Source organism: Euprymna scolopes, chromosome 12 (assembly GCF_053919585.1).
Source record: "Euprymna scolopes isolate OS-2025 chromosome 12, ASM5391958v1, whole genome shotgun sequence".
In the NCBI taxonomy this organism is placed as follows: Eukaryota; Metazoa; Mollusca; class Cephalopoda; order Sepiida; family Sepiolidae; genus Euprymna; species Euprymna scolopes.
This window is the reverse complement of record NC_136493.1, coordinates 131831394-132088893: the sequence shown is the minus strand read 5'-3', so window position 1 is coordinate 132088893 and position 257500 is coordinate 131831394. Positions and strand designations below refer to the sequence as shown.

Below are 257500 nucleotides of genomic sequence, written 5' to 3'. Positions count from 1 at the left end.
TATCCAATTTTCCACCATTACAAATTATCAGTATTCTCTCATTAACCACTATCAAGTGGCTTCTAGGTCTTTATAAATGGTGACTCTTGTAAAAATATTTATTTAAAATACATAAATAAATCTTTTGGGAGATAAGACCACCCATCCTCTTACAATTAACTTTTTCTTTTTTTATTCTAGCTGGGGATTGGACATCCTAATTAGGTGCCAAACATTCACCAACCGAAAGATCTTTTTAAGATTCTAACCGTCCCTTTAAATGCAATTCTTTAAATATCTCTTGCACTTGGAAATATGAACATAGATGTGAACAAAAAAATAGTGAAAAAAATTTTTTCTTAATTCAATTATCGTAATCAAGAGAAATGGAGAATAGAAAGTGGGTCTTAGGTTTATTTTCAGCACCCTCGTAATTCTCTACGCATCCCCCATGTTGTCCTTCCTTTGGTCCTCTCATTCCATCAGCAATGTTTCTGACAAACCATCTTGTTAACCTGTATCTTCAAATGTCTTTTTTGGTCTTGATAAGTGGTGATTTTTAAAATTCTTTGTCTAAAACCCATGAAGTTATCTTGCAATTTTATAATAGATTCAAACTTTGTACTCCTCAAAATTGATTTTAAAAAAATTTGGTAATTTTATCGTTTTTAAATTTTGTACAAAGACAAACAATACAAACAATTTTGTATTGTTTTTAAAATTTGGTCAAAACAAAAGCACCATTCTGAGGAGCGTGAAAAGTGAACCTTGAGTTTACTTGCAGCGGCCTTGTAATTCTTGCTTTCTTTAGTCCTCTCATTCCATGAGCTATGTTTCCAATGAAAGGGAAATAATTACTAGATCAGTATCTATCTAATGCTTATCATTGGATAGTTTTGACTTTTTTTTTTTTTTTTTTTTCATTTTTCATTTAATGGCTTAATGCAATTCCCCAGACTCTAAAATTAGTTTACCCAACATAAAATTTTTTTTTTTAATTATATATGCATCATGTTATTTAAATAATTATCCATGGACGTGTGGTCTACCACCATCTTTACAGCTCTGCAACTTGGTTGTGGTAACTCTGCATGGAAATCAGACTATAAACCAACATCCTTACCAATCAGAATTTGAAGCAATACAAAATTTCTATATTAAATATCTATTTGTCTGTCTGTCCGTTGCACTTTGTTTTCAAAAACTACTGGTCTGATCTAACTTAAATTTTGTATGGACCTTTACTATGACAAGGTCCACTGAAATAAGTATTATGAAATCCATTCGATGCACAGTATTTAATGTAAAAATGAGCACAAATGTAATGACATTCAACTATCAATTTGGCATAAAGCACTCATTCTAAGTCAACGGACCATAACTTTTGCCTGTTTTTGACAGGCTTAAATGTCTAATTATGACATAATCATTATTGTAAACATATTACATGATTTCAACACCAAAATATTTTTGGAACCGGTTTAAAAACCTCTTTGTCAGCACATAGCAACAGAAAGTGAACTCTTCACCCATTCGCTACTGGTGCAGTTAGTTTGTGGTTATATAACAGCCTCACTAACAGTTTATTCAGAAAAAAAAGTATTTTAATTTATATTGTATTTTTCATAACAATATTAGAAAAATCTATTTAATGACAAATGTTATTACAATACGCTAGCTTTCAAGTCCAATGTAAACAAATTCTTGTTGAGTTGTCTGTTTAATCCAAATTCTCCAATTTACACTATTAACGATTACATTACCACCTTACATTTATTAACTCTTTTCTACGAATGGCCTTCGGGCCTTGATAAGTGATGACTCCCTTGTAAAAAAAAAAAAAAAAAAAAAAGTTTGCTAAAAATTAAAAAAACGTAACTTATTACACTAAACAGATATCCAGCCCAGTTGATCAGTTCCATCAGTGTTTAAATCTAATATATAAACGGTTTATGTCTGTCTCCATATTTTCAAACTCTCCTCTGAAACTAAAAGTCGCAGGGCGGTGCTTGGGGCCTCAAATGATTGGATTTTTTATGAGCTGTTTTTTTATGGGTCTTTAGCCAGTCAAAATTGAAAAAAAATTAAACATTTTGTACATTCATCTTAGTTTATTTTTAATCAGTTCATATGCGTGTTACGTTGGTACAGTGGTAACATCACCAGCTTTGAATGCTAGTTTCTGTTTCGATTCTAGCTGATGGCACCTAAATACTTTAATACTTTGAAATCACGACTATAATAATATATATGAAATCTGGACAAATTGAAATCATATTTAAGCGTATTTTACATCCGGCCAAAGTCTTCCCCCCCTCCCCCGAGCTAGTAATGTATAATTTCCTTGATATACTGAGCTTGTAAATTTCTATTATATCAGCAAATATAATTTATGTGACTGAAATAAGATTGTCTGAGGATATATTTGCTGATGACACCACACTTCATAATAAACATGAGGCGGATGAGAGGGCAAATGTACACATATCCAAGGTCATGACAAAAAGCTTAGAAAACTATCTTTAGTCTGTAGTGGAACGGGGCCATAAATGGATGGTAACATACGCCAAGACATTTTTAACAATGACAAACCTTCTCAACCACCTGATTGCAATGATAACACTCTACCTGAGGGCTCATTGTTCAGTCTCCTTGGCCTAACAGTCACAGATAATATGAATTGGAACAAATACATTAAGGATATTGCCAAGATTGCAAAGATGAGCTCTCTCTACCATGCTAGAAAATTACTTGCATCTGAGTCTCCTACATCTCTCCAAAGCGACCGTTCGCCCATGCATGGTGTATTATTGCCACATCTAGGCTGGTACATTTACCACTAGTCTCTCCCTCTTAGACAGAGTTCAAAAGAGTTTCCAATCTAATAGGCCCTACACTATCAACCAAGCTCAAACCTCTGTCTCATCTCTAATGTTGCATCCCTGTATCTGTTTTATAAGTACTTTAATGGAACGTGCTCTGAACTTCTAACACGTTCTTTACCATATATACTTTTGACAAATAGCAAAATCCCACCTCTTGAGGTCCCTAGATGCCTGAAAGCCTTTTTGCTTTGGAATTCTCTTCCCATTTCCCTGACTGTAGAAGTTTAAATGTAATGTGAATAAACATCTTGCTACTCATCTTTTCACATAGTTCCCTGTAGACATGATTCCGGTAGAGACCCCCTTGCATCCAACTCCAAGTGGTAATATAAAAGGTAAGCTACAGAGTTTCGGGTTTCACCTGAAAGAGAAAAATGGTTAAATCCATTTCAAATGCAAATTATTTTTTTTTTTTAATCACAGAATTAAAAGTTAAAGGTGGCAAAACGTTTAAAATTATAAACTTTAACCTTTCTTTTGAAAACCGTATTGTGATAATTTAATAAAAACTTGAGAAATAAACATCTGTTCAGTGCATGTGCTGGGGGTGGGCTTTTTTTTATATTATTTTTTTTTTTGAGTGTCTCAAACTTTGTCAAAAACCTGCCATTTTATACAATTTGTTTTGTAGTTTTCACTTTTGAAAAATAGGTTTTTACTTGATAATATTCCAAAAGAAAATAAAATCTGTTAAGAATAGTAATTAATAGGGTTATGACAAGAGAATATTCTTTTCATTATTTTGACTCTCAAGTATATATCCGTCTATCTTATGTTTTTCAGATAGTGATGTGGTTCTCTATTGATTAACTGCCGGATATATACTGGAGTCAAAACAATGAAAAGAATATTCTCTTGTCATAGCCCTAGTTATAAATCAACATTGTATACATCTGCTACACCAAACTTGCATCCTAAAAAAAAAAATTTTTTTTTAATTAAAAAATGAAAAAAGTACTTGTGCAGCAAACTGATCATTTTCCTATGAATGTTACCTCTGCATATTCTAGCATGTATGTAAACCACCAGAATATTGGCAAAATGCTCAGCATAATAACTCAGGACAAGATCAAACTGTAGCACTGTTCTTCAGATGCTGCACTTCAATTTCTTGTTCTGTCAGTGGAGGAAAAATCCTTCACGACTGAGACAATTTTTATTGTTGTTCCTTTTCTCCAACTTAAAAAAACGACCCTGGTGTCTAACTGTCCCGTGGGGATGCATTGTAAATAGGAACATCTAAACAAATGTGCTGTGGGTGTGTAGGCAGAAATTTACTAAAATTCCATTAGTCTCTAATATGAATCTTATAGCAAACACTTAATCGATTAAGCAGCTTCATTCCACTTCCTCTCTGCTCTCGACGGCTGCCCTTTAATCAAAATCTTCCCCTTAACCTTAACAGAAAAAAAAACTAAGTAAGCAAAAAAAATAATTAATAAAATATTTATTCATTAAACGTGTTGATTGTTTTTTTTTTTTTTGTTTTTTTTATATTTCCATTTTTCTTCATTAAAATTACTATCCAATTTTTTAAAATTTGATCAGTACTCGGCATACTCCGACTGTTAACATAAACTGCTGGAATATGCCAACACAACATCTATAGAAAAACGGGCCGTTCTCTGCACAAGTACAAAAAAAAAAAAAAAAAATACATGAAAAACTTATTTTTAGCAGTTTGTTTATGTGTACTTCTGCTGTATGAGATTTCAAATAAATGGACTTAGATGTTATGATGCTAGGATAAATTCAAAAATGATAAAGTACAAAAATAAGTAAAAATTACATTTATTAAATTACAGTTTTATGGTACATTTTATTGTGGAACGGTTGCTTTCAATTAAAATCCGCCCTTTCAAAATAGAAAACATTGGACTGATAGTATCTGATTTTCTGATTGAACAATTTTTTTTTTTTTTTTTTTGTGAAAATTTGCAATTCAGTTACATATCTGAACTTTAAGACTAAAAACTTCATAGGGGAAGAAATCCTTGAAATGACGACTTCATGTGAATGGTTTTATTAAACTTGAAATTTAAATAAAATTTCTATGTAAGACCTACATTTATACAATAAAAGAAAATGGGACAATATTAAAAACTACTTTTTAAAGGAAATAAAATCTCAAATGTTGGGTGCAGATATGGTCGTGTAAATGGCACCCCAAGAATTATGCAAATTCATCAAATATATCTCGTCTCGTCAAGACATTTTAAGAGCTAAATGTCTCCTCTGCCATTTTTTAAATTACATTCAGGTCTATGGTTTAGAGACCCAATTCAGTTTAAATATCAGTTGTAATGGTTTACCAATCAAATTTTATTTTATAAAAACAAAAATATTGGATGAATCTGCAGTAAATTTTGGTATACAGTTTTGTTTTTCATATTGCTAAAACTAGATAACCGCCCCTCCCCCACAATAAAATAAAAATACTGAAATTGGGGTTTGTATTACTGTACACATAGATTCGAAAAAGTTGTCAAAAAAACAAATATATAAAAATAAATGTTATCAAAGGCAAGATAAGTTACTTTTCTACCTAACTGGATATATTTTTTGTGTTTTTATTCAATTTAACCTGTTTATTCAGCTCGAAAAGCATACAGTGTTTACCGATGTATTGGAAAATTCAAAATGGCGCCCGACACTCTCTTTAACACGGTAAGTTTGGGAGAAAGTGTTATAAATAATAAACTAGACAAAATACTGTTAGAAATTCGTTCATTATGCTACAGTGACATAAGTTGACATATATTCGGTGTTTTTTAATAGTATTTTGTCTAGTTTATTATTTATAACACCTTTTCCCAAACTTACATGTTAAAGAGAGTGTTGGGCGCCATTTTGAATTTTTCAATACATCGGTAAACACTGCATGTTTTTCGAGCTGAATAAACATGTTACATTGAATAAAAACACAAAAAATATATCCAGTTAGGTAGAAAAGTAACTTATCTTGCCTTTGATAACATTTATTTGTTATATATTTGTTTTTTGACAACTTTTTCGAATCTGTGTACAGTAATACAAACCCTAAAATTGTAATATCCTCCATATTAACTGTTAATCACAGCTTTTTTATTTAATTTTACAAACATGCCCAACTGATTGAACTCTACTTGGGTAGCACATGAGCAGTGAACCACTCCCTCATGTATCATTTTCACTTGTCTCTTCAGACATTTGACTGCTTTTGTCTTCATTTCAGCTTCATAGAATCACATGATTTTCCAATGATACTCCTTGTATTCGACAGTCTTTTCCAAGGTCACTTTTTAGCTGAAGAGCGAGAAGTAGGGTGTAGAATTGGGTGTTGGGGTTTTTATTCAGAAGTTTATTTTGCCAATATCTGCAAAAGTTCCAGATGCCGATTCCATAACTCGCCTTTTTTCAACACTTCCTTGGTCAAAAGTGACCTTCACTTTCTACCAGCTGCTTAAAACCCATAAGGTCAATAGTAAAGATAACCAACTTGTGAGGTTTAAATTTTTTTAAATTTATGATGACACTAAAAATAAACAATATGGCAACCTCTTTTTCAAAGGTTAAGAGAGACAGAAATCCAATATTTTGGTTTTATTCTAAATGTGGACATTGCTGTAACTATTTGAACATCAATACATGTGACACATTTATATAAATTGATATCCTAAACCAAAGTGTTTGTGTGTGTATAAAAAAACAAAACAAAAAAAACTGGTAAAACAATATCAAATCTGTTTGGGGAACCCAGTTAGTGCCACCAAAGCGTGACTATTCAATTTATTTTTAGTTTATTTTGTGGAGGGAGATTCTATCTTTTATGCTATTAGCTCAAAAGCTGAATTTCAAGTGTTGAACAAGTTAAATAGATAAATAAACCCTAGAAATGTAATGCCATTTGTCTGTCACAAAAAAATTTTAGTGAATGAAATGTTTTTCTTAAATTGTGTGTTTTTTGTTTTTTTTTACACATGGTTCAAATTTGATGTATTGTTATGAAAAAAATCTAGATTGATTTCTTTGGTATAAATCATATTAGAAAGATTCAATGTGTTAGCTGTCAAAATAAATCTTATATGAACAAATCCTGCTTCAGTTTTTTTTGTTTTGTTTTTTTAAGTAATGGTATTTTGGCCAATGTTCAGGCCGATTTGATCTAATATTTGCATTATGATTAATTTTCATTTACCACAAAATGGCATTACATTTCTAGGGTTTATTTATCTATTTAACTTGTTCAACACTTGAAATTCAGCTTTTGAGCTAATAGCATAAAAGATAGAATCTCCCTCCACAAAATAAACTAAAAATAAATTGAATAGTCACGCTTTGGTGGCACTAACTGGGTTCCCCAAACAGATTTGATATTGTTTTACCAGTTTTTTGTTTTTTTTTATAAACACACACAAACACATTGGTTTAGGATATCAATTTATATAAATGTGTCACATGTATTGATGTTCAAATAGTTACAGCAATGTCCACATTTAGAATAAAACCAAAATATTGGATTTCTGTCTATCTTAACCTTTGAAAAAGAGGTTGCCATATTGTTTATTTTTAGTGTCATCATAAATTAAAACATTTTTTAAACCTCACAAGTTGGTTATCTTTACTATTGACCTTATGGGTTTTAAGCAGCTGGTAGAAAGTGAAGGTCACTTTTGACCAAGGAAGTGTTGAAAAAAGGCGAGTTATGGAATCGGCATCTGGAACTTTTGCAGATATTGGCAAAATAAACTTCTGAATAAAAACCCCAACACCCAATTCTACACCCTACTTCTCGCTCTTCAGCTAAAAAGTGACCTTGGAAAAGACTGTCGAATACAAGGAGTGTCATTGGAAAATCATGTGATTCTATGAAGCTGAAATGAAGACAAAAGCAGTCAAATGTCTGAAGAGACAAGTGAAAATGATACATGAGGGAGTAGTTCACTGCTCATGTGCTACCCAAGTAGAGTTCAATCAGTTGGGCATGTTTGTAAAATTAAATAAAAAAAGCTGTGATTAACAGTTAATATGGAGGATATTACAATTTTAGTATTTTTATTTTATTGTGTGTGGGGGGGGGGCTTATTTAGTTTTAGCAATATTAAAAAAAAAAAAACTATATCAAAATTTACTGCAAATTCATCCAATATTTTTGTTTTTATAAAATAAAATTTGATTGGTAAACCATTACAACTGATATTTAAACTGAATTGGGTCTCTAAACCATAAACCTGAATGTAATTAAAAAATGGCAGAGGAGACATTTAGCTCTTAAAATGTCTTTCTTGACAAGATGAGATATATTTGATGAATTTGCATAATTCATGGGGTGCCATTTACACGACCATATCTGCACCCAACATTTGAGATTTTATTTATTTCCTTTAAAAAGTAGTTTTTAATATTGTGCCATTTCTTTTATTGTATAAATGTAGGTCTTACATAGAAATTTTATTTAAATTTCAAGTTTAATAAAACCATTCACATGAAGTCGTCATTTCAAGGATTTCTTCCCCTATGAAGTTTTTAGTCTTAAAGTTCAGATATGTAACTGAATTGCAAATTTTCACAAAAAAAAAAAAAAAAAGTTCAATCAGAAAATCAGATACTATCAGTCCAACGTTTTCTATTTTTAAAGGGCGGATTTTAATTGAAAGCAACCGTTCCACATTAAAATGTATCATAAAACTATAATTTAATAAATGTAATTTTTACTTATTTTTGTACTTTATCATTTTTTAATTTATCCTAGTATCATAACATCTAAGTCCATTTATTTGAAATCTCATACAGCAGAAGTACACATAACAAACAAACACTGCTAAAAATGAGTTTTTCATATATTTTTTTTTTTTTTGTACTTGTGCAGAGAACGGCCCGTTTTTCTATAGATGTTGTGTTGGCATATTCCAGCAGTTTATGTTAACAGTCGGAATATGCCGAGTACTGATCAAATTTTAAAAAATTGTATAGTAATTTTAATGAAGAAAAATGGAAATATAAAAAAAACAATCAACACGTTTCATGAATAAATATTTTTTTTATTAATTATTTTTTTTTTTGCTTACTTAGTTTTTTTTTTTTTTTTTTTTTTTTTTTTTTTTTTAAGGTTAAGGGGAAGATTTTGATTAAAGGGCAGCCACCGAGAGCATGCTTAATCGATTAAGTGTTTGTTATAAGATTCATATTAGAGACTAATGGAATTTTAGTAAATTTCTGCCTACACACCCACAGCACATTTGTAGAGATGTTCCTATTTACAATGCCTCCCCACGGGACAGTTAGACACCAGGGTCGTTTTTTTAAGTTGGAGAAAAGGAACAACAATAAAAATTGTCTCAGTCGTGAAGGATTTTTCCTCCACTGACAGAACAAGAAATTGAAGTGTAGCATCTGAAGAACAGTGCTACACTTTGATCTTGTCCCGACTTGTTATGCTGAGTATTTTGCCAATATTCTGGTGGTTTACATATATGCTAGAATATGCAGAGGTAACATTCATAGGAAAATGGTCAGTTTGCTGCACAAGTACTTTTTTCTTTTTTTAATTAAAAAAATTTTTTTTTTTAGGATGCAAGTTTGGTGTAGCAGATGTATACAATGTTGATTTATAACTAGGGCTATGACAAGAGAATATTCTTTTCATTGTTTTGACTCCAGTATATATCCGGCAGTTAATCAATAGAGAACCACATCACTATCTGAAAAACATAAGATAGACGGATATATACTTGAGAGTCAAAATAATGAAAAGAATATTCTCTTGTCATAGCCCTATTAATTACTATTCTTAACAGATTTTATTTTCTTTTGGAATATTATCAAGTAAAAACCTATTTTTCAAAAGTGAAAACTACAAAACAAATTGTATAAAATGGCAGGTTTTTGACAAAGTTTGGGACACTCAAAAGAATATAAAAAAAGCCCCAGCACATGCACTGAACAGATGTTTATTTTTCAAGTTTTTATTAAATTATCACAATACGGTTTTCAAAAGAAAGGTTAAAGTTTATAATTTTAAACGTTTTGCCACATTTTAACTTAGTTTTAATTCTGTGATTTAAAAAAAAAAAAAAAAAAAAAATTTGCATTTGAAATGGATTTAACCATTTTTCTCTTTCAGGTGAAACCCGAAACTTTGTAGCTTACTTTTTATATTACCACTTGGAGTTGGATTCAAGGGGGTCTCTACCGGGATCATGTCTATAGGGAACTATGTGAAAAGATGAGCAGCAAGATGTTTGTTCACATTACATTTAAACTTCTACAGTCAGGGAAACGGGAAGAGAATTCCAAAGCAAAAAGGCTTTCAGGCATCTAGGGACCTCAAGAGGTGGGATTTTGCTATTTGTCAAAAGTATATATGGTAAAGAACGTGTTAGAAGTTCAGAGCACGTTCCATTAAAGTACTTATAAAACAGATACAGGGATGCAACATTAGAGATGAGACAGAGGTTTGAGCTTGGTTGATAGTGTAGGGCCTATTAGATTGGAAACTCTTTTGAACTCTGTCTAAGAGGGAGAGACTAGTGGTAAATGTACCAGCCTAGATGTGGCAATAATACACCATGCATGGGCGAACGGTCGCTTTGGAGAGATGTAGGAGACTCAGATGCAAGTAATTTTCTAGCATGGTAGAGAGAGCTCATCTTTGCAATCTTGGCAATATCCTTAATGTATTTGTTCCAATTCATATTATCTGTGACTGTTAGGCCAAGGAGACTGAACAATGAGCCCTCAGGTAGAGTGTTATCATTGCAATCAGGTGGTTGAGAAGGTTTGTCATTGTTAAAAATGTCTTGGCGTATGTTACCATCCATTTATGGCCCCGTTCCACTACAGACTAAAGATAGTTTTCTAAGCTTTTTGTCATGACCTTGGATATGTGTACATTTGCCCTCTCATCCGCCTCATGTTTATTATGAAGTGTGGTGTCATCAGCAAATATATCCTCAGCAATCTTATTTCAGTCACATAAATTATATTTGCTAATATAATAGAAATTTACAAGCTCAGTATATCAAGGAAATTATACATTACAAGCTCGTGGAGGGGGGGGGGAAGACTTTGGCCGGATGTAAAATACGCTTAAATATATTTCAATTTGTCCAGATTTCATATATATTATTATAGTCGTGATTTCAAAAGTATTAAAGTATTTAGGTGCCATCAGCTAGAATCGAAACAGAAACTAGCATTCAAAGCTGGTGACGTTACCACTGTACCAACGTAACACGCATATGAACTGATTAAAAATAAACTAAGATAAATGTACAAAATGTATAACTATTTTTTTTTTCAATTTTGACACATTTTTGACTGGCTAAAGACCCATAAAAAAAAACAGCTCATAAAAAATCCAATCATTTGAGGCCCCAAGCACCGCCCTGCGACTTTTAGTTACAGAGAGTTTGAAAATATGGAGACAGACATAAACCGTTTATATATTAGATTTAAACACTGATGGAACTGATCAACTGGGCTGGATATCTGTTTAGTGTAATAAGTTACGTTTTTTTAATTTTTAGCAAACTTTTTTTTTTTTTTTTTTTTTTTTACAAGGGAGTCATCACTTATCAAGGCCCGAAGGCAATTCGAAGAAAAGAGTTAATAAATGTAAGGTGGTAATGTAATCGTTAATAGTGTAAATTGGAGAATTTGGATTAAACGGACAACTCAACAAGAATTTGTTTACATTGGACTTGAAAGCTACCGTATTGTAATAACATTTGTCATTAAATAGATTTTTTTAATATCGTTATGAAAAATACAATATAAATTAAAATACTTTTTTTTCTGAATAAACTGTTCGTGAGGCTGTTATATAACCACAAACTAACTGCACCAGTAGCGAATGGGTGAAGAGTTCACTTTCTGTTGCTATGTGCGGACAAAGAGGTTTTTAAACCGGTTCCAAAAATATTTTGGTGTTGAAATCATGTAATATGTTCACAATAATGATTGTCATAATTAGACATTTAAGCCTGTCAAAAACAGGCAAAAGTTATGGCCCGTTGACTTAGAATGAGTGCTTTATGCCAAATTGATAGTTAAATGTCGTTACGTTTGTGCTCATTTTTGTATTAAATACTGTGCATCGAATGGATTTCATAATACTTATTTCAGTGGACCTTGTCATAGTAAAGGTCCATACAAAATTTAAGTTAGATCAGACCAGTAGTTTTTGAAAACAAAGTGCAACGGACAGACTAACAGATATTTAATATAGAAATTTTGTATTCCTTCAAATTCTGATTGGTAAGGATGTTGGTTTATAGTCTGATTTCCATGCAGAGTCACCACAACCAAGTTGCAGAGCTGTAAAGATGGTGGTAGACCACACGTCCATGGATAATTATTTAAATAACATGATGCATATATAATTAAAAAAAAAATTTTTATGTTGGGTAAACTAATTTTAGAATCTGGGGAATTGCATTAAGCCATTAAATGAAAAAAAAAAAAAAAACTATCCAATGATAAGCATTAGATAGATACTGATCTAGTAATTATTTCCCTTTCATTGGAAACATAGCTCATGGAATGAGAGGATTAAAGAAAGCAAGAATTACAAGGCCGCTGCAAGTAAACTCAAGGTTCACTTTTCACGCTCCTCAGAATGGTGCTTTTGTTTTGACCAAATTTTAAAAACAATACAAAATTGTTTGTATTGTTTGTCTTTGTACAAAATTTAAAAACGATAAAATTACCAAATTTTTTTAAAATCAATTTTGAGGAGTACAAAGTTTGAATCTATTATAAAATTGCAAGATAACTTCATGGGTTTTAGACAAAGAATTTTAAAAATCACCACTTATCAAGACCAAAAAAGACATTTGAAGATACAGGTTAACAAGATGGTTTGTCAGAAACATTGCTGATGGAATGAGAGGACCAAAGGAAGGACAACATGGGGGATGCGTAGAGAATTACGAGGGTGCTGAAAATAAACCTAAGACCCACTTTCTATTCTCCATTTCTCTTGATTACGATAATTGAATTAAAAAAAAAAATTTTTCACTATTTTTTTGTTCACATCTATGTTCATATTTCCAAGTACAAGAGATATTTAAAGAATTGCATTTAAAGGGACGGTTAGAATCTCAAAAAGATCTTTCGGTTGGTGAATGTTTGGCACCTATTAGGATGTCCAATCCCAGCTAGAATAAAAAAAGAAAAAGTTAATTGTAAGAGGATGGGTGGTCTTATCTCCCAAAAGATTTATTTATGTATTTTAAATATTTTTACAAGAGTCACCATTTATAAAGACCTAGAAGCCACTTGATAGTGGTTAATGAGAGAATACTGATAATTTGTAATGGTGGAAAATTGGATAAAAATCAATTATTTATGAGGATGGCTCAACAAGAATTTGTTTATGTTGAACTTGAAAATGAGGTTTCTCATATTTGAGTATAATTGTTGCCAATTATTTGTGTATGCACTGTTGGGTTCTGTAGAATATGCTGACTACACCACTGTAAAATAAGACCACCCCCTCTCACCCAGGGATGGAACTGTTGACTGTGGGTATGAGAACCCTGGCGACACCAGATGATCTTGCTTTTCAAATAGAGGATGAGGCATGGGGGGGGGGGCATACTGACACTTGGTCAAGGAAAAACAGATGTTTATGAGAGAAGAAATAGTGAATATTTTGATGGGAAATAAACAAATAAATGATAATGAGATTGAGTTGTTGACTCATAATTGTTGCTTATCACATCAGGGGTCTTTAAGAGAAAGACAAAGGAGAATTTGTTCCGATATAATGGCTTTTAAAAATCTGTTAACAAGGAAGAGGTTGTTTTAAAACCCTGTTGAGTGACATTGTCGACCTGGAGGTGACATAAGTAACACCTCAGTGCAATGAGGGTTAAAAATTGGTATAGATAAAAGATGAGAGAAGGAGTAGAAATTAGGGAAACAGAGAGAGAGAGGGAGAGGAAAAAGGAAAAGGGAGTACAAATTGATATGATAAAAGAGAGGGAGAAGAAAGGAAGAAAGAATAACTCCAAAAAGGTGGACGGAGAAATTACTGTTTTGATAAAAACAAGACACTTAGCTAATTGGGGTCTTTTTTCGAAGATTCCTTCCCATGGACTGATGGTGGATGAAGAATGGAGAGCTTGGTAAAGGAAACAAAACTGCCAGCCCCCTAAGTTGCATGACTAGGCAGTGTGTAACTATTATATTGTAATAATCAATTCTGTGTTAACCAATTAAGTTTGACTTTCTTTTCTTTGATTGGAACTCCATTGTGAATGCAATATATTTCTCAGATAGCCCAGATGACAGTTGGAAGCTGATTTGAAAGCAGAACCGTAAGGAGACTGACGACGACCCGAAGACTAATTCGACCACTAGACGAAACCACGGGTGGCGCCACAGGTATCGGCTACAGGTGCACTTCAATCATGAGCCTATGCACCTGAGCTGTTACATGGGTGGTGACCTTCGATGTCTAAACAATGAACCGAGTAGTCTATATTAATTGCGCACGTAGTTACACTATGTTCAACACTCCATTTTGACCCTTATTTGGGCTAGACAGGAGGCTAGAAGAGAGAGACAGAGAGAGAGGAGTTCAAAATACCAAGCAACAGGCCTTGACATGTATTAACAAAACAAAAAATGTTGAACTTATTTGTACTATTCAACTTTTGTTCAGGCATCCATCTGCTTTAACAATGATTGAGGGAAAGAAGTTGTTTGAGATTTGAAAAAAAAACAAAACATTTTTTTTTTTAATTTTATTTTATTTTTTTTTTTTATTGCAAAGAAATAGGTAAAGACTGATAATTGTTTGAAAAAAAAAAAAAAAAGGCTACAGCAACCAAATTGTTCACAAATAACACTCAAGATGAGAACAATAGTCCGGTCAATACAAGTAATATAAACAACCTTCATCTAAAAAATTCAGAAATGTAAAAAATTTTAACTTTATGAAAATTAACATTTCAAATTTACAATGGCGTTTTTTGTATTTATATAAAAATGTATAACTTAAACTTTTTGAAAACTGTATTTTTTCTTTTTGTAAACTCCTTAATGAACAGTTTCTAAAAAAAAAAAAAACAAAAAAAAAACTCTGAAATGAAAGTGATCATTATATGAAAATGTATGACTTAAAAAGTACTTTTTTTTTACAAAATAATAAATCAAAATAATCATTAAATAGGTTTTGAACATTTTTCTTTGTTCTGAGTGGAATTTTTCAAAAATGAAAAATTGTTCTCAAACCTAAAATACCCAAATGCTCCTTTCCCCCCCCCCCCTCCGTATTGCATCTTGCTAGTTGCCTATGTTTATTTCTTCTGGAGATGACTAAAAAATGAAATTAAAGCAAAGCAAGCATCACTATGAGGGGATACTTTACGTAAGTCGGTTAAAATTTAAGTCTTTTGTTAAAGTAAAACGCTTGAATGAACACGTTCTGTTTTGCTGCAGTGGGTGTGTGTGTGGGGGGGGGTTAGTAAAATGCTAACTTTCTGTGAACAGAATCACAAAACTATATTTTAATTGCAACTATCCATTTGAATGTGGTCAATGTTTTATGGACCTTCATTTTATGCTGGCTTTATTTTATGATCTCGTATATATGAGGAAACGAGTCAACTTTGTTCAAGAAAGTAAAACTGACTTCTTTATTACTGTAAAAGTTGACTGTCTTTTTACAAAAAAAATAAAATATTTGATTTTACTGCATATTAACTTTCTTTAGCCATTTCCTGTTTTAAATGTCGTCGGAAGTAGACAGTGTTAATTTAAGATATTCGCTTTTTCACATAAACATCTATCTCTTCTGTCTCCCTCTTTTTGCTATTCAGCCTAACAAAACAAACATGGCCAAATGAATTGGATTTTGGATTTCATGCATTAATAACTTTTCCAAGCCATTTTTTGTTTTGGACTTCATATGAAGCAAACGCCCCCCCCCCAACCCAATTATGTTCCTTGCTTCATTTTCAAACTTGAGAATATGCATTCTTCAGCCATGACTGGTCCTAAGTAATTCTCAGTATTTTTGAGGGTCACACACACTGAGGACTGAATTTTCATCCTCCAGAAGTGAACTTGAAAACTGAATTTTTACAAAGTAATCTATCCACTTTGTCACAGGTCCTTGCCATGGTGAAAATAGCACTCAAGATGAGAACAGTAGTCTGGAGAACCCAAATCATGAATGATCAACCCTCATAAAAAGAAAATTCCAGAACTTTTTTTTTTTTTTTTTTTTAAATTCTGAAAATGTTTTTTATGGTTTCTCGATGCTTTTTGGCAAATCCAGTTATTTCGAAAGTTTTATGCTTCAAGCTCTTTATATCTTCACATATTTATTTGTAGGGTTTGGTTTAGTTTATTAGGTAAGTGGGAGTGAGAAAAGGGGGGGGGGCTGTTTTTGTTTTGGGCTTTGCAGAACATGATTTAGTCATACAAAAAATTTAAAAAAAAAAAAAAAAAAAAAAAAGTGTTAATGTAGGTGCATTTAAGACGGCCATCTTCTGACAGCCTGATCTAGTTGCATCAGCCGCAAATGTAGGGCAAAAATAAAATTGTTCTTGTAGTATATAAGAATATTCATAAACTGAGTTTTTTTGCAAAGGTTTATTAGTCCCCCAACAAAGGAGGGGTTGGACCCAGTAATTCACTCCCATTTATGTTTGCACTTTTCTCAATAACCACGCCTTGGATTTTTTTGTTTTTTTAATTTTGCACAAACATTAGTCATGGTGAAAGTAAATTTTTCACTCGTAGAGAGGGACCCCAAGCTTAGCTTCTTTTAAGGTATATTTACAAACATTTTCATAGAAATTAATATTAAATGGCTGTCAACTTAAAATAATTTCAAAAATATAAACTTTTCACATAAAATTTAATAAAATTAAACTACATAATAAATATTAATTCAGTGGATGATATTGACTAAAAAATTGTTTAAATCAGATTTTTTTTTTTTTTTAATTTTTTTTTATTTAAATAAGATATATTTATTTAGACACATTTTCCCAGAAATAATGAATATTAAATGTAGCATGAAGGTTGACTGATCTTATGTGCATTTATGATTGTTTTCAATTCTTCTAAAACAAAAATTGGACAGATGTATGCATATCGGTTTCCCATTTTAAATTTTCTTCAATTTCATTTTCAGTGAATTTTTGCATTCTGTATTTCAATTTCATTTTTTTTTTTTTTTTTTTTTTTAACAAGTCTGTCCCCTGTGATGGAAAGAAAATCCTGTAAAGTGATAAAGTAGTTTGATTTTTAAATTTTATAGCTAAACATGACACCTTAAAAACAATTTGAAGCAACAGGTAATTAAATAATACCAACTTTTGCAAAATTTAGAAAGCCTTTAACGTAGGAGAGAGGGGAGCATTAGAAAAACTCAAATTCACTTTAGTTATCTTGTTTATAAAACTATTTAATCAATTTGTGATTTGTGGTAGGCAATCATACAGATTTATCTATTTTTTGTATTGATTTTTTTTCTAATTTATATTTTTGGTAATTAATAATAAAATTTTCTATTAACTTTTTTTTTTTTTTTTCTTCTTCCAGATTTTCCTTCCATTTCTGGCAATCCAGCTGCTGCTGATCTCTTCTGCTTGTGCAAATACTCTGTATTTTGAGCCAGAAACTGACTTGATTTGTCCCGACAACACCCACACATGCAAGAGTGATACAACCTGTTGTCTTTTGCCAGATGGACTATATGGTTGCTGCATGTATGCAAATGTAAGATCCAACCCTGCTTTTTGTTCCTTTTTACTTTGCTTCCCTTTTTATAAACCTTTTCTTTTTTTATAAACCTTTTCTTTTTTTATAAACCTTTTCTTTTCTTATAAACCTTTTCTTTTCTTATAAACCTTTTCTTTTCTTATAAACCTTTTCTTTTCTTATAAACCTTTTCTTTTCTTATAAACCTTTTCTTTTCTTATAAACCTTTTCTTTTCTTATAAACCTTTTTTTTTTATAAACCTTTTCTTTCTCTTTTCTAAACCTTTTTCATATGTTAAAATATATGGATATTTTTGTTTACTGATGCAAAATATTTACATTTCAATCTATTCTATATGGAACGATTTCTAACGTTATCAGAGTACAAAATAGACTTCATGGCTTAGTGGGGATGCCCTTTTCTCTACCCTGCAACCTCTCTCCCACAGAAAAGACGTTGCGAGCCTATCCTTGTTTTATCGTTATTTCCATGGCAGGTGCTCGTCTGAACTCCAATCTCTGGTCCCCCCTTGCCAATCTTTCACGAAAAACACCCGTCTAGCCGAATCCATTGTGAAAAATTTCCCCCACTCTTTATCTATGCCTAAATCAAAACGTGGATTCCATGAACAAAGCTTCTTAGAACTGCACGCCTGTGGAACTCTGTTCCGACTGCCTGCTTCCCACCAGACTACAACTTGGATGTGTTCAAGTCCAACGTTAACAAATTCCTAATGAACCGCCCCCTTAAGTAAACACTTCATCAACTCTCCACACTAACGTAATGTACTTGCAATAACCCTTATCCCTGAGTGGCTTCCAGGCCTTGATAAGGGGTGACCACTGTAAAAAAAAAAAAAAAAAAAAAAGTTGCTTCCATAGTTTACAACATGGCAGTCTTCAAATCATATTTTAGATTGTTATTGCAAACATACTAGTCATAAACTGTCCTCATAAGTAATTAAATGTTCGTTCCATTCATCATTCAACCTACTTATATATTCATCAGTCAACTGACAATCGGTCCTTCTCATTAACCCTTATCCTTAGGTGGTTCTTAGCCTTGATAAATGTTAAAGTTTAGCTTTTTTGTTTACTGGTACAAAATATTTAAGTTTGCATCGGTTCTGCATTTAGCAATTTCTTTCCAAGAATTTGACAAATACCTAGCTGCCACTCATATGCAAATTAGTTAAGAATTGATACAAACCTGATTTTATGCAGCGTGTAGGGTCTACTGCATCTAATTGTATACTCGTGAAGTAACAAGATTTCTCATTACCTCATATGCAAATGAGATGTTACCATATTGGATAAAAAGCCCATTTTTTTCAGAGATGGGTGAATTTAGTTGTGAGTTTGGACAAGTGTGACAACTGTAATCACAAAAATTGTTAGATGAAAGTACAGAATAATTAACAATTTATCTAACTGCACTTATCCTCTATAGAATACTTTCCCATGGGACTACTTCCCTGCAGCTTACAACATGACTCTTCGAATGATTTGATTGTTCCTATTTACTTGCTTCCCCATGAGGGCAGATTTAGACACGATTGGTTTTTGATGTGGGGAAAATCCAGCTCCCCCAAAAAAGGGGCACTCTGGTTAGAAACAAGTTTTCGTTGTGAAGGATTTCTCCTCCACTGAGAGGGCAAAAAAGGTGAAGTGTAGCATCAGAACAGATACTAGACTGAGATCTTGATCTGAAGGCCAAGGAATTTGATTGAAAACAGTTTGTTCTAAAGAGTAAATTTTATTCCATTCATTTTAAACTCTCGTAATATACTCATACTGACAATCGGTCCTTCTCAGTAACTTTTATACTCGGTGGTTTTTGGCCTTGATAACTCATTCCTTAGTGAAGAATAAGAAATATAGACACAAAATTTTGAGATAAAACTATTTTTAGCAGATTGTGCAATTTTCTATTTAAGTTTATTAAAAGGACCCCTCTATTGATTTTTTTTTTTTTTTTTTTTTTTTTTTAAGTTAATCGAACCATTAACTGTTATCCTCGAGTGGCTCTTGACCTTGATAATTGACCCCCCCTCTCTCTCTCTCTCTCTCTCCCCCCCCCCCGGTGGGGGTCTAAATAATTTTAAACTTCTGTTTCAAATAACTCCACTTACATCAAATACATTAGAATTAAATTTTCTACCTATAATCAGTCTAATTTTAACATTTATAATGCTTTATTTTTGGTGCTTGTCCAGTCACTCTACCCCATCCACATGAAAAATAAAGAAAATCCTTGCTTTCTTTTTCCTTGACAGTACTCAACAAACTTTTTCTATTTGTATCTGCTCACAGGGTTTGTTTGCTTTTCTTTCTTTTTTTTTTTTAAATTTTGACTTAGTTTCAACTAATTGGAGTTGTCCAAGTTCTTTTTATTGCCCCTTTTTCTATACATACAAAGGGTCCATGACCACGACCGACATAGACTTGTTCACTGAAAATAAGGTAATGGCTGAGGTCCTAGCAAGCAAGATCTCACTTTTAATAATGAAAGATTTTTACAAAAAGAACTAAAAAAACTTAAAATTTGCATTAAAATTGTTTCATGTCTTTTGAAGACTAAAATTCGTTTATTTATTTTAAAAAAACATACACAATTTGATTTATGCTGAAACTAAATGTTGTTCAATATAAATGAAAAAAGTTCAATGATCCTCCTAAGTTTTTAAAGTGGAATTATTCGAATTGGACATTTGAAAGTAACTTTTAGCCTTTAAACTATCGAATTGAAAAAAAAGATTTATGGTGCTTATTTAGAATTAAACACATTTTCAAAATGAATGCATAGAAATTTTTGATATACTGAACATAAAAAAGGAAATACAGAACGGTATTACAGATTAATCCCCATCTGATTTACAACATTTGACAATCTGGAATGAAAATGTATCTGTTCTGTCCTGACGAAATTTCAATTTTTATCCCAGAATCCAGATTCCCCTGCCTTTTTAAATGGACAGCCCACATACAGACACATATTTAAAAAAAACAAAAAAACCTTGTGTCCAACTTTGATCTCCTAAGAAAGGAAGTAGTTATGGACTAGTTAAAAATTGAAAGACAAACTAAATAAAATTGCATACAAAAATAACTGTTTTTCATAAAATAAAAAAAATATTGAATGCAATCATGTGAATTTAATTGTCAAAAAAACATGCTGCAATCGAAAAATATTTAGTAAGGAAGACAAATGAAGGTACGTGTGCACTTTAACATCCTTGTTCAAATTTAGAACGCCATTCTTAACATGGGGACAGGGATGGAGGCTGTATCTATTGCCTTTCTACAGAGAACATGCCTAAAAGATTTTTTTTTTTTTTTTTTTTTAACTAAGAAATCAAAATGCATGATTTTTAATGTGAAATTGCTAGCATTACAAGGCTGATAGTTAGAGTTGGAATTATGAACTTATCTGCCCCCCCCCCTTTTTTTAAATTAGAAATGAGATCATCCTGTTTTGCTGGCTCATAAAATTTTATTTTCTTAAGAATAGAACTACTTGCTCAATTTACGTGATTTTTAGAATGACTTCTTCAGTCCGTGACGGGTATGTACCTCCATGAAGCCTTTAAAGATTTTCTGTATTTTGAAAATAGGTTTCATTCTAGATGCAACATCATTCATTTTCAATTGTATAGTTAAAAGTTAATTTGAAATGTCTATAACTACAAGATTTTCAGCCATCCTTTCCTTATAGTTTTTACTTTTTAATGGTTGTCAAAATTTCTGCATGAAAGTTGTGCGAGATAGGAACGCTGAGTCTTGTAACTGTATCCCCAGTAATTATTGCCTTCCATCATTGTTTCACCATGTTCTGGCCCACTAACCCTCTGGCCTGCTTGGGTAGGATTGAAACGGCTATCTTCAGGCAATTCTACTCAAGCAGGCCAGAGGATTAGTTGGCCAAAACGTGGTAAGACAACAACTATGGAAGGCAGTTACAAAACTCAACATTCCTAATCCGTCGTGGTTAATCACCTGAAGAAGGCCAGAGGATGAGTTAACTGAAACGTGATGAAACAGCTATGAAGATGAGGATAACAATTTGCAAAAAGAATGAATGCACAAATTATGAAGCCTAGAATAGAAAGGATTCCAAAAGTAAATAAAATAAAAAAAACATGAAAGTTATTTTTGCAGCCTTTGAACTGATAAATAGAAAGTATATCTTTCTGGCTAGAATTAAAGTAGATCAAACTCAAATGATTCTTGTTCAGAATTCTTAATTCAAGTGTTGAATATTTCCCATCAAAGTTTTAGGTTTCTCATGGTATGAATTCTTTTTGTGAATAAAGCTATAGTACAAATGTAAGCATTTTTTTATTTTATTTCATGGCAAGATTTCTTGTAGTGAGTGAAGAACTATGTATACCGAGATAAATGTTTAGTATAAATATATTTGCTGACTTTTGCCTTGTGTCACATTTTTCAAAAATTATTTTACATTGTAAAATTGTTTTGAACATAAATATTACCTTAGATGGCGAGAGTCTGTTAAGAGAAAGAATTATATATTGAATCTGATTCATTTTTTGTAATTAACAACTTGAGCTTTTCTGTTGATAAGTTTTTACGAACTTGTCCAGAATTCTTAAGAAAAATCTGATGTACAGACAACTGGGAATTGCTTGTGAATTTAATATTCCCTTAATACTTCCTCCTTCAAAGGAAACTGGTTCAACCCGCATTGGGAGAATGCTGTACAACAATGATATAAATACTTGTGATGGAAGGAAAAATATATTCCAAAAATCACATGAATTGAAGTATCTTTATTTTTAAATAAGAAAATCAAGTTCTATGGCTGACTCGAGCTATCTTCTTGCAACGCTATTTTGAAGTCTTATAAAACAAGGGAGATAGCATTATTCAAACTTGTACAATTTTGTTAAGCCTACAAATTCATAATTAGCTTAAAAATGATTATATTTATAAAAATGAAAGTAGTTGGTCAATTTACGTAATTTTTGGAATACAATATTTTCTGTCATCGGCATATACATCATATATTTAGGAATAGACGGTATCCTTATGGGAACCAAGTTCCACATACAAGCGAACACACGAACACAAGCGTGTGACTTTAAAGTAATCTCGATTATTGCCCTTTAACTCTGGCAATGCCATTCTTTGCCACAAGGGGGCGATACAGCCTACTTCCACATCTGGTTTGTATCGTTTTTCCTTTCTTTCTCAAATCATGCAAATCGCGTCAAAACTGCTCTCCTGTTTTATACCCGCACAAAGCACATTTGAACTCTCACAAAAGGTTCTTGAGACCATAACGTAAGTAGTGTTTTAGGTGATGAACTGCTTAAAATTTTATATGTATCAATTCTGTAAATAAATGTACATTGGTTGTAAATATAATTTTGCCGAATTTTATGTACTCCTTTCTTGGCAAAGGAGACCATGCGACTTTCTCTTTAGTCCCCTACTTGACAAAAGCAGGCACCATTCGCCGGCTAGTCTTTAGATCTTCGAGACATCTGAAGAACAGATGAAAGTGTTCAAAATCTTGTGAATGACACCTGCTGAAGGATATAAATAGCATTGTATCTTTATAAACATCACAGTTGTTCCATTTAAAAAAAAAAAAAAAAAAAAAAAAATGGAAGAAACTTCTGTATGATATACATACCCGTGATGGAAAGAAAATACTGCTCACCAAGAATCACGTAAATTGATAAAGTATTTTTATAAAGAAAATCAGCTTTAAGCAAATTCGCGGTTAACTAATATCTCACCTCCCCTGTTAAGAATGACTTTCTAAAAACTTGCAAGCTTGAATTATTTGGAGTTATTGCTATTGATTTTAAGATGCAATATTGTCACTTCTCATTTGGTCACAAAATTTGCTGGATCAATTTACATGATTTTTGGTGTATATTTTCCCTCTGTTACTGGTATGTACATATAGATGTTTACTTTCTTTTTTTTTTACTTGTATTTTTAATATGGAGGAATTCTAGATAAGCACTGTTATTTCTTTATTTTTTCGTTTCCATTTTAATTGATTTTTGTTTGTTAAACTTCCAGGCCGTTTGCTGTAAGGATAATATTCACTGCTGTCCGACTGGCAGTTACTGTGATGTTAACAATGGAAGTTGTAACAAAGATGGCGTCTCATTTGAATGGTCCAAGAAAGCTCCTGCTGCTTTATACATTCCAAAGAATAAGGTAATTATCTACATTGGAAAATTTTTATAAAACTAGCAGAACCTGTGGAAATTCCATGGTAGTTGAAAATTTTAAAACATGAAATATAAAATAAATAAGAAATAAAATAAATTTAAGATGATCTTTTTAGCAAAATTCTTTAACCTTTTAAAGCTAAAAAGAATTGATTTGAAAATTTAGATTTTTTTTTTTTTTTTTTTTTTTTTTTTTTCCCCTCAATGAAAATTCAACACAACACTTTTTCCTGAATAATTTTTGTATATAAATTATAAAGGAGCAGCTGTCAATTCATTTGCACATTTTTTTTTTATTTTAAAGAAACTATAATCCAAAAACCCCAAAAAAATACTTAGTCTCGTCAACCTGGATTTTTTAAATTGTAAAATAAAATAGCCAATTTGAAACCATAAACAGACAGCCATTTTAAAAAAACTTTTTTTTTTTTTTTTGAGAGGAAATGGTTTTGATTTTTAACCGATAAAGAGCGACTAAAGTGAGGTAATTTATTTCTCGTTAATTAATGCTTGCGATAATGATTTTTTTTTTTTTTTTTTTTCAATACTGGATGTACGGACAAGTAAATATTTAGATAAAAAAAATATATTTGATGCTTGTCTGTCAAGGGTGCGTTAGAAATTCCGTGCAGATTCTAGAGTTCGAGAAGAGACACTTACAGGAGGCCAGGTTACATTGGTCAAAACATTGTGTGAATAACACTCAAGAGTTGAGCAGTAGTCCGAAAAATCCAAATATGAATTATCAATCCTCATCTCAAGTTCAGAAACATAAGCTATTATTATAAATTTAAGAAATGATTTCTGTTTGCAAATGATGGTCCATCTGTTCGTTTTTTAATTTTTTTTATTTTATTTTTTTTTTTAATTTATTTTTTTTTTTGAGAAATGCCTCCTTTGACCGTCAGGGAAGGCAATTGGGAAATAATTAACTGCATCCCTATTAGGGTAAAGTCTTGCATGTGTCTGTCTTGATCATCTCAAGGCTCTTTATGCTAAAATGAAAAACTTCTTTCTAGATAGCAGCAATGAATCTTCCCATCTCCCTCTTTAAGGCAATCGAGGAGGTACTGCCTGCAAAAGAAGGCTTCTGATGAGTAATTTCTTGGCCTGAAGGCCAAGATCACAATGTAGTATCTGTTCTGATACTACACTTCACCTTTTCTGTCTTTTGTCAGTGGGGGATAAATCCTTCATGACAGACAATTATTTTTGTTTCTATCCAGAGTGCTCCTTTTTGAGGAGCTAGATTTCTCCTCATTAAAAACCGACCTTGTGTCTAACTTTGCCTTCATAAGACAAGTAAATAGGAACACTAAAAGGAAATTAAAATCATAAATTTATAAAACTTGGTTGAATTTTTATTAATTTTTTTTTTTTTTTTTTTAATAAGAAAGTCTATAACTGCTAATTTGAATATGAGCATGTTTATGCGATGCTGATATATAAATCTCACATTGACTATCTCATAGTTCGAAATTAATAGCATGTTCAAATTAACATCCATTTTACATGCTGGCATGTGTTGGACAGCTTTAAATAATTGACTTTTAAACTAACTTATCTCCGGTCAAGTCTTTATTTATCCCTCTGTTATTCAATTAATTTTTATCATTTCTTTCTTTTCCCCTTGGGCTACTAATTCAACTTTTCTATGTTTACTAATCCAACAACTCTCCTCTATTCTTTTAATCTAATCTATAAAACTGTCTCCATATTTTCAAACTCTCTTTCGAAACTAAGTCGCAGAGTGGCACCAGGGGCCTCAATGATTGGATTTTTTTTTTTTTTTTTTTTTTTTTTTTTTTTTTCTTCTTTTTTTGATTGCTCTTTTATGAAAAAGTAGAATTATTTTTTTACCCACTTTTTGAACCAAATGTCCTTAAAATTCTTTTTTTTTTTTTTTTTTCTCCATAGGTGAAAAAACAGCCAAGTTTTGAAAATATCCCACCAATAAACATGGAGTTCCAACAACCTGAAAGCATTCCATGGGCTGAAAAATTACCTGGGCTGAAAATAAATTCTTTAAATGTATCTTCTATTCATTCTTCTGGTTGCTCTGTAGCACAAACACTTTGCAAATCCGACAGTGGCCTTTCCGGATGTTGCCCATTCCCTAATGTAAGTAACACCTGAACTAATGCTTCAACCCATTGTGTCATGTACAGCTTATACAGGCATGTGAATAAAGACACAACGAAAAACAAACATCAAAATCAATTGTCAAAAAATGTGAAGTTGCGTTTAATTTGTCCGTTGTCTTTGTTCACATATCCTGTTTTAACAGCATTTGATTTTATAATATACTAGCAAGCTGCCCGGCATTGCCCAGAGAATCTACTTTCATTTTTGCCCCCCCCCCCCTACATGACGTCATGTGACATCCTACATGATGTCATCTATTATATCCTGCATAACATATGCTATGACTTCATTGTGAACAAACAGACAAGAATACGGATTTATTATAATAGATATGAGGATTTACTAATGCTGATGGTGGGTGGACCTAGAAACCCGTGTCCATGGATAAAATTTTAGGCATGTAAAAATATTAAAATTTTTCATAAATACCTCCCATAAAGAGGGCGACACTAAAAAATAAACAAGGGGAAGTAACTTTTTTTTTTTTTTCTTCACTTGGAGAAGCAAAAATGTAATAGAAATAGTAACGGTTCAAAAATCACTTGTACAACATGGCTTAAAACAACAAAAAAACAGATCTTGGTGATAGTCAGCTAATGTACTTCCTAACTGGCTGCTACTAGAAGTGTTCACAAGGCAAATCAGTTCCTTCACTTCCATTGTTCTTCAGTATTTCTGTTGTAAAAGCAATTTATTGAAAGAAAATATAACAAAACGACATTATTGAAAAAAAAATAATATACATACAGATAATGTAATAATAAATATACAGATAAAAATAACACAAATTAGTTTTTATTTGCACTTTTAATAACGAAATTTAAGGTTTTTATTTTATTGGAAATTTTATAAATGTTTATGAAATTATAAAAATACATTTTTTTTTTTTTAAATTTAAGAATAAGTTTATTTGAATTCATGTTTATGAAAGTATAAAAATAGTTACTGAAATCAAAATAGAATTTCCAACATCATAAAAACGTATCCAATATATAATATTCCCAAAATAGTTTTGAAATTTTAAAGTGTTTTCAATAAAAAATAAAAAAAATAATAATTTAAATAATTAAAATAAGACCAAAATAAAACTTTTCAATGATTATTAAAAAAAAAAAAAAAAAAAAAAAATCAGAAAAATTTAAGTGTACATGTACAGGAGAGATATAGGCATGAGAAAAAAGCAAAGGAATTGATTTGCCTTGTTACTGCTTCCGGTAGCAGCCATGCCCGGTTAGGAAGTACGTTAGCTGACTATAACCCAGATCTTGTATAGATATATATCTAAGCACACCCAGGTTAAAACAAGGCCACTTTAATGCACGAGGAAGAATTACTCTCCCTCTCCAAACCTGAACATGGTAAAATGAAATAGAAGTCAGCTGATCTTTGTTTGATAAAAGCCTGGTTGTTGGTTGAAAATGGGGCGGGAATAACAAAGAATCTGATTGGTTAGCTAACAAACTTAATAGTGTGTGTGTGTTTATCAGTTCAATTTTTTCTGCATGGAGGAATTCAGTGACACATCTCTGCTTCTAACTTGTCTCGCACTGTCAATATCTGCAACAGATGAAACTAAAGTCATAACAATGCAATTTGCATCTAATCCATTTGGGTGGAATAAAAAATGGAGTCATTACTTTGTATCCTTTTAGACAAGAGCAAAGTGTAGTATCTATTTCGATGCTAGACTTTCTTTTCTGTTCTTGATTGAGGGAGAAATCCTAAACTAAAGTAATTTTAAATGTTCCAATCCAGACTGCCTTTGTTTATATTTATTTTTTGTTTTATTATATTTAACTTTACATTTTTAGTTTTGTGGTGATAGTTTTTTAATAGTTTTAATTTAATATTTTTTTATTTTTCAGGCTGTGTGCTGTGATAAAGGTCAACAATGTTGTCCATCTGGGTTCCAGTGCAACTTGAAATCCTCAAAGTGTGAAAAGCCAAAAGAACAAATGATAAAGCAAGTAACGTCGCTTCTACCAGGGCACACTCTGTTTGCCATTCGAGACCCCACTGTATGTCCTGATGCTTTAACTGTATGTCCAGCAAATACAACATGCTGTCTCTTGGGGGAAAATGCATATGCTTGCTGTCCTTATACCAGTGTAAGCTTTTTTTTTTTTTTTTTTTTTTTTTTTAAACAAAATTTATGTAAATACTCTTTGTCTATTTTGTGGATTATCCCCCCCCCCCCCCGAAAAAGTTGGTTTGTTGAAAAATGATTTTTAAACCTTCATATTCACCTCCAACAAGGGAAATTACCACTGAAACTTAAGGGGCTACTGTGAATTATGGACACATTAAGTAGGAGTTGACCAATGAGATGTTTGTAAGCATTACACTTTAATTTTCTGCAGGGAAGACAGATACAGGGAGAGAATTCTAAAGTCGACCAGTTCAAGAGCAGGAATTTAAGAAGGCTCTCTGGAATCGGGGCCTCTACAATGAGGGCATGTGTAATTATTTACATCGTGGAAGCACCAGTGCAACACATCTGTCAGACCACATTCCATTAAAGTACATGCAAAACAAGCACAGGTATGCAACATTGTGGTGATGGTATACAGGTTGGAGCTTGTTTCACAGTGTAGGGCTCATTAGATTGTACTTTTTAACCTTGTACGGTAGACTAGTGATGCATACACCAGTCAATATGTGGTAACAATAGTCCATGCATGGACGAATGGTGGCTTTGTAAAGATATACTGCAAGTGTATTTTTTTTTTTTTTTTTTTTTTCTTAGTGCAGTACAGGGATCCCACATTCTTTGCAGTGGTCATGGCAGCATCTACACATTTGTTCCAATTCATGTTACCTGATTGAATCCACACATAAAATCTTTTCTCATGGACTGGGTACATTGTCATTTACTGAATTTGGTAAATGACACTGGTTATAGTCAGCTAATGTACTTTCTAATTTCTGGCATAAGTGATGACAAGGCAAATCAGTTTCTTCAGTTTTATTGTTCTTTAGTATTTCTACGACTAGAATGGTGTAACAGATTTTTTTTTTTTTTTTTTTTTTTTTTTTTTTTTTACTTCGGGAGAGTGGATCACTGCTTCAAGTTTCAGAGACCACTCTAAAATAAGGGCTAATGAGTGGCAGGTAAATGGTAAGACTTGGGTAGGGTTTCTTAATATAACAAAACAGCTGAACAAGAATTTATTTACATCAGACTTGAAAACAACCATGTTATATCATTTAATTGGAATTCTTATTAAACTGAGTAAATTTCTATTTGTTTATTTGCAGACTATTATCCTCATCTTCTAGTTGTTGATTCACGACGTATCAGCCAACTATTCCTATGGCCTTTGTCAAAAAGCGTAATGACAACAACTATGGAAGGCAGTAATTGCTGAGAATGCAGTTAGGAGATTCGGTGTTCCTATCCCGTTGCAGGTAATCACCTGATGAAGGCAGATGAATAGTTGGCTGAAACGTTGTGAAACAACAACAACCATGAAGATGAGGATAATAATCCGCAACAAATAAATTAATAAAATAAAATAACAAATAAATTAATAAAATAATACAAATTACTCGTCTCAATAAGAATTCCAATTAAATATATATATACATCATTCACTATGGACCCGACAATGGAAGATCAGATAACAAACATGGATTCATAAGACCAAAAATCCAATCTTGGTCACCCTTTGAGGCCCATGAGGTAGTGGATAGACGTTGAATCTCTACGGTTCCAGGTGAGCGTTGTCTGAAGATAGTGGTTTCAATCCTACCCAAAGCTGGCCAGAAGCTTAGTTGGTCAAAACATGGTCAGGTGACACCTATGGAAGGCAGTAATTGCTGAGAATGCAGTTAGGAGATTCAGCGTTCCTATCCTGTCGCAATTACGAAGGCCAGAGGAATAGTTTGCCGAAACATCATGAAACGACTAAGTGGATAAATAACCATATTATAGTCGGGTGAGATACAGCTCCACAGTATTGTTCCAAAATGAATATATATATATATATATATATAGTCATCCACATACAGTACTGTTTCGCTGTTTCACAGCTCATCAGTGCGGCTATATATATATATATCGCTGTTATAGGAAATAAGCTTGGGTCATGGGATTTTCATTTAGTTTAAAGCACAGATAATGAGGGAAATGGTTGGCAGTTGTTGTAGCTAGACAAGTATTTGTTGCAAAAGTTTTACGGGAGGAGGGTTAGATTGAAGGCTCTGTCAGGCATCTATCATATAAATCTCACCTGTCTACTTAAATGTATATATGTATATCTGCCTAAAACTTTCAACAGAGGCGATGGATTTTCACGAGATCAGTATCGTTTGGAAGCTCAACCCTTCAGACGACAAATATCAAAAAAAAAAATTGGCTAAAAACATTAATTCCTTCACGTTCAACTGTGCACTTTTCTACAGGAAAGGGTTGCTTTTTTTGCTGATATTTTCAAGTCATCCCATTTTTTCGATTGACTAGCCTTAATTTAAACTTTCATCACTTCCGGTTTGACAGACACAACAGCAAAGACGTCCAGTTTTTTTCACATTCTTTTCCTCCTTTGCGGACTGGGTTTGAGCCTATCTGCCTACTACAACTTTTTTGTTTAACACACACCTCCAAACACCTGGGCAACGCAGGGCACTCAGGCTAGTCTACCATAAAAGTAATGATGGCTTGCAACATTTCTTTTGTGAGGAAGTCAGGAGGTGAAAGGGATCTTTATCCACTAGATTTCAAAGCCGCTTTTGAACTCTGTCAAGGCAGGAAAATGGTAGCCTTAGCGGCTCCTCTCAAGATGTGGCAATAGTACACCATCTTAGGACATATTTGTCTCTTGTACAAGTAGAGGAAGATGTGTCAGGAGTGAGATACTTTCTGAAGCGATTTGTCTATAATACAAAAAAAAAAAAAATTATTTTTTTTAATTTTTTTTTTTTTTTTTTTTCATCTCTGCTGAATCTGATTTTTACCATCTTGGAGTGGAGCAAGATTCTTAACCACCAGACCATTTAATTTTTCAATTGATACATTTCTCATGAGTTACAAAAATAATAACTCAAACTGTACTCTTCAAATATTTAATTACGTTTTAGTGGTAAGATGTCGCGTATGCAGAATAATCATGTCATACCATTTCTTGTAAGATTACCAAAGTTAAGCAGTGTTGAGCCTGGTCAATATCAGATGAGTTGCCATTCGGGGATACTAGGTGCTGTATGTATTTAGGTATGTGGGTATGTATATCTTGGATCTGAACGCTCCTTCCTTGCAGTTTAAATTCATCCTTGAGAAAGGTGTAGCACCTGTTAGCCTCTCTCTGATATTCCAAAGGGTTACTATACAGTGGGTGGATGAAACTTCTCAGCCGTGGCGAAGGCAGCCCATCTAGAAGGAACTTTAAACTGAATAGAAAGTGTCTGTTAGCCCTGTCGGGTTAGGGTTAGCCTGTTAGCCTGTGATGCTATTTTCTAGTTATGGTATCACAAACAAAATGCCCGCTTCCAATTTTGGAACTGGTAAGGATGAGAAAACTGTCATGAGAATAATCATGTTAAAACGCATCTAACATAACATCACTTAAATTTACTTTTCTAAATGTTTGCTGTAGAAGTTTAATTCATTGGTTCATTTAGATGTTAGCATATCAGACTATCGAGATATTGATTTCCTGGCTTAAAATGCACCAAACATTGCTATTTTCTTTGCAAAACTCAGTTCTGCAAAGTGAAAAATAAAAACAATTTTCCTCTACAAAACGACCAAATCGAACGCCATAAATATTTGAAGATTAAAAAAACTTGAAACTTTTCCATAATTATTGGATTAAGCATTAAATAGCTAAAAAATGGTTGATATGCCATAAAACAAAACGAAAGGCCAAAAAATATTAATGAAAATACTGGTTGAAAATGATCCTAGCATAGAACGGTTCAATTAAGCAGTATAATCAATCTTCAGAAGAGTATATTGTCAGTGACTTTTATTGGTCAGTTAAAGATAAAACTATTCTGAAGTAAACAGCTCTACCCATTTCAACAATAGATGGACTTGCCCACTAATAATAAATACAATTATCTTGTGTATTTGTGCCGTTCATTTGGCAGCAGGTCAAGATCACATGCTAGTTCAGGAATCAACCTCAACAATAAGGCAGAAACTAGGCCATTAGTCACCTTTTATCTGTCGGGCTAAGGCATTTGTGCTGGGTAGTCCTAGGTGGCCTACCCTTCCAAGTCTTGCCTCCAGTTTTTCAGGCAGAGTAAGTTTATTGCTTACTGTCTGATGTGCTCTGACCAGGATATGCCGAAAGGAATACTTAGTCTATTTTTACTAGGTCACTCAACCTTGTGTCGCATCTTCCTGTGGTGGAAAAGAAGTAAATGCTGCAATTCATGGCAGTTATGGTCTCAGAATAATGAAGTGTACTTCTGTAATATACTTTTGTTGATTTTTTAATTTTTTTTTTTTTTCTTTTTACAAGGAAGTCACCACTTATCAAGGCCCGGAAGCTACTCGGAGATAAGGGTTATTGCGTGTACAGTAATCAATGGGATAGTATAGTAGTAATCGTTAGTATTGGAGATTTGATAAAGTGTCTTACTTAAGGGGGCGATTCATCAGGATTTGTTTATGTTGGACTTGAAGACATCCAAGTTGTAGTCAGGTGGGAAACAGGCAAATGGAAGAGAGTTCCACAGGCATGAACTTCTAATATCGTAGTAATCGTTAGTAATGGAGATCGGATAAAGTGTCTTAAGGTGGTGGTTCATCAGGAACTTGTTTATGTTGGACTTGAAGACATCCAAGTTGTAGTTAGGTAGGGAAACAGGCAAATGGAAGAGTTCCACAGGCGTGCACTTCTGAGAAAGAAACTTTGTTCATGGAATCTACGTTTTGATTTAGGCACAGATAAATTACTGACAGTGGTTTTAGCTAGACGGGTGTTTTTCGTGAAAGATTTGCGAAGCGGGGACCAAAGACAAGCACTTAAATAACGATAAAACGACAGGCTCGCAATGTCCCTTCTGTGGGAGTGGTTGCAGGAAAGAGAAAAGGGCATCCCCACTAGGCTACAAAGTCTATTTTGTACTTTGTCAAGACTGCAGGATAGGCTGTTTTTAGCAGCTCCTGCCCAGATATGGCAGCAGTATTCCATCCATGGACGTACTTGGCTTTTATATAGAGAATTGCATCAGCAGGGAGATATCTACTGGAGCGGTAGAAGGATCCCACCATTTTTCCAGTGACCTTGGCAACAGATTTGATGTACCTGTTCTATTTCAGATCCGGAGTAAAGGTCAATCCCAGAAGCTTGTCAAAACATGGAGCCTCCCCAAGACGAGAGCCATCTATTTCAATTGGTGCCAGATGGGGATCACAGCGTTGATGATGTAAAGATAGAAGCTTGGTTTTAGATGCATTAAAAGTAACCAACCACCTCTTCCCCCATTGTACCATGTGCTCAAGATCAGAGAAGAGAGAATCAGAGAGAACTTTGTCATTTACGGCCTTTGATGTGTTGCCAGAGATGGTCGTGTCATCAGCATAGATGTCAACGAATGATTTAAGTATGTGTTTAGGGAGGTCATTGATGTAGATCAGAAAGAGAGTTGGGCCCAGGATGGACTCTTGAGGGACACCAGCATTAATACTGTGGCCTTCTGATTTCTATCCATCAACCACTACTCTTATGAGCCGATCAGAGAGAAATGATTTAATGATAGAATATTTCCAGTTATACCGTAGCTGGAGATCTTGTGAAGTAGGCCTTTATGCCATACCTTATCGAAGGCCTTTGATATGTCAAGAGCAATTTCCCTAGAAAGGAAGCTTTTGTCAAGAGATTCACTAATCCTATGAGATATAACCGTTAACACATCTGCTGTAGATCTAGCAGAACGCAAACCATATTACATGTCAATAAGGTTATTTCTCCTGAGGTGGTTGACTACTTCTTTATTTAATATGGATTCCAGCAACTTACTCATGACACACAGGAGATTTGTTGGTCTGCACTGAGAGGGAGATAACCTGTCACCTTAATTCTTAAATACAGGGCATACTGATGAGGTTTTCCAGGGTGTTGAGAAGCAATTCTCCTTAAGACCACGCTCAAAACAGTTTTGTAAGTATGGGGGCAAGTTCTGGTTGAAGCTTTTCCAACACTATAATTGGAATGCCATCAGGACCAGTTGCTTTACTGGCATCAAGGTTCTTAGTGTGTTGTCTGTTATAGGAGGAAATACTGGGAGTTGATGGCCTTGGTCGCATAGGGTAGAATTAGCTGCAAAGTTCTTGGCAAATAGTTTGGCTTTGTCTGATGCTGATGAGCAGGTCCATTGATGATGGTTGGGATAGAATGCCCGCTTCTGTTAAGGATCCTGTTTGCTATTTGCCAAAACTGGTAGGAACCAAGCCGCTGCTCAGCTACTTTTGATTTAAGACTGAGCATATAGCTCTCTTGCATTTTTATTACTCTTTTACAGTGGTTGCTGGCAGTCCTGAAAGCAGCTTTCATCTCGGTGCATCTATTACGTTGGTAGCTATGGAAAAAGTGATTTCTGTGTGCAATGGCAGCAGCACATTCTGGGGAGAACCATGGCTGGCTGTTAGGTTTTTGTTGGAATTTTTTGGATGGTATGAATCAGTCTATACCTACAATTCACCATTCCGTCAGGTCTGATACTATAGAGAACACATCCTTTTTAAACCTGGAATGCAGGGGTAGATCAGATATAAATGTACGGAAGCTATCCCAGTCAGCCGTAGAGTATCGATATACTGTACGATGGAGACGTAGTCTGAAGACTTGTTGCATTTCATTTTTATCTTAACTGATATACCAGAGTGGTTGAAAGATCTGAGAAGAGATAGAACGGAACATGAACTAATTATACTACTTGATTATGACTGGCGTACAAAGAAAAAATAAAAACAAAACGAAATGCCAAGAGTAACGAGTTTCATAAATACAATGCACATGCATGATTGGCAAAAAAAATGTGAAAATCTATATAATTGACCAAGCTTCAACCTCTGTCCCATCACTGCTATATTACATTCCTGTGCCTGTTTTATAAGTACTCTAATAAAATGTGTTCTGAAAAACTCCTGGCACTTTTGCCCCCTCAACATGCATACTCCTGACAAGCAGCAGAATCTCACTTCTCACTGCCAGAAAACCTTCTACTCTAATACTTTCTTCCCATGGACTGCTATACTTTAGAATTCCCTCCGTTTCCTGCTTGACTGATTAGTAGCCAGCCCAAATAGTCCTATGCTTTGTTTAGGATGAAAAAGTGTTTAAAAAAAAAAAGTTCTCATCTTGTTGCAATGCTCAGCCATCTTAATCTTGGGGATAAAATAAACAAGAGGATTGAGTGTTTCAGGTGTCTTTCGTCTAAATGCACGAATTCTAGACATGCGTCATGGTGTTCAATCTCTGACCTCTTTATACAAACATTCAACTTCTGATTTCAGCATGTCTGTTCACATCCACCTTGACATGTTATTTGTTATGAAATGTGTGATCAAATTTCCTCTAAAAAAAAAAAAAAACCTCTTAAAATTGTCAATTTTAATAAGTTAATATTACTTACTAGTTTATACCAGTTTCTTGGACAGTATTGGTATGATACCTGGATATTTTTGCCTAGTTTTTAGTGCGTAGTAATCGTACAAAAATAAATATTTGAAAATTTGGAGGGCTGAGGATGATGCAAGTTTAGAATTTAACCTAATTAAAAAATCAAAAATACAAATCTTTACGTATGTAACAATGAAAATGTCATATTCCAAAAATCACAAATTGACCAAGTAGTTTTTTTAACTAAGAAAATCGAATTTTGTGACTAAGGAAAAAGTGTCTTAATCTGCCATATATAATAATGGGATAACTCGATTTGAACTACTGAGATTAAAATCAACCTTGTAATGGCTACAATTTACTAATTAAAATTGCTAAAAATCATTTTAAAAAACCTACTTTATCAATTTACAAAATTTTGGTAATATTTTCATTTTGTGACTTTTACATACATTAAAGATTTTTCCATATTTTTTTTTCTTAAGTTGAAATTTGGACTTGCACCAAAAAATGTGCTACTCGGTATTTATACAAGAATAATAACTCCTATGAATTTTTGAAGTTGAAGAGCTACAGTGACATGAGTGGTACCATTAAAAACGAGCAACCTTTTGTGCTCCATTCTCAATACATTTTTTCCAGAAATTCAATAACTTATCTTTGCTTCTGATGCATGTCCATAACAGGGGTTGCTTTCTTAGTATCACACCATCAATTATTGCAACAGATGAAACTTTTAAGGTCATGAATGCACAAGTGCAATCATCATAGCAGTGCGATTTGCAATCCGTTCTGATTCCATTTAGGTATTATTTTCGGAACACCTTGTATTTGTCATGCTATTTTCTTAATTTATATAAAACCTGTACCTAATTAAAAAACAAAAGATATCCTTTCCACTTGAGATTCGAACAATGATATAAAAAATTATCACCTTAGTAATGTGTACTCTGCCTTTTTTTTTTTTTTTTTTTTTTTTTAGCCATGTTTCCATTTGCATACAAGCTGACAAACTTCAAAAACATGCCTTTTAGATTTTTACTATTACAACTATACCGGCAGATGTCATAACTCTTACCTTGCTATCAATAAGACTAGTTTTTAGGTGACTATCAAATGATTTTTCCATTTCTCCATATCCAGGCGACATGTTGTGCAGACCACAAGCATTGCTGCCCTCATGATTACACATGTGATCTTGCAAGTAATCTATGTTTAAGGAAGCAAGTCTACATGGTCGAAGTGGAAATGACAAAGTGGATAGCCGACCAGATGTGTCCTGATAAAGAGACCAGTTGTCCAGAAGGCACCACCTGTTGTCCGCTTACAGAAGGAGCATATGGGTGCTGCCCGTATCCTCAGGTTAGTATTTATGCCTACATGGCACATTTTTCATCTTTTTTTCTCAATTTAGTATGTGAATAGGTACCTCCAAAATGCACCATAGCACCCCACCCCTATATGTAAGATGATGTAATTTTAATATCTGTATATTTTATAAAAGTGACCTTGTGTTTGTCTGAGGAATGGTCTCTATCAAACTACTGTCAATTTTTGTCTTACCCCAAATGTTAAATTTCAAGTTTGTATTTTGAACAGTGAACCAAATTTGATTGGGTTTTTATCTCCTGAAGTGTCAGAATTTAAAAATTGGAACCTGGTTTAAGAGTTTAAAAAAAAAAGTACACAATTATTTTTATGTTTAATCAACCTATTCTTTTGTCTCTTGCAATTATAAACAAGTAGAAATAAAGTTGTTCTGTTAATAGTTTCTCATCAGTATATACCATAATCTGTTGAATTGCAAAAATTCAAAACAAAAAAAACATTAGAAATAATAAATTTTTAAAAGATTAAAATGATTTAAATTCCATTCTTCAATGTTTGGTCCTGGATAGGACCTTAAACTATATCCGATGGTGAGGCCCCACCTTGCGGGCTTTGGGAGTGTCGAACCACCCTTTAATTACCATTGCTCCCAGGTCCACTCTGACCCCGGAGGGGTAGTACTTGTTAGGGTCCTAACTATGGGTTAAATAGAAACCAATAGTAATTGTCTGTAGTTTTGAGATGAGGTGTTTTCATTGATTGAGATTGTCGGACTGACTTCCTCATCTTGGTTGTTATCGTCACAACGTTTCGGCCGTTTCCCCCCCCCCCCCCCGGCCTTCATCAGGTGTTTTGTACCTCCGTAATAATAATAAAGGGTTGGGTTCGAGACTTGCGGGCTTTGGGAGTGTGGAGCCACCCTTTAATTGCCATTGCTCTCAGGTCCACTCTGACTCGGAGTGGTAGTACCTGTTAGGGTCCCAATTCTGGGTTAAATAGAAACCGACTTGGAAAAAAAAAAAACAAATATATTCTATTAAAAAAATTGGATTCAGCATTAAATAACCTGAAAAGTGTTGATATGCCGTAAGAATAGAAAGTATAAACAGATTTTTTTTTTTAGAACTTAGGGATTCTCACTGTATATGAACTGTTTAGATTGATAGAAACTCCCCATGTTAAGAACAGCTTTCAAAATAGACACCACCAACCTCTCCTTGGAATAGACCTCCCCAACATCCCCATGTAAAGAACGTATATCGGAGCAGTTTTTTTAGTTGGGAGTGGTAGATAAATAAATCCTCCACAATTTAACTGTGAAAATCCTCGGCAGCATACCCACCCATAATTGATATGGTTGGTGACATTGTTGATAGGAGAGAAGTGGATTTTTCACACGCTCGAATACAAATCTGGCAGGCATTGAATTACAGTGTAGAATACATGTTTGCTTTTTTCATATAAAGTAAAACTAATCGAATGCTGACGCGCCACCTCCCAGCTTTCGTCTGGGTAGTGTGTTTTGTACTTGGTTCTTGATCAATGTAGGCGAAACATTTCATACCGAGACAATTACTATTTACTGCCAGAGTGCCCCCTTTTTGGAGGGAGCTGGTTTTCTCCATTATGGGGAAACAAATAAAACGGCAGAAAGCAAGGAAGCTTAATTGGAGTCCGGCCAGATTCAAAAAGCAACGTTGATTTCTGCGCATGCATGATTAAGTTAATTACCAACTCCTTGATTTCATTATCCACTATGACATAATGCTTAGTGAGAAAGACTACCCTTGTTTTTGAGTTCGATCCCACCTCTATCTTTTTTTTGTGCTAATATCCTTCACCCAGGCAGAAATTAATTACCAACTCTTTTTTCCCCCCCACATTCTTTTCCTATTTTGCGGTACAACTTGGAACCTGCCTCTTACCATTTTTTTGTTCAACACACATCTCCAAACACCTGGACAACTAGGCTAGTCTAATATATAAAAAGCAAAAATGGGTGCACGCATTTGTGTATGTCCACGAAAGGCTTTTTGTGTCGGGGTTCTTACGTCGGTTAGATTCCAGGAGAAGTTTTCTTATACTTCCTAGATCGTAATATCTCAGATTCACAAATGAACAGTTCCTTTCATTTTTTTTTTTTTTTTTTTTTTTTTTTTTTTATTGAGTTTTAAAAAATTCCCACCGTCCCGTTCTCTCAGCTGTTTATTTGTCTTTTTCATTTTCATATAAAGCGAAACTATTCGAACACAAATGCCAAAGTATCTGTTCTGTAATTGGGCCTTGGTTAATGTAGAAAAAACCCTTCATACTGAGACAATTACTTTTTATTTGGATACTGCCAGACTGCTCCCTTTTTGGGGGAGCTGCTTTTCCCCCACATTAAAAACGACCTTTGTGGGAGGTTTAAAAGCAATGCCATTTCTGCAAGTCATCTTTTTGATTGACTACCTTAAATTTGAACACTTTTCTTTTCCGCCTTCACGTCATGGGTTTGAGCCTGCTTACCACTTTTTTTTCTTTATACCTCCAAACACCCGAGCTACGCCGGGCACCTAGGCTAGTGATATAAAATAATCTTATAAAATCAACAGTAGATTCTCTACAGTGCAATGTAGACTTACAATATATTGTGAACTTAGTCACTGCGAGAGACATGTGAAGCTTCTTCCAGGTGCATCGCAATGGGTCCCCAATTAGATCAAGCAATCAATCGATTTGATTTGAAAAATAAACTATTTCAACGACAATAAAAACATGGGAAGTATGAATCATTTGTTGTTCATCATTCGATCCCCAGCAATGTCAGGTCACTCTGCTTGTATGTATGCGCATTATATATATATATATATATATATATATATATATATATATATATATATATATTACTAGCAATTGAATTACCAACATAAATTTTGAAAAAATTTAATATTGTAAGTTTTAAAATTAAAACCTAAATTTTCTATAAAACATTCAGAGCATGTTTGACTCTTCAGATATCGTTTTGAAAAAAAATGTAGGTTAAATCTTAAATTTGTGTGGGGTTTCTTCTCTTTTTCATCTGTCATCAGTACATCTTTGGGTGGCATGCCATTCAAGTTTATTCAAGAGTGATAATAATTATTTATTCCATGTTTTGGAATTAGGAGTGTACACATTAATGAATATAATTTATGAGGGTTTATTTTTTCATGATCGTGTGTGTGTATATTTAGGTCAGTGTATTAGGTATGGTGAACGCTAAAGTAGAAAAGGGTGTGTAGGTGGCCAGAAAGTCTACAAAACAATCTAAAGGTGCTCCTCAAAGCCTTATTAATATATAATGAATCATGGGAGATGTGAGTGCTGTGGTTTGATCAACAGGATCTCCGTGGAAAGCAGAGACAAACCGTTTGGATGAGAAGAGAAGGAAGTGCACCCTCTAAGTTGAGGGCAGCAAGCATCTAAACAACACTTAATGGCCAGTGGTGCTCCATCTGTGAACGATATTTTCAAGCCTGTATTGACTTCACAAGTCATCTGCAGACCCACTAAATAAACCCAATCATACAAATCGGTGATGTTTGTGGGTGTCATCAACAATGATGGATGAACATCATCATCTAGGTCAGTGTTTTTGTTTTGGGGTTATGTATGCGGGTGCATATAAGTATGTGTACATGTTTTGTCTACATGCACTTTCATTCGTTTACATATGTATGCTTCTTCGTTTGATAAATCGACATGATCTTCAGTCCATGCCTTGCATGGCTTGGTTTTGATTAAATATCAAGTTGTTAATAGGTTCAGCTTTTTTCTGGAGGTTGAGGTTTTAACGGTTTTCAAAATGTTTAGATTTTTTGTATCGTTAGCAAAGTAGGTATTCATCTCCCTTCACAGGGTGGGAGTGGATGACAGAAAATGAGATGCTGAGAAGAATCTAACCTGTGGCCATAAAGAAGCATCCTGGCTCTGCAAAAAATGTCACTAATTCCTTAGTGAGTGCACCGCTGACAACCAGCAATAAACTCGCTCTGCCTGATAAATGGGAGGCAAGGCCTGGGAGGGTGGACCCTTTTAGGGCTACCCAGAACTGATGCCTCAGCCCGGCAACTAGAGACCACTGAAATGGCCTAATCTCTGTCGGACTGATTGTCGAAATCGAAACCTCAGCTGTCGTGTAATCCCAATCACAGATTGTCAAATGACGAGCACAAACTGAAACAATTCGTGTGGGTATTGTTCCTATTTACTTGCCTCCCCGCAATAATAATAAAGGGTTGGGTTCAAGACTTGCGGGCTTTGGGAGTGTGGAACCACCCTTTAATTGCCATTGCTCCCAGGTCCACTCTGACTCGGAGTGGTAGTACCTGTTAGGATCCCAATTATGGGTTAAATAGAAACCGACTTGGAAAAAAAAAACCAAATATATTCTATTAAAAAAATTGGATTCAGCATTAAATAACCTGAAAAGTGTTGATATGCCGTAAGAATAGAAAGTATAAACAGATTTTTTTTAGAACTTAGGGATTCTCACTGTATATGAACTGTTTAGATTGATAGAAACTCCCCATGTTAAGAACAGCTTTCAAAATAGACACACCAACCACTCCTTGGAATAGACCTCCCCAACATCCCCATGTAAAGAACGTATATCGGAGCAGTTTTTTTAGTTGGGAGTGGTAGATAAATAAATCCTCCACAATTTAACTGTGAAAATCCTCGGCAGCATACCCACCCATAATTGATATGGTTGGTGACATTGTTGATAGGAGAGAAGTGGATTTTTCACACGCTCGAATACAAATCTGGCAGGCATTGAATTACAGTGTAGAATACATGTTTGCTTTTTTCATATAAAGTAAAACTAATCGAATGCTGACGCGCCACCTCCCAGCTTTCGTCTGGGTAGTGTGTTTTGTACTTGGTTCTTGATCAATGTAGGCGAAACATTTCATACCGAGACAATTACTATTTACTGCCAGAGTGCCCCCTTTTTGGAGGGAGCTGGTTTTCTCCATTATGGGGAAACAAATAAAACGGCAGAAAGCAAGGAAGCTTAATTGGAGTCCGGCCAGATTCAAAAAGCAACGTTGATTTCTGCGCATGCATGATTAAGTTAATTACCAACTCCTTGATTTCATTATCCACTATGACATAATGCTTAGTGAGAAAGACTACCCTTGTTTTTGAGTTCGATCCCACCTCTATCTTTTTTTTGTGCTAATATCCTTCACCCAGGCAGAAATTAATTACCAACTCTTTTTTCCCCCCCACATTCTTTTCCTATTTTGCGGTACAACTTGGAACCTGCCTCTTACCATTTTTTTGTTCAACACACATCTCCAAACACCTGGACAACTAGGCTAGTCTAATATATAAAAAGCAAAAATGGGTGCACGCATTTGTGTATGTCCACGAAAGGCTTTTTGTGTCGGGGTTCTTACGTCGGTTAGATTCCAGGAGAAGTTTTCTTATACTTCCTAGATCGTAATATCTCAGATTCACAAATGAACAGTTCCTTTCATTTTTTTTTTTTTTTTTTTTTTTTTTTTTTTTTTTTTTTTTTAAACTTTTTTATTGAGTTTTAAAAAATTCCCACCGTCCCGTTCTCTCAGCTGTTTATTTGTCTTTTTCATTTTCATATAAAGCGAAACTATTCGAACACAAATGCCAAAGTATCTGTTCTGTAATTGGGCCTTGGTTAATGTAGAAAAAACCCTTCATACTGAGACAATTACTTTTTATTTGGATACTGCCAGACTGCTCCCTTTTTGGGGGAGCTGCTTTTCCCCCACATTAAAAACGACCTTTGTGGGAGGTTTAAAAGCAATGCCATTTCTGCAAGTCATCTTTTTGATTGACTACCTTAAATTTGAACACTTTTCTTTTCCGCCTTCACGTCACGGGTTTGAGCCTGCTTACCACTTTTTTTTCTTTATACCTCCAAACACCCGAGCTACGCCGGGCACCTAGGCTAGTGATATAAAATAATCTTATAAAATCAACAGTAGATTCTCTACAGTGCAATGTAGACTTACAATATATTGTGAACTTAGTCACTGCGAGAGACATGTGAAGCTTCTTCCAGGTGCATCGCAATGGGTCCCCAATTAGATCAAGCAATCAATCGATTTGATTTGAAAAATAAACTATTTCAACGATTTCGATGACAATAAAAACATGGGAAGTATGAATCATTTGTTGTTCATCATTCGATCCCCAGCAATGTCAGGTCACTCTGCTTGTATGTATGCGCATTATATATATATATAACTATTTCATTTATTCACATAAATTTACTATACGAAAGTATAGATTTATGCGTAAACTTTAAGTATTTACTTCAAAAGTGCTCAATACGTAGGTAGAGCTAGTTAGTAAAGCCTGACGAATCCTATAGCTGGATGAAACGCAGAATATTCAGTGTAGCTTAATCGCCATATATATTTTATAAATTACTATATATATATATATATATATATATATATATATATATATATTACTAGCAATTGAATTACCAACATAAATTTTGAAAAAATTTAATATTGTAAGTTTTAAAATTAAAAATTAAAATTTCTATAAAACATTCAGAGCATGTTTGACTCTTCAGATATCGTTTTGAAAAAAAATGTAGGTTAAATCTTAAATTTGTGTGGGGTTTCTTCTCTTTTTCATCTGTCATCAGTACATCTTTGGGTGGCATGCCATTCAAGTTTATTCAAGAGTGATAATAATTATTTATTCCATGTTTTGATATGGAATTAGGAGTGTACACATTAATGAATATAATTTATGAGGGTTTATTTTTTTCATGATCATGTGTGTGTATATATTTAGGTCAGTGTATTAGGTATGGTGAACGCTAAAGTAGAAAAGGGTGTGTAGGTGGCCAGAAAGTCTACAAAACAATCTAAAGGTGCTCCTCAAAGCCTTATTCATATATAATGAATCATGGGAGATGTGAGTGCTGTGGTTTGATCAACAGAATCTCTGTGGAAAGCAGAGACAAACCGTTTGGATGAGAAGAGAAGGAAGTGCACCCTCTAAGTTGAGGGCAACAAGCATCTAAACAACACTTAATGGCCAGTGGTGCTCCATCTGTGAACGATATTTTCAAGCCTGTATGACTTCACAAGTCATCTGCAGACCCACTAAATAAACCCAATCATACAAATCGGTGATGTTTGTGGGTGTCATCAACAATGATGGATGAACATCATCATCTAGGTCAGTGTTTTTGTTTTGGGGTTATGTATGCGGGTGCATATAAGTATGTGTACATGTTTTGTCTACATGCACTTTCATTCGTTTACATATGTATGCTTCTTCGTTTGATAAATCGACATGATCTTCAGTCCATGCCTTGCATGGCTTGGTTTTGATTAAATATCAAGTTGTTAATAGGTTCAGCTTTTTTCTGGAGGTTGAGGTTTTAACGGTTTTCAAAATGTTTAGATTTTTTGTATCGTTAACAAAGTAGGTATTCATCTCCCTTCACAGGGTGGGAGTGGATGACAGAAAATGAGATGCTGAGAAGAATCTAACCTGTGGCCATAAAGAAGCATCCTGGCTCTGCAAAAAATGTCACTAATTCCTTAGTGAGTGCACCGCTGACAACCAGCAATAAACTCGCTCTGCCTGATAAATGGGAGGCAAGTCCTGGGAGGGTGGACCCTTTTAGGGCTACCCAGAACTGATGCCTCTGCCCGGCAACTAGAGACCACTGAAATGGCCTAATCTCTGTCGGACTGATTGTCGAAACCGAAACCTCAACTGTCGTGTAATCCCAATCACAGATTGTCAAATGACAAGCACGAACTGAAACAATTGGTGTGGGTATTGTTCCTATTTACTTGCCTCCCCGCAAGGGCAGAGTTAGACATAAGGTCAGTTTTTAATGTGGGGAAAATCCAGCTTCCCAAAAAGGGGCACTCTGGATAGAAGCAAATAAAAATTGCCTCAGTCATGAAAGATTTCTCCTCCACTGATCAAGGACAGAAAAGGTGAAGTGTAGCATTTTGCTAACGAATCATGTGTCGCGCGTTTGTTGTTAATGTTTCTATTAGTTTGAATTTACGTTTAAATTCTAAGGTCATTTTTACAAACTATCATTAAATGTTTATTTTTTTTATGTAAGATGCAGTTTTTTTTTATATAAAACTTAAATCTTTTTACTAACAAGGGATAATAATTTTACAATTTAATAGTTATATTATTTTTGATAAGCATTTTCATTTTAAAATAAGAAAAAAAAAACCTAGTTGCTTTATTTTTCGTCGCTAGCTTGCTTGTTAATATAGGGAAAGTTTTATTTTAAGAAATGAACGCAGATTACGTTGTCGTCCCAATCCAGAGCATTTCATTTCGCTGGAACAGGATTTTCGTCACATGAAAAATCGACGTTAGAGTTTAGGATGCTGATTTTTCCTGTCCTCAGCCAGCAAAGAATAAATCCTTTTGCGAAATAAAATCACGTCTTAAATACAGTTTTATTTATAAACATTTTGCATCATTTTATCAATATCTTTCCTATCCTTGAAGAAATCCTTCCAGACCGAGGCTATTTTAGTTTTTGTTCTCGTTCAGAGTACTCCGTTCTGGAGAACACGATTTTTTGTTTATTAAAATGTTATATTTTTTTTTTTTGTACACATTCAAATGTTTAGACGTAAAAAGAAAAACGGTTTCTATTTTTATAGACAAAAGTATTATTTCAGATATAAAAACACTTTCTATATTTCTCAAAATTAAAAAAAAAAAAATTAAAAATAAAAAAAAAAACTTTGTATTTTCTTTCTCCCCCACATTCTTTCCCCCTCTTTTATATCTCGATTTTAGTACCATACTGACCCCACCCCAACCCTTTTCAGGCAGTGTGTTGTTCTGACCACTATCATTGCTGTCCGCAAGGCTACACCTGTGACGTGAAGGCTTCCAAATGCCAGATTGCGTCTCTGGCTCTCGCTTGTCCAGACCATCACACTCGCTGTTCCAATAAGGATGATGATTACAGCTGCTGCCCATTTCCCCAGGTAATTGATGCATGTAACACCTCACGACTTCCCTCGCAGCTGCGCGTGCTTTCTTTCGTCAAATGTTGTCAAATTGTTTGGCTAAATGTTGTTTACATATTTTTCAAAATCTCCAAGAAAATCAGAACTTAACAGATCCACCAGATTTACTAGTCCAAAGGTTCTAACTTTATTTCCGTTATGAACTCGGAGAATTATTTTATCATCCATAGACTTGTATGTGCATGTGAAAAATATATATATATATACATACATTCCCATAAATTTGTTTTTTGTGTATTGATATTCATATTGAAAATCCTTTTTTTTTTTTTTCTTTTTTTTTTTTTTTAAAGAAAATACAACTTTCTTATGTATGGGTCATGGAATTGCATTAATCTCCAAAAAATATAGCTTATTTCTTTTTAAACATTCATTTTAATTAATTCCATATTAGTTTTTTCGGTTTTCTTATGGGATGATCATCTTTAATTAACTATTATGTGTAATTATATTCATGCAGATATTTTACATGATTTATACTTGCGTTATATTTGCATAAAAAGCTTATATTAAACACAAACCTCTTTTTATATATATATATATACACACACAGGGTGTCCACAAAGTCTGGCTACATTATGTAGCAAGACTTCCACAAAGTCTGGCTACATTATGTAGCAAGACTTCCACAAAGTCTGGCTACATTATGTAGCAAGACTTCCACAAAGTCTGGCTACATTATGTAGCAAGACTTCCACAAAGTCTGGCTACATTATGTAGCAAGACTTCCACAAAGTCTGGCTACATTATGTAGCAAGACTTCCACAAAGTCTGGCTACATTATGTAGCAAGACTTCCACAAAGTCTGGCTACATTATGTAGCAAGACTTCCACAAAGTCTGGCTACATTATGTAGCAAGACTTCCACAAAGTCTGGCTACATTATGTAGCAAGACTTCCACAAAGTCTGGCTACATTATGTAGCAAGACTTCCACAAAGTCTGGCTACATAATGCAGCGAGACTTTGTGGACACACTGTATATATATATAATATATAAAAATTAAAATTGCATTGTAATTTGGCTTTCAAGTGCATTTGATGCATATTTTATTATGTATATATTTTTATTTATATATGCATATATATATTTGTTTAAACAATTTTGCCTACCAAACTTCTGTCAACTTTTGTTCTAAAGATATGAAACTTAATATGTAGGGAATTCGAACTCGTGCAAAATTTTATATTTGGGTTTTAGTTAGTGAAAAATAAAATAAAATTTAAAAAAAATAATGGAATATGCCAGGTGAAAGTTGAATGACAGTATTACGAATATGCATGCATATAATAATAGCTATTGGTTCATGTTTTAATTTTTAGCCTTGCAGCAAACATGTCTTTATAACTCTGGCAGTAACATCAAAGGAAAAGAAAATCATAAGCTAAGCATTTTGGTCATGATTCTCAGTGGTGGCGCATGAGTCTTAAATCATTACTATATAATAATAATAAATCATTACCATATAATAATAAATCTGAAAACTTCATTGATCAAAATATATTTAAGCATATTTTATGACCGAGCCATGCTGGGTGGCCTGCTAGTGTGTGTGATATATATAAAAAAAAAAAAAAAAAAAAAAAAAAAAAAAAAAAAAAAAAAACACACACACACACACACACACACACACACACACACACACACACACACACACACACACACACACTTTTTCCGATTCTGATAAAATTACTTATTCTTTTTTTTAAAATATATATATATTCAAGCAAACATTAAATTCAACGGAGACACTCTGCTTTGATTCTTTTTTATTTTCCATATAATCTTTTTTATATCAAAATCGAAAATATTAATTAAGGTTCCATAGTTGTTACTGTGACGAGCGCTTTCAACTCGTCCACAAATCATCTTCAGGTGTTGAGGAAGTGAAAGTGCGAAGGAGCGAAAATGGAAATTAAAGTTCAAAGTAAAATATACATTAAACCGCATTAGATGATGGCAATGTAAAATATATAGTCGAGAAATCAATTAAAAATATAGGTTGATTAAAAAATGTGAGTATTTAAATCAGCAAGTCCATCGATTATGCGTAACAGAAGACATTTTAAAACCTGCTTTTCTCGAATGCAATATTATTTATGGTAGGGTGATGACTTCTAATAATTTTTTTAAAGATTTTCATGTATAATTTTTGTGTTGACGAGGACCTTTCTAAGGTTGGAGAGGGAACAGTTCTTTTATCAAATGTTGATATATAGCACTAGTATTTTTTAAATGCATAGTGATTCGCCAGGACAACGTTGTCGTATGCCCAATGTATGTATTATTCATATATTTATTTTCAAAGTTACATTCTCCCAGAGATTATTAATATTTTCCATTTTGATATAAAAAAGATTATACGGAAAATCGAAAAACTAAAAATCATAAATCAGTGTCTCTGTTACATTTAATGCTTGCTTGAATGAAAAAATACTGCTTAAATATACCAGTATAAATATATATAAATAATTTTCTCTTTCTTTTGGGGTGGGGGTATCAGATTATTGTAAACACGTTTGTGGAGGTGATTTCTAGATTTTAGTTTTACTGGTAGTTTAAAAACCAATGAATACTAAATTTTAAATTAGAACAAGAAAAAATTGTTTTTAATATCAAAAAAATATGTCCCAAGTTTTCCAATTCCAATACTCCAAAAAATTCAAATTTTTTTATTTTTGACCGATTAATCGTCCCAACACTTATATATAAGATAACCATTGAAAACCTATAAAAATGTATGTGCGCATGTTATAGATATGTTTGTATTTAACCCTTATGACAATTCTCCCCTTAATTTAAACCAACCTCCGTAACAAGGTCATAATAAATACTTTTTTAATAAATTTCAATAAAATTTAAGTGAAGTTAATACTACATTGGATAAAAAAAATTAAATGAAATGGAAGTTAGACTGTGTGAACCAAGTAACTTCACCATAATGCATAGATCAAATAAAATCACTTTTATCAAAATAATTAAACAGAACAAAAATAATATATATATATATTTATTACAAAGAAAAAAATTTAATGAAAGATAAACAAGTATTATTTTAGAATTTAATATAAAATGATTCCCCATTTTGAGCCATTCTATCGTTTTAGGGCAGTTAACCATTTTTTTTTTTTTTTTTTTTCTCTATAGGACATAAATCCTGTGCACCTTTTTTTTTTAAAGACGATTTTGTGGTTTTAAGAGGATCTTTGTGCAATTATGAGAGGGTGGGGAGGTTGCCACTCTGATTTTGGGTTAATGATAGGGCTAAGGAAAATTGTGTGAACACCCTGAAGACTAGATAGAAACAAAAACTATTTTAGAATTAGTGTGGGTTAGTTTCACATAAATTTTATGTAAAATAATTCACCATTTTGCGACCATTCTAGTGTTTTAGGACAGTTGACAAATTTTTTTTTTTTTTTTTTTTTATGGGTGATAAATGGTGCACTTTTCTATAAGGAAAGATCTTTTCTTTCTTTTTTTTCATTTTTTTTTTTTTTTTTTTTTTTTTAAACAAAACACTGTTTAATTCACTGTTAAAAAACTGATGTAATGGATAAAAGTGCACTTATTTTCTTGTCTTTTCAACCATATTTTTAAAATTTTTACCGAAAATAATGCAAGACTGATTGGGATTGTTGATTGTTTTAATTAGCTATTCTGATAACTGAATAGCTTTTTAGCTAATTATGTTTTGGTAATGAGTTCTAACTTAATATGAACATTTTTTTTATATTCATATTTTCAGTTTTTAAATTTTTAATTCGTTCTAGAATTTAAAAAAAAAGTTTGTTTACAATAATACTATCACTGATAGCATTGCTGCTTCTACAGATCGTTTTTAGATACTTTTTTAAAATAGAACGATTTTTTTTTTTTTTCCAAGAATCATTTTAAATTGCTTGGTACCACAAGAGAAAGCAGGTTACAATTTTATTTTTAACGGATAAATATAGTAAAAAGATTGATTTATTTAACAGTGGATGTCCGAAGAAATTTGTTTCAAAATTTTCCATACTTGTCATGTTGCAGTCTTTTTTTTTTTTTTTTTTTTTAACACAGCAAAAAAAAAATGTCAAAAGAATTTTGAAAACCCGAATCTATTAACAGTGATATCTCTTCTATTTAATTTCCAAATTTCATGAAGAAATTCTTAAGAGAAATGTGGTATGACCATTTACAAATCAGGGGTAGTCATTACAAAATCTTACCGAAAACGCTGTTTTATGATAACATTTTGATCACTTTGTTTAAAACTCTAAAAATATATAATGTACATTATTATTTATTGCTTTATTTAAAAACATCTTCATTTTCAAACAAAATGGTGATATTTTAAAGACGTAAGATGCTTTGGTTTTTAAAATATGATTTTAGCAGAACCTCCTTGAAATCTGTAATTATCCAAAGCGTTTTATTGTCCGTGTGTATTGCTATTCTAAATAACTCTTATTGATGTCTTAGATGATGTTGCCATCTTGTCTTTTTTTTTTAACTCGTGTTTACCCCTAACAAGGCATATCGCCGAAAAAGGCTACTGTTTGGGACCATGCCTAGAGAAGATTAACAAGATGTTGGTTTACGTACAGTTAAATTTCTGCATATCAGTACAGTCAGGGAAGCAGGTAGCAGTAATGGAATTCCAAAGTTTATCTGTTGGAAGAGTAGAAAGCTTTCTGGCATTTAGGGACCTCAACAGTGAAGGGGTGTGATTTTGTTGCCAAACGGGTTTGTCAGGGATATGTACGCCAAGGAGGCACAAGTGCAACGAGTTCATCAGAGCACATTTTATTAAAATACTTGTAAAACAGACACACTGATGCAACATTGTGGCGATGGGACAGGGGTTGGAGCTTAGTTGACAAAGTGGGATATATTAGATTGGAGACCCTCTTTTTGGATCCTATCCAAGAGGGAGAGAGTAGTGGTAGCTGCACCAGCCGAGATGTGACAAAAATACTCCATGCCTGGGCGAATGGTGGCTTTGTAGAGGTACAGGATACTCTCAGGTGTGAGTAGTCTTCTAGCATCATAAAGGGAACCCACCTTCTTTGCAGCAACCTTCGCAATGTCCTCAATGTATTTGTTCCAGTTCATATTGCCCGTGAATGTTAAGCCAAGGAGTTTGAAGGAAGAATTCTCAGGTAAGGTGTTATTTGTTGTGGATATTGGTGGTTGGAAAGTCGTCTTGTAATTGTTAAAGAAGAGCAGCTTAGTCTTACTAGCATTAAATGTTACCATCCATTTACGGTCACATTCTACTACGTTTTTAATTTAAAAACCCTTACTGCTGATTTCATGCAAACAAGCCCAGTGTTTCTTGTCTCTTTTTTCTTTCTTTAGTATGCTTGTTTTCTTTCCGACTGTAGGCAATTTGTTGTTCTGATCATGCCCACTGCTGTCCCCAAGGCTACACTTGTGATCTGCAAGACAACCGTTGTGTACTGAGGAGTTCCAATGTCCAGTCATCTGTAAAACACATGATTGTATGTCCCGACAAAAAGACTGAGTGTCTAAATACACACACCTGTTGTGCTCTTTCGGACGACACATACGGTTGTTGTCCATACCCTAAGGTCAGTAAAACCATTTTGATCATACTTTAATCTAGATTTTGGATCTACTTCTTTATTGCACCTCTTTTAACAAACTTGAATTGTTTTTGCTTAATTGTGTGAAAAAAAAATGCATGGTATGGTGAATGTGTGTGTACATAATTAAACGACACGGTTGTAAGTGACACAGAAAATAACACTCACACTATTGTATTAATATATAGATTATAAATCAACTTGTAGACATTTTTCTTTTTATTATTGTTGTGGAATATTATACTTTGTTTTCCAGATAATGTTGGGTCATGTTGCTTAAAAAAAAAAAAAAAAAAAGCCTTTTGAAAGGAGGTGGGCAAGTCAGGTTAGCATTTGACTTGTACAGAAACTTACAACTTATTTGTATTTATTAGAAAAATAAGTAAAAAAAAAATAAATAAATAAAAAGGGAATGTCATTGAGAAACGGGTAAAAAGTATAGAAATAAAGCTGGAAGGGGAGAGGAATTCAATTTGACTAAAGCAAGGGTGGGTGGGGACACACACACACACACACACAAAATCTAATATGAATTTAAAATGGAAAGGAAGGTTTAATTTAAGAATCAAGGTTTGTTTACTTCCCATTATTGTGGGATAACATTTCATGGAATGGAATGTATGGAAGTTTTTTTTTTTTTTTTTTTTTTTTTTAAGTGATTTTGTTTCAATATTTGAATGGTAAAATACATTTACAATGTTTTTCTATTGGCGCCGTTTTTTTTTTTTATATATATACATCAGTCATGTTTTGTTTTTGTTTTTTTTTTTGTTTTTTAAATACAATATTTGTCATAATGTTCTAATAAAATAAAATGCCATTTATTTAACGATACTAAAAAGTAACTTACTATTTAAAGTTTGTGCAAAAAGTTTCTATGAATGCTAAATGAAACTTGAACCATTTGATGTTTGATAAATTTTGTTACTTGGTTTAAAAGTTCTAATAAAGATGATTTTCATTTTAACAATATTTTTAATTGGCAAACTTTTCATACCAATTAAATTATGTATGCTTTTGTTTTCCATACAATGAAATCTTATCCCACGATAACGGGAAGTAAACAACAAACTTTGTTTCTTGAATTAAACCAGGAAGAAAATGGTGCGTATTCTCTCCTGATGACCCAACATTATCTGGAAAACAAAGTATAATATTCCACAACAATAATAAAAAGAAAAATGTCTACAAGTTGATTTATAATCTATATATTAATACAATAGTGTGAGTGTTATTTTCTGTGCCACACTTACAACCGTGTCGTTTAATTATGTACTTCCATTTCTTGTAATAAATGATTTTACCAAGAATTCTTCCAGTTTTGGTTTTAGCTAATGGCACTCCAATAATCTATTTTTAAAAATAATTTTAAGAATTCTTCATAAATCTTGGTTTTGATTATAGCTGAAGGAATTACAGTAACATAAGTTACTGTCGTGCTGAAAACAAATCACTTTTTAAATTTGGGGCAGATAAGTAGTTTTCATGATATGAAAAAATTACTTTTTCAAAAAGTGGGGGATCACTTTCCTACATAAAGTTAACATAAAATTAGCACCCACTTTCTGGTCACCTAGTAACTTCTTCGTATCATAAAGCAAATTTAACTGTGATATTCATTGTCAGCACCCCTCGAAAACTGTTTTTTACTAAAAAAAATTTGTTTACATTTAATTTGTTTACTGTTTCTATCTTTCGTAACCAGTTCGACATTTTTGTTTTCTCTCTGGGTGCTCATTTTACATTAAATTTATGTAGCAAAGTGATCCCCCACTTTTTGAAAAAGTAATTTCTTCATATTATGAAAACTACTTATCTGCCCCAAATTTAAATGTGATGTTCGTTTTCATTACCACCAAAAACCTTTAAGTCGTCATTTTAAAGTGTTTTGAGGAGTTGAAAGAAACTTGACATTGACCAAACATTTATATTCAAACCTATAAATCTCTGGAATAAAACCTACAGAACAGATGAATCGTTGAGAATTCTGTTTTTTTTTTTTTTGTTTTTTGTTTTTTTTTTGCCTTCCATTTAAAATATATATATATATATATATATATATATTACTATACTAATTAAATACCTAGACACTAGTGTTGCGTCCTTTCGGGAATCTTCAGTGCAAGATTCGAACCTGGCAACACAAGTCCTCTCTGGATTGATTAGCAAGGACTGTATCCATTCGGCTACTGTTAACCATGAGAAATAATGTTGAAATTAAGCATTTTATTTTTAAATGTTTTTACGCCAGTCAGTGAAGTAATTCATTATAGAGTTAACCCTTATAAAGTAAGATGGGGTATATGACATCAGTCGCCAAGAATACTGCAGATTTATAATCAGCTCAATAGAGGGTAGTTAGATCATCTAGAGCTGAAGTAGATTAAATGGGAGATAAAACATCACATTTTTGCAGAAAGCGGAGGAAATAGAGAGGTAGACGTTGTTACACATTTGCCCTAGGCAATGCTGAGTAGCCTTGCTATTATTTTTACAAGTATATTTTATAGTTATGTTTTATTTATTTTGATATATAAGAATTAAAAAAAATAAATAAATAAATATCTTAAACTTTTTTTTTTTTCCTCACCAAAGAAAAACAATGCTTCTAAATTAATTTGTTTTCAGTTTAACTTTCAATTAAAAATTTTTTAATTTTAATATTTAAAATTTTTTCGTCCTATTATTCTTGACCAATCCTCACTTTAGGCAACGTGTTGCAGTGACCATGCACACTGTTGTCCGCATGGTTACAGCTGCAACATGGTAACTAAGAAATGTGTCCAAAACGTCATTGAACTGTCGTCCAAACTCAACACTAGTATGTTGACCGTTCAGTCATCTGACACTATGAAATGCCCCGATAACACTTACTGCTACACTGGAACAACATGCTGCCGTACAGGAAATGGCTTTCAGTGCTGTCCGCTGCCAGAGGTTTGTAAAGACCTCACTTTTTAAACAACAACAACCCTCACCAACAATAGTTATACCTTTTGATGTTTGAAAACTAATCTTTACACGTAATCCATTTTGAAGATAATCGTTACTAATATTTGCTTTTTTTTTAAGAAAAACATTTTATAAAAAGAAAAATTAACAGGAGTGAGAATTTATGTATAATTTTATCAGATCAGGCTGTCTGAAAATACTGGCTTCCTAACCTAATATGCCCCAACCCGTTGACTATGCAAATCATGTTCTGCAAAAAAAAAAAAATTTTCTCTACAAAACGACCAAACACAATATTCAGATATAAAAGACTTAAAGCATAAAACCTTTTTTCCAAAATTACTGGATTCGGTATTAAATAAATGTGAGAAAGTGTTTAGTGAATCTTGAATTTTATGAGAAGCAGATCTAACAAAATTAACTCCCAAGAAAGATTTGAAAGACCAAGAAGTTTCATAGTCGATTTTTTTTTTTTTTTTCCTCCATTTTTTCTTTTTTTTTTTTTTTTTTTTTTTCTAAAGCCATCTGCAAGAAACTCGAAAATAAAAGGGACACGCCTATGATTTGAAAAACACAAGCCGAGTCTTAACAGGATTAAACAAAACAATTCATTTTGTTACCCCAATCCATAAATGAATCCAGGTCAACTTCTTGATCAACTGCATATTTCAACTGATCCAAGGAAGGTGGGCAAGAAGCAACACCAATATAGAGGATGATATCAGTATAAATGTTAATTTTTTTTTTTTTTTTTTTTTGATATTCTTTAGCATTGATATGCTGTAAAACAAAATAAATCAATTGATTTTTGAAAATTCGGTTCAGCCCAGATGACTAACCTTTTTATATAATCACCTAAAAATAATCACCAAGGGGGATAATTCTTAAATCCAAATGCTAATTTACTGTAAACTGTGTAAATTCTCATTCCTTTTAAAAACATTTTTAATACAAATATTTTTTCACTGAGATGCTACTCATCAATGCTCAAAAGCCACTCAAGGACACTGGTTATTCCAATACAGCTTCATTTTCAATTGCATGCTCAACTAACTTTACAGTGGCTGTCCAGAATTTTCCCTATATTAAAATAAAGAAAAATCTTTGATGCATGACCTGTCACAGAATGAAAAGATCATATTCCAAAAATCACGTAAATTAATCAAGTAGTTTATTTTAAGCAAATAATGTTACATATTGACCATAAGGCTGAAAACGAACAAAAGATCTTGAACTTCGAATTATCTCCTTTTCTTTAAGACGATGGAGAAAGACATTTTGTCCTCACTTCCTTATAAAATGTTTTTTTTTTGTTAGTTAAAAAAAAAAAAAAACTACTTGATCAATTTATATGATTTTGGAATATGATATTTCTGTTCCATCATGGGTACATACTTCATACATGTTTCTTTTTGCTTTTTAATATTGGGAAAAATCTGAACAAGAACCTACTTCACTTTTTGCACCGCCCTGCAGCCTTTGCTCCCTCCAAAACATTAAGCATCACAAAATCCAACCTTTTATTTTCTCATGTTATTGGCAATATAACACTAATCTTACAATTTATTAAAAAAAAAAAAAAAAAATTACCTAATCTGTTCCAGTTGACTAAGGAAACAATCACTTAAAAAAGTAAAAATTGGCAAGGGAGATAACTCGTTTTAAATTGAATGAGAATTATGAGTCTTATTGTTTTTTTTTTTCTTTTTAAGTTTAAAAATGTACAAATAACGAAATTAAAACTTAAAATGACTCTCCTTCATTTAAGGCAACACCAGGTAAGTACAACTAGTTCAGTATCTGCCACCAAAAAAAGCTCAGTGTTATATGAAAGCGAGAATTATCTGGTCGTTTGATGTAAAATAGCAGTAAGTTGGGTTCTTGTCCAGAATTACCCCTGATATCAAGATGCAAAATTCCAGAAAAAATCTAACATACATAGCTGTGACAAAACAAAAATCTCATTCTATATTTAGTATTTTGATGGCGGACCTGTACAAGGATGCTCACCTGCTTAAAATGCAGGTTTTTCACTTTTTATCGTAACTTTTTCTGAAGATGACCATAGATTACAGACTTAAGTATCATAGTGAAAAAAAAAATTTTAATTTTAAGGAGGGGGTTCACTTTTTTATAACGTTCTACTTCATTGCTACCTGACTTCCTGTCCATTTCCTTACTGATATGTCACGTGATTAGTCAGGTGACCAGTGAGATTTCTTTAAATTAAATTCTCTTATAACAAAAAAATAAAATAAAATAAAAATAAAAAAAAATTAATAAAAATAAAAAAGTGGTCGGTGATAATTCAAATAAAGCAAAAAAAAAAAAAAAATATAAAAAAAAAATATTCACAATAGAATTGAAAAGGAAGAACAAAAGTTTGGCATTAGGCAAATTAGAAAAATTTGCTGACGCCAAAATTTCTTCTTTATAAATTTATTTGTGAATAAATTTTATTTTTTATTTTATTTTTTATTTTTATATTTTTGGCTTTATTTGAATTATCACTGACCATATGTTTTAAATTTTTTTTGTGTGTGTGTGTGCTTTATCGTTTGTAAGGAAATTTAAGGAAATCTCACTGGTCACGTGACACGTCAGTAAAGAAACGGACAGCAAGTCAGGTAGCAATGAAGTAGAACGTTATAACGAAAAAGTGAACCCCTGAAGTCATTCAGTTTTGTTTTTTTTTGTTTTTTTTTTTGTTTTTTTTTTTCATAATACTAAAGTCTGTAATCTATGATAATCTTTGGAAAAAAAAAAATTAAAAGTAAAAAAAAAAAAAAGAAAAACCATGCAATTTTAGGGGGTGGGCATTTTCGTACAGGTCCACCTTTTTTATCCCGGGCAACGTCAGGTAACCCTGCTAGGATTAATATACAAGCTGAAAATGTGCAATAAAAATACCAGCATTATGCGTATTGAAAATGTACAGATAAAATTTAAGATAGAATAAATTTTGGCACTTGTCCAGAATGCCCCCACCTCCTTGAAAAAAAATAATACAGAAAAAATCTGTATAATGTACTTACCTGTGATGGAAAAAATTTTGTATTCTAAAAGTCACAAATTGATCAAGTATTTTATAAATTCATGAAGCGATTTTAAGTTTTCATTGCCCCCACCCCTCTCACCTCACCATGTTAAAAATGACTTTTCACAAATCCAGCAAGCTTGAATTATTTGGAGTTATCTTCCTTGTTCCTTTAGACTATTTTCAAGATGTCATGAGATCGTCACTCGTAGTTTAGTCATAACATTAGATTTTTCTTATTTAAAAATAAAATTTTAAATCTTGGATGTACGATATTTTCTGTCTGCCATGGTATGTACATAGATTTTTATCCTCTTCTCAGGAGGGTGAATTCTGGATAAATGCCTAATATTTTTCCTTTCTGCTTTTTTTTTTTTTTTTTTTTTTGTCTATGTTGCAGGATTTTTCGAACATTTACATATTTGTAACTTTTGACCCTAGATGACCTATTATGCTCGTCTAGATTATTTTTCAGATAAGTGAGATGCAGTTAAATCTTTACTTCATCAGTGTGTATTAAATTCTCAACATCAGAATCCATACCCCCACCACCTCTCCTAGAGTGCATAGAAATTCTAACATACCTATGTCGTCATCGTTGTGTTTATAGCTTGTAAATCCTCAATCACTTGTACAGATATTGTTGAAATACCAATATTAAAGTCTTGTTAGATTCCAATATCGTCTTTTGTGTTTCTCCCATTTATCAGGCCAAATGCTGTTCGGATATGAAACATTGCTGTCCAGACAACTTCATATGTGACCCTATCAGAGGGAGATGTCGGATTGCGACACCGACCAAAGAGCTTTCTCTAACAGGACTTATTGTTCACAATCTTACTTACTCTTGCCCCATTTCAAAGTGTCCTTCAGGTTCTACCTGTTGTTCAGTTAGCTCCACACGGTTTGCCTGCTGCCCTCTGCCAAAGGTTAGTCTGTCATCCCAAAACTTGGCTGCCCGTCGATGTTGTCGCTGTTCACTTAAATTTGCATACACTATGTAGATAGAATTTTTATTGCAAAAGTTTTTTTTTTTTTTTTTTTTTTTTTTTTTTGTGGCTTCGAGTTTTAATTTTTGTTTCTGGTATTTTTTGTTCTTGTGATTTCTTGATTATGCATTCTTAGCCAATCAGAGACTTTGCGGCCATTCACGTCTCTGGAGAGACTTTGCGGCCATTGACGTTTAATATTTGAGTATGTGATGAGGTGTTAACATTATTTTTTGCTTTGTTATTCCTCGAACATGACTTAGTTGATAAATGAATAGTTTAATGACCCTCTAAATTCTTCGGAGTGAGGAGGTAATCCCCCCCCCCTCCGTCCCGCAGTATGAACTAAAAAAAAAAAAAAAATCGTTTACCCATGTTGACTAACAAAAATCAGCAGGGAGTGAACTTTTCATTATAATTTTAATGTAATATACACATGCATAAGATCTCGTCAATAATGACCTGGAACACGTTTTAGATCTGAAGCCGACTCATGTCAGCATGCCTAGATTCAGAAAACTGCACTTTCAAAATCTTTTTCATGCTCAGAATTACTGGAACCTGGAACAAACTGCGTCGATTATTGACTGTTTAGATACTGTTCCTTTGAAAACATTCTTGAAATTTAAGATTACACTTGATGCATCTCATCCATACATTCTCCTACCTTGAGGGGATGTGGGAAGGTCGGGGGGAAAACGCCTAAAGTGGAGGAGCACTCTAGCCCTGCAAAACTGAGTAGTCCAGTCAACATTCACCGGTGAGGATGCTTTCACCTAAAAGCCAGGGAGGGCAGACCTCCTAGGGCTGAACATTTGTATCGGCCTGATATATCAAAGGCCACCGATATGGCCCAGTTTCTGTTGGACTGATTGAGGTCGGAACCTCTACTGATGTATTACAAAGTACACATGCACACACCACGACCATACACTCATATGAATGCACATAATCACTTTTGATGAGTTGTAGAACATGTGAACACAATTATTTTATTTTTTTGTGATTTCTTAGAAAGCTAACAAAAGCAAAAATGGGATGAAATAAATACGCAACAAATGAATGTTACCAAAGGCAAAATAAGTTACTCTTCTACCTACTTGAATAAGTCTTTTTTGTGCTTTAGCTTATTTTAAAATGTTACTTAAAAATAAAATTAGTCTCTAACCTGTTGAGTTAGAATCAAAAACAATGGGGGTTTTATTTGAGCCGTAGCCGAGCATCAATAATCGCTCACAAATTAAGCAGAATGATAGAAACCCATCCGATAAATGTCACCCAATCATGAAAAGATTTAATGTTCTAGTAGTATTTTGTTTTTGTTTTTCAGTAATTATCAAAGCTCAACTCAACTAGACTTGAATGAGGCTGCCATTTTTTTCATTCTAACTTTACATTTTATGCTCCCGTTATTTTTAACTAAAGATAAAACCACTTTAAAATAAGTTAAAACAAAACTTATCCAGGCAGGTAGAATTTTAGTAACATTTGTTGTACATCTTTTTTTTTTTTTTCACCCCCCCCCTCTCTTTTTTACTTTGTTAGCTATTTTGAAAAATCACCCATTATTTGGTGGACTTCTTTTTAATTCTTGTAGTTTTTGTTGTAATTTTTCTGTCTTTTTCTTTTGTATTTTTTATTTTATTGAAACGTTTTAAAGATCAAATTGATCAGTATATATATATATTTTTTTTTTCACAGAAAACATGCCTTCAAAAAAATTGTATCATATAGAAATAATTTTCACGTTAAATTAATCGATTCCCGCTTGCAATGCTGTGAAAATCTTTGTTTGCTATAACAATTAGATTGAAAAAAAAAAATGATTTAAAAATAAATGAATAAAAATTAGTTCTTATCCAGAATTTAATGTAAATTAATTTGTGTACCTATGACAGAAATAAAATGTCATAATCAAAAATCACGTAGATTGATCAAAGTAGTTTTAACTAAGAAAATAATTTTTTATAAATAAGCAAAAAAGGGACTCTTACATCGCCACCTTGAAGAAACAAGGCCAGATAACTCACAATAATTTAAACTCGTAAGATCAGCCTTGTAATGCCTACGATTTCCCATTAATTGCTTAAAATTGTTAAAAAATTTTATTTTCTTTATAAAAATAAGAATAAAACTACTTGATGAATTTATTTTTTTGGAATATGATCTTTTCATTTCATCGAGCGTACATACATCATACAGATTTTTCTGTCCTTTTACTTTTTTTATATTTGGAATGTTGGGCAAAGAACAAATCTTGTTAAATAAATCAGATTCCTTATTTTTCTTTGTATTTAGGCTGTTTGTTGCCAAGATAACAAGCACTGCTGTCCTAGGGACTACCACTGTGATCTTGAACATCAGCGATGCGTGATGGGCCAAACTTCTTTGCCCCTTTTTAAAAAGTTCCTCCCAAAAAAATCTCTAACCGCATTGGAAGCACCTAAAAAGAAATACAAGTACGTAATGTGTCCAGATTACAGTGAGTGCCCTGATCGGAATACATGCTGCCTCATGGACACTGGAGCCTGGGGTTGTTGTCCTTACCATAACGTAAGTAGTAATGCTTTCAAACTTTCAGTTTCTGACTTATGTTAACTTTGTTAGAAAAAAACAAAACAAAAATTGGGGGTTTTGTGATTCACTCTTTCCTTCATTTTCTAAAGCAGCAGGTTTTTACAAGAAGTGAACTCAAACGATTTTCAAGCAATGAAAATCGCTTGAGTTCACATTTCTGTGAAAACTTACTGCATTAGAAAATGAAGGAAAGAGTGTATTGCAGCAAAGCAAAAAAAAAAAGGGGGGGGGTTCAAAAGTTGAGACTGAAGTTCTAAGGGTTTGAATTTGTGTTCTTCAGACTTATATTGATAAAGATGAACAATTTCGCCTGAACTTGTAACTAGCCTGAAAGGCTTGATTTTTCGTTATTCTAATTTTGTTATTGATTCGGGTGACTTTGTTTGGTCAGTACACGATTCAAAAAAGTTATTGAAATTTAATTCATGTAAAAATTTCCTGCTTTAGGAAATGAAGAAAAGAGTGAATCACAACAAAGAAAGAGGGTTAGCTATTTGAACTATTTGCTTTTTAGCATTCGTTTGAATCCCTTCACAAGTCACCACAACAATAACCTCACCATGAAAAACTTCCTCTCTTGACTACTCTCACTTATACACACATAAAATTTCAGTGTTGCTTTGTTAAAAGAATCACTGCCAGTACAAAGAAACTAAAATCCCAGCATCCTTTGTCTGTTCTGATTGTCCCTTCCTATTTTCTTAGCTTTCTACTTTTTTATTTTATCCCTCTACCTTCTTTTTCAACCCTATCACCTACTCGAGCTATCTCTATCCCCAACCAGCTAGCATAACCCTAAACTCGCTAGCCAATATTATCCCAATTTGGGAGCTTTCAGAAAGTGTAGTTATCAGTTATTATTGTTAGGGTCTCCTGTATGGGTTAATTAAAATATATCGATGGTCTGAGGAGACAAGATTGACACTGTAGCATTAACGTAGTAATGTTTCTCAACAACATCTTGCAGAAACATTGTTACGTTATCGGTCCAAATGTCTTTTTATAGATAAGTTTTTGATAAGTTAAGAAGATAAGTCTATCGTTGCTTCTCTTTTACGCAAATTTCATATTTCATTCAATCTTTTTCTACATTTAAGGCTTGATGTCCGTTATACATATCGTGCCAAAATTACCTTTTTGGTCCCTCTCGGACAAAGGAGGGATTTAACCTAGTAATTTACTCTTGTCCGTTTGTTCGCGCTTTTCTCAATAACCACGCCTTGGATTTTTTTGAAATTTTACACAAACATTAGTCATGGTGAAAGTAGATGTTTTTTTTTTTTTTTTCCTAATGGTTTTATTTCTAGAGAGAATAATTACAAGAGACTGAAATTCTTTTAGGTAATTAATTCACTTAACACTAATGAGAAGACAATGAATAGAGCTCTTAGGGGAGTACATTTCATTCTTTGTGATTTTCAGTTTCATCATAGCATTTGGGGTGACAAAAAATCCTGTCATTAACAATCTCTATTCATTCTTGTTTTGTCTAATCAATCTGACCTCGGACTTTGCCTTGTAATGTTCTAGGGCCATAATTCACCTCTGGGAATGATCTGTTTTGCAGATTTTGTCTCTGAATGACTTTCACTGCTTGCCTGATTTAAAAAAAAAAAAAAAAAAAAAAAAAAAAAAATTCACGAAATGTTGCTGTACGGCTCTGGGTATGACCTTAAGATATCCAGTGCTGAGGTTCCATTTTCAGTCTGTGGAATTATCCCTTAGTTATCATTGCTCCCAGGTTCACTTTTACCAGAGTGGTAAAACCTGTTAGGGCATCTTGTGCTACTAGATCAGGCTGTTTGAAGATACTGGTTTTCTGACCAAAAATGCACCAAACATTGTTTTTTTCCTCTTCCTTTTGCAAAACTCAATCATGTTCTGCAAAGTTAAAAAAACAACTTTCTCTATAGCAAATAATCAAACCAAACATGACTAAATATTTGGAGTTAGAAAAAATTTGAAGAAAAAAAACTAATTTTTTTTTTTTTTAAATTAGATTCAACATTAAATTAACCTGAAAAGGGTTGATGTGTTGTAAAACCAAACCAAACATCAAGAATAAATATTTGAAGATATAAAGAACTTGAAGTATAAGGAATTTTTGTAAAGTTTATCATTTTTCATTTAAATAACCTGTAAAAAAAACAAAATAACCCTCAAACCAAACAAAAATTGTACGTTTTATGTTTTTGTGTGTATTAAAAAATTATTCTTGTTTTTATTTTCATTTTAGGATCAGGCATTGCCAAGCCCATAAGAACTTGAAAAATGTAAACAAGCCAATCATGATTTAAAAAAAAAAAAAAAAACTAAACCATTAAAACGCTTCTTTTTAATCAATTATTAGTGGTGGGTTATTTATGAGAATTTATTTTTTTTTTTTTTACTTGTATTCTTTTCTCTCTGTCTGTCTGTCTGTCTCTCTCTCTCTCTCTCTGTCTGTCTGTGTCTCCCCCCCCACCTCCTTTATTTACTAAATTTTTGTAAATTTTTTTCTTTCAAAAAATCCAGTGAGAAAAATATTCAATATATTACACAATATATCGCAAAACAAAATTTGGTGAAACCGTTTTTTTCTTTTATTTTTATTTCTTTTTTGTAACATTGTTGGCACAACTATTATTTTAAAATTTTTACTAAAATGTAAAAAAAAAATTCTATTAATTTTCTCAATAGTTCCAAGATTTAGTGGTGAATACAGCAAGAAAAACTATGTATTAAAGTAATCTGTATTATATTTTTGATAGTTTGTCTGTCCGTCCCACTTTTTCTTGGAAATTACTTGGACAATCTGGCTGAAATCTTGGACAATCTGGCTGAAATTGTCATAAGGTGCAGCAAACAAAGTATGATGGTATCAGTTTGATGTACAGTTAGATTAATAGGAATTAGTATTTAAGGTAAAAAATGAGCACAAATTTAATCATATTCAACCATCAATTTGGCATAAAACATTCACTATGTCAGTAGGTTTTAACTTTTTTTTCTGTTTTTAATGAACGAAAAAGTAAAGAGATTTTGCATATTTTTTGTAGATTTACAATTTACAAAAACTTTTTTGTTTTTATAAAAGGAAAGTTTAAAAAATTTACACCATTGCCTTTAACTAAAATCTCTAACATCTAATCTAGCCCCAAATTGACCTCATTTATTCACCCAACAGAAAATAAGTAATAAAACCCTACAACAAAAATTCACGTAAATTGATTGAATAGTTTCTTTTTATAAAGAAAATTGTTTTTAAATAACTTATAGTGATTAATGGAAAATCATAGACATTACCAGACTGAGCTCACAAGTTAGAATTGAGTTATCTTTTTTTTTTTAAGATGGCGACACTGACTCAAAAAATGCGATTTTCTTAGTTAAAAATAGAACTACTTGATCAATTTTTAGATTTGTTCCGTTACGAGTACATATATCATAGAAATGCTTATTTCTTTTTGTTTTTAATATGAAGCAGGGAGAACTGGGTATATTAAATGCAAAATTTTTCTAATGGATTTATTTATTTATTTTTATTTAATTTATTTTTTTTATCCATAATTGCCTCTTGCTTCAGTTTTATGACAAGCATGGGTACCTGGCGTTGCCTGGGTGTGGAGAGGTGGTATAGTAAGGATAGTGAGCAACCAACACCCTAAAAAAAAAAAAAATGGAAATAGAAAGTGCCCACGTGAGCGCAAAAACAAAAAGTTAGCCATGTTAGCCAGGTTTGAACCTGTAACGGGAAAGTGGAAAAGGAGATGAAAAAAAAGCAAACGTATTAGTGGTCTCATCCATGCAACTTGTGATGTCATGGGCCTTTTAAATAATGTGTTTTATAAGTACGTCGAGATCTCAAGATCGTGAGGCGTGAATGACTTTGCAAAAAAATGGTCCAGTTGACAGTCAAAGAATTTTTTTGCCCAATTTTTCGATATTTGTCGTCAGAGAGATTGATCTTCCTAATGATACCAATTTAGTTGCGTATGTCGAAAGTTTTTAGCAGACATAAAAACAAATAAACACAAACAACTTTCCTTTATATAATAGACTAGCAGAGGTACCCGGCGTCGCCCGGGTGTGTATGTAGGAAAGGGTGACCCTGTTTTAATATTATAAAAAATAACACGATGTTGAGAAAAATTGGAAAAACCAATACAAAGCAAAACAGCGAACAAACGTAAAAAAAAAAAAGGTGTAAAAGAGAAAAAAAGATTTACGTAGAAAGGCACTCGAACCCGAAACATCGAGACTAAGGCGGAAAAAAAATGCCCGACGCATTACCCCTACGCCAAAGAGAACAGATAAAATTAAACCTTTAAAAACACTTGCAGGTGGTTTTAAACTAACGTCAACGTTTTCTAGGTCAAACATGACATCATTGTCGCAGGAGCAGAGAAAATGAAGGAACAATTTTTTTCGGCACCACTCCCTGTACATAACTGATGATTTTAGGGTGAAGGAATTAATGTTTTTGGCCAATTTTTCGATATTTGTCGGGCGAAGGTTTGAACTTTAAAATGATACCTATCTGGGGAAAATCCATGACCCATGTCGAAAGTTTTTGCGAGACATACAAACATACATGCATACACATATTTTCGCTTTCATATTTATAGAAGATAGACTAGCGGAGGAGTACCCGGCGTTGTTCGAGTGTTTGGAGGTGTGTGTGGTCGAGCGGTGGTGGGGGGTGTTAATGAAAACCTAAGAATAAGCGAAGTAAAAAAGAAAACAGAAAAACAAACGTTAAAACTTATCTGAAAAATAAAGTGGGGTGGGTGGAGGGTAATCAAAACAAAAAAACTAACGTAAGGCAAACGAACGATGTTAAATGTAAAAATTGCAAAAAGAAAAAAAAAACAGAAAAACAAACGTTAAAACTTCTGAAAAATAAAAACCAAAAAAAAAGTGAAAAATGGCTTAAATAAGCCTGTTTCAATATTAAAACTTAAAAAATCGGTGGGTACACGGGTGTTTTTGGGTGTGTGGTCGGTGGGGGTGGGGGTGTTAATGAAAACCTAAGAATAAGTGAAGTAAAAAAAAAAAAAAAAAAAAAAACGGACGTTACATGAAAAATGGCTTAAATAACCCTGCTTCAATATTAAAATTTAAAAAATCGAAAAAAAAAAAAAAGACCTCTCACACTACGATTCGAACCCAAAACGTTTAAATAATGACCCAACGCTCTAACCAACTGAGCTAACAGGAAGTACATGAAATTGTCAGTTCTTCAAATATTTAAACTAAATCAGGTTATGACGTCGTCTGACGCATGCGCAGAACCAATTTCGTCATGAAAGGACGGTTTTTGCTGAACTCTACAACTCGACACTTGTCTACATTTTTCATCTCGGACGGACAAGGATCAAACATCGAAACTAATGGATGAATCAGATGGATGATTGAGCTATAAATCTTGGCAAAATAAAACTACACGTTTATTTATCAAAGATGTTTTTATATCGGAAAATAATACAAGGGAAAATTCCTTATTGCTATGAATATAGATGGCTTGTTTGATGCAAGATGTGGGTTCAGAAGTCTTCTAAAGGGGCATGGATTCTGGTTCGTTGCTGTGAAATCTAGTTCCGTTGAAACTCCAAAAGTGTTGACTTATATAGAGAATGCTTCTCAACTGGAAAGGGACTGAATGGGTTTCGAGCACAGTTAACTGTGTGCGATACTAGTGACCCCTCCCTCCCACTCTCCAAAGTGTTAGGAAGTGATTTAAAAAAAAAAAAAAAAAATCTGTAACAAAAAGAAATAGTTGATCAGCAGAACAAAAGCATAGGAAGTGAGGTTAATAGAAAGACAATGAAAGGGAGGTGGTTCACAAAAGTGATCAAAAATAGGATTGTTAATCAAGGTGGGGCAGTGACTGGGACAAAAGACCGGATGTAGCGGTCAGATTTAGTTAGTTTACGGGGACTTTAAGAGTGGGAGCTACTTCTATAAAGTCTTGAGTTGATGACTTGGTGGGGAGGTGGGTGAGAAAGATTGGAGTTGAAGCTGGCCGAGAAAATCACTGCAGACCAATGCAACCAGATGGCTAATGATGGACAATGGTTGGGGATTCTTTTGTCTATTCTCCGTGATGATATCACACGCACACATACACACTCAGCTCAATTGAGTTACATCAAGGACTTATGTTTTATCATAGCACAACCTTAAAGGGGATCATCAGGCCGCATATGAATCACCTCATCAATCCTTAATACTTACCTTTTTTGCAATTTAAGATTTCTGAATTGAAGATTTTTATCAGTCACCCTGCTTTGATTTCTCTCTCATCACCTATACTTATTAAAAGTCAGTTCCAAGACTCTCATTCCTACCACATTCTTCACCGTTACCATTTCCACAAAGCAGCACAGCTCTCTTGTAACTAATCCAATATTTTTTTATGCATAAGTAAAAAGGTCATATCCAAAATGAACTTTTTTTTTTGTTTCTTAATATGGGAGTAATTCTGAACAAGAACAAAGAAAAATGTGTATGATGTATGTATCCTTGACAAAACAAAAATATCATATTCCAAAAATCACATAAATTGATCAAGAAAATCATTTGTAAGCGGTTAAAGGGAATGTACAGGCATTACAAAAAAAAAATCTAGTAAATATGAATTCTTGAGGTTTTTTTTTTTTTTTTTTTTTTTTTTTTTTTTTTTTTTTTTTTTTTCAACATTTATTTCAAAATGGTGAGAAAGACAGTTGCTCAGATACTCATAAAATTTGATTTTCTTAAAAATAAAACTTGATTAATTTACGTGATTTTGGGAATACGATATTTTTGTTTTGTCAGGATTATGTACATCATACAGATTTTATTTTCTTTTTATTGTTTTTTGTTTTTGTTTTTTTTTAGACAGAATTCTGGGCAAAACCATGATCTCATTAATATTTTCCTTATCACTGCATTTTTTTTTTGTTTTATTTAAGGCAGAATATGGGTAATTTTTTTTCCTTTAGAATTTGCTTAAATTAACACCTCAATTTACTAATTCCCTCTAATGGAATTTTAAGATTGGCATCAGATTTTAACATTTTTTTTCTATAATGCTTGAACTGTTTTAATATTTGATTTTTGTCCAGAATTCACACTATATAAAAAAAATCAAAAAGAAAAATTTGTACATGCCTGTGACAAGATTAAAATGTCTTACAAAAAAATCACATAAATTGATAAAATAGTCTTATTTTTATATAAGAAAATCAAATTTTATTAGTAACCAAAGAATAGCTGGCCTGTGTGCCATTTTGAAAAGGATCTAAAAAAAAAAGATTTTGAATATGATTTTCATGTCACTGGTACATACGTCATACAGATTTTTCTTTAGTGTTTTATATATATATATATATATATATATATATATATATATATATATATATATATATATAAAATTCTGCTGGGTAAGAACCCACAATTTAAATTTTCATACATATTTTCATATCTTGTATAAAGTAGTGAGACCTCTCTACCTTTTGATTGGAATAGCTGCCTGACCAAAAGCGATAAATAAAATTTGTTTTGTCAGTAATATAAGAGCAAATATTGGTTACTGCTTTAAAAGAAATTTTTTTAATTCATTATCAATCGATTTTGGACTTTTTACATTTAATCTCCTTCAATATTTTCTTGTTCATTAGTAAAGTTCATAGAAAAAGGGAGGAAAGTTTACCCTCACTGAAAATCCTCTCACTTCACTTGCATTCACTGTACGTGAAATTTAATAAGTTTCATACTTTCATATACTTTTCTCTTTGACACAATATGGAATTGACTTTTATTGAACCAATATTTGGGCTAAAGCTATAACGAACCAACAACAATACTTGGCCTTCGGGACAAGATCACAGTGTAGTATCTGTTCTTCAGATGCTGCACTTCAATTTCTTGTTCTCTGTCAGTGGAGGAGAAATCCTTCACGTCTGAGACAATTTTTATTTTTGTTCCTTTTCTCCACGTTAAAAAACGACCCTGGTGTCTAACTCTGTCCCGTGGGGAGGCATTGTAAATAGGAACAAAAAAACAAAATTGGTTATTGCTCAGAATTTCCTCTATATTAAAAAATAAAAAAAAACTGCAAAATTGATAAAATAGTTTTCATTTTAAGTGACTATTGGGTATTCATGAGGATTACAACATAAACTTTGCAAATTTAAATTATCTCTCTTTGTTTCTTGAAATTTTTTTTAAAATGGCAGACAAGCCAGTCATTTCTAGAACACTTATAAAATTTGATTTTTTTTTTTTTTTTTTTTTTTTTTTTAACTCTGTATTAAATATAGGATTCCATTCAAATTTCCATACTAATCATTGGCTGAAGCACATTATTAATGTTTAATATAAGAATGTTCAAATATAAATTATCAATCCTCAATTTAAAAAAAATTGCAACTTTAACAGATGAATAAACCGCAAACTTATCCGAAGCAATTTTGTCTTTATTGATGCAGCTACAATGTTTGAAAGTCGTCTTTTCTCTTCTTCCAGGCTGTCTGCTGCATTGACCGAAAACACTGCTGCCCAGAAACCTATTTTTGTGATATGAAACAGTCCAAATGTGTTTCTTCTCGAAGTAGTCCGAATCAAATGTTTGCTATGATTTATTCAAAAATGAGACCCTGAAAATATTTTCCATGACAAGAAAAATTAAGTTAAAAAAAATTAACTTAATGACTTTATATATATATATATATATATATATATATGTATATGTTTTTTTTTTATACTAAAAATTGAGTTTTTAATCGTTTTTTTTTATTTTTTTTATTCCATTTGCTAATATAGGTGTAAAGTTTAATTTTTTTTTTCTTTTCATTTTAAATTCGTTTTTAATCACAAGAAACCAGCTAAAAACATACCTGTATAATTTAATAGTTGGTTAAGCAAAATTATTTAGTGGTGATTGTGGGCCGAGTTGGTGTTATTTCAGACTTTTGCTTCAAAAATCTGTTTCCCTGCAAAGGCTTGGGTCTAATCTACCCTAATTTAAACACGACATACTGAGCTTACAATCTGCATTATAACCATTTTAGTTCTTGTCAAGAATTTCGCCTACATTAAAATACAGATTTTCTTTTCATTTATTTTTGTATGATGTATCTATCCATAATAAAACAAAAATATCATATTCAAAAAAATCATGTAGTGGTTTTTTTTTTTTATTAAAAAAAGTCATTTTATTAAGAGAGGGACAACTGTCATGTTGTCATTGTGAAAATCATCTCAAATGAAGGGAGATAACTCAATAATTCCAAGTTAAGCTGTAATGCCTTTAGATTCCTATTAATCATTTAAAAATGATTTTATTTATAAAAATAAAACTATTTGATCAGTTTACATGATTTTGGGAGTATGATGTTTCGGTATAATCATGGGCACGTACATCCTATAGAATTGAGCTTTATTTTTATTTTATTTTATTTTTTTAATATAGGGAAAATTCTGGACAAGAAACAATGAAGAATCGGAAACCTTTTCAATGCAAAGTATTTTTACTTTAATCTTAGATCTTTTCAGAATAAAACCCCATCCTCAGAAGACCAGAATTTTCATATTAAAAAAAAAAACAGTAAATTTATTTTTTTAACGTTGCCTTTAAGACTTGATTTTCAATTGCGTTAATATTTTAAACATGTCAATGCTTCTATAAAACACATCTTTTATACACACACACATACACACGTGTGTGTTAGTGAATGTTCTAGCATTTTTTATCATTTCAGTATTTTTTTTTTATTTGTCATAACAATCGGGTTTGTATTACTGTACACATAGATTCGAAAAAGTTGTCAAAAAAAATATATATAACAAATAAATAATATCAAAGGCAAGATAAGTTACTTTTCTACCAAACTGGATACATTTTTTTGTGTTTTTATTCAATGTAACATGTTTATTCAGCTCGAAAAACATGTAGTGTTTACCGATGTATTGGAAAATTCAAAATGCCGCCCGACACTCCTTAACATGGTAAGTTTGGGAAAAGGTGTTATAAATAATAAACTAGACAAAATACTATTAAAAAAAACACTGATTATATGTCAACTTATGTCACGGTAACATATATTGAGCGAATTTCTAACAGTATTTTGTCTAGTTTATTATTTATAACATCTTTTCCTGAACTTACCGTGTTAAAGAGAGTCGGGCGCCATTTTGAATTTTCCAATACATCGGTAAACACTGTATGCTTTTCGAGCTGAATAAACATGTTATATTGAATAAAAACACGAAAAATATATCCAGTTAGGTAGAAAAGTAACTTATCTTGCCTTTGATAACATTTGTTATATATTTGTTTTTGTTTTTTTTGACAACTTTTTCGAATCTGTGTACAGTAATACAAACCCTAACAATCATTAGATTACGGGCATTTTTCTTTTTTCTATTAACAAAAAATTTTAATAAATCGATTTCTGTACAAGAAAATAAAATATTTCTCTCCAAAAATGATTGTCTTTGTTTGTACTTTAAGTATTTGTAAATGTTATGTAAACCTGTGTCCAATTTACACAATGGATATTATTGGGTGCTTGTCTATAATCTCTCTCTCCCCCCCCCCATATTAAAAAAAGAAAAATTTGTATCCTGTATGTACATGCGACGAAACGAAAATATCGTATTCCAAAAATAAAGTTGATCAACTTTTATTTTTACAAAGAAAATTTTTAAATGATTAATGGAAATTCATAGGCATTACAACATTCATCTCGTAAATATGAATTGTTTTGAGTGAGTTACTCCTCTTGTTATGTAGGTGTTCTTCAGTGTTCATATTAGTGAGGTAGAGACAGGGTATATATATATATATATATATATATATGAGGGTGCATTTAATACAGACGGTGACACGTAATAGACATTGAGAGGGGGGGGTTTAATATATAGATAGGAGAGATTGATAAAGAAGATAGACATACAGCCTGACAGTTCTGTGAATGGGAGTGTTTCTATAAACATTATCTTTCTTTAACACATATTTTTGCGATGAGGATTTTCAGTCTTTTTCCATTATTTCTTGATACTGAGAGGGAGGTACATTCTTAAGATGATAGACACATTCTTAGATGAGTTTATACACCAGTTCTTATAAATACAGATGAGTGGAACACAAGTTTTATAATACAAATTCACAATACCTTTGTCTGTTGAATAACATAACACGAAGACGACAGTTACAAAAATATGAAGTCTCTACATGATTTCCTTCTACCTTCGCTTCCAAGGTAGATGTCAGCTCTGTTTGTCTGACCTCTGACTTCTCTCCGACTCCCTGACTTACTAACCAACTGACTTACTCTAAAGCTCTAACCATATTGAACTCCTGTCATTGCATGACCAAACAACGTGCATACCGATCCCGTGGCCCGACACACCTCACGTGTCCAAGTATGCATCGTTCCTCACATGTTTACAAAGACCGATTTCTCTAACCTCATTTTCGATTAACCCGCTTTACAAATATGCTTAACATTTTCTATTGTTCGGATTTAGATAACCTCAATTTTAATTTATTTTCAATTCAATAACACAATTGCATCATCACATTCTTTTTTCAATAACATTGCTTACAATGAATTCCTTTACAATAACATTCTGTATTATTTATTTTAACTTATGATTGGAATTCTCAATTCCAAATCTAGCTTCCCAGGTTCGAATTTTCGGCTATCCTATACTCACAAGAACAGGCAACTGTTCCTAAACACTCTGATACTCATAAAATTTCAAATTATATAAAAATAAAATGACTTGATCAATTTATGTGATTTTTGGAAAATAAATGGAGAAAGGATGGAAAATTCTGACAATGCAACAGAAATATGATCGGACATTTATTTCTGGTTATTTGAAATAACACTTATATCTTGTGTAGAAATGGAAAATTCTGACAATGCAACAGAAATATGATTGGACATTTATTTCTGGTTATTTGAAATAACACTTATATCTTGTGTAGAAATGGAAAATTCTGACAATGCAACAGAAATATGATTGGACATTTATTTCTGGTTATTTGAAATAACACTTATATCTTGTGTAGAAATGGAAAATTCTGAAGAGAAAAAAAAAAAAATGGAGAAAATATGATTAGATATTTATTTCTGGTTCGAGTCTCCAAGGTTTCTTATTAACTCGACTCCATGTTATAATTTCAGGGGAGTAGAAAATGGATCCTGGGTTTACTTTTGGTAGTCTCGTAACTATCACTTCTTTTATTTTGTTTAGTCCTCGCTCCGTGAGTGATATTTCAGACAAAAGGAAGAATTGCTGTTTTCTGGGGCCAGCTAACAATCATTATTGGCAAGTTTTTGATCCGGAAGTGTTTGTTTTTTTTTTTGTTTTTTTGTTTTTTTTTTTATAAAAAAATTTTTTTTTTTAAAACTGCTTTCAGAATGACCAACATTTCAAAAAAAAATGTTCAAAATATCATGAAGCTTAAAAGGGGAGGTAATCGAAGGATAGCCACAGTTGCTTCCCCTCGTCTGTCTACTTAACTGTTATGTTGGTAAGACTAATATTTAACATAACATTGTCTCTGCATCATGTGTTTTGTGATATTTTTATCGGGGAAAATAAGACAAGACCGAGTATGCTTCTTAAGACGATGATGGCTGACTGGTGCAGAGTGTCTAACATAACGTAGAGGATCTAGTTTTTGGTGTTTTGATTATTTTACATAGTATTTCAATTAACACCTTGTAAATTTCCTACGCTCCCTAATGAAAACGCTGACTTGCTTGTTGGCACTGCATGTAACAAGAAAAACGTTGTTACATGGTTTGTATGGTTCGGATTATTCTGATCACAAATCAATGTTACTGGTTATAATTCCCGGGAACAGATTTCTGAATTAAGTGCTGCATGGAGATAAATGATGTCGGAATGATACGATGGATGTGTAATGTGAGTCTGTTGACTAGGAAGACCATCTCATTTTAACGATTAAAACAACTTTATTGAGCGATCTCTGTTAAGATGTTGATATGAAGAATGGAAAATAGAAATGTTAGTAATCTAATCAGTTCATGCGTATGGACGAAGAATAAAAGCTGAGAAAGTCTATTTTTCAAAGAAAGCGTACCAGACAAAGGTGTTGAAATCAGGGTCGTGTGTGTTTTTGTTTTTGTAATCATGTTGGGTCAATGGTACTTCTTGTCAAACTCAAGAGCTAAATGATTCTAGGGCACTGCAAGAGGTTGGAGTTGGAAGAGCTGTAGGAGGCGCTTTCTTGCATTGGTTCCGTGGCTGAAAAAGAGAGTAGATTGTATTACCCCCCCCTTTATAAACTATCACATGCTCATCTCACTTAAGAAATGATCTCAGATTGGCCAAGCCAGAAAGCAAGTCGAATGCTTGCATAAATCAGCACTGAGCTTAGAAATCAAACACAGATTCCATAGTGTAAACCGCAAGCTGCTGCTCTTATGGTTGTCTGTAAATTACAGCTGCTACAAGTCTTAAAGACAAACTTGGACCTGATAAACTTTGGAAGATTAAATCTGGACAGTATAGGGTGATATATGCTGAACAGGAGACTTTCTTGGTTTGGTCACATTGAAAGAATGGACAAGAGGAATTGGATTTGATGTAAGAGTTGAGGTAACAAGGTCAATTAGCAATGAAAAACCAACGAAAACAAAGGATTCGATAGAAAAAGGGAGGAATGAAAATGTGATGAGAAATAAGTTTGTTTGAAAAACAATTTCTAAAAAAGCTGTTCGACACTTGCCAGCATGCAGAACACAAATGTTAAAGCAAATATAATAAGCTGTTTATCTCCCCATGGTCAAAAGATGTGACACAAGGTTTGAGGAAAAGTGGGATTTGAAAAGCCAACGCACTTTGGCTTACAAAAAAAAAAAAAATGCCTTGGCAGCCCTGTCCAGCAGTTCCCGGTAACGGTGCATCAGGTAATTAAAGATAAACTAACCCTTCTCAAAGAGAGAAGGTAAAGCCTGGGAGAACTAACTGCACAGAACCAGAAATGTACTACCTTCAACAGGGAAGAAGCTATCTTGACTCTGGTTTTGGTTCCAAGGGGAAAGAACCCCCCCCCCTCCTGATCAGGTTTACTGCTGCACTGGCAGTTAGATTCTAGTAATTCATCCTCCAGTTCACATGCAGTCTTATCTGTTACAAGAATCCAATTTAGGTTTATTGATGCATTGACTTAAAACGGTGTGTGATACTGAGGAAATTGATTTTTCATGAGCAACAAAGCCAGGAGCTGGATTGATGCAGACTAAGGTTGTGAGATCAACTGCTAGAAGATCTGGCATGGCAGAATTTCTCATGCTACCCTGTGAGATTTACTATTTGTGACTATGCATGTATTGTGAATTCACTGAACTCCTGCCCCCCACATACACACACACACACACTCTCACTTTTTTACTTCCGTCCAAGTTTTCAGAAATCAAGAAACCTTTTTCTGGGGCTAACTTGATTTTAATGTGAGGTGCATAGGATGAATGATTAAAGTTCTCTTTTACCGCTTAAATGTTGAATTGGTGAAGAACATTAATTTTCCTGCATTCATTCTTTTGTGGACTGTTATCTGCATCTTTATTGTTGTTTCACCACGTTTCGGCCTACTCATCCTCTTGCTTTCTTCAGGTGATTAATTGTGACGGGATAGGAATGCTGAATCTTGTAACTGTATCTCCGGTAATAACTGTCTTCCATAGTTGTCTCATAACACTTTTTTTGGTCAACTAATCCTCTGGTCAGCTTTGGGTAGGATTGAAACTATAATTTATAGGATTTATATAATTTATAGGAATGGAACTGTAAAGATTCCACATTTCTATCCATTGTGCCATGATTAATTGCCTGAAGAAGGCTGGAGGATGAGTTGGCCGAAATGTGATGAAACAACTATTAAGATGAGGATAATGGTCCACAAAAGAATGAATATATGTTACAATATTTTTTATTATAATGGGGTATGATCTCGCACAGTCGGGAGATTCTATTTATAAACGATGCTGCTAGGAACTGACGAATCAAATTAATCCGTTCTGCTACCAATCAGAAACTAGAATTGCTCTATAGATATTAAACCTTTCTATAGCAATTTTGCATATGTTTTCGTCATGTCAACACGGGAAGAATCTTTTGCTCTGTGGATTCCAACTCGAGAACTGCCTACTGCAAACCAGTCAACTCCCAGGACTTGTGTAGAACAACAAACCATCGAAAACTGTTCTGAAACTAAACCTGGCTTACACTTCTAGAAGATACAAATTATGAAACCGCATCTCAAAAAAAAAAAAAAATCTTGCTGCTCAACTCTCCACATAGTATCCCTGCTACTTATGTCCCCGATTATAGTCCCCGACATCAGTGGCACTGTGCCTTGTTTGGGGTGAAAATGAAATTAAAAAAACTGAAAACTTGGATGTGCCATGTTCAAACTCAAATACTTTCATCGGACTTTGTGTCTAATCTTGTAGAGAGGAAGCAATACAATGGATATTTACATGTAGTATGCCCTATAATCATATCCAACCATCCTATATAAAAAAAAAATCTGCAATTTTACCTAAACTTTCGCTAGGATACTCTCTGATCCAGGCATGGCCATGGCTGAACACAAAATCCTTGGAAAGGAGTACTAACCTCAGTCATTACAAAATATTAGGTTGGTGCAAAAACAATATCGTTTTCTCACATATGTTACTTTTCTATATGATTTCTGAATTAATCCATTGATATATATATAGCCATGTTATATATCATTTTGAAGCACGTTTTTTGCTCTATCGAATCTTGTTATTCGTTACCATTCTCAATCTCTTCATTCGTTTTTTTGCAGGCTTTTCAACAGCATGGACAAAATTCAAATCTGCACGATTTTCCTGTTCCAGTTCAAAAAAGCTGCCAAGACAGCTCATATCAATATGTTTGGCCCAGGAACCACTAACAAACATGTGACACAATAGTGGTTCCAGAAATTTCGTAATGTTGACGTCTTGAAAATGAAGACAGTCGTGGTTATGCGACTGCAGTTGATAACGAACATTTGAAATCCTTAATTGAAGCCGATCCTCGCAAAACCACACAAAGTTGCTGTTGAATCAAAGTTGACTACCCAAAAGTCGTTCGCGATTTAAAGTAAATAGGGAAGTAAAAACAAACTTGGATAAACGTGTGCTGCATGAATTGAACGATAATCAAAAAAATCGTCGTCCGGAGGTGTCTTCTAAGTTCCTACTGCACAACAAAAACGACTCATTTCTCAAGACAACAGAATATTCTTTTCTCTGACAACAGAATATTCTTTTCATTCTTTGGACTCTCAAGTATATATCCAACACAGTTAAGACAGTCAATCAACCGAGAACCACATCAGTCTATATAAAAACAAGATATTAACTGATATATGCTCAAGAGTCAAAACAAAGAATATGCTGTTGTCACAGCCCTACTCATGACTAACCCAACAAGCAGCAAAATCTCACCTCTTTATTGTTGAGGTCCCTAGATGCCTTAAAACCTTTTATTCTAATAGTTTCTTCCATGGGACTGTTGGACTTTGGAGTTCCTTCCCCGTTTCCTGCTTCCCTGACTGTACTGATATGTAGAAGTTTAAAATGTACTTTCAGCAGACATCCAGGTAATCAACTCCTTTGCAATTCTCTTACTAAACATGATCCCAAATAACTCCTCACATCGAAGTTGATGCTTGCTATAATATTCAACTTCTACAAAAAAGCTGTGACTAAGTTATTTTTTCTGATCAGAAAGTATAAGTTTAACGATTCAACAATTATGCTCATATTGTCTGAACAACCAAATACAATGGGACTCAAATTCATCATTTTTTTTTTTTTTTTACATGGTAGTCACCACTTATCAAGGCCCAGAAGCCACTCTGGGATAAGGGTTATTGCGTGTACAGTAATCAATGGGATAATATCATAGTAATCGTTAGTAACTTATTTTTTTGTAGTTTGTAGAACTTGTATTGAATATAACAGACATTTGATGAGTTTGAGTCTCATTGTATTTGTAGAGGACTAGGATATATAAATCCTAATCCCGTTACAAAAGAAAATAATGAAACGAATGGAATGAAGGAAACAAAGACTCAATTGCTGGATAAAATAAACATGTCGTTTATTTACTGCTAAAGAATGAATGTTTAAGGTATAACACGTGTTCATGTCCGCGCGGGTGTCACCATCGTTTGTTGCAGGACTTGCAGTATAGAAGGAAAAGGAAATGTGTGTTCATCTCACTATCATTTGTTCGCGCGTGGAGAAATGTAGTGGAACGAGAAATGGCCGTCCGGCATGTAGAAAGAGAGAGGGTTGACATCAGTCAAGCTGCGCGCCATGTTAGCAGAGGTATTCTCAAGCACAAGTTGTAGATAGAGAGAAAGAGAAAGTCAATCCAGGTTATGGAGATATAAAGTGTACGTACTGTCTGTTGGCTTTTTGCCCCACATGGTAGCAGGTGGCGTGAGGCGCGCCCCGAAAGGGCGAAATGGTTTGTCAACCACTCGGCTCGGAAGCCGAATTGAAAAAGGAGGAAGCAGCTTATTGCTCTTGCTTTTATAGTTGTTTCCGGTGGTCTTTAGCGCATGTGTGGATTTCCTTTGAAGGGGAAGTGACGTTGTCCATGTGTGCGTACGTGTGCGCGTATCTGAGTACATGTGTGTATGTTAGCGTGTGTGTGTGTGTATACACGTGAATGTGAGTGTATATACACAAACGTGAATACATGTAAGTGTGTGGACGTGCGAGCATATGTTTGTGTGCGCGTATGTATATGACAAGTAATATAGCTTGAGATGTGAACTCGTGTTTTTGTGTGAGACTAGAAAAAGGCTTGCGCATATTTGGCTGTTCAGACGATGTGAGCATAATTGCAAACAATTTAACGCTTAAACCAAACCGTGCATTACCCAGAATTCTACTGACAAGCTTTTAGTGAACGGCGAGTAATACTCCAACCTCAGAATATTACAACCAAATTATTTACAAATAATGGAAAAACAACAATAAGAGAGTGTGTGCGGCAGAATTCTGAATAATGCACGGTTTGGTTTAATGTTAAATGATTTGTATTATTATTAGTATAGCCTTTTGGGTGAAGATTGAACACCTCTTCGAATTATGGAGGAATAACGGATCGATAAAGAGACTAGGTTAGTTTGGCAAGCAAGATCTTTGTAGCACTTGTTTAATAGAATGACTCGCGGTGGGGGTCTTTCTATTAAGAAGAAAGAATTTGACAGAAATGCTTGTCTTATGTTTTGAGATAAGGATTGATTATTTCTATTTAGATTCTCTTCCTGATTGTTATTTTCACGTTTCAGTCAATGTAAACTCTAGCCTTCTTCAGGTGTATCTTGCCGAACTCCGGAATCTGCACAGAATTTCAAATGTAACCGCTTTATTTCATTCACAGGGGTAACATACTGTTGCAAGGACCCGTGGCATAGTGGATAAAATACTTGGTAAAATTTACTTGCAAGTTACACTCCAGAAGGAGGTTGATGGTTTAATCTTTAGTGCAGGTGACAATTGCGAATTACTTCTACCCGATCATGGCTGACGGAACAAGAGTATGCTACTCCTGTAGATTAAATAAAGGGTTCCGTTCGAAATTCCATGCAGATTCCAAAGTTCGACAAGATACACCTGGAGAAGGTTGGAGGTTACATTGACTTAAACGTTGTGAAAATAACACTCGCAATTAAAACGGTTTGAAGAATTCTAATACAAATATTCATCTTAATTTGATGTGCAAGGCTTCAAATACTCCAAAGAATAGTAGCTTTTTATGTCCAAGTGTTTTCGGATGAAAAAGAGTAAAAGCAGAAAAAAACAAAACAAAAAAAAAACGATGTCTGCTGCTGTTTTTTTTTTTTTTAGGTGTCAAGCCTTAGATCACATGACAATGGGGCAATAAACTATTGGTTAATTTAGCCATAGGTGCACAAATATAAAAAAAACTTAAGTCTACATTTTAATTATTACTGCTTGCTACATAAGTCAGGAATTTCTAGGCATTACAAAGTGTAAGATTTGGTATTCATCATCATATTTGGCCTAACGTTTGTTTTACACGCTGACGATTTTGACAGCTTGAAGAAATTGACTTTCAAACTAATCACCTTTTATCAGGTCTTTATTTACCTCTCTTTCTCTCAAGTCCATTTTTTATCACCCCCCACCCACCCCCACCGCCATGGTTTTTCCCTGAGAACTGAACCTGCAATCTTAACTGTTCTGTCTACTGACCCAAGAACTTTCATTCGTAATTTCGACGTAGCCATATCATAGCAGTCTTCTTTTTTGCACACATCTCCCAATACTGTTCAAATTTAATCTTCCTCTGAGATCATCATCTCTAAGTCTGTCACTTTATCATTCTCATTTCATTTCTCTCCATGCAACGCATGTCTACAATTGCGATACAATGGACATTCCCTTCCATCCTCAAAGTGTTAAGAGAGAAAGAAAAAAAAGAAAAAACAAGTTGATCAGAAGTGGGTTTAGTAGAAAAACATGGGGAAGTTGTTCACAAGTTGTGGCACACAAAAGGAAGCTGAAATAGGATTGTTAATCAAGGTATGGCAGTAACTGAGATAAAAGATATATTTAGAGTTAGTTTTCAAAGTCTGATTTTGACAAAATACTGAAATCTGACATTTCAAAATAGAAAATGGCGGATTGTTAATCTTTTTTTTTTTTTTTTTTTTTTTTTTTTAATAAAAAAAAAAAAGTTTGAGCAGATCTTCTACTTTCATTTTTTGTATTTTTTCACTAATTTTCGACATGACATAATTATATAACAGTGTCTTTACTTAAAATGCATTTAGTTTTTAAAATTGAATTATACTGCACAAGCACCCAATATTTGAATGAAAATGAGAAACTAAAATAATATTAGCAACTTATCTTGAGGAACGAACAAATATTGAAGAACAATTAAAATACAGAAAAACGTAAACAGTATGAGCACTGGTAGAATAAAATCTCATATTTGTAAACATGTATCGGGCTGTATGCGTTATATAGTTAGCAAGCAGAAAAGTCAATTATCTGTTGTTTGTCTATTTATCAGTTTATCTAATTATCGGTGTATCTATTTATCTGTATATCTATCTAGCTGGAGAAGTAAATAAGATGTGGAGCTATGTTTTGATAAGGTTATCAAAACATAGCAAAACAAGTCAGACTGTGTGAACTGGTCAAATTTGCACCGGAAGCCTTGAACATGATCGGAGGTGACATGTCCTTTGCCATGTGTTCCATTTTGTGTTCTGGTTGGAGTTGGAATCCGGATGCTAAACAGAGCAGATGTGGTAAATGGATTGTCTCCCCCCATCCCTGGAAAGGAGGTGACATGTCTCGAAATGGAGACTGGGAGAAATCCAGAGGCCAGAGATACTCGCTTTCCATTCTCATGTGTAGCGACACCTGGGAATCGAAATAAAATCTTTATATAAAATCAATCGTCGTCTTGGATCATTTGAAATGTCTTTGTCCAACAGGTTCTAGCTCCCCCAAGAACAGATGAAGTTCTCAGGTGGACCAAAAGACAAATGGCCAACGACGCAGTTGAAAAGGTATGTTGTAAGTACATGTCTGACACCTGCACGTATCAACACTGAAACTGATCACGGGCTGTAAATAGACTGTTACAGATATCAGTCCTCATTTCTAATGGGTGAAGAAAAAGCTGCTTCCCAGGTCGGTAGTACTTCGTGAACAGTAGTCTGAGATGTTGGAAATTTTCTGTCTCTGTCTATCCTTGCGGCCATGTCACTAGTAAGGGTGCTGGAGGTAAACGTTTTCATCTGGGCTGACATTAACCGCCTGATAGTCAAGGACCCGAACCTTGGAATAACCACTAAGGAGGCTGTCCTATCAGCAGGTGCAAAGTACTGGGGCTGCTGTATTGCCATTTGGTGAATGGATTCTGGACCATGCAGTAGTCTCTGGTGGGGCCTCTTGATGCCATACTAGTGGGTAATTGTTACGGCTTTACCTTATGTGATACAAAAAAAAAAATTTTTTTTCCCGTCTTTCCTCTCTTACTTTCCCTCTCTGTTCTGCTCTAACCAAGTATGCTGACCTGTTCCACAAATCCCAAAATCCTCTCAATGCTCTCAATGTAATTGTTCCAACTCATGTTTCCTGTGAACATTAGTTTAAAAGATGTACTTTCAGATAAAGAGTCTTTGGCCATTGCTTTTGGTGGTAGAGAAGGTTTCTTGTAATTATTGAAGGAAACAAGTTTAGTCTTGGCAGCATTGAATGTGACCATCCATTTTTGTCCCAATTCCACTGCAGATTGGAGGTCATCTTCTAGTGTTTCTGCCATTTCCTTGGATATGTGTTCATTTGTTTTTCCCTTGTGTCTGTCGAGTGTGGTGTCATCAGCATATATACCCATCTCACAGACAATTTTGTCAGGGAGGTCATTTATGAATATTAGGAATAATAAAGGTCCAAAGATAGACCCTTGAGGCACTCCTGCATTTATATCATAGTTTAGATATACGACCGTAGAGGACAACCTGAATTTTTCTCTTATCTAAGGATTTAATTATGTTAAGTATTCTTCCAGTGATACATATGATCTGATTTCCTGAGAAGACCTTCATGCCATACCCTGTCAAAAGCCTTAGATATATCTAGAGCTACCGCTCTACCGCCCCTGCTTTGTCCAGTGAATGGTATATACGTTTAGAGATTACAGTTAGGATGTCTGCTGTGGAATGGGCTTGCCTAAATCCATATTGTTGGTCGATCAGAAGTTTAGCATATGTAAGTTGATGGACTAGAGCTTGGTTAATTATGGACTCAAATATTTTGGCAAAAAACTGGGAGGAGGCTAATGGGGCGGTAATTTACTGGGTCAGTTCTTTTGCCAGAATTCTTGAAAACTGGAACCACAGAAGCAGTTTTCCAGCAGGCAGGAAAGCAAGATTCATTAAGGCATTTGTTGTAAAGTTTGGAGAGAACTGGAGCTACTTCGACAGCACACTTTTTTTAATAGCACAGCCGGGATGAGATCAGGTTCACATGCTTTTGAAGTGTCAAGATTTTTTATGATAGCATGCACCTGAGAAGGGGTGATTTTCAGATCGTCTAGTGTGGCGTCTGTCCACAAAGAAAAGTCTGGGAGGGGGTGGTTAGAAAGGTCCAGTGTGGAGTTGGAGACAAACCGAGCGGCAAGCATGTTAGCCTTCTCGGTTGCTGAGCGAACAACCTCATGATTGTTGGTTAGTGGGGTAATTGTTGATTGCCCATTATTTACTACACTGTTGTAGATTTTCCAGAAGTCACGGGTTCCTAATTTTTGTGCTTCGATGCATCTTTTGGTGGTTTCAGTAAATTCTCTCTTAGCTGTCACTTTCTTTCTTACAGTTACTTCTGGCTTCTATATACTCGTGTCTATTTTAACTGGACTTATGTCGGTTAAATCTGCGGTACGTGTGCTGCCTTTGAGCAATTGCAGCTGCACAAGTAGACTCATCTCTAACTCATAAAATTTGACTTTCTTAAAAATGAATCTACTTAATTTACGTGATTTTTGGAATATGAATTTTTGTTTCATCACAAGTATTATATAGATTTTGCTTTATTTATTAATATGGTGGAATTCTGAACAAGAACCTTGTTTAATAGTCATGCTGAGACCGACCTTTGTGAGAAAAGCAATGTATAAGATTACCTGCAAATAGACCTCTTTGAATTGAGACTGCCTGGATGTTATCTCCAGTGAATATCTCAAGTAGTCAATTTCTGGGTGGTTGAATGATGACTAGGGCTAGAACAGCATATTCTTTTGTTTTAACTCTCGAGTGTATAGTGACTGATATCTTATCTGTTTTTAGATAGAGTGATGTGGTTCTCTGTTGATTAACTGTGCCTAACTGTGTTGGATATATACTCGAGACTCAAAACAATAAGAATATTCTGTTGTCATAGCCCTAATGATGACCTCTAACAAAAGCCTGAATCAGTTTGGATGAAAAGATTCCAAGAGATGGGAGGGCAAATGGTCAGAGCCAGCCTTTCAGGAATTAGGCAGGTGGTGTTTCTGAAGGCAACTGGGCAGGCAAATTTGATCCTTGGGACTGAAGGATTGTGTTAATGGACTTATATTTTTCGGTTTGGTCAAACAAAACTCATACCATTTATAATCGCAAAAAAAACAAAAAAACAAAAAAGAAAAAAAGCTTTGTTATTTGTTTAGAAGCAGGGCTATTGGCTTTTGTTTGGAAGAATTCCTTTGTTGCAATGCTGAGCACGCTCACGGCATGTGTAGTGAACACATAAGTTCATATTCATACATCAATTAATAGCAAATTTCTGTACAAAAAATTTTGAGAAAAATAAAATACAAATGCAAGAATATCTGTTCTTCAGACTACTGTTCTTATTTTGAGTTATTTTTATTTTTTGGTTGATGTAACCTACAACCTTCTCCAGGTGTATCTTGTTGAACTTTGGAATCTTTTTATTGATTGCAAGAATCTTCAAAAACTTTCAAACAGCACCCTTTATTTAATCCACAGGGTAGCATGCTTTCATTCTGTTATTTAGGACTTCCACATAATCCTAAGTAATTCACAATTGCATTTTAATTTTGAGTGTCACCCGCACTAAGGATTGAGCCTTCAGGCGAGTGTAACTTACAACTGAATTTTACAAGTATTTTATCAACTACACCATAAATTCTGAATGTTACATCGATTGAAACGTGAAAATACTTAAAGATGAGAACTGCAGTTTGAATAATCCAAGTACGAATTATCAATCCTTGTCTAAAAAATTCAGAAACAATAAATCCAGGTTTTATTTTATTACATTTTGTCTATGATATTCTAATGAGCATGTAAATTATTAGCAAGGTTTGCGTATTTTATGACATCAAACCTTTTTTTTTTACATTTTTAAAGTGAAAATATAAACTATTGGGAACAACTCATCGAGTGGGCATTTTTAGCATATTAACCTTTTTTTGGGCTTATTTAATACTAAAAATAAATAAATAATTGCTTCATTGAAGACAAATTGCTATTTTAGCCATAGGTAAATTGGGAGTTGATGCCTTTCTTAATATTAGAACTGCAACAAATTTAGTAGAATTTAAAGTCTTAGTTTTTCCATTAATGGCTTTTTGTATACATTTTATGACAAAAATTTTTTTTTTCAGTGTTGGATGACAATCAGTTGGTTTAAATAAAAGTAGCGGCAAAATTTCAGTTTTCCATTTTTACACCCAAGCAATTTCTCTTTCAAACAATTGACAGCTTATCTCGTTCATATATCTCCATTTATAATGAAGTGATCACGTTCTTTCTCCCTAACTTTCGACACTATAGGAAACCAAAAAGGCCATTGCTGTGGAAATCTTTCGCACTCACCATTCAAAGCTAATATTGCAGTGTTTTTGCACAAGATTACGCATATTTTGTCACCATTTTTAAAAGATTATAATTTGCCTTCCTTGCCTCACTCGCTCAGCTACATACTCCAACATAGATAGAAAATTTTTCCCCCCTCTTTAAATTTTGTCCTCCCACAAAACCTGAAATCTTTTTCAAAGTGATACTTAACCATGTCACCTGGAAATTATCCCATTTCATAAATGCATAGATTTCATACAAATTACATTGGCATTTAAGTAGAAAATAACGAATGCTCCTGTTTCATTTGTAGTTTAGCAAAATTGTTGAATAGCAGGCAATCACTAGTTGGACAAACACATTAACGTTAGAACCAGTCGTTCTTCAGCTCAGCAGTTTGTAATTTCGAACACAGCAAAAATCTTTCTAAGTGTCACCTCTGATACAGATTGTATTGTAACTTTTCTGACTTATTTTTTCACTACAAAACAATTCATTAATCTTTCAGCTTATGCACGGAGAAAAAAAATTCCGAATTATTCACACAAATATATTATCAATACTTTTGTTATGGTTCATGATTTTATTTTAATACTTCTTTTATTTATTGCTCAGTATTATCATTAAAGAGCAGACTAATTAAGGTTTTTGTAAGGCTATTGACTTTTTTAAAAATTTCTTTTCAAATCCATTAATGGCGTTCACTCAACCAGAAAACATTTTGTGTTTGAATTTGAAAAAAACTGAATCATGGACACTTATTCAATGTGCCTACCAGATCTCACCCTGTGATTTTTTTGTGAGGATTTGTGAAAAGACTTGTCTGTGTGCCTCCCATTCCATTCTAAGAGATGTGGATGAGCTGAAGGTTCAAATAACAGCTGTTGAAACCATTGACAACGCAATACGTTTGGCAAGAATTGGATTATCGGCTTCATGTGTGTTGTATGACCAATGGTGCTCACATTGAATATCTTTGAACATTCCATGAAAAATTCGAAATTCCAAACTTTCTGAATAAATCAGATGCATTTTTATATCTTTAATTCAATGTCAAAATGTATCCAAGACTTTTGGAACATCGTGTATAATTTTTAGACACAAACAATATTGTATAAAGTTCATACATTGATTAAATATTGTTACTGTTATTTGTGTTAACATTAATAATGCTACATCTATTATTTAGTGTTATTAACATTTGGCAAATAAGAAGCTGAGGCCACTCAGACTAGTCAGTTGAAAACCACTTACTGATGTACTAACGTTCCACTTACCAAACTGGACTACCTATTTTAGTTTTAAATTGTTAGTCATGTTTAAGTGTTTTCTTTACAACAAAGGCTTTTTAATTTAAATATTTTTAAATAATCAAGAAATGTCCACATACTAGTAATATATTGTTTATAATAATAAAACAAAAAAAAAAAATGATACAGTAAAAAAAAAAGTAGCATTTTTTTGTTTTATGAAAAATATAATCAATATGTAATTGTGTACAAAACTTTCACATACTTTCTTTCATGCCAATTTTATGCATTTTAAACTAAAACGGGAAGTCCGGTTAGGTAGTCAAACTATTTTTACATGAAACTGAGGCTTTCACCTGACATAGGTGCCATTGTATTTCGAGTCGTCTTTGTTTCTGCTTACTCTGTTCTTTCACCCAACATTTTACAAACATCTTCATTTTTCCGGTTCTATTTGTTCTGAATATTCTTATATGGAATACACATGGATTTTTACGACTATTCGGTACTTTCACCTACCATTTTAATAAAAAGATATTTTAGTGTTGTTAATATTAATAATAAGAGTATTATTATATTCTATAAAGTTACATATTTAATAATAATAAGAGTATTATTATATTCTATAAAGTTACATATTTAATAATAATAAGAGTATTATTATATTCTATAAAGTTACATATTTAATAATAATAAGAGTATTATTATATTCTATAAAGTTACATATTTAATAATAATAAGAGTATTATTATATTCTATAAAGTTACATATTTAATAATAATAAGAGTATTATTATATTCTATAAAGTTACATATTTAATAATAATAAGAGTATTATTATATTCTATAAAGTTACATATTTAATAATAATAAGAGTATTATTATATTCTATAAAGTTACATATTTAATAATAAGAGTATTATTATATTCTATAAAGTTACATATTTAATAATAAGAGTATTATTATATTCTATAAAGTTACATATTTAATAATAATAAGAGTATTATTATATTCTATAAAATTACATATTTAATAATAATAAGAGTATTATTATATTCTATAAAGTTACATATTTAATAATAATAAGAGTATTATTATATTCTATAAAATTACATATTTAAGAAATTAAGAAAAAAAAAAAAGCACAGGATGTATTCCCCAATAAAGCAGTAACAAACTAAAAACACCAGTGTTCGCCCGTGCCATGAAGTGACCGTAACCACCTTAAAAGAGCAATCATTACCATAAGTAACATATCCGCCACTGGATGACAGTACACAATATTTGAAGCCAAGTGATTTGCCCACTCCTGTAATCAGTCAATTTCATTTTGGACCTGACCAATGTGGCCCAACATTGGCCATTATCGATAACTGCCAAGGAAGCCAGTGCCCACCAGTAAACACAAATAATTGCATCTAGGAGCAGTCCAATAGTGGCCAATAATGCTGATGGCTGCCAGTGACCGACACTGTATGAATGGAACAAACAGTGAGAGTAGTAAAAGCAGGCACAGTCTACTAATAAACGTCTCAATACTGCCCGTGATCATCAGTCCACATTCCAGTGACAGCCAGTTGAGAACAGATGATTTCAGTTAGAAGTATTCCAATGGCGGTTGACACTGATCATTGGCTGCCAGTGAGTTCCAGTTGCAAAGCCAACCAGTGGCCAACAGTAAAACCCCAGCACCCCACAGTAATAACAATCACATCCAATGGCTTCTGCAAGCTGTCACTGCCAGACAATGCCTGACAGTGGAAGCCAGATAATTTCATTCGGGCCACAGCCACCAGTGCTCATTGTTTTCCAGGGCTGGTAGTGGCCCCCGCTAACAACCGTAGTTTAATTTTTTTACCAAATCTTTTTCAGCTTTATCATATTTCCACCAGGTAACACCAGCAAGAGTCTTGCTTGCTTGTGTGTGTGTGCGCACATATATATATATATATATATAATATGGTGATTGCTGCATCTTTCCAGATGATCACCGTCCCATTGAGTTCTCCCAATCTTGTCCATGTCATCTCAGATGACAGATAAAAGATAGATTTCAAGTAACATCTGTACATCGTTGTATTAAAGTGACAAGCACTTGTACAACACGAGTGCCACTCTCTAAGTCTTCGCAACAATTACTTAGTGACAAGACATTGCAAGATGACTGGTAATTGCTTTGACTGCAGATTTCTCGTAAGAGTTGTCCTCTCCTAGAAGGATTGCCTCCACCACGGCTTCTACCCCGCTAATGTCATTTACCCATGACTGGGACTTAGGTGGCTGGGCACCAGAGCATGGTCCACACGCCAGTGGGTCATGAATGCTGCAGTCAACAGGGCCTAAGCTCCTCTGAAAGTTTCTGTCAGGGTTACCTTACACTTAACCTTTGGTTCAAAAACTTTATCCCACAAGGAAGTGGGGATTTAGTTTTCTGGCACTGAACACTCGCCATTCACCAGAGCTCCGTTAGCGTGGCAGAACTCACGACGTGCACGTGGGGATGATTAGATTGGGAGAAGCTATATGTGACGCTCCATATACATATTAGGTTAGTGCAAAAATTTTTTTTTTAACGTTCAACTTCAAAAGATCATGACTCCTTTCGTAATAAGCTTTATTAATTGAAAGAGAAACCATTAGAATTGACACATTTTTGCCAATGAGAAACAAGTTTATTCATCCCATTAGCATAGAGATCCAGATTTGTGGAATTGATGAAGTCATTGAATGCCAATTCGGCATCATCCCAGCTTTTGAAGCATTTTTCGTGCAGGAAGTTGTCAAGATGCTTGAAAAAGTGATAATCGGTGGTCGAGAGGTCTGGTGAATATGGTGGATGAGGCAGATGCACTTTGATGTAGGGGGCTACTATCAGGGACATAAGTTGCAGGGATACAATGAAGGAAGTCGAGCACCAAGACATTTGAACTTCTGCATGACAGTACAGTCAGGAAGTAGGGACACGGAAGGGAATTCCAAAGCCTAGAAGTTCTGGGGAAGAAATTATTAGAGTAGAAGGTTTTCGTTCATCTAGGGATTTCTACTGTGTAGAAGTGGGACTTTTCTGCTTGTCGGGTCTGTCGGAGGTATTTACGTCGAGGGTGTACAAGGGCTTGTAGTTCGTCGGAGCATTTACCATTAAAATACTTGTAAAACAGGCAAAGGGATGCTACATTTCCTCAATGGGGCAGAGATTGAAGCTTAGATTTTTCAGGAGTAAAAGTTAATATAAATATTTAATATAATCACTTTAATCTACAGTTACAGATGCGCAAATAAAATAATTTAAATTAAAAAATAACACGAGGAAATAATAAAATAAAAAGAAACGAAACTAATGATAATGTTTCATGCAATTACGGAAATAAACTGAAAGGAAAATTGTCGAATTAAATTATGCAACAAGTAAAGACAAAAATGTTGTCAAGATGCTTGAAAAAGTAGTAGTCGATAGGGGAGAAATTTGGAGAATATGGCGGATGAGGCAGAGTTTTGTAGCCCAGTTTGTTCACCTTCTGCAGAGTTGGTTTAGCAATGTGCGGTCGGGCATTGCCGTGGAGGAAAAGTAAGCCTTTTCTATTGACTAATGATGGGTGTTGTTGTCAAAGTTTCTGATGCATTCAAAAAACTAATGGATGAGACTGGTCGCAGACCATTGAACAGTCAGCATGACCTTGTTTTGGTGCAAATCTGGTTTCGGGAAGTGTCATGGAGCTTTGTTGATGTTTAATCACTGAGCTGAGTTGTCAAAGTCACAACCCGGTCAAGAAACAGGTCGTTCTCGTTGCGTAAAAGAAGGGAGGATGACACATAACAGAGAGAAAGATGGAAAGCTAAAGAAAAAACTCCATCGCCACTATTTTGTACATCTTTTTTTGCTTTATTTTTTTCTTCTTTTTTCTTGCCATGTTGTAAAGATGGAGAAAGAAAAATCAGTAAAGATCTGTGCGTTGTCTCTCAGCGGTTGTATTTTGAAATGTCGGAACAGTCTATTGGCTACGTAAGATTAACATCAGGGGTTTGAGTTCCATTATTCAAGTGTTGATTTAATTTGAATAAAAGAAAATACATATCAGATATGTTTGAAAGCCAAATCACAATGCAATATCATGAAAATAAAAAATTGTTTTTACTTGACTTTTTTGGCTGACAAAACAAGACCACGCTACTCCCGTGAAGTAAATAAAGGGTTTCACTCAAAGTTCTGTCCAAATTCCCGAGTTCAACAGAAACATTCCTGAGTTTGACACGATACATCTGAAGAAGGTCGGAAAATGGAAGCACCGGAAAGTATGGAACTACCCTATTAGGGTAAGATGACGGCATTAGGTGACTAGGACACCAGCAAATATTTAAGTCTTGGAAGAAGACAGTTTCTAAACAAGGAAAATGCGAGAGAAAATTAGAAATGGATATCTAAGAAAAACAAGCCAAGCAGAAACCTATTAAATGGTATAAACACATGGGAAATATAACCAATAATAACTCTGGACTGTTCATAGACTGGACCACAATAAAAACTGAGACATGTTGACCAGAAAACTAAGACTTATGATAATGCACAATTCACAACAACAAACAGGATGATGCCGGCAGACTTTGCATGAAGAAATAGGATAGAGGACGAAGGCTGATTTATATACAAGAATGTGTGAATGGCATCAAATGTATAAAAATACATATGAAGCAGAATCTGAAAATAAATAGTTAATGCAGCCCAATTCGTTCAGCTTCTGCAGGGTCAGCAACATGCAGGTGAGTGTTGTCATTGAGGAGAATAGGTCCCTTCATATTGACCAATCTCGGACACATACGTTGGAGAGTCTGGTGCATTTTGTCAATTTGTCGGCAGTACTTCTTCGCCGTAATCGTTTCGCCCGGATTCAAGAAGCTGTGATGGATTAGACCTGCCGCAGACCACCAAACAGTCACTATATCCTTTTTTTGGTACAATTTCAGCTTCGGGAAGTGTTGTAGAGTTTCTCTGACATCCCACCACTGTGCTGAATGTTGCCATAGAGGATCCACTTCTGATCATATGTCACAATCCACTTGAAAAATGAGGCATTTTTGTTGTGCAGAAGACACTTCAAAACAACGATTTTTTAAAATTATTATCGTTCAATTCATGCGGCATCCATTTATCCAACTTTTTTGCTTTAAATGGCAAACGACTGTTGAGTGGTCGACCTCAAGTTCAACAGCAACTTCTTGTGTGGTTTTGCGAGGATTGGCTTCAATTAAAGCTCTCAAATGATTGTTATCACCCACAGTCGGCTGGCTGTGACTATTATCATCTTCAAGACTTGTCACCATTGCGAAATTTCTTGAACCATCGTTGTGCCACACATTCGTTAGTGGTTCATGGGCCAAACGCATCATTGATATCATGAGCTGTCTAGGCAGCTTTTCAGCCTAGTTTGAACTGGAATAAGAAAATCGTGCGGATTTGAATTTTGTCCATGCTGTTGAAAAGCATGCAAAAAAATGAAGAGATTGAGAACAGTAACGAATAACAATTTGATTGAGCGAAAAACGTGCTACAAAATGATATATAACATGGCTATATATATATCAATGAATTCATTCAGAAGTCATATATAAAAGTAACATATGTGAGAAAACGATATTGTTTTACACCAACCTAATATATATATATATATATATATATATATATATATATTTATTTATTTCCACAGCCAGACAACATTGCAACTCACAAGAGCCATGATAAATAATTATATATTCTATTCTCTCACATTCTGAAGATTATATATATATACAGGTTGACCCCCCCCCAAAAAAACAGGACATTCAATTGTTTTTCTGAGCATTTTCCAGTCAACAGAGAAAAAAAGGCCAAAGACTCTAGTGTCTTGATGTGATGTTTTAAATATAATAAACTAGTTATGACCAAAGTTTCATTTCATTCAGACAAAACACTAAGAAATGGGGCCTAATTAGAGTTGAGGCCCGTTTTTTTTGGTCACCCTGTACACACACACACATATGCGTGTGTATATAAACTACATCAATCGCTTTATTGCAGATTAGTAAAATATCAATATTTCACTAAATATTCATCACAACAAAATGAAAATTACATCAAATGACTGCTTTAAGGTTAGTTATTTCCAACAATTTTGTTCAAATTCATGCGATATTCACAAAGTTATGACATTTTATTCTTTATTGTGGAATTTCCACTGTCCATTGCTTTATTGCAGTTTTCTTAAAATGTTGTTTTAGGGCAAAAATACAGTGTTTTATCATGCAAACTTTATTTTTTATTATATTTTTCTGTCAAAGAATAAGAGAAAGCACATCCTAGGTTCTAAGCCTCAAATAAATTAATTATTTATCGACATATCCACCATTTTTTAAATAACTTAAAACAACCTTTTATCCCCCGCAGAAATCAATTCTTTGATCTCAAAAAGGAGTTATAGCTCTAGCAATATCAACTATGTTTTCCACAAGGCATCCTTTGAAGTAAATTGCTCTCCTCCCTCATAAACACCTCTTTAATATTGACCAAGGATATTCAATGGAATTAAGGTCTGGAGAACATGATGGTCAGGTAATGAAAGTTTCTCCAAAGAAGCCCATAGATTCAAGGAAATCTGCTGTCGCCCTAGCAAAATGGGATGGTGCATTGTCATGCATAAAATCATCTGAAAGCGACATGACAATGGGAGGCCATCTAGCCATGGTGACAAATGTTTATTCAAAAAGGCTGTGTACGCATTGCTGGTGAGTTTTACACACTCTGGAACTCGGAATGGTCCAACCAACTTATCCCTAATGATTCCCGCCCAAAACATGGCTTCACCTCCTCGTTTGCGATGAACTCTATAAGGGGTTGGAGTTCCGTTCGAGTTCCAAACTTTGGTCCATCCATCCGGACTGTCAAGAGTAGCACGGATCTCATCTGTAAATAGGACACGGAAATCCATTTTCATGTAATTCTGTGCCCAAACCATTCGTTTTTTCCCTATGTTGTTTGCTCAATGGAGGCCTTGGAATAGTTCTGATGTTCCTTGCTATCTGATTCAACACATTACATCGGGCCTGTCTGGATCTTGGAGCGATTCAAACTCTTCCAAAAATGGAAGCACTGGTGCTGTTTGGGTTTCGGTTGACTTCCCTATGAATTTTCCGAATATCACGATGTGAAAGGTTTCTCCTGGTGCCCTTATCCTTTCTGGATTTGATGTCGGGGTTGTTCACGAATGAATCCAAAGTTCTTGGATCCCTTTCCAGCTCCATAGCTAAATCTTTGATGAACAATCCTTCTGCAAGTTCAGCAACAATCCTTTCCTTTTCGATAACCGTTAACCACCCTATTTTTTTGGCATTTTAAAAGACCTGCAATAAAGTGATGGGCAGTGGAAATTCCTGGATAAAGAATAAAATGTCATAACTGAATATCGCATGGATTTGAATAAAATTTTGGGAAATAACCTTGAAACAGTCATTTGATGATACAATTTTCATTTTTGTATGACATTAAGTGAAATATTGATATTTTACTAATCTGCAATAAAGCGATTGACAGTTTTATATATATATATATATATATATATATATATATATATATAATTTATGGATCTTTGGTTAGTAGTTTTGGATTTTTAGGAACACATACAACTGCTCTTTATATAATAAATGAAAAAATTGTGAAGCTTGCTGAAAAAATATGTAATCTTTACGAGTGTAGATATAATATCTGTACAATTCCTAGATGTTTTAGTTCGCCCATCAAACAGACGAATAAAAAAAAAAATAAAAAATAAAAAAAAATGGTAGTGATTGTTACATTCTCAGTTGAAAATGCATAAAAAGCTGATTCATCAAATTATTGTGACTGGATTAAATTTTAGTTTATATGTTTATCATTTGTAATCAAAATATGAACAATTGAAAACTTTCAAAAGACTCATAAGTTTCAAAATGATGAAACAGAATCAAAATGGATCCAGGGCATCAACATCCATTTTCATATTGGCCGATAGAGTAGAAATATTTCTGATAACAAAAACTAGATGCTGTCTGGCCATTACCTCTAGTTGATATCTCGAAGTTGGCCAGAATCAGTCATGTGAAAAGATTACAGAAGGGAAGAGGGAGCAGTTAGAGCTGATTTTCTGGCATAGGTGGGCAGTTGGTCTATACAAGGGCGGCTGGGCAGGTGGTCCTTTAGGCTCTTGATTAAAGGACCGTGTTAAAGGAACTTATATATTTCAGTTTTTTGGTTAGGTAAAATTCATTTAAATTTTTTTAGATAGATGCATGCATCTTTAGAAAAGGGCTCTGTCTGTCTGTCACCCTTTAGTTTCAAATAAGATTTGCATCACTAAAATGGATGCATCTTATGATGAATATTAAACAGAAATATAATAAAAAAATGAAAAATATGAATTTATACAAGTCAATTTTACTGAAAATCATTATTGATAAAAAAAAGCATTTCTGGTGCATGCTTTTCTCGCCTTTACGTGGCATTTTTTCACTATTATTTATTGAAAGAAAAAACGCAGAAAATTGTAAAAAATTTTTATCCAGCTAAATGCATTTATGTTTTTTTGTTAACAAGTCAACCATTTTAGTCTTAATAATTGGAAAAAAAAAAATACCTTTTGAAATTTGAAAAGAATTTAGAAGCATTTAAATTGTTGAATAGATGAAAATCATTTGAACTGGCTTCAAAATTCTTAGCAAATCTTCAAGTATTGAAAGATTGAAAGCTATTTATATCCAATAAATTTATAGAAATTAAAAACATTGGCATAACATTTAGTTATAATAATTTGGATCAATTCATATCGTAATTAAATTTAACTGACTGAAAAAAAAAAAAAAAAAAAAAGTGAGGGTGGGGGTGCGGATCAAAGTAAGAAGGTTCCTAAGCAACACTAGGTAGGTATAGCTTGGAGGAAGTAAAAATACCAAACTACAAAAACATGAAACTTTGCATCTAAAGAAAGAAATCGAACAATCTGTATTATTCTCTGATAGATTAAAATTTATTTTTAAAATCATTGATTTTAGAAAAGTGACACAAGTAAATTTTATAGAATCCCATCAACGCGAAGGAGGAAAAGGTGAACTCTGCTACAACAAAACAGATTTGTATGAAAGTGGCAACAGCTTTTTTGTAAATTCTTTTTTTTGTTAATGTTTTTTTCTTTTGCTTTTCCAAATGATTAAATACAATGATAAAACGGTGGTTGTCACAGAAGTGAAGTTGCCTACATGTTGTATTCCAGTGTCTAGAAACTAAAACATAAATTACAAATACTGACGGGAATGATAGGCCTGAAAAATCAAATGAATGACAATTGTCAGATGATGACATTCTATACAAATTCATGAATATAATGTTAGGTCTAGCTTGATGAATCAGAGTTGTTGATGTTGCTGGTGGTGTTGTTATCGTCGTCTTCGTTCAACTGATGAAGCGGAGAAAGGAGGGGTAGTGGTGTCTTCAGCAGAGCCAGAAAAGGAGGGGGAGGAGAGGAAGTTAATGTATGAAGAGCTTCTTTGACCATCACTAATGATTCTGAAGGATTTCCCAAAGGCAATTGGCTAATGCATTAGAAGATTCTACTGCACTCATAGCTGTATAACCCAGATAAGTCTCATGTTTCTTCAGTAATCTGCAAAAGACACAAATTACAAAATGTTCAACACAATTCATATCAGTATGTGTATATATATATATATATATACATATATACACACACACGCAAGTAAAATGGGTAAAAAAACAGAAAAAAAAACGAGCAAGAGTGGGGACAAGGGTCAAAGGACTTTGAAAATGATTGACCATTTAAGAACTTCACACAATCACTAATTTTGTCCCTTCTTTCAGAACTAAAACGCTACTTAAGATTCTGTAGAGAACATATTCGCATTTACAGTTTTGTCTCTTCATTTGTGTAATAAATTCACACACACAATTCTGGAAGATAAAAGTTACATATGTAAAAACAACAAAATAATCTTCCAATAATTTCAAATGAGGCATACACTCATATATGCAAAACCAATTCTCCATTAAAATTCTTAATTTTTCTATGAAGGGATTTATTTTGAAATCTTGTCAAGTTTTAAAAGTCAAACTCAAATAACAATCCATTTAACATTGATATGCGACTAAGACATTTTTCTTTCTACCTTGTTTTATTTCGCTTCACATTCCCCTGAAAATACTTATTCTGACTAAGAAACCTGTAAGAGTGGAGATAATTTTCTCTTGATGAAACAGATTAAAGGAAAATTATCATGTACAATTGTAAAGTTCTTTCTTTAAGATATATATATATATATATATATTATATGACTTCAAGCTGATCTTCCTTGACCTTTTCCTTCGGAACAACGTGTAGTATCTGTTCTAATACTAACTACATTTTATTTTATCTGTTTTAAATCAGTGAAGGAAAATCCTTTTAAACTGAAATAAATTTTATTTTTTATCCCAATCCGAAGTACCTCCTTCTGTAAAGCTGTATTTTAATCCCATGTTAAAATACAACATTGTGTGGGAGGTAAGTAAATGGGAACTTCAGGTAGGTCTTGTATTTCACTTCCGTGTGAATTACATTTACTATTAATAGATTAGTATCAGTTACTAAAACTAAAAAAAAAATTTCTATTTTCAAAAATAATTTAATATTAAAATCACCAAAAATAATTTGTTTCTTTATAAACAAATCAGTTATCTTTTGTGCATTCCCAGAAAACATCTGGTAAGTACAACTAGTATAATCTATTAAGAACTATTAAAATCTGATTTCATAATGTCAAAAGTTTAAAATAATCTATATTATATTTTTTAGTTTGTCATTCCCACTTTTTCTCAGAAACTACTGAGCTAATCTAGCTAAAATTTTGTATAGATCTTTGTTATAAAGGTACAGCAAACTAAGTATTATGGCATTTGTTCGATGCACAATTAAGGGTTAACAGAGATCAGTATTTAATGCAAAAAATGAGCACAGATGTAACCACATTCAACCATCAATTTGGCATAAAGTACTCATCACTGTGCTTTAATTTTTTCGTTTTATTTTTAAAGGAGGCTCGAAAGCCTAATAATATACATTCATACACGCACGCACATCCAACAAAAGCAGAAAAATGCATTCTATATTAGGATTAGGTCACTCTACAGTTTTTGTTGTTTGAGTTTTAGATTTAATTGCAGAAGCTGCTCTTTGTAAATAGCCAAGTGTTATACATGTTCAGAAATTAAAAATATCCTATATAGTGTCCCTTGTTCGAGTATGCTATTCAGGCTTGCAAAACCTACATAGCATACTTGAAGAAGAGACACTATAGAGAAATATATTGGGCATTTAATGAAGGATCTGTGGATAAGGAAGAGAACCCTTAAAAAGGTGTCATCAATCTTTGTGCTGGTAAACAAGCATATGCTTCTTTATATAAATTTTGAAAAAAAAAAACTTTACTGTACAAGTTTTATCTTTATGGACAAAAAAACATAATAAATTCTAATTGATCTGGCAGAAAAAAAAACAATAAAATGAACAACTTAAATGTTGTCAAGTGTTTTTAAAAAAATTTTTTTTTTTTAGATTAATTGTTTTGGTAAAAAATATTCACTGACAAAACCTTTCTGAAAATACCATATTTTTTATCAATAGAATATTGTATATTTGGAAATCGGCAGAAACAATTGTTTGTATTAAAATGTGCTTTTGAAACATTTACAAAATTCTTATATATAAACAATAATGTACCCATGTTATTCACTAGGTTGCCAAGAATATATTACAATATTCATGTTCATTAAGTTAGGACACACACACACACACACACACACACACACACACACACACACACACACACACACACGGTGTCCAAAAAGTCAATGAAGGGTTGAAAATCTTTGCCATTTTACCATTAATGATTATTTTTTTCTTTACTTCCGATAATATTTTGGAAATTAATTATGGATAAATATAACATTGAACAATGTATGTAAGTTGTAAACTTGTTTTACCAAAATCAAACAATGCTTTGGCGACAACATTATCTCTCGCTATGGCAATGTCAAATGGCCACCACATTCCCCAGACTTGGCTAGCCCCGACTTTTTTGGACCAAGTAAAGAATAGATACCCTGTAGCAGACAACGCCGCCTGGCGGTGACAAGCGCACATTTCAACCAACCGGTGATTCGACCTTGACATTGGCACAAGCACATGGCGTCGGTTGTTTGTAAACACGTCAAATAGCAAACATGCTCAAATATTCGCCAACAATTTTTTTAAAAAAATATATTTACAAAACTTTTGAAGTTTTAAAAGAAAAAATATATATTTACAAAACATTTTTTTTAAGTAAGTAACAAAACGAACGTAATAAAGTAAAAGATATTTAAATAAATGGGTGTCTTTCTGTTTCGGATTATTTCGACCAAGATTGATTTTTTATGTACTGTGTTTTTTTTGTTTTTTTTTCTGTGGGCGTTTTTAAGACAATTCAATATTTATTTAATTATTCTTTAAAACATTAACTTCAGCGACAATTAATATATTTTAAAAATAATATTTGGTACTCCTTAGGCGTTGAGTTCTATGGTGGCCAGCATAAAAAATATGCGTCGCTCTCTTCCTGACGCAAGCGCACGTAACACTTTTATTTACTGACGTTGTCGAAGTAACTAAATAGTAACTAATATTTTTAAATATTAAATTTTGATGAATATTCGTGAGCAAGATTTTTTTGAAAAATAAAAGATATTTAAATAAATGGGTATCTTTCTGAGTGCGTTTTTAATATATTTACAGAACTTTTTAATAACTGTTTTATTCTTTTTATCAAACAAAAATAGAACTTTTATAATGACATATTATGGACTGTTTTTCAAACATCGAAATTTAAAAACTAAAGTTTTATTTATAAAGAAAAAAAGAAAAAGACGAGGTGCTTTTCTTTAATTAAATTATAAACTTTATTTGAACTTTCAACTTTTATAGACATAAAAATAGACTTTATAGATATTTTATAATTTTTTAAAAATATATTTAACGAAAAGTTTTTTTTTTATCATTTAATTGAATAAAATTTCAAAGTGATAAATGGTGAAAAAAAAAAATATCCCGAAAAGAAAAACACTGTCTTTTTTTTTCTTAAAATAAAACTTTAATTTTAAAATTCCGATGTTTGAAAAACAATCCATAATATATATTTCATTAGAAAAGTTCTATTTTTGTTTGATAAAAAGAATAAAACAGTTAATAAATACAAAAAAAAAAAACCCCAAAAAACAGTCCATTAAGTTCAAATAAAGACTTAATAAAACTTATTAAAAAAAAAAGGTTCATTCTTTAACACCTTATTATTTATTTTTGTTTTAGCCATTTTTTTTCTGTGGACGTTTTTAATACAATTCAATATTTATTTAAAGTGTGATCTATGTGATCAGTGAAGGAGAAATCCTTTTAGGCCGAGGCAATTTTTATGCATAATAAAATCACAAATATAAACAATTGAAATTTAAAAAATCTTTGTTGCAAAAATCCGAAACAGAAAGACACCCATTTATTTAAATACGTTCGTTTTGTTACTTAAAAAAAATGTTTTGTAAATATATATTTTTTCTTTTAAATCTTTGAAAGTTTTGTAAATCTATTAAAAAAAAAGAAAATTGCTGGCGAATATTCGAGCATGTTTGATATTTGACGTGTTTACAAACAACCGACGCCATGTGCCAATGTCAAGGTCGAATCACTGGTGTTAGTTGAAATATGCGCTTGTCACCGCCAGGCGGTGTCGTCTGCTACAGGGTATCTATTCTTTACTTGGTCCACTTTTTCTTGTAGGGATATCAAAGAAAGAGTATGTTAACAAACCCTAAACCCTGCAAGAATTGAAAGAAAACATCAGGAACGAAATAAGGGAGTTAAATCACAATCCAGAGATTCTGCAATCTGTCATGAATAATATTTTGGAAAGAGCACAAATATGCAAAGCAACATTTAAAAGACATTTTTCATAAAAATTGTTTGAATTTTGAATTAAAAAAATTTCCCAAAGTCAGATTGTGTTAAAATTACAGAAAGATATCATCAAAAATAGTCTATTTAAGCTGAAAACCCTTCAGTGATTTTTTTGACACCCTATATATAACCGTAGCTTAAGACTAAGTCTTCTGATAGAGAAAACCTTCAGTTCATTTTACATGATTGAAACTTACCCTCTTCCTAATGTTGAGTATCTAGAAAGGTTCCTAAGGATCAAAGCTGCAGTCAACCTGATGTGTTTTGTTACAGGTCCTTCTCGAGGCTCCTAAAACAAAAGAAAAAAAGGTTTTTATTCATTATAAAATTCAAAGAAAAAGTAAAATTGCTTTTTAAGTAGACACACTATAAAAAAAAAAAAAAATAAATAAAAGTAAAAAAATAATTCCAGGACCCCCCTCCCACCCCAAGAAAACCCCCACTTTCTTTAGATAAAAAAATAAAATTGTTTTATGAACAAATTTGCTGGATTGTCTTTAATGAACCAGCTAGAATATTTTATCATTACTATAAAAATAATAAACCTTATTAAAATGCAGATATTTTGAGGATGGGGGAAAAAAAAAAAAAAAAAAAAAAAAAAAAAAATCAGTTAATATTGAATAATTTTATAAAGTCTTATCTGTACGTATGAATGCTGGCACTAGAATCATTCTTACAGGGTTTGGAACAAGAATTGTATGCATCAGTATGGGTTAACACACAAAAATTTATATTATATAATGTTTTTATAGATACAATAGTCATCCGCAGACATGTTTTGCTGTTACTGCGACATCAATGTGTGCGTGCGTGTGTGTATATATATATATGGTCTATAGGGAAGCATCAATCAAAATTTCATTGATAGATAAATGTAGTCAAATCAAACGGAGAGGAATGTTCATTTTTAGTTTGTGTAATCAGAACTAAAAAAAAAAGAAAAGAAAAAAAAAAAAGTGATTATATGATCTATTTTAAATGGTTTTCTCTACAGTGTGTTACTAATTGCTTATAAGTTTTTTTGGATCCAATCTTTTGCACTTATCAAAAGTCATCTCAGACCTGTCCTGGAATGGATACTACAACTATCAATAATAAAAGTTAATATTAATAATATATAGTATTAATACTAAGTAAAACTATATAAACAGATGTAAATATGGCTTCTTAGGAGTTATCTTTTACCAAGATTCTTTAGCTTGTATGATGTTTACATACTGTTAAATGTAAAATTGGTGATGGAAATGTGGCCAAGCAAGATGACATGCAGGTTAAAATAATACAAGCACATCATTAGAACTAGACCAAGATATTTCTGTTGGACTGATTGAAAGATCTTGGTCTAATTTATGTTGTTTTTGTTAATGTGTAACTTGTTCGATCTTTCCATGACTAATTTTACATCTTGTCGTCAGAAAGTTTTACCTCATTTCTCCCCCCACAATGTTAGATATGTGCCATATTTGTTTTAATAAGGACGCACACTCATCATTAGACCTGAAACTTTCAACTGAAATGTTACATACAACATTACATTTCGTTTAATGTCTGTATTACATGATGTCAGGTGTGTAACGCATATAATCATACAACAATAAAAAATCTTGTTAATTCAAAATTCTTAAATTTTTAATGTTCTAACATCAATCATCAAAATACTTGTAATGACAAATTACATAATTTTCCCCAGATAATATCCAGCTGGTGTTTATACTGATGAAAGGGCAGTTCTTACTTTCAAAAGAAATAAAATTTCAAGAAATTACAGGTTTGGTTATCTGTTTTACAAGGAGTTATTTTCATTGAGCAGGTGGTGGTGGTGGTAGATTAATGGTAGAACAATTATTGTTTACAATAATTGTTCTACCATTAATCTACCACATTCATTTTGATACAAATCAAACAAAAGTCATTTTAGCACAGTTCATTCTCTAATGTTATTTAGTGCATAAATAATTTATCAAGCATTGTGCAAAAAAATTATTTTATTTACTTTTTCACAAACACCTTAAATTTTTAAGAGTGTTTCAATTCTAAGCAATCTAGCAAAGCCGAAAAATAAATTAAAACAGATAAAACTATGTTGATAATATTAAAATTAAAACAGATAAAACTATGTTGATAATATTAAAATTAAAACAGATAAAACTATGTTGATAATATTAAAATTAAAACAGATAAAACTATGTTGATAATATTAAAATTAAAACAGATAAAACTATGTTGATAATATTAAAATTAAAACAGATAAAAAACTATGTTGATAATATTTAAGATATTTTTGACGGTAAAAATCACTGGTGACATTTTAAAATATTTCATAAAGAAAGCTAGTTTTCCAAAAAAAAAGTAGCAATACACATCGAAAAACATTTGGGATAATTATAGATGTCAAAGTAGTTCTATCAATCAGTCATATTTTAAAAAAATCGAAACACCAAGTTCTCAAAATACCACTATTTTGTCTGGAAATGAATACATGCTTTAATAAATAATCAATGCATTTCATTGCATTTCAGCAAATAAAGTGATAAAAATCTGAAAGCTATAAAATAGCGATTTGGGAAACACTTTTTTTTTTTAATATATAAATCCCCCATCTTTAAAAGGTTGGTACCACATTTCTATGAAGAATTTCATCATGAAATTTGGAAAAACAATCAGAAACAAGCCATGCATGCGTGGTCCCCCTCTAGTGCTGCATGTGAGATGACGCCACAAAAAATAGCGAAGAAATGATGAATGCGAGAAGTGTGAAGGGCCAACGTTGCCTTCACATTTTTGCCAAGTTTCAGAAAAATCCAATGGATGGGGCAAAAAGTGTCATTTTTTACAATTTTGGGGCATTTGTGACTTGTTTTGAGCTCCTAGGAACACCGAATCCCAGTTAAAAATGGACAAATGGTGCAGTTTCACGCCTTAAGACGTATATTTGAATTCAGCACCATGGAAAACCACCATAGACATACAAGTTTTTGAGTAATATGAAAAAAGAGCTCCAAAAAGGCATGTTTTCTTTTAGCCCCAAAAGTCCCAGAGGAATGCGAGCCAGAATTTTGCCAGGTTCACCCATACTGAACTTATATTAAGAACAATGGCCTCCACATTTTGACCAAGTTTCAGGAAGATCAAACGCTATGGGGCAAAAAGTGTAATTTTTGAGCCCTTAGGGATGCTGAATTCCAGTGTAAATGGATAACGGTACAGTTTCAGGCCATAACACATGTATATTTGAGTTGACCACTGTGAAAAAACACTATATAGTCAGACATATCACGTTTTTGTTGAGAAATTTGAAAAAAGATCCACAAAAAGGGGCATTTTAGCACTAAAAGTCCTCAGAGACGTGAACCAGAATTTTGCCAGGGTAACCCATACTGGATTTATATTAAGAACAGTGGGCTCCACATTTTGGCCAAGTTTCAGAAAAATCTAATGGATAGATAAAAAGTTATGGGGCAAAAACATGTCATTTTTAGCCATTTTGGGACATTTTTGACCTCTTTTGAGCACCTTGGGATGCAACGGGAATTTTCGCAAATTTTTTTTTTTTTTTACTGTGTACATCTACTTAATGAAATACAATTTGCGGCAAAATTCCAGAAAAAAAAACTAATGGACATTTATCTGGCAATTGTCTGGCGGCCACTGAGCCATTGAAAACAGGTCGCTTACCGATAAAAGGGGGGGGGGCAAAAAGCATTAAATTTTATCACTTATTGTTGGAGTAAGAAATAAACTGGTCCATTTGTTTTGGTTTTGTTTTTTTTAAAATAAGACCATAACATGATGTGTATTGAACAATTTTTACTTAACATTTTTGTACTCCAACTAATAAGTAAATCAATGTTTTTTTTTTATTTTTATGCATTAAAATAATTCTATGTTGATTTTATTTTGATAGCAGTGAGTTTTAATTAGACCCCCCCCCATTAACTTTTTTTCAATGAAAATAAACAATTTGACTTGATTGCTTAATTATAAGCAGTAGCTGTCGGCTGTTTAATTCACAGCAGTTTTGTGAACTATGTTTACAAGTTTATTATTAAAAAAAAAAAAAAAAAAAAAAAAAAAAACTTTTTTTAAAATGAATGTGGTTTGTGGTTCTTTTATAAAATAGTGGCTCCAAGAAATATTAGTTTTAAAACATACTCAACTTTCCAACTTTAATTGTAATAATCATCTAGCAACCAATTTAAGAAAAAAACTAAAGTCTACTTTTTATTTTATTTAAAAAAAAAAAAAAAAAAAAAAAACTTTTTTTTTAGGCGGTGAGGTGAATACCCCACTCCCCCCAAAAAAAAACTTGGTAAAAAAAAAAAAAAAAAGAATTTTCAGTAGAGAGGGATCAGTTTTGCATATAAATTTAATGTATAATTCTCCCCAGTTTTCTGGACATTCTTGCTTTTATCTTGTACTCCAAATTCTTTTAATATCTTTTCAAGCTGAAAAGTTAGTATATATAAGATTCGAGTGACAAGCCTAATGACAAAACTCCTTTAACCTATCACTAACCCGAGGTCTGAATGGCACCCATTTAAAAATAAAAACCATTCCATAAGCTTAAGACCAAATGGTAAGCCTCACATCATAGTCTTTAAACCACATGCAACCGTCTAAAAAGATTTATTTACAATAGAAAAAAAATATGGTTAAGTGCCATAAATCATTAGAATGGCCTTGAAATCAAAGATCATTATATATTTATTTATATGTCTGTCAAGTTTTTTTCAGTTTGTTCTTATATAATTGCCTAGCAGAAAGTGTTACTCTACAATAATACCAAAAAAAAATCATGCAATATATTAATTTTTAGACTGTTCTAGCATTAGATTCCAATTTCTTGTACATAAAGTTTTTAAAAATTCTTTAGATAATCAAGCTCTTTCTATGATATTGCGATATTTTAAGGAATTTCATTTTTTTTTTCATGCGTATTGCTATATTAAGTAAACAAAAACACAAAATGCTTTTCTTACAAAAGCATAAAAAAAAAATTTTTCAGTAAAGTTTTTTTTATTTTACTTTTGCTGCGAACAAATATGAGGAAAATGGAGAATGCAGATACATAACGTAAAATTTAAACATGATTATTTTATTTATAAGTGAGGGATTGTCTATGATTAGAGTTCTGAAGTAATGTAGCACTTGTTGGGAAGACAAAGATATGAAATCTCGTCATAATTCCTCTCCAACTTTGTATTAATTAGCCTGATCGACTAAACTCAACGTCAAAATTTGAGTCCAATCAGGTTATTAGTTTATAAATTACTGCAATTTAAGTGAAGTTATTGCTGCAAGTTTTTGAAACAAAAAAAAAAAAACTCTTAATTTCGTGTGGTGATAAAGCATTTCTTTCTGATGGGGAAAAATGCTGCACGAGCAAATCAATGACTTAAGTGTTATTTGGATTGCTTCATTAAAAAACAATGTTTATAAGGTGACATGCTGACTTTAAATGCTGTTGTATATAAACATAAATTATCGTGAACACTTAGGTTGCCCAAATTCAGCAATTCTCCTGGAAGGCATCAAAAAGATCCCAGGGCTATACAGACAAATTTATGTTCAGTTGATCTTTGACAATACTTTTGTTTACTAGCCAAATCCAAGTGATTTTTAGAATATGACCTCTTCATTCCGTGACAAGCACATGCATCAAAGATTTTTCTGTATTTTTTTTTTTTTAAATATATGTAATTCGAAAGATGCACCCAATTTTATGTTAAGACTTGAAGGTATAATCATTCAAATTTCTTCAGAAGTTTATTTTTTTTTTTAAACAGCCTTCATTAAAAAAAGGTGTATATTAAACTTTTATTGTTTAAATAATTTGACTTTCCTCGATTTATTAAAAAAGATTAAAAAGACGTTTTCTGCCCAATAATGAGCTTTGGAAGATTGATGAAAAAAACACAATTGCCAAAACATTATATTATTTTTAGTTGCCACTTGGAAAAATCACTCGCAAACGCGACTGTTTCAACTACAATGGAACCCTAGGCCCACAAACTCATTTAGGTTGATCATAAATTGAAGTTGTGCTGAAGATACCGGCAGTGTATTTATTATTTTGCATGTTCATTATTGTCAATGAGAAAGCCGTGTTCAAAGCGAGTGCCATATTTGCTCACAGTCAATCATAAAATAATGTATCTATGATTCAAAATTTTCTCAATAAAAAGGAGTCTTTTGCATCAATGTGACGATCTCACTCCAGAGTAAAATTGGCAGTCAGCTAAGGGGACAGCAACAGGTGAAAGTCGTCTAAAGTGATCAAAGATGAATCATCAATAGTATTATTATTAGTGTGTAAAGGGAATCACCAAAAATTGGATACAAATGAGGGTTAAAAAAAAAAAAAAAAAAAAAAAAAAAAAAAAGACAAAAAAAGAAAAAGGGTGTAATTCTACCAAGACAATAAAACTTTCACACAAACAATTGCAACAATGGCAAAACTACATGAATTGTATTTAGTATTGTTTTTGCATCCACCTTATTCCCTAGATCTGTTTCACAGCAACTACTGGCTGTTTGCAGACCATAAGAGAATGCTCTATAAAAAAATAAATAAATAAAAAGTGAGTATAATAAAAAAGTTGTATTAGAAACTGAGACATTTTGAGGCCAAAAACAAAGCTTTCTAATAAAAAGGTATTGAATTGCCAGAAGAAGCTTGAAATCAATGTATAAAATGTTGATATAGTAGAATTTTGCCTAAAAGTTGTTTCACTAGATAGGCCTGGGACTTATTAAGTAATATGTTCATGTTTTCAAACTATGGAGTGAGAATTTATGCACAAACTATGATGAAAACGTTTATAGGTTTTCCATGTTGTATGGCACCAATGTTTTGCGCTCTGCATTATTGATTCTCATAGGATTTCTTCCACTTAGAAAAAAAAACTTTACAGCAAAATAAAAATAAAAGCATATTTTAAATAATTTCAATTCTAAATTCAGAGGACATTTGGAGATGGAAAAAACCTTAGCAATTGATAAAATTAAAATATAATGTAAAAGTTTTCTCATTCTATTTGCTTGGATTAAATGATTTCAAGTATAAAAAAGAATTTTTCATTTAGAGATTTTAACATTTTTAACTCAAAATCATTTAAAAATTTTCCACTGAAGAATATGCAGACAATTTTGCAATTAACACCAACCAATAACACACAAAAGGTCAATAACATTTTTTGTAGAAAAATACTATCATTTTTAAAGGATACCTGTATAATAAAATTAAATATTGATAAAAACAATTCAACAAATAAGCCAACACTTGGAGTTTATATTAATACAACTCTTTCTGCTGTGTAAGAATTTGTCAGAGTTGATAGAAAAAAAACTTGAAAAATAAAAACTCAATCCCCATGAATTTTAATACATTTAAGAATATATTATTTAATAAAGAGAATAACTAAATTTTATCAATAAGTCTGTAAACCAATAACTTAATAAAATTACAAACAATATATTTGAAATATTTATTGACATAAGCCCAAACTTTGAAAATAATTAAACCAGCAATAACTAGAAATCAAACACTATAGACCAGTGGTTCCCAACCATTTTCCAATAACCTTTTAAAAATCACTTTTTGCCATCCTACCCCCCCCCCCAAGACTAAAAATTCTTAATTTTAGGAGTTGAGAGAAAAAAAGAAAAAGAAAATTTAATGGTGCATCAATTTCAATGACACTTTTTTTTTAAAACAAATTTGTATATACCCTTTTGATATTCTCGATGGTCAGTATTGATTTTTCCAATACCAACTTAATTTTTCAATCAACAATGAGGTTTTGGATACTTGACAGTAGAGTTTGCTTCTCAACTTAAATTTTATAAGAAATAAATGAAAAATTCACTTAATATATGTTGGAGGAAAACATATGAGAAGGAAAATAACCTAATGGTGTACTTTCATTTTAAGTTTTTACAGATTCCTGTTTGGCTAAAAAACTGACCCCAGAGTTGGGAACCTCTGCTATAGACTGAAATTTTGAAATCAAAATTTGAATATTTACAATATATATATATATATCTAGCTACAGACTTATTGATTCATTCTGATGGTATAAAATGAGAAAAACCACTTAATATGAAAGACTTTCAATCAATTTACTCTCATAATATGTAAGTCAGAAAGACACAATCACTTTGGCCATTTAATTTATTTTGTCCGATAAGCATTTAAATTATCTTTAAATTTATATTTAAAATGAAAGGCCAATACGTCTGAATCGATTAGAATTACTTGTGACAATTGTATATAGATATAAAGCAAGTCTTATAGCCGTACCTTATGCTTTTTGTTTTTATGTGCATAACAGAGAGAGAGTGTAGACAGACTGATGTTTCTTGAACTTGTTAAGGATTCACCCGTCATAGAGAAAGCAGTTGGATATGTCTATCCATGGAAAGAAATCAAAGGGGTGACATCATCATCATTAACAGAAATGGTATACAGGCCATTATAGGAACAAGAAAACAATTAAAAATAGAAACTGGCCAAACAAAGCTTAGAAATGGTGGTCCTTAGTGAGAGCACTTATTTATAAAGGATGCAGAACAACTGAACTCTGCGGAGATTATTTAATATCTGTGTTACAAATAATGATTCCTGGTAAAAATAAAACTATGACATTGACGACCAAGGAGGTCATAGTTCAATAGTCTAAATACAAACTGAAGCAAACACTTGTGAACTAATATTTAAAAATGGGTTCAATTTTACAATAGGAATGCCATAAAAAATACTAATTTCTTTGGTTTAGAAATGAAAAAGAAAATTTGACTCGTGCCTTTATACTTGAATTCATCAAATTTTGTTTAACGTCTGTTTTTACATGCTGGCATGTGTTTGAGAACTTTCAGAAACTGAAATCCAAACTAACCTATCATCAGCCAAGTCTTTATTTACTCTCTTTCCCTTCAAAACAGAAATTACATCCTAATAGATATTAGAGCTCCAATTTTGAAGCACAAATTAAATATTGCCATTGCAGTTTTAATCCACTATATATATATATATATATATATATATATATATATATAAAAATTTCATGTCAAAGATTAATTTATGGCCATGCAAAATTTGAATGTGGCCCGAATTAAAATTTCAAAATGCAAAAGTCAAGACTACTTTGGTTTTCTTTTATTTTTGTTCTTAAACGAAAGAATAGTAATTTCTGGTTATGTCCTTCTTGTAAAATTGAACCTAAGAATATTCTTTTGGAAACTGCATTGTCTTTTTGAAAAATGATTTGTGGAAAGGTTTGTTTCGAAAAAGTTATTGAATATTATACAGAAATAATACAGGTAATATTGTTATTAAATAACTTTAAATACAATAAAAATATATTTCTTTTAAATCGGGCCTGACATGCATATTTATTGAAAAGTTGTTGCTTGGACCAGATAAAGGAAATTGTTCTCTATATGGCCTTTTAATTGTTATCAATGAATAAATAAAACACGTGGATCAAATAGAAGAGATATACTGTGCTTTATCAAAGAATTATCAATTTTTAAATCCTATAATATACTACAGCTGATTTTTTTTTTTTTTTAAAAACTCATAACAGGAGTTAAAACTAATACAAATGTTCATAACACACAGCAGTTAATATACAATGTGTAAGAGATCGTTAAGAATTGAGAAATGAAATTTGAGGAACGATATAAGAAAAGTAAAACAGTTGAAGAGTAATAATATATTCAAATTAGTCTCAATGTTGATTGACCTTGGATACCAATTCCTATCAAGGATTTGAACAATTAAAAATACACTAAAATAATGCAAAAGATTAAGTATAAAATATGAAAAGCTAAAGATCATGCTATTTTCAAGTAAAAAGAGTATCAATTCCATGCATTCGCATGCAGCTTCAGTTGAGTTTGTTTGATTTTAATGTCGTCAAGAGTTAAATGTTATAAAGAGGAGAATTTGAATTATGAAATTAGAAACAAAAAGTTATTTTGCTGAAAACAAAATATTAGTAAACAAACAAGACTTAAAAATTTAAATATTTTTAAAAAATCTATAAAAAGAAAAGAAGGCATTTCATAAGTCATTTTAAATTCAAAGCAATGCTTTTCTTAATTAAAATTCATATTTTAGCAAGTATACTATTCAGAAGGTTGTAACAAAGTTATTTTTAAGACTCAATAAAACATTCGTCACACACATTGAATATAATCACCATTCCTCTTTGTGACTAATTTTTCATCTTCAATCCTCTCATAATCTTGTTCACCATTTATGTGACAATCCATTCATCAGACTAACTCTCATTCTTAAGTGACGATTAAAAAAAAAAAAAAAACAGGGAAAAGGAACGAGGGTTTTCTTATTCAATTCAAACTTTTATGCTTATTTGACAGAAGAATGGTGACTGTACCAATGATTAAATAAAATTAAGAGTTTTTGATTCTTGTCCATAATTCTCCCTATATTAAAAAACAAAAAAAAGAGTAATTTTTATGATGTATATACCCATAATGCCGTATTCCAAAAATCACATAAATTGATCAAGTAGTTTCATCTTTCTAAAGAAAACCATTTTTGAAATGGAAATTTGTAGGCATTAAAACATAAATCTAGCAAGTTTGAATTATTGAGTTATTTCCCTACTCCTTGGAAAAAAAGAAAAAGAAAAAAAAAGAAAAAAAAAAGATTTTCAAATTAGATTTTATTTTTTTTATTAAAAAATAAAACTACTTTATCAATTTACATATTTTTTTTTAATAAGATATTTTTGTTTTCTTACAGGTACATATATCATACATATTTTTCATTATTTTTTAATATGGCAATACTGGACAAGAACAAAGTTTTTCTTTTTATTGGTTTATTGGGTCTTAAAAATATAAACTGACAGAACTTTTGTTAGAATCCAATGAATCATGTCAAATGCAAGACAAAACTATAGTTTGATAATTAAAAAATATAAATTTAGGTGACAAAATCTACACCATAACAAACACTCATGTAAATAAAGAAATTAGAATTGCTTTTAAAAGTCAAGACAAAAATTAGAAAACTTATTCTGTCAGAAATAATAACAACTTAGAAAATGAAATTATGCAAATTTAAACATGAGAAAACTGAGCAATTTTTGTTTGTTAAAAATCAATTTAAGATTTTCTAGTTTTTTTTAGGAAAAATATTAAATTCAATACAAAAATGTTAAAAAACCATATTTTGTGGCAAAGCTTGCATGTCTGAAAGTCATAAAATGCATGATTTAGTAGAAATGAAAAAAAAAGAAAAAAAAAAAAAGGAAAAACAATCATGCATTATGTACAAATTTCAAAGAAAGCAGGTGATTATAGTCGAGCAGTAACCGCAAAAACTTATAAACATGTACAAGAGCAAAACAAGCATTAATATAAAATTCCATGCAAAATATGTTAAATGGAAAGAAAATCAAAGGTTTTTGTTTAGTGAAGTATCAAGCAGATGGTCTGAAAACAACTTCCATTGTAACCAAACAAAATAGTGTAAAGATTGAAAAGCCTTTCAGTCTTCAGTGATTACTAAATCTCATCAGCGGAGAAGGGGAAAAAAAATCTTGGAATTCAATTGATTGATAATGTCTTTGTAAATGAAACCATGTCAAAAATCACCAGATCAATTCTATTATTATCTAAGATTGATTAAAAAAAAAAAAAAATGCATACAACATCAAAATAATTCAATTGTTGTAAGGAAAGCCTAATTTTATAAGATTGAAGGAAAAAAATATGGAGTGCCTTTTACAAGAAAAAGAATAAGAACGATTGTTTTTAAGTGCACACAGGTGATTGCTATGGTCATAAACTGACCGAGAGAAAGAGAGAGTAGGTGAAATGACGCCTGGGGAGGAGGAGGAGAGAGAGAGAGAGAGAGAGAGAGAGAGAGAGAGAGAGAGAGAGAGAGAGAGAGAGAGAGAGAGAACTCACCTGAAATACTGGGTTATTGTTGAGCTGCATGTCCATAAAAATATAGTCTGGATTTCTTGGTTTGAAATCAAATCTCTGGTAATGGACTGGGTATGGCACCTGATTTGTGGGCTACAAGAGAAGATCCAGCTCGGAATAAGACAGGATGCGTCAAACATGGAGAACTGAGATTGCAGCAGTGGTAGTTGCGATGACAGCGGTGTCAAACTGATGCCGAAGATGGCATAACAAATTGCCAAGGACCACTCAGAATAGGCTGCGCAAATCATAATAGTAGTGGGTAGTGTTGGTGGTGCAAGTATGCACTCACTCACAAACATTAGCACACAAAACTAAGGTTGACAAATGTCGAGATCCAATAAAAATGACAAAAAAAAAAAAAAAAAAAAAAAAAAAAAAAAAAAAAAAAAACGTGGGAGAGAGAGTAGCCAAGAATATGAAAGCAAAGAAACCTTTCTAATGAACAAACTTAAGAAAGGAAGAAAACAGAAGAGAACCGACCGAAAAATTATTTTGAACAAACTAAGGGAAACCAAAATGAGATTATCATGAACAACTTGTGATTACAGATATCACCAATAACAAAGAGAATCAAAGTGATGGGAGTTGAAAAGAAGACTGCAACAGATTTGATAATGTTGAACGAAAAACCATTAATTTAAAGCATGAAAACTATTCTTACGATTAGTACAATGGTTAATTTGTCATATTTTCTGTGTTCATGCATCTATAACAAAAATAACTTTGTTAGCCAATCTATCTCATCCTTCAGTTTGAAATTGAATTTTCATGGCTTAACTCCAGATTGAAAGGATGCATGACGTATATTTTGTTTTCTTACAAGCTACGAATAACACGCATTTCAACTAAATATTATGCTGACGAGTGTAGCAACTCAAGACATCTACGATTGAGTTTTTATGCTGCATATTAAAATAGAAGTTCCATTCTCACTTACACTGAATGTAATTTAATGCAACAAAATATTTAGAGATAATTCTGGATGAAAATCTTGATTCAATTTTACTTAAAATATCTGTGCAATTTTTTTTTTATTTTCAAATATTGTTTTGATTGAAAAATGTAATACATAAACAGATAAATTTTTAAATACTGAATAACTAATATATTTCATAAGTTTGTAATATTTAAAATAATGTAAACATAATAAATGTTATAATTTGATAACCTATTTCTTATAAAGTTGGGTCATTTGCTGCAATGAATAAGATTTTATAAAATGCCAAATTCCTACCTACAAAAACTAATAGTTTTCTAATAAAATGATGCGTATGCAATTAATGTAAGATTAACTTGATTTGCATATTGTTTCGCAAAAGGACAGCTCAATGATTAACTATTCATTTTTTTTTATTTTAAGATTTAATGATTATCTTCAGTCTACTCAAAAATTCTATTTATGAATCTGCTGTATATTATCATTTTGGTTTATTTCAGAAATTAAAATTTCAAATTCTTTTAAAAAGTAATATATATATTATATAATTGGGTGAAATTCTATTTGTTTAGTTGATAAGCATTTAAAGAAAAATAAATTATCCTCCAAAATTTCTTGTTCTTATCAACCGATGAAAAAAAAAAAAAATTTGGTTGTTCAATTACAGAATTAAATGAATATATGTGAATAGTGGTCATATTTTTTTCTTTTTCAAAACCAGAACAATATTTTTTTTTTTCAAAATATTTCTGTTAATTCTTTAAAGCTGAAACTAAAACTTACAGTGGATAACAATTTATAGTTTGCTTTCATTCAAAACCAAAACAATTTATAGATCCTCTTTACAAATATCTTAAGTAATCTCACTTCTTTTGAGGTTAAAACATTTAAATGATCCAATCAATATAAATAAAATTTTATATTCTAACTGAAAATGTAACCATAAATTCAAAAGAAAAGAATTATATAATTTTTTTTTTCTTTAACTTTGTGAGAATCATAAAAGAAAATGCATTATTTTCTCCAGAATGGCAATTTCTTTTTGAAAATGCTGGAAAATTCCATTGCATCTGAAGGAGTCAAGATAACCAGATAAAAATATATTTTTTCATACAGCACATGGATGCATCGATAAATAATCAACAAGACAAGTTCATATGCAACAATGTGAGGCAGACACAGCATGCGACTGACAGTCATTGGGAGCGCAACATAGACAGAAAAACCAAGTTATAATAAACATGCTTCAAGGCAAACTTGTTAAAACAGCATCTTGCAACTTATTAGGAAATAAAGCAACAGCACAAAAGCATAAAAAGAAAACGTCCAAGGTTATGAAATGGCCTAAGATATTATTTGGGTTTTATTAGTATTAAAAAGTTTTTAAGTATTCCTCAATGCGAGTAAAAAAGTGCATTTTTCATTAGAAGATGGATTATTTGGATTAGATTTGGCAAAATAAAGTGTAACACTAAGGGATGAGCAAAACTGATATTTAGGATTTATCAAGAATCAGATTTTATTAGTATTAAATGAAAATTTTAGCAAAGGAAATCATTAATAAATTTTTTTTAATATCTTTCTTTTAGCATTTTAAAAACTGTTTTTAAACTCTCCTAATTAACTTTTAATTTATGTTTCATGTTAAACGATAAAATTTTACAAAAATCCAGTCTTAAAATTTTTTTTTTAACCTAATCCTGTAAATTTTTTAACATAAAATGCACGCATAATTATTTAAATATCTTTTAGAGAAACCTATTTAAAAAAGCACTACAGAATAAAACAAATTAGTTACATCTTTAAGAACTATTTAAAACTAGCAATTCAATAGATTTTCTAATTGAAGGATCTGAAATTGCCAATTCTTTAATATTCTTAAGATTAATAACAAAAAAAAGTTAAAAAAAGAAAAAGAAAAGGGAAACGTTTTACACACGATTCCATTAGGCAAAAAATGAAAGCACAATTAGCTCACAATGTAACACGTCTTTTCCTGACACTTCAATCAAGGCCATGATTTGGAAATTTATTTTTTATGAGGGATGGAGGGTGAGGGGTGATCATGTGCTTGAGCCAAGCAGACCATTATATTTAAAATCAAAATCATAGCATTTCAAAGCTGGAGCAAGAATTTGGCAAAAGAAATAAATAAAAAGTTATATTATATATATAATTTTTAAATAGGGAGAATTTTAATTTTAATAACATTGTTAATTATTTACTTGTCATCTAAAGTTTTTCTCTGTAGTTTTTAATCAAATATCTAAAATGTTAAAATATTAGTACATATATATATATATATATATATATATATATATATATATATATATATATATACACACACATATATATATATATATATATATATATATATATATGCACATACCTATATATACAAATATACAAGCAGAAATTTATCCAAATCTGCTTCTGATAATTTAAACTAAGTTGAGCAACATAAGAAAAATAAAATTTTGCACCATGTAATCAAATTTTTTTTTCTTTCCTTAAGGTCATTAATTAGCAATGATGTTATTGTGTAGCCCAGTTTTTTCGTGGCAGTGTTAGAGGATGGGACCCGGATGTTATTCTATGAAGTTCTCAATGACCGCAATCATTGGCAGTGATTGAAAACTTACCATTAACTCGGGGAAAGGTGGCCTTGCAGAGAATCGTCTAATAGCTTGGATGGCAGCATCAGGAGGATAGACGAGATTAGCAGTCCCAGGAGGAAGAGCAGCAGCAGCAGCAGCGGCCACACCGGTCCCAACAACACCGCTCGTACCACTGCCCGGGGTGGCAACACATGGTGTACTGACGGAAGCAGCTGCAGCAGGGCTCACCTGGATAGGGGGAGGAGGAGGAGGAGGAAGAGGAGGTTGTGATTGGGCAGGTGGCGCTGCATGTGCTACTGCACCCGATAGGGTCATCTGAGCAGACTGAATTCGCCGTTGGCTAGATGCTCGCAAAGCTGCATCTGAACAATGATGATCCTAAAATATAAAAAAAAAATAGATAAAATAAAAAATTTTTAAAACAATATTTCAAACTAAATTAAAGATTTATGTTGTAAAGTAATAATGAAAAAAAGTTTTTGAACTTTAAATATCAACTTTGCAAAGAAAAAGGGATGATGTTAAATCGTTAACTTATTTAAGTATGCAGCAAAAGCAAAAATGTTCTTTAAAGAAGTTCAAGAATTAATGGAATAATTTTATTCAACGCTAATTGTACTGAGCTAATATTGCCCGAGATGCAGAGAAGTTATTTTAATTTTGATTTGTTCGCATTCTTTATAAACATATACAGAAAAATAAAATTTTTGTATGATAAACTCATTATATTCCATTGAAAACATGAGATATTCCTCTTGTTGATGTTGACTTTTTTCAGTGAGTATTTAAATATTTTTTATATTATCCATCATCAGGCCAGACTAATTTTTAAAGATAAAATGTAGCAAAGTATGTCATGTTGCCATTAACATGATACAATAACAAACAAAACTAGTGAGAAACAAAATTTGAGTTGTCAGCTTAAAAACTATTTGTATCTGACTTTGAAAATCTTATAACTTTATAAGCCATTCATAAGCACAATTTAAAAGGATTTATTTTAGAAGATATTTTAAGACTAAAATCCCGAATTGTTCAAATAAGCAACAAGTTATCTAATCTTTTTTGTGTCCAGACAGCCAAAATTCCAAATAGGGAGTAATAGGCGATAACAGTTTCATTAAGAAACGACATTACCTAAACAAACTTTTTTTTTTAAATTAAAGAAAATCAAGTATCCAAATTACTAAAGTATTCAATTTTTCAGTAAGAGTTAAAACAAAAACTTCCAGTTGAATAATATAACAAGCAGAAAGTCACGACAGGACATAACTATTATTTGATCAGGTCTAGATAGATTTCTTCTTTGGCTTTATCACGTATCTGTTGTTGTTTTAGTGACCCATTAGGATATAAAAACAATATAACAAAATGTAGAAATAAAACCATTATTTCTGCATCCAAATCTGATGAGGGAAGACAAGTGCAAGTTATGGATACAAACTTCCAGACAACAGTCTCCATATAACGACCCAACCTTTAATTCTTTATAGATAGGTCAACTGTACATGCTGGAATAAACTAATTTAGTGATTGGAGATTTGTATAGTGGTGGATATTGCTGAATATTTGGAACTTTCATGGTTAAGTCAAGCTTACAGATTTCCAAATAAAATGGCATCATCTAATGGCGCCTGAATAAAAATATCAAAATGGCATCATCTAATGGCGCCTAATAAAAATATAATCATTTTTTAAAGTGCATTCACTTGAACTGTGTTTAATGATAAAGACATTTATAACATATGCCAATATTTTTATTATCAAATTTGGAACATTTGTCAGAATGCATGTAACAAAAAATCCCATTAACAATAAAACATCCTTTCAGATTAAAATTAAGGTAAAAATTACCCTTTTTCACTAATTTGTTCTTGTATGTTTAAAGTCTGTTCTTTTTATTAATGCTAAAAATAAAATGGCGCTTAAATATGAACGTAATTTGTGCTAACAGAGTTTATTTTTTTCACGGCGCTTAAAAGCTTTAATTTTATTTGTTTTCTATTTTTTTTTAGTGGATAGGGGGTTATTTACAATTTATCAGTATGATTGCTAATCACATTTTTACAAGAAGTTGCCACCCAGTAAAGACGGAATACTTCAGCTAATCTATAAATAGGAAGTAACTTTTGACAGACGAAAAATTACCCATCATCCTACATACTATACATACACTTTTGAGAAGGTTTAGTCTCTGAACACTCTGCGCAATAATTTATAGAATTGTTTAATTATTTAACTTTGTTTCTGTTATCTGAAAGTGAGCAAAATATGCACACCTGCCATCTTTAAGACAGACCAGTATTGTCAAAATACTAAACAAGAATTCACAATTCGAATTTTTATTAAAACCCTGGATTTTTTTTTTTTTTTTTTAATGATAGTCGATGTTCAAAACGGTTTTCATTTATTTGCAAGCACTCTCAACACATGTCTAACTGCTATGTGTTGGAAGAGATCATCGACCACCATGTCACTCATGAGACTGTCCCTCTTCTCTCATATAAAACAGAATAACATTTGGAGGTAAGTTTTTGTTCATTCAATATGAAATCAACTTTTGTTCGATTACTAAAAGCATAATATTTATAGCAAACAATTCAATTATCAACCTTAGTTTATACATCAAGTAGCTGGGGAGAAATTGTAAGCTCATATCTTTCGCAACTGTATTCGATATAATTGAAGTGAAATTATTGAAAGCAAAAAAACCAAAAAGTGTAAATATACCCACCTGAATGTGCGTGACAAGAGACCATTTTTTGCGTTCTAATTTTTCACAGCCTTCCCATTTACAAACGCCATCAGATTCGGTGACCACATGTGCACTGTACACGTGACTGTAGACACTTTTACTACTTTCAAAACATCTACAAAAACAATTCAAACATTTTCAATTTTGCAAAAAAAACAAATTCATAAGTGCAAATGAAGGACATGAAGAAAAACAAAACAAAAAAAAACTCTAAATAAATTTTTTTTTTTCAAGAAGATGAATTCAACAATCTGTTGAACATGAATATACCATTCAATTAAAACTACGTAAGACATCTTCAACTTTATATATGTAAGCTTAAAAAGAGTTCTGACAAAGTAAAATACAAAAATGGTCTTTGTAAAGATACCTCAGAGATTTTTATGAACACCTCTTTGCATTATGTTTCGCAGATTTAGAGATTGATTATTTTCTATTATTTTGATTACTATTCTTTTCTTTGTTCACATTTTAGCTAATGCAATTCAGACTTCTTTGGGTGGATTATAAATAATAAATTAGAACACAAGAAAATTGCAATACAATATATATCGAAAGAAGCTTTTAGTATTTCATTAAACAAATTAAATATAAAAAAGAGCAGTTTAAATTCATGGGGATACTAAGTTCAACATACTGCAAACTTAGCACTTGTATAAGTAGACTTACTACTGGAAAATTCACAATTACAAAAAGGAATTCAAGTATATAATAGCGAAAAATAAATAAGAAACCTTAATTAAACTGTGAAATAGAAAAGGGAGATCATAAGCCATCTACAATAAAATGTACAGATTAGAATTGATAATTCTATCGTAATAAGTAAATAATACTGTATCAAAACAAGATTAGGCTTTCAGGCTCTCAAAATTGTACTACAATTTTACAGACGTGGCATAACGATTAACAGTCAGTTCTAAATGACTGTCTTCTGGTGGTTGAAATATCAAAATTTGTTAATTTCATTCTAATAAAATAAAATGTACATTGCTATAATCCAAAGTAATGACAATATAAAGGCGGTCATAAAAATGTTTTACAGTGTTAACTTGAAAACTCATCTTGTATTCTCATTCCCGACACCAGTTTAGCTCACCAATCAACTCTAACGAGTCTTATTAGAAAGTTTATTTACTTATTTATTTAAAATGAATAAATTTTATAAAATACTAGAAAGACCTGTGCCATAACACTGCTTGGGGAAGAAATATGGAAACCAAGAATTCCAACTTCCTAGAGATAAATTAACCAGAAAGACATTTATTCATGATACAGAAAATATTCATCAATAAAAATGGTTCTTGTCCAGATCCCTTATATTAAAAAAATAAAAAATAAAAAATAAAAAATCAGTATGATGTCTGTCTTTGTAAGAAAACGAAAATATCACGTTCCAAAAAATCAATCAAGTAGTTTTATTTTCATAAAAAAAAAAAAAATCATTTTTAAATGATTAATAGGAATTCGTATTACAACGTAAATCTCATGTTTTTAAATGCTGAGTTATGTCCCTTTGTTTCTTGAAATTCTCTTTTAAAATGGTGGCTGAAACAACCACTCCTTGGTTACTCAGATTTGATTTTCTTATTTAAAAATAAGACTACTTGACTAATTTACGCGAGTTTTGGAGTATGATATTTTCATTTTGTCATGAGTATGTACATTATATTTATCTTTTGTGAATAAAAAATTTCATTAATCAAAGTTTGTTTACAATAAAACAAAGAATTTTAAGATATTTAGATCTATTAATAAAACATGTTAACATACACTAAATAGTAAGGATTTATTTACAATATAAACACATTTTGAGGGAGAGACGGGTTTAAAATTTCAGTTTATCATCAAAAATTGAATTATCAAATTAACAAGTTCTCCATTAAGAAAAAAAAAAGAAATGCAATTTTTTTTATGACTAATAATTTTCTGCAAGGTCAATATTTTATTACTAACCTTCATAGTTAACAATTTAATCAGTTAATTCTTTTCTAAAATCACTAATATTGATAAGGATACCAATTGAAGCGTCATCGTAAAAATGATTACTGTTAAACAGAATTTAATAATGCGCTTTAGATTTCAGATATTAAATTTCAAATCTTCATCTGAAGAATTAACATTTGTTTTTTTATTTAGAAATCAAATGAGATTTAAGGATAAGATTAAATGTGAAAGCTGCCAGCATTAAATGTGATTTGAATTTATATTATATTTGATATATATTATACAACGTTTCAGAGTTTTATAAATGCAAATCATATATCTGAATTTATATTCTACGTTTCGGAGTTCTATAAATGCAAATCATTTTACAAATATTTGGCTTCATCATATTCAGTTTGTAAGTTGCACCATTTTTTTTATATAGTGCTTATGTATATGCAAGGTTAATTTGCATATTTGTTTTGAAAAACGACATTTTATTAATTAACAATTATTTGTTATTGATTTCTTAAAAAAAAAATTCACAGCTCGTTTTAATTTTAATATAACAGTTATGTTTTGAAATATTGTATTATTTCTTGGACAAATATTTAGCATTTGTGTTTAGAAAGATAAAATTTATTTTTAACAAATTGCGATCTATTTCTAAATTCCAGGTGAAAAGGTAAATTGATTTCTTTCTTTTCATGGTCACATTTAAAAGATACATTTGTATTGAAATTACTAAGATATTAGTGTTTATATGAATAAATAAATGAAAAAGATTTTGTTTTGAATTTACAACTAAGTTATGAATGAAATGTTTATTATTTGATTATTTTAAATTAATGTTTCAAGTCTTCCAGGAATTAAACTTTACAAAGTGATAATAAGTTACTTTATAAAGTCAAAAATAGCACTTGGTGTAAATTTAAGCAAACTGGATGAATTCAGAAATAAAAATGATAAAAGATGAATTTACAAGATCATTTTCACTTTTATCTGCTAAAATATACATGAAAATTCGATCTGAATACTTGTATATATTGTAGGTATTTGTGTATGTTACGCCGAAGAGCCATGATACTGTGAAATATGTTTGTGGATGATTGTGTGTGTGTGTGTGTGGTTTTTGAAAAGAAAAAGGTAATTATTAAAGTAATAGTTCCAAACATTTAAATGGAGACATGATATTAATAAACCTGTGCTTTCATACTGAGAGGACAAGTAATCATCAGTGTTCATATAGACAAAAACTGATGCGGATTTGTTCATAATAAATCAAAACATATGGCTTTACTTGTTATTGAGCACTATTAAATAAACAATGTAAGTTTTATTAGATTGATTTCTCAACATCTCCAAACAAGAAAAAAAAGCTACAATAAACATAACTACCACATTGTAATTTCAGAATGGAGTCAAAATTAGCTCAACTTTATTAACATGAGATTGGGAAATGATAATAGGTGCGAATGCAAAAAAAATATTGGCATATGAAATGGATGATAGAATTTTTATTTCTGCAGTTGACAAAATCAATTCTTTGTGGAATGAATCAAAGGTTTCTATATAGCTTGCCATAAGTATATTTTTATATGATGTATATTATATACTACATATATTTTTCCTCATCATTAAACATTTAAACAGGATTATTGATTCAAATTAATGCCTAATCTAGTGAACCTTACATTTGATAACCAGAAGAGACATTTTTTTTATAAAGCAATAATCCAAAATTTGTATCAATAGGTATAATTGTTCTAAATATTTTTGCAATGTTATTAAAATATTAAAAACAAAATACAAATAACTTAAATATGCATGCTTTTTTTTTTTTTTTTTTTTTTTTTTTTAAATTATCTACATGTGATTTATATTTTGCTATGTAACTAATTATTCTCCCCGTAAGAAATATTTTAATATTAGAAAAATGATCCAATAATTCTTTAGATTATGGGTGAGATTAATTAAAAGAGCAATATTTAGATTTAATGGTATTTTTTTAAAATCCAATATCAATATATACTTGTTGAATAAGTCTTTTTCATGAGCCATTTTAAAATTCAGTATTTATTGAAAATGAAAAATTATTTCTATAATTATATCGTGCTTATTTATATAAACTTTGATTTGAAAACAAGACTTTTTCTCTTAGACAACTTGCATAATATTTCAAAGATTTACATAAATGGTGTTTAATGTTATAAACCAGATGTTCAAGTCGAGAATTAAACATTTTATTTAGATGTAAAAGCTAAAAAAGCATTACTCAGTGTTTCTGTAGTATAATTCAATTTCAAATAAATGAATTTTAGGTAAAAACTATTGTTAAAAAAATTCCAAAAAATATGAAAAATGATTGAGTAGATAAATAATTACAAATAAAAATAAAATTTATTAAATTATAAAAGTTTTATTGGATTTTTTAATGTTGATGAGTTCTTAAAATCCAAGAGAGGTAACTGCAATGATTTTGACAAAATATTAAATTCTGTCATTTTAAAATAAAAAAAAAATAGTGGATTGCTAATATTTATGCCTTATTGTAAAAAAAATAGTTTTAGCAAATCTGTCATTTATATATATATATATATATATATATATTTATTTTAATACTAATTTTGACATGTGATGGTGCTTTTACCTAAAATGGATTTCATACAATCTAATTATACTGCACAAGCACCAATTTTTTTTCTTTGAGAAAAATGGTAAACATTTTTAAGCATGGATTTTCCCAAATAAATGTTGGTAAATAGTTTTGTAAACTGCAATATATTTTGATTAAGTTTGTCTCTCTCTCTTTCTCTCTCTCTCTCTCTATATATATATATATATATATATATATATATATATATATATATATATATACTAGCATGGATACGCAGCGTTGCCAGGGTCGACATGAAGTTCGGCTTGGCCACACCTGCTATACTAAGAATATTGAGCAGTTTTTCATTATTATATGACAACTCACTCGTTACCCAAACAAATATTTCCAAAATAAAAGAATGAATGAAAACACGAAAGTGTTCGTGCCTAAGGGAATTAACTAAAATCGATTCATAAAAAAAAAAAAAAAAAAAAAATCGATGTCAGTAAAATAAAATAAATTAAACATGTTACCAATATAAATCAAATTTAAATAAACTTAAATAAAACACTTAAAATAATTCTATCACTATAAACAATAGCTAATACACCGCTATTTAATGAAGTTGATTTTCCTTAATGTAATATGCAAATGACGTCACCTCTAATCTTATACTTTGCAAATAATCATAGTATATATAGGAATGAATAATAAGATAAACTGACGGTTTTTTGTATATATTAATCAACTTGTGAACAAACAGACAGGAATAAGAATTTATACAGGGTGACCAAAAAAAAACAAAAGCTAAATGGAGGCCATCTAGAACATATGCTGTAGAACGGAGAAAAAAGGCCAAAGACCCTCGTGTTTTGATGTGATGTTTTGAATATAATAAACTAGTTATGACCAAAGTTTCATTTCATTCGGACAAAACACTAAGAAACGACCTTTTTTTCTCCGTTCTACAGCATATGTTCTAGATGGTCTCCATTTAGCTTTTGTTTTTTTTGGGGTCACAAATACTGTAATACAAATAATCAACTGTAACTTAAAAAATTCTGAAATATATTAAAATTTTGAACTGAATTGAGGAATTTGTTTCAAATTAATAGAAAACTTTGATTTACAAATATAATATTAAAATGATAGCAAAAAGTTAATTTTGTAAAAAGGTTGTTTATTATAATACAATTTGTTGTTTATAAAACTAATTCAAAATTGTATTTCCAAATTCACCATAAAACCCTTAACAAGAAATAATTGGAAACTAAGTATGTGCAATTTTCCTATAACAAAATTTGCATGAGTAACAGCAAATTTTGTTATAGGAAAAAGATTATAAATCTTGATTATCTAATACCAGTAGATTCCTTTAGAAATTGATTTTGAATAGAAATACAATTGCATCTTCTCCATAGGAAAACAAATATTAAACTACATTATTGGTAAAAAAAAGTTGGTTTGTTTTACAGCATATCAAACCATTTAGATTATTTAATACCAATACACCGTTTAATGTAAACATTAATTATATACAAATTATTTTTTTAATACCAATAGCTGGAAAGAAATTGTGTGTGTGTGGGAGGGGGTCATTAAAGTCTACGATTGTATCCATTACATTAATAAGCCATCCCGAAAAAAATTACATAAAATAAATTCGTATAGCGATAAAGAAATCTATAAATCTTTTCATTTGCAATACAAAATAGCCTTCACACAAAAACAATGTGAAACACACAGTAGATTTTTTAATAAGAAAATCCAAGTCTCCCTAAAAAGATTATACCGATTGGAAGTCACTAATGAATAAGAAAGAAAGAAAGAAAAGGGGGGGGGGAGGAGGAAAGAAACTTTTTTAAAAATACATTTGTTGTAAATAAATTGTAAAAAAAGACATTTGATATACAGAGGTTATTTAAGAATTTGTCATTTACTTGAAATCTATTAAATTAAAATTTATCTAACTTCATTTATTTAAGTTGATTTAATAAACACTACTAATTCCACCAATAAATATTTCCGCTAGAATCAGATGAAACCAATTGCGAGGAAGAAAAAAATTTCATTGTAAACTATTCCCCAAAACCTCATTTTACAATTTTTCTATCCAGTTGTAAAAAATAGTAAGATGTTAAAAGAAAAACAAAAAACCCAACAAATGTGACCAAGTTGTTTACCTCTTTATGAAAACTATAGCCACACAAAACAATTACTGGTGTTTGAATGATTTGTAAACAATATTTTTATACTTCTAGCATTAAAACATCAAGACATAGTTAGCACTTAATGCTACAGTAGTTTAAGGAGTCTAAAACGACAATCAAAAAAAAAAAAAAATCCAAAGGGTTTATGATTACTAAAACTATTTCATCAGAGTTGTGCGTTTTAAAGAAATGGGCTATATTGTCTGGATAAATCATAAACATTCTATTTTAATAAATTCAGGAACCAAGAAATATATGAGAGATTATGATGAGCAAGTGGAAAGGAGGAGGAGGGGAGAGAGAAAGAGAGATATGGTAGGAAGATGAGGAGAAGGAGATAGAGAGATATGCGAGGAAGAGGAGAAAGAGATATGGGAGAAGGAGGAGAAAAAGAGATGTGCGAGGGGGAGAAGGAATAGTGACATGCAAGGAGGAGGAGAAGAGAAAAAAGGACATGCAAGGAGGAGGAGAAGAGAAAAAAGGACATGCAAGGAGGAGGAGAAGAGAAAAAAGGACATGCAAGGAGGAGGAGAAGAGAAAAAAGGACATGCAAGGAGGAGGAGAAGAGAAAAAAGGACATGCAAGGAGGAGGAGAAGAGAAAAAAGGACATGCAAGGAGGAGGAGAAGAGAAAAAAGGACATGCAAGGAGGAGGAGAAGAGAAAAAAGGACATGCCAGGAGGAGGAGAAGAGAAAAAAGGACATCAAGGAGGAGGAGAAGAGAAAAAAGGACATGCGAGGAGGAGGAGAAGAGACAAAAAGGACATGCGAGGAGGAGGAGAAGAGAAAAAAGGACATGCGAGGAGGAGGAGAAGAGAAAAAAAGGACATGCGAGGAGGAGAGAAAAAAAAGGACATGCGAGGAGGAGAGAAAAAAAAAGGACATGCGAGGAGGAGAGAAAAAAAAAGGACATGCGAGGAGGAGAGAAAAAAAAAGGACATGCGAGGAGGAGAGAAAAAAAAAGGACATGCGAGGAGGAGAGAAAAAAAAAGGACATGCGAGGAGGAGAGAAAAAAAAGGACATGCGAGGAGGAGAGAAAAAAAAGGACATGCGAGGAGGAGAGAAAAAAAAGGACATGCGAGGAGGAGAGAAAAAAAAGGACATGCGAGGAGGAGAGAGAAAAAAGGACATGCAAGGAGGAGGAGAAGAGAAAAAAGGACATGCAAGGAGGAGGAGAAGAGAAAAAAGGACATGCAAGGAGGAGGAGAAGAGAAAAAAGGACATGCAAGGAGGAGGAGAAGAGAAAAAAGGACATGCAAGGAGGAGGAGAAGAGAAAAAAGGACATGCAAGGAGGAGGAGAAGAGAAAAAAAGGACATGCAAGGAGGAGGAGAAGAGAAAAAAGGACATGCAAGGAGGAGGAGAAGAGAAAAAAGGACATGCAAGGAGGAGGAGAAGAGAAAAAAGGACATGCAAGGAGGAGGAGAAGAGAAAAAAGGACATGCAAGGAGGAGGAGAAGAGAAAAAAGGACATGCAAGGAGGAGGAGAAGAGAAAAAAGGACATGCAAGGAGGAGGAGAAGAGAAAAAAAGGACATGCAAGGAGGAGGAGAAGAGAAAAAAAGGACATGCAAGGAGGAGGAGAAGAGAAAAAAGGACATGCAAGGAGGAGGAGAAGAGAAAAAAAGGACATGCAAGGAGGAGGAGAAGAGAAAAAAGGACATGCAATGAGGAGGAGAAGAGAAAAAAGGACATGCAAGGAGGAGGAGAAGAGAAAAAAAGGACATGCAAGGAGGAGGAGAAGAGAAAAAAAGGACATGCAAGGAGGAGGAGAAGAGAAAAAAAGGACATGCAAGGAGGAGGAGAAGAGAAAAAAAGGACATGCAAGGAGGAGGAGAAGAGAAAAAAAGGACATGCAAGGAGGAGGAGAAGAGAAAAAAAGGACATGCAAGGAGGAGGAGAAGAGAAAAAAGGACATGCAAGGAGGAGGAGAAGAGAAAAAAGGACATGCAAGGAGGAGGAGAAGAGAAAAAAGGACATGCAAGGAGGAGGAGAAGAGAAAAAAAGGACATGCAAGGAGGAGGAGAAGAGAAAAAAGGACATCAAGGAGGAGGAGAAGAGAAAAAAGGACATGCGAGGAGGAGGAGAAGAGAAAAAAGGACATGCAAGGAGGAGGAGAAGAGAAAAAAGGACATGCAAGGAGGAGGAGAAGAGAAAAAAGGACATGCAAGGAGGAGGAGAAGAGAAAAAAAGGACATGCAAGGAGGAGGAGAAGAGAAAAAAGGACATGCAAGGAGGAGGAGAAGAGAAAAAAGGACATGCAAGGAGGAGGAGAAGAGAAAAAAGGACATGCAAGGAGGAGGAGAAGAGAAAAAAGGACATGCAAGGAGGAGGAGAAGAGAAAAAAAGGACATGCAAGGAGGAGGAGAAGAGAAAAAAAGGACATGCAAGGAGGAGGAGAAGAGAAAAAAGGACATGCAAGGAGGAGGAGAAGAGAAAAAAGGACATGCAAGGAGGAGGAGAAGAGAAAAAAGGACATGCAAGGAGGAGGAGAAGAGAAAAAAGGACATGCAAGGAGGAGGAGAAGAGAAAAAAAGGACATGCAAGGAGGAGGAGAAGAGAAAAAAGGACATCAAGGAGGAGGAGAAGAGAAAAAAGGACATGCGAGGAGGAGGAGAAGAGAAAAAAGGACATGCGAGGAGGAGGAGAAGAGAAAAAAAGGACATGCGAGGAGGAGAGAAAAAAAAGGACATGCGAGGAGGAGAGAAAAAAAAGGACATGCGAGGAGGAGAGAAGAAAAAGAACATGCGAGGAGGAGAGAAGAAAAAGAACATGTGAGGAGGAGAGAAAAAAAAGGACATGCAAGGAGGAGGAGAAGAGAAAAAAGGACATGCAAGGAGGAAGAGAAGAGAAAAAAGGACATGCAAGGAGGAGGAGAAGAGAAAAAAGGACATGCAAGGAGGAGGAGAAGAGAAAAAAGGACATGCAAGGAGGAGGAGAAGAGAAAAAAAGGACATGCGAGGAGGAGGAGAAGAGAAAAAAGGACATGCGAGGAGGAGGAGAAGAGAAAAAAAGGACATGCGAGGAGGAGGAGAAGAGAAAAAAAGGACATGCGAGGAGGAGAGAAAAAAAAGGACATGCGAGGAGGAGAGAAAAAAAAGGACATGCGAGGAGGAGAGAAAAAAAAGGACATGCGAGGAGGAGAGAAAAAAAAGGACATGCGAGGAGGAGAGAAAAAAAAGGACATGTGAGGAGGAGAGAAAAAAAAGGACATGTGAGGAGGAGAGAAAAAAAAAGGACATGTGAGGAGGAGAGAAAAAAAAGGACATCTGAGGAGGAGAGAAAAAAAAGGACATGTGAGGAGGAGAGAAAAAAAGGACATGTGAGGAGGAGAGAAAAAAAAAGGACATGTGAGGAGGAGAGAAAAAAAAAGGACACGTGAGGAGGAGAGAAAAAAAAGGACATGTGAGGAGGAGAGAAAAAAAAGGACATGTGAGGAGGAGGAGAGAAAAAAAAGGACATGTGAGGAGGAGGAGGAGAGAAAAAAAGGACATGTGAGGAGGAGGAGAGAAAAAAAAGGACATGTGAGGAGGAGGAGGAGAGAAAAAAAGGACATGTGAGGAGGAGGAGAGAAAAAAAAGGACATGTGAGGAGGAGGAGAGAAAAAAAGGACATGTGAGGAGGAGGAGAGAAAAAAAAAGGACATGTGAGGAGGAGGAGAGAAAAAAAAAGGACATGTGAGGAGGAGGAGAGAAAAAAAAAAGGACATGTGAGGAGGAGGAGGAGAGAAAAAAAAAAGGACATGTGAGGAGGAGGAGAGAAATAAAAGGACATGTGAGGAGGAGGAGAGAAATAAAAGGACATGTGAGGAGGAGGAGAGAAATAAAAGGACATGTGAGGAGGAGGAGAGAAAAAGAGAGATGTGAGGAGGAGGAGAGAAAAAGAGAGATGTGAGGAGGAGGAGAGAAAAAGAGAGATGTGAGGAGGAGGAGGAGAGAAAAAGAGAGATGTGAGGAGGAGGAGGAGAGAAAAAGAGAGATGTGAGGAGGAGGAGGAGAGAAAAAAAAGGACATGTGAGGAGGAGAGAAAAAAAAGGACATGTGAGGAGGAGGAGAGAAAAAAAAAGGACATGTGAGGAGGAGGAGAGAAATAAAAGGACATGTGAGGAGGAGGAGAGAAATAAAAGGACATGTGAGGAGGAGGAGAGAAAAAGAGAGATGTGAGGAGGAGGAGGAGAGAAAAAGAGAGATGTGAGGAGGAGGAGAGAAAAAGAGATGTGAGGAGGAGGAGGAGAGAAAAAGAGATGTGAGGAGGAGGAGGAGAGAAAAAGAGAGATGTGAGGAGGAGAGAAAGAGATATGTGAGGAGGAGGAGGAGGAGAGAAAGAGATATGTGAGGAGGAGGAGAGAAAGAGATATGTGAGGAGGAGGAGGAGGAGAGAAAGAGATATGTGAGGAGGAGGAGAGAAAGATATGTGAGGATGAGGAGAGAAAGAGATATGTGAGGTGGAGGAGAGAAAAAGATATGTGAGGAGGAGGAGAGAAAAATATATGTGAGGAGGAGGAGAGAAAAAGATATGTGAGGAGGAGGAGAGAAAAAGATATGTGAGGAGGAGGAGGAGAGAAAAAGAGAGATATGTGAGAAGCAGCAGGAGAGAAAGAGAGATAAATGGGGAGGAAGAGAGAAAGCTGTATGTGGGGAGGAAGAAAGAAAAATGCTTGTGGGGAGGAAGAGAGAAAGATGTGTTTGTATGAGGGAGGTGGAGAGAGAGAGAGAGAGAGAGAGAGAGAGAGAGAGAGAGAGAGAAAAACCAAAGTCTATTATGACATCACAATGAAAACTTGTATTTCAACATGGCCAGTTTTATATATTTTCAAATATTTAGGAAAACAATTCAATTCTAAAAGGTTTCCATTTTCATGAATATTTAATAAAATATATAACATATACTGACCCAACAGTGGTTTAAAATGGATTAAGTTCATGTTGAATGCCTGAAAATTATGTAAATTTAAAAAAAAAAAAAAACAAACAAAAAAAACATATATATATATACCTTTTGCAATTGGCCCATTCACAAACAAATTCAGAACCGGCCGATGAACACCGAGAATCCACACTTCCATTACTGTTCCGAATTCTTTTCCGAGATTTAGCAGACTTGTCCAAATTTCCCAGAATAGTACCACCTTTTGGGGATATCGACTGACCAGGGTGAAGAGCAGTATCCTTATTATCTTTACCTAACAGCGTACTTGGTAATCCCTGATTTAAGTTGGAATGCTGTTTATCAAAAGCGTCCTGCACTGAAGAAACACTAGAGCTGTCGCAGCTGATGTCTCCATCCCCAAAATCGGGTGGTGGAGGAACCAGCCGTGACTCACAAGTCCTATTTACATAGCTACATACCACAGATGTATTGCTTTTTTCAGATTTTTTCTTCAATGTAATATTATTACCAGTTACCTCCGACTGACGGTGCTTCTTAGCACAAGAGCCGGAAGAATTCAAATTTGTTGCAGTCCTTTCAATATCATTATTGTCCGTTAAAAATTTACAATCATTTATGATAACATTTTCTTGAAGACCATTTACAACACAACCATTTTCTGGAACTCTAGCAACAATGGATGATGAATTTAAAGATGATAATGATGATGATGAGGAGGAGGAGTAGGAGTTGGGTGACAACGAGGAGATGCTTGCTTTTCGCTTTCGCTCTTTTTGATTCTCTGCCAACACCGCTGGCTTAGCGTCTATAGAAGGTTTACACTCATTGCTGCCTACGTGATTGATAATACCATTCACTTTGCTTAACCGGTCTACGGGTTTATGTAAAACAGTTTTTTCAGTTACACTGAGCGGCTCTTCAGATTTTTGTATCTCGTTCAAATTGAGCTTTGTCTCAGTCAGAGAAGAGGTTGCAAGTCCATTATGAATAGGTTGCTCAGAAATACACAGCTTGGAAGATTCATCTAACACTCTGCCATGTGGGCACTGAGACACCGCAGAAGCTGCACCATTTATCTGTGCCACGGGTGCATAAACTGTCCGGTTAGGTTTTGGAGACTCGCACTTGGTGCTGACCATCTGCTTTGAGCCCAAAATTTCATTCTCTGCACGCGTATCGTGCGTTAATGTAGTTTGCTCTTCTTTTTTCGTTTGTACCATATTAGAATTTGGACATTCAGTCTTTATAACGCTATCTGCTGTTGTGGTACCTGTCTCCTCTTTTATCTTAGATGATGACAGTGGTCTGTGCAGGTGACATGTGGATGAATCGTGAACGTTATGACAGGTGTTGCTGCCTACAAATTCAACATTCCTCTTCGGAACAGGGTCTGTTGAATAAACAAAAGTCACAGGGGGTTCAGCTATTTTGTCCTTCAACTCAGGAATGCTGTGTGTGTGATTATGTAAGAGTTTTTTATGATCAGCACATGGCAATAAGTTATTTTTTGTTACAGAATCTGGCAATTCTTTGGCATTACCAACTACACCTGCGGCTTGTGAAGACTCTGTATTTTCTACATTGGACGGCTCGACTGGCCTATCTAACAGTCTTAGGCATTTATTTTCAACACGCTCGATTCTGGCCTCTGCTCCTTCTTTCACTATATCTTTAGCACATTCAACTTCCCCGCAAACCTCAATTTCGAGGGCTCGTGGTGAGCAAGGGGACAAAGTGTGAGATATAGTGGAATCAGAATTCTGGGTCAGTTTCTGCTTAGGCACCGTCGACTTGACCATAGTTCGACACGTGTGCACCATTGTATTCTTGTTAACTGGACTAGTTCTACCTTTCTTGGTTTTCTGTGAATTTTCCAGCTGTATATTTTGACTAGAAGGGAACAGAGGTCCCTGAGACTGAAAAACACACTTTGTCAATGTTTGTGGAGACAAGCTGCTGTCTAGGGATGCCTCCCCTGGAGATGCAGGTGAAACTTTTGGCAGAGTAGGCAGGGAGCCTGACATTGCAGACTGCGACACTGGCTGATATTGAATGACCACTTGATTCTGTTGTAGCCCGCTATTGTTGCTGTTGTTGCTACCATCAACTGGCTGATGTGGCTGCGAATACAAAGTGTTAGCATTGGCAGCAGGCAACGGTGATTGACCAAGCAACTGGATTTGATCCTGCCCAAATTGTACAGGGGATTGCTGAGAGAAGTTGGACTGTGACAGCCCTTCAAACTGTTGATTTTCAGGTGTTATCCCCTGAGAGGCATCCTCAAGCAAATCATGGATGACAATTTGCTGCTGATATTGTTGCTGTGTTTGCGGCAATGCAGATGAGGGTTGTTGAGCCTGTATCACAAATTGCTGTTGTTGTGGAGGTACTTGAATGACCAACTGCTGAGTTTGCTGGGCAGGAGGTGTGGTCTGGATAACAAGCTGTTGTGCTGGTTGAGCTGCTTGGGCTGGCACTTGGATCAACAGTTGTTGCGGGGTGGGCTGTTGCTGCTGCTGCTGGATTAATATCTGAGAGCCCTGAATTACAAATGGTTCACCTTGTTGGTTTGTGCTAATCGATTGTAGCACATCTTGTTGGTCCTGAAGCTGGGCCTGAATCACTAAATCTTCGTTACTCAATCGGTCAGCTGCAGGCTGAATTACAACATCATGTTGCAAACTCGGCTCTGATCCAACCTGAATAACTAGTTCGGCAGATTTCTGTTGAGGGTTTGTTATTTTTGAAGCAGACTGCATTACAAGAGGATGTTCTAATGGCTGTACTGCCTGTATGACTATGGATTCATTGGAAACACTCAAAGACTTGGAAGAATCAGGATTTGGCAGTAAATTGGATTGCTGTAGATTAGGAGTATTCTTTATGGCCAATTCATCTTCTAAATGAGAATTCTGTAGAGAGGCAGAGACTGGAACCGAATTTGATGGCATCAACAAATTTCCATTTGTCCCATTTTGTGTTGTTTCAACATTGCCAGCAGACACCTGTGCTTTCAAACCTTCCTGTAAAATGAGCGGAGCTAAAGGTTTTGGTTGTGAATTTGACAAGGAACTATCTACTTCCATACTCTCTTCTTGAAAAGAACTTTCATATTTTATCTCTACCCCCTCCTGCCCTATTTGGTCTTTACCGGTTACTTGCATTTCAGTTGCTTTGGTCTCCAAGGACTGGTCATCTGTGTAATGAGAGTCTAGACTGACTGATGTTTGTGATTCCATAGTGTCAGACTGGGCCGGAGAATCAATGGGTTGCGGATGCTGAGTCCAGTTGACGCTTCCGATTTGCAGAGGGGCCTTAGTACAAGGTTTTGTTTCTAATAGCGGAAATGCATCTTGTGATACAGCCGCATCTGACCGTGCTGGAGAGGGTGGGGCATTACAAACAATGGTTGTTGCACTTGAACCAAGCGATTCATGGCAATGATACGGTTGTCCGATCGGAGTGTTCTGCGCTCCCCGATTTTGGTTGAGTTTTTTAGCAAGTAACGACTTAATGAGATTGGTTTCAGAGGTGTTGCGTACACCGGTCACACTATTATTATCTTGGAATGAAAGAGTGACATTTTTTGCTTGTGTAATTGGTCTGGACTGCTGCCTGAAAGTGCCTTGATTTGCATTCTGGTCTTGTTCGTTATGCAATGCATGTTGAATGCATGGGTAGTGCTGGTTTGGACTGGCAGCACTTTGTGCATTAACAGCAGAGTCCTGCAGCTTTGTAGATTGCTGAACAATTGGTGATCTTAATTGTTGCTGAAGAACAGACACAGTTTTACCAGCAGGTGAGGAGCTGGAAACCAGCGAAGGGAGTGTAGACACGATGAGTGGACGACTTACAGGTGTTGAGGGAGCAGATGAACTGGCTAAGTTGGTTCGTAACGGGGTCCCTGGCGATTGTAGTTTTGCACAGTGCTTTTGTTGACTGGACTGGACATGGTGGCTCTTTGGTGTAGGAGGAGTGACAGGGTTTGTCATCGTTGCATGTTGAACACCAGGAAGTTGATTTGAATGCGTACTGCTACTACCTGCAGGGAAAGGTGGGCAAGAATCCGGTTGAAGGTGGACTAGAGGTGGTTCCAATAGTCGCTGTCTTAAGGTGGGAGTGTGCGTTAAACACGACTGAGAAGAGTTAGATGTTCTCTGAAAGCCATGCGATGGGTGAATACTAGGAGTTTTATCAACTGAAAGCAAGAAACAGAAGAAAAAAAAAAACATTGCACAGCATAACACTACAACAGCACAAACAAAACTGACAAAACAAATTGACAGAAATCACTAAAATGTTCAATCTAGAAAATTATTTTGATCAAATTGGTCAGACCAAAGACAAAATAGGTTTAACAATATATGATCTGATATGGTAACATTTCTGTTTATAACAAAACACATAAGTAAATTTTTATGAAAGCAGCAAATCCTTTCTAGATAGAACATAGTTAGGGAGAAGCTAAATAAAAAAAAAAAAAAAAAGAAAACAACAACAAAAAACAAGAAATTATTTGGATTATTCAGACTACTGTTATCTTTAGTGTTATTTTCATGTTTAGGTAGATGTAACCTCCAACACCACGAGTCTACAAGAATCCATGGTGTAGTAAAATTCAGTTGTATGGTACACTCTTCTGGAGATTAAATGTTCACTCCTCATTGCTGGCGACACTTAAAAATACAATTGTGAATTAGGAACTCTACCTAGTTATAGAGCAAGAGCATGCTACCCCTCTGTAGAAGATTAAATAAAGGGTTCTTTTTGAAATTCTGTGCAGATTTGCAAGTTCAAGATACACTTGACGGAGGTCGGTGGTTACATCGATAGAAATGTGAAAATAATACTCAACATGAGAATAACAGTTCGAATAGGCCAAATAATATGAATCATCACTCATCTAAAAAATTCAGAAACAAGAAAATATGGAGTAGAAAAATATATTACGATAGGAAAATTCTCAATCTATATATGAAAAACTGTTATATAATTAACTGAATATCTTGGTTATCGTTATATTTCTTTTGCACCTTCTCTGTTGATTCAATCGCTCTAATATTTCTCAAAGTCACTGAACATTAAAAAAACAAGGCACAATGCCACTTTAAAGTAGGGAGCTACTATTGGGGACATAAGTTGCAGAGATATTATGAAAGGAAATGTGTAGCAAGATGTCTGTTCACAGTACACTTGAACTTCTGCATGTCAGTACAGTTGGGAAAGCTGAATCCCGGAAGGGAGTTCGAAAGTCCCAAACAAAATCACTTGTATATTGTCCATATAGATTATATACAAATAGATAGGATTATTATTTCTAGTCTGGAAAAAAAAAACTTAACGGATATATCACAATTTATTAATTTTCGAATGAACAAATAGTGCAACATAATTTAATTATATATAATAATTTAAAAGAAGCATTACAGAGCTGTTAAACATCAAAATAGTGATCATTTGTGCTGCTCTACTTCAATACAAACACAAAAGATATATATTATAAAATATTAAAGTTTAACTACAAAAATATTACCCATAATCAAAATGCACAGAGTCTAACAGTTCATAACTATTAGAAGACGTGTGCTTTAAATTATCTTAAAAACATTCAAAAAGCTAAGTTACAAAAATTACTAAGTATAAAAAAAGATTAACGTTTACTATTCAAAAAAAAAAAGAAAAAAAAAGGATCATGTAATGTTGGTGTGAACTTAATTTACAGAAATAAAAGTACATTTTTCCCATTTTTCATCGAATCATGGGATTCTCAACAAATGGTATTAAAATAATTTTAATAATCTTACAAGTCAAACTATTCCTATCATTTCATTAGAGGAAAAAACAAAAAAACAAAAAGAACACTTAAATTTCCCAAAAGCAAACATCTGACATCAATTGGTTGATTAAATAATTTCTATAGTATTGGTTAAAAAGTATGAACCCCCAACCCCTTATACAAGCATCAAAAATCTATTTTAAATGGCTTCTATATATATATATATATATATATATATATATATATATAAATAACCATAAACTATAATGATGTAGGATAAAAAAAATGACAAATTATATTTAGCACTAAAAGAATCTAAGATTATGATGAACATTTTTCATATTACAAACCAAAATATACAAAACAGTTCATGATCTTCCACAGGTCACTTTAGTGCTAAATATATTTTTTTTGTTTTTGAAAATAATTTTATTTTGTAAAGACCAATTCGAAATTGGCAGAAAAATCAAGAAATGATGTCAGATGTCACAAGAAAGACAACAAAATCATGCAATTCCAAGTAATAAAACAACACCAATAACTGGGGAAAAATGGTATTAAAACACTAAAAACATGCAAAGCTGCTACACATCAAATGCATTAGCTTTGAAAGACATTTCCTCTCAGTGTGAATAACCATGAAAAGAATCACATTTCATTCAAGATAAATCATTAAATTCAATGACAAAAACACAAGATTGTGAAATTTTATGATTAAGGTAAAGTAAAAATGTTAAAAAAAAAAAAAAAATTCTCTACTGCAATTAAAAAGTGATCAAAAGGAATAGAATATTACGTTTTATTTTAAATATAAAAATCATATCAAATAGAGAAATTGTATAGAAACAAATATGTTTCTAAAAGATATTAATTTAATTCTTTAATAGAAAGTATGTACACCATTTGACATTTTTTCTATTTACTTTCCTACTCACGAGGGAAGAGGAAGACACAATGTCAGTTTTCAATGTGGAGAAGATTCAGATGCTAAAATGTGGTACTCCGGAATCGAACAAATTTAAATTGTCTTTCAGTCAATAGCCAAAGACAGATTTGTTCCTAGCCAAAAGACCAAGGAAAAATTGATATTTGCATTTAGATAATGATATAGGTTCACATTAAATTTAAAAACAATTTGATAAGAAAATTAATAAGAATTGATTAAAATGATTAAAATTTAAACTTTTCATTTTTGCATAATCACAAAGTTTAAAAACAATTTCACAAATATATTAACAAAATTGACTCAAAACGAATGGATTCATTTTAAAGCATCTAAATTATATATAATAATAAAACATGTATCAAGAAATTCAGTAACTGTTTCACTAGAAGGAGAAAAAAAAAAACATTTCATTTATAAAAACCCAAGGAATTCTAGCGAATACTCATACAACAAAATAAATTAGAAACTTAATCTTCTCACTTTCTTTTTTTGGGAGGGAGGAGGGGGGTGAATGGGACTGTTCACCGCATCATTATAGGTACATACCTTGCCAAGTAATTGCAAAAGGAAGAGGCGTTTGCCTCTTAGAAAACCCACTGAATTGAATATCTTTATTTCCATCTTTCCTTTCTATTATTTTTTCATCAACATTTGGGAATACAGCTCTGAAAAAGAGAAAAAAAATTGCAAAATTGCATTGTTTAAAAATAAAACGCGGAGAAGAAAAATTGTAATACTAATATAGTAAAACCTCTGATTCCTTCTGCACCTTTTCCCAATGTAAATAACTTCTCAGAATATTTTAAAAATGAAAATTTAATATTGTGCATAAGTATCAAAAAGTATTATTTAGTAACAGTTTATTTTTTGACAGATTAAGTATCTTCAATTTAAATAATAAATAAAGTGATCTTAAGATTGTTAATTTTACTAACAGAAGCAGTTGATCAATGCAATTTTAATGTTATTTTTCAGATAAAGGATCAGATCCAAATTAAAGTAGGAGCCAAAGAGCACCATAAAAACTATTTTATCCATTGTACATACACAGACATCTTAAGTTTGCAGTGTCATTATATTTGATATTAGAGCTAATAACTGTTTGGGAGGTTTAGAGGCATTTATTTAACTGGCTCTTACTTTTTTACAAATTTCTCTTACAATTGGCATATGGAGAAAAACAGAATAATTAAATTTAAAGTAAACCTAAATTTCATAATTAAAAATAAAAAACTGACCCTGAAATTGCCATTGAGGCTAACACATTTTTCTTTCTCCTTTTTCATATTTTGACAGTTGTACATATTTTCATTAGGTTATCATATAAATTTTGCATCAACGAAAAGAGAATTTCAATATACTTACTTGACACATGTGTGCAACACAGAGCTATTCAATGGGTTCGGCAAAGAGAATTTCTTACAGAATGATAAATAGTCTGTGTACAATGACAAGTGAGACATGTGGGTTCCATCTTTCAATTCTATATTGGCCCGTAACCTAAACATTAAGGAAAAGTTAAGAAATTTGAAATAAAATCAAACATTAAAAATAAATTATAAATTAAGTGAAGACTTGACTGCCATCAGCTAGAATCGAAACAAAAACATTTAATGCTCCAGACATGTCCCCTACTATTCGAGCTATCAACAGATAGAGAAGAAAGATTTAAAATTAAAACATTTAGAGTTATGAATGAATGAATTTGCAAGTAATAGAAACATGTCGGCAAGTTGAAATGAACATTTTAACTTGCAGACATATTTCTGTACATGTTATTTATCCAAACTAATATTTTACTTGTTATAAACCATCTTGGTGTATGATCACTATTTCCTGTTATTTCAGTGTTATATGACCAGTAGTTAAAGAGATTATTTGTTAAATATTTTCAGACTCACATACATCTGTTTTGTTTTATAGAAAAGAAACTTTTTTTTTTTTACTCTTTAATTAATGAAAAAAATCAAGTGCCAAATTGGAAAATTAACTGGATTAATTCAATGAATTTATGTTGAAGAATTGCATGGAGACATTTTAAATATTTTAGAAAAGTTGATCTGCATATTCATATCCTATATAGTATTTTGATTGCAGAAATTCTCTTCTGAATCAAAATACTGTAGGTTTGCAACAACATATGCCACATATGAATTTATTATGTCTAGAATATTAGCCACTATCTTATATAACTTTAGAACAACATTTTAGATAAATTAGTAGTTATAATAAAATCCTACATTTTATCCTAGGAGCAACATCACAATCACAACATCTTCAGACAAAGTAGCTTCTATTTTTCCCTCTAAATCTAAAGTCCTCACACTGCCCCCAGTGATCACCAGGAAGAAATATACACATTATAACTATAGTGTGCAGCATCCTTCGTAACTGGATCAAACACTCATAGACATACAATTATCTCCCCCTTTCCGGAATCAAAAATAATTTCTCCCTTCTAAAATTCTGACAATTCTCATTGACTGCGAGCTGAAAAATCGATTATTCTGCAATACAGATTACTTATTACAAAAACCAAACGTCTGACCTTTACAAATATGGCAGCTTTCTCCACACAATCATTTTATGAATATTAAACCAAATACAAAAATATTAAAAGCCCATAATCAGAATTTAATGTATCACCATGCAACTATCCTCCTACAAACACACAATCCCTGAAACCAAAAAACATAACATTTATGGATAGCATTGTTTTTTTCTTTTGATTCTTATTATCAAAACGACAAGGATGCTGTTTTTATTTTTTCCTTTTACAACGGGACCTTTCCTTTTTTTCTTATTTATATTTTTTTCTGTACCTATGTACGCATTAACATCAACACCGTTCCCCCAAACAAACACACAAAACCCTAAAACATAACATTAATATTTACGCATACCATTGTTTAGTTTTCTTTTTAGATATTAACCGTTTAGAATTAAGTTGACGCCCCAAATATTTTATGCAGGTGTTTGATTATAGATGAATGATATACACACTTTTCCATAAATTGACAACTTTTCTTTCTTTTTGTTTATAGTTTTTGCATGTGGGGATCCTGACAGCGATTATCAAGGTTAAATTTGGACCAAATATTTGAAATTCCCCCTCCCAAGCGAAAGCGGTTAACATGGGGATGTTGCAAGTAATCATTCCGAAAGCCGTTCTTAACATGAAGAGATTGGGGGTTTTCCATTCCAAAAGGCATACTTAACGTGAAGAGGTTATGGGGTGTCTATTACGAAAGCCGTTCTTAACATTAGGCGGTTGGGGTTGGGCAATAACTACAACCATATTTAATTTTTTTTTTACGAGGGTGAAGCGGCATGTTTGATTACAGAACAATTGGTTTAAGATAAATTTTTACCTTAGATCCACCAACACACTTTTCTTTGAAATGATGACCTTTGTAGGTTTTCCATTATGCTGATTAAGAATATCACATTTACATTTGGCAGACACAAGTAGTTTTTGCGATATAAAGCTCTGTATTATGCATTTTAAATCACTAACAACAACAGTACTTCGATTTTTTTTAAGACGGAAGAGGGAGAGAGGAGGGGGGAAAATTTAGAGAAAGGGAATGCTTCCATTGGGCAATGCCGATTAACGGGGTCTGCTAGTATTGAATATTTTGTAAGAGTGTAAATAATTTTCGGTGCAAATAGCACAATATAGTCTGAAATTCAAGCCTCGCTTTCACTTTGGAAAAAATTAAGTCACATGGTACTCAGTCTATGGTTTCACAACAAATAACATAGCCGCCTCGGTTTTGATCTGTGCAGGCTTCCAGCCCCCCCCTCTCCCATTATGTTTTTTTTTATTTACGCCATTTTGAGTGATTCTCGGGACTCCAAAGGAGAAATCATGGTGCTATCTTTGTCCCCACCCGAAAAAAAACAGTTCAAAGAATTTTCAAGCAATTATCATTATAGACAACAAACTGAAGTGGCAAAGAAACAGACATATAACAAATAAATGTTACCAAAGGCAAGAAAAGTTACTCTTCTTCCAACATGGATAAGTTTTTACGGTATTTATGCATCTATGTTACTACACTATTTTCGAAATAGTATTTTCAAATTAATTTTTACGATTTACTTGTTTATTAAATTGTTAGGTGAAAGTACAGGAACAGAAGCGTGTGCTCCATCCCAACTATTATCAATGGACCTGAGGTAATCTCGTCAGCATCAGACAAAGCCAAACTCTTTGTCAAGAACTTTGCAGCTAATTCTACCCTTTGCGACCAAGGCCGCCAACCCCCAATATTTCATCCTGTATCAGAAAACACGCTATGTGATATACGTATATCTGTACGTGATGTTGCCAAGCTAATCAAAAACCTTGATTCGAGTAAAGCAACTGGCCCTGACAGTATTCCAATTATAGTACTCAAAAAACTTCAACCTGAACTAGCGCCCATACTTACAAAACTGTTTAAACGTTGTCTTAAGGAGAATAGTTTCCCATCTCCCTGGAAAATCTCATCAGTATGCCCTGTATTTAAGAATTCAGGTGATCGCTCATCCCCCTCTCAGTACAGGCCAATAAGTCTCCTGTGCGTCATGAGTAAGTTGCTAGAATCTGTGTTAAATACAGAAGTAATCAACCATCTCAACAAAAATAACCTTCTTAGTGACACTCAATACGGTTTCCGTTCTGCTAGATCTACAGCAGATGTCCTTACAGTTATATCGCATAGGATTAGCAAATCTCTCGACGGTGGCAATCTTTCTAGGGCAATTGCTCTTGACATATCTAAAGCCTTTGATAGGGTATGGCATAAAGGTTTACTTCATAAGATCGCTAGCTATGGTATAGCTGGAAAAGTCTTCTCAATTATTAAATCATTTCTTTCTGATAGGTTCATAAGAGTAGTAGTTGAGGGGCAAAAATCAGAAGCTCACAGTATTAATGCCGGTGTCCCTCAGGGATCCATCCTGGGCCCAACTCTTTTCCTGATCTACATTAATGATCTTCCAAATCATATCCTTACATCATTTGTAGACATTTATGCTGATGACACTACCATTTATGGTACCACATCTAAGACAGTAAACGACCAAGTTCTCTCCAATTCTCTCTCCTCTGATCTTGAGCACGTAGTACAATGGGGAAAGGAGTGGCTGGTTACTTTTAATGCATCTAAAACCAAGCTTCTCTCTTTACATCATCAACATTCTAATCCATATTTGTCATCAATTGAAATGAATGGCTCTCGTCTTCAGGAGGCCTCAAGTTTTGACAAGCTTCTGGGCTTGACCATTACTCCTGATCTTAAATGGAACACGTATATCAAATCTGTTGCCAAGGCCGCTGGAAAAATGGTGGGATCTTTCTATCGATCCGGTAGATATCTCACTGCTGATGCTATTCTCTATCTATATAAGAGCCAGGTACGTCCAAGGATGGAATACTGTTGCCACATCTGGGCAGGAGCTGCTAGAAAGGACTTGTCCTGCCTTGATAGAGTTCAAAATAGACTTCGTAGCCTCGTAGGAGATGTCCTTTTCTCCTCCTTGCAACCTCTATCTCACAGAAGAGATGTTGCGACTTTGTCTCTGATGTATCGTTATTTTCATGGAAAGTGTTCAACTGAGCTTCAATCTATGGTCCCCCCTCGCCAAACTTTCACAAGAAACACTCGTCTAGCTGTAAACACTATCAATAATTTCCCCCACTCTTTATCTGTGCCTAAACCTAAACGTAGATTCCATGAACAAAGCTTCTTTCTTAGAACTGCACGCCTGTGGAATTGTCTTCCGTTTTCCTGCTTTCCGGCTGACTACAATATGGTTGTCTTCAAGTCTAAAGTAAATAAGTTCTTGATGAGCCGTTCCATATAAGTTATCAAATTTACCAAATTTTCATTACTAATGATTACTATATTGTCCAATTTCTACTGTACGCTCTTTAACCCTTATCCTTGAGTGGCCTCTGGGCCTTGATAATGTGGTGATGCCTATGTAAAAAAAAAAAAAAAAAAAAAAAAAAAAGTTACAAAAAAACTCTCCCCTCTCCATATTAAGAATGGGCTTCTAAGTAATATTATTTCAGCATAACAGATGCAGAAATACCGTTTTTAATGTTTTTACTTATTTTAAGGCATTTTTTAAAGTTTGAAACAAGTAGTGCCGAGTTGTTAACTTAGAACAACAAGGGGTTAATTTTCTGCTGTGACATTGAGTACCACGTCACCAACTTTTCCTAAACTGAAAATGAGGACCCCATTGCGCTAGTTGCACCTAATTTTCTATATAGGATGTTTGGAAAACTGATGGCATAACTTGATTCTGTAATAGCACTCCATTACTAGTTTAATTTCTTTATTTGCATAGTTTCTGGTTTGTACTGTTCATATATATTTACTGTATTTGATCTGTTGTATCTTGTATCTGAAGGGCAAACATTTGCAGGATGTCAACCAGGTTTACCATGTTGGTTATTATTAAAGGATCAAATCTTTTTTTTCTGAGCCCCATAGCTTTTGTATTTGTAATTTTTTCCATAGTCTTGCGAGTGTAGTGTTTATCTATCCTATATCTAGAAATAACAGTGTACTATCACATACATTATACATGCTAGATATTTATAATACAGAATAATCAACATTTGTTTCTATAACTTTGCATTTACAGATTTATGTTTATAAGAACCTTTTCAGTATTTGCACATATAGAACAGAATGTCAAAGTTTCCAAATACCCCCCCTCTCTCTGTGCGTGTGTATGTCTAAAGTTTAAAAGTTGATTAAAATGGGATGTGCTAGAAAAGGCATAAATACTTCATAAGACAAAGATATCTCCTAACTGGTGGTAATAATATTCTAAACTATTTATAATTCCAATAATAATCCAAGATTTTACTCTTTTCAATATTATAAAACTGCACCTGACTATGGCCTTTTAGTTTTGATGAATAAGCTTGTTTTATGAATTTAGTTAAAATATTTGTATTTATCCCAATTTATGAATTTAGTTATTAAAATATTTGTATTTATCCTGATTCTGATGCTTTTAAAATCTTTAGCCAAAGTCTTTTTTTCTTTTTTTTCCAAACTACTGTAAAACCAGTGTCATATGTGCATATATCTTCAAAAATGTAATAATACACGTGTGGGGAGGTAATCTATAGATATTTTTTTATTACTGGTGTTTGAAAATCAATAACTATTATTATATATATATGAGAGAGAGACCAGTAATGGAAAATTAAGTTTAGAAAAAGATTTTGGCATCAGAAAATAGGGGTTTACTAAATATGTTTGACTAAAAATGTACAATCATTGTACGACTAAATTGACACTGCTACTGATTAAAGCAACTTCGGCGTAGGCAACCGACTGTATCTGTCAGCATAAAATATTGTAAAACAATCTTGTAATAAACAATAAAACGAATTTACTCAGAAGTTTTGAGAGGTTATTTTTGGCAAATATCTTTTTAAGTCCATACCTAAAAAGATATTTACTAAAGAAAACTCCCAATTATAATTATATATTCCCTCTTACACAAGTGATATAAGTCTGTTAGCGCAAAAAATGTTAAACAATAAAACAACTTAGTCGCGATTAGTTTTGGTAAATTCTTAAAAATTGAGACTTTTACAACCCAGTAGGCCACTTTTTTTTTTTTTTTTTTTTATTATTAAATCTTTTTAAAATAAATAAAGTTTATTTCTTTATTATTGAAATAAAAACAAAACGAATTTAGTCAGTCACAACTTTCAGGCGATTTTTTTTTTTTTTATAAAATAAATTTTTATAAGTGAACTTTTTTTTTTTTTTTTTTTTTTTTTTTTAAATTTGAATTTTGTAACACAATAGCAGTGTAATACTAGAAAATCATTTTAAAAAGTAGAATAAATCCCTGAAGACTGAAGCAATGTTTCCAATCCTGTGTGCCTCTTTTGGGGAAACTATTTTCCTCACATTTAAAATAGTGTTTAACTGCTCTTGTGGGGGAGGCAAGTAAATAACTTATTTTTAAAAATTATTTTCATTTTTTTTTTTTCTTTGAATAATATTGCCTAAAGTTCCATTTTATAATAATGCAACGGATTCATTTCTCAAAAAAAAAAAAAAGAAAAGAAAAAAAAGGTCAATGTGTGCTGCTTGTCCAACCTGCAAAGGGTGTTTATTCCAAAACTTCGACACTCGTGGGGGAGGTTGACAATAAGAAAATGCTTTTCGGAATTACCCCCCCCCCCCAAAAAAAAACCTCGCCATGTAAAGAATAGCTTTTGGAATAAACACCCTTTGCAGGTTGGACTAGCAGTGCACATTGACAAAAAAAAGCAAAGGAAATCATTTTAGGTTCAAAAGAAATCTTAAATAAACCGAAGTGACTTTTTTCTTTAACACAAACTATATTCTAAAACTTTGGAACAAAAATTTATAACAAAATGTGAAATATCTCACAATACATAAATAGTTGTTTGTTTACTTTCTGGCTTAAGAGAGAATATAAAAAAAAAAAATAGTTTCTTTTTTGCAAATATCATAAGGTATGAAGCTAAAAAGATATTTTCCAAAAATAACCTTGACCGAAACTTGAGGAAATTTGTTTTATTGTTTATTAAAATACAAGATATTTTTTTGCGCTGACAAACTGAGTAAATAACCCATATCAAAGTTGCTTTGACTAATTAAACCCTTAACGACTGAGGCAATTTTCTAATACAGTGTGCCAAATAATTGTCTTAAGTTTTAACGATTTAATTAGATGTACATAAAATTGTGTTTAATTTTTAGCTGTGTAAAACCAAGGCATGACTAATCTAAAAAATAAACTTGTTTATTTTTTTTTACAAAGATCTTTAACAAAAAAAAAAAATATAAATATAAAAATAACGGAATAAAAGTAGCACACAGAATCGGAAAAAATATACTTTTTTATATGAATCTAAAAAATATATTTGCCAAAAATAACCTCAATTGAAATTTGTGGGTAAATTCATTATTGTTTATTTTAACAATACAACAGATTTTTATGATAATGTGTGCTGACAAACCTAGTAGCTAGTTTGTGTAAAAGTTGCTTTAATAGCAAAACAGCAGCAGGAGCAAATAATCGTACAATTTTAGTAAACCCCCTTATGTACGATCAAAACCTGGCATGACTAAATGTCCGATTCAGCTGCTGCTGATACAAGCAACTTTAGACGTTGTTTCTATATGACAAACAGTAGGAGCAGTTAGTCGTACAATGATCAGGAATAATTTGGTTGGACATTTAGTAAAACCGAGAAAATAGGCATATTTTTCTGATTCCAATACTCTAAAACAGTTTGCATCTTTTTCCCCCCGATTCCAGATTCTGATCAACTGTCCCATCACTATACTCAAACAAAATTAAATTGAGAATAAAATAACCCCAAAAAATAAAAGTGATTCAAGTTATTCATCTTACCAATTACACGTTGTTTCTATTTCTGGGCTGGGTGGGGCACCACTTGCTGGTATTAATTCTGAAAATAAAAATTCACATTATTGCAACTTTTTATGAGTTAATTGAAGTGAAATTTTATGAGTTAGATTTGAATAGTTTTAGACAATGGTAGATAAAGTTCAAAGTATATTGATAACTTTATGCTATACTAAAATGTATATCCATGTTTTTAAAAAATAATTTTTTTTTCAAAATTAATACTTTTCAAAAACAGGATGTTTACAAAAATAAAATAAAGTACTCACTTTAACTGTGTATATTTGTTTTCGAGACACTGTATTTGTCTTAAATTTTTAATATGCTTAAAAAAATAGACTTACTGGTGCTCATCACTAAAGGTGGTGGCGGTTGAGGAGGAACAGGTGGTCCAATGGTTGCCCCACCAGATGACTGATGGGGTACAAATTCAACAACTTTGATTCCAATCAAAGAATTTGGACCATAAGACTGAGCTTCTACAGTGACTAGCTGCACCAAAATATCTGGGGAAAAAAAAAAAAAAAAAAAAAAGTTGTTATCAAATTAATTAGAGGAGGTTTTCATGGTAAGGAATTGGGATTAGAGGGCAGGAATTATCACAGGAGTCAGAGTCATTTATTTTGTTAATCTAATTTTTTACAAACTGGAATTGGTTTCAAACATTGACCCTAGAAACTTTTTTTTATAGCCAACTTAATTACTAGGGTAGGGAATAAGAATCAACAATTTTTGCAAGAGCAGTTTTTTTGTTTTTTGACATACTCTTCACCTCTTCTATTTCTTTAAAATGATCACATGATAAAAGTGATACCAGTATAATTCAATGTGTATACATATAAAAAAAAAAATTCAATGTGTATACATATATATATATATATATACATATAAAAATTCAATGTGTATACATATATATATATATATATATACATAAAAAAATTCAATGTGTATACATATAAACAAATTCAATGTGTATACATATAAACAAATTCAATGTGTATACATAAAAAAATTCAATGTGTATACATATAAACAAATTCAATGTGTATACATATAAACAAATTCAATGTGTATACATATAAAAAAATTCAATGTGTATACTTATAAAAAAAATTCAATGTGTATACTTATAAAAAAAATTCAATGTGTATACTTATAAAAAAAATTCAATGTGTATACTTATAAAAAAAATTCAATGTGTATACTTATAAAAAAATTCAATGTGTATACTTATAAAAAAAATTCAATGTGTATACTTATAAAAAAAATTCAATGTGTATACTTATAAAAAAAATTCAATGTGTATACATATAAAAAAATATTTACGAATCAGAAATATGAATTCCTTTACATCAACTAAAAACTGATTGATTTTTTTTTTTTTTTTTTTACTAAAAATAATTCTAAATAGTAAAAGGAATTTAGCAAATTACAATCTTTGGATTTGTTTAAATATGCTTGTAAAGAGGCAAACTTTGAAAATACAATTTGAATATATCAAAGAAAGTAGGTAGTATCACACTTTTCTATTTTCCAGATAAAATAGATTTATTAAGGGATTTTCAGTATATATAAAAACAAAAACGATTCTTTTACTGAAAGCTTTACATCAAGTTCATTTGTATAAATAGTTTGACAGAGAACACATACCAACAGAATGCTTGACTGAAGCAATTGCATTTGCAGTCGATTCTCCTAACTCTGACAACTGGTAGAGCGCTTCCAGAGTGTAGATAATCAGCTGAATGTCATGCACAGTCAATAGTTTACAGATATCTTCATAAGCTTTGCTCTCAAGATGTTCAGACAGTAGGCTTTCATTTTCTGGAACTTGGCACAATTTACTCAATATTTCTAATCCTGTGAAGAAAATAAAAAGTATAACATAAATGGATAACTGTAGTCGATGACAGAATTACAAGATTAAATCTAATGACCTTGGAGGTGGATTAAACCTTGGTAAAAAAGAAGAGATATTTGCAGAAAGAGATTTTGTTGGTGTGATCACATTGTGTAACTTTCTTCAGCAATAAACAACTGGTTTTCTTTTTCCTTTTTCGTGCTGACTGAGTAAATAATCCATCATGCCTCACTTTCTTCAAACAAACCCTCCTATTATTCAAGCAGTTTGCTTTTATGCAGGCCAACATATCTAATTTTCATATAATGCTAATTTGCTTGATCGTTGAAGATAAAATCAGCTGCGTACTGCTATTTTGTTTTTTCTATCGTTAAGCAAATGAACTCTAAGTAGATGTTTCTAAGGTAAGTTGTTTTTGCAATCACTACAATTTTCCTTATATATTGAAAGAATGGAGAGTTTCTGAGTTAGTAGATGTAGACCAGTTGAGGTAGCAAAGTCAAGAAAAACATGGGAGAAAGTGACAAGAATGGATTTAATAATAAGAGGGATAATTGAAGACCTGGGCAGAGATTGTTTAGCAGTCAATTTTAAAAAGCTGTCCAACACATGGTACATATGTTAAAATCGAATATCATTATGATAGTTTTGAGTTTAATAAATTAGAAAAGATAAATTATGTTAAAAAAATCTCAGACAACTGAACTTAAATTCTCATTTGCAAAATGTATATGGAAAGTAAATCTTACCGCGTACAACTTCACATTTGTCATTTGAAGACAAACATTTAGACACTAATCGTAATATCAACTGTGTGTCGGGGTGATCAACACTTTCAAGTACCATCTGGAAGATTAAAATAAAAAGTTTTAAAAGAAAAAATAAGTTGGTTTTGTTATTGGTAACAATTATTTCAAATTGAGAGAGTAAGGGAGATGATTTGATGTTCTCAACATAATTGAAAATAAAAAGTAATACTAACAAAAATAATGAAAATGAACTTTTAAATATTCTAGTTATTATTTTAAATCTTTTCTATTTTCAAAAAAATTAAGGAATAGAACTGGTTTAAATTGTACAAAATCTTTATTTAAAGTGTAATATCAAATAACAAAATCCGACATCTCTCCTCCTCCAAAATACTGCATTTTTAAATTTAAATTAAAACAATATTAAATTTATCCATTTATAACTTATTTATAGATAATGACAATTATTGCAAGCTTTTAAAAGAAATGTTAAAAATTAGCTTAAAAAATCAGAAAGGTTAAATTACCTGTACAGCAGAATTTCCAAGGGTATCAAGTCCTATCTGCCGAAGTGAGCCATATTTGCTATAAATGCATAGTAACAGAAACCTATAAAAAACAAACAAAACAATTTATACAGAAGCAATATTTCAAAGAATTTCTATTTTAAAATAGCACAAATCCCATCTGAACATCAGATTCTGAACATATAACTTATTTAAATGTACAAACAATTCTAGTTTATATCAACTCATTTTTAATACACACTGATATTTTATTATTAACACTAGTCATTAATATGTTTACTTGAACATTAATTCTCAAATTAAAAAATACCATAAAGATTAATTTTGTAGATTAAATTAAAACAAGTGTTTACATACCTAAATACATTCCTATTTGAGGCTAATACCTGCATATTTTCATCATCAAAAGATAAATTTCTGACGATTATTGCCATCTACAAAAAGAAAAAAAAAAAAAGAAGCAAAATTAATTGACTGGACATAAAACAAAAACAATATTATGACATTATTTTTGAAAATAAATTATTCAATTAGCTTGCTAGTTGTTTTTAAGTGTCACTTGAATATATATATTTTTAATTATTCAGACATATTTCTTTAAAAAGCTATACAGTTAGCAACATGGATACTTCAATTCTCATAAGATTACTGAAGTTGAGTAACACTGAGCCTGGTAAGTACTTAACTGGGTATCATTTATGAATATCAAGTACTTTTATAAATATAAAAGCCAAAATGTATGTATGTATGTGTGTTCGCTTTTTCTGTATGTCAACAAAAAGCTTCTTTCAGAGAAGCGGTCGGTCAGTTCACAACTTTTTATATCACATATAAATCGCAATATCACACAGTTAACAACGAAGCTCGCCTGTCTATTTAATTTGCTTGATTTCGGGAAGATAAATATTCAATATTTGTCGCTCGCCGCATGTGGGTTAGTCTTTTTCCTATAACATCTTGGGGGTGGGAAAAAAAAAGCGTTCAGCAGTAAATGAATACTATCCCGCAGTCAACCATGACCTCATTAACTCATTAAAACGGGCACCTGCTAAATCCAAGTAATTAAATGAATTCAAACATGTTTCCGTTAGCATCTCGCGGTGGGGCAATGGTTAACGTTGCATTTTTTTTTTTCACACGTTAATTTACAACTTTGCCTTAACGGTTCAGGTTCGATCCTCATACCCTTTTTTTTTTTTTTTAACCCCTCCATACACCTCCCAACACCCGGGCAACGCCGAGTACCCCTCGCTAGTTATATAATAAAATCATATTGAGATCTGGCAACAGATGCCTTCTTCTCATAACATTTTTCATCATTCAACTAATCCACCTTTATCCTTGAGTGACTTTTAGCCTTGATAAATGAAGAGTATTAAAAATTATAGTAGAAAAGGTATATAGCTTTTTTCAAGAGTAAAAAAAAGAAAAAAAAAAAAAAAAAAAAGCATTGTAATTCACACTAGTATACTATGTTGTGTATATATATATAATTCTAAATTGAAACATGTTAAATGAGTATGACGATTAGAACTAAAAGGAATATGGAAAAGATGAAGTAGCAGGGATTTAGCAAAAATGCCAACAAATGATACAAAGGGTAAAAAAAATTCAAATATATAGCAAATAAATGTTACCAAAGGCAAAATAAGTTACTCTTCTACTTTGTTTGCTATGTTTTACAGCAAATTAACTGTTTTTGGTTGCTATTGCCAAGTCAATTTTAATTTGGGTGATGTTATTCTTTAATTTTTTTTTTTTTTGTACATATAAGTTTGTCAGAATTTATGTAATTATATTCATATGGAAAGTGTAAATCAAAAAGTTTTTGCTTGTGTAAAGGAAATATCTGTATGTAGGAGCCGTGAATTAGATATTAGGTTTGCATTGTATGAAAGTTTATGTATGACCATGTTCAAATAGATTTATGTTAATGTTTATATATCGATGAGATTGGATTTTTTTGTTGGCCATGTATTTGATTTCTTTTTCTTTTATTGAGAATAGGGGTGGTTGTTTTCTACTATTTAATTAGGGTGGTCGGATGTTCTGTCGTCTATTTTCAATGTTTCAAAGGTTTTGAATTTATTCTGGTCTGTGGTTCTTGTTTTTAGCGGGATCTGTCTTTTAGGATTTTTGATCTATTTTCTGTTTGAGAGATTTGATTTTTTCTCTTTCTGGGATATATTAGGTGTTTGTTCATTTGGTTTTGGGATGTTGTTAGTTTCCATGGGTTTTTTATTTGAAAGTTGTGTTCGGATTATGAGATCTGATGGGATTTTACTCTTGGCTGTTATTTTCAAGTACAGCTCGACAGTAGTTGCCATAAGTTGGCCCTTAATACCTAGACTAGTTCTTGGAGTGCCTTTATTAGGGTTGGCATTTCCTTAAGTTCTGTTTTCTGGTATTTTTGGTTGATTTTTGGTTGCCTCCGCATACGATTTAACTGGTTCTGTTGTGGAGGCTGATTCAATGATCTTTCTGGTTTCAGTAAAACTTTAGTTTTTTGTATATTTTAATTCATTTATTCTTTTTTCTTTGATTCAGTTTTGGCATGCTAGATGATTCTCACCACAATTTGTACATTTTGAGTTTCCTTGGCATTCTGTTTCCTAGTGTTTATTGCTGCCACATTTTGGGCATACTGTTTTTCTGATGCAGTATTCTTTGTACTGGCAGAATTTTTGGCAGTTTAGGCAGCAAAGTGATCTGGGGATATATGTCTCTACTATAATGTTAATATATCCAATTTTGATTTCAATTGGTGTGGTGGAGGTATTGAAGGTTAATATGTATACATTTGCATTTATTGTTTTTTTTTTATAATTCTTTTGGTATCTATAACTTTTTGGTTTTTAGATTTAGTCTTATTTCTTCTAGGGAGCAGTTTTTTTTTTTTTTTTTTACATAGGGATCACCACTTATGAAGACCCAGAAGCCACTCGGGGATAAGGGTTATTTTGTGTACAATAATCAATGGGATAATATTGTAGCAATAGTTGGTATTGGAGAGTTGATAAAGTGTCTTACTTAAGGGGGCGATTAATCAGGAATTTGTATATGTTGGACTTGAAGACATCCAAGTTATAGTCAGGTGGGAAACAGGCAAACGGAAGTGAATTCCACAGGCGTGCACTTCTCAGAAAGAAGCTATGTTTATGGAATCTACATTTTGATTTAGACACAGATAAAGAGTGGGGGAAATTACTGACAGTGGTTTTAGCTAAATGAGTGTTTATCGTGAAAGATTGGCGAGGGGGGGACCAGAGATTGGAGCTCAGACGGCACTCGCCATGGAAATAACGATAAAATAAAGACAGGCTCGCAATGTCTCTTCTGTGGGAGAGAGGTTGCAGGGAAGAGAAGAGAGCATCCCCCACTAAGCCACAAAGTCTATTTTGTACTTTGTCAAGGCAGGATAGGCTGTTTTTAGAAGCTCCAGCCCAGATGTGGCAGCAGTACTCCATCTTTGGACGTACTTGGCTTTTATACGGATAGAGAATTGCATCAGGAGTTAGATATCTTCTGGAGCGGTAGAAGGATCCCACCATTTTCTCAGCGGCCCGGGCAACAGACTTGATGTACGTGTCCCATTTCAGATCAGGAGTATAGGTCAAACCCAGGAGTTTGTCAAAACATGAAGCCTCCCCAAGACGAAAGCCATCCATTTCAATTGATGCTAGATAAGGAACAGAGCGTTGATGATATAAAATTAGGAACTTGGTTTTAGATGCATTAAAAGTAACCAGCCATCTCTTCCCCTAGTGAACCACGCGCTCAAGATCAGAGGAGAGGGAATCCGAGAAAGCTTTGTCATTTACAGCCTTTGATGTGTTGCCGTAGATGGTCGTGTCATCAGCATAGATGTCAACGAATGATTTAAGTATGTGTTTTGGGAGATCATTGATGTAGATCAGGAAGAGAGTTGGGCCCAGGATGGAGCCCTGAGGGACTCCAGCATTAATACTGTGGTCCTCTGATTGCTGCCATCAACCACTACTCTTATGAGCCTATCAAAGAGAAATGATTTAATTATTGAGAAAACATTTCCAGTAATACCGCAGCTGGAAATCTTATAAAGTAGGCCCTTATGCCAAACCTTATCGGAGGCCTTTGATATGTCAAGAGCAATTGCCCTAGAAAGGAAGCCTTTGTTGAGAGATTCACTAATCCTATGGGATATAACTGTAGATCTAGCAGAACGGAAACCATATTGCATGTCACTAAGGAGGTTATTTCTGCTAAGGTGGTTGACTACTTTATTTAATATGGATTCCAGTAACTTACTCATGACACACAAGAGACTTATTGGTCTGTATTGAGAGGGAGAGGACTTATTACCAGAGTTCTTAAATACAGGGCATACTGATGAGGTTTTCCAGGGTGTTGGAAAGCACTTCTCCTTAAGGCAATGCTTAAACAGTTTTGTAAGTAAGGGAGCAAGTTCTGGTCAAAGCTTTTTCAACACTATAATTGGAATGCCGCCTGGGCCAGTTGCTTTACTGGAATCAAGGTTCTTGATTAGTTTGGCGACCTCATGCACAGATATTTGTATGTTGGATAGTGTGTTGTCTGTTGTAGGAGGAAATACAGGGAGTTGATGACCTTCGTCGCAGAGGGTAGAGTTAGCTGCAAAGTTCTTGGCAAAGAGTTTGGCTTTGTCTGATGCTGATGAGATGACCTCAGGTCCATTGATGATGGTTGGGACAGAACGCACGTTTCTGTTCAGGATTCTGTTTGCTATTTGGCAAAACTGGTAGGAACCAAGCAACCAAGCCGCTGATCAGCTACTTTGGATTTAACAGACTGGGCATATAGCTCTCTTGCATTTTTTATTACTCTTTTACAGTGGTTGCTGGCAGTCCTCAAAGCAGCTTAGTCTCAGTGCATCTATTACGTTGGTAGCTATGGAAAAAATGATTTCTGTGCGCACTGGCAGCAGCACATTCTGAGGAGAACCATGGCTGGCTGTTAGGTTTTTGTTGGAATTTTTTGGATGGTATGAATCGGTCTATGCCTACAATTAACCATTCAATCAGGTCTGATACTATAGAGGACATATCCTTTTTAAACATGGAATGCAGAGGTAGATCAGATATGAATGTACGGAAACTATCCCAGTCAGCCATAGAGTATCGATATACAGTACGGTGGAGAGGTACGCCTGAAGACTTATTGTATTTCATTTTATCTTAACTGATACAACTATGTAGTTGGAGGATCTCAGGGGAGATAGAACGGAACATGAACATAGCTCAGGGGAAGTTGTGAGAAAAAGGTTTAGAAGGCTTGCTTACTGACCGGTAGTATCGGGCACACGGGTGGGTTTGTGAACAATCTGAGTGAGGTCATAGGCAATGGCAAATTTGAGGACTCTTTTTGCGGTGTTGAAGGTTTTGTGAGGATAGGTTTTGATATTTATATCATGGAACTTTGTTCATGTTAGAGTTTTTTTGATACTTTTTTTTGGAAGATACTTGTACAAGTAAGGTTTCGTTTTTATAATTTCTTTATTTGCTTTATGCTTAGGTTTTTGTTTATCATTTTTCCATTTGTGTATTGTCTTGCGATTCTAAGATTATATACTCACAGAACATCTGTATTTGAGTCTAGATGGGGTCTTAGGTATTTTGGAAATCATATGAAGTATTTTCTTTCATCTGCGCTCCCCACACTCCACGGAGCCCTATATTTGGTGATGGTTGGAGGAAACTCATTTGCCCAAGCATCTCAGAAATACAAGGATATATACTCAGACATTGAGTGTAGGTGCATGTGACAGTTTCCTATTTCCTTGACCCTTGCAAGGTAGGAAGGTTTGTAGTTGCTAGCATTTGGGATTGTTATCTGATTGATCCTTGTCATTACCTTCTAACATCAGTATAGTATGTGTTGTTTTTTTGTTTTGGGTGTGAAGTGGTGCATTATTATATTTCTTCTTTTTTTTTTGGGGGGGGGGGTTAATACGGCCAAAGTGATGTGTTGGGAAGAGGAGAGGTTCCTAACCTTTGGCTCCTTCAACCACAGGATTCCGCCCTAAGGCATCACGGGTTGCCACCCATGGCCAAGAGACTTACTTTTCTGCCAGGAGGCAGTCAGTGTATTCTACAGACCCACTGACCGAGCAGTACTCTTCTACCTACCTGGTTAAGAGTTGTGTTTTAACATATTTTGAACCCTTTATTCGGTTTGAAAAAGAACTAGTATTTAGTTCATAATTTTAACTGATAACAATGTGGCCAACCCCAAACATGCTGCCTTAGGTTGGTTGGTTTATTGGTATTTTATGGGATATCAACCACTGTGGGTCATTTAATACTAGTGGTGGGATGATTAATCGGAATCGTAAATCGTAAGAATCGTGTATTTTGTGAGGTATCGGAATCGCATCGTTAAAAAATACCTTTATTTTCCGATTCCTTCATTACGATTCTTTTAGTCTGATGTTGAAAAAAAAGAAAAAAATCCCTGCTATTTCTAACCGCAAGAGAGAAATGTAGCATGTTATAAAAAGAAACCAAAGAAATTCATTATTAACAGGCAATGCTTAGTGCCCCCTCCCTTACAAGGTTCATTCATTCAGATCTATTGTAATCAAAACTACAAAAGAGTTAACTTGAAAAGAAGTATGCAGGGATCTACATTGCGAGTAAAAATAAAATTTAAAAACCGCTTATCTTTTTGGCGACTGTTTTTTTTACTGACAAATCTTCTAATAGTGAATGAAAATGCTTTTTCAACTCATATTTTCTTAAAATAAAACGAGCAAAGTCAAATTATTTAAACAGTAAAAGGTTTAATAGCACAATATACTTTTTTTTTCTTTTTTTAAAAGAAGGCTTTTGAAAGAAATATCTCTAAAATGAAATTGATCACGTATTATTTTGCAAAATTTTGACAGTAGTCGGCTTCTTTTGAAGTTTCAAAAAGAATATCATTGGAATAACATTAGAACTACACATGCTAAGTGGTGGTTTGCGGTTAAGGTCTTCAGAAAATGAAAAAACAAAAACAATTATTTTGCTATCTCTTAAATACAGCTTTATATTTAATTTAAGCTACTACTGGGTAAGTCAATTTTCAAATATTTTTTTTTTGTTTAAATTTACATTCTATTAAAATATTCAGCTCATGAAGCAATTAGATATATTTTTTGGAACTTCTTTGCAGATCTCCCCCCCCCAAAAAAAATAAAATATTGGTTTTAATTTAGATTAGATAACATTTTTGGTATTATTTTACTTTAGGGCTCGTCTCACGTTCGTATAGAAAAATATATTTTCTAAAGTGTGCTGAAAATGCCACCCAATTCTTGAGTAACTCTTCATAAAATACCTATTTCGAATTTTCTTTTTATCCCGAAAAAATAAAAAAAACTTATTCTAAAAAAGACATGGGGGGGGGGGGGGGGCTATGTTTTTTGTACCCCCCCCCCCCCAAAAAAAAACACCATGAACTTTATAAACAAACAAAAACACGTGTTAGGTGCTTCCTTCCATATTTTAAAAACTATTTGCCGGCCCCAATTTTGAATGTAATATTTGTTTATAACACACCCGGAATTATATGAAAATTAAGATTTTAAAGGCAGGTCCTATGGTAATGTATTATCGAGATTTACAAAAAAAACAAAAAACAAAAAAACAATTGCCTTTCCAAAATTATCCGCAATTTTTAAAAATTAATTTCCATCTAATTTTAAATTGTCCGCGAAAGATTACTACACTTATGTCACTTTAATACGAATGTGGGTGCACATATGGCACACGAATAGCCTTAGTGTGCACTCGAGCGTACCTTAACGAAAGCTGTAAAATGGGCAAAAATAGTCTGAGGGTTCAGGGGCTCATACCCACTAGCGTAGCTAGGGGGGGGGCGGTCAGCCCCGGGTGACAGCCATAGAGGGGTGACAACCCCCCCCCCCCAATTTTTTTCAGCCAAGCTTAGGCGCGAAAATAGTCGGAAATAGAATTTATTTATTATATATTATGGAATTTTTAAGTTTTAATTTAAAATCTTTTTTTAGAATATTATAAACATTTAAAAAAATTAGTCATTGGAAAATCTTTTGCTGATTTTTATTGAAAACTTTTGTACTTTTGAAATCATTTGATGGCATTTCATTTTTTTAACTGTGGAAAAATGAGAAAGAAACGATCTCCGGGGAGGGGGGGGGCACCTAGCCAGCATTGGCAAGCCAATGGTAACAAAGTGTGAAAAAAATCTAACAATTTCAAAGTGTTAGCGACAAGTAAAGTGGATATTAAAGGGATTAGTGAATTCAAAAGTTTTCACACCTTTATGCAAAAACATGTATTGGTGTCATGTGTCTGTACGGCGCAATAAATATAAAGCCATAAATCCCAAATTACAGATAGAAATTATTTCTGCTAATTGGTATCTTTCATATCGTTGGACAATTTAGTTTTCATACTGACAAGACACACAAAAGACAGTGTAAATTTTCCAAGATAAAAATGTAAGTGTATACTTTTAGACTATTTTAAAGACAGTCAAAATGTGTTTCATGAGTTGAAAATTAATTTAATTTTAACTAGTCTGTGCTTGTAATGAATATGCTAATTATGAAATGAAATAACTAAGAAATTGTTTTTGTGGTTTCAACTATATTCTAGTTCTAATAACTTTTTAATTTTCAAATATAAAAATATATTTATTGAATAAATAAGATAGTTTCTTATAATAATTGCACAATACCTTCACGTTTCTTTTGAATAATCTTTGAGAATAATAATGCCAAAAAAATGAGTGAAACAATAAATAAACAAAAAAGCAAATGTTATTAAAGACAAACTAAGTTACTTTTTTACCAAATTAGATATATTTTTTGGAGTATACCCGAACGAGCATCATCCCGTCTATATTTTTTTCTGTTTGTTTTTTTGCAATTTTGAAAAATTGTAAGAAACCGAACAGAACAGTGGATTATTATTGATTGGACACTTACCAGATTATCTCACAAAAAACAAGCAAAAGTATTTTGACATTTGAAAGGGGTGCTAGTTTTTAGTTACAACGTTATAGCAAACTGATCCCATATTGGAACCACTCGACGAGAATTGGGATTTTACTTTGGTGCTTGTGCAGTGTACATACCGTGTTATATTTTAGATGGGATTTCCAAGTTGAATTAAATTTTTATGGTATGTTTTTTCATTAAATTGTTAGGTGAAAGTGCAGAACAGTTAAAGAATAGCTTTTTCAATAATAACATTATTTCAGCATGGTTCGTATTTCTTGCAGTATCAAAAATGTGGTGCTCGGTAAAAATGGCACGAGTGAATAAGTAGGTAAAAATGGCACCAAAAGGTCTTACTGAAGCGATGGGGTCCCAAATTCTAATCTCATTTTGGGTTTTGTAAAATAAAATAAAGTTGTTTTTTTTTTTTAAAACTTTTTTAGGCGGAAGTTGGCTTTCACCATTTTTATATTTGATTAGTATATATTTTCTTTCCCTTCCGCTATATTTTTTTTTATTTAATTCATTAAATCTGTTAATTATGAGGAGCAAAATAATGAATCGTGTTAATTTATTCTCTAATTTTCTTGTTTTTGTTCTGTTATATAAATTCTATTTTATTTGTTTTTGCTCTGAAGGATAAATTCTATTTTCTTTGGGTTTTTTTCTGTATTCCAATTAAGTAAAATAAATTTTCTCTAACATAAATTTTGCTAATTTTTCCGTTTAGTTTACTATATAATAATTTTATTTAAACCAAAACACGACGGTGTAGACATAAAATATCTCTTCCAAAGTTAGGGAACATATTTGGCAACTACCAGACCATAAGTATAAAACTACCTGGTATATTTCAAAACAATAATTCCCTAGGAATCGGAATCGTACTTGGTATCGGAATCGTTAATCAATATTTTCCTGGAATTGGAATCATATAAAAATTAGGAATCGTCCCAACACTAATACCAAATCATTTATTGAATTGGGATAGTTCTTATTTATTTTAAACTTTTGTGTTGCACAAATTTTAAATTATTATCAAAGTTATGTGTCTTTAAACTTTTAGTTGCTTTCAAGGTTTTATCAGTATTGTTTAAAGTAATCTAAAGAGATTTTCTTTTTTAAATACTTGATAATCATGTGTGGTGCCGCCTTATGATAAATAATTCCTCAATTCCATTTGCTGTGTAATATTTGTTTCATCTCTGTATTTCTGGCATTCCATTAGTATATGCTTTGTCATTTGTTGGTAACAGAATGTGCATTCCAACTTTTCTGTAGCTTCAATCAAGTGTGTTAGTTTAGTGTATCCAATTCTAATTTTGTTCAGAACAATATTTTCTTTTCATTCTTTTATCACTGTTTTTTTTTTTTTTAAACCATATGAATTTTTATGTTGATTCATTATCCTTGCTCCCCACCCTCCTCAGAGCCCTACAGTGGGAGATGGTTGAGGGGAAACCCATTTGCTCAAACATCTCAGGGATACAAGGATGATATACTTAAACAGTGGGTGTAGATGTTTGTGACAATTTCCTTGGGCCCGGAAAGGTATAATAAATGGATTTGTTGTTGGTAGCATCTGGTTTTACTATCTGATTGGTCCTTGCCTTTGTCTTCTAATATTAGCATATGTTTTTTCTGTGGGTGAGGTATGTATGTGATGTATTTGTAATTCTTTTTTGTAAAGATTTACTGTTATCAAAGTTTGTCATAACTAGTCTATTGATTGGGTTGGATCTCTCTGACTGCCCGTCTAGCCAAAGTAAGGGCCAAAATGGAGTGTTACAAACTCATGGTCACTTGGTTCAGAATCGTAAGGTGTTCAGTCACCAGGATCCCATTCTAGAGCATTACAGGTCGCCACTTACGGCCAACAGGTGGCCCCATTGAGGGACTTTTACCCTCTGCGGGGAGGCAGTGTGTATTCTGGAGCTCACAGACAGGGCCATTAATTGTGTTTTTATGTTTCAAATTCTTCAAGCATTTATTTGTGATGTTTGGTTTAGTCATTTTGCTTCATGGTCCATCAACTCCTTTGAGTTATTATATTCATGCTGCATCCAGTTATTTTATTTAAGGTTTTTATTTCTCAAGCTCTTTGTATCTTCAATTACTAGTTTGTACTGTTTGGTTGTTTTGTAGTGAATTTTATTGTTTCTGTTCACTGACTTGCAGAGCACGAGTTTTGCAATGGGAGAGGGAAATGGGTTATAGTATTAATATTTGGTACATTTAGGTAAGTAGGGAAGAGAAAAGGAAAAAGGTGGTCTTTGGCGAGTCACAGTGACATTTATTGGGTGGATTTCTTTCAGTACTTAGTTTATTTTTAGACTTTTGAGACATTATTGACTTTCCAAAGACAGTATGTTTCGAGTTGGCCATATTGTTATCGGTTCAACTTACGAACTAGATACTGGTTCCTTTTCGAACCGAATAAAAGTTTCAAAATGTTAAAACACAAAACTTATCCTGGCAGGTAAAAAAGTTCTTACCTTTGGTAACATTTATTTGTTATTACTTTGGTAACCTTTATTTGAATTTTTTTTACTTTTTTTTTTTCCGTTTGTTGGCTTCTCTACTACATATCCAAAGCAGCAATTGTTTAGATTATGGCCATCGTAATCTCTCTTAAAAAAAAAAAAACTTTCATCTTTAAATCTAAATTTTACTAACATTTCTTCAAATACTTTTTATCTTTAAATCTAAAATGAAAAAAAAATGTGATATTTATTATAAACTAGCATGGGTACCCGAGAACCCCAAGAACCCCGATGAAAAGAATTGGCCAAAAGATTAATAATCTTTATAGTAGGAACATGTTTTTGCCTTGCTTTTCTTAGGATACTAAAGTTTCATATATTTTAGAAAATATCCTTTCACAATCATTAAAGAATAAAATGATTTCTAAAGGATTTTAATATTTTAAAACATCTAAGGCAAAAGCGGCGTCCACATTTTTATATGTCCAAGAAAGGTATTTTTCGTCGGGGTTCTTGGGATTCTCGGGTACCCATGCTAGTTTATAATAAATATCACATTTTTTTTCATTTTAGATTTAAAGATAAAAAGTATTTGAAGAGATGTTAGTAAAATTTAGATTTAAAGATGAAAGTTTTTTTTTTAAGAGAGATTAATAGCATTTGAAGGAATTATACTATCATTATGTAAACATACATAAAAGCATAAGTTAATTAATTGCTGAACCAAACAAAGAAATTTTCCTACAGAAAAATTAAATATCCGGATGTCACAAAAAAGAAAATAGTCATTGGTAAAAAGACAAAACACGAAAGAGATAATGTAAACTGACGAATGTCATAGGATAGCCAAAGTGAAATTTAAAACAAGTAAAAAAGGAATCAAACGACCATCATAAGAAACAATGTTGTGCTAAAAAGACTGAATGCAAAGACATAAGATGGAGGTATTCAGGTTACTGATAGAACAATGATTTCAGATAAAGTTATTCCCTTAAAAACTGAGAAAATTTTTCATAGAATATTGAGGATAGGAATATAAAAAATAATGTGATAGACAACTCCACATCAAGATTTTCATTCAATATTACAATATTAACAAGTGAAGAAAAAAAAATCTTAAAATTGGTAAAAGCCCAGAGATTAACATTTATTTTAAATATTCAAGAACAGGCAATAAGCCTCTAATCTTTTCAACACAATTCTACAAACTGAAAGGCAATAGAATATATTTAGAAATCATAATATTTTAGAATTCTATGTGCACTTAGTTTTCTAATTTAGAAAGAATAGTGGAAGGATGCAGAGAAAAAAGGTAAATCAGAAGATAGGGTGATAATGTTACTGGACGTTCAGCTAAAGAAATTTGAAAAAGGAGAGAAATTGTCTTCTGCAAAATGTGGAGAAAATATGAACATATGAATGTGTAATAAACAATTTTTTTTTTTTTTTTTTTAGAAATATTTTAAAAATAGAAAAAACAAAACCATATTCTTTCACAACTGTTGAATAAATATTTTTCTTTAGTCATACAAAAAGAAAATTTAAGTTTTCACCTGTGTAACCCTTTGGCCTTCGACATCATTCACCCCGAGATCTCGGCCAAGATTTAAAACTTCTTCTCCAACCCACTGTCCTGTAAAGAAGAAAAAAAATTAAAACAATATTATTAATATTATATTCATTTTTGAAATGTATTCTCACAAAAATACAACTATTAATATGACTAAAAAATTAAAGTTACACAAATGAAATCAATTTAGTTAAATCAAAGTTGGACAAGTGGAACAGACATTGTGAAGAAATTAAAAAAAAAAAAGTTTCAAATACAATAATAAATCTAAGTTGTTTAGACGAAATCATTTAACGTAATTTCTTATTAATCTCCAAGATATCATTTGCCAACATTTAATGACAGTTTTCACTTGTCCAGGGATCAAACAGTTTTTCATAATTCTTAAGCTCACTCTCCAGTCTTTACAGATCAGCAGGTCAACTGTCTCCAAATTCCATTTTGTAAAGTTTTCTTTAATCATTTGTTTCCAAGTTTTCCTTGACAGGCCAACCTTTCTGAAATAAAAGACATTCATACTTGCATAAAAGTTTATACAGCTGAATAAACCCATTACCATACGAGTGTAACTTATTAGGATAGCTTATGCTGGGCAAATGTAGTACTAGCTTTGGTCAGACTTCACATTACAGTTCCAAAAAGCTGTCATTGCACTGCACTTGGACAAGAGAGAATTGTGAGTGGTCTGTCCAGAATTCCTCGTGTTAAAAAAAAACAAAAACCCAGAAAATTCTTTATGATGCTCATATTCTAAAAACCAAGTAAATTGATCAAATAGTTTTATTTTTATAAGTCATTTTTAGATGATTTAAAACACTTAATGGGAAATTGTAGGCATTATAAAGATGATCTCACAAGTTTGAATTATTGCCGAGTTATCTTTGTTTCTTACTTACTTATAATATTTGATTTTCTTAATTAAAATAAAACTACTTGATCATTTTACATGATTTTTGGAATGACATTTTCATTCTATCACAGGTATGTACATCAGATTTTTTTTTTTAATATGGGAGGATTCTGAACAAGAACCGAATTGTGTAACCAAGAAACAAAATATATTTTTTTATAATAAGTCAGCAGCAAGTAGACATTTTTAAACAAATGGTGTTGAAAGAAACATACACTTCATAATCCCCCCCCCCCCAACCAGCTTTTTCAGATAATTTTTTCAATTAAAAAAAACTCAGGTCACAGAAATTCCTCATTGGCTACTGTATCGCTCCACGGATCTAAAACATCCATATTACTATGACTTAAGAAACCAAACGAAAAAGAAGCTTGTGTGAAGCATCTTAGAAAAAAGTATAAAGGCCACAAAAGATGAACAGTGTTTGAACAATCTTGTTTAGACTTTTAAAAATCAAATACAGGTCTGCTAACAAAATGTCCTCGATACGCTAACTTAAACAACTTGGATGATTAAAAAAAGACGATATATTTCACATTTCAAAATAAAACATTTGTATGCCTTAAAAATATACAAATATAGATAAATAAAACATAATATCCAAAAGTTTATATTCTATGCAAAAAATATACTTACTTAAACGAGAAGCATCTCGCGTATCTGAGATCATTTCACGTACTTCTTTGTCATGAACTGTATCATACCAGAACTAAAATATAAATGTAATAAAACTAAATATTAATTTTCAATTTTACACATTTATCACTAAATTCAAAATAGGTTTGATTGTATCAACATGAATCTTTTTTGTCATGTTACCTTAAAAAAATTAATTGTACTTAATCTTATGCCTAAAATCATTATTTCAGTTGTGATCAAAAATCATTAAATAATTTTGATACTAGAAAATGATTAAAATTAAGTCTGAAGTTTAAGGAGTTTTAAGAAATTGAAATTCAAGGAATCTTTGTGCCCAAAGTATACCTTCTTACAATCCCTTAAATATTCCTAATAAAATTTGGGGAATATTTATCAATAATGTTTAATAACTATTGCTAAAATTTTACAAAAGACTTCACATATGCTTGGCATAAAACCAAATTAAACCCTTAAGATTTAATATGTTTCAAATCCCATAATGATTGATTAGTTTAAAAGTGAATCCCATACATAGAAATATCTACTAAAGTTTATATAAATATAGATGAGAAAAATAAAGGAGTATATAATAATGTACTTATTAGTTTGTAAGACAGTATCACCTATTTAAAATCATGGATGGACTTATGCAAAAAAAAAAAAAAAAAAAAAAAAAAAAAAAGAAAAAAAAAAAAGAACAAGATATTAAATAACTTAATCTTTATTTGATGTTACTAATTTATCCAATAAATCCTTTCAAATTGTATATTCAGGTATGAATGAATGTATATGAGGTTATATTAAAAAAGTTGTATAAACTATAAATTATGAAAATAAAAAAATCTTAATCACAATCATTCATAAGAACGAAAAATGGGATTATTAAACAGGCAATAAAATATGTCTACACAAGGTGTCAAAGATGCATTTTACCCATTTCAAAAATGAACCATTCCAAAATCAAAGTTCTGTCATGGTAAAACATTATTGGTATTATCTTGCTTTATCTTCAGTCAGGAACCCTCCACTTCCTAAGAGAAGAATAATGTCAAATCTATTGACTTGCCACCCACAAGAGTGAAGCTAGACACAAAGTCAGTTATCGAATCCAGCTCCTCCAAAAGAAGCACTCTGGATGGGAATACTAATACTGCCTGCACTCCCTCATGAATGTGGGCATCCTAGGTAACAAGTTATGCTTCCCACCCACTTAAGATATAAGTACATAAAAAAAAATTTCAAGTAGTTTTATTAATTAGTCATGGATTCTACTAAGTTACTAATATTTAAATAATCATCCTACCGTTGTAGATGTAACTGAAAGTATTTCAATGAACCCGTTAAAATAGTGAATTATGATTTGAAATATGTGCACACTTGTTGCTACAGGTTTTCAAAATGAGTCTACTCACATACAGATGTCAATCCTAAAAATATCTCCTCAGTCATTGACATTTAACTGGATTTCAAGAAGTCTTATAATGAAAGAACATATGCCAAATTTCAGTCGAATCTATTTACACTGGAGAATAGTGAGGATATAATTGGCACAATTGGTGACAGAGTATAGGATTGTTCAGCAGACAACACATGCCAGCATATAAAACAAATATTAAATATGATTGTTTAAACATTGTTATATCTAATTTACACATTAATACTCACAAGCAACGTTTTTTTCTCTCTTCTGTATAAAATGAAAAACAATGCATAGATAAGTAGTACTATTGTTTGTTTTGAAAAGGTCTATTTGGTCACATTAAATACATTTAAGATAAGGAAGATAAACTTTCCATTTAGTATACCTAATTTTATTTGGAAATAAAAGATTAAAATTTAAAAGTTATCTTTATATCCTGCACTTCTCCAGCAAACACACTATAGAAAGGCCACCTTATATTGCCCAGTAATAAATGAAGAGTCTTGTGTATTCCTGTTCGGAATTCTACATTAGTTTCTTTGTTCCGTTATTTTTTTTACTTCATTTAATGTCATCAACTTCTTATGTTGTTATGCTCTAATCTTCCCCTTTTCCAAGCACTTTTAAAATGCATGCATTAAGTTAAAAATATAATTCACTCTTAATAAAATAATTTAAGATCAGTGTATCAGAGTTTTTTTCAACCTATTCAAAAGATTTTTAAAATTAGGTTTTATATAAAAAAAAGACAAACCAAAAACTTTAAAATATTCTAAATTGAAATAATTTAGAATTTAATAATCAAGCCGATAAAAAACTTTTTTTTAACATAATTATTGAAAAAATTTACTAAAATTTATTGAAACTGCTGACATTAAAGATGCTTATAAACTTTAACAACTTTTGAGTGCATGGTGGAAGAAACTAATTGAAATCATTCATTGTCAGTTGAAAAGTAGTTACAATTATAGGACATAATTTTCACTGTATGAAATATCATCTGTTCTTAGTTACTCCTTCTGATGCCAACTTAAAGAATGCTGCCATATTAAAACATGCAGCTGTATCTTGGGATAAAAAGGACAGATCCTACACTCAAGTCTTTCCTTTAATCAGACCTAAAGACAAGATAGCAATGGTATAAAGATTGACAATTGAAACAAGCTGCTGACAAAGTTACTGACATGTATTTTGGAAGGAAGAATCCAATGAGCAAATACTCCCTCCTCCATAAAACTCAATATCAAGGTCTTGTTAATATGACCTAAGCATTACTGCTAGCAGTGATTTGCATTCGAAAAAGTGAAACTGAACCGAGCGGCACTTACCCTAGGCGGGTTGAACCGGTTTCCTCCAAATTCACAAGCAGTCCCCAGTTGCTTGCATATCCCTGTTGAGGGGAGAGGACATTAAGATTTTGTAGCTTTTTGTAGGGAGGTGTTGATGTCTCAAAAAGCACATGCCTAAAATTTAGGAGAGTTGAGGGTGTCTTAGCATCACAGTCGCTCTCCAGCTATTCATTTGAAACTGTACACAATGATGTTGCAACCAGACTTAGAATTTGTGTCATCAATCTAGTTCAGTTATCACCTAGAAACCATTAAGTGCAACTAAGCGAATACCCTCCAAACACCTGCCGTATGTGAATAGCTCGCTTCCTTAGGATTAGATTCATTGAAGCTCAGTCATTTAGCAATTTAGTAAACATCTACAAAATCATTAAACATCTCGTCGACAAACATGAGCAGATTTTTTGATCTCCAGGTGTCTAGCACACAGACATACTTACAAAAGCAGAAAACTGCACAGTTCCTATGACTTTCAGAAACATTTTTTTGATGCTCAAAATTGCTGAAACATGAAACAAGCAGTTATCCTTTAAAATCCTCGCGCTTCCGAAACATCAGATGATCCCTCCCCCCTATATGCTGTTAATTTTCTTGACATCTGTATTGCAAACACACATCTGAGGAGTTGTAGTACACTATATACAAAGATTTCATTATTGAAAATAAACATTTTAGACCATTAAAAAGGGCAAAAGTTATAGACTGTTGACTTAGAATGAGTGCTTTATGCTAAATTGCTGGCTGAATGATTAAATTTGTACTCATTTTTGCGTTTAATACTAATCCTAACTGTACATCGAAGAGATACCATAATTAGTTTAGTGCACCTCATAATAACAAAAATCCAAACAAAATTTCAGTGAGATTGGCCCAGTAGTTCCAGAGAAAAAGTGGAACAGACTGATGGATGAACCAAGAGAAATATAATAATCATTTTGATACCTTCAGTTTTATGTCCATTATGTTCAGTTTTATAAATGTCTTAAATCCAGGCATTTTACACTTCAAATTATTCCAAGCGAATGCTATGCAGCAAATCTGTGCATTTAGTGTTAATTTGACAAAAAAATGTGATTTCAAGCTTATGTGAAAGTCATGGTTGTGGACTTTGAATTAAAGAAATGAATTTACTTGAAATATCACAATTTCAATAGTCAGAGTAAAGCATTTTCGCTACCAACTCCACATGCAAGTTGTTAGCATAAATCCCGATTTCATTTTTTTAATTTTGAATTAAGATTTTATTAAAAGAAACACTAATTCACGCAGATTCAAAAAACATGCACGTCCAATTTAAAATCTATGCATATATAGTAAACGATCTGTACATATCTGGGTCTTTATTTTTTTCTTTTTAAATCATAACTATAATAAAAAATGAAATAACCAGCAGCATTTACTAGGTGGGTTCAACAGGCTACTGCAGGAGGAGGAAATTTCATGGGAGAAATTGGTTAATTTGGGGTTTCAAATCTACAGATTTTGTACATGGGATTAAGGATCAGAACTACAGTTAACTTAACCTCTTTTTAAATTTATATTATTTTAACTTTTTGAAGTGATGCAATTTACAAATATTCAAGAACTTAAAATTAGTTCATTCTTTTCTTTTACTCAATTATAAGTTATCCAGCATCACATATCAAATATGTTAAACATATGAATCAAGATGGGTACAGATTCATTCATTGTGCTGATTTATGGGGTAATTATTACAATTACTGTTTTAATAATTTGTTTATACAAAAATGGTACTCAGCATTGATTGTGCCTAAAAAGGTTGATATGGCACTAAAAAATATCCAAACCTTTATTATACATCATACAGTTTTATTAAATATTTGTTCTTGAATATCTATTTCTGATTTCTACATATCCAATAATACTTTCAAGTAAGAAAACATTAACTTTTGCCGTAATAATATGTATATAAATAAAAAAACAAAGAATTACACTTTTACTTAATTTTTGTAAAAATGTTAAATCACACAAAAATGTGACTGTTTAATTAATCTGCCAGAAGTGGGTAGTTAAAAATGAGTTAAGTTAACCTACCTTGACAAAATTTCTTTTGGAAAGTGGCCTCCAACCACTTTCATATATACCTTCTAAAGAATATTCACCTGTAAAAATAAAAGAGAACATTTTAAATGATAGGAACAAAACTTTTAGAATACAAAAATTTAATACATAATTTATTCTAGATAAAAAAAAACAACAACAAAAAAAAAAAACAAATTCAAAAGACAACTGATTTATTAATTTATATTAAAAAAAAACTGAAATAATGAATTTGAAATCGCCCATAGCTATTCTACATCTGTTAACCCCCAAAACACGGAGAAATGTGTTAATTTTATAAATATCAAATATAAAATAATGAGCATTAATGATTGAGGCGGGAGTGGTATTTTAAATATTTAAAATAAATTTAAAGAAAACCTAACATATCTGCACTAATAATAAACAGAATTTACTTTTAACAGATTAAAAAAAAAATGGTTTGATTAGAAATAATTATCAAGGATTAAAGATCAATATTTTAAATCTAGTTAAGAAAAAACAATGTATGAAAGGAGGGAAACAGAAAAAGAACAGGGTGAGAGAAAAAGAGAGGAGGTAACAAAAGACTTCCGACACAGATTTATAAACAAAGTTGCAGTTACCATCTATAAAATACAGCTTTCTTGTCAGATATTTAAAGTTAAACCCAAATCGCAGTAAAGCTGATATATCAAACTTTGCTACCGACTACTCAATTTTAATAATTGTTCAGTATTATTGTTTTTAATTACAATTTATTTACAAAAATCTTTAGTTCCTCTCAGATGCTTGCTAATATATAAAACATTTTTAAATCATTTAAATGTAAAAATCAGCAAGGGAGAGAACTTATTTTTAAATTTAAGAATACAAGTTCTCTACCCAAGTTTAACAATGTGCAAATAAATAAATATTTGCAAACAAAATGACCTTGCTGCATTCCAGGCAATGCCATGCATACGCCTTTCCTTGCTAGTTGTTAATAAAAAGACTAGACCATGAATAAGCATTAACTTTGAAACGTTTATTCATAGACTAATAAAAGCTACAGATACATTGCAGAAAGACTTAATTGCTATGCTGATATACAGATCATCTATATTATAGATAAGATGGCAAATCGTAATCATAAGAATGCTAGCAATTAATTTCAAATTAAAATATATTCAATTGTTTTAAACAAGAGAGTATAAATAAAATATGAAAAGAAAAAAATGTGAGAATGTTGTTATTAATTTGTAACATACCAGGAAATGATAGGAAATACTGTGTATACAAAACAGTGGTGAATGTTATGGAAGCAAAAATAGAGCCACACGAGTAGAGGCAGATACTTGTAGCATTAAATAGAAGCTTATGAAAGATTTCAATTTGCCTATGCATTCAATTGGATAGTACTAGACTTTTGAGGGGGCAGGAGGGGGAGATGGAGTGGAATGTACAGTAATTAAACAACTTACAGATGGAATTAGAATGTTGGTCTTTTAGCTAGGAGCAATGTGTAGTATACTAAACATTCTCCTTGATCAGTGGAATAAAAATCCTTCTAAATAGAGACAATTTTTACTTTTTGTTCTAATCCAGAATACCCCAACCCTGGATTTTCTCCCACAAAGTTTTTGACACACAGCACCATCAGATGACTTTTTTTTTTTTAGCTTTGATGATCAGACAATCTCATTTGTTAAAATAAATAGTTAATGGGATGAAGTTACAGATATATATTTTAACAGGCAAATTCAAATAACACTTATCAGGGTCAGCTGAAATGTCTAGAAAATGGCACTTGTTAGCAATGTACAATGTATGTGTGGTTAAAGTCCCCCCCCCCTTCTAGACACATGTTTAAAAAGTCTCATTTAAGAACATGTCATATTTGCATAGTGAGGTGGCGTATTTTTTGATCAAACAAGACTGACTACTGGCTGAATTTGTATGATGTTAAACAATTTGAGATGCGCAATAAAATCACCACCATTGGTGAAAACTTACGTTAAAGCGAATACTTTTAAAATTAAAAGATTTCAAGTTTTTAAACCCAAGGAAAGATTTCAAATTTTAATTAACTTGTTATCAATAATCATTTGACAGAATAAATCCATATTCTATATGCTTTATTAATTGAAGATATAAATTCTTATATTTTATTTGTCGACCATTATTTGCATCTTTATAGTTGTTGTTTCATGACATTTCGACCAACTATTTTTCTGGCCTTCGTCAGATGGTTAACCATGAGATAGGAATGCTGAATCTCGTAATTGTATCTTCAGTAATTACTGCCTTTTATAGTTGTCGTCTCACCACATTTTAGCCAACTAATCCTCTGGCTGGCTTTGGGTAGGAAACGTCATGAAACAACAACTATAAAAGATGAGGATAACGGTCCACAACTAAATAAATTAAATATACAAATTACTCATCTCAAAGAATTCCAATAATTAAATAATATAAATTCTTATTTTTAAGCCATTAATCTGTCCTTTACTTGCCTCCATATGGGGGAAAAAGTTTTTAATATGGAGAAAAAAAGAGGCTGGATGACAAAAATACCCACACAAATGTTGCTTCAGGAAACCAGGCAATAAACCACCCATTAAAAGGTAATGTCAGGGAAGGATGGAGTGAACAAATACTACACTGAATGATTTATTTGTAAACAAAAACTAATTCATTTCCAAATGAGGAACAAAACAGTTGGCCATTCTCTACCATACACTTAACTAGACACATTTTGACGCATCAATATGAACTCTTCCTTACATTCTCTCCCCATTTGTCCATCAATTTTATTTTAAGTCAACAAAAATTACCATACTTAAAATATCCCCAACGGTTTAAAATACAATTTCATTAATGGTACTACAAAAACATGCTCACAAACAAAAAAGAAGTCTCATAATAAAAAAATTACTACACATAGATCCTAACCAAAGGCCTAAACCATTGTTCTCAGAAATAACAATCCTAACTGATATATTAAATAGGTGAGGATAGATAGAATATAGTTTGTTTAAATCTTTATTTTTACAAACTCATGGTATGTTGCAATGAGAGAGCATGAAAATGAATACGGTTTTAGTTTGTATTCTTTTTACATGTATAAGATATGCATGTTTACTTTTTATTACCTGGATTTAGAAAAGAGAAAATCTAAAATCCACAATCTAAACTATTTTTCTTTGGGGAAGAAAAAGCTTAAAGCAAATTTAAATTTCCGGGTACTTTTTTTTTTTCTTTTTACAATAAACATGTAGAAGTGGTCAGAAAAAAGAAATCTATATATATATATATATAAAAGCAAAAATGTGTGTATGTATGTATGTTCGCTTTTTTGTGTATGTCTATAAAAGGCTTTTTTTGTTGGCCTTCTCGCTCGGCTCGCTTCTTAAAACTTTTTATATCATGTCTAAATGATAATATCTACGACTTAAGAATGAGGATCGTGTGTGTATTTAATTTGCCCGACTTTTACGCTCTATATTTTCCAGATATTTCGATCGCTGCGTGTTTTTCACTTTTCAGTATAAAACAAGCGAAAACTGGCTTGCAGCCGCGTCATGTTTCAAGGTCAAACATCACGTGACTTAAATTTCTCGCACCTGTTAATTTCATTTTATAAACGTTAAATTAAAATGCTTTTCATTCATCTTCTCTTGTGGCCGAGATGGTTAGGTCCCAGGGGTTTTTTTTTTCCATTCCGTTTCCATCTCGAAGTTTCGAGTTTCAAGTCTACTTTCCTACTAAAACTTTTTTTTCTTTTACACCTCCAAACACTAATTCTGGTGATATTTTTCCGGTCGGGATCGCCAGAAATGTCCGAAAGCAATCAGCTTTGATCAATGCGGAAATAGTTTCCTTATATCAGACAATTGCTATTCAATTTGGACAATCCCCTATTTATGGGGAGCTGCCCCCCCCCCCCAACATCTTGGGAAAATAAAAATAAAAAAAGCGTTCCCGCAGTAAATGAAATACTACCCCGCAGTCAAAGTTGACCTCATTAAAACGTGCGGCTTCCAATTCTAAATAGTTAAATAAATTCAAACGTGTTTCCGTTAGTATTTAGCGGTGGCCCAATGGTTAACGTCGCATGTTTTTTTTTCACACTTTAATTTTCAACTTTGCCTCAAGGGTTCGGGTTCGATCCTCATACTTACCTACCAAAACTTTTTTTATTTTTTTTTATTTTACCCCCCCCCCCCAACCCCGGAGTTTTGATTTACCCAAAGCCAACCACAGCTCCAAACACCCGGGCAACGCCGGGTATCCTCCGCTAGTCTAATATAAACCTCACCTGTGTGTTTGTATGTATGTATGTCTGCCTAAAACCTTCGACAGAGGCAACAAATTTTCACAAGATTGGTATCATTTTGAAGCCCGACTCTTCGCACGACAAATATCGAAAAATTGGTCAAAAACATCAATTCCTTCACCCTCAACTCGCATCACGAGTTCGAGCCTGCCTGCTTGCTACAACTGTTTTTTTTTTTTTTTGCTCAACACACACCTCTAAACATCTGGGTAACCAGGCTAATATAACAAATGTTACCAAAGGCAAGATAAATTACTTGTCTACCTACTCGGTTAAGTTTTGGTGTTTTAACTTGAACATTTTGTTTGAAACGCAAATAGTGCTCAGTTGCTAAGTTAGAATGAAATCTAAGATTGTGACATGAGCCTGTCACTATTTGAAATCCCGAGAATTGCTCAAAACTAAAACTAAAAATATTGGTTATCTACACAATAAATATCAGCATGACATTATGTGCATTTCAATTGGTATTGTTTTATTTTAGAGTTTTAAACAATTTTTTGACTTTAAAAAAGGTGAAAGGCCGATATCACATCTTTGTTTTCGGTTTAACTTAAGCATTCAGCACTACTTGCGCTTCAAACTTCTTTAAAAGTCTTTAAAATAAGTTAAAGCACCAAAAACGTATTAGAATGGGTAGATGAGTAACTCATCATATTTTTGGTAACATTAATTTGTTATATATATATATATAATTTTTTTTTTTATATATTCTTTTATTCTGTTGTTTTTTGTAAAACATACCATTTTTAATTTCTTTTTAAGGAATATTACTGCTTTTAGTGATGTTACTATTGGCAATAAATTATTTAAAAAAAATACAATTGTAAAATTAGTCAAAAACTTTTTGTTTGCAATCATTAAAAATGTTCATATTAGATACTAATAGGGATACCCGACGTTGCACAAAATTGAATGAGAATCAACAAATATGCACTTCCAATACCTTTTATTGTCCTCGAAATTGGTGAAGTTGCCTATTTTTCAATCAAATTGATTAATTGCCTGCACACAGTCAAGTAGAGGGAAGGAAGAGTATTTTTTAGAAGGAGTGGGTCATTAAGATTTCTTTTTATTAGCAAAGCAATTAAAAATCTTAACTTATTGACCACTTCCTAAAAAACTAAATTTTTCACCTTCAGGGAAAAACTCCAGAAACTAATGGTTTTAGGATTGACTAAATTTTTTATTCATAAACTTTTTTTTTCATTATTTTCCTTTGTTGGTAGGGAGAGGTTCAGACATATTTTTTGGCTGTTATGCACATTTTTAAATGTTAACTGACATGCTTTTTAACATTTCTTTTTATTTGTGTGTGTGTATGGGGGGGGGGGGGGCTCACCTCAAAACAAAATTACCTCAGGCTAGAAAAATTTCTCTTACATGGAAAGACTCCACATGCACATGTTTGTGTGTTTGTCTACCATCTTCTACATATCTTTACTGTTGCTGTTACTTCTATTATCTTTTTTTCTTTCCTGACATGGGATAATTTGCGGGTTTCGATCCCAGGTTATTCCACAGCAACAATTTTATATTTTTTAAAGGGAATGATGCACATTTTCTTTTTTAAAATTTAAAAAAAAAAAATGTTAATATGCTTTTAAGATTTCTTTATAAACGAGACCTAAATTCTTTACTTTCAGACCACTTTCTAAAAAACAAAATGACCTCGGCCTAGAAGAATTTCTGCTTTATTGAAATGGTTTCAGGATTGATTAACAGATTTCTTCATAAGCATTTAATTCATTACTTTATAGGGAGACCATGCACATTTTTAAATGTTAACTAACATATTCTTTAATATTTCTTTTCATTGGTGGGGACCTCAATTTCTCACTTACCAGTCACTTCAGAAAATAGAAACAAATTTAGCTCAATTTACAATAATGCGCTGGATAATCATAGTTTAATCTGCTTTTTTTTGGGGTGGGGGTGGGTGGGGGGTGAATCTGTTCTGGCTTTATGCCATCTTTCCACCAAGCAATGTCAGTACATGGGTCCTGCTAGTTTTAAATATTTTTAAAATGCTGATTTACCCCAAATAAAGATAAAAGTCAATGACAAGAAAAGCAAATACTTTTTGCCAATTTTTATTGTCAATATTAAAGATCAAAATTTTAAAAAAGAAAAAAAAAGTTATAAAAATAAACATTTTTTCAAATATATATTTAACTAGAAGGTCTACCCAGCGTTGCCCAGAGCAAAAGTGTAACCTATTTCTATTAAAAGTTCTATCTTTCTCTATCCATCTTTTTCTCCTTCCTTGTTTTTCTTTTCCCAATCCCTTTTCTCTTCTGCCCAGTCTCTTCTAGCTGGACATGGACAATTCTCCTTTATATAATAAATTTTTGTGGAATTAGTTGGCATTTCCAAATTTGTACTTGATAACCCTGAAAACCGACCCTCTCTGGAGAAACCTGTTCTAGTTGACCTCCAGACAATAAATTTTTCTACATTTTAGATATTATTCATACAGGGCAACGTTGATAAATATACCAACTTTATGAATCTTTGCCTTATAGTTCTTTTTTTTTTTTAAATTTTTTTTTTTACTTAGAACATACATAGACAACTGCCCTTTTATATAATAGATATAATGAATACAAGTAGAAAGGTTTTGTATTCAACTTCTACAAAAAGGCTTAAAACAAAACCTTATCCAACACATGCCTTCATGTAAAACAAATGATCTGAATATGCTGGTAGGTCATTTACATACTGTTATAATGGAACAACTCAGCATCCCTCTAACATTGATAATTGAGAGAGATGCTGACGAAAAGAAATATAGAAAAGAGTTTGACAGATGGGGAAAAAAGGAAAGAAAGGACCTCCATGCGTGTTGTAAGCAGGATCCCCTTCTATACTTTTTTATTAGACATTATTCTTGTTTTGTATTATTCATACAATAAACCTAATCTCTTCATATAATAGTGAAATTGCCCGGAATCAAGAATGTTTTTGTTTTGTATATTAGGCGTTGGCAAGAAGCAACAAATATGAGAATACAGTATTGCATGTAAAAGGGGGTAGCTCCAGTAACTAAATTACATTCTTTCAGCACTGTTAACAAAAGAGATGAATGATTTAAATAGCTTTAGTAGCAAAAAGGTGTGTATATATATAACTCTTGGACTATCATCATTTTCTTAATATATATAGTCCAGTTTGTTATTTCTGGTTTATACATTTGTCTACATCAGAAAACAAAATTTTATTTTTTATTGATTTCTTAATTTTATTATTTTATCTCGTTTGATAGTTTTTTTCTTAAAATAATAAAAAGTCAGAAGAATGATCATTGCCACTTTCAGATCTACTATCACACACGCATACACCAGGAAGATATTTTGTAAGAGACATGCTTTCATAACACTATTATTCTTCTATTCATTTTTCCTCTTCAGGAACACTGGTTTCTTTTATTTTCTTAGCCAAGATTTCATTTGATGTTTTGTTCCACTTTTCCAACTGAATAGTGGTAGAAAAACAGCATCACCTTTTGAGCAGCAACCCTGATTAGGTTTTAAACCTTTTATTTTCAATTTTTCGTTGCTACAAATAATGGAAATAGAGAGCCAAGATCTTCTCCTGATCACTGACCCTGATTGGCCGTTGTCATGACTGGAGTGCCACTTCCAGAGACAGGAAGGTTTACACCATTATTTACCTCTTCCTGCCTAGTGTATAAACGGGTTCAGGTTTTTATCCCGAGTGTTGACTTGCCAGTATTTTGTTTTATTCATATCTCTATCTTTCAACTGTATGTTAAATACTGATTTCATATGAAGCAAATTACGATATTTCTCTCTGCACATCTTTCTCTCTGAGACTCTTTTTGAATAATGCATATAATTTGTCCTAAAGTTAACCAATCGCTACATAACTTAAAACAACAGTCATTCCATTAACAGTCAGCACATTCAGTTGTTAATCAAATGGTTACTGTTTAGAATTCACCCAGCGATGATTTTCTTTATTGATTTTGTTTTTCGTATCAAATCGAACACTCACATTTAGTTTTAAATAAACAGAACTTAAAAAAAAATCCCATTTAGAAGAATTTATTTACAAAAGGAAAATTTAAAATAAATCCCTAGAATGCATGTAGATTTCTTAGAAAAACAAGTCAACCATTTTAATGAATTACTTTGTGAAAGTCAATCTTTCTGCATTAAAATTTCTTTTGCTATTTAACATGTACTAAAATATTGTAAGTTATTTACATTCAATTATAAAAACAGACATTGCAACATTATTTTAATTCCCAGGCAACACTGGAGAAGGACATCTAGTTAAAAATATCGAAGATAATTATTGTAAAACGAGTTTTTACATGATTTATACCCTTAATTTTCAAAGAGGTCATCTTACTCATAGATCTGTAGTGAAGTCAGTTTATATGACAAAACATAAAGAATCTTCATGGTTTGGAAGCAGACCGTTTATTTCATATGGAATTAATATTAAAAACTTTATTTCTGTTATCGGAACTTTAGAAGACAATAGTAAGAAAATATATTTTTCTTAAATCATAGTAGAAAGATGTGAAAATGCAATTTGACCGTAGTAATTAAATAACTATAAACTCTTGATACTGTAATTATCATTCCAAAGATGATTGCCAGAATTCTTGTTGGTCTTGATCAATCTAAAGCTACTCGTCTTAATTTGATTCCTGTCGTGGTTCTTAAACGTGTGCCTGAACTTTCTTCTATCCTCTTGAACTTATTCAATCTTTCATGTTTTCCTTCTTGTTGGAATGGTCTTCTGTTGTGCCCATCTTTAGAAATGCTGCTAATCGATCTGACCCAACTAAATATCATCCTGTTAATCTTCTCTCTGCTCTTAGCAAAGTTTTTTGAGAGGTTGGTCAACAGCAGGTTTGTTCATTTTCTGGAAAGTCTGGGCCTCTCAGTATGGCCTTTTCTGGTTTTCGTTCAATAGCTGATCTATTAATTGTTGTAACTGAACAGATCTGTCAGTTTATGGATAATTCAGACGAGGGTAAGGTCATTGTGCTTGATATTTAAAAAATGCTCAACAGTGTGGCATCCTGGTCTTCTACATAAACTGAAGTTCCCATATTGGTGGTAAATTTCCTGACATTGTTAGGTCTTTTCTTTCTGATTGAAGTTTGTAACTCTTTGACTATCTTCATTTTCTTTTCATATCAATGCCGATGTTCCTGACACCACCCTCTACTCTGGTATTGCTTATCACCCATCTTTCTCAGATCATTTGAAACATACAGTTGATCTAGAAGTTGATATAGGTTCATTTATCAATTGGGGTAAGAAATGGTTTTTGTTTTGTTTACTTCTGCTAAGACCTAGCTATTGTCTTTTAATTGCAAGTGTGTTCCTTTTCTTCCTAAGATTCTTATGGATAGGTTTGCTCTCAATGAGAAATCGACTAAATTTTTTTGGAGTTCATATATTAAATCTATTGCTCTGAATACATCCTCACACCTGAAGTTATTCTCTATCTCAACAGATCTACTATCAGATCATGTATGAAGTATTGTCATATTTGGGTTGGTGAATCTCTGTCCCACTTAAAGGTTCTTGACAAATTGCAGAAACATATCTAATCTAATTGGCTTTCACCCCTTTTTTTTCAGTGCAACCTCCCTCACAGATGTGATACTGCTAGTCTCAATCTTTTCTACAAATACTATTATGGCATGTATTTCTCAGAATTGTCGGATCTATTCCTAGCTTCCTTTGTTCTAGTTTAACTCAGTCTAGGTCTTCATCAATTCACTGTTTTAATACCTAATTGTAATACAACTTATTATTCCAGTAGCTTTTCCCCAAGAACTACAAGGTTGTAAAACTCTTCTTGCTCACTATCTTCTTTTACCTATACTCTTGGTCTTTTCAAGACTAAGGTCAATAGTCATGTCCTGTCTTTGCAATAATGATCTTTCATTCTTGTTTGTTCCTTACATCAAGTGGCTTCATGCCATGTCTTGGGTGATTTCCATTAAAAAAAAAACAAAAACTAGAACTCATTAAGCATCAATGAATTAAATGCTGGATGTGATCAAACATGTGTCTTATTGATCAGAATGTTCTCGTTTTAGTCATTTAACTACAAGTAATTTCAAGAAATATTTTGACAAATTCAACAAAAACTGTAGAATAAAATCGGTTTAAAAAACCCAACCAAAAACAATGTAATCTCTAAAGCAGTTAAAAAGTTGTATCCCAGTTTTAACTATATTTTTTAATAATATTGATAAAACATTTTCTAAATACACACAAAAAAATCTGTCTGTGTGTGTCACCCAAACTTTTGCTGTATCACTGCTCTTCAGTGAAGCCAGACAAACACTTCATATTCAAAATAAGATTTTTAAACAAGGTTGTATAGTTGGAAGCAAATGATGCACAGACACACACAATTACTAGTAACAAAACAAAACAAAAAATCCTTATATTGAAATCTAGCGACTCTAGGGCCTGGTCTCTAAATATAGATGATTTTTTTTTTTTTTTAATAATTTCCTTGCATTTGAAATTAAACAAGATGAAAATACTAAATTTACCAAATAGATTGTTTTCCTCACAGCAATAGTATTTTTGGAATTTGTAACAAATGTTAAACCGAATGAATTAAAAACTAGTAAAATAGAGTTACAAAGACATTTATTTTTGGTTTAGCTGATAAAATATTTAAGAGAATTTGATTTGTATATTCTGTAATATCATAGTGTATGGATGACTTTGTTCAGAGGAGAAGAGATTGCTCTTGATAGGACGATTTTTATTTTTGTCACATCCAGAGTAACCCTTTTTTTGAAGGCTAGATATCTCTCACAAAAAAAAAAAAAAAAAACCTTGTGAGACGAATAAATTATGGACATTAAATCAAACATTATCTTTCTTTTCTTCTGAGAAGTTGTTTTTCTACAAGATTTTTCATACAGATATGTTTAATTACGACACTCATACTCTAATTACAAGAGTCACTATATCTGTAGACAGAGTGCCAAAAGGATTTTATATAAAGGCACCCATTATTACAAAATGGTCATTAAATACTGACTAGGTTTAGTGTTGCTTAACTTCATTGATCTTGAGATGTATGCTAACGTGATTATAGTTGTATCACTTATTACCTGCTAAAACCATAAAAATACAGTGTTTACACATATTCCACTTAGATTATCGTTGTGTTATCCTCTAATTCCATTTTATTTTACCTGCCTCTTAAGAGTGTCTAACAGAAATAAGAGTTGCATGCACAACCACATCTCTCCAGAATCTATATTGCTAGAGTTCAGTGGTAAGTGCTACAGTTCACTGGAAACAATGCTGGAATGATTAGAGAAAGACTGATATTATTTTTGAGTTTTTCTTTCTCCAAGACCAGTTTCCCCAACAAGTTTACTCTACTATTTAACCAATAGTTTTAGGAAGGATATGAATTCATACGTTTCCCAAGGATATTAGTGAAAATGATGTAATACTAATAATGCAGAGACCAGCCTGTACTTGTAAACACAACACACATATATTATTGATGGAACGATAAATCGGAATCGTTAATCATAAGAATCGTGTACTTTGGGGGAATCGGAATCACATCGTAAAAAAAATACCTTAGATTTACGATTCTTTCATTATGATTCTCTTATATTTTTAAGTTGAACTGTTTGTTTGAAGTGAGATTAATTATTTAAACAATAAAAGGTTTAATAGAACAATGTGGTAAGTGAATTTAATTTTTTTTTTTTTTAGAAATTTACATTTCATTAAAATATTCTGCGAATGAAGCAATTAAACATTTCTTTTGGAACTTTTTTGCACAAATTTTTTTTTAAAAAATGTCAGAAACAGCAATAAGCGGAGACGATTTCGAAAGTTCAATAAATGACTTATTTAACAATAGAAAACAATAACCAAAAATTTACTTTTTTATATAGAAATAAAGAGGTAGATTAAGACATTAAATAAGAATAAACATTAAAGGACGATAAGTATATAATTATATAATAAAAATATAGAAATAAACCAATGGTAAATGTTACCTTACGCTACAACAGAACACCGACCATTCTAATTTGTTTTTTGTAGGGATATTCGAAGTCGCTGATCAAGCCTGCTATAAATTTACCGTTTGCATGGTATGAACCCCTAGACCTTGGGACCATTTTGTGCCATTTCACTGCCCTCAGTAGTGTTTTTCTTACATGATACATTCACGTGCAAACGGGCGTAGTGGGGTGTCTTATTAAAATTAAAGAAATGTCTAAAGATGTCTAAAATATAAATATACATTCTGTGTGTGGGTGTATAATACATATATACAAGCTGGAGATAATATTTAAAATTTTTGATCGTTATATATTTTTACTTTTGTGTTTTTAGTTTTATTTTCATCCAAACCTTTTTTTTTTTTTTTTAAGAATCAGACATGGAAAATTTAGAACTTCTACATTTGTGGAAGAGGCACTGTTGGGTTCTCTTTGAAATCCATACCAGAAAGACAGATTAGGAGGTGTCAGTAGTAGGATGGTAGAATTGATGATCTGACACCCAAGTTTGTTGCTGAAGGTAACGTTATGCCCTACACCTTTTCCCTCCGAGAATCTCAGGATGAGCACTGATGGTTACACCTGTGTTCTGAGCAAAGTAGTGAAACCCTGTGTCGACAATGTAGGCTGGACATGTGGCAGCCAGACTCCGCATCCAGCATTATAGTTGAGGACCCAGGCCTGGTTGTTAGAAAACATTGTTAACCACATTTCACCAGTCATCTGACTTCCCAGCTTGCTTCACTGCAACCATTCAATTTATTTGTGTGTAATAAGGCACTAATAGATATACAGGTAAAATAGAAAAGATAAGTTAAAGATCAGCATCACTGGGAAGCAGTGATGAAAACCTCCAACCAGTTCTAAGGCTGTTATCAAAGCCAAAAAGCATATATCTAATTTTGTCCTCGTGGGGTGGCAAATGATCATATTTGGCTTAACACCCGTGTTATTTGCTGGCATGTATTGGATGGAAGTGAGAAAGGTGTTGCATCTGTGTTGGTCTAAAGACATTCCAAATTTGACTGGAATATTTTCATAAGGTACTCATTGTCATCTATTATATAAATTTCACCTGTCTGTGTAAATGTTTGTATGTATGCTTGTAGGTTTGTATGCATGTATGTATGTATGTATGTATGTTTTGCAAAAACTTTCGACAAGGCGACAGATCTTGACACAACTGGTATCATTTTGAAGCTTGACGTCTCGGACGACAAATATTGAAAAATTGGACAAAAACATTAATTCCTTCACCCTAAACTGGACAGTTTTGTACATGGGGGAGGGGGAGGGGGTGTCAATTTTTTGCAAGCCACTTTTGCAAGTCATTTTATTGGTTGGATTGGCTTTGCCTAATTTTAACGTTCCGAACTTTCAGCCGCATCATGGAGCATTGGTAAGACATCAGATTTTCTTTCACTTTCTTTTGTCTTAGCGTCACGGGTTTGAGCCTGCCTGCCTACTACCACCTCTTTTTTTTTTTTTTTTTTTTTTTTTTAACACCTCTCTTCACCCTGGCTGCCTACTGTTGTTTTGATTCCCTCTCCACACTACTACCCCCCACCTCCCAACACTTTTCTTCACATGGGCTGCCAACTGTTGTTTTGATCCCCCCGCCCAACACTTGTGGTTCCTTACTATATCACCTACACACACCCGGGCAATGCCGAGTACTCACCCACCCACCCACCTGCTACATGTGACGTCACATGTGTTACATGCCAAAATATCACTTCAAAATTTTCAATAATCAATGGATTTAAACATAAATAACATACTCATACAATGCTATAAACAATTTATTTAATAAGAAATTTTAGGTTGAAAATAATAAAGCGCATCCGGATTTCTTCCAATATCTACCATTCCTACTGGAACTGGTGGACTGTTTTCCGATCACATTCTCGGGCCAGTATGCAATTATATCAGCTTTTTCTGGCCAGTACCATTGGCCTTTCCTGGAATACTTCATTACTGATACTTCTATATCAGTATCTATAATTGATAAAACTTCACTAGGAAATAAACTTCCTATTCAATTCTTTTGTTCTAATTGAACATTTAAAAAATAAATTCCACTCTAAAATAGGACATTACTGAACATTATATATATATATATATATATATATATATATATGACCATGAAATTTGAACAAAACACATGATTTTTCATTCAAATGTTAGAACATCATAAAGTTGAGGTTTTCTAGTACAAAAATAAATCAAGATAGAAACTTCATTCAAAAGGTATATAATAGCTTATATATATTTTGTTTTTATAATCACACACTTGTAATGTTTTCTAAATAATGAAAAATAAGAATTAAACAATGTGTAATTTATTGCTGTAAACCACTTTGTAAACAGACAGTTATGAATTTACATGGGTAGCGTGACAATTGCGTGAAAAGTACTAAATTCATTTCAAATTTAATAAAAGAAATAAATTGTTTTATTTGCCGATAATTTCAAACAGCTAACACCAGCATTTGGTGACCAGTAGTTTTCAGCTTTGTTGATATGAAATGTTATTTTAAATAGGTCCTTGTCTAAATGTTAAAAATAAATTATTGAAGAAAAAATAATTAAAATATTTAATTTTTCTTTTCATCACAAGTTAAAATATTCAATGGTTGAGAAAAAAAAATTCTTTATCAACCGTATGGAAAACTAAGCCAGCCTTGTCGATTTTTTTTACACTAAGTCAACAACCTGAATTATTGGTGCTTACTGCTGCTTGAAAAATGAACGAGGTCCAAAAAATTTCTACTCCAAAATTCTTATATGTGGGTGTTCAAAGAGTTAAAAAAAAAAAAAAAAATACTTGATATATTTTTAGGATACATACATGAAAAAATAAGTTTTTACACTAACCTGTGCATGTTTAAAATCTTTTCAATCAAAATGGTTTATGCTATAAAGCCTGAACTTAAAGAGATGGTACGGTCCAAACCAAATGACGAATTCACTTAGGACAAAAACTAAGATTAAGAAAATACTTTATTCTGATTGGTTGCCAAATTTGAGTATTTTCTCACTTCACGGAACTGGAAATCGATGAGATTTCGCATGAGTAACGTATGTGACAACAAATACCTCAATTCTCAGGGGTTCAATGAATAAAAATTTACTAAAAGACTATTGTAATAATTAGAAGACTCCATAAAAATTTAGAAAAACACATTTTTATGAAAAAATAAAGGCACAATTCACAGAGTTTATACATTGATTAACAATGTTTAAAATATCCTTCCCATTAGAATGTATTGCATGTGATGCTAGAAACAAGACTATTATAAAAAATAGTCATAGGTATGGGATTGTTTTTATGTACGACATGAAAGAGTAATGCCTTAAGACTAAACAAGCCAAAAAGAAAAGTATTATAACGCCGATTTTAAATAAATGTTATCGCTGAAAACCCTTCCGAACTGTAACACACATGACATGAAATGGTCCTTGTATACAATTTTTGCAGGTACTTTTTTTTTTTTTTAAAAGTTAAAAACCGAAAAAATGCACTCAAATTAATTTTTTTTTTTTTTGCAACAAAAGATTTTGATCTAAACAATATGATCTTTAAGGATACAAGACATTAAATGTGAGTGTTAACATGAATTTTTATATAAAAACAGATTGCAGACAGTACTAAATTCCCAATTTAAGAAGTTTTTCTTCAATTTTAATGAAATGAAAGTGATTTTAAAATCATATACACATACTTTGCAAACTCAATAAGTTCATGTTAAGTCTTGTTGAAATAATCTCAAATTTTCACAATGTGAAACAGATGTTTTATGTTTGATTTCAGGTTGAACCATGTCATTTGCAAAGAAATCATTTTTCATCTTGAAATATAGTTACTCAAAACTGTTTAGTGTACCTTCAATTCAAAATTTGGAAAATCTTCAAATTTGGATTTGGTACCAAAAATTTAAAAGGAGAAAGGTTGTTTATGCAAGGTTAATAGACATGGAATACATTTGTTGACATTAGAAGAGAAAATGAAAAACCTTTGAAAAAAATCCAACAAGTCTATAAGGAGAACAAGTTTGAAAACCCAGATTAATCAAATGAGTTTCTCATATCCTATGGAACTGATTGGAAATGAAACCTAATGAGATGCCTTGATTGTATTAGAGATGAAAACAGGTTGACCAGGAGACTATTCCCATGTGATTTCCTTTATGAAGATATGTGAAAGGATAAGTCTATGTTCCTTCCCTTTCTGCTAGCATTTGAGAACTCAGAATCATTTCTGCATTGGATAATGTTACTGAAGACAGACTACAGCATGTTTGACTAAAATCCAGTTATACCAAATGCAGTAAGGACTTCAAGTTGAGAAAAGTTTTTGTGAAATATAATGTAAAATGAAAATATTCATAGAATTAAATATGTAATCCATGAAATCAATTAGAAATAAGATTTTCTTTAAAAACACGGCCCAATATTTGCCATAAATAACTGGTTTAACAGAATTAAATATATACCTTGTATTAAATCAGGCTATATCTGCCTATTTTGGCTGGCTTTACCTAAATGTTGAAAAAGCTGCAATTATCAAAAATTAAAATTCTAATTGTATACAAACTTTTGCAAGATAGGCAATGTAAATGAACTATTTTTAAATTACTTTATAGATTTAAGCATTTCAATCTAATAAATATATATTGTTCAAAATATTTTTTCCCTTTCTTTAGCCTTTTTCTTCAAAGCTCAATTATGAACTCATTTTAGAAGGATTATCATTAAGTGCATGTTTTTATATAATGAATACATAGCTATATATTGTGATATGCATACATATAGTGAAGAGGAAGATGCAGGCGGAAAGAGAAAGAGAGAGAGAAAGAAAAGAGAATGAACTACAAAACAAGCTGTTCCATTCATAATTGGTTGAAAAAATAGCCTAATTTAGGAGATTGAACTAGGAAAAGAAAAAAGCTTGCAATAGAGTAGAAGCTGATAGAAAAGTCATGATAGAGGGGAGGGGAGAGAAAGTAAGAATAAGCCAACAAAAGAGTAAAAGCAGGAAGAGGAGAGAGGAGTAGGAGGGAACAAACAGGTGAACAATCAGATCAGTGGAGATTGGCCACTAAAATACACTGTAGCAGTGGATTCCTGATTCAATGCAAAATCTGTTTAGTGTAGGAATTGTCTTACAGAATCAAACACCAACTGAAATACTTGGACATGTGAAAATGGAAACTAAAACATTTAGCGATTCTTTTTTTCACTATGTCAAAAAGTAATTTACGCACCTTAAAAAGAAAAAAAAAAAAAAAATGGCAGCCTACGTCTGCCAGCATGCATATTCAAAGAATATACAAACCAATATTTCAAACATCCAGACTTTGTTTACACGGAGGTTAATGATCTATGGTGTTTCAGCATATTGGTTTTATGTAATGTTATAACTCCTTAACGATCTTCCTTAATTCTGAAAATTTTCTGATTCTATTGTATACGTTTCATTTTCTTTTTACAATATAAATAATAGTTAATAATTTGCTCTCGGCTGGTTATTGTTATATATTGTCTTTGTGAGTTTCTCACTGGTTTGAATAAAAATCATTTTGCTAAAAAATCATTGCATAAAAAAAAACAAAAAAACAAAAAAAAACAGTTACTCAAACTATCTTTTCTCAAAACTAATATGCCAATTAGATTGCTTTGCACATACATAAACAATATATAAAAAAGTGTGAAGTTGAATTAACTTGAAACAACGCATTTTGACTTTATTGAAGTACAAGATAGTGGTTCAACATTTATTCATTTCAAAAGATACATGAACATCCTTTGAATGTCTTTGCAGAATTAAAAAGTTTAGCCTAAAAATCGAGCATGCATTGAGACAAAATAGGTTAATTGTGATCCCATTCAGTGTGGATTTTTAGAGGGCTTCTAACTTAATTGGAGATCCACTCTTATGAAAAGACTTGTTATGACGTTTCATGGCCTAGACCAATTTAACTCCGCCCATGGCACAATGAAGCTTTAACTTATCTGTATGCTAAGTTTGAAGTCTACTCAGTTGTTCATGAGTCTATAGTAGATAAACGAAATGCCAAAGACCATCTGATCATCCTAGGAATGACAAGGAACACATGCTGGGAGTTTGTTTTAAATTTAAGTTGGTTTGTGTAGAGCCAGCCTCAATCTTATCTCAATCAGCCTGATCCAGTGGCAGGATAAGATTGAGAAAGCTGGAAGGCAGGTGGAATGCAGGAACTGTTCTAAGTGTCAATGTCCTCCTACATACGGTGCCTAGTCTTCCCAAATGGTCACCCATCTGGTATTGACCAAACTCAACATTGCTTAACTTCGGTGATAATGAAAATTGGTGTCAACATGATTTTATATATATATATATATATATATATATATATAAAGAGAGACAGCACAGATAAAGACAGCAACAGAAAGAATTTTATTTAATAGAATAAATAAATTTCTTTGAATCAAAAATGTCTTAAAGATTTTCTTTGCAAAAATGTTTTTAGAAAGTAATTGTTTTAATTTTCAAATTAAATCATGTATAAAAAATATATATATATATATATATATATATATATATATATTCATTAGATTTAACGAGTTGTTTAGAAAGCAGTTTACTTGATAAAATCAGTTTAAAAACAATATCCTGTTCCTAAGCCAACATAAAAATAGATTTTTTTTTCATCTAAAGGGAAAAAACAAACCATATTAACTCCTTCCAACAGACCTGTTTGCAAATATAGCTGCTTCCATGGCATGAACTCTTACTCATCCCCTCCTCCATTAACAAACAATGAAATAGCAATGTCCTGTAATCACTTTGAGGAGTACAATTTTTCAGTAGATATATAACCTTTACAAACTAACCCAGTAACATTAACCACCAACGCGGGGGTCGCAGAAATACCTGGATTAGGACCCAGGCGCGGGGAAAACCCTCTCGGTGCTGATGAACCCGTTGATCTTCCCAGGTAATCCGTCTGGGAGAAGGAAAACTGAAGCTAAACCTAAGGGGAGGAAGGCCTCTTCAGTCTTGGATGACAATCTTCCTAGAGCTGGTGACTCAAACAAATTAACCGGTCTGCAAACCTAAACTGCAGAAGGAGTAGATAGGCACTGTCTATCACCCGGCTTCCATACTCCTTTGCCTATTAGCTAGGCGTTGAGGTTGAATCACAGGGAGTCGAGAGACCTTCAGTGGTCGATCTTGTTTCCTGACTAGGGCAATGAACGCTGTTTTCCTCACTCCCGACACATCCCATCCCTTAAACTGGGCACTTGGGAGTGCTTGAATGCCACAATGCTAATACAAGTAGATTGGGTTGACCATCGTCTGATGGGTTGAGGGTATCGGATAGACAGTTCCTGGCTGCTGTTTCCGACTGGTAGTACAGGAACTTTGGTAGCGCTTAGAGCGGCTGCTCCATTAACAGTTTTATAATATCGGGTTGCTTGTAGTGCCATGTCGTGCATGGAAAGGAACCTTGCACTCATCCCCGGTGGGCTATCCACTGATGGTCTGCTGGTGTTGCATGTCTCCTTCAATCACTACAAGAAACCTTCTCTACCACCAATAACAATGGCCAATTACTCTTTATCTAAAAGTACATCTTTAAAACTCTTCGGCCTAATGCTTACAGGAAACATGAGTTGGAACAATTACATTGAAAGCATTGCCATGACCGCTGTGAAGAAGTAGGCTCTCTCTACCGTGCTAGAAAACTACTAACACCCGAAAGTATCCTGTACCTCTATAAGGCCACCATTCGCCCATGTATAGAGTATTGTTGTCATATTTGGGCTGGTGCATCTGCCACTAGCCTCTCGCTCCTAGATAAGGTTCAAAAGAGAGTCGCCAATTTGATAGGTCCTGAACTGTCATTCAAACTTCAGCCTCTGTCCCATCGACGAAACGTTACATCCCTCTACCTGTTCTACCAGTACTTTAACGGTGAATGCTCTGACGAACTGCAAACACTTGTGTCCCCTCGACGTAAATACCCCCGACAAGCAGCTAAATCCCACCCCTACACCGTAGAGATCCCTACATGTAAGAGAGCCTTCTACTCCAGTAGTTTCTTCCCCAGGACAGCTAGACTTTGGAATTCCCTCCAGGTCCCTGCTTCCCCAACTGTACTGACATGCAGAAGTTCAAGTGTAACGTGAACCGACAGCTTATTGCCCAACTCCCTACACAATACCCCTGATGCCTATGTCCCTGATAGTAGCCCCTACAATAAAGTGGCAATGTGCCTTGTTTTGGGATGAAAATGTAATAATAAAATAAAAATAAATAGCAATTGTTTTGAGATAAAAAATTCTGCCAAATAATGCAAAAAAAGCTAAAGGATATTTTAAATCACATTGTTACAATTTGAGTACAAATAAATTTGAAACAATTATTCTGTTCAAATTTTATCTTACTGCTTTAATGAAATTCCAAACATTTTCAAAGCTATTAAAAAATATTACTAAATATCAACAAGACAGAAATTGACCTCCCATCCCACCTACCAAAGAACAAACCAAAATAAGGAACTGTTACAGAAATAGTTATTTATTTATAAATAATTTTTATTTACTAGCAGATGCTTAATTTTAGGAGATAAGAGTAAAAATATTGTATAACATACCTGGCTAAAACATTAATTCAAGAGAAAATGAAATGTTAAGATTACAAAATAAAATTGTTAAAATTTGTTTACAGACCCCACCCCCACCCCATTGCATAAATTTGGGCATATTTTATTGGTTCTTTTTTTACCGATTGTCATCAAATTTTAACCATAGAATAAGGTTATAATCTTCAAAAAGCTTACAAATTTACATGTAGTTTTGTCCCATAGAACGAAAGATATGAGCATTTCAATATTCAATTTGGCTACAATCACTTTTTTGGGCAATTTTATAAGTTTGAAATCTGAGCGACTAATGATCAGAATTTAACAAATGATGGTTCGTTGGAAAGCTAATGACCTGAATTGTATAGTGGGATGTATGACATTTGTCTTTAAGGTTGCAAATTAAGGGGATCATCCATCATCCGGAGCCTATTTTTGGCACTTTTTTTTTTACTGCCATAAAATGTTTTGGTAAAGGTGCAGTATCTTTCCACCCTCAAAAAAATCCTTTAAAATTACCATAGGTTTACGAGGGTGCTAAAAACAAAAATGTTTAAAATTCCAGGAAACGAGTAGTTTCCAAGATATGAAGAAATTATAGTTTCAAAAAGTGGGGGATCACTTTTCTATATTAATTTGACATAAATGAACACCTACTTTATGACCACCCCTTTTTTTTTCTTTAGGGATGGTGTTTATTATGACCTGGTAGACCAACACAAAACCTACCTTAAAAAACTTATTTTCTATAGGTTTTCAGGTGTGCTGAAAACGAATATTGCATTTAAATTTTCCACAAATAAGTATTTTTCAGGGTATTAAGTAAAAATATGTGTGTGCTTGCACATACAACAATAGCCACCACTTATAACAAAGAATTACATTGCTTAATACCCGGAAAAATACTTATTTGCAGAAAATTTAAATATGGTATTTGCTTCCAGCACACCAGAGACATATAGAAAAGTTTTTAAGGTAGATTTTATGTTAGTCTACCTGGCCACAATTACCCCCCCCCCAAAAAAAACCCAAAACAAATAACAGACGCCCTCTTTCCCGCAAAATAAGGTAGCTTTAAAGTAGGTGTTCATTATATGTTAAATTAATATAAAAAAGTGATCCCCCACTTTTTAAAACTATAATTTCTTCCATATTTTGGAAACTACTTGTTTCCTGGAATTTTAAACATTTTCGTTTTCAGCACTCTCAAAAACCTAGAGTTGTGATAATTTTAAAGAATTTTTGAGTGGAAAGATACTGCACCTTTACCAATGTTTCAATCATAGTCATTTGTTTCCCAAGTTTTGCACATGAATTACAAAATACTTCATATTTCCCCCCAAACTTCTGATCTTGATGGAGGGGAGACTAAAACTAGCTGTTATGGTTTCAAATGATCTGAAATAATAGCAAGGGGAGACTTAATTCCAAATTTTTCTCTTGTTATATCTCCCCTCTTTGGTTTTCATATATGTATAAAGTAAATTTCACAGTGTATAAAGAGTATTTGATACTGGAGATATTCATAATTGTACCCTATTTCCAAAAAGGAAGGGGAAGATATAACATGAAAAATATTTGGAATCAAGTCTCCCTTTGCTGTTATTTCCGATCATTTAAAACCATAGCAGCAAGTTTTAGTCTACCCTCCATCAAAGCCAGAGGTTTTTGGGAAATTATATATATATATATATATAATTAATGGAATCTCTAGATACAAAACCCTCAGCTTACAAAACGTGATGTAAAGATTTTTTTTTGTCCTGGTATACGAAAAAAAAATTGCAGAATACAAAAGATACAAGAGAAACTTTTTCAGGCACCAAATTCTTTGAAAATCTTTTTAATATCAGTTTTATTCGATTAAAATTTTTGTAATTTTCTGGAAATATTTGTGTTGATTTTCATTTGGAAAATATTTTTTCTTGAATTTATTTTTTCTATTTACACCCCCCCCATTTTAAAAATTGAAAAATTAATGTATGCGTTACAATTTTTACCACATTTGAAGAATATAGATTGAAGATTTTGTTTTAATTTTTGTTGTACACTCTGAATTTTTGTAAGTTGGGGGAGTTTGTTATTTTTCTTAGAAATCAAAAATTAGCAGTAAGAAAGTAAATAATCCATTCCACTTTGAATCCTTATTCTTCCATGCAATGTGTTCATAGATTTGAGTTCATGACCTTACTTGTAATGATTAAAATAATTAAAAAATTATGCCACATATCATTTTTTACTAAATAAAAATTTTATTTGGATGTCAAAGGAAAGTAAAAAAATAAAAAGCAAGTGAAGTATTAATGGTTAAGTTATGTACTATTTGGCTCTTCTTCCACACTGGTTTTATCCTTACTATAAAATTTAATGAGTGTTTTTATAGGGCTTTGAACAGATAAGACATGTCAAACGCTTTTCAGAAAACAAAAATTTCAAGACCCGAAAGCCAAACCGAAACCAATTAATTTTGTATCTAGAGGTTCCACTGCACATAGTTTGCTTGTCACTATATTTGTGTCAACCTAGCATTCACATCGGTTGACCCATCAAATTTGGTCAAAGTATCAGTCAGGGTCTAACTTAGATCCAATATTAATTTTGGTATATCTAGATTAAAGATCAAGGAAAAAGTGAAAGTCACGCTTTTGGCGATAATTAGAGACTGTAGAGATAGGCTACCTGGCCAATATTGTAGTTAATGAAGTCCAGTATCTTATATAATCTTGACCTTGAAAAATTTAGCCATCGGTAAAATTTTAACAGAATTTAACTTCTGATTCAAATTTTATGTAGAATGCTCTTTGATAACAGTAACTTCAATGCAAACTTTCAGTCATATCAGCTAAAAAGTAGATTTATCGTTTCCATAGCATAGCTTCAATGTAGAGAAGTAAAGCTCAAGACCGGTCCATTCTTCTATTGTCAAGCAGAGGAAGTCAGTCTCATGACAGACTCATTCATTAACAGTTTTACATTAAAGAACTTCGAAAATTCCATTAAAATTGAGGATCACGAAAAGAATAAGGACCCCAGTTGATAGCATTACAAGCGTATGCTATATTTTCGTGGACATTGGCAATATTACATACCTAATGTCATATCTTTTTTATTTGTTGTTCAATTTTTAAAAGAATTACATTGATGGAAAGCGAATAAAATAAGCATTCCAATGATGTTAATTTATTTTTTATTTTATGCGATCAATGTTTTTATGCTTCAAGTTAAAAATTAAAAAACGGTAAAAAAGGACAATAAAAAGAGAAACACTCTTTTCAAGGTTTTCATTTTATACGTTACATCTGGAGACGTGTGGAGTTAAATTTGATTGGAGATGTCTGAAATTTTACAGGCTATATAGACAAAGAAGTCCATCTCTACTGGGGTTTGATTTTTATTTTTGTGACCACAGGAAGCAAAGTTACAACCGAGCAAAGTTGACAAAGAATATTTAAAAATTGATAAGATAAATCGGCATATATCATCCATTTTGATACAGATAATAGTTTCAGAATTATTTTCATTTATAATATGTAAATATTTGAGAATTATTAATTGCGCAGAATTTTCTTTAAAATGTCATCTTTTACAAACGATCGCTAAGCGCGTCATGCACTGATTTGACTAAAGTATTCTCTTAAAAATAGAAAACTGTCTTACTAGACTAGTCATTTTTTATTCCGAGTTCGACAATTTAAAAAAATTATTTTCAAGTTTTTCAAATTTGATTTCCAAACAATACTATTTTATTGTTTTTAACGCTTTTAGTACATGTGCACTAAAAGCGTTAAAACCCCCCCCCAAAAAACCCAACAAAATGTACTAAGTACATGCGTTTAACTTATTTGTACTTAAGGTAGAATTGTGTTTTTTAGTGGTCAAAAAAAAAACAACAAACAAATACATAAATAAAAAGATACCTGTGCACTTATGCTACCATGCTGAAATAATATTATTTAGAAACCCATTCTTAACATGAGGGAGGAAGGGTGTTTTTTTGTTAATTATTCTGTACTTTCACCTAACAATTAAATAAAAAAGATATAGTGAAACTTGAATTTATTTTTAATTCATTGTCAAGACCATTTTTTTCAATCTATAAAACAAACCAGTTTTTTTTAAACTGAGGATATCTAAATAATAATAATAATAATAATAATAATAATAATAATAATTAGGCGGTTCGATAAAGAATTTCATTGTGATGCATTTTGTAAATTTTTACCTTGTTTCCACCATAACATTTTTCTTTAAGATGACTACCTTTAAAGGTTTTCGAGTATGCTGAAAACGAATATCGTATTTAAATTTTCCGCAAATAAGTAGCTTTCCGGATATTAAGCAATGTCATTTCTTACGTTATTACTGGTGATCATCTTGGTATGTGTGTTTGTGCATAGTTTCTCAGGGATGCGCTTGCACGTACCAAGATGCCCACCAGCGATAACATAAGAAATGACATTGTTTAATATCCAGAAAACTACTTATTTGCAGAAAATTTAAATGCGATATTCGTTTTCAGCATACCCTAAAACCTATGAAAGTAATCATTTTAAATGTTAAGATAGAAACAAGGTAAAAAATTACTGTTTTATTTCTTTGTTTACATAATTGAATTTTCAGTAAAACAGAATAGAAATGACAAAAATTATGATCAACTGGTGGATATATAGTTGTTGCTTATCAGGATTCCTGGTATCCTGGTACTGTGAAAGTTACATCAAGGATTCATATAGAGTACGATTTATGGTTGCATCTCAGAAAATAGGGGTATATTTTGGGCCAGATAGAGAGGATTTACAAAATTGAAAATTGGACTGGTCCAAAAATGCCCAAGTTCTGGTCGACCATGGGAATTTCCATCTTTTACAGAAATTCAAAATCCATATGAAAAATTTTCTTTGATATATTTCTGAGATTAATTTATATCTATTCAATTTTTTTTCTTTTGATATATTTCTGAGATTGATTTATATCTACTCAATTTTTTTTTTCTTTGATAGGAGTAGTAAATACCGACCATGAATGCTCTTTAGGCATTCAATGACTACACCCAAGATTAAGCTCTCCTTTGGTGAGCAGGCAGGAAAATGCCTATTCTCAATAAAGCTATATTTAAATACCACTATAATATTTAGTTTTGTTCATGAATAGACACCCACTGTATGATAGCATGCGCCAGTTTAAAAAAAATTGAAATTTGTACATCTGAATTTATAATTCATAGCTTATAGTAAAGAGATACATCAGATTTGACTACATAATCAGAAAGAGCACACAATTTTACATAAGACTGCCAAGTTTCATGAGAATAGCTTGAAAAAGAAATAAATGGTGTTGAAATTACTGAATTTCTTGAAATGTCGAAGTCTGTAATTTAGACCATTTTTTCTAAAAAAAAAAGTGTTCACGGAAAAGCCTAAATTTTGGCACTTAAAATTCTCATAACTTTTAAACTACTGATGGTATTTGCATAATTCAAACGGTTTTAAGCATCTTTTACATAGCTCTTTTCATGCAAGTTGATAAAATAACAATTATCTAAAAAGAAAAACAATCAACTTGTTGACAGAAAAACCAAAGGACAGATTTCGATCAACATTGGTGTGACCTTGACCTTCACACATGCACATGACCACTGTAAACAAATAAAATAAACAATTTTCACGACTCAGATGTATTTTTTTTATATAGCATGTGTTTTTTTTGTTTTGTTTTATACATTTACAAAACTTAATAAAACTATTTAAACCAAACTTAATTGGCTGGCATTTTTCTTTTTTTAAAAAGGAATTTACCTTTAAAGAGTTGATCTTTAAGGGTATCTTCATTTATTTTGAACAAATATTACATTTAAAATTGTTGCCGACAAGTAGTTTTTATAATATTAATATAGCTATTATCCAACATATTTTCTACTGTTTTCACTGGTCACCATGTTCATTTTTGCACATACACATTAAAAAAAAATTGAATGCATGCACAGAAACAAAAGTGCTCGATCGAGCTTTAATGTACACCCCTCCCTAAAAAGACATTCACAAGAAACACTAGTCTATAACCACTGTCAGCAATTTCCCTTACTCTATATCTGTGCCTAAAATTGAAAAATTTCAGAAACAAGTTTCTTTCCTAGAATTGCCCATCTGTGAAATTATACTGTGGGGCTGCTTTCCAGCTGACTACAGGATGGTGGTTTTCAAGTTCAATGTAAACAAGTTCTTGTTGAGCCCCCCCCCCTCTCAAATTCTACCCAATTTCCACCACTATTGATTATTGGTGTTTCATTAACCCTTATCCATGAGTGGCCTTCGAGCCTTGCTAAGAAAAAAAAAAAAAAAAAAAAAAAAAAAAAGAAACGTTTAACCTACTTATATGACTTTCAAAATTCAAAATTTCCCCGTAACTCTTGTTATATATTCTTAAACTTTTTTCTTCATCTAACCTACTGTGCAGAGGGTGGGAGCACATCACATTTCTCTCAGATTTTATGAACTGATTTAAAAGCAAGTAATAGATAATTCTTAATTACCTGTGTATTTTTTATATATTCACCTAATTTAACCATCCAGCATATTTTTTTTATACTGAAAATTTAATTCATGAAATCATAGAAATGATTAGTTAATTTGTCTCAACTTAAAACTAAGAAAAAAAAAAAAATAGAAATAATATCGAAATGTAAACAACTTGTAATATTTTTGGTGCCAAACTGGAATAATACAGAACTTGCTTCCATAAACCAAGTCTCCATGTAAACATGCATTTAAAAAGAATCTAAAAGGGTCATTTGGAATTCAATTAATGTTATTTGATAATTTAAATATTTTTTGTCCACACAGAACACTTATTAGAATCACTGTTTTACTAATCATGAATGTAATAATTACTATTTGTTATCTAAAGATTTGTAAAGAATGATAATTAATATTATCTAATTGTTTTAAATATTATACAGAATCTTTAGATAATGAAGCTCTCTTGTTAGTAAATCTAATTCCTCTTAATTGTAGATATAGAAAATAAATTTATGAATTGAATAAAGCCTATTATTTCTCTTTCTCTCTATATATACTATTATATAAAAAGGAACTTTGCGTGTGTTTATTCTCTATGGACTCCAAAATGACTGAGCCAATTTTTTTTTTTTTTTTTTTAATTTGACACGAATGGACTTGATGTGCCTGGGTGATGTTCTTTTATACAGCCTAACATCGCAAGTGCATTTGAGAAGTTTTATTACCACACAAGCAGAAGAACCCAGCACATTATAAAATCAACAGTAGGTTCTTTGATAAGACAGGGGCACGTTCAAAATGAATGTTTGTTTAAAGCACAATTGAACCATGAAACTTGACTTTTGCTTTTTAAATTTTAATTTCAAGTCATAAAATCAACAGTAGGTTCTCTAAAGTTCAATACAGACTGTGATGAATTGTGGACTAAGTTATTGGGTGGAGGCATGTGAAGCTTCCTCCTGATCCATCGCAGTGGGTTCCTGAGCAGAGCAGACAACTGATTAATTGTATTGATGAATGGGTGATTTCACAGATTTTGATGACAAGTTATTGAAAGCACGGAACATTTGTTGATCCTCATTCAATTCAGAGCAACATCGAATTTCCCTGCTAGTTTGTTATGCATGTTGTTGAGGGTGCAAATAAAATCCCAAAGTAAACAATCGTTATGAATTTTGGAATACTGCTCCTAGATGTAAAGGTTGTTAATGTGGGTTTAATCTAGTTCTATGCAAAAAGGATAGAAAGCCCTCACAAAAACTCAAACACTTCCACTTCTATTTCTTTTTAAAGGGAGCATAATATAGAAACAACTAGTCAAATATTTCAGATTTGCATTGATTATCCAGCCATTAAAAACCCCCCAAAAAAACAAACAAAAAAAACCCCAAGATTCCTTGAATTACAATTTTTTCTCAAAACTACTTAAGCTTTAAATTTTAGACATTTTCTATGACAAAAATCATGTAATAAATTTTAACCAACATAAGAATTCTAGACACAAGATATAACTTGATAAAATGTTATACTTTATTAGAAGTATCACGTTAAGAGGTACAGTAGAACCCCAGGATACGGTATTAATCCGTTCTGGGGTTGGGATTGTAAGGTGAAATCGACGTATGGTGGGGCCTAAACAAAATTTTATACAGTACATATCAAGAATTAGTACAAAATACAGTACAGTATATAATACACATGCATATAATCAAATAACATTATAAACAACACCGTAAGGTGGGGCAAATACCATAATCAGGGTCCGGAAAAACATTGTATTCCACATCGTAACCTGAAAAAATCGTATCCCTGGGCCACTGTACCCCAAAGTTCTACTGTAACAATATTTTTTGAAACCTTTATAAATAAATCTTTTTAAAAACTCCAATTAATCTTAGAGTTATTTTATCTTAAAATTTGCATTTATTAGGCTCTCAAAACATTATCATACTGAAGCTGAATTAATGAACATCTGTTTGCGTACACTTTCATTACACAAAATATGTGAAAATATTCATTAGTTCTGGGAACTAATAAAGGAAATTTTTTTTAATAGTTTTAATTATCTGTAATTAACTGAACAATGTCTGAGCATTCAGAGAAAGAGTGACTTTTCAGTGTTGCTACCTAATTCACATACATATGTCTGTACATAAACTCATGTAAATTAGATGGCAAAATATTAAAAACCATTTACTTCTACAAAAATAATACCATAACAGATTAAGTCATAGTTGATGAAATCAAAATAGAAGCATATTCTGTAGCATGAATATGTGCGCGTGTGTACTGGGTTTTCAATCTAAAATTTAAATGTAAGAATGAAAAGCATTTGTACAGATATAAAAATGATATTTTAAATGAGAAAATATTCCAGAAAGTGTATTTCTAGTTTCCAGAAATTTTGAATAAAAAAAAAGGTCCAGACTAATTGAATTTATAAAAGACTTGAGAACCAATATTAAAAACAAAGGCGATTTTAGGAAAGACACACACACACCATATATACTTTTTGTAGAAGTTGATGTGCATTTTAAGACCAAAAATTGTGTCATTTTAGGTATTACCTGTGTATAAGTTGACTAGATTCTAGACAAGTTAAATGGTCCATCTCATGGCACTTTCTTGCACAGATAATTTCCGTTTTGATGTTTTTTGTCAGACATAAATTGTTTCCCAACATCCGCAAACGATAATACATACATTTACGCAAGTGTAGTCTATTCGATTTTCATATATAGAACCAACCCGCTTTATACTTACATACAATGAATGCAAATGTTGCTAATCGGACATTCTGATCAATTACGTACTGTAAATTCCAGATGCAGTTATGGTTTTTAGACATAATTTATGTCACATATCATGCCATAAATGCATGCATTGCGCGAGCTGTAATAAAGTGAACGTATGCGGTTAAATGTCATTACATGGTTTCATTAAATAGTTGTTAAATTGTTAAAACTTGTTGAACTTAGGGGAGAACAACATATTGTAAACATTTCCTAACCTACTAAAACAAAAACCGTCATATCACCACCGAATACATCATATCAAACTTAGGCCTATAGTCACGTCTACAAAATAGACATTGCAAGAGCTATTACAATTATTAAGCCTACTACTGAAAAAATGCACTTGCTTGCATGCTGGCAAGCACACTGCAATGGGGTTCAAAGGAGTGCGATTAATTACTAGGATTACAAGTATATACCGAGGGCACAAACAAAATGGCGTTTTCTATGTTATGATTAAGCGCTGAGTCGCTCTTTAACAACATTTCTAAAAAACATTACGTATAAGTCAATGCCAAAAAAATAACCTTAAAATCGTCTTGCAGAAATGTGACTTATACACATATATACAGTGTATATGCGTGTATATATATATATATATATGAATGCTACTTCAGTGTGCAATTTGCTACTTAAACATTCTACTCTTGAAACATTTTTGGCAAACAACACAAAGTAGATACAATTACTGTTATAGTGAACTTGAAGAAATCCTGGATGAGAAGAAAAATAAACAGTCATCACATAAGGGAAGGATGAAATACTTCATCCAAAGAAAGTAATACTGTGTAAACAGATATCACAAATCGGCTTAGTTTAAAGTGTGAAAATCGGTAAATATAGTAAAATTCTCAACTTGCAATTTATTCGTCTATCTGAATTTTGATAAAATTTGGATGTAAACAAAATATATATTTTTTCTTTATAAATGATCATGTTTTAGCCTGTTAAAAATAGGTTTTAGCCCATTGACTTAGAATGAGTGTTTTATGCCAAATTGGATTATCGAATATGGTTAAATTTGTGTTAATTTTTTTTGTTAAATACTAATCCCTAACTGTGCATTCAATAGATACCATAATACTTAGTTCGCTTCACTTTATCATAAAAGTCCATACAAAATTTCAGCCAAATTGGCTCAGTAGTTTCAGAGAAAAAGTGGAATAGACAAAGAAATATAATGTACACAATTCTTTTGTGTCAATAGTTTTCCCAAGGTTACTTCAAGTTGGGTAACTTTTTCTGACGATAGGCAATTTATCTTTTTATATAAAAAGATTTTAATTTCGTATGCGTGGTATTGTGTCTACGATGGTTCCATCTAAAAAAGGGGGGGGCATAAAAATTAGTTAATATGGTGGTCTTACTAGAATTTTAAGTTATCTTTCACAAAAGAAAATCCAAGTTGAAAATAAGAAAATTTTGCCTTATCAAATTGTGTTTTAGCTTTTTTATATCGCTGAAATGAGTTTTTTTTATCTACTTACTATTAAAATCATAAAGTTTTAATAAAGATTCAGTGTTGTTGAAATGAATCTTATATGAACAGTTAAAGTTGGATTTCCATGTTATTTTTCTTGGTTTTTCCAATGTTTAAGAGTTTAATTTTTAAGATTTATATTACATGTCCATCACATCATTCCGATATCATTTACATCCTTCAACCCTCATTGGCCAGGTTTCAGCTTACATCATACTGCACACATATTTAAGAGACTGTTTTCATAAGTGATAGTGGTAACATTCTGCTAGTTAGTAATGGTAGAAGTTCTCTGAACTTACTCCTAACTTTTGCAATCATGAGCACCAACTCCTGCATTCCAATGATTAAAAGTGGATGAAGTTCAGAGAACTTCTGTCATTACTAACCAACAGAGTAATACAAGTTATCCTTATAAATAGAAAGATAATGTCGATATAAAGTTGCAAATTTACATCAAGATTGGTTTCTAATTTAGTCATTTGACTTTACGATAAAAATAAAATATTTTCTCATGAAATCAGGCATAGTATTCAGAAACTCCCACAGGTCACAGTTTGTCCACAAATTTACTGTCTCCCTTAGTTGGTGAAAAAAATTTGCCATTAAAATTAGCACAGGGGAAAAAAAATCTTGTGCTTTGTGTACCATTTTGAGTCATCAGATAAACATAAAACAGTCTTTCCCTGTATTTTCTTGACTAAGAATTTGAATATTCCCATCTATGTATCTACAGATTAAAGTGATTTCTGACCACAACAACCTTAAGACACATGTCATTGAGAGAGGATGTATTATTCATTGCAAGTATTTTGACTCATACTTTCAGATTTTGTCGTTCAGATGGATCAGTCATTAGATTTGACAATAGTTTCCATTTTGTTACGCTATTTAGTTTATGCTTAAACAAAAAACTGTTATCCTATGGATTATTTCAACAAAGAGGATCATAGAAGGAATCTGCAGAGACATTGTATGGAACATCACAATTTTTTTTTTTTTTTTTACAAGGAGGTCACCACTTATTAAGGCCTGGAAGCCACTCAGGATAAGGGTTATTGCATGTACAGTACGTTGTACGTTAGTGTTGAGATTTCATAAAATGTCTACTTAAGGGGGGGGGCAGTTAATCAGGAATTTGTTTACATTGGATTTGAAAACATCCAAGTTGTAGTCAGGTGGGAAACAGGCAGACGGAACAGAGTTCCACTGGCGTGCTGTTCTGAGAAAGAAGCTGTGTTCATGGAATCTACGCTTTGATTTAGGCACAGATAGAGAGTGGGGAAAATTTTTGACAGTGGATTCAGCTAGACAGGTGTTTTTCATAAAAGATTGACGAGGGGGGACCAGAAATTGGAGCTCAGACGAGCACTTGCCATGGAAATAACGGTAAAACAAAGACAGGCTCGCAATGTCTCTTCTGTGGGAGAGAGGTTGCAGGGAAGAGAAAAGGGCATCCCCCACTAAGCTACAAAGTCTATTTTGTACTCTGTCAAGGCAGGATAGGCTATTTTTAGCAGCTCCTGCCCAGATTGGCAGCAGTATTCCATCCTTGGACGTACTTGGCTTTTATATAGATAGAGAATTGCATCATTAGTGAGATATCTTCTGGAGCGGTAGAAGGAACCCACCATCTTTCCAGCGACCCTGGCAACAGACTTGATGTACGTGTCCCATTTCAGATCAGGAGTAAAGGTCAAGCCCAGAAGCTTGTCAAAACATTGAGCTTCTCCTAGGCGTGAGCCATCCATTACAATTGATGCTAGATAAGGAACAGAGCGTTGATGGTGTAAAGATAGGAGCTTGGTTTTAGATGCATTAAAGATAACCAGCCACATCTTCCCCCACTGAATTACACGCTCAAGATCAGAGGAGAGAGAATCAGAGAGAACTTTGTCATTTACAGCCTTTGATGTGTTGCTGTAGATGGTCGTGTCATCAGCATAGATGTCAACGAATGATTTAAGTATGTGTTTAGGGAGATCATTGATGTAGATCAGGAAGAGAGTTGGGCCCAGGATGGACCCCTGAGGGACTCCAGCATTAATACTCTGGGCCTCTGATTTTTGTCCATCGACCACTACTCTTATGAGCCTATTAGAGAGAAATGATTTAATGATTGAGAAAACATTTCCAGTTATACCGTAGCTGGAAATCTTGTGAAGTAGGCCCTTATGCCATACCTTGTCAAAGGCCTTTGATATGTCAAGTGCAATTGCCCTAGAAAGGTAGCCTTTGTCGAGAGATTCGCTAATCCTACGAGATATAACCGTTAGCACATCTGTGGTAGATCTTGCAGAATGGAAACCATATTGCGTGTCACTAAGGAGGTTATTTCTGCTGAGGTGGTTGACTTTTTCTCTATTTAGTATGGATTCCAGCAACTTACTCATGACACACAGGAGACTTATAGGTCTGTACTGAGAGAGAGAGGACTTATCACCTGAATTCTTAAAAACAGGGCATACTGATGAGGTTTTCCAGAGTGTTGGAAAGCACTTCTCCTTAAGGCAACGCTTAAACAGTTTTGTAAGTATGGGGGCAAGTTCTGGTTGAAGCTTTTTTAACACTATAATTGGGATTCCGTCAGGGCCAGTTGCTTTACTGGAATCAAGGTTCTTGATTAGCTTGGCGACCTCATGTACAGATATTTGTATATTACCTAGCGTGTTTTGCGTTATAAGAGGAAATATGGGGAGTTGATGGCCTTCATCGCATAGGGTAGAATTAGCTGCAAAGTTCTTTGCAAATAGTTTGGCCTTGTCTGATGCTGACGAGATGACCTCTGGTCCATTGATAATGGTTGGGATAGAACGCACACTTCTGTTCAGGATCCTATTTGTTATTTGCCAGAACTGGTGGGAACCAAGCCGCTGATCAGCTACTTTGGATTTAACAGACTGGGCATATAGCTCTCTTGCATTTTTTATTACTCTTTTACAGTGGTTGCTGGCGTTCCTGAAAGCAGCTTTAGTCTCAGTGCATCTATTACGTTGGTAGTTATGGAAAAAGTGATTTCTGTGCACAATGGCAGCAACATATTCTGGGGAAAACTATGGCTGGCTGTTAGGTTTTTGTTGGAATTTTTTAGATCGTATGAATCGGTCTATGCCTACAATTAACCATTCGGTTAGGTCTGATACTATAGAGGACACATCCTTTTTAAACATGGAATGCAGCGGTAGATCAGATATGAATGTACGGAAGCTATCCCAGTCAGCCATAGAGTATCGGTATACAGTATGGTGGAGGGGTACGTCTAGGGACTTATTACATTCATTTTTATCTTAACTGATACAACAGTATACTTTTAAAATAGGAATATTACTAAAATATTCACATCAAGCAATGGATGTTTTAATGCTACTTGGCCTTTTGGCCGAGATCAAAGTGTAGTATCTGTTCTTCAGGTGCGGCACTTCCATTTCTTGTTCTCTTTCAGTGGAGGAGAAATCCTTCACGACTGAGACAATTTTTATTTTTGTACCTTTTCTCCACACTAAAAAACGACCCTGGTGTCTAACTCTGTCTCGTGGGGAGGCATTGTAAATAGGTACTTTTAGAATGTTTCAAACAAAGCCTAGTTCACTAGCAATTTTGAACAGGATACAAAAGACAAATTGGTCATCAACAATAATTGAATAGAAATGAACTAGCTCGAATCATATCCTCGTCTTGACCATGAAAAAAAAAAATAATACTTTCACTTATTTGTTAAGGAGCGGGGTACCCAGTGACTTATTTGTTTAGCCGCAGTGTGTGTGTATTGTTTTTTTTTGGGGGGAGGGGGGGGACAGTTGGGCTTAGTTTTTAATTTACAATCTATAACTAGACTGCAACTTGTTGAAATTCTCAAGTCCACCCAGAAGTAAAATAAACAGATGGCGTTTCACCAAAAATGCCTTTATTCACAAACATAAAAAATAGTTGTCAATAGAACTATGTGTTATATGAAAGTGAAAACAATAGAAACAAATATTTATATTTAATTTTATATTTAATGAGATGTCCTTTTGCAAAAACCATTATCACCTCAATCACATTGGAAACTTATTCTTCTATTATGTGATACTGAAATCGGGTGTTGTAATCTTCATTATGTGCAAAGTATGTTATTATATGCATAGTTGGGGTCTATTCAAAATCAAGATCTTTATAGAAGAGGAAAAGAAAGTAACTGAAAACCATAAGAATATTGTTGAAGCCTATTTCATTATAACCTATAGATTTACAAAAAGGAAAGAACATATTACTAAGTTTAGGGAATTTCAAGATACTTGCAAAGCATAAGCCTCTTTTTATTGGTCAAGCACAAACTATGCAAAATATCTCAAGTTAATTGTAAATCATTTCTGAATTCATTCAGTACATTCTTTAATTTTCTACATTTTTAGACTAAAAACGTGCGCACACACACACGTAGTGTGTGCATGCATTTAAGCAGCATGCTTTCATTTATATAAATATTGTTAAACATAACCGAATAGCATTGCTTGATTATGCATTTTTACTTTTTCAATTTTTCTAATGATGTTTTTGTTGTCAAAATCAAAAAAAAATTAATCTGTTTCATATGTATTACAAGTGTCATCAAATCAGCTTGATGTAACAACAAAAGAACATTTCAAAAAGCAGCCAAGAACATGCATGCAAAGTTGATTAGATATCAAAAGAAGAAACGTAGATCCAAGAGAGATGTTAACAATTTAAATTCATGGATGCCAGAATTAGTGTCACCGGATTTTCACACAAAATGATTATCAGAAAAATGGAAACAAAAAAGGCATAATCAAGCAGAAAATTTTGTTATGCTTAACAGATTGCATATATAATGCAATATATACACAATAAAATCAGTCAGATTTTTCAATTTAGATTTAAATAACACATTTGACATGTACATTTGATTCTAACTAACCATTTCCTTTTCTTCATCATTGTTCCATGTTAAGAATAAAATAAAAACTGACATCAGCAGATTTTATCTAACTTGATTAGGTAAATATAATTTTGTGATGGTTTTGTTTTTGAAATTTCTCTTGCAGATAAATAGAGTTGTGAGGAAAGGTATGAAAAATGTGTGTAACATATTTAGAAATACCATTACTTTATAATAGGAACCTGACAGCAAAGCACAAAGGATTTATTGGCTTTGAACAAAAATGATCAAATAACGTTGCAAGATTTTAGTTTAACAATATATCATTTTTTATATTTCAAACAGAGCAATTAAATAAAACAGAGCTTTTACTTACCACGAGTGAAGATCCCTATATGTGCCAGGAGAAGATCCAATAGATGTTTTGATTTATCCAAACGTAAAGATTTTTTACCGTCATTGGAAAGTAATGTACATACATTGACAACAAAGTCCACTTCATTAGGTAATCCAGACAGTAAAGCCATTTCCAACTTCTCATAATCACTAAATGTGACAAACTGGCACGAGAGACCAGCATGCTGTCGATTGCTTTCTGGACACATAAAATATTAAAAAAACAGGTAAAAAAATCATTCAATAAATCTGAGAAAAAATAAGATTTTATAATAAACAGAATTTATTGCAAAAGAAAAAAAAAATAATCACAAAATAAAAATGTTGACTGTTAAAAATAGGTAGAAATAATCCATTAACTTAAAGTCAATGCATTATGTCAAATTGATGGTTGAATATGATTAAATTTGTGCCGAGTTTTTGCATTAAATACTAATCTCTATTAACCCCTAACTGTACATCAAATGGATATCATAATACTTAGTTCACTTCACCTTATAGGTTCATACAAAATTTCAGTCAGATTGTAGTTTCCAAAAAAAGTGGAACAGACAAGCAGAGATAAATATAGATTTTATCCTGGAATGAATGAAGTATCATGTACTCTTACTTCCAACCTAAACTGCATATGTCCAGTTTTTTTTAATTTTTTTGTAAAAGACTTTATCTTAGTGGTTTATTGATGTCTAGCAGGAACATACACAATATTATTGTGAAAATCTCCAATATTTAATTCTTCTTAAAACTTGAGTAAATTTAATTGATTTTGGTATAGCTCTTCATTTTCAATTGCATCCTCAAGCAGGGAGAACACAAATACATTACATATTTTGTAGTGAAAAGTAACTGAAATTTTTTTTCTCTTAAAAAGAAAAAAAAAGAAAAGACTTGATAAAAAAAATAATTCTGCCCACCTGAGACTTTATGCTGACTATATTTGTAGGTAAGTGCAACATTGTGTAGTGGAGTGGAAGACTTTTTCCGAGATGGACCATCATCATCATCATCCATAATTTCATGGTCTGGATCTTCTCCGAGAAAATTAACTTTTTCAAATTCATTAAGAAACCTAGAAAATAGAAAAGAAAAAAACAATGATTCTTCTAAACGTTAAAATTTGATTTAACATGAGAAAAACAAAAAATAGTGAAGGACAATTAGGATTCAGTTAATAAATAGTTAATGTATGCATCATGGAAATAGTTAAAAGTATGTAAATTTTATTAGACTTGTCTCATAAGATCTTTCAATTAACAGATGCCACGTTGGAATTTAAGTGGAACAGCAACATTCAAACATTATTGCGAGGAGTTGATTAGTTGAAAGATTAAAAAATATAAAGAATTCTTTTTGGTATTTTTCAATTAAGGAACTTATTGCTAAGGATATCCAATGATGAAACACCAAAATATATGAATTATGTATCTTTGAAAAATTAATAAATTAAAATTATTAAAATGTAGTCTATAAGTATCTCAAGAAATCTGGATATCTCACTCAAAAAAATGCTAAGAGACAAATCTGCATCAAATAGAAACAAACGTAATAACAAAAAAAAAAATTGTGTATATATATATATATATATATATATATATACGCACACTAGCAAAAGTACCCGTCATTGACTGGGTTCAAAAACAGCCTACAGAAAATGAACTCTGATTTATGAAAGCATGATAGGTTATGAAAAGGAAGGGTTGCAATGAGATAGCTTCGAATTTGGGCGTATCAAAACCAAAGCAAAATATGATGAAAGTAAAAATAAAATAGATAAACCCCATAATTTATTATACCATACCTGTTCACACTGAAACACTTATCACAATATTCTGTGGATCTATATTAAAATACCTTGTTAAACTTTGTGACATATTTCCATTCTATGGAGGTCAGGTGCGAACGAACACCCCATAATTTTATTATACCATATTTCTTCAGTCTTTATTAAAATGTGTGCCTATTTCCATTCTATGGAGGCCAGATGCGAACGCAGAACCCAAAATATTATACCATCCCTATTTAAGTTAAAACATACTTATCAAAGTATTATTATGTACATCTATATCAAAAACACTTGTAAACGTTTAATTTTTTAATTTCCATACTTTGTGGACCATGTGCGAATGCAGACCCCACAATTTTAATGAATCATAATACTGTTAGTAAAGATTTATGTATTTAACAAAAAATTGAAGTCTTTCTTATAAAATAAAATCTCATTCAAGTAAACTATTAAAATGCAATGTGCAAAAAAGCAAAATCCAAAAAATAACATTGCACTCATAATACAAATTAACCAAAAAGAGTTCCGTCTGTAACCCCCCCCCCAAAAAAAAACAATGCTTCATAGTACCTATTTACAATGCCTCCCCACGGGACAGAGTTAGACACCAGGGTCGTTTAACGTGGAGAAAAGGTACAAAAATAAAAATTGTCTCAGTCGTGAAGGATATCTCCACTGAAAGAGAACGAGAAATGGAAGTGCCGCATCTGAAGAACAGATACTACACTTTGATCTTGGCCAAAAGACCAAAGTATGTGCAAATTATATTTAGTCTTTGAAGTAATTGCCATTGGCATCCACCACCTTCTGCTAATGTGTTTCCAGCTGTGTATCCCCATGTGGTAGAACTTGGAGGTTTTGTATGCAAAGAAGTCTGTGAGGGCTGGGTGCAAATCCACTTTATTGGTGAAGGATTTCCTATGAAGATGATTATCCAGGGAGTGGAAATGGTGTTAATCAGATGGTGCAAGATTAAGTGAATAAGGTAGATGGCACAAAGTCTCCCCCACAAGTTGCTGTATAGTATCCCTACCTACTTGTGCAACATGGCGTTGTCGTGGAAGAAAAGCACACCATTACAATTCACCAGTACTGGCTATTTCTGGGGTAATGCCTGTTGCACTCATTTCAATTGCTGTATAAGTCTCCAGTGACCATTTAGCCTATTGGCAGCAGTTCATAATGAGCCACTTGACTTGTCCACCAGACACAAAGCATAATCTTGTGTGGGTGCACAGGCGGTTTTGCGGTGTGATTGACAGCATCCTGAGTAGACAAACAATGTCTAGAATGTTTGGGAGTTTCGCACAGAACCTACTTTTCATCATTACTAAACACACGATTGAATAATAATGCATTACAGTGGTGAGAAAGCAGCAATATACAAGCTGTCACTTGTTGCCCCCTATGGATCTCCAACAGCATTTGCAGAACCCACTTGCTCAGTTTGTACATCTTACGTAGGCAATGCAGGTGAAGTTTTACTATATCATCAGAAACGAACTGTCTTGCAAGTTCACCGCACAGACTACTTCAATGACTATCTTCAGGACTGTCATTCAAAACCTGTGGCTCATCACGGAGGGACAAATCTCTGGAGTTAATTTTTTTAAACCAATACCATGCAGAACGTTCATCCACAGTAATATCCCCAAATACATGACATATGCGGCGATGAGATGCAGCTGTTGATAAGCCCACTTTGAAGTCAGCAAGCAAACAGCTCCAAGATCTCTAGACACTTCCATCCTTCTCATAGCTGTCTGGCTTATAACTGATGGACGTACATGGTGTGCATGTTTTTTTATAATGTCTGATGTTTCTATTACTGGATGTTTGAATTTGAAAACAATTGCTACCCACATTTTGTATACATTTCAACTCCGTTCAATGACTAATCAAAAAAGACAGAACTCTTTTTTTAATTAGTCTGGATCTTGTAAGCAAAAAAACTCCACCCAGATGTATAAATTGGGTACCAGATTTGCTGGGAAGTGTTAAATGGTGAGATACCAGCGTCCTGTAACAGGGATGATTCAAACCATCTGTTCTGCTTAATACTATAAGATCAATGTTAACAACCAATCTATGAATCTTTGCAAAATATTTCTAGACAAAGACAAAAAAATATGGTAATAAAACTATTCAAAATTGTAAATGTGGAAATTTATCACAATAAAAAAAGTTATTAGTGATGTAAGGGAAATAAAATACATTCAACTTTTCTTTCAATTAAGATGGAAATACAGCAAACCAGATTCTTATTACACAAGAATTTCATAAAATGCAATTTTGCATTTTTTCAAGGTGAACTCTTACTAAACAAGGTGTTTGATTAACTATTCTTTCAACGATAAAAGATATTTTAATTGCATGCTTTTAATTTTTAAAGTCTTATGAAAATTTATGTGATAACAGTTTTAAATTATATCCTTAAAGTGTGAATTTTTTTTTTTTTACTCAATAAGTTCAAAATGGAATTTTCATTGTTAAACATGCATTGTTTTCAAACTTCCATATTATAGTAATGTTTTGTATTCTAGACTTATATTTATCAAATCTTTAATACATGTTTATCAAGATGTATATCATGACAGTCTATATTTACACAAATATGATTTCGTTTTTCATATATTCTAGAGCAACCATGAAAGCTATGCAATCTCAATGATTACTAAGTTCTAAAGTTGATGTCGACATGAGGCAAGGAAAGGAGGAAGAGAAGTGAAGAATTTTTTAATGAGACTTTCACTTTTCTGGTAGACATTAAATGAGAGGAGATAAGCTTGTTAGTTTATCTGTTGGATGGTAAAAACGGTACAACAGAATAATATCAGCAAAATGACAAAGTGTAATTAAAAGACTAGTTGGGAAGAATTCACAAATACATCAAGTAACTATAGTGATAATCACATAAGATTAACAGAAAAACATTTGTATGAACCAAATATCTGAAGAAAACCAAGTTATAAGTTAAAAAATGCAAGTTCAATACAATTCAAAGACATACAAAATATTGAAATTTATGCTTTAAAACTTGACAAAGTACAATCAACTTATAAATTCTCTAATAATTATCATCATATTCAGTTCAATGGTCTTTCAGAAATTAACTTCCAAACTAACCTACCTTTGGTCAGGTGTCTTTAAAATCTATCCTTATCATTTCCACCCATGTTTTCCTTGGCATTGCCCTGCCAACTGACCTTGTTTTCTCAACTGTTCTCCATCTAACTCAAGCACCCATTCATTCTTTCAATGTGACCAAACCAACAAAGTCTACTGTTCTGCACACATTTCCCAGAAGATATAAATCACTCAATGTGTTTTAAAACTGTTTAATATCTACTCAGTGAAATAAAAAAAATGAAAACTTCACTGATTTCTTTTTAAATAACCAATAAAGATGAAATGTAATGTTTGATCAGATTTTATGACATGTTAACTATGATTTTATGTTAACACCATTTTATTCATTCTAAATAGAGGACGTGTTATATGTGCAGCTAATTACACGTGCCTTTCTATATTACAAAATTGTTTATATTTTAAATGATATTTCATATAACTGTAGGGATTCTATTGTTGCTAGTAAAGTCAGTATTTCTGTGTAAATCTATGTGAGTGAAGATTTCGTCTATCGATCTACAGCTTTGGAAAAAAAATCTCAAATACTGACTTTGAAGAAATCAGTACATGTGGCCAATTATAAGTAAAGAAAAATCAGAAAATTATAAATTCATTATTTTAAGATTTTTTTTACTTATATATTTATTAAAAAAATCTAGTGTAATATCATTTGTGATAAGATTCCAAAGGAATCAGAAAAAAATCCAGCAAGATGCTGTACAATGATTACCTAATGTATATCTGTTTGAGAGCTTGAATACCATTGGTACATCCTTTGGGAACATTGAATTCCTCCAGAAACTCTTCCCAATTCTGTTCATCGTTAACCTGAAAACAAAAACAATTTCAAAAGAAAATGTAGATAAAAATATTTTACAAGTGAAAACTTTTGTAAATTATCTTTGCAGGATATGGATTATATCTTTAATATAGAAAGAATCTTTAATCATATTCGGTATGCGAGTTTTACATGTGTTGGACAAATTAAATGCAAAGTAGAAAATTGTGCAAGTAAAAATAATTTCCCTTTTAGATTGATTTTGAATACACAAAGCTGGATTAAATCATTAAACTGAAACATAATAAAAGCATTTTAAATTGGCTTCAATATTTTCCTTAAAAAATCATCCAATTAAGAAAATCTTAAACCTTAGATTAAAGATTCAGTCAATTGAAGGGTGAAAGAATATTTAATTAAGATGACATTTATACAAACACAAGAAGCTGTCCAGGGTTTTTGAATATTTATTTAAAAGATTATAAACATTGGTACCTTTATTAGCAAAAATATAACAAAAAAATAAATAAAATACTAAAATTTTTTTTTTTTAATACACACTATTTTTTCTGTTGTCAAAAACGTAAAAGTTTATTTTGGATATTTTCAAAAACTCCCTCTAATAACTGGAAGACTTTGTTGGATGAGAATTATTTCCAATTATATAGAAAAAAACCCGTTAAAATGTCACTAAATTTTTGGACCCCCCCCCCCATTCAGAAAACTGGCCAGATGACCAACCTAGAGTTGACCGTTCAGGCCAAAGTTTCGATATTTTTCATCTGAAAGTTTAAAGATTAAAATGATACAAAATTTGTCAAGTTTGGTTGGGTCTGTTGAAAGTTTTCGACGGATATACAAGCACACACATTTTGCCTTTTTTCATATATATATATATATATATATATATATATATATATATGTATGAAAAAGTTATATCACAAGGTAGACCAACCATTTTATAGAAATCCTTCATAAAAAATTTGTTACAACATTTATCAGAAATTGTTTTATTATAAACTAACATTTAAATTTACAGGAAGTAATTGCTTATAAGTATAAAAATTAAGGAAATACAGTACTTGTCTAATGAGTATAGACATATCTTTACTGATTTAAATACCCTAGAAAGAATGAGCAATACTCAACCGAACTTGAGCGAAGGTTGCCAAAACATGAACAACCTGCACAAATACAGGATGCTCAGTATCTCTGCGGTGTCAATGTGCAGACTGTCGCACGCACCCTCACACTGTCCCCTAAGTAATGTGGATCTGTGGCAAAAAGGACAAAATCAAAATGAATTTACCATCTGGGGAGCCATGCTCCCCTTTCCTATACATGGAGATAAAAAGTAAAAAAACTTTCCCCCTAAATTATCCCAATCAGTTACAACTAAGAAATTCACAATTAAGAGAAAGACAGCATAGGAACATGTTGGGGATGGAAGGAGACAGGAAGTGATTATTTAAAACAAAGTCATCTCACTCCTTCATGAAGCATTTGAAGTTTTAGCTGCCAGGGTAAAATTAACATTTTTGTTTTTCAGAGAAAACCGTCATGATTGGATAAAGGCAAAGAAAAAAGAAAATACAAAAAAGAATGAAAGATAAAAGAAATTTAGCCAAATAGTAACAAAGGAGGTAAGGCTCTTGTAATCTGACAGAAATCAGCTATTTCATATTTCAAGCAAAATTTTAATGTCAATGGTGCATCTACAAAAATGTGTGACTAAAAAGTCATTCAATTGTTAAAGAGTGATAGAAGGAAGAATGCATACTTGAGGCAGAGAGGATACCCCCCCCCCCCCGTGAATTTAACTAAGAAAAAGAAAAGCTGAAGAAGATTAATTATATTTTCAATAAGATTAATTCAAAATAATTTTTGATGTTTGCCAAATATTTATCTTGTACAAAAAAGTTAAGCATTTACATATGATCACTTGAACTGGCTATACTGAGATAAGAGAGAAAGAACTTATCTTACTTTATAAAATCTTTAAAAAATTGTTCTATTTTATGCCAGTGGCATGGTTACTTTCATATTATTCTCTAATAAATGAAAAATGTGCAAGTTATGAGTGAAACATACAAAAATTAAATAAGTATACTTGTAAACAAATCACATCCGTTAATAGTGTATAAATTTAAATAAGCTTCGATGAAAATGTGACATTTAATAAATGGAATAGTTTCAGGAATAGAAAGGTATCATAAAAAAAATATTTTCAAACCAATGTTTGTAGCAATAGTTAAACATTGTTTAACTAAGACTTTCTTTTGACAAGATTTAAATTAATAGGTTCATGTAGTTTGAAACAAGTCTAAGTTGATATTAAATTGACAATATATAAGTTTTTAATAGAACTAATTCTAAAATAATTATATATATATATATACGTACATACATACACATTTTTTTGTTATTCACATAAGATACTTAAAAAAATTATTAAATTATTTAAACTAATTTAACCATGAATTACCATAACATCAGTAATTATTGAAAGTTTAGGACTCAACCGAACTTAAACTTACAAAGTTTGTACATTATACATTGACAAAAAGACGGTATGTGTGTTCACTAGGTTATCATTACAAATACCATGTACAAAAGGTGGTGTGAAAGTCTTACTTTCAACTGTGGGAAAATGTGACACGAAGTCAGAAGGTGGGGAGAATCAAGCCAACACTCATATAGGAGGATTTTGGATTAGCAAAAAATGCCTGGACAACCCTTTTTATATTCTCCAGTCAGGGCACCCCCAGGCAGTTATGCAATGAACTTACTCCACCAGAAAACAAGGCCGGAAATGGTTGACTTTGTAGATACTACCTAGGACATATACATCAATATGACAGGTGAAGAGCCACCGAAATGACCCAGAATCTGTCAGACCGATTGTTAGAACGACCCCCTGATGGGCATTACTACTCAAGACTTCAGATAACTGAAGAAGTGAGTAGACCACTCTCATGCTAAGAAATTATTAAAGGGAATATGAGTAATACAAAACAGGTCCTGAATTCAGTTTATTCACACTTGCATTGAGATCCATGAAGATGAATGTATGAAAACAATTTTTTTTTTTTTTTTTTTGCCACAAAATGATGTGTCAACATGAACTGCATGTTTTACAAATGTTTGCTTTTAGGATTATTCTGCTATTGCTAATATTGTACTTTGAAATAAAACATTTTCGTTGGAAAAATAGGTTCCTTGGGATCAACAGTAATTGCACCAACCACTGAAATTTTTTGCAACTACCTAAAAATTATATTGCTCCCATAACCTTTGGTGGATTTTGGATAACTAAATTTTATGGCAAAACAAATTCAGTTTTTCTTCATTTACATTATTCATGAAAAAAAAAAAAAAAAAAAAAAAAAAAAAAAGGATGTATTTTATGAAAAAAACAAAAAAACAAAAACAAAAAAACAAACAAAAACGTGAAAAATTGCAACCTTTTCCAATAAGGTAGGGTGAAGGTCAAGCAATACCTAAATTATGTAAACAAATATTCATCACATATTTCATAGAGGTGTAAAAAAAATTAATGAGTTCAGATATTTGAGAAAAAGGTCAAAATTTTTGTGAAATTCAGATGCATTGAGGCAAGCAGTGTTTGTTGAGTAACCAATACCGTTTTATCCTAATTTGTCAATCTTTGAGCACAAACTAATTAAGAGAATTTTAGATATTTGCTTTAAATAAAAATTCGTTAATTTTATCTTTATCTTTTAAGAAAAATCCAACTTTGTTGCCTGCACTGATGACCATATAACTTGAACATCTTACGAAAGACTAACAAACCAATTTGTGAGAAAAATCACAAGACAAAAACAGACAACTGAAACGGACAGGTCTTCTCAGATTTACACTGGCTAGAGTGAATATAGAAGAAAAAAAATGTCGTCAAACAAGAAATTCACACCTTTGTTGTTGGATAGTAAAAAGGAGTTTCACGTGATGCCACAGCCTGTTCTCAATTGATCAACTTTTCTATAAAGGGGGGGGGGGGTTCCTATCTCAGATTTGAATGGGTTATATTGGCCTTATATTAATTAGGCATCACACTATTATATTAGGTATTATTACACTATCTTCAAAATCGTTAAATTTTATTTCAAACAAAATAAAAATTATAAACGGTTACAAATCTCTTTAATAAAAATGCGAATAAATTTATTAATTTCAGTATTTAAAGACAATAAGAAAAGTTTCGGATCAGGAAATTGAATTTTTCAACGTTCCAATTTCAATAGATTACAGTACATGATTTTTACATTTAGATTGATTACGCATCAGTTATTTTCTAATTATTAATTAAAATCTTTACAATTGTTAAAAAAAATGTTTATACTAAACAAATAAAAAGTTTAAATTGCTTTTAGTTTAATGCTTTTATGAAGTGAAAAATTTATAAGTTGTTTCAACTGAAGAGAAAGTTCATGATATTCAGACGAAATCAAAAATACTAACATCCATTATTCAAAATTTGTGTAAACATACTTAGAAAAATTTTTTTTTTCTTTATATGCCAATTCTAATTTCCAACGAAAAGCCTAAAATAATCAAAACTTTTTTTTTTGCTTTTTTAAAAGGCGCAATTCCAAAAGTAAAAAATAAAAATCAAGATGTTTGAGGAAAATTTGTCAATTGACGAATCAACAATTGTGAATCGCCTTCATACAATTCATCTTGATGGTTGACGATCTCAGTGTGAATTAAGGACATGTTTTGCTTTACTCAAATATTACACAATTCATTCATTAAGAAAATAAAGCACAAATGAAAAATATCTTATTGATAATTTTAATTTGCGTAGGTTTTCATTATTTTATTTATTTGAAAAACAAACAGTAGCTCGTAGAAATAATTTTTATTAAACAATTTTACATGAAAAACATGAAATGTTTTAACCCCCCCCCCAAAAAAAAACATTGTCATGAGATTTGATCAAATAGTTGAATAAAAAAATATACTTTAAAATTTCGAATGAGATTAAAAATATATTGTGCAACATTAAAATACCGATTGAATACGTTTAGTTTCAAATTTTAAACAAAAATATTTTCATTGTTCTTTGTTTATCAAAAACTGACTTCCTAAAAATAAGGTCATTCATTTTTTTTGTATTTATCGGAATTAACTACAGAGAAGAAAGAAAAAAAAAACATAAAATTGAGAAAGTTTTTGTCGATAAACAAAATTTGAAAGTAAAATAAAAAAAAAATTAAGAAAAAAAAAAAACCCAAACAAATACTTGTTTTAATTAAAAATCTAATCGACAATTTTCCCATAAAGAAACCGAGCATTTCACAAATATGAGAAAACAAGGAAATTGAAAATGCTAACAGATTTGGTTGGGACAAAAAATAAATTCAACAAATGCATATATGAACATTTGTTTTTATTAATGAAATAAAACTGTTTGAACGACGTTGTCCGGGAGATTTATTTTCTTTAGTATTTTTTTGTCTTTTTTAAATCGGATTTTGAAAGTTAAATTTATTAGCGTACAGTTAGTCAATATTTATTTTCTTCCTAAGAGAGCAGAGTTAGACACAAGGTCAATTTTAATGTGGGAAGGTCAATTCCCCCAAATGGGGCATTGGATTAAAATTGCTTCAGTCTAGAAAGTTTTCTTTTCCTTCGGTGACAAAGGACAGAAAAAATGAAATGTAATATCAGAACAGATTCTACACTTTGCTCTTAGCCAAAAAGCCAAGTCAAATGGCGAAATGTTATTTAATCTATACGATAATTGTTTCCGAAAGTTTCAATCTCCGCTAAGAATTTTAAAACTAGTTTAAGTGACTTTCCATTCGACAGATTAAATGCTTCCAAATTCCTTTCAACTTTTGAAGTAATAGTAACAAAAAGAACGAATTAACTTGTTTACAAGAAAACTAAAATGTATTAAAGTGTATTTAATTCCATAATCAGGTTTTTTTTTCAAATAGGATTTTCACAAATTAGTTTTATTTTATTAGTGAATTAAAATAATGTGATAATGTGATGCCATACAGAACTTTAAATTATAAATCTATCAAAATTATGACGATTTCACTTGTGAGGTCAGCTTTTTTTCCCTTTTCTTTAACTCTAAAATTTTTATTATTTCGTAAAAAACGAAAAAACAAAACAAAAAAAACGCTTTGTACAAGTTTTAACGGAATTCAAAAAAATTCAAATAAAAAAAACAAACTGTTTAATAATTTAATAATGGACGCTATCGAGAATTTACAAATTCAAATTTATATTCGTTGAGACAAATTAGAATTTTATTTCACAAGGCAAGAAATAAGCACGATTTGAGACAAAACAGTTTTATTCATAATTTGGTTGAAAATAAATGTTTGTATACTACAATTAAACTTATTTGTTTTTGTAGAAAAATTTTGATTTGAAAAGATGTCAATTATTAATTAATCACTTTGGGTTAGAAAACAAGGGGGAAGTTTATCCCTTTAATTTTTTTAAAACAAATATTTTTACTAGGATTTTTAATTAAGGTATCGCCTGTAAATTAAATTATTAACTGAACCAAATTGTTAGAAAACAATAACTTATTTTGTTATGGTAGAAGCATTTCAAATTGTTACAAATGATTTGTAAAAGATTAAAATCGTCGACTTTGGTTATAAAAAAAATCGAAATGCAGTATGGGGGAATTAATTTCGCCATTAATTTTAAAAAGTTCGTTTTAAAGAAATTTTGATTTTAATAAATAGATTGTGAAGTTACGTAGAAACGAGAAGCATTGACACAAGTGCAAATTGCTTTGTAAAAATAGATTGTGCAATTGTGCATTGACTTCAAATTTGTCTCCTCACGAGGGCAAATTTAGACATGATGTCGAGTTTCTAAATGTGGAAATAAGTCAGATCCCGAAAAGTGACACGCTGGATATTGAGAATAAAAATTACAAATTTGTTTCGGTCTAATAGAACTCCCTCCTCTGACTGAGGACAGAACAGATACTATACTTTATCCTATTCCTGACCTTCGGGTTGAGATCAAAATGTAGCATCTGTTCTATCGTAGTAGAAATTCTTCTTAAGCAATATTTTGTCACATAAAAAGTGCCCCTTTTTAGGGAACTAGCTACCCACACATAAAATCGACCATGTCCTTGTAGGGAGACAAAGGAATAAGGGTATTGTTTTTATTAGTTATGTAGGAATCCCCGCTCTTATCACATTTTTTTTATTTACCAATCAAATAAAATTTGTAAAAATCCTATTTGAAAAAAGAAAAAAAAAAAAATGATTCTGAAATTAAATGCACCTTAATATATTTTAGTTTTCTTGTAAACAAGTCAGCCATTTTAAATTTATTGTTAATAGTAGCAAAAAGAAAAAAAAATGGAAAGGAATTTGAAAGTATTTAATCTGCCGAATTGAAAGTAACTGACTTTAAAATTCTTAGCAAAGATTGAAACTTTTGAAAGCAATAATCGCATAGATGAATTTAAACACCTCTTTTTTTCATTCTGAAGTTTACTAAAATAACCTAAGAGTATTTTCTTCATTTTTAGGGGTTACTGTTAAATTGATTGATCTTTAAATTTGTTTTATTCATAATTTTGCAAATGACTAATTAAAAAAAAAGGTCTTATAGTTCAAACATTTTACCAAGCAAGATGATCAAATAAGGTATGATTTACTTATGAACACGCAAGTTTAATAATTCAATACTATCGTTTACTGTGTAGAACAGATGGATTAAACGGTTCTAACAGCATTATTTTCGTAATAAAACAGTTTTATCACAACATTCGAATACAGAAAAATATGTCTTCGTAAGAAAAAAAAAAAGGGAGTTGATTATTATGGTCGGCCTCAATATAGAGAAAGCGCCCTCCCATTGTCTACGTTTGTTTATTAGCTATAACATTTCACCGCCCGACAAACTTTGTCTTCACACAATTTAAGAAAACAACACGTAACTAAACGCACCCATCAAAACAATCAAGTGCACGTTGGAATCCCATCTTGAAGAAAGAAGTTGAATTTGCAAAGGCATTTTTTTTTCTTGGTTCTAAAAAAGAATGTTCTTTTCTCCTCCTCCCACGGTTTAACCAATTCCTCCCCCTCCTTCCTCTAAATAACTACGTAAACATGGATGAACAATCGAGTACATATTTCAGTTAGACAACATACGTAGTATTATTATTCTAAAACATAAGTGTGTGTATATATATATATATATATATATATATATATATATATATATATATAATCATCACATAATAAGTAAATTGGCGAACGTTATTTTTCAATTTTTTTTAGTATAAAGTTTATACTACTAAAATTGCATGGCCAATTTTCATGAGTTTAAGTTTTTAAAAACTATTAGCCAAATATTTATTGAACACACACATATATGTGTGTGTGTAGTAGAGTAACCTACCCAAGATAGCTTTAACTAAATATAATCTATGAAATTAAATCAATCAGAATGCATTTTGGCTTCGTAAACAAGTCAGCCATTTTTAATCTTTTGTTAATAGTTGAAAGCAAAAGAACTAATTACTTCGTGACTCTTCGAAATTGGAAAAGAATTTGAAGGCATTTAAACTGAAATTGTTATTTTAAACTTGCTTCAAAATAGACTAATATTTCGAAACAGGTTGTATTACACCCGTGTGTAGTAAAACCTAATTTACATTTAATCCTTTTATAAATAGATTAAAACGTTACTTTAACGAAATTAGTTTTGTATAATTTAAATCATTTAATCATCAAGGGATACAAGATTAGTTAAATTTCAAAATCCTATTGGAAAAAAAAAAAAAAAAAAAAAAAGGTAAAATAAATCGAAACGCTGGGTACGTACAAAACAACTTATAATATAGATACTAGAAAAAAGTAGATTGTATACTGGAAAAAAAGGGGGGGCGGGAAACCTTAGAGTCCGACTGAAAGTCGGAAACTTCACAAGATACATCGGATTCAACGTGACCCACTACTGTCTCCAACTTGGTTGCGATACGGAAAAAGGTACATAGTGTAATATCTATTCTCTTTGAGTTACCAAGGACCAAAGTAATACGGGGAGGGGAGTACTTTACTTTGGCTACTTTGCTTTCATTTTTACTTGCAGTTTCAAAAACAAAACTGAAATTAGGTCAAACAGTTGGTCAGCTTTTTTATTCCTCTTATATTGAACCAGTTGCCACAGAGGTGAGGGTAAAAGAAAGATGTTAACAAACATTATTTAACGACTGTTTTTTTTTATGCCCCTAATCAACTTCGGACAACCCTGATAGTTTTTTTTGTTAAATAAACCCCTCCAAAAGAAAACCCAAACAAATGGAAATATACTAATGAATATTCTTTGTGAAACGATAAAAAAAAAAAAAAAAAATGAAATTTAAATTGATCAAAAAACCAACGCATTTTTTTTTTTTTTTAAACTAAAATGGGTTTCACTATATCAGGTAAAGAAAAAAAAAAGGTAGATTAAAGGCAAGAAATAAAACGAAAAAGATACATATATGACTATAAAATGCTGGCCTAATATTTTACACATAGTAGTACTACCGATTCTACCACCATTTTCACTATAGTACGATGACTATGGAATTTTTTTTTTAAATATACACATTTTATATATAGTTTGGCAGATCCGAATTGGATGTATGGTACTTATATTAGTTTTTTTGTTTTAGAGATCAATGTGGGTTACGGAATTATATATTAATATACATATTTTCAGAGAAAAGTAACATTGCAGTTGATCTGGAGAGGCCATTTACTGTGATTGAATTAAAGTACTTAAAAAAAAAATTTGAATTATTTTTCCATTTACTCTCGATATATACGTATATATCCAAGCGTTACCTCAGAAAATTTGGAAACTACATTCTATAAAATAAGAAAACGGCAAAGCCCATCATGAATAAAGAACCTATTTCCTTTAATTATCACCAAATGTGCATTTCTTTCGCATTTTTCATTTTCTTTAAATTTTTTTTGGTTGTTTTTCCTTGATTTTGTCACTAATTTTCACTTTTTCAATAAAATCAAACATTTTATTATGTATAAAATATATATTCAAATCGGTCGTAAATAATTTTGGTAAGAACGCGGGGCTTGAATCATTTTACGATAGGCAAAAACTCGGGGATCGGTTTTCAACCGTTTACACGTATCAAACTGATCCCTCATTTTTAGGCCGATTTTTTTTTTTTTTTTTTTTTTTAAATAACAAGGTTTCAGTGACAAAAGTCGGGGATCAATTTTCAGTCATTTTTAAGTAACATACTGATGCCCCAATTTTGAGCCAGTGGTAAAAAAAAAAGAAAAAGAAAAAAAAAAAAAAACGTTTTAAGGTAAAAGGCGATCGCAAAATAAATGATATAAATAAGACGAGATGTTCGGTGAAATTTAAAGCCGTTTTGGGGTTGGAGTTTTTATTTATTTTTTTGTAAAATAAATAAGTAAATAAAAAAAGTGTTTTTTTTTTTATTTTTTTATTTTAGGGAAAAAAGTGAGAACCGTTATATAACGAAAATGGAGGGTAGCCATGATTGTTGAGTTGGAAAAGACAGGCGATAGTTTTATATTTTTGTATTTAATTCTTTTTTTTTTTTAAATGTTGACCGGTTTTCATTTATTTCTTTATTTTTTTAAAATAAGATATGTATAGAGAAAGTAATAGTGCAACCCGGGGGGATGGGTGTGGGTCAGGCATTAGTGACGAGGGTAAGGAAAAAGGCGACCGACTACACGTGTTCTTCTACAGTAGCGTAAACAATAGCAGAGACAACACTAAAAAGGTACAGACTTAAAAGCGTCCATACCAACCGTTCATCACGACAATGTGGACCCCAAATTAAAAATATATAATTGGGTTAGAAATTCTTAGTTTCACCATTATAATAAATAAACGCAAAACCGATTTTTTTTTAACAAAAAGACAAAGAAAAAAAATCGATTCCTTCACATTATTAAAATCAATATTAACATCTATATAAATAGTTGAGCCTAATCGGCGTTGCCCGGGGGTACTTTCATTTTTGTCCTCTGCTCCAAAATTTAATATAAATCGAATTCTGGAAAAAAAAAAAAAAATTCGCTTGTTAACTACATTGCACGATTGCCAGTCAATTAAAGCAAATTGTTACAGACTTCATCTCTAAGACTGGACGTAAATAACTCCAAATATATGAGGATTTAAGGCACTTGTGCATTTTAACATCCCCGGCAAATTTAGAAAGCCATTCTTACAACGAGGTAGAAAAAGGGGCATGGCTTTGTTAAATCTTTCCTTGCAGAGACTTAACTCTCCTAAATAGAAAACAATTTACAATTTACTGAGGGTTGTTAAAATGCATAAGTGCCGGATTTGTTCACCATTTTAAAAGCAATTTAAAGGCTTTCAAATTTTGAAAGTAATACATCCAACGTTTTCAGAAATTCAGGGTTTGTTTTGTTTTACAATCCAAGTCAAAATCATTTTATTTATGTAAAGTTCAGTTTATTTCAAAATCAAAATTTTCAGTGGAAATAAAAAATAAATTTTGCATGGACAAACAATTATCTTATTCTAGATAGAAAAAAAATGAGGTATTTTATACAGAATACGGACCGCGCTATTTTAAAAAAATAGTATTTTCAAGTTAAATTTTTACGCCAAATTTTGTTTATTAAACTTCCAGGTGAAATTACAGAACAGTTAACAAAACGCCCTCTCAAATGGGTTTCTAAATAACGTTATTATTTCAGCACGGTTCGTATTCTGCATAAATACCTGCATTTGGTATATATCTGATTAAATAGTGCTGCATGCTAAATTAGTTCTTAGATAGAGCTGGTATACCTTTACGAATTGCTGGGTTTACACAAGGATTTTACATAGATTAACTTGTTAAGACCCCAGAATCAATGCATTATTTCATTCGGTTCAATAATTGGTTCTGGGGAGGTTGTAAGACCTAAACCTTGACTTGTCCATATACAATCAAAACAAACTAATATATAATATAATATAGATCTCTTTGCATAGCCATTGGAGCTGTAATCGAAACATGCATTTGTCTAGACAGAAGTGTTTGTATAAATCAACATGGACACTAACTGTAAAGAGGATCAAGTAAAAACAATAAATAAAACATGGGTCATTTTTTTTGTCCCTACCTTTTGCCAACCTCCCAAAGCGATCACCCGACGGTAAAGCAGGTACAAATCGACATCCCTTCCTGCGATTTGGGGTAATTTAATGAATGGAGTCCTGCCAAAAATAAGTACAAGTTTTAATAGTACAATAATAATAATAATAATAATAATAATAAAAAGGTTTTGCATTTTTTTTTAAAATAGTAATATCAAAAATAAGCTAAAGACTCTTAGATTCATTTTATTAATTAATCTTACCCTCTATTTATGTGATATCCGCGCAATTCCCGTATAAAAGTTGTATATTCCTGGTGATATGTGAACGGGTCTTTGTTCAAAAGGTTTGCCATCTTGGAAATAAATATTTCTCTGCCGTGCAGATTCAAATAATTTTCAGCGTTACCTTTCCGTTTTAAAATATTTATTTTTATGGTTTGTGACGATGCTATATCGATCGATTGTTTACACGTTCCGGACAATAATAAGAAATCAGTCGGTCTCCACGAATTGGGGGGGAAAATCCGCTGTGAATTTCGGGGATTCCAATTTTTTTTGTTTTTCTTTTCCTCTCTCTTCCTTCCTCTTACACTCGCGCACACACGCACACTTTCGCTCAAATCCGACGAGAAGCGGCCAACTCCGATGGACACTATAACTCCCACTGACGGCGAAAGGCGTACTATTCCCGATGTAACGGTCCATGGGTCAACCCTGCGGACATCTAGCCGACCAGGAGAGCACAGAATCGAGCGAGATCCACACAAAAGACATTTTGAAACCTGCTCCCATCAGACCGACCGACACTTCGAAGATTGACATCAGAATCCAAGATGGCGGACGTTCCGGCCTCACAAAAACCCCACATTCACATTTTCTGATTAAGATTTCATCGACTTCATTTCGCAGTTTACTATAACATTAAACACATTTTATTTGCAATTAGTTTTTGACTATTATCGCTGTGAAAACTTAACCGTTACATAGAAAGCCGATATTTTTAAATAATAATATAAAAAATAGTTCGGTTACTGCTACTGCTGCTGATGACGCCGCCGTCGCCGCCATTGTACCTTTAAGCTTTTTCTTTTTTCCGTTTTTTTTTTTTTTTTTTTTTTTTACACTCGGTATTTTCCGGTAACTTATATAAAAATATTTTTAAAAATAAATTTTAAATTCTTGAATTGCTGAAAATGTTTAATTATCTAAATTTTTATTTTAAAATTGTTTCTAATAAAACTGAGTGATATAAAAAAAATTTTTAATCCCGAACTTGGGTGAACTTGAGAAGGCTGTAGCAGAGACTGACCTACTTTCAGTATGATCAGCAGGAACAGTAACTCCATGAAAAAAAATGACAAAGACTTCCACGCTTTCTTTCTCTTTATTTCTGATAGTAAAAAAGGCTATAAACTTCCATTCGTTTTTATTTTCATCCCTTACTTTCTCCCTCTTTTAACGGAGAGATCGTAAGAAGCCAGCCCATCTTCACTTGCGAAAAAGTAATCGGAAATATTTTATTCAAGAAGTTAATTTTCTTATGTATAATTATAAAAATAAAAAAATATTTTGAAATAAAACACTTAATTTTCAATGGTGTTCTGCCCCCCCGAAATTTTTATTTAAATAAATACAAATTGTCACAATTATTTTTTGATAGGTAAAAAACAAACAAACAAAACAGTATATTATATGTTTAAATAAAAATTTAATTAACAAATATATATTCGTCATCCAAGGCGCATATTTCGGACAACAAAACGAAAAAGCGATAAAAAGCAAATATATACTGATTCAAAAGCAATATAAGTTACTCTTCTACCTACCTGGATAAGTTTTTTGTGCAGGTGCTTGTTAAGATAGAGTCGACAAATCGATTTTAAAAAATATGTGGTTTTAAGCAACAACTATACCTACTTAATTGCCATGTCGAAAATAGTGACATGTCAAAAAAATTACGAGCATTCATCAGATAAAAAATTATTTATAGTTAAAAGTAATTTTTTCGGCAATTGGTGGAAATTGCATTTTTCCATAGATGTAAACCTCTTTAAGATTGCAAATACAAAGTTATCTCCCTTTTCGCCACTGGCAGACATTTTGTTTTAACCGATAGCGATAGATTAAAAAACAAAAAACAAAAACACGATAGTAGTTTCTCTACTCGATTAATTTTTGTAATATTTTGATATATTACTATTTTCGACACGATAATTAAGCAAGTACTGTTGGTTTTGCTTAAAACCAAATATTAAAAAAAAAAAAAAAAAATCGATCTGTCGCCTCTATCTTAACAAGCACCGGGTTTTGTGGTTTAACTTATTTTAAAGCGGTTACTTATTTCGATACAAAAATAGTGTCGAGTGCTTAAGTTATAACGAGAAGATAATGGCTGACATGAGGCGGTTTCGACAATCGCTCAAAGATCGAAAATGAAACAAAATGTCTCGATGAGCTTTACATTACTTTTATTTTTTAATGTTCCAGCGACATTTATTATTATTATTATTATTATTATTATTATTATTATTATTATTATTTACAAAGGAATCACCACTTATCAAGCCATTCGAGGATAAGAGTTAATAAGTCTATGGTAGTCATCGGGATAACAGCGTAGTAATTGCTAGTAGTAGGAATTTGGTATAATTTGATTATTTAAGAGGACGGCTCAACAAGAACTTGTTTACGTTGGACTTGAAGACAACCATATTGTAGTCAGCTAGAAAGCAGGTCAGCGGAACAGAGTTCCACAGGTGGACAGTTCTAGAAAAAAAAGCCTTGTTCCTGGAATTTGCATTTAGATTTAGGCATAAATAGAAAGTGAGGGGAATTGTTGATAGTGGTTTTAGCTAGACGAGTGTTTTTTTGTAAAAGTTTAACATGGGGGTGACCATAGATTGGAGCTGAGATGAACACTTGCTATGAAAAGAACAATAGAGTAGAGACAGGCTAGCAACGTCTCTTCTATGAAAAAGAGGTTGCAGGGAAGAGAAAAGAGCATCACTTTCTAGTTTTCAAAGCCGGTTTTGAACTCTGTTCAAGGCAGGATAAGTGCTCCGAACAGTTCTTGCCCACATATGACACCAGTACTTCATCCTAGGATGTACTTGGTTTTTATACAGGTAGAGGATTGCATTGGCAGTGAGATATCTACTGGACTGGTTGAATAATCCAAGTATTTTTCTAACGACCTTGGCAACGGATTTAATGTATGTGCTCCATTCCAGACCAAGAGTGAAGGTCAAATCCAGAAGCTTTTCCAGACATGGTGTTTCCCCAAGACAGAGCCATTAATTTCAATTGGGTGCCAGATAGAGTTCAAAGCATCAATGATGGAAAGAGACGCTTGGTTTTAGATGCATTAAAATTAACCAGCCTCCTTTACCCCATTGCAGTACATGCTCAAGATCAGAAGAGAGAGAATCAGAGAGATCTTGGTCATTTCCGGTCTTTGAAGTGTTGCCATTGATGGTAGTGTTGTCTGCATAAATGTCTATGAATGATATAAGAATGTGATTTGGGAGGTCATTGATGAAGGTACTATGAGCTTCTAATTTCTGAACCTCAACCACTACTCTTATGAACCTATCAGAGAGAAAGGATTTAATAATTGATTCAACATTTCCAGCTAATCTGTAACTGGAGATCTTGTGGAGTAGACCCTGTCAAAATCCTTTTATATTTCAAGAGCAATTGCCTTAGAAACGAAGCCCTCATTGCTAGATTCACTTATCCTGTGTGATATTAGTTAGCACATCAGCTATAGATCTAGCAGAACAGAAACCATATTGCATTTCACTGAGTTGGCTATTTTTGCTGATGTGGTTGACCAATTCTCTCTTAGTATTTTGTTTAATTTCTTATTTTGAGCGATGATCGTCTCCTATCAACCATTTAGAAAGTTATTTTATTTTCTCTTTTGAAGAAAGGTATTATTTGTAGGATAAATAAAGAAGAGTTGTGAATTCTATGAGGAAACCGTTGCTGCATATGTATCCATTCCCTTGCACAGCGGGGGGTATAAAGAACGGGTTACATGGTAACTAAACTATGGTAACCCATTTTTCTTCATACCATGCTGAGCCAGGAAATGGATACACATGCATGCAATTCACAACTCTTCTTGAGGACAAACTTCTTCTTCCTCTACAATTTAAATCAATTTTATTCACACAGTTTCGTCAACACATCAGACATGATCGGAAAAGAGTTATGTAGACAAGAATCCAAAAATATATTGAGTCAATAGATATGCAATCTTTCTCCCACAGTCTTACTATGAAAATCAGAGATGCCATTCTTATCACGGGTCATTCTCAATGATCAGTTCAATATAGATGGACCACTGTGATTGGTGGTGGCCTTTCTTCCATCATACTGAGTAATGTTTCCGGGTGTTGCTAGGAAGTCCAACTTCCCAGGCTTTGCTTCCCGTTTTTGGGGTGGGTTAGTTTATTGCTTGCTACCTGTGTGACCAGACGTGCGCAGCCCCGACAGATCACCGACTCCTAACGTCGTGTATTGTGGATTTTTTATTTGACTATTCCTCTTATGGCCGGATCGTCATTTTCGTCGATGGGAACATACGTTGTTTCACAAAAGTAGAAATATAATAAATCGTGAAACAAACGAAAGGAAAAACACAAACGCCAATGTTCACATATAATTGACTGTTGGACTTGTGTGTGTGTGTGCGTGTGTGCATGTGTGTGTGTGTGTGCATGTGTGTGTGTGTGTGTGTGTGTGTGTGTGAATGTGTGTGTGTGTGTGTGTGTGTATGAGTGTGTGTGTGTCTTCTCCCCGTTCTATCGATGTTACACTCGTCTCTATCTCTGTTTCACAGTCATCTCTAAAACTGTCCAACTTCCATCTGCTGCAATGGGCAGCTAGTTGTCAACTAACTGTCTCCTCTACGTTGGTATCTACGGTGCCCCCCCCCGCTCCACCCCGGCTACCAGAGGCTGCCCTTCCCTATTTTATCCGTAGGTTTCTATTGTCCTGTCAACTCTAAAAAGCTCTAAAAATACCTAAAGATTCATTGTTTGTTACTTCCTATTTATTGTTTTCTATTCCTTTGTCTATTGCTCCCCCCCTCTCAGCACTTACTGACTCAAGTCTACCTCAGGTCCACTTTATAGTATCACACCTGAAGCACCCTGGCCGAGGAATGCAGACAGGGCTTTCCAGGCATTTTTTTTTTTGAGGGCTAGAGTGTTCCTCTTTTAGGTGTGCTGACTTGACTCTCCTCATCTTCTGACCTTATGTCATATCTTCCTGAGACACGCAAGCTTCCCAACCAATGCCAAAGTTGCACTCTCTTTGGGAAGTTACAAAATAAAAGTAAAACATAAAAAAAGGAACTATTCTGGAAAACGCCAAGTATGCACAGTCAGTCAAATTCATTCAAATATCAATTTCAGAATTTTATCATAAAAAAGGTAAAAACATGTGGTAAATATAAAGTTTTTTATTTGATAATTTTATCAGAATGGTGATATGATACAGTAGCTCAAAAATGATGTAAATCTTTTAAGCTTATGACATGCTGAATCTATTGGATTTAAAATTAATGAAATAGGAAAAATAAAAAGTAAACTAACCCTAACATAACCCTAACATAACCTTAACTCGAATCTAACCTTAATCAAACTCTAAAATATCATACAAATAATTTCAAAACTTTGGCAAACCAAATAATGTAATAAAATATTTTATTAAATGATTTAAATAATTTTTTTTCTAAGATTTTCGGTGTCAGTTAAATTTTTCAAAGAATCTTAATTTTTTTGATGACATTGAAGAGAGAAAAGAAGACATTCAGTATTATTAGCTTTTTGTTGTCAGTCTTGAAGCAATGTGTATGTTTTTACTTAAATTTTCGAATTAACCTTACAAAATAATATTTCCAAAGATGAGACCAAACTCCTTCTATTTTACGAATCATTCTTTGTATTTAACCCATTTTTTTTTTTACACGGTGGTCACCACTTATCAAGGCCCGGAAGCCACTCAGGGATAAGGGTTATTACAAGTACAGTACGTTAGTGTGGAAATTTAATGAAGTGTTTACTTAAGGGGGCGGTTCATCAGGAATTTGTTTACGTTGGACCCTGGGCGATGCTGGAACACGGATCCTGCTAATATGAAATAATTTATTTAAAACAATTAAAATATTTATACATATATTTGTTTCATAACATAATTCCTGTGTTTTATAACCTTAGTTAGGGTATTTTTGTTTTTTCAGTGATTTTGTTTTGTGCAGGTTCAAGTTCGTATCAATATGTTAACCAATGTCGACTCTGTTACTTATTTAAAAAGTGTTTTTTTTTCTTTCTAATTCAAACGTAATACTAATTGATTTTAACTTCGATACATTCAACATGTCATATTCTTTGAAAAATTATGCCATTTTTGAACTACTGCATATCGCCTTTCCACCCAAATTATCTGGCCAGGAAACTTTTTACCAAATATGTAGTTCAAATAATTAATCAAATTAATTATTAACTAGACTTTTCGGTCTGTTAAAAACAGGCAAAAGTTACAACCCATTGACTTGCGAATGAGTTCTGCATGCCAAATTGTTGATTGAATATGATTAAATTTATGCTCATTTTTGCATTAAATACTAATCCCTATCAATCCCTAAATGTGCATCGAACAGATACCATAACACTTAGTTTGTTGTACCTTATAATAGCAAAGGTGCATACAAAATATCAAACATATCAGCTCAGTAGTTTCCGAGAAAAATTCTACAGTAAATGCGGTATTGTGGTGACTAACTCCTATTAATCTCTAACATAAAATTAATCTTTAACCTCTCTAATATAATATTTAGTTTGCTGCACCTCATCATAATAAAGGTCCATACAAAATTTCAGCTAGAACAGCCCAGTAATTTCTGAGAAAAAGTGGAACAGACAGGCAAAGAGAAATATAGTATAGATTATTAATTAATTAGTGTTTTTCGTGTTGGTCTTATTATGAAATCAGTTCTTAAAATATATATAGCATTTAAAAACAATAATTATATATAGCATTTAAAAACAATAATTGCCTACAATAAAGATGTAAAAAATAGATATGCTATTTTTTTTATGTAAGTTATTTCACAAATAAATGAATTATTGAATTTGAAATTTTTTACTTGCAAACAGACTTGGTATTATTCTCCGAGACTGAACGAGAACATTCATGGTTCAGCTTTAAACACTACTAGCGGGCCACGCCGGGCCACTCCACATTGCCCGGTTGCAAAATATGCTTAAATATGATATTTTGATTAATGCAGACTTCGTATTTACTATTATACTAGCAGGGAGACCCGACGTTGCCCGGGATTGAATGATGATCAACGAATATTTCACACTCCTATATTTTTGTTGTCATTGAAACCCGTGAAATCTCCTGGGAGGAAGCTTTACATGCAGTAACTTCGTCCAAAATATATGTTATTCCACATTGCATCCTAGAGAACCTACTGTTTCTTTTATAAAATTATTTTATATAAACTTCTTTTCAGTAAACGAAAAAAAAGAAGAAATTTACGTGTGGGATTTGAACGTACAGACCACGTCATGCAAAAAAACAAAACAAAAAACAAAAAACAAAAACAAAAAAAAACACGTAAATTTTCAAGTCTTATAAAATTCTTTGCAGTCAATAAAAAAAAAAAAAAATTAAGAAATTTACTTGCGTATTTTGAACCTACAGACCACATCATGCAAAAACCAAAACACGCTATCAAAATGAATGTAGAATTTTCACGGACCGCTGTTCTATCAAAAAAAAAAAAAAATTAAAATAACGGTTTTGATTATCGATTATTGGTAATTATCGGGGTTATTCTGAGACAAAACTTAACTAAAATCACTCCCAGACTTATACACTAAAGTTCTGTAAACTTTAAAGAAAATCTATCAATAATTTTCCCCACTCTTTATCTGTGCCTAAATCCAAACGTAGATTCCATGAGCAAAGCTTCTTTCTTAGAACTGCACGCCAGTGGAACTCTCTGCCGCTTGTCTGTTTCCCACCTGACTACAACTGGGACGTCTTCAAGTTCAACATAAACAAACTCCTGACAAACCGCCCCCTTAAGTAAAACACTCTATCAAAACCCCCAATACTAATGATTACTACAAACTATCTCATTGATTACTGTACACGCAATAACCCTTATCCCTGAGTGACCTTCGGGCCTTGATAAGTGGTGAACCCCATGTAAAAAAAAAAAAAATTCTGTTCAGCCGTTTCCGAGTCTATAAGGATTGCACTCTTTCTCTTTCACACACACACACACACACACACACACACACACACACACACACACACACACAAAGTTGCATTTATATAATTGTAGAGATTGTATTGGACCCAATATATAGTAATGACTTAAAAAGTTAAGAAAAAAAAATGACTCGTACGCCACCACCGAGAATCAAAACCAAAACATCTAATTTACAATTTATTTTTTCCTTTGACGTTAATGCCTGAGCTATGAAGACGTTTGCTGTAAGGCTAAAAATAAAAACATGAACCAATAGCTATTACGTTATGCATGCATATTTGTAATGCTGTCCTTTGACCTTCACTTGGCAAATTCCATTTTTAAAATTTTCACAATCTTGCACCGATTTTCCCCGGATAAAATCCAAATATAAAGTTTTGCGTGCATTCATCTATCTATTAAGTTTCATGCCTGTAGACCAAAAACTCTAGGAGGAGTTTGGTAGGCAACATTTTTTAAACAAATATATTTATGTATATGTATATATATACAAAAATATATATAGAAAGAATATGCAAATTAGAAGATCTTTTGTAGATGAATGTAATTCCATGACCCACATATATAACAAAGTTGTATTTTCTTTTTGAATAAATAGGAAAAAGGATTTTTAATATAAATCTGAATACATAAAAACCCTCAAATTTATAGATTACATTTTCATTTCTATTTTTTATATTTTATAAAAGTAAAGTAAAACTTTTCTCTAATATTTATAGAGATATCTGTCGAGAACGTAGTCCTTGTACCTCCTCCCTGAACCCTTTTTGATCCAAATGAATTATATTTATATTTATAACTAGCGGCTGCGCTGTGTTGGCACACACAACGCTGAGTCAAACACAAAATCGAGTACACTCAACATCAAGTACACTCAACATCGTCTTACCATCAACGCTTACCCTGTGAACGCGGAATATGGGAAAGTCCTATATGCACAAAACAAAATCACTGAAAAAACAAAAATACCCTAACTAAGGGTAAGTATAATAAGTAAACGTTCGATAAAATGATGGTTAAAATTATTACGAACTCGCCAGGATTGAAGCTGGAATCTTCTGATCTGTAGTCAGACGCGTTATCCATTGCTCCACAAGTCTCCTGTCAGTATGGCAAAAGATGTTACCGTGACTGTATACAGACAGTGCTAAATTCCGTTGACATGGGCAAGTACCTTTTCCAACAAAAACGAAACAACCCTTATTTTGGGCTTTTTGTGTGACTCAGCGTTGTTTGTTATGAACCATAGATAAATAAGGGCAATCCAGGGACTCACACCTTTCAGGGAAAAAAAAGAAGAACTTTTCAATTACATGTTCAAAAGTTTTATTGGTATATATACCACACACACACACACACACACACACACACACACACACACACACACACACACACGCGAGCACACACATAAATAAATAAACATTTAGAATTTTATTAATAGTGTAGATTATTGTCCATGTACCCTTGCTAAATATAGTTTCAGAATGTATATATGCGCCAAGACGTAGAAATTTCTATTTGTATCTAACGGCACATTTAAACCACTGGGAGAGATGCACCATCAGTCTTCTTTAAGACATGCATCAAGGAGAAGGAAAACTTTGATGCAAAACCTGATGTCCACTGTGACAATCAATTGAACCGACTGAGATTAGCAGTTGTTCCAAAAAGTGTGAATGGTTCTCTATAATATCTATATATACCATTTGTGTGCATTTCAGACAACTTAATTGTTGTGTGAACCTCATGTGTCAAAATTGATATGAGAATCTCTCTCTCCCTCTCTCACTTCCCCCCCCTCTCTCTCTCTCTCTCTCTATATATATATATATATATATATATATATATATATATACTAGTGGGGAGAGTGGCTTTGCCCAGTTGTAATTTGTCCAGATTTCATATATATATTATTATAGAGTCGTGATTTTAAAATTAAAAATAAAAATTTTTGGTGCCCTGAGTTAAAATCGAAACCAAAAACAAAACTGAAGCATTAAAAGCTGGTGACGTCACCACTGTACCAACGTGACATGCATATGAACTGATTAAAAATTAAAAGTTAAAAATAAACTAAGATGAATGTAAAAAATTTATAACGATTTTTAAAAATTTTGACACCTTAAAAACTATTTTAATTGGCTAAAGACCCCTTAAAAACTATTTTAATTGGCTAAAGACCCATAAAAGAACAGCCCATAAAAAATTCAATTATTTGAGGCCTCTAGCGCCCCTCTGTGACTTTTAGTTTCGGAAGAGATAGAGTTTGAAAATATGGAGACAGACAGACAAACATATAGCCTTTTATATATTAGATATACTAACATGCCATCGATATAAAATATGCTTAAATATGATATTTTTACAACAAAACACATGGTTAAACACAGATTTCTATATATAATTGTATTACAGTAAGGGATTCAATCTTTATGGAATTTCCACATTAACTCAACTCATTCTTTTTTATTTTTCTTTTGCCTTTGGGGTTAACCTAAAAAAGAGACAAATTTTTGGTTAGTGATCAACATAAAAGGCTTCCCGAGAAGTAAATGTCGACATTTTCAGATTACCTGCGGAGTACTTTTGCCCAGCATAAGTAGTCCAACGGGTTCAGGTCAGTCGAGAAGGGAGGTCAGTGAGAGAAGAATGCAAAGTCGTAGCACTCCTTCTGAAGCCAAGCCTGGGTTTCTTTGGACTAATGGGCCAGCACCAAGTCCTGCTGCCACACTCAGTGTTTGCCAGCGGCCATCTGATTGCACCAAGGGATCACCACACTCTTCAGCATATCCAGGTATACTTTGGTGTTGATTTTCAAGTCGATTTTGAAAACGCAAGATGGCATGATGTGGCCCTCACTTGAAACCACACCAAAGACCATAACTGTGGCCGGAAACTTCATTGAGCTGTGCCCCCAAGTGTTGAACCGTCTGGATTTGCATTTTAAGGGTGCTGGCAATGGTCCTGTTGTCATAACTTGGATCGGTAGAGAGCATGAGTTGTACAGCAGCACATCTCCAATCTCACTTGTTGAACATTGTGTCACTTTCAGACATGATAGAATACCGATCTTGGGATTTGTACACAACTGGCCAACTAGTAGATAGTCAGCAACAAAAAAAGAATACCGGTTTTCATCAAACAGAAATGGAATCATGTTGTCTTTTCTAGGACGAAAATTTTATCATTCCACCTAGTGTTAATCAAATATCTAACAAAAAAACCCCCAATATATTCAGTCTTGAAGATTTCTCCGAATGATGGGAAGATGATGTTATGGTCCACTTATTGTTCAATTTTTTCTCACCTTTATTTTCCTCTCTTTCCTCTTCATTTTCTTTTCGGTATTTTCTCTCTTATTTAACTGTTCATCTTAGTCCTTTCCTCAGGCGAATTATTCCCAGTCTTTAGCAGCACATTAACAATTCATTATAGCCTTTTTGAAAATCCTTCAGCCACCTCATATAAGCTCCAAGTTGATTTTAATCTTGTTCTTATAGTTCAATCAACTATGAAGTTATATTGCACCGATTTTGCAATTCTTTGTCACGTCCCGGATTAAAACAAAACTTGTTTCACAATGTCTATTATGGTTCCTGTAGTTTGAACAAATACACACAGTTGTATTAAGGCAATTTCATAATCCTTCATCATATCGTAGACTGAAATAAAGCATGTCCCACCTTGTCTATTTTGGTTCGTTTGCAGTACATGAAAACTAATAATAGTAATAGAAGTCCACAAGTATGGACGGAAACAAATAGGTTAGGAAGCCCTGGTTGAGTAGAAAAGTTCATGTATGTGTACCGTATTGAAATCAAGGTCCAGTGATAGCCATAATGTATTATTTATCTCCCCGTCCAAGTAAAACTCACAGTTAAAGACTCAGGAGTTTCTATTATGCCCCAAAGAGAATTTAAGGAACTGGTCTGAGTTCATACTATGTCCGGGAAGAAGAAAGAGGATGTTGTGCTTTAAACTTATTAACTCTTTCACGTGCTTAACTCATCTGAGAAGTGTCCTCTGATTAGGCAAGCCAGAAGGGAAATTGAATATTTGCACCAATCAGCACTAAGCTTATATACCAAAGTGATTCAAACTAGTAAATTGCAATGGTTGTCTGTAATTGCTGCTTAAAAAGAAAGAAAACGCAAAGGAAGTAATTCATTTTGTACAAGCATAAGTGAAGATTGAAGAGTTTTCTTTTTTAACAGAATATTTATGGAGGATTTTCCCTCAGATACAATTTTTAGTAAGTTATGGTGGTAAAATATAATTTGCTCATAGAAGGAGTGACTGCGATAAGAAAGGCCGAATTATGAAAGAGGACAGGCAGTGTTTGGCAACGAAGACAACACATTGGCAGTTTAGAAGTTGTGCTAATAACGTTAATAAAGTCGGAGCACAGTCAATTTCTTTTTTTTTCTTTTTAAATTGCATAAATGTTATTAAAATTTGGGAATTTATGTTTTTCTTGCCTGAAGCATCCTTTTTTTAATATTTTATTCCATCTACCTATATGTGATTATCTTAAAATATTTGTTTGTCTCTGATGAGTTCTGTGTTAACAGCATCGGTTATATGCATAACAAAACACGTGTAAGACGATTATGGAAAAATGAAATTATAAACATCCGCCTATATTAAAATTAATAATAATAATAATAATAATAATAATAATAATAATGATAATAATAATAATAATAATAAATACAAATTATGATTGTAGACTGATTTATTTTTGGTTATTGGAATGTAACTTAAAAATATATATGCTCTGAAGGTGGCAATACATCTCTGGGGTTTATTATTTATAACAATTTTGACTATGATATATTCTCATGATATATTTCTTTAAGAGGAGACTTATCAGGATAATGCAAAGCTCAATAAATTGATTTGGAGCTTATATAGAAATCAATAAAGAAAGAAAATGATATAAAACTATATACTAATGTATTTAGATTTATTAATTTATTCAATAAGGGTATACATCAATTAGGATTGTAGGGTACATGGGGACTATTTATACATTGTTACCTAGTATTTTCTCTCCTCTTCTGATGAGAAGCATTAGGCTTCGAAATACCATGGCATAAAGAGTCCCTACTTACGCTACACCCCTAATTGATGTATAGAATAAATGAATAAATCTATATATATTAGTATATAGTTTTATATCATTTTCTTTTTATATATATATATATATATATATATATATATATATATATATATATATATAGGTTTTTATTAGTTTTTTGTTAGCGATACTTTTTTTGAATGAATTCAATTATTGATATGAAATTGCATTTTTACCTAAATGCGAGTTTGATACCCCCTTAAATGGGGAGCGGCATAAATATTATTTTTAAAATATAATTATCCACTGACACCAGTTTCGTCGTCTACGACTCATCAGAGTGGCTGAATCTAGCAAGACTCGAAATCGTGACCCCATGATAAGAAGCCTAAACCTCTACCACGTGGCTGTCTCGCCTGACTACTGAATGTATTGCGTTTTTATGTAGATGTTTTTATTTGTTTTTTGTTAGCAATACTTTTTTTGAATGAATTCAATTATTCATACGAAATTGCATTTTTACCTAAATGCGAGTTGGGAATAATTTTCCCTTTGACCAATTTGGTACCCTCTTAAATGGAGAGCGGCATATATATTATTTTTAAAATATAATTATCCATTGACACGTGTTTCGTCGTCTACGACTCATCAGAGTGGCTGAATCTAGCGAAACTCAAAATCGTGACCCCATGAAAAATGAAATTGTCTCTGTGTGTGTCTGTCTGTGTATATACATTTCCCTACCGAATTACTTTGTCAATTTTCAGTCTACAGACTAGAGATTTGACATAAGTAGTATTAAGATTTTGGAAAATCTTTTTAATCGGTTTTCGGACAGAAATTTGGCTGTCAAGGGATTCAATGATTTAACCTGTGAAAACTCTACCAAACTCTTCCGCCAATTTTGGGTCTAAACACTTGAACTTTTAGATGTAGGTTCCTTGGACATGGACCAACTTTTTAACTTGATTTGAGCTCAAGACAATAAATGTAAAGGAGTAAAAATTGGAGTCAAATTTGAAAAAAAATTGACCTCTCAGCCAATTTTTGGTCTAAACATTTGAAATTTTACATAAAGTGTATTCAGACATAGGGCAAGCTTTTTAATCGGTTTTTGGCCGAAAATTTGGCTATCAAGGAGTCAAAGTTCAAAAGATTTGACATTTGCGGTCTCTAGCAAACTATTCAGCCAATTTTGGGTCTAAACATTTGAAATTTTACATAAAGAGTATTCAGACATTCAGCAAGCTTTTTAATCAGTTTTTGGGTGAAAATTTGGCTGCCAAGAGGTCAAAGTTGAAAGAGTTGACCTTTGCAGACTCTACCAAACTCCTCTGCCAATTTGGGTCTAAACACTGGAAATTTTAGATGTAGGTTACCTTGATATGAGTCAAACTTTTTAAAATCTATATACATATGCACATAAAGTTATGAACAGTGCATAAGGCCCGAGCAAAGCTGGGCTGAACTGCTAATATATAAATAAAATTCTGTCGACTATCTGGCCATACTTGCTTGCTTTAATTTTGTTTACGATCAGGCGATTACATCTGTTAAAAAAGGGATGACAAATGAATATATATATATATATTCAATAAGGCGTAATGGAAAAATATAAAGGTATCTGCAGCTTCTCTTCCAATTTTTGGATGTTTACCATGTCAAATCACATTTCAATTCCTTTGAAGGATTGATTGTTGCTATTTCTTCTGATGAGTCAAGGGCATAATAGATTCACTGATTGATATAATAATTAAGTGATTGATTTTGCACTATGAAACGGATACTGCCAAGAATTGTATAAGTCAACTGAATTAAAGGAATAAATTATAAGATGGTCAACATCATGGATTTTTTGTCATTTATTCTCTATATTGCTCTGTAATTACATTGAGCTTCTTAAATAATGATTGATATCTAATAAGGAAATATATTTCTACAGAAATATATATATATAATAGCAAAAGTACCCGTCATTGACTGGGTTCAAAAACAGCCTACACAAAATGGACTCTGATTTATGAAAGTATGATAGGTTATGAAAAGGAAGGGTTGTAAAGAGATAGCTTCGAATTTGGGGGTATCAAAACCAAAGCAAAATATGATGAAAGTAAAAATAAAATCGATAAACCCCATAATTTATTATACCATACCTGTTCACACTGAAACACTTATCACAATATTCTGTGGATCTATATTAAAAACTTGTTAAACTTTGTGACATATTTCCATTCTATGGAGGTCATGCGCGAACGAACGAACACCCCATAATTTTATTATGCCATATTCCTTCAAACTGAAACAATTATCAAAGTATACTTACGCAGATAGATATGAAAAGTCTTTATTAAAGTTTGTGCCTATTTCCATTCTATGGAGGCCAGGTGGGAACCCCACAATTTTATTATACCATCCCTATTTAAGTTAAAATATACTTATCAAAGTATTATTATGTACATCTATATCAAAAACACTTGTAAACGTTTTTTTTTAATTCTTAATTTTTTTATTTCTATACTTTGTGGATCAGATGCATACGCAGACCCCACAATTTTAATGAATCATCATTATGCCAGATCAAACATACTCATTCCTGTGTCTCGATACATCTATCATTATATGCGATCAGTTTTCTATAATAGTCAACCATATAGGAGCCTATTCGTGACCAACGAAATTGAGCAACGAAATGGAAAAAATTGCTTTACCGATGATAGATAAATTAAAATAACGGTTTTGATTATCGATTATTGGTAATTATCAGGGGTATTCTGAGACAAAACTTAACTAAGATCACTTCTAGACTTATACACTAAAGTTCTCTAAATTTTAAAGAAAATCTGTTCAGCCATTTCGGAGTCTATAAGGAATGAACTCACACACACACACACACACACACAGACACACACAGACAAAGTTGCATTTATATAATTGTAGAGATTTTATTATTGATTTCACTACTATACAGGATCATCAGTATTTATCGTTACAATTTAAAGTGGTTATATTTAGGAAATCAAACAAAATTCAGAATTTTTGCAAATGTAATATTGTAGAAAAAGCAATAGAAAGTTAATACACAAAATATTATTCGATATGTCCACCATCTGCGTCAATAACTAGTTGAAGATGTTTAGGAAAAGCGTAACATGTGTCACGAATTACTTTCTGGGGGACTTTGGCCCACTCCTTCTGCAGTTTGACCTTCAGAGCTTCCAAACTTTGATGGTGAGTGGTTGAGACCTTGCTCTCGAGGTGTGACCAGATCCCAAAATCAAGGGGTTCAGATAGGGGGAAGTTGGGGGCGATTTCTCTTAAGGAATGAAGTGCGGGACATTCTTGGAAAGCCACTCCTGAGTCTTTTTGGCCCCATGTGATGGTGCGGAGTCGTGCTGAAAAGACCAAGGACGTTTTTTTAAGTGCTTCTGTGCCCAGGGCAACAATGCGCCAATGAGGATGTTATCTTGATTGTTTTGCTGGTTCAATTTCACCCTCTGGTCAACAAAAAAGAGAGGATTTTTACCGGACTCTGTCACGGCTGCCCAAACCATCACTGAGGCGGCACATTGTTTCCTTGTAACCACTCAGGATTAATCTTTCGACCAAACCCGATCGTTTTGGGTGTTAAAGTGGTGTTCAATATCAAATTTCTTCTCATCACTGAAAACTAGATTTGGTAGCATGCCATCCTGAATGCGGAAAAGAAGAATCTGGAACCTTTGGAGTCGTTTATCAACAACTTGAGCAGAAAGGTGTTGTTTCTTGACATGCTTGAATGGAAACATCTTCAGGTCCTTTCGGAGTACAGTTGACATGGTCCCATATGACCGTCTTGACTCTTTAGCCAGATTCTGGATGGATCTCTTAGGATTCCTCCTGATCTTTTCTCTGATGGATTTAACAAGTTTAGGGTCTAGCTGTTCAAGGGCAACCTTGCTCTGGCCTATTCTGAATGTCTCCAGTCTCCTCAAAACGTTTTAAAGTCCTCCACACCAGCATTCTGTCCACTTTCAGTCTCTTACAGATATCCTTCCTGGGGTTTCCTGCTTAAAACAGCTCAACAATTGCAGTCCGCTTGTCTAAAATGCTACTCATGGTTATATTCTGGTATCTGAAAGTATAAAGATTCATGAATAAGTGTCACAAATAGAGGAATACCGAGAAAAATGATTAAAATTATAGTTTGAAATAGACTAAATATTGATGACTCTGTATATTAGGTTCAATATAATAATCGATAGAGAATTATCTCTATAATAATAAATAAAGAACATGGGTTGAGAGTGGTATGTTTTGGTTTCTATTTTAGCTGACAGCACTCAAGTCATATATATATATATATATATATATATAAATAAATTCAATTAATATATATATTATATATTCAATTAATATATATATATATATATATATATATATATATATATATATATATATATATATATATTCATATATAGAAATTCAATTAACTTTCTTGAAGTTATATATTTGGATGTTACCGTCACTGGATTATTTATCTTCCACCAGACTATCCATTCATGTGTAATCACCTTTTTCTTCACCATATTCCCTCTGCTTCACTTTTTTTGTTTTCAAGTAAGATCTTTGACTTACTTGTTGTTTCATCAAATACTTTTGCATGCAAAATCCGATCCCGCATTTTGCTAATTCCTACCCTCTGATGAGAAGGAAAGTATTTCTTCAAAACTCTGCGGATTAAGGACTATCCACTTATCTAGCGTTTCCTTTTCAGATTAAATATGTTTTTAACTCATTTCAAAGTGTTTTTTTTAACATGTTTTATTAACTGTTTGCTCGTATTATAAGCTCTATCTCCTATTTGGTTTTATCGAGCTTTTACATCTGGCTGAGATAACTTTATAAATATTAATTCTTTAATATTTATAATATACTTTAATTTTACCATCTTGGATCATTTTGGTAAATTTAATTGTAATTTGTATTTTATATATATATATATATATATATATATATATATATATATATATATACTTTTAGTTTTGATCTCGCTATCATGTGTTAATCGATACAGAATTGTCTCTATAATAATAAATATGTAATCTGCATGTATTAAAATATCATATTTAAGTGCATCTTACGACTGGGAAACGCCGGGTGGCTTGCTAGTGTATATCTATTTTATTCTATTATTGCATAAGAGGAAATTGGTGTGTGTGTGTGTGTGTGTGTGTGTGTGTGTGTGTGTGTGTGTGTGTGTGTGTGTGTTGTAGATGGATTAGTAAACAGCTGGGCCGATTTTTTAGAAAATCTTACACAAATGTACTTTATGTGCTTAGCAGTGTTCTTTGATAGGTTTTGCTTCAGAATGTCTTTGATAAGTATTGATAATCGATAATTGAAAAATCTGATGAAAGAAGCAACAGGCAATTTTGACTGAAGAATACGCCTTATACAGCCTAACATCACAAGTGCCTTTGAGAAGCTTTATTACCACACAAACAGAAAGGCCCGGCATATAAAATCAACAGTAGGTTCTTTGATATGACAGGGGTGCATTCGAAATGAATGTTTCTGTTTAGAACACGATTGGACCATGATACTTGACTTTTGCATTTTAAACTAAAATTCAAGCCATTATCACCGCACACGTAGAAAAGCCCGGCATATAAATCACAAGTAGACTCTTTGCTTTGACAGGGGCGTGTTCAAAGTGAATGTTTCTGTTTAGAGCAGAATTGATCCATGATACTCTACTTTTCATTTTAAACTTTAATTCAATTCATTATGTATAAAAAATAATTTTATAAAATCACCAGTAGGTTTTCTACAATGCAGTGTAAACTATAATGTATTGTGGACTAAGAGGTATGTGAAGGTTCCTCTCAATACACTGCTGTAAGTTCCCAACTAGAGACGGCAACCAATTCAATTGATTTGATTGAAAAATGGGCGATTTCACCGATTTCGATGACAATAAAAGATGGGAAGGTGAAACATTTGTTAATCCTTATTCAATTGCGGGAAATGTCAGGTCGCTTGCTAATATATATATATATATATATATATATATATATATATATTCCTTTTGACAGATTGATCGTTGCTATTTCTTCTGATGAGTTAAGGGCATAATAGATTCACTGATTGATATAATAATTAAGTGATTGATTTTGCGCTACAAAACAGATATTGTCAAGAATTGCATAAGTCAACTGAATTAAAGGAATAAATTATAAGATGGTCAACATCATGAATTTTGGCATATAACTTTTTATCATTTATTCTCTCTCTCTCTCTCTCTCTCTCTCTCTCTCTATATATATATATATATATATATATATATATATATATATATATATATTGTATTTTGTGTACAGGAAGTTGTTAGATGAGTGAAGTCATTGGTACCGTCGGTTTCAAGCCTGATAATGAGGAACGTTTTAGATATCCATATCAAGCTCTCTTCAGCCAATGCTCATCTATTTTATAACCGGAAGGGGAAATATATATACCTTACGAGTTCACGTTTAACTCTCGTCTTGTTTAACCCCCCCCCCCGTTTATTTATCGGATGATGATGATTTCATTAACTTTAGAATTTGAATTATTTTAATTTCAAAATCTAATTTCGATTGAAATTTTTTTTTATATAAATTTTTTTATATATAAAACGATTTTAATTTGAAATCAATTTAATTTAAACATCTAATTTTTTTTTATATATAAAAATTCAAGCTTAAATTTATATCAATATCGACTAAAAACGTAAAATGCGTTTAAAAATTTCTTTAAGAATTTCAACTCTTTCACGGTTTGGGGAAGTGAGTATTAATCTAGCCTAAGGGATATTTCTAGTATATTAACCCTATTATATTTTTCCTATAGTTTTAAAATTGAAACAGATTGTAAATGACACTTATAAAGTATGATTTCTAAAAATTTATATAATACATTAATTTAAAATCTATTATACAATTACGATTAAAATTCAATTTTACCGACTAAAAACAATTTTAGCATTTACAAGTATATATATATATATATATATATATATATATATATATATATATATATATATATATATATATATATAGAACAAATTAGAAATAAATTAAATTCAGTGGAACCATCTATAAATTTTACACATGAATCCGAACAAGACCACTCCCTAGCTTTTCTAGACATATTCCTCATCAGATCAGAAACCGACCTGAGTTTCAAAGTACATAGAAAGACCACACACAAAAACGACTATATTCATTACTACTCACACCACAATGATAAAATAAAGACGGGCATGATTATAGGTTTTTTCTTACGTGCCTTTAGAATATGCAGTCCCCAATATCTTAATGATGAATTTCAATATGTTACGAATGTTTTAAGAAAACTACAGTATCCATCCTATTTCATTTCTTACGCAAAGAAAAAAGCTACGAAAATACACTATAACATAAACACACAGAAAAATAAAACAGATACCTCACTATTAAACAGACATCTTTTCATTCCCACCCACACCAAAAATACAAAAATCTACGACACTCTTAATAGACTTGGTTTTCACCTGATACAAACAACTTCCTCAACCATAAAACAGACATTAAAAACTACCAAGCACTCTCCCAAAACCCTCACATCCGATGCCGGTATATATTCCATCCCATGTAACAACTGTCAACAAGCGTACATAGGTGAAACACAACGAAAATTGAAATTAAGACTTAACGAGCACAGAAGAGATATAAGGAATGGTAACGCCCTAAATGCACTCTTTTGCCATTGTGCAGAACACGATCACTCATTTAATTTAGATCAAGCGAAAATTATTAAATACGTGATAGATAGAGCTAAAAGAAGACTTTTAGAATCAGCACTAATTTTGAATACTAATACTATTACGCAAAGAAAAGGCTTCTACCATTTAACCCCTAGCATAGGGAAAATAATAATCAAAGAGCAAGGTATAAGGGTGGATCCTGGCTAGCCTATTTTTTTTTTTTTTCTTTCTTTGAATGTTTCAGGAAAATGAGTAGTTTCGCAGAGGAAAGAAAAAAAAAAAAAGAAAAAAAAAAAAAAATGTACATATTTATTTTAATGCATTTTAAAAGTTGTATATATAGACATCAAACAACCTTCCCATACGCACACATATTCGTCCTTTCCCGACATGGGTTGGATTTTAAAAAACTGTTTTCTTTCGCACGATCTATGACTTTTTCTTCTATCACATTTTTATTTCAATTATCCTGAAGATGTCCTCTGAAACAGGGACGAAACGTTGATTTTTAATAATTTCATTCGGTTTTTTCTATTTTTTCTTTAAACATATATATATATATATATATATATATATAATCAAAATCTAAGTTTTGTCTTTTTCATTGACCCAATTTATTAGGAGTGCTTTCCTTTTATGTATACAATTTTTCAAAGATTCACTTCTCACATTTAAGCATCTTATTTTTGGGTCATGAATTGCCCGGAGGATGTGGTATTTTTCTGTGGTAAAATTGGATTTTAATCGTAATTGTATTATAGATTTTAAATTAATGTATTATATAAATTTTTAGAAATCATGCAACATTTCATCGATGGAACCGAGGTTGAAGCTAGGGTGACAGTTTAGGACCTATCAGGTTGGCGACTATTTTTTGAACCTTGTCCAGGATCAAAAGACTAGTAGCAGATGCACCAGCCGAAATGTGACAACAATACTCCATACATCGATGAATTGTGGCCTTGTAGAGGTACAGGACACTTTCAGGTGTAAGTAACTTTCTAGCACGGTAGAGAGAGCCCAGCTTCTTCACAGCAGCCTTGGCAATGCTCACAATGTATCTGTTCCAGCTCATGCTCCCTGTGAATGTTAAACCAAGAAGTTTGAACGAAGTATCTTTAGTCATAGCTATTGGTGGTTGAGAAGGTTTCTTGTAATTATTGAAGGAAACAAGCTTAGTCTTGGCAGTATTGAATGTGACCATCCATTTTTGTCCCAATTCCACTACAGATTGGAGGTCATCCTCTAGTGTTTTTGCCATTTCTTTAGATATGTGTTCATTTGTTTTCCTGTCATGCCTGTTATAGAGTGTGGTGTCATCAGCATATATACCCATCTCAGAGGCAATTTTGTCGGGGAGGTCATTAATGAATATTAGGAACAATAGAGGTCCAAGGATAGACCTCTGAGGCACTCCTGCATTTATATCATATTGTTTAGATGTATGACCGTCGAGGACAACCTGGATTTTTCTCTTATCTAAGAAGGATTTAATTATGTTAAGTATTCTACCAGTGATACCGTATGATCTAATTTTCCAGAGGAGACCCTCATGCCATACCCTTTCAAAAGCCTTACATATATCTAGAGCTACTGCTCTGCCCTCTCCCGCCTTGTCCAGTGAATGGTATATACGTTCAGAGACTAGTGAGGATGTCTGCGGTGGAACGGGCTTGTCTAAATCCATATTGTTTGTCAGTCAGAAGTTTAGTATCCGTAAGTTGATGGACTAGAGCATGGTTAATTATGGTCTTGGTAGTTGAGAAGGTTTATTGTTATTATTGAAGGAAACAAGTTTAGTCTTGGCAGTATTGAATGTGACCATCCATTTTTGTCCCCATTCCACTACAGATGGGAGGTCTTCATCTAGTGTTTCTACCGTTGCCTTAGATATGAGTTCATTTGTTTTTCCCTCGTGCCTGTTATAGGGCATGGTGTCATCAGCAAATATACCCATCTCAGAGACAATTTTATCAGGGAGATCATTTATGAATATTAGGAATAGTAAAGGTCCAAGGATAGACTCCTGAGGTACACCTGCATTTATATCATACTGTTTAGATGTACGACCGTCAAAGACAATCTGGATTCTTCTCTTATTTAAGAAGGATTTAATTATGTTAAGTATTCGTCCAGTGATACCGTATGATCTGATTTTCCTGAGAAGATACTCGTGTCATACCTTGTCAAAAGCCTTAGATAAATCTAGGGCTACTGCTCTAGCCTCCCCAGTTTTGTCCAGTATATGATATATACGTTCAGAGATTGCAGTTAGGATATCTGTTGCAGAAGGAGCTTACCTAAATCCATATTTTGGCCAGTCAGAAGTTTAGCAGCTGTAAGATGATGGACTAAATGTTGATTAATTATGGACTGAAATATTTTGGCGAAAAGCGGAAGGAGGCTAATGGGGGCGATAATTTATCGATCAGTTCTTTCACCAGAATTCTTGTAAACACAGAAGCAGTTTTCCAGCAATTAGGAAAGCAAGATTCGTTAAGGCATTTGTTGTATAAATGAGAAATCTGAAAACTTTCGAGTGTTGGATATAATGATAAAATCATTATTTATTTACTTTTTTTGTGTTATGTGTCGTCCAATATTTTGCTAATAATTAGCCTCTTCAGGGTAGGAAGTCCGGTCTGTGATTTCTTTTTTTTTTGTCCCCTTTTCTTCATTTTAGTGTTATGGTGGAAGCAATGCCCCGGAGTAGAAGAGAAGAGAAGTGTATGTGCTGTACCGGTGGGTCCACGTGTGTTGTGCTCCAGTTTTGAGTGGGAAAATTTAAATTTTATTTTAAAAAAAGTGTCTTAGAAAGGGCTGGAGCACGGCCACCGAGATATGTCGTGAAAAATGCTTCTAACTTTAAAATATTTGGAAATACTCAATCAAAAGTATTATTTATTATTAAAAGAACCGATTGAAAAATATTCTCATTTATATTTTTTATGGCCACATGATTAAACACCGGAAACTTTAGGCACCTTTACCTACATGTTGATCTGGTAATAACGTCATGCTGTTCACTGGCCTACTCTCTCGGTAGCCGTCACTGGAGCAACCTCAGGGGAGCATTTTTTTTAATAGTACAGCCGGGATGAGATCGAGTCCACATGCTTTTGAGGTGTGAAGGATTTTTTTTTTTATGGTATCATACACTTGAGAAGGGGTGATTTTCAGATAATCTAATGTGGCATCTGTCCGCAAAGGAAAGTCAAAGAGGGAGTAGGTTGCTGGGTCCAATGTGGAGTTAGAGGCAAACCGACTGGCTAGTATGTTAGCCTTCTCGGTTGCTGTGCAAACAGCCTTATGATTGTTAGATAGTGGGGAATTGTTGATTGCCCATAATTTATTACACTATTGTAGATTTTCTCGGGTTCTTAATTTCTGTGCTAATATATATACATGCATATATACGCGCGCACACACACACACACACACACACACACACACACACACACACACACACACACACACACACACACACACATACATACACACACACACACACACACGCGCGCGCACACACACACACGCACAGAGTTATACATATATATATATATTAGCAAAGAAATTAGGAATTCTGTGGTAATATATATATATATATATATATATATATATATATATATATATATATATATATATATATATTAGCACAGAAATTAGGAATCCGAGAAAATCTACAACACAATACAATATATATATATATATATATATATATATATATATATATATATATATATATATATATATAAATATATATATATAGTAATTTTAAAATATATATAAATTACTAACTAGCTCTACCTATGTATTGAACACTTTTGAAGTAAATACTTAAAGTTTACGCATAAATTTATACTTTCGTATATTAATTTTATGTGAGTATATATATATATATATATATATATATATATATATATATATATATATATATATATCGTTAGTTAAGTTAGCTAACTGTTGAACCCCTGATGAGATTATTAAAAGTTGTCGAAACTTCGATTGATCCGCGTAGGATTTTTTTTTGTTTTTACGATTTTCCCTCAGCGTACAAATTACTTTTCCATCTATAAACTTGGCTTCTCGAAAACCAAGCTAATATTAATAAATTATATACATTTACTTTTGTGGTGATCAGAGAACACGCATGGATACGATTGATGGCTTCTGTACATGCGGTTGAATTTCAAGTATCTTGAAATATCCGTCCATTTCAAGTGACCTACCGCCGAACAGGTTCTTTTGATTGGTGATTAAGAATTCACATCGGTTGCTCTCTTTTTTCTTTCCTCTTCTCTCTATTTTTTTCTTTCTTTCTTTCTCCTCCCTCCCTAGTTTTCTGTCCAGACAGTTATAACAAGAAAGAATCGATTGAACGCTTAGTTCTAAAAAGTTTTAATAACATAAGTTTTCATTAGTTATTTGATACAACAATAGCGTGTTCACATATCCATCTTTCATCTGGTCGAGAAGCATGAAAAATGAACTAAAATACTTGTCCTTGGTTCAAATGTAGCATAGGCACCTTTGCGATATTTCACCTATCCAAATAAATTTAAACTTTTATCCAAAATTTTTCTGTGTGACAGCTATTTTATTTATTTATTTATTTATTTTTTTTACAATTTTTAATATTAGACGAGAGTGCTTATTCTGCCATAAGAACGAAGAGACATTTTACAAACAAAACAATTAAACAGAAAAAATAGGCAAAACTTTTTTTTTGTTTAGGTCATTTATTTCCCTTTAAACAATAAACAGGTTACATCAATGATCATTTTTTCTACTTTATATCAAGCGATCGCAAACGATTCTTAACTTTTATATAATACTCTGAATCAGAAAATGATTAACCACCCCTTAAAAGACCGCCGCAGAAATAGAGTTTAAAAACAACCTCGACCCGTCCATGGGTCGACTAAACTTCTTGTTAGCGTATTGACGAAACGCCGGCTTCCACGTGTCTACGCCTTGAGACGATGGCGCGGCAACTGAATTTATTTTTTTAAAACTATTTTTGTCCTCACCTATTCGATATTTTCACGCTCAAACCGATTTTCTTTGAATCTGTTTCATCATTCAGTAAGACTAGAGGCGTGAGGGGGGGTGAGTTGATTCATGTCTGATTCTTTCTGGTCGAGTTTAAACTGTCGTTTTAAATTAACGGTCACCTGCCTATTAACGCAGTGATTAAAAAATAAAGATAGGGGTGGGGGTCTACTTTCACGCATTACGGCGGATGCGGACTCGCGTGTTGTGGGCCCTAGGGATCTTGCGCTCCCTCTCCCGCAATTGCGGGGTCTGCGGAGGCTCTAAGCACTGCCCTGATTACAGTTTACACATCTACGCACATCTACTGCGTAAATTGATGAAAATCAAGTGGCAAGATAAGATACCAGACACGAAGGTTTTAGCCCAGAAGTCTCCCATCAGCATACACCATGCTGCAGCAATGCCAGGGTCGTTGATGGGTCATATATTCTGTATGTTAGATTATATATACGGTATAATCACGTCGATACATCGATTCCCACTGGATCACCGAAGTTAAGCAACGTTGAACATGGTTAGTAATACATGGGTGACCATTTGGGACTTCCAGGTGCTGTATGTGCTCTCCGCTTATTTCGGCATTGTTTCCAGTCGTCCTGAACTTCCCCTTGCCACTGGACTCAAACAGTGTCGATTCAGGAGAGGTGTGGTTGGGATTGCGCAACCCTTACCTCACAATTACACGCGCAGCTGCCCCTACAGGAGGTATCCTTTGTCTTTCGAGACTGGACGGAGGCAACGGAGATTCAAGGTTAAAAAATAGCTCTTTTACGGTTAGCTGTCCAAAGGAATAAAAGCCGTTAGAGGACGTCAAAAACGGCGCAAGGAATGCTTAAAGGTGTCCCTCAAACATTTGGTTTATATTCTGACTCGTGAGAAAGCCTGGCCCAACACAAATGTTTCTGACATATTGAAAGCCACAAAGAAGTCACGATTTAATTGCAGTGTTCACACACACACACACACACACACACACACACACACACACAGATCTATGCGTGAGCACTGAAAGTAAATGTTCCTATCCGAACGCGCGTGTTCTTTTCTTATTATAATTGGACCGCAACAGATTATTTCTTTAGTACTTATGTTTGTTCTTATATCCTTTGTCTATCATAGTGTTTACCTCATTACATGTTTTGTAACCTCGACATCATCAGTTCATCAGCGAATAACTGTTATGTGTATGAACATCCAACCTTTTTCTTCACTATTATTCTTTACTCTTTCTTCTGACGCACATGCGATAAACACAACACACAAAATGGTGAATACCTGACCGGAAAAGATTTACTCGAACATCTGGTTTCTAAAAACGTGAAAGTTAAAAAAAAATATCACTATTTTAAACTAGAATATGTACCCGGTGTTGCCCGGTATTAAGCGGAACATTAAATTCCTGAAAAAAACAAAACAAAAAAAAAAGACAAAAAAACTGAGACATGGTCATGCAAGTATTATATTTTTTCTAAACAGTTCTTTTCTTGTAAGTAAAAAAAAAAAAAAAAAATACTCGAGCTGAGATCGAAACCGAAATCTAAAGACAATGAGTCAAGTACTATAAACAGTACGCCAGCTTGATACAATTTTTACAAAATGTTTTAAAACCTACTTATTCTTAACATAATATAAATGTTTTGCGCATGCGCAATCATAAAACAGTTAGCAAACAGATCAAGAACCGACGACTCCCACATACCGATTTTTCAATTTTTAGCCTTTAGCAGCCTTTTTTCCGGATGAAAACCGATTAAAAAGTGTTCCACACGGCTGAATAATACGCTATATACTAAATTTCAAGTCTGTAGATAAAAAAATTCGTTGAGTATATAGGTCGAGAAGTGTCTTCACACACATGCAGTCACATTCTCATTTCTATATATAAATTATTAAATAACGATGAAGGGTTTTATTAATTTTAATGATGAGACGATTCCAACATTTTTCCCAATTCCGATACCATTTTTTTTTTACATGGGGGGGGGGGTGTCACCACTTATCAAGGTATGAAGGCCACTCAGGGATAAGGGTTATTGCGTGTACAATAATCAATGACATAGTATTGTAGTAATCATTAGTATTGGGGGTTTTGATAGAGTGTCTTACTTAAGGGGGCGGTTTGTCAGGAGTTTGTTTATGTTGGACTTGAAGACGTCCAAGTTGTAGTCAGGTGGGAAACAGGCAAGCGGCAGAGAGTTCAAGTGGTGTGCAGTTCTAAGAAAGAAGCTTTGCTCATGGAATCTACGTTTAGATTTAGGCACAGATAAAGAGTGGGGAAAATTATTGACAGTAGTTTCAGTCAGACGGGTGTTTCTCGTGAAAGACTGGCGAGGGGGACGAGGGATTGGAGCTCACGCAAGCACCTGCCATGGAAATAGCGATAAAACAAAGACAGGCTCGCAACGTCTCTTCTGTGGGAGAGAGGTTGCAGAGAAGAGAATAGGGCATCCCCCACTAAGCCACGAAGTCTATTTTGTCAAGGCAGGATAGGCTGTTTTTAGCAGCTCCTGCCCAGATATGGCAGCAGTACTCCATCCTTGGGCGTACTTGGCTTTTATACAGATAGAGAATTGCATCAGAAGTGAGATATCTTCCGGAGCGGTAGAAGGATCCCACCATTTTCCCAGCGTCCCTGACAACAGATTTGATGTACGTGTTCCATTTCAGATCAGGAGTAAAGGTCAAGCCCAGAAGCTTGTCAAAACATGGAGCCTCCCCAAGACGAGAGCCATCCATTTCAATTGATGCCAGATGGGGATCAGAGCGTTGATGATGTAAAGATAGAAGCTTGGTTTTGGATGCATTAAAAGTGACCAGCTACCTCTTCCCCCATTGTACCACGCGCTCAAGATCAGAGGAGAGAGAATTAGAGAGAACTTTGTCATTTATGGCCTTTGATGTGTTGCCGTAGATGGTCGTGTCATCAGCATAGATGTCAACGAATGATTTAAGTATGTGTTTAGGGAGATCATTGATGTATATCAGGAAGAGAGTTGGGCCCAAGATGGACCCTTGGGGGACTCCAGCATTAATACTGTGGGCCTCTGATTTCTGCCCATCAACCACTACTCTTATGAACCTATCAGAGAGAAATGATTTAATGATCGAGAAAACATTTCCAGTTATACCGTAGCTGGAAATCTTGTGAAGTAGGCCCTTATGCCATGCCTTATCGAAGACCTTCGATATGTCAAGAGCAATTGCCCTGGAAAGGAAACCTTTGTCAAGAGATTCACTAATCCTACGTGATATAACCGTTAGCACATCTGCTGTAGATCTTGCAGAGCGGAAACCATATTGCGTGTCACTAAAAATGTTGTTTCTGTTGAGGTGGTTGACTACTTCTTTATTTTATATGGATTCCAGCAACTTACTCATGACACACAGGAGACTTATTGGTCTGTACTGAGAGGGAGATGACTTTTCACCTGAATTCTTAAATACAGGGCATACTGATGAGGTTTTCCAGAGTGTTGGAAAGCACTTCTCCTTAAGGCAACGCTTAAACAGTTTTGTAAGTATGGGGGCAAGTTCTGGTTGGAGCTTTTTCAGCACTATAACTGGAATGCCGTCAGGGCCAGTTGCTTTACTGGAATCAAGGTTCTTGATTAGCTTGGCGACCTCACGCACAGATATTTGTATGCTGCATAGCGTGTTGTCTGTTATAGGAGGAAATACAGGGAGTTGATGGTCATTGTCGCATAGGGTAGAATTAGCTGCAAAGTTATTGGCAAATAGTTTGGCCTTGTTTGATGCTGACGAGATGACCTCAGGTCCATTGATGATAGTTGGGATAGAACGCACGCTTCTGTTCAAGATCCTGTTTGCTATTTGCCAGAACTGGTGGGAACCAAGCCGCTGATCAGCTACTTTGGATTTAACAGACTGGGCATATAGCTCTCTTGCATTTTTTATTACTCTTTTACAGTGATTGCTGGCAGTCCCGCAAGCAGCTTTAGTCTCAGTACATCTATTACGTTGGTAGCTATGGAAAAAGTGATTTCTGTGCGCGATGGCAGCAGCACATTCAGGGGAGAACCATGGCTGGCTGTTAGGTTTTTGTTGGAATTTTTTGGATGGTATGAATCGGTCTATGCCTACAATTAACCATTCGGTCAGGTCTGATACTATAGAGGACACATCCTTTTTAAACATGGAATGCAGAGGTAGGTCAGATATGAATGTACGGAAGCTACCCCAGTCAACCATAGAGTATCGATATACAGTACAGTGAAGAGATACGTATTACCGATTCTTTACTAAATTCCCGATTCCGATACAATTACCAAATTCCTATTCTTTGTACATCTCTTAATATTTAGCTATGGAGTTGTTATTTTTCCCGATTACTGTAAAAACGCATGTTAAATGTGCAGATATTTTCTAACGTGTAAAAACACACTCGTGGGAGATGATGTATAGATTTTATTTTACTGGTATTTAAAATCAATAAATATTTAACATTAGTACCAACAGGGGAAGATTTTGTTTTAAAAAAACTCAAATAAAAAAGATAATGAAAACAATCGTTTTTGCCATCGGAAAACAGGCACAAATTTTTCCGATTTCGATACCCTTAAAAAGTTATAATTTTTCCGAGTTTTCCGATTCCGATCAATCGTCCCAATACTGATTGATTGTTAACCCATTTATTGTTTTGTGATGAGTTTTTACTTTTCATCTATAATATAAATCTCATCTGTCTGTTTAAATGTATGTATGTATGTATGTATGTATGTATGTATGTATGCCTAAAACTTTTGACAGAGGCGACGGATTTTCACAAGATCGGTAACGTTTTGAAGTCGGCCCTTCGGACGACAAATATCGAAAAATTGGTTAAAACATTAATTCCTTCACTTTTAACTGGGCCCTTTTCTAGAGGGAGGGGGTCGCTTTTTTTCGCCAATATTTTCGAAAGTCATCCTATTTTTCGATTGACTACCTTAATTTAAACCTTCGACATTTCCGGTTTGGCAAAGAGACAGCACGTTTTTTCTTTCAAATAAACAGCCAAATTTCTGTACCCTGTATATCAAATTTCGAGTCTGTAGACTTAAAATTGACAAAGTTATTGTGTAGGGAAATATACACAGACAGACAGACAGACAGATACTTTCACTTTTATAGATATATAGATATATATCACGATATATAATATATATCATATTGTGTGCCTCTCACTAAGATATGATATACTAGACACGTATCTCTGCCTGAAGTTTCGATAGCCATGAAATCGTAAATTTTCCGTCTAAAAGACATTTGGCTTCGTTGATTTTCGTCTTCGTTTGAAGTCACTTCTGACTCTCTCAGGTGTCACTGGAAATTATTCATTCAATGACCGCCCTCATTATGTATAAAAATGTAAGAATAGATATGAATGTTTGTAAATACAGCCGTGCAAATGATACCTGAGCGATTGTTTGATGTTTTCTTATTAAGACGCCCACAATGAGTGAGGTCTCGTCTGATTCTTTGTTATTTCTGAACTAACAAAACTTGTATTTACTACATTTGTTGTAATTCTGTCGGCAATTTCTTCCTGGTTTATGGTGCCGTTATTGCTGTTGTCATTTAGGGCATTAGCAATTTAATGATATGGTACATATATATTGCTAGCGTTGTTTATTTGTTTATTTTAATGAAGTGTTTACTTGATGGCGAGATTGGATTTCTTTTTACGAATCGACTTTTTTTTTGTAATTAATATGTTTTCGGCTCGTAAATCGACCAAAGATATTTGTATATATTTAGCTGATAATTGTGAAACCACAGAAAAGAGGCTATTTATATGCTTTGGAAATAATGCCTGGTTTATTCCACGGTAACGTTCCATTGTAGGGTTATGCAAAACATGCGTTGAAGACAAATATGCGTTGAAGTCATAAACCAAGCGAACATCTTGGATCTCAAGACCCGGGGGACACTCAGCCATGTTAGTACGTATTCTGCAGCTGACGTACAAAACGTTTAATAAAAAAAAAAAAGCAACAACTCGCATTTATACAAAAGAAAGGTGGTCAGAGGTTACTTCGACTGAAACGCTATTCGGGTTTAGAATTCTAACGACTATGTTTGTTTGAAAAATAAAAACAAACAAAAGAAACATTTCTCACCATCAATAAACAACATCCAATGTGTATATGCACCTGAAGACGGTCGGAGGTTACATCGGCCGAAACGTTGTGAGATAAACAACTTAGGCGAGAATAAAGGTCCGAACAATCCAAATATTAGGTTTGTGCAAAAATAATATCGTTTTTTGACGTTCCACTTCATGTCAAAAACTGACATTATTTTTGCACCAACCTAATAATACAAAAAAAAAAAAAAATTACTAATCCTCATCTTCAAAATATACAAACATCATTCCAAAATACAACGTGGTTACAAATTGCATTGTGATGAAAAACAAAGCAACACTTCAATCTCTCGTTTTACTTTCTGGAAATGAATTACTTCGCTTTGTCCATTTTATATCAAGCAGACATTACGCAGAGACTCCATCTATGTATATATCTTAATAGAATAAAACTTCTACAAGTGTTAAACCCTACGCCACTAAGTAGAGATTATGTTAACTAGTGTGAATTTTAGCGAGGGTTACATTAAGTTCATGTCAGGATAACCTGGTGGTAAACGGAAATGGATCACTTGCAGCTGGCGTTATTGAAACAAGAGGTCAAAGATTACTTCCATAGACAAAAGGCGCTAGAAATGCCGGTGTCGAATGATATTATATAAAAATGACGTCACATGTCCGAGATATAGAACATCGTTTTTAAGCAGCCAGACTCGGGAAGCAAGAGAAACGACATGCGTTTAAAGATGTTGAGAAAATCTAACTAGATATTGTCCCGAAACTCGACTCATGCATCGACCATTTTAAGACTAAGTAAGAAAAATTAAGAAATAGTTTACGTGGCCTTTCTTTCAAGGAGCAAATTATCCGAATAAAACCTTTGAAATCCCAGCAAGTCTTCATTGTATTCTGTGCATGAGTAGATTCGTCTTGAATTAAATAGATCAGAACCACGAGGGAATCAACCACCAAGCATGGAAAATGACGATCGGAGAATGAGAACTAATGACCGCGCACGTATGTAGAAAAGAGACGTCATCTGATTTATCCGGTTACTTGATCGCTCA

At 32.6% G+C, this 257500-nt stretch overlaps 2 protein-coding genes across 18 annotated transcripts in view; one reads left to right on the top strand and one right to left on the bottom strand.

Moving 5' to 3' along the window:
• LOC145291490 (progranulin-like) overlaps positions 1-69774 on the top strand; it is a 92212-nt gene extending 22438 nt beyond the window's left edge. The window contains exons 2-12 of one of the 12 annotated variants that reach the window (XR_013869425.1): positions 17409-17585; positions 23625-23765; positions 25697-25900; positions 27790-28032; positions 36640-36858; positions 45678-45839; positions 51251-51457; positions 54182-54409; positions 60749-61003; positions 63264-63379; positions 69518-69740. Coding sequence is in view for 11 of the 12 variants with exons in the window: in XM_080137378.1 (XP_079993504.1) it covers positions 17409-17585; positions 23625-23765; positions 25697-25900; positions 27790-28032; positions 36640-36858; positions 45678-45839; positions 51251-51457; positions 54182-54409; positions 60749-61003; positions 69518-69652 (1971 nt within the window). In the remaining variant the exon portion in view is untranslated. Of the gene's footprint in view, positions 1-17408; positions 17586-23624; positions 23766-25696; positions 25901-27789; positions 28033-36639; positions 36859-45677; positions 45840-51250; positions 51458-54181; positions 54410-58171; positions 58391-60748; positions 61004-63263; positions 63380-69517 lie in introns of all 12 variants that reach the window. The other 11 variants (XM_080137381.1, XM_080137380.1, XM_080137386.1 and 8 more) reach the window with 11 other exon arrangements.
• Positions 69775-95666: 25892 nt separating this feature from the next.
• Positions 95667-225237, bottom strand: LOC145291489 (uncharacterized). Of its 6 annotated transcripts, none has more exons than XM_080137371.1 (23): positions 224414-225237; positions 224177-224270; positions 211980-212077; positions 207252-207406; positions 206318-206536; positions 169293-169360; positions 164466-164538; positions 162903-162982; positions 150244-150320; positions 149887-149968; positions 149360-149456; positions 148400-148609; positions 147094-147255; positions 146735-146792; positions 138683-138817; positions 137864-137982; positions 130701-134793; positions 118955-119090; positions 116245-116598; positions 112645-112755; positions 109001-109108; positions 100893-100984; positions 95667-96321 (listed from the first exon to the last, which is right to left on the bottom strand). In XM_080137371.1, exons 1-23 carry the CDS (start codon positions 224503-224505, stop codon positions 96216-96218), a joined length of 6819 nt encoding a protein of 2272 aa, XP_079993497.1. In that variant the 5' UTR covers positions 224506-225237; the 3' UTR covers positions 95667-96215. The 6 variants fall into 6 exon arrangements, with proteins under 6 accessions (XP_079993497.1, XP_079993500.1, XP_079993502.1 ...); XM_080137374.1 differs by having other exon boundaries at positions 130701-134676; XM_080137376.1 differs by having other exon boundaries at positions 130701-134637.
• Between the last annotated feature and the right edge of the window lie 32263 nt (positions 225238-257500).

Bases quoted from the DNA above. Each gene is read 5' to 3' on its own strand.
- LOC145291489 (XM_080137371.1), bottom strand. From the start codon at position 224,505: ATGGCAAACCTTTTGAACAAAGACCCGTTCACATATCACCAGGAATAT. The intron at 207,407-211,979 runs GTAATCATTGTA...TCTATTTTCTAG, and splicing joins CTCAAACAGATATACATTAG to GTTTCTTAATGAATTTGAAA. The intron at 149,457-149,886 runs GTAATTTAACCT...TTAATCTTCCAG, and splicing joins TTGGAAATTCTGCTGTACAG to ATGGTACTTGAAAGTGTTGA.